Here is a 288358-nt window from a genome sequence, read left to right as displayed (position 1 = left end):
ATATTGGCATAGAGACAGGGATCAATGAAACAGAATACATTGTCCAGAAATAAAGCCACACATATATAGCCAATTAATTTATGAAAAAGGAACCAGGAATATGCAGTGGGGAAAAGGACAATCTCTTCAATAAATGGTGTTTGGGAAACTGGACAGCCACATGCAAAAGAATGAAACTGGACCACTATCTTATACCATATACAAAAATTAACTCGAAATTGATTAAAGAAGTGAGTGTAAGACCTGAAACCATAAAACTTCTAGGAGAAAACATAGGCAGTAAGCTTCTGGGCAAAGATTTTTTGGATTTGACACATAGAGCAAAGGCAGCAAAATTTAAAATACACAAGTGAGACTACATTAAACTAAAAAGCTTCTATTGCAGCAAAATAAGCCAACAAAATGAAAAGACAACCTATGGAATAGAAGAAAATATAAGCAAATCAAATATATGATTAGAGGTTAATACCAAAAATATATAAAGAACACATACAGCTCAATAGCAAAACCCCCCACAAATTATCCAACTTTAAAAAATGGGCAAAGGAACAGGATAGACAGTTTTGCATAGAATACATTGATATAGAAAAGGTGCTTAATATTGCTAATCAGAAATATGCAAATTAAAAAAAATGGTCAGAGGACCTAAATAGACATTTCTCCAAAGATGACAGAAAGATAGCCAATAGACATACAAAAAGATGCCCAATGTCACTAATCACTAGAGAAATGCAAATTAAAACCACATTGTGCTATCTCCTAACACCTGTCAGAATGGCCACCATTAATAAACAAGCAACAAGTATTGGCGAGGATGTGGAGAAAGAGGAGTCCTCCTGCCTTTTTGGTGGGAATACAGATTGGTACAGCCACTGTGGAAAACAGTATGGAGGTCCTTTTAAAAATTAAAAAATAAAATTCCTGTGACCCAGAAATTCAACTTCAGGGTATTTATTCCAAGAAATCAAAAATACTGAGAAGATACATGCATTCCTGTTCATTGCATATTATTTCCAATAGCCAAGATATGGAAACAACTTGTATTTGTCAACAGATGAATATATAAAGAAAATGTGATATATAGCCCTGGCTGGTGTGGCTCAGTGAACTGAGTGCTGCTCGCCTATGAACCAAAAGGTCGCTGGGTCGGTTCCCAGTCAGGGCACATGCCTGGGTTTTGGGCCAGGTCCCCCTGTTACACCATTGTTTCTCTCTCTTTCTCCTTCCCTTCCCCTCTCTCAAAAAATAAATAAATAAAATCTTTAAAAAAAGAAAATTTGATATATTTATCACATACACATATATATCACATAAAGACAGACAATAACAAGTTGGCAAGGATACAACAGACACATACATTGTCATGCTTTCATATCTTGTTGGTGAGAATGTGAAATGGAAAATCATGGCAATTTCTCAAAATGTTAAACTTAACTTTACCAAATGATCCAGCAGCTCTACTCCTTGGTATCTAACCCAAAGAAATGAAACCACTGATCACATGAAGACTTGTACTTGGAATGTTCTCAGCAACATTATTCATAGTAACCAAAAAATGGACACAGTCCAAATGTCCATCAGATGCTGATTAGGTGAACAGAGTATGGTATAGCTGTATAATAAAGTACTATTCAGCAGTAAAATGAATGAAATAGTGATATTTGCTACAACATGGATGAACTGCAAAAACATTGCACAGTGAAAAAAATCAGTCACAAGACCATATATTGTATAATTCCATTTATATGAAATATCCAGAATAGTCACATTTTTAGAAACAGGAAGTAGATAAATAGTTGCCTAGAGCTTGGGGTAGGAATGGAAACTAATGGCAGATGGCCAATGAGGTCTTACTGGAGTGACAGCAAAGTTCTAAAACCGGATTAAAGTGATGGTTGTACAAATTAATCAAAGATAAGTTGGTCTGAAGGTTGTGGGCTATTGTTAAGCTTATTAACAAATTAATCAAAGATAATTGAATTGTATATTTAAAACTGGTGAATGTTTTGGTATGTTACTGTACCTCAATGAAGTTATTAAGAAAAAAGATTTGGAGGCTTTGGGGGAAAATATCACAGTGAGTTCACTCTCTCAAAACCAATCCCATCACTCGAGAGCAAACTAAAACATTAAAAAATTTCAAAGTAAAAAGTTATTAAAAATATTTTTAAATTCATTATAGAAACCTGCCCTAGTTTTAAAGAGTTTACAAAGTAGACCTCAGTAAGAATTTCATGATTTATGTTTTAAGTTTCCATTCAGTCATCCACTAGCCAGTTAAATGAAGAAGTCTTCCATTGGATTTGCAACTATATTTTCTTGGTGGAGAGAAGAAGAAAAGGAGAGCCCTGGTGAATGAACAGTGTTTAGCTTCTGAAGTGTGTTCCTCTTCCTTCTACATGAGTCCCAGACCTTAGCCTTACTGATTGATGTCTTCTCTGCTTTTTGATCATCCTCCTTTATTGTAATCAATCTCACTCTGGTTTGATTTTCTCTGTTTTATTTGTCCTGTTTGCCCTTCATTTTCCTGCCCTATCTCCTTTTCTACTGTCCCTCTCACCTTCTTCTAGTCCTTTCTACAACAGAAAGATTCTCATCCATTCTCTCTGCAGTCCTGGCTGGTGGAAAGTGCTGGAATGTGACTTCAGCACATTCTAGTTCATCCTAACTGGGCTGGGGAAGCAGGAGCCATTGCACAACTAGGGAGAGTATTTTACAGCCTATAATTGTTACTCTCACATCATCAGACTTTTCAAAACAATAGAGGACTAATTATTGACAAAGTTGCCATGAAACTTTCACTCAAATACTTCCACACCTAGGGAGGAGAAAACCAAACATTTCAAGGAATTAAAAAAAAGTGCCTCCAATTTTAATTTTCACTTCCCTCAAACATTCTAAAATTGAAGGAAAAAAAGGCTCTTTTTGAGACAGGAAACTATTGGAATTTTTTAAAGGATTCTAAATTATTCTTATCTTTTTTTTTTTCTAGCTACAAATAGAGACATGAATGAATAATAAATTTCTTTTAAAATCTGATAATATTTTTTTACAGCTTATACAGGGACTTTCATGAATAACGATAAATCCCTTTACTTGGAGAGGGCCTGTGTGAAAAACAAAAAAATTCCATAAGAGAGGGATTCTAATCATGGGTGGTAATTACACAAAACCCAGATTCATTAGACACTATTAATTGTGTGAAATATAACCAGAAGAAAAATAAATGCCAGGAAGGAAATCTAGCATGACAACAATTGAGTTTAATCATGAATCCTCCAGTCTATAGAAAAAAAAACTCTCAAAGTTGGTATTTCAAAATTGACTTTGAAGTAGCTCTTTAGTAATGTGTAAGTCACTTTTTAGTTATTGAACCAGCTAGCAATCTTTGTTCTGTATTTAACCAGGTATAACTCCAAAACTCAATGTTACCCAATATTTATACCCAATTTTACCCAATGTTTTCTGATACCACTTTTTGGAAAAAAAAAAAAACAAAAAGCCAATGATGTTCATGCAATTAACATTTAATAAGGATTCACTCAAGTAGAACACTTCATGCTCCAACCCTCATGCCTAGGCAGATGGCTACTAAATTTGAGCTGCAGGCCAGGAGCTTGCTCAGATCCCCTCTGAGCTGACAGCTTCTGAGCTGTCATCAGCCTCATGAGGCTCTCCACCTCCTCCTGTCACCCTGAACTCTGCACACTCAAACCCCAGGTCCTCCGCTCTTCCTGCCCTAGGTAAATACAGCTGTCCCCTCTTTTGGGATCCTTCCCAAATTTGACAGTCTTCATGATGATTCCCCTCCTCTCCTCCGCGCCCCATCTTCACCTTCCCTAGTTGAGCACAGATGTCAGGCATCTCTGCTGGCTTTTGCCAGCTTTGGAAGCCCATCCTCAGGAAGCTTTCTGGAAGAGCCTGCCTTCAGCAGGAAATGATTTCCAACTTCCCCTTTTTTCTTTCAGCAACATGCTTGACCCCCTCTTAGACATTTGGCATGGTCCTTCATCTTTATGGCTACACTTTCCCTCCCTAAACAGACTAAAAACTCCCAAGGACTCAGGCAAATTTTTTTTTCTTCCTCTTTTGATACAATAGACAACAAAATATATTGGAAGAATATGGGTTTTAGAGCCAGCAGGTATGAGTCTGAATCTTGACTGTACTACTCACTTACTGGGTGAGTCACTTTGAGGAAGTTACTTAAATTGCTCTGAGATTATTTTCTCATCTGTAAAATACAGACACTAAGTAATACTAGTGTTAGCCCTTAGTGAGAATTAAATGACTAAATAGCATATATTCAAGACATATTCTTCAAAAAGCATGTCTGTTTTCCCACTTTTCTCCTCCTTATCCTTCAGTGTTGATATCACTATATCTGTCTGTGTAATGGTGAAATTAGTTAGTGCTCAGCTGTAATATAGAGACAGTAGGACTTTGCTATGTATCTGATATGGATCCGTAGCCTTGAGAGCTCCCTCCTGCTCAAGAGGCTGAGAGCTCACCATCTACATGGTGGCCTCTTTGTTCCTGTGGGTCCTCATTCCAGCCAACCTTAGTGGTTTTCAAACTCTCAGAGTTTCTTATTTATGTGGCCTGGGATGAGAGTGATGAAAAGCTGACCCGATAATTCTCCTGTGTAAGTGGGGCATTACTGGTCAATGCCTTAGCTCCACAACTGGAGAAAATCTGCCTGGATTTGCTTTTGATTTCATTTTGGTTCCTTTTTTCTATTGCCCTCACTACAGCCTAACCCTGTTCTAGGGACTACCCAGGCCCTCTCTGAGCCTGGGCTAAGATCTGTGCTCTGGGAGGTAAGATAATCAATGGGAAACATTTATCAAAAACAGATACCTATCATTGAATTGCAATGCATTTCATACTTATTAATGGTATTTTAATGAACAGACTTCATAGCCATTGTTTGCAGCCATTGAAGTAACACCTGCCACTAAATTGACTACAGTGGATGATATGTATGTCCTTTGCTCTATACTTTCTCAATTTTCCTTTTGAATCAGTCAAGATTTGGGTGGGGAAGAAAAAGGAGAAGGGGAACCCCAAAAAGTGTCCGTTAAGCTGTTCTTGAACTTCAGAGAACAGCAGAATCACCTGGGCCTTTGCTGACCATGCAAAGGACCCAATGGTGAACACTGAAATAATTGAGTTCAGAAGAGTAGTTAGAACAGCTATAAGTGATAGTTGAAATTATGAGGGGGAAGGGAGGGGAATCTCCAAAGAGATTAAGAAAAGCAGCCAATAAAAGAGAGAGAATAAAAATAAAAATAATTTAAAATAATGCTGAGAAAGAAAGAGAAAGAGAATAGAAAAGATGTAACACCCAAGTACTAGAAGGAATAAAATAATGCTGGCCTTTAGGACATGCAGAATATCCAGATAAGGGGTCGATCCTGCTGAAAATGCAGATCCACAGGTCCCACCCCCAGAAAATCAGATTCAGTTCATTTGACGTGGGGCCCGGAAATTCACAGCTGTCACGATGTGCCTGAATTTCATGCATATCCACTTGTAGAAGCACTTATTTATGAAACAAGAGGTCTTGCTTCATAAATAAGAAATCCCCCCAAAACAAAATGTTTAATATAAGTTCATTTGACATCCAATTTTTTCTATTTCTAATACTGACCTTATCACATGTGAGACAAGAAATTTTCTTTTACTGCCCAAAGACTGAGCTAGAAAAAACTAATTAAATTAATAAAATTCAATTCAAATTAAACCACATCAGTCCAAAATGAGTTCTGTTGCAGTGGAGTGGGGAAGAGTAATTTTTTGTATGTACCAGATTCAGACACTCAGCAAACAAGAGTACCAATGCAATATCTGTAGTACCAAGTATCTTCACACTACTAGAAATAAAGCCAAGATGGTAAATTCCATAGGAAAGGGGGATCAGAGTGATCGTTTCATTCATTTATCCATCCATTCATTAATTCACTCATGCCTTTATTCAATACCTATCATGTTAGATACTGTTAGGCAAGAGACACTAAAGTAAATGCAGTTCCTATTGCTAATTATTGCTACAATGGCAATCACATAACAACAAATACAAATACCAGATTAACACGACCACCTTAAATTTATACAATGTTTTATGTCAAATGTATTTCACTTCAAAAATAAAGTTCCTGTCCTCCTGGGGTTTACCTTCTATAATAAGTCAGCAATTCCTCCATTTTTATTGAATATATTCTGTGTGTTACGTATTCGACAGTGAGCTAGATGTCAGATTAGAAGGATTAGGTGAGATGCCCTCTCCAAAAGTGGTGATGCCGATTATTCAGAAAACACTCATTTCTCAGGCGCTTTGCTAGGTACTTCAAATACCGAGATTCATAAGGGCTGGTCCTGACACCTGGAGTTGAGACTACAGAGAGAAAGCTCAACAACTACTCCAATACAACGTAGAGATAGAGTTGGAGAGCTTTTGGAGCATGGGCTGGGAGAGATGAGGCTGGGAAAATGCTGGGGCCACATCGTGGAGACACTGAATGCCATGGTAAGGAGTGGGCTTCACTCCACAGGCTGTGAAGCCTTTGAAGGTCTTTTAGTGGGAAAGTGGCCTGATCAGAGTTGTGTTTTAGAAAGTTACCTGGAGACAGACAGGCCCATTAAGAAGCTATTATAACAGTGACAGTGAAAATGAAATGAGAAGTCAAATTCCAGAGTTCCAGAATCAGAAATGACAAGATACGTAAGAGGAAGGATGTGGGAGGAGAGAGGGAGGAGGAATTGAAAGTTGTAAGACTTATGGTAGTTTGGAGTCTGTGAGCATGGGGATCTTCTTAATGAAGCTTGGTTTGGTTGTGAGGAGGGGAGCTTGGTTCGAGGTGTGGGAAGGAGGGTGGAAATAATGGCCTGTTCCACTTGGCTCACTGTGAAAGGTACAGTTGGACTATTTATGAGCAACTGGAAATATAGGTCAGGAGTTCAGAAACAAAGTTGAAGTGGATGTGGAGATTAATTACAGGGAAAATACATGTCACGGGGTGGCTGGGGTGAAAGAAAGTGATGGAAGAGATCAGAGATGATCTATTGCCCAAGTAGCAGCACAGGTATAACAGAGTGATGTTCTTGGAGCCACAGCAAACCGTTTCCAGAAAAATGTAAGAGGTCAGAGATGAGAGATCAAGAATGAAGAAGGCTCACATTGATAATCTCATCTCATGATTTAAACGTCACCCATTATTGATGACCCTATTCTGTGTCTTCCATGCAGACCTCTCCTCCAGAGTCCATCCCATTCATTCATTCATCTAAACAAAATATATAGACTGAACCTCTATGGGCCAACACTGTGCTAGGAAGACCATGTTCCATGAGATAGCCATGGTCTTGCCCTCTAGGAGCTCCCAACACCCCGAGATTCACAGACATGGTGTCATAAAAGCTATGAAAATACATGGGAGGATCCCTTGCCCAAACCAGGCTTCAGGAGTTATGGAAAAGTTTCTAGAGGGAATGACATCTTAGCTGAGACATGAAGAAGGAATGCAGTTAAGTAGAAAAAAGGGAGGGTGGAGAGTTCTCAAGTCTGGAGGAGAGAAGGCTGGTGTCCTCAGTGAACTGAAGCAACTCTTACGTAAGCAAGAGTGGGGCTGGGTGAGTCTGGGCATGGACAGAGGGCAGACAGAGGGCTTTGAAAGTTATATTAGTTACTTATAGAATCATAATTAATTATGATAGTAAACATTCACATGGTACTTACTATGTACACTTACCAGGTCTTAAGTGTCTGATTTATATTAATTAGTCTTTACACTAATCCTAGGAGGTAAGCACTACTAGAATCCCATTTATCTAACAGCAAAGTGGCTCGTTGACAAGTTCTGAGCAGGAAATCTGTCTGAGTTGATATCCCCACGTGGAATACGAAAGTCATCATTATGGACCCCCACCCCAAGCCAGCCTCTCCTACATTCTCCGTCTCAGCTCTGGCACCACCACCCTCCCAGTCCCTAAGCTGGAAACTGGGACATCCACGTTTACTACCCACCTCTAACTACTCATAACCCTTGCCAACTGACCTCCAATTCTTGCTGCTCCTCACTCCGCTCTTGGTTTCAAGACCTCCTGTCAATCACATAGACTCTGCCACAACCTCCTCTTCCTTGGCTCCGGGCCTCCTCAAGACTTGTCCCCTCCTTTCAATCTGCCTCCCTCCAAAATACAGATATGACCACATAGGCCTCTACCTTACACACACGTAAGCTTCCTGTAGCCCATGAATGTGGTTGCAGCCCAGGTACCCTCAGAACCAGGACAAGGACTCATTGTCCAGGTGACAATTTAACAGCTAGAATGTAACCAGCACTTACTACATGCAGGCTCTGCTCTCAGCCCTTTACATGAATTAACTCAATTCTCACAGTAATCATCCGTGTCACAGTTGGGGAAACTGAGGCACGGGAAGGTTACGTAACTTGTCAAAGGACACAAGTTAATGCGACTGGGGTGGGCACCTTGCCTCTAGTGTGTGTGCCCCTAAGACAGGCAAACCCAATGAGGTTTGGGAGGAAACAAAATAAAACCCAATACATCTTGAGATGCTGCTGCTGTAACAGCTGTTCTCTCTCCCCACGCACTTGGACAATCACACATGTACCGCATCCAGATGCTCAGGGCCCTGGACTACCTTTTCCAGTGCTCTCTATCCTCAGCCCTCCATTTGGCCCTAAGTTTCCAGGTCCTGGCTCTGGCCCACAGTCCTCCCTCCCTTGCAGTGTAGCCATACCTGCCTCTATTTCTCCCCTAGGCTATGAGATTTCTTTCCCCTTCTTTCACCCACTGCCCCGTGTTGAGGACAGGATGGTGCCAGTGAGACGGTGTTGTGTATTGACCACCAGGTTAGGCCTGTTCTTCCTAACCTTCCTTGGCTGTCCCTGCCTCAGTTCTGCCTTAGTGTTATACTATATGTTGTAGCTTGTGAGATTTTCCTTGAAACTGACAGACAAGAAGTCTAAATTAGTTACATTCACTTAACAAGTGTTTTTTCAGCTCTTACATGGCAGGCACTGTGCTAGGTTCTGGAACAAACAGTCCAGATGTGGCCCCTTTCGTTGACCACAGTAAGAAGAGGCCACAGGGAAAGCTAGCTGCTGCTCCCTGTCAGGTCCCACAGAACACAAAACACAGGATTGTCATTATCTGTCCATAGGTCTGTCTTCACCTCAAGACTCAGTTCCTCCAGGCTGGGACGTCCTCTTCCTCCTTGTCTCCCAAAGCCTAATGCACTATCTAGAAATGGGAATGATTTTGAGCACTTTACAGTAATCCAGCCCTCATGGCACCCATGTTCTACTCTGAAGTCCCCCCACAGTATCTCATTTAATCCTCCCAAAGGAACAAATGAGGTAGGAACTAGGGCTCTTTCCATTTTCCAAATGAGGAAACTGGAGCAGAGAGGTTAAGTGACTTGTCCTAAGACACACCTCAGTGTGGAAAATATGTTCCTTTTTGTCTTACCTCAGCCAGATCCCAAAACTCCCTAATCCTATTAAACTGTCCATTCTGTGTGGAAAATTACTACTCCCAAGAAAGTCAGGAATGGAAGAGCATAATTCTCTTTTATGTTCATACACAGGGCTTTAAAGGAGTCCCATCAGAGACCTACCCTGTATGGGATAGGGGAACTGTTTTTCAAAGCAAAGTCAAACATCTCCTTTACTTCTGTAGGCAGTTTATTTTTGAAGCATTTAAATTCCACCCACAAAAAAACAAAAACTAACTTAAAAAAAAAACCTTTTGTTATGTGAGCTGTCTCTTTGTCTTCCCACTTCCCGACCCCCCACCCCCAAGACTGGATTTAGATAAGCCTAAAGCCAAAACCTTGTAGATTGCAGAACAATTGGCCTTCAGGTGGGGCTTTGAAAGGCTTGTCATCCTTGGAGGTCACCTGAGAGCTGGTTTCTTGCTAACCCTCCTCTGTTCTCCCTGGGGGTTTCTCTCTCTCCCCACCCTCAACAATCTGTGTAAAGGCACTTCAGAGACTACTTGCCAAGTCCCCAGAAGAAGGAATCCCAGGCCTCCTGCAATCCCCACCCTCCAGCCCCCACCCTCAGCACCCAGGACTAGTCCTAGCTGGGCTGGTTACCCAACACTCCAGGACCAAGGGGGACAGGGCAGATGTCCCTCGCAGCAGACCTGCCTCTTTCTCTCTAGTCTTCTCACAATAAGCAACAAGCATACCTTCTCCAGCCTTGGACTTTGCTCCTTGATGTCCCGCCCCCAGTTCCTACCTGCCCCCTAAATGTTTTCCACTCTAGGCCACCAGGTTCCAAAGTATACTTTACCTTCCATCTCCAGGCCCTGCTTTAAAAAGACTCCAAAACAAACTTTCCTTAACTAAAAATCTGGTATTTTCCAAAGACAAACCTTAATTACTTTACTATTATTAACTTGAAATGTGTCTGTGTGTGTATATACTTACATCTGTTCATTCACCTAATGTTTTTATCGAGCATCTATTGTATGCTTGTCTGGTGAGATATTAAGCACAGATAAAAGTCTCAAAAGAACTTTTTCCTTAAGGAGCAGGAAGGACCCTGGGGAACAAGTGTCCACGAGAAAACCCCCAGTGTGTGTTAAAGAGGCACCAGGAGGTGAAGGGAACCCAGGAAGGGGACTCTCCAGGTTCCTCTACTCCTCCCTCCTCCCCTCTGCCCTCACCTCAGACAAAGGCAAGAAACCCTCAATCCACCTGGGACATTTCTTATTCCAGTGATGTCCTCATTCATTCAACAAACATTCTTTGAGCACGGGCCTGTGTCAAGGGCCTACTGTAGGCACTGGGAAAGATGGCGGTGACAAGAATGAACCCTTCTGGAGCCAACACTTTCACAGTGGGGACTCAGAAAGTAAATGTGTAAATGAGCAAACCAATATGTTCAGGGAGTGGTAAGTACTGAGAAGAAACGTAAAAGGGTGGAAGCTCCAGAGTGCCGGAAGGAATGGTGGATTACTTCCTAGAAATGAGGACCTCTCTAAGGAGGGGTGTGGGGCTGAGACTTGAGTAACAAGAATGTCTCCTGTGCCAAGATCAGGTTAAAAAAGAGATTGGGGCAAGGCCTCAAGGTAGGCATGGATTTGTCACAATTGAGGGGCAGCAGGCAGGCTGGGGACAGTGTCCCAGCAAGGTCAGGGAGGAATGAGGTCCCAGATAGGGCGGGTCAGGTCACATTGGGCGTGGTGGGGACAAGAAGCATAGATTTGATTCTAAGGTGATAAGTTCACAGGCAATGGGCAAAATGGGACATTCAATACAGTGTTTTGTAAACAAAATATATACAAAGCTTTCTCTGTACCAGGCCCCTGTCTCACTACTTTGTACGTGTTCACACATGCGACCGGAACAACCCTGTGAGGCAGGGATTACTATTATTCATTTCGGGCAGGAGAGACAGGCCTGATTTGTGGTTTGTCCTTCGTGGCTGAGCTGCGTGTCCGGGTCCGAAATGCAGCGTTCCGAAAGCGGGTCCTCACGCTCACCCAGTGTTCCCCGCCCTGAGCCGGCTGAAGAACCCGACATTAAATGCTGTCTTTAAAAATAAGAGAAAAAAATGTCTTCCCCTTTGGTATCCAACAAGAGTTTTATCGGATTCTCAGAAAGCACCTTTTTGTCCTGAAGTCAGGGAACTTAAAAATCACTCCCACATTCTTTCAATAGGTTTCCCCCAGGGGCAGAGACCTTTGGAGACTCACTCACCCACGCCTGAGGCAGGGGCGCTGAGGTCCTTGCCGTCATGTTTTGTTTTGTTTTAAATACTGTCAATTAAATGCTCTTAAGACTATAAACCCTCCTTTGTCCAGCTTTGGCTTTTTTAGAAATGTAACTTTGTCTCCTTTGGGATTCTGATAGCTCTGCACCAGTCATCAGCTGTTCACCATTCTGGGTTCCTCCCCTGAAGTACACCCAGGGGACCCGCCTTAGCCTGAGCAGGAATTGCCTGGAGTCTTGTTGAAAATGCAGATTCTGAGTCCCAGGCTCAGGGGTGGAGCGCGGATGTTTCTCTTTCCCCCTGGCTCTGGAGAACAACCAGCACCCTGGCAGAAAGACGGCCTCTGACTACCCCTCCGCCACCGCAGACCCGCCAACCCAAACCTTATCATTGCTGGGCGGTTTTCCCTGGGCTGGGCACAAAGGGGAATGCGTGCTGAGGTCCAGAGAGCCTCACTTCTGGGCTTTTCGCTGGACCCTTGACAAAACACTAAACAATTTCACCATAAACTTTGCACCCACCGGGGGCCTGGATAAGATCACCATGTATGGGGCCGGCCGCAGTCCAAGCTGAAACGTGCCGGGAGGACCAGCTCAAAACCTGCAAACCCTCAGGCCAGGGGCAGGGCTGGGTCCACCTTCCCAGATTCCTTCCACTGCAGTCCAGCCTATGCAGTCCACACACTCTAAGGAGACCCCTTCACGGTAGAGATGCTGCTTGCCGCATCCTGAAGCACAGGGTGGGCGGGCGCTGGGGAACGTGGGGTGGCGTGTTTAAGGGGGTTAGGCCCACCCTCCCCGTGCTCCCTCAGGAGCATAGCTCTTTCCCTGGACTAGCTACTGGCTGGCAGGGCTCCAATCCAATAAACTCTCAAAATCATCCATGAGACTGGTGTAGGAAAGGCTCAGTTTGAGACATCGCCAAGTGAGCGAGCCCAGAGTTGAAGCTAAAGTAAAGACCAACTTGAAAACAATATGCCTTAAACAATCCACTGGAGTAACTATCTTGCAACAAGTAAAAAAAAAAAAAACCCAAAACCCAGCAATTATCGTGGCCTGTTTTATTACCAGTCCATGCTTTTTATTCATATTTGACTTGAATTGTCTTTGACAGTAGAATTTTAAACATTTTTATTTTATGTTATAAAATTTAGCAGCAAAATTAAGCTTCAGGATAGATATGTTACTATGTTACAGTATTTTGTGCACTGGGAATTTAAAAAATAAAATATGTGTTCTTGTGACCTCCTCACCACACCCTTCCCAGTGCCAAGCTGTCCCTCCCAGGCTGGTGCAGTGTTCCTCACCTTTGGTCTATACTAGCTTGGTAGGTAGCTTCCTAACTGATTTCACCAGGTCTTTCCTTTCCCATCTCAATCAACTTTCCTAAAGCATACTTTCCATCAAGTCCTGCGCCTGCTCAGAAGCCTTCACAACTCCTCCACTCTGGGTGAAATTCTGCAACCCAGCCCTGGGGGCTTTTTTGGCTCATCCTACCTTTCCACATTGATTCAAATCACTTAACGTCTCTGAGCCTCCATTATTCATTTAAAAACTATCTTCACCATGCCATCGTCTTTGATGTATTTGAAGGATTGCTTGTGATGTAAGTAAAGACCCTATCTCAGACAGCCCAGCACATGGTGAACTCTCAGAAGATGTGATTTCTGTTTCTGCCTAATGAACGTATATTGCAGATATATATAGAGAGAGACAGAGAGACAGACAGAGAGAGAGAGAGAGAGAGAGAGAGAGAGGGAGAGAGAGGATGACTTATTCTGAAATTTACTGAGCACTTTCCTGGCTTGTCCTATTTGTTGAAGTCTACACATACACTCATACCTTCTGTATTTCCTTCCTTTGCTTAGCATTTTACATTCATTTGTGTAATTGTGAGATGAATGCTGTCTCCCACACCGTCTTTCCCACTTCCACAGGGCAGCAGGCAGCATCCCTTGGGGCCATGTCATATCCCTGACCTCCAGCACAGAACCTTCCATGCACAATGGGCAATTAAAGTATACATTTCAGAACAAGTGCAGTTGACATTTTCCTAAACTTTTCCCCAGCCTACCCCAGCTGCTGATCTCTGTTAACACAACTCAATTGGTCTGGTTCAACGGTTATTTGAACATAAGTATTACCCTCTTAACTAGCACCAGGTATGCACAATGTGAATTTATGTGGATTATAAGAAGCAAATAAGGAGCGAGAGAAGAAAAAAATATATAACGAGGTGATGAGCAGTGATGCTCCTGAACAGTGAAGCAAGCAGGTCACAGCAAGGATGACCTGAATGGTGATGAGTGACTCCAAGGAGCAGAGAGCCAGGAGAGGGGTAGTGGTGGCATCTCCACTTAAACAAAAGTTCTCAATTAAATTGAAGAATTAATTGAGAACTTTAGAAAACCAACTCAGAGTTAGCAGAACCTCACTCTATTATAAATGCAATTGTACGGCATCTCTGTGTATACCATGTTTAGAAGGGGATTTTTAAGTATTGTTAGGGGTTATTGTGACTTGGTACCATTTTTACTTTCAAATCCTAACCACTACCACCCCCATAAAATTAAATTCCACTAAATAAGCACTTTGTGGCAAAATCTGAGTCTTTTACACTTATGTGTGGTCCTATGTAACAGATAAAGGAAAACTTAAAAACCAGCATATTGTCTGGTGATCACCAGCCAGCACTGTCTCTTAAGTAATTCTCTTTGGCTTTATATCAAAGCTTATTGAATTAACATGTATTTCTTAAAAATGATACTGTTTAGTCTCAGTAATGAGTGTGAAATCTCTAATGTGCACTTGTTGAAAAGATTCCATTGTTCTATAAGTCTGCTACATTTCACTAACCATTGACTATATTTTTGACTGTTTAGTACTAAGTGGAACTATATATTTATTATCTAAATTATATAAGCTCTCCATACTTACCGGGGGAAAAAGTACATACTTAAGTAAAAAGAAGGAAAAAATCAAATGTGATCCAACTACCCAAAGATAGAGATTATTAACAGTTTAGTTTGTAATTGTCCATACAGTGGGTGTGTGTCTGTCCCCTCTCAATGAATACAGGTTTCCCCTGCTATTTGAAAGTTCCTGAGAAACCTTTCATGAGCCAAAGTGGCATAAAGCGGAGAAGGGATTACCTTAGATACCTATAGGATACTGTACTTTAAAATCTTATTAATTTTACATAAAAACGAATCATAGGACATCAGCATCAAGTGACTGTGGCCTAAGCCCTTCATTCGACAGTTATAGGATCTGCAAGATTCTTTCCTAAGGGTAAAATGTGGCTAGACTATAATTACAGACACAGAAACCATGAGGCCTTTGGGTCCCAGAATATAATTCATGTTCTTGCTTGTTCAAATCACAGTGGCACAGGACTCCAAACGCATACTATGTTCTAGAACAACAACAAAAAATACACCACAGGAAAGAGTAAAATTAAGTAGAAGCAGGTTCAAAACAGTCAGATAATGTTCTTATCAGATTGCTAACAAAGTTATTTATTCTACTGGAAAAAAACCTTTAACTAAGAGTCAGAAAACTGCATTCTAATTCCCACTGTTATTTACAAGACATGTGACTTTGGGAACCTCTCACTATTTCCTCATTTGTAAAATGGGAATTATTTTTATTTTCCATTCCTATTTTCATTAAATTAAATGAAACACAGAATTGGAAAGTCCTTTTAAAAAAAATATCTAAGAACAGCAATATATCATTGAGCATCTCTTCATTTTTCCCCATCTTCCTACCCCCACCCCCTTGGCAAACATCAGCTTATTCTCTGTATCCATGGGTCTGTTTCTCTTTTGGTTGTTCATTTATTTTGTTTTTTAGATTCCAAATATAAATAAGATCATATGGCATTTGTCTTTTTTCAACATGTTTCACTCAGCATAATACTCTACAGATCCACCCATGTTCTTGCAGATGATTAGGTTTCATTCCTTTTTCATGGCTGAGTAATATTCCATTGCAGGTATATACCACAACCTCTTTTTTTCTTTTACATTCTTTTTTTTTGATATATTCATTGATTATGCTATTACAGTTGTCCCATTTCCGCCCCTTCACTCAACTCCATCCTGCCCACACCCTCCCTCCCACATTCCCCCCCTAGAGTTCATGTCCATGGGTCATACTTATAAGTTCTTTGGCTTCTACATTTCCTACACTATCCTTACCCTCCCCCTGTCTATTTTCCACCTATCATTTATGCTATTTATTCTCTGTATCTTTCCCCCCCTCTCCCCCTCCCACTCCCCTATTGACAACCCTCCATGTGATCTCCATTTCTGTGGTTCTGTTTCTGTTCTAGTTGTTTGCTTAATTTTCTTTTGTTTTGTTTTGGTTTTAGGTGTGGTTGTTAATAACTGTGAGTTTGCTGTCATTTTTACTGTTCATATTTATTATCTTCTTTTTCTTACATAAGTACCTTTAACATTCCATATAAAAAGGGCTTAGTGATGATGAACTCCTTTAACTTGACCTTATCTGAGAAGCACTTTATCTGCCCTTTCATTCTAAATGATAGCTTTGCTGGTTACAGTAATCTTGGATGTAGGTCCTTGCCTTTCATGACTTGGAATACTTCTTGCCAGCCCCTTCTTGGCCTGTAAGGTCTCTTTTGAGAAATCAGCTGACAGTCTTATGGGAACACCTTTGTAGGTAACTGTGCCCTTTTCTCTTGCTGCTTCTAAGATTCTCTCCTTCTGTTTCATCTTAGGTAGTGTAATTATGATGTGCCTTGGTGTATTCCTCCTTGGCTCCAGCTTCTTTGGGACTCCCTGAGCTCCCTGGACTTCCTGGAAGTCTATTTTCTTTGCCGGACTGGGGAAGTTCTCCTTCATTATTTGTTCAAATAAGTTTTCAGTTTTTTGTTCTTCCTCTTCTCCTTCTGGCACCCCTATAATTCAGATGTTGGAACATTTCAAGATGTCCTGGAGGTTCCTAAGCCTCTCCTCATTTTTCCGAATTCTTGTTTCTTCATTCTTTTCTGGTTGGATGTTTCTTTCTTCCTTCTGGTCCACACCGTTGATTTGAGTCCCAGTTTCCTTCGTATCACTATTGGTTCCCTGTACATTTTCCTTTGTTTCTCTTAGCATAGCCTTCATTTTTTCATCTAGTTTTCGAACAAATTCAACCAATTCTGTGAGCGTCTTAATAACCAGTGTTTTGAACTGTGCATCCGATAGGTTGGCTATCTCTTCCTCGCTTAGTTGTATTTTTTCTGGAGCTTTGATCTGTTCTTTCATTTGGGCCTTTTTTTTTTTTTTTGTATTGGCACTTCTGTTACTTAAAGGGGTGGAGCTTTAGGTGTTCCCCAGGTCAGGGTAATGCTCGTTGCTGCCCTGTGACGCTGTACGTGGGGGAGGGGCCGAGAGAGAGTAATGGCACCCGCTCCCATCTCCACTGGATTTCAGTCACTCCCTCCACTATCCACAATCAAATTGGGCCCCTCTGGTGCTGGTTCCCAAGTGGGTGGGCTTGTGCACACTCCAGGCCCCTGTGGGTCTCTCCAACGACCTCTCCCGTGAGGCTGGGAGTCTCTCCTGCTGCTGCCCCAACCCCCACAGGTGTTTTCAGTCAGAGGTTTGAGGCTTTATTTCCCCGAGCTGGAGCCCTGGGTTGTGAGGTCTGCTTCGCTCCCTGCCCTTCCTCCCGGTTTATCTATGTGCGAATGTGGGGCCGAGGGGTGCTATCCACCGCTCTGCCTGCCCCGTTATCTGCCACTCTGAGTCTGGCCCTCTCGGTTTATCTGTACGCGAATGTAGGGCCTCAGGGCCTGCTAGTGGTCAGACTGCCTGCCCTGTTCGTCCCACACTCCGCCATTCTCGGTCCCGGCACGGCCACGCGAGTCCTCTCCACCCCGTTGACCATCTCCGCTCCTCCTACCGGTCTGGATATATGTTTCTTTTTTATCTACTTGGTGTCGGACTTCCTTGCCGTTCGATTTTCTGTCAGTTCTGGTTGTGCGAGGAGGCACAGTGTGTCTACCTATGCCACCATCTTGCTTCTCCCCATTCTTTATTTTTTAATTATATTTTATTGATTATGCTATTACAGCTATCCCATTTTTTCTCCTCTTTATCCGTCTCCTCCCTGCACCCCACCAACCTCCAACATTCTCCCCGCCGCCCTTAGTTCATGTCAATGGGTTATACATGTAACTTCTTTGGCTTCTCCATTTCCTATACTATTCTTAACGTCCCTCTGTTTATTTTGTACCTACCATTTATGTTTCTTATTCCTTGCACGTTTTTCCCCATTCTCCCCCCTCCTCCTCCCCACTGATAACCCTCCATGTGATCTCCATTTCTGTGGTTCTGTTCCTGTTGCAGTTATTTGCTTAGTTTGTTTTTGTTAGGTTCAGTTGCTGATACTTGTAAATTTGTTGTCCTTTTACTTTCATAGTTTTTGATCTTCTTTTTCTTAGATAAGTCCCTTTAACATTTCATACAATAAGGACTTGGTGATGATGAACTTCTTTAACTTGACCTTATTTGGAAGCACTTTATCTGCCCTCCCATTCTAAGTGATAGCTTTGCTGGATAGAGTAATCTTTGATGTAGGACTTTGATTTCCATGACTTGGAATACTTCTTTTTAGCCTCTTCTTGCCTGTAAGCTTTCTTTTGAGAAATCAGCTGAGAGTCTTATAGGAACCCCTTTGTAGGTAACTGTCTCCTTTTTTCTTGCTGCTTTTAAGATTCTCTCCTTATCTTTTATCTTAGGTAATTTAACTATGATGTGTCTTGGTGTGTTTCTTCTTGGACCCAACTTGTTTGGGACTCTCTGAGATTCCTGAACTTACATGTCTAGTTCCATCACCAGATTGGGGAAGTTTCCTTCATTATTTTTTCAAATAAGTTTTCAATTTCTTGTTCTTCCTCTTCTCCTTTTGGCAGCCCTATGATTCGGATGTTAGGATGTTTAAAGTTGTCCCAGAGGTTCCTAAGCCTCTCCTCATTTTTTTTGAATTCTTTTTTCTTCATTTTGTTCTGGTTGAATGTTTATTTCTTCCTTTTGTTCCAAATCGTTGCTTTAAGTCCCAGTTTCCTTCCTTCATTGTTGGTTCCCTGTATATTTTCCTTTATTTCACTGAGTGTAGGCTTCATTTCCTCCTTCATTTTGTGACCATACTCAACCATTTCTGTGAGCATCCTGATTACCAGTGTTTTGAACTCTGCATCTAACAGGTTGTCTGTCTCCTCATCGCTAAGTTCTTTTCCTCGAGTTTTGATCTGTTCTTTCATTTGGGCCATATTTCTTTGTCTTGGCGCACCTGTTACTTACTAAGGGGTGGAGCCTTAGGTATTGATCAAGGTGGGGCAACGTCCCTGCATTTTGGCACTGTATGTGGGGGAGGAGTCTGAGAGGGAACAATGCTGCATGCTTGCTTGCTCCACTCTCCCCCCACTTTCTGTCAGTTCCCTCACTTCCCACACTTCCCAGAAGTGGATTTTGACCTTTCAGGTGCTGATTCCCAGGTGGGTGGGCTTGTGTATGTTCTAGGATCCTGTGGGCATCTCCAATGGACTCTCCTGTGAGATTGGGAATTCCTCCTGCTGCCGCAAACCCCACAGGTTTTTACAGCCAGAGATTCTGAGGCCTTAGTTTCCCTCGCTGGAACTCTGGGTTGTGTGGCCTGTCTCACTCCCTAGTTGTTCTTCCCTGCTTATCTGCTTATGAATGTGGGAAATCCCATCTGCCAGCCACTGCCTCACCTGTCAGTCCGCCACCTTGTCACATATCCTCTCCACCCTGGTTACCCATCTCCACCCCTCCTACCAGTCTGGATGAATGTTTCTTCTTTAACTCCTTAGTTGTTGGACTTCCTTAGTTGTTGTTAGTTGTTTGGATTTTCTGGCAGTTCTGGTTGTTTTTTGTTTTTAAGTTGGCTGTTATCCTTCTTTTGGTTGTGTGAGGAAGTGAAGTGTCTCTACCTATGCCTCTATCTTGGCCAGAACCCTATACCACAACCTCTTTATCCTAAAATATGAAAGTACCTTTTAACTGTAAAGTGTCATGCAAAGTGAGATGTTGATGAGAAAGGGAGGGAGGGAGAGAGAGATTCAGAGAAGCACTAAAGCATAGACTAATAGTCTAACAAATTGTACAGGCTCTTGTGTCTCCCCTCAGGCTGCAGTGCTCTTCCCTGCATGGCACCTCTCTCAGTTAGAATCAGTGTTTTGTGATTGTGTGAGTTCATAGCACTCTGTGCTTATCTCCTTCATACAACTATCACACATTCTTGTCATCCTTGGTTTCTATTTCTGTCTCCCCCACTAGACAGTAAACTCTTTAATGATTAGAACTGAGTCTTGCAGCAAGGGGCTGGGTCGGGGGCATTTTGTCCCTTCTCTCCCTCAGCCCTCTGTGAAACAGATTTCCTCCACTCCCTCACTCAGGCTTTGCCAACCAGATTCTCTAGCCCTACTCCAATTCCTCCCAGAGTTTTAGAAGCACCATTAACCCTCTTCATTTTTACATCTCCAACCTCTAAAATACCGTCTATCAGAGCACTCTGTAGATTGTCAGTGAAAGTTGTTTGAGGGATGAATGAATGAGATAGGTGATTTATTATACCAGTCTTTAAGAATTCTCTTTCCCTGTCACCCAAAACCTCCTCTACTTAAATCTCTGAAATCTGATCATGGATGATTTTGAGTTTGATTATTCAAAAAGGGTCATGATTTGTAATAACTGGTGATTTTGCTGAAAAAAGAATGTGAATGAATGAGGTAAAAGCCAGGCTGGTATCAGCAGCCATCCTTTTAGCTCCTGGGTTGCCCTTCCCAACCACCCAGCTCCTCAATGAAGCTTCGTTATCACACACTCTTTAATGTATTGGGTAAAGCTGGAAATATACCTGTTTTGAGTCTGAAACTCAAGTTCTCTTCTATAGCTCTCAAAAAGATTAGAATTTTCAGAACATTTTGTTATCTCTGTTAACTCCAACAGCAACACAATGAGAGTGGGTTATTTTATCATCCCCTTCTACAGATTAGGAAAAAGGCTCAGAGAAGTGATTTCTGAAGGTCATCCAGCTGATATATGACAAAGAGGACCCTAGAAGTCAAGATCTCTGACTCCAAAATAAATGCCCTTGTCTCTAAACCATAATACAATGGTGTTGGACAAATAAACCTACAATACATTTATTAATTACATGAAGGAAAAAAGAAAGTTAGAAGGAGGGGCAAAGTGAACATTAGGATCAGTTATATGTGTAATATTTGTTCTATACAAAACTTTTCAGAGATTTAATAAATATTAGTTGATAATAGTATTTATAAACCCATAGAGGAGATACTATTATATCTTATATGTATGTTCTCATATTTTAACACAATGCTTTCTATGTGGGGCTCAGTAAATGTCTATTGGAATATGCTGGAGGGGATCATTGGCAGACTTTATCAGGTGACTTTCCTGCCATGACAGGTAGTAGAGAATAGATCTTATTAGAAGAGGTATGATCTGGTGAATTGTGCAGAGGCTTAGAATGGGTTGCAATTCCCTGGAGGCACAGAGTGTTACAGCCTGGGCCCGTGCAATCTGGAGATTCCCAAGGGTGGTGGAGACCAAAACAAGGAAGTACCCAAGTCCAGGAAAGCACAATTTTGCCTCAGTTCTACTTCCAGCTTAACCCTGAATTTCAGCCTTCTTGGCTGAAAAATGCTTTCTAAGAGTCATTTGATGACTGGGCAGCCCAGCATTTTGGTCAAGTATAAAGCTCTGGAGACAGACTTGGTGTGTGTCCCAGTTCAGCTTCTCACTGTGTGTATGATCTTGGACAACCCACATAGTCCTCCTGGGTCTCAGATTCCTCTTATGTAAATTAGTATAATAATTTGTATTTCATAAGTTTGTTGAGGCAGTGGAATAACTTTTATTAAGGTATATTTCATTGATTATGCTATTACAGTTGTCTCATTTTTTTTCTTTTAAAGTGCTTAGATCAGTGACAACACATGCTACACGTTAGCTATTGTTATAGTGTCAGTGGCTGTGATTATCTATTCATTTTTCATTATTCATTAGAGATGAGAACCTCAGGTCAGTCCATTTTTAATTAGTTTAAAGGCAGGGAGCCGATGTCAGTGTCCAAAGTGTTGGTGGAGGGGAGAAGAAAGGCAGGAAGCCTAGCAGAGGAGACCAATGCCCTTCCTATCCTTCCCAGAATCATAGATGGTGACCAGGGTAAGGAAATGTTTATCAGAGGTGCCAGAATAAATATGAACTAAAAGCCCTTTAAATAGTGTAATTTCACAATGCTGGCAAGAATAGGGAAAAAGAAAATGACTTTTATTTGGGACAAAATACAGTTTCAAAAAATAGACCTACGCTTATATGGTCAATTAATTTTTAGCAAAGGTGCCAAGTTAGATAATTAATAGAGAAGAGATGGTCTTTTCAACAATAGGTACTAGAACCACTGGATATTCTATATGGAAAAAAATTAATCTTGACTCTCACTTCACACCATTCAAAGATTAACTCAGGATGGTTTCATAGACCTAAATGTAAAAGCTAAAAATGAAACTAAGCCACCTTTTTATATCACACACAAGAATAAATTCAAATGGATTAAAGACTTAAATGTTAGACTGAAAACCATAAAAATCCTAGAAGAAAACATAGGCAGTAAAATCTTGGACATTGCTCATAGCAATATTTTTTTCTGACATATCTCCTCAGGCAAGGGAAACAAAACAAAACAAAACAAAAATACACAAATGGGACTACAGCAAACTAAAAATTTTTGCACAGCAATGGAAACCATCAACAAAATGAAAAGACAACCCACTGAATGGGAGAACTTATTCACCAACACATCTAATAAGGGCTTAATATTCAAAATGTATAAATAACTTATAAAACTCAACACCAATAAACAATCCAGTTGAAAAATAGGCAAAGGACTTGAGTGGATATTTCTTCAAACAGGACATACAGGTGGCTGAGAGGTACATGAAAACATAGTCAACATCACTAGCCATCAGAGAGATGCAAATTAAAACCACAATGAGATGTCACCTCACACCTGTCAGAATGGCTATCATCCATAAATGAACAAACAATTGCTGGTGAGGATGTGGAGAAAGGGGAATCCTTCTGCACTGTTGGTGGAAAGCAGTATGGAGTACCTCAAAACATTAAAAATGGAACTGCTTTATGACCCTGTAATTCTACTTCTTGGAATTCAGCCAAACAAACCTGAAACACTAATTGGAAAGAATATACAGACCCCTATGTTCATTTCAGTGTTATTTACAATAGCCAATATTTGAAAGCAGCCCAAGTGTCCATTAGAAGATGAGTGGATAAAACAGCTATGGTACATTTACATAATGGAATACTATGCAGTCATAAAAAAGAAGGATCTTTTATTCATTGTGACAGCATGGATGGACCTGGAGAACATTATGCTAAATGAAATAATACAGTCAGAAAAAGACAAATACCTTATGATTTCACTCATATGTGGAATTGTGGAATTTATTGAAGAAACTAAACTAACAAGCAAAATAGAGACAGATTCATAGAGAGCAGGCTGACAGCTCTGAAGTAGGGGTTTGGGGGGTAGATGGATCAAGCAAAAAAGAAAAAAGACTCATGACTCATGGAAATGGACAACAGTGTGGGGATTGCAGGAGGTAGGGGGATGGGCGGAGGTGAATGAGGGGATAAATGGTAATGGGAAAATACAATAAAAAATAAACTATTAAAAAACTTTTAGATGAAAAGTGTTGTGATATTAGATTGGGTAAAGACAATGTAGCAGAACACAAAAGCACGAACTGTAAAAGGAAAAAAATGATAAATTGACTTCATCAGGATTAAAAATTATTGCTCTTAAAAGTAAGCCACAAAACTAAACCTATTTTTGCTAAACTTATATCTGACTCAATTTGTAAAGAATACTTACAAGTCAGTGATAATATGAACAATCCAATAAAAGAAAAGGGAAAAGACTAAAAAAGGGGGGGGCAAAAGATTGGAACAAATTCTTCATAAAAGAAGATATGTGAATAACAAAAACAAAAAAAATTTTCATTATGTCTAGTCATCAGACAAAAGCAAATTAAAACCACAATGAGATATTTTGAAGCTATGCTATGTATACAAAAGTTTAGAATTGTTATATATAATGGCATCACTCTTTAAATTTGAATTATTGTATACAATGTTATGAATACATTCTCAGAATAATATTTATTAGATTTTAAACATCTTTAAATATATGTCAATATATTTAGAATATATATGCTATGTAATCTTGTTTATGTTTTTAAAATTCATTTTAAATAATAAAAATTTTAATAAAAAATCAATAAAACATAAATGTTCACAAGAATGGCTAAAAATTAAAGAGAATGACAGTAGCGAGTTTTGGCGAGGATGTGGAGCCCTTAGAACTCATACATTGCTGGTGGAAATGCAAAGAGGGTAGAGCCAGTTTGGGAAATAGCATATCAGTGCCCTATAAAGTTAAACAGACATTCAGCTTATGACCCAGCAGCCCTATTCCTATGTAACTTCCCAAGTGAAATGAAAATGAAGAGGACCAAAGTTTTGCCATCCCAAAATGTGTCCTTTGGGATATTGATTATAACCTGGTTATTAAAAAACAAAAAAATTCAGAAAACTTTTGACTCTTCCCTTTTCCTGCCTAAGGTAGTTAGGAAGGAAAGGCCTGCTTCCAGAAGGAAATCTCAGCCTATGTGAATTGAGTATGGTAAATGGGAAAGATCCAAGCAGGGGCCTGTTACCTGGATTCTCTACTGCTTGCCGTTGTTCTGGGATTGTCCAGGAGGAATCTGTTTGCCAGATGTGTTCTGCTGTTTCTCAGCTACCTGTGAATTGCCTATTTCCACTTTGAAATCCCAGACCACCTTCTTTGTCCACAATGGCATATAAGTCTCAACTGCCTGATGCTTTTTGGGTCTCATTATTACAAAACCTCCCCTCCTGTGTACTGATAATAATTAGTCTTGGGCTTTTCTCCTATTAATCTGTCTTTGTTAATTTGATTAGTAGCCCAGCTAGAAGAAATTAGAAGGTGGGAGGAAAATTATTTTTTATGCCCCACAAAAACATATTTCCACATAAAAACATGGAGATGAATGTTCATATAGCATTATTCATACTAGCCCAAAATTAGAAACTACCAGTATCCATAAATAGGACAATGGAGAAAAAAAACTGTGGTACATTCACAAAACAAAACATTATGCAAACGTAAAACAGGAATGAACTATGACCATGCCACAACATTGGGTATCTCTCAGGAACATGATGCTTAAGCAGAACACGAAACACGGCTTGGTTTATTGGTCAGCTAGTTTCTTCAAGCAGCTCTTGTGCCTTGTCTCAGCAAATTGTATTTCCTGGCCTTTTTGTCTCAGGAAGTTGATAGTTTGTTGAATGAGCTGAAGAATCAATCAGAGGGCCCTGGTTGCTGTGGTTCAGTGTTTCTCTCACACATTGATGTTTCTCTCCCTGTCTTTCTCTTTTCTTTTCCCTTTCAAAAAAATCAATCAGAGGAAGACATTCTGGAATAATATATGTTGCTACCCTTCCAAATGTGTCCCAGGGGTCAGAAATCCCACTGGTCGCTCTTTTAGAGAGAGTCCTACATGTATGACTAATAACATCAATGGATCTCAAAGAGATCTTGAAAGATAGGATAGAACACATGCCACATAATACCATTTATGCAAAATTTAAAAGCTTACATACAATACTGTATTTTGATGGCAGAACCATATATATTAATAAATGTGTAGACACCTAGACAGTTATATGCACTAACTTTAGGATGGTGGTCACTTCTGGGAAAAGAGAGGAATAGGGATGAGGTACACTTCAATCTTTTTACTATCTATCCGTATTAAATAGAGATCTAAAATAAGTAAGAAAAATTGTTGAAACTCATTAAATTTGTGTTGGGGTGGATTCTTTGTAACAGTAGTCTCTGTACTTCTCTGTGTGTTTGAAAGTTTCATAGTCAACCATGATCTGATTATTGAGACTGAGGTCTGCCCTTCAGGGCTGGCCAGTCCTGGTCCTTGTAGCATCTCTCCCAGCTCTGCTGGCCTTTAGGTATTTAACAGAAGAAAATAAAAAACACGTCTCATCAAGAGTCTTCTTAGTAGCATCCTGAGGAAGGAACATCTCCTCTCCCACTTAGAGATTGTTTTCAAGAAAATCTATTGATAACCACATCTTCCCTTTTCTGAATATCAGCATCAATCAACCTATAATTGCCAGGAAATGGCACCCCAGTCCACCATGGTTCACGTCAAACTAGTCACATTTGTACCAAGGCCCCTTCCAACCTGGAGTTCATGTGGTTGATTCTTTTTTCAAGTTATAAGGTATTTTTCTCCTCAAGTTATGAGATGTTTTTCTCCTAACCATCAATAGAACCAATACCTATAGCTTTGGATTTTTGTTTTTTAATAATGCAGTCAGCAATTTAGCTAGTGGATGCTACTCTTGTTGCAAACAAACAACAATTTAAAATAAGCCACTTATCTGCAAGCAGCATATAAAATTTTCAAGGGAGCTCTTAACTGTCGGAGGGTGAGGAGGTTGCTTTGTCTGGGACACTGAGATGATTAGAGAGAACACAATGTACTGTAACAAAAGAAGCAAACAACAACAAAAAAAAGGTCAGGCTCTAATACCAGCATTAGTGTCCAGGCACATCCATGACCAATGTCAGCATTCATTGACGATGGTCAGATTCTATGAGTGTCCGCACTGAATTCGTAACTTGGATAGTCATCTAAACCTCTACTTATATTTTTCCCAGGACATGAACCACATTTCAGTAGAATGTAATTCACTCATTGATTTAGTATGTTGTCCATGTCTCCACTCTGGCCTACAGCTCTGGGAGTGCAGGATCTCAATCTGTGCTATTCATTGCTATTCACCAAAGGGCGCCTGTGATGCAGCTGGTTATAGAATAAATGAATGAGTTTCTGCCTCTCGTAATTCCTGTTGCCCAAATGATGATTCTGATGATAAAACAGACGTAGCAGCTCTTTATTGAGGGCTTCCAACATGCCGGTCCTGGGATCAGCACATGACCTACATCTCATTTAATGTTTTAACAGCCCCCATGACTGAGCTATTAGTCCCACTTTGCCAATAAAAGGAGTGTCAGACTTAGAGCAAAGTGCATGATCTAAGATCACTTAGCTGCCAAGAAGCAGAGCAGGGATTGAATCCCTCTCTGCAACCCACCACATTGGTGCTCACCACTGTCTCACATGCCACTCCATGGGATGGTGATGTATACGGGACCAGAAGAAAGCAGACTCCTCTGCACCCCAGTTAGAACTGGTAACTTCTAGCACCCATTACTCACAGCTGATTCATGGGAGGAACCTCTGGGCTGCCCCTCCTGAGTCCACCCTTGTCTACCCTCCTACCACCTGCCACAGGACCTTGTCACAGTGTCATACTAGTTAATAGTGATGTAGATTTGCCAGACACACTCACTTCTTGAAGTCAAGATACAATCATGGTGTTCTGAGAAGTGTCCTTGTTTAGGGGGAAGAGTCTGAGCTTTGGATTCCTACCATACAGGGATCTGATACTATTTGCTCCCTGTGTAACATTTGGAAGGGAACCCCATCCTCCTGGTACAATGGAAATATGGATGACTACCTTGCAAAGTTGTTGAGAAGTTGAAAAAGATTCTTATAATAAATATCTCTTATGGTCATATAAGGGACAAACCAACATTTAAAAATTTTAAAAATTTATTTTTAAAAATAATTCTTACTTTTTAATGACAGTTGACATTAAGCCAGATTCTTTTTCCCTGTGAGAAAAGAGGTAGAAGAAGAATAAAGAGAAAAGGCATTAAAGATCTTCATAGCAACTTGTCTCATCTTGTTTGGGTGCTGCTACCAGGAGGTAGTGCAGGACAAGAAGAAAGGAATTGGGTAGTTTCTCATCAAAACCCCTGCCCTGAACAGGGGAGAGAGAGAGGGATAGGAAACCAGGGGAAGGAGATTTGCAGTTGCCACAGAACAAACAGAATGGGTCCTCTTTTTCTTATTGTTTTGTAGGGCTATTTACATGTTCTGGGTAGATACAAGCATGCAAATACTCCTTTACAGTTTGTGAACTGTATTCTGATTTTCTTTCTTGGTGTTATTTGTTGTTCGGTTATATATTTATGGCTTTAAAAGTTTTAAAAAGGCAAATGAATCCCAATGTTAGCTTTAAGGAAAAAAATGAGGTAAATAGGCATTTGACTGATAAATAGAGTTTTTATTAGGCTTTTGGTTATAGTCATTCTTTTCTGTATTTTGTGATGTTTCATAAAACAAAAATAAAATATAGCAAAGAAAGGTTTGAGCCTCACTGCCCTCCCCTCAACCCCTGAAAGAGCTAACTCCAAAGACCCCTTTCCCTTCCAGATTTTAAACTGACGTTACTGAGGGCTGTTGAACACAGGATAAGAAAAACACATCTTGAAATGACTTGGAATTCTGGGGACATTCTTGGCTGAGACACCCAATCCCAGGGACAGCCCCAGGCCAGATTGTGAAAGAGGCTACGTGTCTCTGGGCGCCACCATTCCTGAACCCCCACCCTGGCCTTTCAACATTTCTTCCTCCCCCAGGCACCTGGCATTCTCCTTGGATTCTCAAAGTCACCTCTCCCAGCACCAGACACACACCTGGTCACGCAAATGTTACTGAGAGTGGACGCAACCCCAGAGGTATTTGCATTTGGAAAGCCTGTAGGGAGTGGCTGAGGAAGGGCAAAGGGAACCAGGTTCCTCAGGGGGTCTCTCACAAACCAGCAGAGTGGCCCCAGCACATCCACAGTGACACTGCTCCTGGAGCAGACAGATCCCTCTTGTCAACAAGCCCACACACCATACTTTGTACATAGTTGACAGATATGTGTGGAGTGGATGAAACAGCTTCCAGTCCATTTTCCGTGTCAGGCATAAAGGCTCTGTCTATGAAGAAAATGCCAAAATTCCCCATTCCATGTAGGTGGTGGGGAGGGAGGGGATGAGGGTGCCGAGGACTATAGGTACAAAAGTACAGTTATATTGTCTTTGATAATAAATACTGAGAGTAGCAAAGGTGACCAGCAGTGCAGGGGGAGGGGCCTTGCACTTTAACACAGGAGTGTCAGGGTGTCATTTGAGCAAAGACTTTAAGAAGGTGAAGGGTGAGCCATGAGGGAATGTAGGGAAAAAAGAATAGCAGTGGGTGCCCCTCCCCTCTCCACTCCCCACCCCAACACTCTCTGTCATTCAAGACCGAACCTCTCAAGTTCTGAGACATTATACAAGGTCTTTCTTCAGTGTTCACAGATATTGTTCCCTGTCTGAGTATCAGCCTGCCCATCATTTCTACCTGGCCAATTCCTCCTTGTCCTTCAAGACCTGTATCAGATACTACCTTCCTTATGAAAACCTTCCTCAAGGCCTCTGGGCAGAGTAATGTTACTGCCTTTGCACGTGCACGACACCATGTCCGCATCGTGCTAGAAGCTCTGGGTCCTTCTCCTGAGGCATCCCACATGTCCTGCAGAGCTGCCACCATAGGGGATGAGCTGTTACTGCCATCATCACGGTCACAGGAGAAAACAGGTTCCAACAGGTTGAGGAACTGGTGCCAGCCACCACCAGATTCGGAAGACAGGACAGTAACGTCCACATCTAGGCTCTTCCTGCCATTCTAGAGACCTCGCTTTGTGTTGGGGTGAATTGGATTTGTGTCAGAATGCTCAGCTACTTCTTGATTAGCTTGAGGACAGACACCATTTCTGTGTGAAGGAGGAGGGCTTGTCTGGGGAATACTACATACATATTTGTTCAGTGAATTAAGGGCTGAGTTAGTTATCAACAGTATAGGCATTCATGCAGAATTTATTTTTGAGCAGGGACCTTTGCACACTATCTGAGTCCTATTCTACCTGAGCTCATCAGTACCAAGGCATGCTAGGGAAGGGCCTCTTGGCATTTGGCTAATCTTTCCACATTGGCCACTTTTAACTAAGTTGGTTTGCAACAGCTATGGAGGGAGGGGTCAGCAAAGGCCCAACAGGGAGTAGGGGAGGCAGAGGCAGTAGCCCAGAGCCCGGTACTTAGCCATTCTCTCCTCTGCATCTTCCTTGTCTGTGTTTCCCTTTCAGACACACAGACACAGCTGGCACAGCAGATCTCTAGGCAGGAGTGGAAGGGACTGTAGTTCCTCCAGACCTTCTAAGAAGCCAGAGTGTATAGCTTTTCATTGGCTGGTCCCTGAGATAATAAATGAGATGCTGAGATGCTGGGGAAAAGAGGAAGGGAAGGAGGTTGAAGAGGGGCTCAAATTGGGGAAGGATGGTCTTGAATAAGGAAACTTTCTCAAGGAGTACTTACCCCTGAACCTGAAATATTAACTGAGTGAATCAGCTCGATGCATGGGAGGGAAACACTTTTGCTCCTCATAGTTAGAGATGGTGTTTTTTCTTCTTCCAAATAAGCATGAGGACTTATTCATGTAGTATATTTTAATTTCTAAAGGGCTTTCTGCGTAGACCATCTCAGTATTAAACTCAGTTTGCTAACCATTGCTACCTCACCTTCTCACTCACACACTCCCTCAACATTAAGCATCTGGGATGTGCCAGGTATGTACAATGAGACTGGGATACCCACGAGCCTGACCTATCTTCACAGAGTCTTTAGTTCAGAAGGAGAGACCGTCAGGTAGGCGTGGAACAGGTTCAGGAGCCATGATAGGCATCAGCCAGGCCACCATGGTGGCTCAAAGGGGGAAGGTGCCAAAGATGAATCACAGTGAGCAAAGTCTTAGAAATTTGTTTAGTTGTTTTTCTTTGGGGGTGGTTGGGTGTGAGGAGGAGAAGAAAAATAGTTCTTTCAGTTGAATTATTTTATTGTTCAAACTTGAAAGCAATTCCTTTTGTTTTTAAGGGAGATGTAAGGACTGAAGCAAAGCCTATGAGTCTGTCTTCTTCCACAGAGTTCCGGATTGGATGTGCTCTCAGCTCCGAGGGGAGGAGTGAGGACACCCTATGTCACCCCACCCACTCTCTCCATCTCAGAACACCAAGTTCCACAGTCCCAGCTCCGGTCTAAAACACTGACAGGAGGAAGCATAGCCCCTGGGGGCCTCTCTGTGCAACAGACGTCACACTAGGTGATCTCTCCAAGAATGAATCTGTGTTCCCTTTTACAACCTGGGCATATCAGCCATTTTCATCTCAGCATGCTTCAAGGTTTGTTATCTTGAGAGTTGAAGGTTTGTGATCAGGGAGCCACGGCAGGGAGGGGATGGCTCTGACGGAGGTTAAGAATGAGGGAGCACCATGGGATGAGGTGGGTGCGGCAGGAAAAAGTCCTTATTCTTCTCTTGGTGGAGGGTGTTTTCTTTTCTCCCTGATGTCCAGCATTCCTTTACTGCAGAGAATGATAAATGACCAGCGTCACAGAGGTATCGGTGTAAGCTTTGTCCCCCTTTGTCACGTCTTACTATGGGTCAGGTGCTGTGCCCTTTTACACACAATGCTGGGACAGAGATTTGAAGCAGATGCCTTCGAACTATACCATAAAATAATAAATAAGTAGAATTAAAACAATCAACTTTTGTTTGGAATCTTGTGATTTACAAAGAGGTAAGTTACTTCATTCCACCCTGGGCACAGCCCTTTGAGTTGGGTGGTGGTCGTCTCTACACCTTATGAAGAAAGCTGGGCCAGGTGGAGTTCAACCACTTACCCTAGAGGACTCCTGTGGTTATTACCGGATGTGAGCAGCAGGACACCAACATTATGAAGACACAGTGCAGCCAGCAGGCCAGCAAGGTAAATGGCACCCACTCACTTCCACCTGAAAAAATAAAAAAGCCCCCCCCCACCCCGCCCCAACTATACAATGGAGTGAGTCCATGTTGTCTTCTGCTGAAGATTCAAAACTTCATAAGGATAATAGATTTTCAGATCATAACCTGCCCCCAGGTCCCCTTTTCTGCCAGAATCAACTCCATAAGGGACACCTGTACTCTGGGGCATTGAGGACTGGCAAATCTGTAAGTGCAACAATCAGTTACTTTAAAGAGCAGCCTTCCTCACCCATCCCCATGGCGGGTTGGCCATGACTCAGCAGACACCTGGGGGTGTGGAGTGCGCCACAGTGTGGTCAGGCTTTATTTGAAGTCCCAAGTCCCCTCCACCCCAGCAGTGGACAGAGGCCTCAGCTAAGTGGCCTTGTGCCTTTCCCTAGCTCTGAAGGGGCTTCCACCCAGACCTCAGGCTTGGACAGAATCCTCACTATAAAAATATAATAATTAAAAATAGAAAAATAAATAGACACACTATTGCCTGTCTTTTAAAAACATGAGCACATAATACAGTGTCTCTATTATAATTTCTTGCTCAAGGAATACTCAGTATTAACATCCACCCTAATTTACCTCAAGGTGAGGTTAAGGTGAACTCCCAGACCCTAGCACCGTGTTTGCTGCTCATCAAGTATTTGTTGACTATGGACTGACCCTTTCAACCCCCAACATCACATATCTGAAGCAAAAAAAGGAGAGTTAGAAGATGAGGCAAACTCTGAGTCTGCTATAGGGGGCTAGGGTCTTGGCTGGTGTGTGCTCACAAAGATTTTAACTTTAGCCAAGGCTTCTACAGTTTGGGGTGGGGTCAATGAGGACAGGGTCCCTGAGAGCAGGCATCGTGGTTAGTTTACTTCTCCATCAATCACTATCCTGGCTTTGCCCTTGACCTTGAGGATGTAATTTAATCCCTCCTCCCCTCAGTTTCTTGTCTGAAAAATATGAACAGTAGATGCCCATCTCAGTAGCTGGTTAGTGGCTTAAATCAGGCAACATGTGTGAAGTGAGTTGTGAACAGGAGACCATAACTGAATATTCCCCAGGTAGAGACGGTCGTGTTCATGCATATGCCACATTGTACAGAGGGCATAATGAGCATTCAGTGAAGGAATAACCCAAGGAGGGTGAAGAGTGATTAGCAGATATTGGGGGGGCAGGAAGTTGGGAGAGTATTTAGGGATAAATAGAGGAGACAGCAGGAGCTGCTTAAATGAATGGGTGTCCTTGGAGGACTGGGAGGCAGAGAGGGGTCATCAGGGCATCTTGACATGTCCCTTGAGCATCTATCTCCATGTAGTCACCAAGCAAAGGGTCCTATCTCCTTAATCCATTGCAGGCTGTGCTCTGCAGATGAAAACAATGCCTTGAGAACAGAGGCAAGTTAGAAGCTCTTCTCTCTCTCTTTCTTTTTTTTTTTTTAAAGATTTTATTTATTTATTTCTAGAGAGAGGAAGAGAAACATCAATGTGCAGTCGCCTCTTGTGCGCCCCCTACCGGAGACCTGGCCCACAACCCAGGCATGTTCCTTGACTGGTAATCGAACTGGTGACTCTGAGGTTCACAGGCCAGCACTCAGTCCACTGAGCCACACCAGCCAAGGTTCTCTTTCTTTTTTTAATTGGAAAAAATTAGTACACATGCAAACTGAGAAGAAAAGTCCAGCAAAAAGGGAGAGATGTTATTTATTATTGTCATATTTTACCAAACACAATATGCCATCAATTTATGGGCCCAGCATGCTTCCACTGCATGACTCTGCTGGCCCAATATGCCATCAATTTAAAGATCAATAATTATTTTTGTATATTACTCCAAAGGAAAACATTTGCCAAATTATGACATTTCATCTTGATTTCAGAGATGTTAAAATGGGAGGAAATATGCAACATAGTCGATATAAACAGGCACTACCATGTCCATTTGAAAGTTCAGCAAGTCATCAGCAAAATATTAGATAGTTAGTATTTATTTAACAAGCTCTTATTTAGTGTTACTGTGGGGCAGGCACTTTTCGTAGGACTTTATAAATAATAATTTATTTAGTCCTTGAAACAACCCTGTGAGATCAGTACCATTGTCATCCCATTTTACAGACCAGGACACTGAGGCACTGAGAGGCTAAGAAATTTTCACAAAATTAATAAGTGACAGAGGCAAGCTTCCAACCCAGGTCATCACCCCAGAGCCTGCTCTTCTCAGCACCAGGGTACGTGTTGGCCTACAGTCAACATTTGATGAATGAACAAATGAATGAGTGAATGAATGGAAAAAGTAATTGAAGCTGGGCTTCCAGCATAGAACTTAGCCTGAATGTCTCCTGTCCATCCCTGTTCCTCTTAGGAAAAGGGTCAGCAGATCTTCCATAAGTTCAAGGTTGTAGGGCACTGGTTAAACTCTCAAGAAACAGAAAGTAAGAGCAAGGAGTAGGGTGTGACATATGGGAGGGAAGAAAAGTTGCAAAATAATCAGCATGACTATCTTGTATTGCTATTCTGTTGTTCATCTAAGTGTAGTCTAATGGCTAATCAAAAAATCTTCTGGGCTGAGGAAGGATGGTGTTGTGGGAGAGAGTGCCATCTATTGAGTGACCATTACAACAACTGGAAAGTTTCATCCAGGTCGTGCAACACCACAGCAGAGAGGACAAAGCTTCAGAAATGAACTTAAGGAAGGGTAAGAAGGCCAACCTACCAAAAAATGGTCTTGAACTTAAAGCTAAATTCTTATCCAGACTGCAAGAAGGGAGTAGCTCAGGAAGCCTTCTTTGTAAGAGGTCAAAGGACCTAAAAAAGACCTGCTTGTCCCTAACAATGAGGACTCTGCTGACTTCCAAGGCCTGATTTGGGCAGGGCTTCAGTACAGGTCATTTTCACGCCACACACTGCAGAGGGAAAGCTAAGCTCTTAAGGAAGAAGAAAACCCACAGTTACAGAGTCTCTACTATGTGCTTTACAGATGCACTCATCTCACCTTCACTGATTCAGTGGATCTTTCCTGAGCAGTTACTACGTGCCAAGCATTCCCCGACCATGAGAAAACAGCACGATGGAAGAGCAGCCCTCCAGGTGCCTGCCTTCAGGAGCTTATGTGGAGGAGGAGTCCTGGATGGAAAATAAACAAGTACTCCAGTAATTTCAGACCTGGACAAGAAAATAAAACCAGAAAATGGGGTAAGAGTGGTCATATCATTTGAAACTACCAATAATCTCTCCTCTCACCAAGGGGGCTTGGTTGGTTGGGCATCATCCCTCAAAGCAAAAGGTTGCAGGTTCCTTTCCCAGTCAGGCACGTGGGGGGGGGGGGGTGAGACAGAACTGGTCAATGTTTCTCTCTCTTTCTTCTTCCCTTCACCTCTCTCTAAATATAAATCAGATTTTTTAAAAATTACAACTACCAATGATCTTGTGAGATAATATTGTTCACATCCTTCAGGCTCCAGAGTTGAATGCCATTATGAGCAAGTGAGTGAGCCCTCCAGCTAGCTGAGCTTTCATTCTCTGCCTCTTTGGATCCACAGCCAGGCTCTCACCTGGCATCGAGGCTGCCCAGGAAAAGAGGAAAGGTGCACTCAGTGCAGGAGGTCCCAGTGGCCCCTGGCCTCAATTATCATCTCTAGTTCAACGTCAAGGTTGTTTCCACTACCTATATGACTCTAGCAGGGCACATAGGTAAAAATTTAATTCTCTGTGTGTATTTACATGGATTCTCAGCATCTGATGTCCCTTGGTCTTAAAGTGTACAGCCCTCAGAGGGAAAAACGAGCCAAGACACCAAGTCGCCAAGTTCTCATATCGGTGGTGTATTTGCCAAGGAGGTTTCTACTGATCTTGTACATTCAAGAAATTTGTATAAATTTTTTTGTTGGATGAATCTCATCATAGTAGAGGATATGTGGACTTCCTTGTGCTTCACAGTAAAGCGTCATTTCCAAGAAGATGGGAAGAGAAGCTCTGGAGAGTTCAGTCATGTGGTTCCTGCCCAGCAACCTGCGGGACAGGAATATTGGGTGAGATCCCTGGAGGAAGGGCTCCTTTTGTGTTTGAGCTGGGAAGGATGTTACCACCTCCTCTGGGTGTCCAAGGCAGGGTTGCCACATTGTCCCAGCCCCTCTTAGGCAGCTCGCTGCTGTCACTCCCCTCGGAAGCCGGAAAGGACATGTGTTTCCTCCCCTCTGCTGCTCTCCTCCAAGGGGGCCCAGGGTCACAGATGCCAGTGAGCTGTGTGGCTAAAACTACTTCAGTTCAAATAAAGTCTTGGAGAATTTATGGTAGTTTCTAAGCACCAGGGATGACTGTGTATCCTACTACCTGGCTTAGAATTGCTGTGTTTGGTTGAGTACCGCGGACAGCTGACTTACAAAGCTGAGTCTCCTCAGACTCACAGGTGACATGTGGGCAATGCATTGTTAACACATAGGCCTTGAATACGCCATTGTCACTGTGGACAACAGAGTGACTCTTGAGGACCCAGGCGCTCCCTCTTCCTCCCGCTCTCCCATGTTACTCCTGGGGCTGCATTCCTTCCAAAAAGCAAGCTGCCATATAATGTACTCTCATTGAATTTGAGAATGGTTGTGAATATTTGAGCAACTAACCCACCAGGAAACATAAAATAGCTAGAGGAGACACTAAGTGCTTTTAAAAATTTGTGAAGACTGAGAACACCAACAAGTCATTCTGTCAGCCCTCCCTGCATGATTCAAGGCGATCTGCATCCTGCTCTTAGCCTTGATAGAACACCCATAAAATGTTCCTGAACACGGAAGGGGCTCCCCTGAGAAGATCCTTCCTGGGCAGAGTATGGTGGGCTGTGCTTTTCAAAATTTTCCCCTCTGTCAATGTATGGATTCTGAAACCCAGGACAGAGCTCCCTCCTGTATTTAAGTCACTTCTTTCTCTCTGGGTTTTGCATTATGTGCGGTAATCAGGCCAGAATGCCCTGGAACGAACCTATATGAAGCGGCATGTCTCCCTTCCTGTAAGGTCCCCCAACTGTCCTAACACTGAGGATGTTTTCACATGATTCTAGCTTCTATTTTCTTCTGTCGTTTTATTATCATGGGTATTTTAATGTGGATCTCTTAATAATTTGGCCTATTATCTCAATGTCTTGGGCTATAGAAATGTGTTGATCCGGACAAATGACAGCATGTTTCCTCTGAGACATGTCATTGATTCCATCAGCGTTTTGTGAAGAGTTGGCTGTTTTGAGCCAGCAGTGGTTAAAAAACCTGTGCTAAGTAGGCCAGGGGAGCAAGAGTGGGAGAGAACAATTGAGGCAGCCTTGGAGGCACGCCAGGTTTGGAGAAACTCAAGCTGTGACTCAGTGAGGCGGGAGAGGGAGGAACACCTGAGGGATGCAGGGAAGCATGCAGGGAACTGGGACACAGGTTCACTTGCTTTAGTACATCAAGGATGCCTGTTCTTTTGACTACCAACCAAAAGTCCTCTTAGACTGCTTTATTTACCTTGAAAGTTTAGAGATACACAGACATTCACGTACACATCTCTACTTTTTTGGGAGGGATGAAAAATAGCTTTTTAAAAATTTTAATAATTTTTACTTCAAATATTTTGACATATGAAAAGTTGTATATAATTAATGTACACAATTTGATGGACTGAGAGACAAGTATGCACCTGTGAAGCCATCACCACAATCCATACCATACATTTTTCATCAGCTCCCAAAGTTTCTTCCTGCCCTCTTATTAGCAGTAGTTTTACTTTTTACCCTTCACTTTTTATTAAAAAAATAATATGTCTGTCATCACTGGGAATGTGGTTATGGCATATGGGAAAATTTACATTATACTTGGTGCCTCTTCGACAGCCTCCGTATATCCATGCATTCATACACAATGTACATTTTGCTTATATTCTTTGGCTTACAAGCTACTTTTCAAAATCATCTTTCCATCCTAAGTAGCAGAATATTTAAAGCATAGGAATATTATATGAATATAGATATAATATATCTTTGTTGATGTTTAGGTTTGTTTGCTATAAGCAGCTATATGGATTTTGGGAAATTCTGAGAAATTTGAAGAATCAGATGTGCAATGAATTACGCATTGAGTTACTTGTGAATTAGAGAACCCAGACTACGATGGTCTGTAGGAACTATTCCTTGTTCGAGTGCCCGCATAAACAGCTGCAGTCCTGTGCCCATCCGGCCCAGCAGTTGTGAAGAGTTCTCCTCTGACTGATGCCTGCATCTCTCCACCTGCCACTACCTGACTGTCCGAATTTCTACAGAGTTGGCATATATTTTAAAATCCTGTCTTCCCTCTTGCATTTCACTGTGGCTTTCTATTGAAGTGATGTTAATTTCAGTTCAGACAAGTAGTTGTTTCCAAATAGTTAGGAATGGAGACACTTCTGCAGGTCTTTTTAAATTTATGTATTTAGTCCTCCTCATCAGAGGACTTTTTTTCCATTGTTTTTACAGAAAGAATAGAAGGGTGAGAGGAGAGCAGAGAGTGAAACATCAGTGCGAGAGAGAAGTATCAGTTGGTTGCCTCCCTTATGCATCTGGCCAGGGGTCACGTGCATGAGTGCCCTGACCAGGAATCAAACCTGCAACCTTTTGGTTACGGGATGACACTCCAACCAACTGAGCCACACCGGCCAGGGTTGGGTCACTTTTTTGTTATTATCATAAATTATGAGGGACATGGACGGACGTGAAATCACATGAGCATGACTCAAGACATCCAGGGAGAGAATCAAATGGCTTTTAAATGGAATCAAAAGTAAGTTATACCCAGGTTGCGTTTTCAATCCCTGGCCGGGGCCCATAGAAGGCAACCAATTGATGTTTCTCTCTCTCTCTTTCTAAAAGCAATGAAAAATGTCCTCAGGTGAGGATTAAAACAATTTAAATTTGGCATCTTAGTTTCCAGTTGTAAAAGTAAGGAACTCAGAAAAAATCAGTAAAAATAATTTATATCACACACATTATTTTTATTCTGTGAGAGTATCTCATAATAACAAACATCTTGTTGGAAATTCAGACATGAGTGAAGCTGGCAAAGTAGTGGGTCAGAAAACTATGCTTCAAAAAAATGGGAAAACATTTATGCTGTGGTCATGTATGGAACTGTCAAGAAAGAAAAGCTCAGAGATTCTGAAGAGGTGAATAATATACAGGAACAATTCTCTGGGTCAAGACCTGCACTTTTACTCTTGAGGAATCAAGGCTGACTCATTTATATGTTAGAAATCTCCCAGTCATCACCCTAGAAGCATTCTAGTTAGTCATCAGGATAACAGTATTTGCCTTTTACTGCTCTTTTTTTATTCTTAGGTGGGGATGGGTTACGAAGTTCCATTTAAAGGAAAAGGAACATTAATAGTCCGGCAAACCCTCAAAATGTTAAGACCCTCAAAATGTTAAATAACTTTATGAGGGCAGACCTTCATAAAGTTACTGTATGGTCAGTAAATTTATGATCCATTCCTAGGTATCTACCCAAGTGAACTCAAACCATAGAACCACACAAAACTGGTCAATGAATATTTATAAATAAATATTTGTATTTATCATGATAGCCAAAAAGTGGAAACAACCCCAATGTCCATAAACTGGCAAATTGATAAGTAAATGTGGTATATCCGTACAATGGAATATTATTCAGCAATAAAAAAGAAACGAAGTGTTATATATGTTGCAAATTGAAAGCATGTTAGCGAAACACATCATTCATAAGAGGCCACATACTGTATGATCTGATTTCTATGAAATGTCTAGAATAGTCAGATTTATGGGCAGTGGATTAATGGTTGCCTGGGGCTGAGGGGGTGGGGAAATTGGGGAATGAATGGTGATGGGTAAGGAATTTCTTTTTGAAATGATAAAAATGTTCTAAAATTAGATTGTGGTGCTGGTTGCACAACTCTGTGAATATACTGAAAAGCACTAAAAATATTAAGGGGATGCACAAACAGGGCCTAATCACAGTAAGCCTAAGTGCTTTTGCTTAGTGGGAAGGGGCTTGTAATCTGAGGGCTGCCTTGTTTCCCCAGGTTTGCCCAAAGCTGGAATAAGGGGCAGGTGACTTAACTAACCTTGAGGAGTAGGTGAATGAAAGATGAAGATAGGTTAACGTGGAAAGAAGGAGGTTAGTAGAGTAAGTCAGTACTTGTGAGGGACAGAAAACTGCCACCAGCTTTTGTTTCCTCTCCAAAATCCTGAAGACCAGCCCTTCCCGGCGTGGACAGGCACTGGACTGCCATCCTCCCTCCCATAAAAGGCGGATGCCACTTTCCTTCATGGGGTCAGTGATCCAGTGTGAATTCTGCTTCGCAGTTCTCCGGATGGGATTTGGGAGCACAGTCTTGACTGAGAACAGCAGAGGGCGCTGTTAGCATGTGAGTTCGGAGCTGAGGAGCCCAGTAGGAAGTGGTTGGGTTTGTGGGCTTTGGCACAGGAATCCAACGCAATCAGACCAGAATAACATACTTTGGATTTGAAGCACAATTGTCACATTTAGAAATAATGCCTTGACTCACTGGCGACTGTATTCAAATAAAACCAGCCCTGGCTGTGTGGCTCCGTTGGTTAGAGCGTGGTCCTGCACACCAATAGGTTGTGCATTCAATTCCTGGTTAGGGCACACGCCTGGGATGCAGGTTTGATGGCCTGTCGGGACACCTACGGAAGGCGGCGGCAAAACGACATTTCCCTCTCACATCTCTCACATCTCTTTCTCCCTCTCTCCCTGTCTCCCTCTCTCCCTCTCCCTCTCACCCTCTCTCCCTCTCCCTCCCTCTCTTCCTGTCTCCCTGTCTCCATCTCCCTCTCTCTCTCTCTCCCCGCCCCCTCCTCTCTCCAAAAGCAATGAAGAAATGGCCCCAGGTGAGGATAAGAAAAATAGAAAAAAAGAAAACCAAACTCCAACAGAACTGTTCATTCCTAGAGGGAGGATATTTATAGGCAAGTCTGGACATTTCTTACATCCAATGTATTTATTGACTATCTGCTTTACACAGATATTGAGTACTCTGATACAGCTTAAAACCATAAATGCAAACTGCATGCTGCTATTGATGGATCTTAAAGATGAAAAACGTCTTATCTGCATCCATCACTTGAACTCAGAATGCAGGAGAATGCTATTCCAGGATGTGGAATTGTCAGGAAATATCCAAGAGAAGGGGGAGAATTGTTGGCTTTTTAGTCTAGTTTTCCTGCCAACTCAACTGTGTGAAAGCATAATAAGAGCTGAATTTATTTATTGCATACCATGTGCCAGGCACTGTTCCAAATGCTTTCCATCCTTCACGTAACAGCAGAAACTCAGGGGCACCCCAGACCCGCTGACTCAGAATCTGCATTTTAGAGAGATTTGGATGCACACTAAAGTTTCAGAGGTACTTTCATCCCATGATGATCTTATTAAATCCCTACTATATATGATCTTATTAAATATTAAATAAATATTAAATTCCCATAATCATCCTGCAACAGAGGTCCTATTGTAATCTCCATTCTAAAGTGGTACTGCTGGAAAACCAAGATGGAGGCGTAGGTAGACACACTGCGCCTCCTCTCACAACCAAAAGAAGGTCAACAACAATTTAAAAACAAAAAAACAACCAGAACTGACAGAAAATTCGAACCCCAAGGAAGTCCGACGACCAAGGAGATAATGAAGAAACGTTCATCCAGACAGGTAGGAGGGGTGGAGACGGGCAGCTGGGGCACACAGGACTTGGGGCAACGCGGCCGGATCCAGAGACGTGGCGGATTGTGGGACGAATAGAGCAGGCAGTGTGACAGCTAGCAGACTCCATGGCCCCACATTCACACATAGATAAACCCGGAGGAACGGTGGGGGAGCTAAACAGACCGAGCAACCCAGGGCTCCAGCACGGGGAAATAAAGCCTCAAAGCTCTGATTGAAAACACCCGTGGGGGTTGAGGCGGCAGCAGGAGAAACTCCCAACCTCACGGGAGAGGTCATTGGAGAGACCCACAGGGGCCTAGAGCATGCACAAGCCCACCCACTTGGGAACCAGCACCAGAGGGGCCCAATTTGATTGTTGATAGCAGAGTGAAAGACTGAAATCCAGTGGAGAGTGGAGCGGGCGCCATTGCTCCCTCTTGGCCCTTCCTCCACATGCAGCATCACAGCTCAGCGACTAGTGTTACCCTGCCTCGGTGAACACCTAAGGCTCTGCCCCTTTATATAACAGGTGCACCAAGAAAAAAAAAATGGCCCAAATGAAAGAATAGATCAAATTTCCAGAAATAATACAACTAAGCAACGAAGAGATAGCCAACCTATCAGATGCACAGTTAAAATGCTGGTAATAAGGACGCTCACAGAATTGGTTGAATTTGGTCACAAATTAGATGGAAAAATGAAGGCTATGCTAAGAGAAACAAAGGAAAACGTACAGGGAACCAATAGTGATGGAAAGGAAACCGGGACTCAAATCAACAGTGTGGACCAGAAGGAAGAAAGAAACATCCAACCAGAAAAGAATGAAGAAACAAGAATGCAGAAAAATGAGGAGAGGCTTAGGAACCTCCAGGACATCTTTAAACATTCCAACATCTGAATTGTAGGGGTACCAGAAGCAGAAGAGGAAGACCAAGAAATTGAAAACTTATTTGAAAACATAATGAAGGAGAAATTCCCCAATCTGGCAAAGGAAATAGACTTCCAGGAAGTCCAGGAAGCTCAGAGAGTCCCAAAGAAGCTGGACCCAAGGAGGAACACACCAAGGCACATCATAATTACATTACCTAAGATTAAGCAGAAGGTGAGAATCTTAGAAGCATCAAGAAATAAGGACACAGTTACCTACAAAGAAGTTCCCATAAGACTGTCAGCTGATTTCTCCAAAGAGACCTTACAGGCAAGAAGGGGCTGGCAAGAAGTATTCCAAGTCATGAAAGGCAAGGACCTACATCCAAGATTACTCTATCCAGCAAAGCTATCATTTAGAATGGAAGGGCAGATAAAGTGCTTCTCAGATAAGGTCAAGTTCAAGGAGTTCATCACCACCAAGACCTTATTATATGAAATGTTAAAGGGATTTATCTAAGAAAAAGAAGATGAAAAATAGGAGCAGTAAAAATGACAGCAAACTCACAGTTATTAACAACCACACCTAAAACAAAAACAAAAGCAAACTAAGCAAACAACTAGAACAGGAACAGAACCACAGAAATGGAGATCACATGGAAGGTTATCACAGGGGAGTGGGAGGGGGAGAGAGGGGGGAAAGGTACAGAGAATAAGTAGCATAAATGGTAGGTAGAAAATAGACAGGGGGAGGGTAAGAATAGTATAGGAAATGTAGAAGCCGAAGAAATTACACGTATGACCCATGGACATGAGCTCTAGCGGGGGAATTTGGGAGGGTGGGGGTGGGCAGGATGGAGTGGAGTGAAGGGGGGGAAAATGGGACAACTGTAATAGCATAATCAATAAATATATTTTTAAAAAAAAGACGGAGAGAATCTGATCACTGAGGTTGAGGTAAGTAGAGTGGTGATCTGGAATTAAGTTAAATAGGAAGGGGGGTGAAGCAGGAAAGGAGGAAGAATGGTAGAAAAAGAGGCCCATATAGGCTTTTAAAAATCATACCAGTAAACTTTTAAAAATCAGATAATCATTTATTCAAAAATATTTATTCATTTAAGTCAACAATAAAGGTATGATTAAGTGAAAAAAAAATAAAGTGGTAAACTGAGGCAAAGAGAAGTTAAGTAAGTTGCCCAGTACAATATAGGGATTTTTAACTCGGGCAAAATACTTTCCATGCTCACAGTCTTGTTCACATTGCCTAGCTTTTCCTCTTCTTTATCTTCATAATAAACACATCTACCTTACTATTATATTGGTTAAGTAGTCACTGTTTGTAAATGTGGCTGAGATCCTTAAAGTAAAAGTTAATGGATTACTTATACAAAGTAAAGTCTAAGTCACAGGCGGCAAACACAAGGCCTGTGGGCCAAATCGGCCCTCCACCTTGATTTATCCCGCCTATCACCGTGTTTCTACCCAGCGGCAGTGCCAAGCTCTCACTTAACTGTTAAGCAGTAGTTCATTTATACCGCCCTAAAATTACATTTGGCCCTTTGAAGGCAACTGTGAGGCTGATGTGGTCCCCGCCCCACTCTGGTGAAAATCAGTTTGACACCTGTGGTGTAAGTGTTCCTTTCTTGGGAGTATTTTCTTTAGTACAAGTACTGTTTACTACAAGTGTGTTTTTATGTTTGCCTCACCTACCTTTAGCACGCCAGGCAGACTCTTACCTCAGGGCCTTTGCACTTGCCCCACAGATCTTCATCCCTTGCTCTCTCACTTCCTTTGAGTGTTTGTTTAATATATGTAATTAAACAAAGTACATTCTGTGGAAGTCTGTCTTGACTACATTATTTGAAATTATACTTTCTTCTCTAAGAAAATAATTCAGAAAATTAATAGAAATAATGAGATAAAATAAAAATGAAATAATAAATAAATAATAAAATGAAAAGGGAAAAAAATCCTTTCCCAAGACTGAAGCAAAAGAAAAGGCTTAAAAAACTGATAAGGTAGCCCTGGCTGGTCTGGCTCAATGGATTGAGTGCCGGACTGCAAACCAAAGGGTCACTGGTTCAATTCCCAGTCAAGACACATGCCTGGGTTGTGGGCCAGGTCCCCAGTAGGCAACTTGAGAGGCAACCACACTTGATGTTTCTCTCCCTCTCTTGCTCCCTCCCTTCCCCTCTCTAAAAATAAATAAATAAAATCTAAAAAACAAAAACAAAATGGAAGGCCATGCAGAAAGAAGTTGGCAGCTACAAGGAGAAAATGATCTATCCATCTCTCACCTTCTGGTGGCCCAGGAGACTGCAACTCTGAAGGTAGACCATATACCTTCAGAAGAGCGGTCTCAGGAAGACTAAGCTTGACCACTGTGCTTCCCTCAGGTTGCCCCCAATTTCCAGATGGATGATGAACAAATGGAGAACAGCAACACATGTGCTCTGTATGGTTGTCAAGGGCAGAGCTACCAAACCGTGAAGAAGCTCTGTGAACCCTGAAGTGGACAAGGTCAACACCCTGAGGACAGCAGCCCTACCATGATGCTTTAAATTCTGCTGACAAAGCTGTGATTGTTTAAAACGAGTCTAGCTCATTAGTTTTAACATATTAAGGTTTCTCTGTGATTGAAGAAAAGGAATTACAACTGTGCACTCAATACACACACACACACCTACTTTAATCCTCTTCTCTGCTTTATTTTTCTCAGCAGCACTTTTTACAACCTGATAAATGTATTTTATTTCTTTACTTCCTTATTGATTTTTTCATTAGAATGTAAATCCCCATTAAGGAAAAAGAGTTTTGTTTGTTCTTTTTTTCACTGTGCACCACTCCCTAACCCTAACTCTTAGAAAATCACCTGGCACAATACAAGTGCTTTATAATATTTATTGAATGAATGCGTGAACAAGTGAATGGTTCCCGCCTGATTGCAAACTTCTCAAGATGTTGGACCAAAATTTACTCAGTATTATAGCTCAAAATTCTAGCAGTGCTGTTGATAAAATGAATGCTTATTGAAATGGAGCCATTGTCTGGACAGTATACTTATAGAAGTTTGTGTCACCACTGTCCTTTTCTCTGTTGTTCACAAAAGACCAGGACACAAATCTTGACACTGTACCACAATGCATATGACAAGCCCACTCATCTTTATATTTAGAGGAAAAAAATCTGTGCTTGGTGATGTCTCAAGTTGGAGGAGAAGAGGCCAAGATCCTAGCTGAGGTGTTGCCAACTAAATGAGGGTTTCTTAGTAAGCAAATCTTGGAAGGGTGTCAGGACAGAGCCGGTGAAGGCACCACCAGCCCTTTGCAAAAGACTCTATGAGGAGATAGTGCTGTGGTTATAGAAGCTGAAGCCCAGAAAAATTGTCCACCGAAGGGTGCTACTCTTGATTCCAAGTAAGGCAGCCAGCCAGTGAAGAGTGGTTAGTAATAGCTAATAGGTTTAACAGGACAGTGGCAATAAGTGGTCATGGGATTTGGTCACTTTAACTCCATACAGGCCTTTAAAAGCTAAATTAGTTTCTCTGCCTTTTGTTCAAACAGCTTCTTCCTACTATTCTCCTGTTGTCTCTTTTCAGGCATGCCTCTTGTGTTTTTTTTCTCTTCCACTTCTGAATTTTCATTCCTTGCATTTTTCTTCTACTTATTTTTTCTCTCTCTTTTCCCTTCCCCCTCTAGCCCCTTTCTACCTCCTTTCTATATGTTATATTCATTTCCCCACATACAATTCACTTTTTGTACCAACTTTATTGAAATGTCATTTACATACAATGACATTTCTTCAACTACATACAATGTCAGTTCTCCCATTTAAAGTAAAAAGTTCAATGGTTTTTACTATATTCCTAAAGTTGTGCAACCGGCACCACAGTCATTTCAAAAATATTCGCCATCCCTAAAAGATGCCCTTTGCCCTTTATCACTCATCCTCCCATTCCTCCAGCCCTAGGCAAGCACTAACCTACTGTCTTTCTCTACAGATTTGCTTATTCTGGACATTTCTTATAAATGGAATTATAAAATATGTGGTCTTTTGTGATTGGCTGCTTTTACTTATCTCTTAGCATAATGTTCTGAAGGCTCATTCCAATTGTATGTATCAGGGCTTTATTTCTTTTATGCCAAGTAATATTCCATTATATGGATATACCACATTTTGTTTATCCACTTATCAGTTGATGGATATTTGGGTTGTTTCACTTTTTGTGCCTGTTATGAATAATGCTGCTGTGAACATTAATGTGAAAGTTTTTGTGTGGGCACATGTTTTCATTTCTCTAGGAGTTAAATTGTGGGTTCGTATGATAACTCTACATTAAACATTTTGAGGAATTGCCAGATCATTTTCCAAAGTGTCTCCATCACTTGGCATTCCCACCAGCAGTGTGTAAGAGTTTTGTTTTCTCCACATCCTCACCCATACTCCTTATTATCTGTTTTTTTTTTTTTATTCTAGTCATCCTAGTGGTTATGAAGTGGTATTTCACTGTGGTTTTGATTTACATTTCCCTGATGACTAATGACATTGAGCATCTTTTCATGTACTTATTAGTCATATTCATATTGTTTTTGGAGAAATGTCTACTCATATACTTTGCCCATTTTTCAATTGGGCTGTCTCTTTATTACTGAGTTATAAGAAATTTAAGAAATTCTAGTCTGGTGGGTACTTGAAATATTGAGGACACCACTCTGTAAAGTACGTGAGTTTCTAGCCACTATGCTGTATACCTGAAACTAATACAAAGTAACATTGAATGTAAACTGTAATTTAAAAAATAAAAAATTTATATTCTAGATACAAGTCCCTTAACAGATATATAATTTGCAAAAATCTCATCCTATTCTGTGAGTTGTCTTCTCATTTTTCTTGATAGTGTCCTTTGAAGCACAAAGATTTTTAATTTTGAAGTTCTATTTATTTATTTTTTCTTTTGTTGCAGGTCCTTTTGGTGAAATATCTGAGAAACTATTGTCAAGTTCAAGGTCATAAATATTTACTGTCATGTTTTCTTCTAAGGGTGTTATAGTTTTAGCTCTTATAATTAGATCTTTGATCCATGATCCATTTTTAGTTAATTTTTATATACATTGTGAAGTAGAGTTTATTCTTCTGCATGTGGCCATCTTCTTGTCTTAACTACATTTGTTGAAAAGACTATCTTTGCACATTGAATAGTCTTAGCACCCTTGTCAAAAAATCAGTTAATAAGCCACAGAATTCTGGGCTTATTTCTGGACTCTCAATTGTACTCCTTTGAAATATATATCTGTCTCTTTCTAGGACCACACTATCTTACCTTTACTTTGCAGTAAGTTTTGAAATTGGGAAGTGTAGGACCTCCAACTTTGTTCTTCTTTTTCAAGATTATTTCTTAATTCATTTTTTTGAAGTGTGTGTGTGTGTGTGTGTGTGTGTGTGTGTGTGTGTTAATCTTCTGTATACCAGTGAAGGGAAAAAAAACAGGATTAGTCAGCCAGGAGAGAGATGCACTTAAGGAAATGAACAATGTGTACTGGATATTAAGAGAGAACTATAGATACTTATAGAAGGAGGAGACTTAGCCAGATCTTGGACTTGTGAAAGACTGACTGAGGAGCCAAGTTCCAGACTGACAGTTGGGGAAGGCATAGGACATAAGCAGAAGAGAAAGGAACATACTGCATTCTAAGCTATTCCAAGGGATAGCTTCTGTACATTCTGGGGACCAGGGATGGCTCTAAAAAAGCAAAGTTCAGAAAAGCTTTAGTGGAGAGTGGTAGAGCTGAGTTTAGAGAAGAGGATGGGGGAGCTGCTTTCTGTCTCAGTGTGGAGGAAGAGCCATTGTGGGTATTGAAAGAATGATGGGAGCCTTGGGGTGTCATCATTATACATGGAGAAGGATTGCCCTGGCTCTAGAGTGGAAAATGGAGAGCAGGGGGCAACAAGAGAGGAAAACCAGTTAGAGGGCTTTTGGAGTGAAAGGTGCAATGACCCAGACTACGATGGGGCCAGGATGAAAACAGAAGTGGAGGGATTTTGAAGTTCTTCCTAGGCAGAGTCCACAGGACTTGGCGATTCCTGAGAAGGAAGGGGTAAGGGAAAGACAGGATCAAGGATGGCTCCTAGTTTGTCACTATGTGGAATTCATGTATATTTTGAGTATGTTGTAGATATTGAATAAAGGTGAGTTCTGATTAAAAACATAAAATAAAATGGGAAAGTGGAATGTTATATATTTCAAAAATCTCCCAAAAAACAAAATTAAGTTTCTTGTAACTTGTGTGGTCTCTTAGTATTGTTTTTTTTTTTTAGGACCACTCTGAGTGATCCTCAATTTTTCTTTTTAAAGCAGGTACAACCAGGAAATACAAAAACGAAGTGAGAGGTTGTAACTGCAGGAGTTTCTCAGGCAGCTCAGGCAGATAGGCCTGACAATAGTTGACTTCCCTTTATTGGCTATCGTCTCCTACCTGGACTGCCAGGACAGCTTCCCAAGTGGTCTTCTAGCTTCCAGTCCTGTCCTTTCCGATTGTCCCCTCTATCATCACAGTGCAACAGCAATGATTTTTTAAAAAGGTACATCTCAGCTTGTCACCTCCTCTGAATAAAACTTTTCAGTGGCCATTATGACAAAGTTCAGACCTTTCACCCAGTTTTCAAGTTCCTGCATAATTTGACTCCTGCCTGCCTCATTGACCTTTTGCCACTTCTTCCCTTGTACACTGAGGTCCAGCCAAACTGAACTTTCTGCAGTTCCTTCAACATTCTCTCTCCCACCATTCTCTCCCCCTCCCCACCCTTTGCTCTTTTCCCATCATCTTCTTTGCCTCTTATTATGTCTATTTATCTTCCAAGCCCTGCCTTAGACATCACTTCTCTGGAAAGCCTTCCTGACATTTCACATTGGGTGAGGGATACCCTTCTGCATAAGCAGCCTTATAAGCCCCATGCCAATTGACCCATTGGGGCTCAGTCCTCTTTTGCTCCCGCTTGGGCCAGGGATGTATAATAGACATTCATAAGAGTGAATGGATTATGTTTCTTACAAGTGGCTCTACAAGAACATTGATGCTCTCAACTGCTGGGTTAATGAGCTGCCGCCACCTGCTGCTTCTGGCTCTACAGGGACTCCATTTTTTGCCAAGAGACAATGGCCTGCCACTGTGAAGGCCAAGGAGATGGATGGGGAATTGGGTCCTATTGGAAGACCAGCTTACCTCCCTGCACAGAAGAAGAGCGGCCAGTGTCCAACGCTCCTCTCCATCTTTTTAGCTGGAGTAGTTTCTAAAGCAGCTGTATCCAAACTTTCTTGTCAACAGGAATAACAAATTTTCATCAGTAAATCATGCATTCAATACCCAGCATCGAGGAATGCCACTTTCTGACATTTCTTTTATCATAAACTCCCTGCAAAATGGACCGCAAGACAGATAAATGAGGAGACGTGTTTTATCAAATTGTTATTTACAAACCAGTTAAAAGTAAATCAACTGCTAATCAAAAGCAATAAAAATTGAGAAAGCTGGAAACAAGAACACTTGGACTCTAATGCTCCTTTCTGGTAACAGGTACCCAGCAGCTCACATATCAGCTCACATTCAGGTGACTCTGACTACAGCACGGGGTTTGTGATAAAAGCCTGCCCGTCTTTCTAGTCTCTCTAGAGGACAGGCATGCATCCAGCTTGTCCCAGACTCATTAGTCAAAACACAACTAGCTTTAAAAATAAGGAAGTAGGAGAAAGGGAAGGAGGGAGACTTCCCTCTTTCCATATTTTCACAAGTCTTCCATAATCCACTGGAAAGTCTTCAGCCCTTTTCAAAAATCTCTCCTCTTTGACCCCAAATCTCACTGTAGTTCCAGGGCTGTGTATGCATCAGCTAATGGCTCTCTGACTGGAGTACTTGCCACTTAGCCTAAACATGTTCCCAAACCCAAAGTCAAATCTCAGGCTCAGAAAATTCTAACCTTAAATAATCCAATCGTATCTATTCTCCACATGACAGTAAATGCATCACAATGTCCAGGATAGACAGTCCACCTCTGAGAAAGTCCTCTCTTCCTCTCTCACTTTCTCTGTCTCTCTCTGAGGGTAAAAGGGTTGAAAACAAGTCTAGTAGACTGAGCCAGGCAGAGAGCTGGAAAGGATGAGAGGTAAGATCCTGGAGAGATAATTCACCCTAAAGATGGCAGGACACAGGACAGGTGGGCTGGCCTCAGTGGTCTAGAGGGAATAAAGGATTATTATTGGTTCTGGGTCTTAGAGGGGCCATGCTTGGAACAAACTTGGTTTGGAACAAACTGGTGGCAAGCTTGGGCCCTAAAGGTTATTTGAATGCACCTGAAAGCTGATTTCAGTGTGGATAACTTTTAACAGAGGTTGGTGTAAAGGGGAGGGGCCACTCTGATCTACAAAGGAATTATCTTAAGTAGCATCAGCAGCAACCAGAACATCCTTGAGGATGTCTGGGATCAGTCAGGCAACTATAGCAAGCCTCTGGCTTACATAGTAGCAACAATAGCACAGTGGTTCAAAAGCAATTGCCACCAGGAAGGGGATTTGGCCATGAGTGGGTCTGCCTCAGGCTGGCCTGTATTGTGGTGGTTCTTGACTGCATGCAGGAAAGATTTCACAATACAAGTCCAGGTGTCTTTGAGAGTAGTTTCATTTAAGCTGGGGACAGTGAAACAAGGGAGGGCCTAGGCTAGAAGAAGCAAAAGGAGAGAGCCTAGATGGGACTGCTTTGGCTTGCCGGAAAGTCAGAGAAAAGGGGGCCTTGGGAACAGGTTCAGGGTATTATCTTGGGTCCAGCTGCTGCCGCCCATTGCTCCCCTCTTTGCAAGCCTTGTGGGGTCCCTTAGAGTTTAGGAGACTCATGCCTGTGGGGCAGAAAAGCGGGGAGAGAAAGGTATGAGCATACTCCCAGGAAGGAGAGTGTTCACTGGGACCTTCATTTTGAAGATTTTTAAATGGTGGGAATTTAGGGAAGGTCTTAGGAAAGATATCAATCCAATAGTTGTCAATTTTCCAGTGTGCCCTTTCAGGGTCATGGTCTCCAATGATTGGCCAGTGCCAGAGCAGGGAGTCAGTTGTCATTGTAGCTGGTCTTGGCGTCACCAGCCTGGTTTTGCTGCTTTTCTGGGCCTGGAGCTGAAATACAACTGAGGGCTAGATGTTATCTATGGGGAGGTGGCCTTCTGCATCTGGCTGTAAATTGCTCAGCCAGTTTGTTCAGCTCTCTGTCTTAGTTTCCCTCTTCTACTTGCTACTTCCTAGCTTCTTACTATCCTGCATCGCAATGAGTTTTTCCGGGGAGCATTGTGATGGGTCCCAGTTCAAGGGCACTTGCCTAAGTTCCAGCTCCACTGAGAAGGGAAGCTGCTTCCAGGACACTTGTGGAACAAGTTAGAATGAATTTGCTGGGTGTTTTCACATGCACCATGGAGCAACAACCTGGTGAAAGCTGAAGTCACAAAGGCAGGATGTCCTAAACTTTTTCACATGTTGACACACATTAAATAACACATTTAGATAAACCGAAGATGCCACTCATTGCCAGAGACAGCTGTCTTGGATCTCAGACTGAACCAAATTCTGCTCCATTACTCTAAGGGCTAAGGAAGTCCATACTGAGGTAAACCCATTTGAGGCTTAATGAGCCTAGTGAAATTATCTGTGGGGAGAAAACTATAAAAAATCAGGGCCATTCACTGAGGACTAGATTTCAAATCTAATTTGTTTAAACCTGTTTTCAGAAATTTTATTTACACTGGAGATCATCACATGTCTTTCAAGGGTGGCCAAGAAATTTCACAGCCCAACCTCAGCCATGTCCCTATATCGTAAGAACTTTCTAGAGTGCAAGCATAGCTAATGATTAAAAAGTGAGGGTGGTTCTCTCCTCAACACTTGCCTCTAGACCACTTTTAATAGCCAGATACAGACTATATCAGATGGAAAGAACCACCCACCATAAAAACAATGGATCCATTAAACATCTTTGAGAGATAACCCTCACTCTAGCCAGCTTCTTCTCTTGCATCCCCAAGGTAAGAAAAGAAAGCTGGAAACACCTGTCACTTAAGACTCCTCCTGTGATCCTGAAAGGAGGGGAATCATTACGGTAATAAGAGGGTAGAAACAGTGGGTTCAGAAGTGGTGCCAGTACCTCAGCTGCTGAACTTCTTCTGCGACACCTACTTCCAGAGTCAAATTCCAAGCCATCACCTGGGCAGTTCCTCCCCCACACCATCAGACCGTGGGTTTTAGGACAAGCCATTTTTTATAAATGCCCAATAGTGGAACATGTCTATAAGTAACACTTTTTAAGCAAATCAAATATGCTGTCTTCACTGTGGAACTTATGGCTGTGGAGAGACTTAACCTCTGAGTTTGCAAAGTTTCCTTGGAGGAAGTTCCTCTGAGAGACTGGTTAAGTGCACCGGGAAATTTGTTTTTACAGGAGGCCAAGCGGACAGGTGCCTAAGCAAGTGGAAGACGGTTTCTTGTTTACAATGTAAACCCTCCATGTTCGCACTCCTCCAAGCCCAGATTCTGAACAAATAGTATAAAGATGAGTCATCATAAAGGGGGGAAAAAGAAAAGGAAGTGAAGGAATATAAAGGAGGGAAAAGTAATTAAATAGATAAAACCAATAACAAAAACCAATAAAGCGGGCTCTGTAGAGCCGTCGCTCTGTAACACCAGTGCTGTCTCTGGCTCACTGACAAAGGAGAAGGGGGTAAGTAAAGAGGTGTCTGTACCATGGCTCGACAGAGCTGACTGGCAGACTGCCCGCAGATCATTGGGTGGTAAAGCACTGAGGAAGCGAGTGGCTACCAAAGTCATTCACAAGAGTTCGCCTTCTGCTGGAGGGGTGAGGAAACCTCATCATTACAGGCCTAGTACCATGGCACTCTGTGAAATTAGACGTTATCAGAAGTCCACTGAATTTCTGATTCACAAACTTCCCTTCCATGGTCTGGTGCAAAGAATTGCTCAGGACCTCAAAACAGATCTGTGCTTCCGAAATGCTGTTATTGGTGCTTTGCAGGAGGCGAGTGAGGCTTATCTGGTTCACCTTTTTGAAGACACCAACAACCTGTGTGCTATCCATGCCAACATATAACAATTATGCCAAAAGACGTCCAGCTAGTACACCACATATGTGGAGAACATACTTAAGAATCCACTATGATGGGAAACATTTCACTCTTTATATTTTTATTTTTATTTATTTTTTAAATTATATTTTATTGTTTATGCCATTACAGTTGTCCCAATTTTTCCACTTTTTGCCCCCTCCATCCAGCCCCCACTACCCCCCTCCCTCAGGTAATCCTCACACTGTTGTCCATGTCCACAGGTCACCCATATACGTTCTTTGGCTAATCCCTTCACCTTCTTTCAACCAGTTCCTACCTACCCCCTCCGCCCTTACAGCTGTCAGTCTGTTCCATGTTTCTGTGCCTCTGTTTCTAGTTTGCTTGTTAGTTTATTTTGTTCATTCGATTTCACACATAGGTGAGATTGTATGGTATTTGTCTTTCACTGACTGTCTTATTTCACTTAGCATAATACTCTCCAGGTCCATCCATGCTGTTGCAAAAGATAAGAGTTTCTTCTTTTTTACCGCTGTATCGCACTCCATTGTGTAAATGTACCGCTGCTTTTTAATCCACTCATCTACTGATGGGCACTTAGGCTGTTTCCAAATCTTGGCTAATGTGAGCAATGCTGCTATGAACGTAGGGGTTCATATATTCTTTTGGATTGGTGTTTGGGGATTCTTAGGATATATTCCCAGAAGTGGAATTACTGGCTTAAAAGACAGTTCCATTCTTAATTTTTTTGAGGAAACTTCATACTGCTTTTCACAGTAGCTGCCCCAGTTTCTCTTCTTCCTGTTATGGTTCTGAACATTAGATATTTTTTTCCCTATGGTATCAAAAGTACCTAAGTATATGGTTGCAAGGGGAAAATAAGGGACAGAAATCAGGTATTGGCAGTTTTTCCATTTTCATATGTGTGTGAATTTTTAAAATATAAATGTGGGGACATAAAGCACTAATGTTAGTCAAAATGTTTCAGTGAACAAGTTTCAGCAATTCAACTTTATAACAACATAAATAAACCTATCAAGTTTTTCTAAAAAATAAGTAATATGTGACATATAAGAGACTAAAAAAGATAAAAGATATTTAGAGCTATATTTACAACTTCAAATTTAAGAATAAAAAATGAAATATTTTAGAAGGTGATTTTCCATTTTCTTAGTCATATTTAAACTATTTCTATCTTTTGACTTATCCTCCAGGGAGAATTTATCCTTCAGTGAGAGTCATATACATGTACAAACATAAATATACAAGGATATCCAAATCAGAATTATACTAAAAAATTGAAAACCAGACACAACCTAAACTTTTTCAACAAAGATTTAGCAAGCCACACATAAGTCCCCTGGACCAGCCTCATGGCTTCACCTCTGCCCCAGAGCTCGTCCCTTGTCACATTTTCAAGGACTTTGCTCCTGTAGTCATCTCTTCATAAATCACCATTTTTCTTTCTCAACTTGACTGTCTGGATTAGTATAAAACATGATGTTCTTATTGTCATTTAAAAAACAAACAAAAAGCAAGCAATACTCTTTCTTGACTTGGTACATTTCCAATTGCTCCAGCCTCTACTTAGTTTTGAGAAAACTCCTTCATCAGTGTTTTCTCTTCCAGATGTTTCAATTTCCACACCTTCCATTTCCTCTTTAATAGCCAACTCAAATTGCTGTCCCCACCACTCTCTGGGACAACCTTGTCAAGGTCCTTATTGACCCTCATCTTGCCAACTCCTCTAGCAATTCTTAGTCTTCATCTCACTTTTTCTGTAAAAGTGTTGGACTGAGTAGACCTTAATGAGACACAATCCTGTTATTTCTGCTGATGGCTCCTTCTTCACACTTTCCTGCCCTTTCCCACTACTAAGTGTTCAAAACCCTGCCAATGGAGGCCTCTCCCCCTTGGTACCTGTATTCTCTTCCAAAATGACCTTATCCCATCCTGTGGCTTTAAATGACATCCAGATATTGAAGACTTCTAAAGCTACATTGCTAGCCCTCTCATTGCCCCTGGGAGAACTCCACCACCTCCATAACATGCTACTTTGATGTCTAATAGGTCATTCAGTTTTAACATATCTAAATCAGAACTCTTTCTTTCTCCACATCTCCTCTCAAAACCTAGTTTTCCTGGGCTCTTCCATCTCTACTTAAAATCTTTCGGGACTCTCACTGCCCCTAGAATAAATTGCAACCCTGTTACCATGATGCCTAGAGACTTTTCACACCAACCACCACTCTCCATTCCTGCCAGCTCCAATCCAAACCCATGGGTCTCCTCTGGGTTCCTTAACAGGCCAAGTTCACTCCCAACCCTGGCACTCAGCACTAGCAACCAACAAAGAATAAAACTTCTATCTCTGCACCCTTACTAAGTTTATTTTCTTTGTAGCTCTTACCACTTACTTATTTGTTGACTTTATTTATCTCCTTTCTGCTCATGAACATTGATATTGGGGACATCACACTTTTCACTGCTGCATCTCTAGTACCCAGAACAAAGCCTGCTACGTAACAGGTATTAGTATTTTTTGAATGAATGAGTGAATGCTGGAAAAGTTTTCATGATACAAATATATATTTAACTGAAGAAAAAGGCAAACTTTGAAATGATATATACAGTCAAGTCCCATTAATATTCATACTAATAAATACTTTAGTATATATTTATATTTGTATTTTATGTAGTATGCAAATGAATGCATGGGGAAATCTTCAAGATATAGTTTTTCAATTGAGATATAATTGACATATAATCTTGTATAATTTTGTTGCTTTGATACAATTTCATATTGCAATATGATTAACAACATATTGTTAGCCAATGCCTCGATCACATCACATAATTATTTTTATTATTATTTTTTTAATCCTCACCTGAGGATATGTTTATTGATTTTAGAGAAAGAGAAAGGGAGCTGCTTGTGTGCATGTGTGAAAGAGAGAGAGAAAAACATCAATGTGAGAAAGAAAGATGGTTCAGTTGCCTCCCATACTCCGCTCAAGTGGGTACCAAACCCATAACCTAGGTATATGCCCTGACTGGGGATTGAACCTGCAGCCTTTTGGTGTATGGGAAGACACTCCAACCAACAAAGCCACCAGCCAATGGCTCTTTCTCTTCTTTTCTTTTCTTTCCTTTCCTTCCCTTTTCTTTTCTTTTCTTTTTACAGTTCCTCTGGGATGACAGCTCTGACCCCCCTTTAAAGTGACTCTTTACTTGTTTTTTACAGTGTGTGGAGTCACACTGGATCACTGTGCTGTTGTCTGAGGTCTTTGTGGGCTTGTTGTGGAGTCATGTGGGGCTGATGGGGCCTTGTGTGGTTGTGTGGCCAAGGGTGGTTGTGGGGTTGTATGGGGTCACATGAGGTTGCATGGGATCATTGTGGGGTGGTATAGTGTCATATAGGGTGGTGTGGGGTTTCATGTGGTCATTGTAGAGTGGTTGTGGGGCTCTGCCAGGCCTTGTGGGGTCACAGTAGTGTTAAAAAGAAACCACAGCCCTGGCCAGGTAGCTCAGTTGTTTAGAGCATTGTCCGGAAATGCCCAGATTGCAGGTTTGATCCCTGGTCAGGGCACATATGGGAATCAACTAATGGACGTATAAATCGATGGAACAACAAATTGATGTCTCCCCCCCTACCCCACCTTCCACTCTCTCTCCTTCTCTCAAATCAACAAATAAATATTAAGAAAAAAGAAATAACAGACCCAAGATGGGATACACATAATTATTTCATTTTTCTGGTGAGAACATTTAAAGTCTAGTCTCAGCAACTTTGAGGTGTATAATACAGTCTTGTTGACTGCAGTCTCTATGTTGTGCATTAGATCTCTGGAACTAACTCATGTTTTCATTGCAAATTTGTGCCCCTTGACCAATATCTCCCCAATTCTTCTACCCTGAGCCCCTGATAAACACCATTCTACTGTGTCTATTTCTATGAATTCAGCTTTTAAAAGTTCCACATAAAAGTGATATCATACAGTATTTGTCTCTCTCTCTTTGAGTTATCTCACTTAGCATAATGCCCTCAAGTTTCATTCATGTCTTCAAATGACAGGATCTCCTTCTTGCTCATGGCTAATAGTCGTGTGTGTATATATATATATATATATATATATATATATATATATATATATATATGTCACAACTTCTTTATTCATTCACCCATTGACAGACATTTAGGTTTTTCCAAAAGTCCCAAAACTGTGTAGTCAGGCAGTAGTGGTAATCCTTTGATACCATGTTCTTTGCTTCTGTTACCATGCAGAATTTCATCGAACAAAGTATTGTGAAGGCAATGTTGTTCTAAAGAATGCTAGGATAGTGAGATTTTTCAGGCTAACAGGGTTTGCGTGTTTGTTGAACATCATACCATCGATTGGCAGGCCCAATCTAGACAGGAAACATCACTATGAGATTGCATATATGATGACAGTAAGATTCTCGGAGAGAAAAGAAGAAAAGTGTGACATTTGTTTGTCACCCTAACTGGGTTCTTTTGATATCACAGAGCTGCTAAATCAAACCATGGTGGAGGCTGCCCTACCTTGAAACCAGTTCTAGTTATTGTTGACCAGTTTGATTGGGCTTTCTGTCTTGTAACTGAAAAACACTATTCCTGCTATTTATTGATCAAAAAGCCAGTGAGAATTTTTAGCAACCTGAAGCTATGAAATGCATAATACCACAGGTCTATGCTTATTTTCTCCTGATTTTGCTTTCTGAAATGCTATATGCTTTTCACAAATAAGTGAAAGTGTTTGTTTTGCATAGTCAGGAAAACTTATTAAATATTATTAATTATCCAGATATTATTTAAATTGTAATATACTTGAGTATATATGTTTTTTTGAAAACTACTCATAATGTAGGATGAAAGCAGGTTATAAAATTATGCATTTTATTACTATGTTTATTTTTTAACTAGTGGCTGTTGTTTAAATTATGAAATGCTAACTTACATATTTATAAAATTAATTTGGGAAGGGGATGATCAACAAAACTATTAGTTTGTTTGCAAACAAAGCAATGGCAGTTCTACTACAAGAATACCATTAACTATTGCTTTCCAATAAGAAAACCTGGACACTCTGGCGGGAAAAAGTACTCCCAACATTTTTAATGCTTTGTCCAGTCTCTGACATTCCCTCTGTTCTGTTGGAATGCCTACATCGATGAATTCAGTACAGATTTATTTCAAAGGCCTACAGCTTGAAGGGCTGACAGAGCATGAAAAGAAGGAAAGAAATGTTTTCCATGGGCTGCATCAGCCTTTAGGCACAGAATTCAAACACAGAAGAGCACATCAGACTCATCATTGTCCCTTGCTCAAACATGTGGAAAGAAGTCTATGGCCAGGGTGGGAAGAAATATTGCTAATTAATGGATAAATTTATATTTTAACCGGGATCTCTGCATTCCACCGAAGTAAACCTAGACTATAATATTGTGACCATTTTGGCTTTCCATATTGGTCCCTTACATTCAGGTTGCACACTTTGCCAGGCCTAGTTGCACAGGTACGAGGCTGCATGCAGTGGGTGTTCAGTAAATAGTTCATGACTGACTGACTGGCTGGCTGAGTTAAGGGGAGACTTTAAAATTAGTTTGTCTTTATGATGTAATTTTTACTTCAACACTGCTCACTCAGGCAGTTAAATATTTTGATTCTCTGCTTTCAATGTCAAAACAATATAGGGTAGTAAAAAGATGAGTTCCAAGAAGGTCTTGTAACTGCAGTCATTTAACACTTCCCATTTAAGTTCAAGCAGTTATGTCTCTTTCAAATTTAATACATCAACTCACCATAATAACAAATTTTGGCAGTAGCTCATGTAAGTAGTAACATTTATTGAATTCTTACTGTATGCCAGGAAATAAGCTATATTCTTTACATAAAATTTAAAATTTCTTCCTCACAATGACTTTCTAGGTAGGTAGTATTATTTCTTGTTTTACAGATGAGAAAAATGTGTGAATTGTGTTGTTTCTTGTGATATATAAAATATATATATGATTGCACAGAAGGAAAATAAGGACATTAATGATCTTTTTACAAAGAGATTCTTCACTGAGTGACAGGATTCACTGTGGTCTTTTAATACAACAAATGTTCCTAATTCATTCAAAAACCTTTCAATTATAATAGTTAAATTGTATGCTTTTCAGTTACAACAACTCTTCAAGAATACAATTTTGTACATGACAAAAGATCATAGGTTATTGCCTTGTTAACGTTATTTTTATATTTGAAAGAGATATAATTGCTTGAACTTAAACATAAATGAATAGTCCATATTTATTTAAACCAAATTATAAAAACTCAACTATAATATAAATATATTTAAGATTTTTATTATGTAAATTAAATAAATCTCCATATATCAGCCACCCAGCTTCAAAATTATCGAAAGTTTCGAATCTACAAATATATTCTGGAAATGTAATTAACAAGAAAGATACCCACATAATTTATTATCCAAACCAGGACACTTTTGAGAGTGAATGGGGCTGTTATATTAATTCCCAAGGATAACAGGCATAGTTCAAGATAGTGGGGGGAAACCAGGGCATGTGATCCCCTTAGGAAAAATTCACTTTTGTAATATTTAATATATTTAAAAACATACCTATCTAAACAAAATAGTTCTGATGTAAAAAAAGAGATATATACATCTCTTGTTAAATAGTTTTGTATATTCATCATTATTATGGGTTTTCTCAAAATTTGTATGTTGAAACCCAAACTCCCAATGTGATGATATTTGGAAGTGGGGCCTTTGGGAAGTGATTAGGTCATGGAGTGAAACCCTCATGATGGGGACTGGTATCCTTGCAAGGAGAGACACAGATCTCTCTCTCTCTCTCTCTCTCCCCACCGCCCCACCCCCCGCCCTGAGGTTGCAGTGAAAAGCCGGCCATCTATGAACCAGGAAGCAGGCTCTCATAAGGAACCAGGTGAGCCAGCGCCTCGATCCTAGACTTCCTGCCTCTGTAACTGTGAGAAATAGATGTCTGTCATTTAAGCCACTCAATCTCTGATACTCCATTACGACAGCTTGAGCAGACTAAGGCAATCATGTTGAATAGGATTTGTACAGGCTTTTACTATTCTGTGGCAGAATTAAATAAAACACACATTTTTAAGAGTGTGTATTTGGCAATAAATCCGTGCCTATAATCTAGCAGCCATGTAGTCATACTAACTCTAGCACAGCAGCTGCCATCATTGGAGGAGACACCCCTGAATGTGTGACTTAGCCTGCCAGTTGTGAGGACAAACGGGTGATGCAGGGAAGCACAGAGTATGTCACCTTTCCCTCTCTTCTCCTCCTCCCTTTCTCTTCCCTACTCCAGGGGCTAAGTTGGAACTTCCCAGGGGTGCTGGGGTAGAAGAGCAGGGGCTGCTCCAGGGCCCAGATGCTCACCAGATACTGGGGACAACATGATGACAAGTCATTTCCTGTCCCGAGTCAGCGGGAGTTCAAAGTGTTATAGCTTGAGTACTTAAAGTTATGAACTTCTTTATAATCAAAGACTGGTGAGACCTGAGTGTATCAATTAAAAGTAAAATTGAGATATATTCACCTTAGGGGATTGTTATGAGGTGTCAGTCAAATAACATTTGGACAATTTGGTCAGATTCAGTGAAGGCCTCAAAATGGTGGGTACCATAAAGCTTGTTTCTCCTACAAAACCTTCTGAGGAGACACGACGAATGGAGAAGAGTCACCCAAAAGTACTTTCTCTGTCACAGAGGAGGCAAATCCCCTAAGCCTCCTATCAGCCCAGGGAGGATTCCTCCTGACTGGTCAACATGGTCTTTTACCAGCTCAGAGCACCAGGACGACATTTAGACTCAAAAGATGTCAGTCCTGACCAGATGTCAACAGAAGAGCAAAAAAGTTTACAAAAAAACTTCCAGGATAGGATTTGTATTGGTTATTAAATTCCATACCTTACGACTTTTGTCAAGCAAAAAATCTTCATGAAATACCCAACAAATATTTCATTTTGGGCAGTGATGCATGTATGAAAAATAACACATTGTTCTCTCATTGTGTTTGTGGTACGTAGGAAAAGAGAGCTTCACAAACTAGTACGCATGTGCTACAGACAAAGAAAGATGAATCTCCTCCAGAGAAATGAAGTGAAGCCAGTGGCTGTCAGTTAAGAAAGCTGGAGCAGTTTATCTTAGTCACACAGAGGAGGGATGTTTAAGATCTGGCACAATACCTGAGGTAAACACGCAAAGGAAACCTGTTCATTATATCACATCTCTATTTTTTAGCAGATAATATATTACTATTGAATCATGTGAAGAGAGTGAGGCAAAAATGTTACCAGACATTGATACCTTGACTGACATATGAACATAGAATTGCAGGGTGGGATATATAGAAACAGGAGCATATTGTTGGCATTGAAATTGGGCATTGGTTATTTTCAAAGTCATAAACAGGGACTCTGGAGAAGGGAAACCACAGAGAGAGAGAGAGAGTGAAGTTTCAAATGCAACCAGATAAGCAAATAATGGCCTTATTATGGGTGCTGCACTCAGGAGGGGCCCTTTCCCCTTTTCACATGGCCTTTCCCAGCCCCTCTCACCTTTGAGATATGATAGCTTTCCAAATCTCCCAGCAAAAACCGGGCAGCCCACTGACAGTGACAGGAGCCACGGGCTTCTGGGAGCTCAGTTTCTCTCCCCAGTCTGAGGTTCACGTTCTTGTTTCCTTGAGTGACACATGGTTTTAGATCTCCAGGTCAAAGGCACATTTTCATCCACATCTACCTACATTCCATGCATTTTAGAATCTGTATGTGCAATCTGAACATTCCAGGAATGGCCATGGCAGCACTGACTAAGGTTGTTCTCCAAAGCTAAAGGTCAAAGGTCATTCAGCCAGCTCAGCACCTGACCAGCAGCCCCGGCAAGACAGTCCTTTCTTCCTTCTCTCCCTTCTCTTCTCTCTCCCTCCCTTCTTCCCTTCCCTCCCTCCTTCCAAAAATATTCTCATCCTAACTTTCGAAGCTGAAGCCCAGCCTGAAAGAAGTCAGTCACCTTGGCTTCGCAGTAATGTAAGGTGTCTAGCATCTAGGACCTAATAACCTAAGTGGCTCATTCTAGCTCCTTTTAAATTGAAAAACAAAAAAATCAAAAGTTCTCAAAAAATGATGGAAAGTGTGATCCCTTTGTTCTCACTAATAGAAACGGGAGGTTTTACTATCTCCTACTCCCCTCTAAATGTAGGTCCCTCCTTCCCACTGCCCTCTCCCTTTTCTGTCCCTTTCTTTCTCTGATCTTCCTTTTCCTGAGGTCCATAGCTGCTGCAACCTCAAATCCCTGTGCTTCCTCCAGGTTTCCTCCTCCTCATAAATAAATAGCACCAACATTTTTTTTTTTTTTACAATAAGAAAGCTGCTTTAAGATCTGGCAAAAGCAGGCAATAAAAAGAGGAATGTTTAAAGGATGTAACAAACTCATTATTGGGAGGCTTGCTTCTATTTCCCTCTCAACTCCAAGCCTAGTGAAATGTTCTCACCAATTTCTATGAGGAAACAGCAGAAGTCAACAACCAAGTAGTTATTTCTGCTTGAATTCCTACAAGAAGTTTTAACCTCTAAACTATACAAATCTAACACAAGGCTTGAGCACCAATCAGTACTTTCAAGAAGTAGTAGTAAATAAGATTAAGTAAATTTACTCTAATAGTAAATGATAGAGTAAATCAACTCTATTACAAAAGTTCCACAAAGCAATTCCAAATCAGTGAAGGTGCTAATTGTCCTTCTCCATGGGCATAGTAGCCCTCACTGGTCCTCAGTCTGCCGCATATACTTTTGTACTTTTATACTGTTTGTCTCAGAAATTCCCTCAGGGACAGTGAATTGGGTCTTTGTTTAATTCTCTGTGATGACTGTAAGCTCCTAATTTTTCTTGAAGGTGACAGATGGTAGAATAAACACGGCTGCTGGGTTCACGACGGTGCAGGAAAAACATTCATGCCTGCTCCTTGCTTATCAAATGTTGCCGCCGCAATCAGTGGTAGCCACGCCCCAAATAAAACACCCCAGTTCCTCTCGGTGGCAGCGTTGCTCCTGGGCACACAGCGAAGGGAGAAGGTTGCCGTCCAGACTGAGAACGGGGTTCTGATTCACGAAGTTCCAGAGCCCAGAAGCCTCAACCCCTTCGTTTGTTAAATCGGCGCATGTGGTGGACAGAATGATGACTGCTCACAGATATCCACGTCCTAACCCCAAACCTGCGGCTTTGTAAGGAAAAGGAGAAGGAGAAAGACAAAATTCGTCGAGCCGGGCGATGCATCTACGGGAATGCCCACAACGAGACGGGGCGGTGGCCCCCTGAACTCAGAAAGGCTAAGGAAGCGGCCGCCGCCACACAGCTGGGTAGATCGTCTCAATCCCTGTCTGTCTGAACTAAAAGCTCGTGATTTTTCTAACATCTCTTTAGAACTTAAAATAAAAAATAAAGCAGAATTTCTATCTTGAAACACTTGTTTGGTTTAAGAAGACATAGATCTTCACTATCAAATAATCATCCTGTGTGAAATCCTGTCCCCAGTTCACAGTACAGTGATGGGGCGACCGCCACTTTGCCGGCTGTGCGGGCAAGTAACAGAGGTAGTGCTAATAGTAACAACAGTTCATCTATTCTATTTGTGGAGCACTTTCACAACGTACCAAGCACTTTAAAAATATGTATCTTAATCCTTTCAGGAGCGCCCTGGAAGGCGAGGTTTACTCTTCCCTTCTGCTGATGAGAACTCGGAGGAGCACAGCCATGCTGCCCAGGGCGCACATCTAAATGACGGAGCAGAAAGCTGTCTCCTGGTCCAGAATTTCATTCCACGTTCATCACGTGGGTCTCTGAGAGTGTCCTTCCTCTGTGGCCTGAAAGTGATTTGCAAACTCCGGTGCAGGAACTTGGCTGTGGTCAGCCAGAAAGTATGCATTTAGGCAAATGAGTCCGGAAACTGTGTGCTGAGCTCCGGAGTTATTTTGAGGTCAAAAGCCATGTCTTCTTAAACTACACAGGAGGCTCCACAGAAGGCTTAGAGATTGCTTCCACGGGGTTTGGAGCACAGTTTTGCTGAAGGTCATTGTGTTCTATAGCCCGCTTAAAACTCTGTATTTTGCGTTAGCAAATACACACTTGTGGTAGGCTCTTATGTTTTATTTTTAGTTGCAGTAGTGTAACAAATAAAATAAACCACATTTCTCTTTGAAGTTCTTTTGTACAAACACAATAGTTTCTCTTCTCTCTCCAAGTTTCGTAGCCTGTGTTCATTTATTTCCAGGAATTTTTCTTTATACAATATAAATTCATTCCCACAACCTGGAGATAATTTCACAGTAGCAAGTTCCCTTCCTTTGGAATTATTTACCATACTCTGTCCTCCCTGAGGACATGCATAATTAGTCAAATAAATGCACTTATTACCCTTTTACTTTTCATGTAAGTTTACATGCTTTTCTAAAATGTACAGATTATTTAGAGAACCCCTAATTTTGCATTTACTTGTTTATGATTTTAAGTCTTATTTTGTTGTCCCACCAATGTGTCTTGTACATTTAAATCTTCAGTTTTTAAAACCACTGTTTTGATATTCAGCCCTGGCTAGTGTGGCTCAGTGGATTGAGTGCCAGTCTGTGAACCAAATGATTGCCAGTTTGATTCCCAGTCAGGGCACATGCCTGGGTTGCCAGCCAGGTCCTTAGGATGGGGCATGTGAGAAGCAAACACACATTGATGTTTCTCTCCCTCTTTTTCCCCCTCCCTCCCCTTCTCTCAAAAAATAAATTAAAACCTTTAAAAAAAATAAACCACTATTTTGACATTCAAAACTCATTGAATTTTGTGCTTCGTTTTATTTTGAAAAAAATGCTGACATTTCTAGTTTCCCCCTCCCCTTCTACTTACATGCTATTCATTCATAAATATAAACAATCTGATTTTTGAGCATATTTATTGCTAGAAATTTTGAATGAATTGATGCTTAAAATGTCAGAATGGAACGAATGATTTTCTACTACACATACATACACATCTTAGCCAGTCACAGTGATGATGTACTATTAGTGGAGTATTTTATAAGCAAGCCACTGTACTTCATTCATTCTAACACAGACACTTTTTCACACTTTATCATTTCTGAAATTGAGATATGTCTTACAATCAGTGTGGCCAGAAAGCATTCATTAACAGTGTTTTTCTTTCTTGGCAGTATGATATATATAAAATAATGCTGCATTATCAATGTAAAATCTTAGAGTTGAGTAAATACAGTAAGTACTAAGACTGCTCTACATGTCGGACAGGTTATCTCATGCAATCCTCTAAGCAATCCCATGACATAGGCATAATTCTCCACATTTCATAGAAGAAGGAAATAGATGAAGGAACCTGCCCCACTGCCTATCAGCTACACCATGGTCTGTGGCATCCTGATAACCAACTAGCTGGGGGGGGGGGGCTTCAGTTTGTACCATTTGCTAATTTGCAATGTGTAAATACTCTCAGTGAAGGTACCACACTGAAGTCACATAGAATCTGGACAATATGCACCATCACGTGAAACATCAATACCAGTTAGACATCATCTGTGGAAAACGCAGCACACCATAGGGCCCCACTTAGATGACCCCCTTAGCCTCTTCTTCCTGCCTTGAACCATGCCCATATCCCACGAGCTTCATCTAGACCTGGTTATGCCTGACTCCTACTTGACACTTGTTATTTCCAGTTATGTGAACCAGTCTGTATATCCCTGTTTTTTCTTAAATTAGCTCAAATTTGCTTTCTATCACTTGCAATCAAGAGTACTGATGGATGCAACAGAAATTTACAAGATGTGCTAAGAAGTATTGTTTAAACTTTGAAGGCTACATGTAGTCACAAGTGAAGGGTTTTAATCTCATGAGTGATATGGTCAGTGTATTTCACTCTCTCTGATTGGTCCTGAGTTGGAAGTGGGATGAAAAATAGGGAATGTGGCAATCATTGACTAAATCCTGACTATTCTGGGCTGTTTGCCACAGAGGTTGTGGTTTGGCCTCTTGAACTGGTTGTGGTTCAGGGTGTATTGTCATACGTGGTCACTGGCCTTTATTTATTTCTCTCCCATCTCTCAGGCTCTCTTTTGCTCATTCTCTCATTTTTGAGAAGTTAACTGTCTCAGGGAATGCTTGAGATCTAGGTCTTTACCTCCTGGGGACAGTCCAGCTGTCTCCATAGCCAAGTATATAGAGAGATTGTCTTGCTGTTTTGTTGGGCCATCGTGATGATCATCCATCGTGACTGAGAAGATGCATTTAAAACCCTGGAGAGAATACAGTGCACCAACATCGTGACCACTGTGATATTACCTGTAAAGGGCCTCAAAACCAGGAACCCCAATTACCCAGCCCAGGACAAGAAAACAAATCTCATTAATCATCAGAGAGATTCAAATTAAAACCACAGTGAGATATCACCTCACACCTGTCAGAATGACCATCATTAATAAACCACCAAACAACAAGTGCTGGCGAGGATGTGGAGAAAAGGGAACCGTAGTGCACTGTTGGTGGGATTGTAGACTGGTGCAGCCACTGTGGAAAATAGTATGGAATTTCCTCAAAAAATTAAAAATGGAACTTCTGTCTTACCCAATAATCCCACTTCTGGTAATATATACTAAGAATCTCAAAACACCAATATGAAAGAATATATGCACCCTTATGTTCATAGCAGCATTATTTACAACAGCCAGGAACTGAAAGCAACACGGGTGCCCAGTAGTAGATGAGTGGATTAAAAAGCTGTGGTATATCTACACAATGGAATACTACATGGCTATAAAAAAGAAAGAAATCTTACCTTTTGCTACAGTGTGGATGTACCTGGAGACTATTATGCTAAATGAAATAAGCCAATCACTGAAAGACAAATATCATATAACCTCACTTATATGTGGAATCTAAAGAACAAAATAAACTCAGAAACAAAATAGAAACAGAGGCATGGATACATGGAACAGACTGACAGCTGTCAGACAGAGGGGGTGGGAGGGATTGGATAAAAGAAGGTGAAGAGATTAGCTAAAGAACGCACAGGTATGACCCACGGACGTGGACAAAAGTGTGGCGATGGCCTGAGGGAGGGGGGTAGTGGGGACTGGGTGGAGGGCAGCAAAAGGGATAAAATTGGGGACAACTACAACAACATAATCAACAAAAAATAAATAAAGAAAAGAAATCCCATAGGCCTTAAGGATCAATCTTAGAAAGCCAAGTAACTCTATTCCTTCAGATGTGGCATAGTGTGTTCATCTAGTCTGTTTCTTGATCCAAGTACAGCAAGAAGTATTAGCAACGATACAAATGACCCCATGACGAGACAATCCTGCTATTGTTTGTTTCCATTCATGCCAAATAGCTGTGACTGCTCTGCATTCCATCGTGGGCAGAGTGGTTTCGTTAATAACTTCTACCAGAGTTAGTGAAATTTTTCTCACAGTCTTTTTTATTTGTACAATTTTCACCCTTGGAAATACTGCTCTGGTTGGTCCCCTAAGCAGTGAGCTGGTAATTCCTCGAGGGAGAGTGCCTGAATAGCCAAGCGTGACCATGTTTCAGAGCTTGAGTCTGAGTTAGAATTTCCAGCCTTGGAGATTTACCGAATTGGGAGGGTCTTTGATCCAGACAAGTCTTGGAACACTAGTCCTAAAGGGGGTGGCGTGCTGCTGAGCTACCTACCATGAGGCACATAGGATCAGGCATCCTTCCCACAGTATTTTACCCTAAGTCTGGCCATTGGGAGAGCACCGGGGTGGTGGGTTAGGTAGGAAATGTTTAGTTATGAGGTTTTTTCCTGGGTGAAGCTGGGTCAGTGCATTGATTTATCCTGGGAGCTGCTCCACCGTCATGGTGTGGGGGGAAGACCTCTAAACTGAGAGGGAGCTCTTCGGTGGGTTATAGGTCTGACATTTAAGGGGTATGTGATTTTGACTAAGTTTCTTAATATCTTTATGTCTCATATCCTCATTTTCAAGATGCTATTCTATTGCTCCAAGGTTATGGGAAAAGTCCAAGTAGTATTAATGTATTCTCACATTGATTTTATCTTCAATAAAATACCAGTATTGACTAAAATGAAGTGTGAATTGGAGAAAACAGCTTGATTTCTTTTTCAATGCAGAATTTAAAACTTAAAAGAAAATGTTGAGAACCATAGGAAGTATTTTCCAGACAATTCACCCACAGGCCAGCAAGTGGGATTCATGAGTCTCTTGACTAATGGGGAACCTTCAGACAGTTTATTAGTGGAGACTGAAGAGAGAATATTTTTCTCTCCAGTGTCAGAAGTACCAGCTCTCTGGTAGGTGATTTCACATCTGCATCTAATGATTTACTTCAGAAGTGTCTGCTTCTTGAATTTTCCCTGGGGAGGAAGCCAGAGAAAAGATAAGTGAGGGAGAGAAAGAGTCTCTTCAACTTGTGGAGGAAGGGCACTTACCCTATTGTGTATCTTGGGCTTTAGGACAGATCCATGACATGGCGTCTGTCCTTCCTTCCTCCCTCCCTCCCTCCCTTCCCTCCTTCCCTCTGTCCCTCCCTCCACCTCCTCCTCCTTCCTCTTCTTCCCCCACCCTCTCTCTTTCCCCTTCCCCCTTCTCTCCCTCTCACAGACCTAGGCTTAAAACATACCATGGATGAAGTTTTCTTTGGAGCTTCTTTGGAAATATTTTAATAACAACATTATAGAATATCACTACAATGTCATTAGGAGTACATTTTTGGCCTTCTGAGGAAGGTTCCAGGCCAAAGGCCTATCATATGGGTAGTGAAACACTTTTCTTAAACTCTAAGTTCATTGAAGGGTAGGTTTAGTTTTCATTTCCATGCTTGACACTTGTTAGTGCTACTCTGATTCATAGTCATAATTTATAATATAGTTAGAAAAGCTCAAGAAGTTTATAGAACATGAATGAGAGGATGCTAAGTGGTACCACACACTCAGTCCTAAAGGTCTGGGAGTGTTAGCAGCTGATGGCTGTCTGCTGTGTCCCTCATGAAGAATTACCCTTAATGGGAGAAAGTCACTTTGCCCAAGATTATTATCTGAGGGCAGCTCCTTCTTAGGGTGGGTCAGCACAGGACATGAAAAGCAGGGCCTCTTGCTTCAGTTGAGGACAACTCTGAAGGAACATCCCAGCTCCAGAGTTCCAGGAGGGATGAGATGAGCCCTTTGTTGTGAGTGCCCCAAAGGTCACTCTTCCCAGTTTGATTTGCTTGCTTCCCTCCCCACAGTTTTGATCCCCAATAGGCTTGCTGCACACAGTCTCCAGTTCACACTTCATTTTCCAGGGAATCTGACTGTAATAATGACCAAAATATTTTGCATGGGGGAACTGCGTTATTCTAGTTTTCTCATTCCCTTCTTCAGAATGAAATATTTCTTAAACTCATGTCCTCAATGGAATAAAAAAAGCACTTATTTCATTAAAGAAACTTTGCAGTTATCTCCCATAAGGGCTGCCTTCAGAAAACATGGCTTGCTAAGACATTTAGCATCTTCCTCAAACTTGTTCAACTCCCATGATTAAATCTGAGAAACACAGAATTCAAAGTGGCTTAGAAAAATACAAAGAAGATTAAGTGGTCTATGGCTTTCTTAACAAAATCAGTAATCGCTTCCTGTGACTGTTTAGGGATCCACACGCATAACTTCCATTAGTATGGAGTGCTCTTTCCTGCCAATACCCATTTTTACACATTTTACAAGTTGTTTATTTCACATTCACATTCTTTTCCATAGCTGAGAGAACGAACGTCTGTCATATTTTCTTTAGCAATGAAATGTTAGTTACCTGCCATTAAAGCAGTAATTCTCCAAAACTGGCTTTTGATATTTTCGGCCTCCTAACTCTGGATTATGATAACTTTTTCAAAATCGTGGTATCTATCCTCTGCTTTCAGTTGTTTGACTACTCAGAGAGCCAGAACTGCCTGTGGAAACAGATAGGGCTGGCGATTAGCAAATAAAAATACAGGAACACATTAAGAATTTCAGAGAAACAATAGATACTTTTTTTAGTATAAGTGTGTGCAAATATTACAGGGCTATACCTACACTGAAAAGTTATTTGTTATTCATCTAAAATTCAAATTGACCTGGGCGTCCTGTATCTTATCTGGCAATCCCAGCCCCAGGCTCCTGGGTGCTCCTGGATGGGGCCCCGGGCTTTAGAGACTGCCCACCAGCACCTGGCCTTTGGAAGAGCAGTGCTTGGTGCCAAATGGACACCCCCACCCATTCCTATGACCTCTTTATAGACCATGCACTGAGTGCCTGCAGCTCACTCCCAAATCTCCCTCCTAAACTGCCCTGGACGTGTTTTTTGGACCTTTGTTTAGACCTTTTCCCCAGGACAGCATTTTTGAGTGCAACCTTGGGCTGGGATCTGGCCGAGGGGTAGCTGATAGAAAAAGGTGGCAGGAGATGGGGTACGTGGCTAAGGTTCCCCTACACAGAAGCATGCCAGGCCTTTCGGATGTAGGACAGAGCCTAAGGTGAAAGGACAGAGTTGGACAGGAGAGGAAGGGCCTGAGTTTGAACCCTTGCCTCGGACCCCACAATGTGAGGGGCAAGCCTGCTGAGAATACCACCCTCTACACATTCCGTGTGCTTTCTGTTGGCTCTCAGGGGCTCGATTCATTGAGGGCGGACTGCAGAGGTTTCCACTTACAATGTACAGCTTCCATGCCTATCTAGCCCCTTGAATATTTTCACGTTTCAGTTCACCTGCTTTGGGGGGAATTTCCTCGGAGACATTTCACCAATGAATGGGCCTTTGAAAAAAGAAACTTAAAAAAGGATCTACATCACCAAAGTAAATTTAGTTCTTGCTTGTGTGCTGAGCCTTGAAGGGATGGTTAGGCTAAGTGTACCCGGGTGCTCTGTGTAAGGGCTGGCTGTTCTCCAGAGATTCCCGAGTGCAAAAACACCAGCTCTATTCATTTCAGAAGGAACACATTCTGAGTTGCTTGTGTGGTTTCTATTTGCCAGGAAAAAAAATTAAGTACAGGGAAGACACTAGAGAAAAACAGGCTTTTTTTGAAATATGATGTATGGGCTGCTGTGGACAGTGCTTATTTAACCCTATAGAGAAAATAAGTTAATATTTACTTAAGGTTCAGGACTGCAGGAACACATCTGTGTTGGTACATGACAAGAAGGGATTTTTAAAAAATGGCACGATAGGATTGCATTTGGTTCCATGCAGCAGGAAGCCAACCACAGCAACTTCAAAATGTCAGGTGTCTACTTCCTCCTGGTGCCCTCCAGGACCCAGCTTCTTTCTGCCTGTCTCCTCTGGCATCCTTGGCTTGGCTTTCTCTCTCTGCTAGTGAGGTGGCTGCTGTCCTTCTAGGCGGGAAGGGATGGGAGAAGGGCAAAATAATGTTGCCAAGTTTGTCTTCTTAATTTCTTGGCGGTTCCAACCAGCAAACTTTGCTCATATCACCCTGGCCATTAATGTGTCAGAGAGCCAGTAGCAGCTGCAAGGGGAGCTGAAACACTGGCCGCTTTGCTTTCCCAAACAACATCTGGGCTGTCTTAGAAAGGGCAATGGGAACGCAAGATATTGGGTAGGCCATTGGCCTTTGCTGCCACAGGTATGAACAAGCATATACATTCTTCAAAAAACCACAAGGCATTTTCCCTTCCAACATACATAATAGTCAAATCCATCACTGCACAGCAAGTTCAATAGATATGAATAGAATAAATAATATTTTCCAACCAATAGTTAATGCTATTTATTTGTCCACAAGTTAGTCCACAGGTAATTCCATTATGTAAATTCTTTACATAATGGGATTTCCTGCCAACGCCAAAATTTACCTTATCGTTACACTTAACAAATAAGTTTTAAAAGGTATATTATTGCACGTCTTTGTTACAAACACTGGCTCATTAGCAGATACAACATATCTTGTTTTAAAATGCAAACCCGAAAGCTAAACGTACAATATTTTTCAATGGTAGAATAAAAGGGATGAAACATGATCAAAATGATCCTTGACCTGGTGGATCTAATAAACTACTAAGCTATAACCTAGTAGGATGTGGAGCTGGCCTGAGGGATCAGTGCCAGGCATGAGTGGAAGCAGACAGGGTGCAGGTGCAGTGGGAGCAGCAGCAATCCAGAGGGGAGGTCTCCGTGTTTGCATAGAGGGCACCAGCATGGAGCCTTCAGCTGATTATGAAACAAACAAAAAAACACATTAGTAAGAGCCTAGTGTGCCTGGTACTCTGCGATGCTACCAGCACAGGGCCAAGGCCAAACTCAAGGTGGAGTCTCCAGGTAACACTGTAGAAAGAAAGCGCATCACTTGCAGACTCAGCTGGTTTATGAAATCAAGGTGCCACTTTAGAGTGACAAAGTGACTTCATGGAAGATGAGTAACTGCAAAACACACTTTGAAAGCAGTGCTAATGCTAATAATTACAAGTCCTGTGCCAGGCACTTCAAACTGTCCGTTGGTCAGTGGACATGAAGCCTCAAAGTACATTTTCAATAGATCTCCATTGATAATGCGGCCCTTTGGTTAATTTAATTCACTTCAAATATTTCATTTAACTCATTTCAGAAAGTTGTTCTTTATCCTGCACTCAAAACATTTCTTATTACATGAAAATCTTCCTAATTTGTCACTGAAAACTGTGAGCTTCCTGTGAAAAGACAGGAGTATGTAAAATTTAGAGATTCTGTGTCATTTTCCCCTGTTGCGACCTAGCTGGTGATTTCCTAGCTGGAAATCATAGCATCGGATATGATTTCGGTCAGAGGGATGAAGGTAAGAGGGAGAATGCATCTCTAAATATCTGCACTGTGCACCCTACTCAGCGCAGGAGGGCAGGTGTTCAGGAGGCAGAGAAAGGACAACGCCGAGGCCTCAGAGGAAACTTAATGTAGAAATAACTTGAAGGTGGGACACAAACGCCACCCAGGTCCTCAAGCAGCCTCCAGGCTTGTCCCAAGTCCCCGCCACCCTCCTACCACCTGCCCCGCCCCCCTCCGCTGGGCGACGTGGCGGGCGCACCGGTCCGGTAGGCGGTCAGGTGGTTGGGTGGCGTCCGACGCCTCCGGAGGCGGGGACTAGGCGGGAGTGGCAGCGGAGGCAAGGAGGAGCTGGCGGCGCTAGCCGAGAGGGGACGCGCGGCGGGCGGCGCTGGGGACGCGAGGAAAAGGTGGCTGGCCGGCGGGCGGACATGGAGCGTGGCGAGCCAGGTGAGGGCCAGGGTCGTCTGGCCTGCACGCGGGGCGGGCGGGTGCGCGGCCCACCCGCCTGCCCCAAGGGGGTGCACAGCGTGGCCTTCAGAGCCGCACCGGCAGTAGCAGCTCCGAGGTCCGTTCGAGCTTCCTGGTGTGGCGGGACCGGAGGGAGGGCGAGGACACCCGGACCGACAACCGAGATGGTTCTGGGAGGCAGCGACCAGCCGGGCTGCGTAGTTGATGCGCTTTCGGTGGAAGGCGGCGCGGATCCAGTGCCGCCCATCTAGCTTTTTATCACTGATGGAAACTGAGGCACTGGGACCAGGTCCTTTCGCCCCTCAAGATGGGAACATGAATCCACTTCTCCATGTTAAGACTCTGCTCTCTCCTAGTTAACAGGATTTTGGTGGCCTATGGTTCGGATGCAGATATTTAACACACCAGGTGTCCCCAACTGTGGAGTGGTGTCTATGGATTTATTTGAGGGGTGGGGGTGGAGGTGGGGAGGAAGGCAGCTTTTCATAGTAAGGGTCTTCTTTAACCCATCAAGGTGAAACCCCACCACAGAAAACCCTTAGTCTAATTACTACAGCTTTGGACGCACACAGTTCTGAAAACAATGTGTCAACTTCAAGTGCCTCCAATGGAATCACTGTTCAAGAGATGTGGGATTGTAGGGTAGGGATTTCAGATTTCAATATTGCTATATCCTGGAGATCTTTGCCCATGATAACCCAGTAACTGTAACAGATGCGCAGCACGCTTTTAAAAAGATACATAAATGCTAAAAAATACAAAAGGGAACGATAAGGTCAATTTTTGAAACGGGGGTAGGAATGACTGCTGTTTTGAGTCCCAACAGAATAGTTTTCATTTTCTGCTTATTACCTTCCAGTATTTACCTTCATGCATATATGTTTTTATGTAAATAAAACCATATTCCTTATATACAATTTTGTATTTTACTCTTGAGCAGATGAAAGCTAGAGTTTTTGGAACCTTCCACCCCTTACTTTCTCCCTGCCCCTCAAATTAACCTCACACTTATCATCTGAGTGCTTAAAGTATGTAATATGCATGATATATATGCACATGTAATACATTATATGTATGTGTACATGCATACATATATGCACATGGTTGTGTATATATGCATATATACATGCCCACATACTATGTACATTTTAAACTTTTTGAGGTGAGAAGCATGTAGTTCGTCTTTGTCCACAGCTGGGTAACATGGTGATTCGCACATAGTAGACATTCAAATGTTAAAGCCAGAAAGCTTGCCACGGGTCTTCTATGTATTATCAGGAGGAGGCCAGGGCCGCCGTGTAAGCCAGCACTGTTCTGGTTTTGCATGAGGAAAGTGGGGGTGTCAGACACGTGTAGGTGTGCATTTGTGTATGTCTTCCATTGTCGTACGTAATGCAGTGATGTTTTTAGAATGACTGTGTTTGGTACTTGTCAGTAGCTGACTTAGGTGAGTAGAGTGACTAATTTTATTAGATTTTGTATTCTAGAGTGGCTGGTCAGAAACAGCCTCTGCCATATTCCAGCTGGCTATTGCACTTAGTGTGGTTTTTGTAGGACTAGTTTGTGTATATGTGTCTAAGACATATTTTATAAATTCTTTGGCTTATAAAAGGATTCTTTTTCTGTCTCTAATTTTCAAATGTTTTCTCTGGTCAAGATATTAGTCAGTCATGTTAGTCCTTGTTTTTAATTGTTATTTTTCAAGGGCAAGGGATCCATCCTCTTAAGTGGAGAGTCTGGAGACTGGTGTCAGAATGACAGATGAGTCACCTGCCTTGGGAAGGTCAGCAGGCTCCCCGAGCAGCTGTGCTGGGTGACAACCCCGTGGCCTGGCCTTATACTTCTGGTTCCACCTGTCTGTCTCTTTTGTCTTTTCAACTTTATGTTCCCATGGCATACAGTAGGTGCTCAGAAATGTCTGTGGACTGCCTGCAATGGAAAGGAAAATACCCAGGACCACCTTTCAGCTGTTGGAACCCTTGTTGACTCTACAAGTTGGACTCTTGCTTCCTACTTCCTCCTGCTCTTTTTTCCTCTGTAATTTAAAGGAGCAGAACTCTGTGGTTAGGTGGAGAAAGTTGCTGATGAGGCTGTGCTGGGCTTGGAGGGTAAGTTACATGTGAGGTTTTTGAGCTAGTGGGTGAATTGCTCAGTCTTCAGCGACTATGAGATGCCTGAAAGAACCTGGGATTGTAAACCTGCATGTTCTCTAGCAAATAATGTTGGTTGAAATAAGGCTTATAAAACTCTGCTTATCTTTTGAATTGTGATTTTTTTTTTGCAGGGTACTTAAAACTAATCAGAAAGTTTGAAGATTTGTTTAACTTACTTTTTTTGTTTTAAATCCTCACTTGAGGATATGCTTATTGATTTTAGAGAGGAAGTTGGGGGGAGGGCGGGGGAGAGAGAGAAGAAGGGAGGAAGGGAGGAAAGAAGGAAGGAAGGTGTGTAGGTAGGTAGGTAGGAAGGTCAATGTGAAAGACCGTCATCTATTGATTGACCCCTACTGGGGATCAAAACCACAACCTAGGTATGTGCTCTCACTGGGGATCGAACCCAAAACCTTTTGGTGTATGGGACAACTAAGCCAGCTGGCTGGGGCTGTTTAACTTACTTTTTATTTAAATATATGGGCTTTCTTGGATTTGCCTCTCCCTTAAAAAAAACAAAAAACCTCTAGATGCAAAATTAAATATCCTACCTCTTGTTCCAAATGCATTTCTCTATTGAAAATGACTCTTTATACCTTCCTTATATGAAGCTGTCAGAATGTATCCTTTGCTACCAGTTTTATTTAACAGAGCTATAGAGTTTGGAAATGAACAGTTTTCTTTGTGTTTTTAATGAACACATTCTAATACTTTTCAGTATCAGGCTGATTTTACTAGTTTCTCACCATCTTCTGTTCCAAGACTTTATATAAAATACTCTGCTTGTATTGAGAGCTCCATCAGCATCAGTTGATGTAAAATATACCTTAACCTGCTGATGCCTGTTAAGAATTTCAACGTGTTAAGCCCCACGCGGCACGTCTAATGTGTGTGGTATTTCCTGCTCCGCGCTGACTAGAGCACACATTGTATAAAAAACTTCCCGACTACCTTTTATGGGGCTGAATAAATATTTATACTCAGTACTCTCTTATGTTAGTAATAATCTGTAGTTTAGCACCATTATATGGAAGTGATAATCAACTAGCCACTAAGCATTTTATGTGTTTCAATTAAAACACATACATACACACACACACAAACTTTATTTTAAGGGGGAGAAGGAAGGCCCCCCCAAAAAATAGGAAGAGGGAAAGGCTGCAAGAAAGCAGTGAGACAATAAAACATAATAAAACAACTGCGATTTCAACATTGTAATTATGCCTTACAGATAACAAAAATGCGAGATGTTACTTATTTAAAAGTAAAAGAAATGTGGAGGTGGCTGGTTAACAATTTTGAAGGTCTGCTCACAAATCTTCGCATGTGACCCTCCCAGGTTCTTGGTTTCTTTGGTCAAGTCTTGCCTTCCATACGGTGCTGGTGTCTTTGTTAGCTCACATTCACTTCCTGCATTTATTTTTATGCCTAAGCCTCCCTTGTCCCAAGGGGAAAGCTGAGTGGTAGGAGGGGTTGTGTGAGTGGTTAGCAGGGTCTCTAAGCAGAATGATCCACTCACTCAATCTAAACAAATGCCCTCACACTGCAGAGTAAGAAAGAACACCCAGTCCCCTGAACCTCTTGCTACCAGTCCTTTTGTTATAGGTGGAGATTGTTTTATTTTCCTTTTAGGGTTCATTATATATGCTTTAATTGTCGACTGTTGTAAATCTTCCTCCTGAGACTCTGCTTAGTTTTAGTTAAGCTGGGCGGGCACCATAATCTTAGCAATGTATTTTTCTTAGAAAATGTCTGAGGGATCAAGGGATTTTGTGTGTAGAGGTAGTTAAAAAATGTTTGAGTTAAAAATACTTTTTTGGTAGATGAGAATAGTTGTTCATTTTAGAAAAATCAGAAAATGTAGATGGAGAAAAAGAAAATAAAATCACCTATAACCCTACAGTGAGAAGTCACTCTTACTATATTGGTTTATAGCCATTCATATGTCTAAACTTTTCAACAAATCACAAAATAATCTCTTTTGAATATTTCATTGTATTGCTTGTCCTACAAAAAACAGTGCATTTTTAAAACACTTCTCCAATGTCATTTCGCCTAGTGTGACCAGGTTGTTAGTGCACATGACGCAAAATTTACGGTGACTGAAAGGTTGTAAAGTAGAAATCTCCCTGCCATTCCTGTCTCTCTCTCGGCCTGTTCCCTTGGGGGGCAGTGCCGCCAGCTGCTTCTCTCTCTGTCCAGAGGAGTCTATGAATGTAGCTATACATACACTTACATGTAAATACACATTTCCATACGTGTATTTGTGTGCATACATAAGCTGACACAACTCGTTTAGCGTGAACTTCCTTCACTGAAACAGTGTATGTTTTATGTTGTGTAGAGTGGCTTCATTTTTAATGGCTGTTTTTAGATGTGTATTTGTAGGTGTACCATGTTATTGAGGGGAACCAAAGTTTTGCCACCCCCAAATATACCTTTTGGTAGATTGCTTTTAAGCTGGCTATTAAGAAAAGACTCAGAAAAAACCCTTTGACCCTCCTCCCTTTACCTGCCTAGAGGAATTCAAGTAGAAAAACCTGCTTAAAGGAAGGGACTATCACCTTAGCGCCATAATATGAGCTAGATGTGGCAGATGGGGAAAAATTTAGCAGAGCTAAATTTGCGTCCCATTGTTTCTGTGTGGCCCAGCAAGAATTCATTTACCACATGTTTGCCCTTTCTTATCTACCTGTAAATTACCTCTTTCCCTTTTGAACTCCCAGGCTCCCCGCCCCCTTCTCCTTTGTCCGAGGTGGCATGTAAGCCTCAACTGCCCAATGCGGTGCTTCGGGTGCCCTGTTCTCGCGGCGGGCGCACGTGGACATTCGTCATAGACTTTGGACTTCTTCTCCTGTCAGTCTGTCTCATGAGCACTTGGTTATCAGCCCAGCTAGAAGAATTTAAATGGTGGGAAGAAAGTTATTTTTGTGCCCCCACATTATATAACATAATGGATGATATTTAACTTGTTCCTGTTGATGGACACTTAGGTTTCCCCTAATGATTTGGCTCTTAAGACAAAGCTACAGCAAATGCATTTTTATCCAGACCATTCCATAAATGTGCCAGTTTGTGTGTGGGAAGAATTCTTGGAAGAATGTGAGCATTCAGTCTGACGGTGTTAAGCCCTGCTCTGCGGAAGTGGTGCCGGTCATATACCACCGGCACTGTGCGAGCAGTTCTCCGTCATCCAGCCAGGGTCTTCCCACTTCATCACCTTTGCTTGTCTCCTACGGGAACAGGGGCTTCTCAGTAGTCGTTTCATTATGTATTTTTCCTTAATATGAAGGTGGTTGTACTTCTTCGAAAAGCCTAAAATCTGTATTTCATTTTCTGTGAAATACCTGCCCATAAACTTTGCCAATTTTAGTATTGTGTTATTAATCTTTTTCTTGATTTGTAGATGTGGCCCTCTGTCCATGATATGAATTGCTAATATACCGTATTTTTTGGACTATAAGATGCACTTTCCCCCCCAAATTTGGGAGGAAAATGGGGGTGTGTCTTATATGTAGCTTACCTAACTCTGTGGGGTGGGGGGAGCGGCAGTGGAGCGGGGTTTTTTTTTCCTATTTTCCTCCTCTAAAACTTAGGTGCATCTTATGATTCGGTGCACTTATAGTCCGAAAAATATAGTATTTTTTTCCCCTAATTTGTTGTTCCTTTTTTGACTTTATAGTATTTTTTTCCAAGCAGAAAGAAATACTAAGTTAATGGGTTTTTATTTTTAGCTTCTAGCTTTTGACTCATTCCTAGAAATGTCATTCTCACTTTGTGTGTATGTTTTTATGGTTTTATTTTTTACATTTAAATCTTTCATCCATCTAGAGTTTATTTTGATAAAAAGTATGAGGTATCTGGAAGCATAATAGGCAATCTCCTTTTTCCTTCAAAAGTATTTGTCAGAAGAGCAGCAGGCTATGGCCGCAGCTATGGGAAGGGGGCTGTGGGAAGTGTGTCTGTACCAGAATGTGGCTGTGTGTCTGCCTTGTGTCTCAGGACTAGTTACAAATGTTTAGGGCAAAGAATGCTGGACTTGAAGTTATGTCTGGGTTGAAAATTCAGTTTTCTCATTTTCTGGTTACGAGATACTGAATAAGTCACTAAATCTCTTTGAGGCTGAAGATACCTCACATATTTGTAGAAATTAAGTGAAAATCTGTGACTAGCACTGGCACTCAATACACACTGATTGTGAAACTGAATATCACCTATGTCTGTAAAATGCTAATTCCCAATTCAAATTAAACATTTCATTTCTTTAGAGACAAATACAAGCACACAGCAAGGCCACTACAGTGGAGTGGGCATTGTAAGGCTGTATGACCATGACCGAGAAGGAAGTGAGCAGCTCAGGCTGGGTCCTCAGAAAAGGATTCTGAAAGTGGATGACCTTTGAACTTGGACTTGAAGGCTAAGCAGGGAATCTTTGTAAGAGAAGAAAGGGTTAGAAAGGGAATTGAGGGTTAGATCTGGGGTAGGAGGGGGTCTGAGGACAAAGGCTAGTAGAGAAGGTCTTTCAGGTTGGAACTGGGATAGAATCTAGGAAAAGAAGAGCAGATGTGGGGAGGGAGGTGCTAAACTTAGTTTGGGGGATGTCACATTTGAGCCCTGTTCTGGTTACCCAGAGCTGCAAAACCGAGCGGTTTAAAACAGCAGCATGAATTATGATCACAGACCTGCAGTGTGGCAGCACTTGGTGGGGACAGCTTGTCTCTGCTGACCTCAGCCTTAGCTGGGACCACTTGGAGCCTGAGGCTGGGATCATCCAAAGAACCACCTGAGGACCAGCTGTACTGGGAAGATGTGGACAGCTGGAGCTCAGGCACCTGTCTCTCCCACTTGGTCTCCAGCCCAAACAGCCAGCTCTGTTTGCTGATGACTGCTTGTCTGTGTTGAGTGTTGTTTTTTGCTGGTGACCATGCTGTTGATATAGCAGTATGCCCCTCAGGATGTTAGCTCAGGGCTCCCACGGTGTGAGTCCTAAGAGAGAGTCAGTGACAATCTGTGTGGCTTTATATGACCTAGTCTGAAAGTCATGTGGCATTATAGGGCCAGCCCATGTTCAAGGAGAAAAGACTTAGACTCCATTTTTGGTGGGAAGAGTGTCAATGAGTGTGTGCACATGTTTTAAAGCCACCACCAGATCCTTGTGGGACGTCCATGTGCATAGGAGTAAACCTTGGGTCTCAAGTGGACCTGGGCAGGATGTCACAGTTTGGGAGACCTTAGTACACCTGATATGTGAAGCTGTTAAGTTGCTGGGTGGCCCAGGAAAAAAGGTGGAGCAATAGAGGACATAACATGGAGTGTGAACATTTCAGGGTGGGGTGGATAGGAAGGTATGAGCCCAGAAATAGGGAGTTTGACTCTCAAAGGCTGGGAGAGGCCAAGCAAATTGAGGAGGAATATCACTACTGGCCTTAGCGGTGAGGACAGTCATGGATAATGCTGACAGAGTCAAGCCCCATGGATTAGGGTGGGGGTGCAGCAAAGGGGTAGGCAGGTCTTGGGGACTAGGGACCTGTGGGAATGGTAAAGGGAGGCAACACAAAAGGCCAGTCTGCTCTTTCCAGAAGCCAAGTGCTGTTTGGAATGGACTTTTGGGTTAAGTGATGGTGGTTTGCTTGCCTGAATTTCACATTTCTGTTTGTTTCTAAAATAAGCAGAGAAAGTAGAGGCAAGAGGGAGTAACAGGGTTTGCTATTCCTATAGTATATGTCACTGATTTTAGTGAAGGTGCTTTTAATGCAAAATGTATTTGAATAGTCATATCTAGAGACTGACCTTCAGGAGCTCAAGTCTCTAAGCAAATTCCCTTTAATGTGTAAGAGCCTTGCATACAATAAGTGCTTATTAAATATTAGTGGAATGAAAGCATTATACTTTCCCTGGGTGATACGAGAAGTAATTTAGCTGAGAGGTGACATTTGAGACAACTCCTAGGAACGCTGTGATTTTGTTCCCATGCTGGGGATTTCTCAGGGCAGATGTGGGGTTGTGAGGGATCACTTTGGTTGCTGGGCATCTTGGCTGTGAGATTGACTTGTGCAGTGTCTGCATTTGCCTCAGGTTCTCTTGGGAAGTAATTCCTTTCTGAAGCAGCAGTCCCCCAACTGGGGAGTCAGTCAGCTATTTCCTCAGGTCATCGTTGAAAGAGAAACCAACCTCCCCTGGCCTGTTCTGCTGATTTTGAAATAGTTGCTCATGCTCCTTGCTTCTGGAGTAAAGGAGGATAGCATGGCGGAGTCCTCCTGTTGAGGGGCCTTATTTTTCCCAGCGTTACAGTCCCTCCCCAAGCTTGCTGCCTCTTTTCATCCTCTGCAAAGGACTCCAGGCCTAGGGGTCCTGCTGCCCTGCGGTTGGCCTCTACCTGGGATGCAGTCACTGCACATAAGGGTTTGATGGCATCTCATAGCCTGGTTATCCTGTTTGTCATCGTGACTGTGGATGTTACAAGTGAACAGCAGTGAATGCTGATAAAACAACCAACTTTTCCGAGTGCACTAGACAACTTTGATAATTCCCTAAAATCCAGTGATGCGTAAACCTCCTATCACACATCTCTGTGCGTTGCTGTGTTTCTGTCGCTGGTCCTCTCTTTTCCTTTCTCCTGCCCATAGCTTCTCTCTCCATGTCTTTTTTCCTCCACCTAATTCCATTTTCCTCTTTTTATCTTTCCCCACTTGAGCCATAAAGTGGAATGCAAAAGGTTTGTTGTTTCTGTTCTTTTTGCTTTGCTTTTACTTAAGGAATTTCATGGACTTATTCAATATAGTTTATGTTTCTTATTAGTATTAATTTTTTTTCCAGTAAAAAATTTAAAAACCCTGAAAATGGATTTTCTACTTTCTTCATTTATTATTAATTGCGTTGCTATTGCAAAGCTAATTTAGGCATCTCTCTCTCTCTCTCTCTAGTGTGTGTGTAATGATTCAGATCTTAGAAAAATACTTCAAATTATTAATTGGAATTTAAAAAAACATATTTTATTAGTTTAACTCTTTGGGTCTCTATTAATTCTGGGCAAAGTAGAAACATTTGGAGGCCACGTAATTTTTTTTAGTATATTTTATCGATTATGCTATTACAGTTGTCCCATCCCCCCCCCCCCAATTTATTCCCCTCTGCCCAGTAGCCTCCCTTCCCTCCAGCAATCCCCCTCAGTTTTTGTCCATGGGTTGTACCTATAAGTTCTGAGGTTTCTCCATTTCCTATACTTAATTCTTAACATCCCCTTATCTATTTGTTCCTACCAATTATGCTTCTTAATCCCTGTACCTTTTTTCCCACTCTCCCCCTTCCCCCTCCCCACTGATAACCCTTCCTGTGATCTCCATATCTATGATCCTGTTCCTGTTCTAGTTGATAGCTTAGTTTGTTTTTGTTTTTTAGATTTAGTTGTTGATAGGTGTGAGTTTGTTGTCATTTTAATGTTCATAGTTTTGATTTTCTTCTTTTTCTTAAATTAGTCCCTTTAACATTTCATATAATAAGGGTTTCATGATGATGAACTCCTTTAGCTTTACCTTATCTGGGAAGCACTTTATCTGCCCTTCCATTCTAAATGACAGCTTTGCTGCAGAGCCAGTAATCTTTCTTGCCATTCCCTTCTTGCCTGCAAAGTTTCTTTTGAGAAATCAGTTGATAGTCTTATGGGAACTCCTTTGTAGGTAACTCTCTTATTTTCTCTTGCTGCTTTTAAGATTCTCTCTTATTTTTAACCTTTGGTGTTTTAATTATGATGTGTCTTGGTGTGGTTCTCTTTCATTCCAACTTGTTTGAGACTCTCTGTGCTTCCTGGACTTGTATGTCTATTTCCTTTGTCAAATGAGGGAAGCTTTCATTATTTTTTCAAATAAGTTTTCAATTTCTTCCTCTTCCTTTTCTCCTTCTGGCATCCCTGTGATTTGGATGTTGACACTTTTGGAGATGTCCCAGAGTCTTCTTATTCTCTCTTCGTTTGTTTGAATTCTTGTTTCTTCATTTTGTTCTGGTTGATTATTTATTTCTTCCTTATGTTCCCAATCATTAATTTGAACACTGGCTTCCTTCCCTTCACTGTTCCCTGTGGGTTTTTCTTTATTTCACTTAGTGAAATAAAGTGAAATTCATTTCTTTCATTATGCTTTTGCCATACTTGAGTTCTCTGAGCATGATTATTACCACTGTTTTGAACTCTATATATGATTGGTTGGCTATCTCTTTTTGGCTTAGTTCTTTTTCTGGGGTTTTATTCTGTTCTTTCATTTGAGCCATATTTCTTTGTCTCCTCAATTTGACAGTCCCTGGTGTTTGTTTCTGTGTACTAGGTAGAGCTGTTTTGACTCTCTCTCTTGTTGCCCCTGTTAAGTTGTATGGGGCTGAGCCTTAGGTAGGGGGTGGGGCAACCTACTTCATTGCTTTGTGGCCCTGTATGTGGGGGCGAGGGCGGTGCTGGAGAGGGGACAAGGCTACTATCTGGCTACTGGAGGCTTGCTTGGCACTCACCCCATTTCCAGTCACTTCACCCCCTTCCCATATGTGACTAGTGCCCCTCTATCTGCTGCCCTGGTGGTAATTCCCAGAGTGGGTGGGTTTGCATATGTTCTAGGACTGTGCGGACCTTTTAAACAGAATCTCCTGAGAGACCGGCAGTTTCTTCTGCAGCCCCAACCCCCCACTGGTTTTGAGGTTATGAGGCTTTATTTCCTGGTGCTGGAACTCTGGGCTGCGTAGTCTGGCCTGAGGCTAGGATCTCTTGTTCCCAAGGTGTCCCTCACAATTTTTATCCACCACACATGAATGTGGGACTGCCTGTTCCACTGGCCACTGCCACCGCTGCCTTTCCCCTGTCACACCATGTCCTCTCTACTCTGGCTCCGTGTTTCCACCCCTCCTACCTGTTTGGATAAATATGGCTTCTTTAACTCCTTGGTTGTCAAACTTCAATACAGTTCAATTTTCTGGCAGTGCTGGATGTTTTTTTGTTTTGAGGTTAGTTGTGATGCTTCTTATGGTTGTGCAAGGAGGCGAAGCGTGTCTATCTGTCTATGGCTCCAACTTGACCGGAAGTCGGAGGCCATATAATTTTTTTAAAACTTGTTAGAAGATGAGGAGAAAACTTGATTTTTCTATCTAATCTGGTGCCATGCCAGGACGTAAACCTCTGTCATATTGTTGCTTGGTCTTTTACCACTGGCCCCAGCAAGTGCTGGAGCTCCCTGAGCTAAGGGTGAGGCTGCTGGCTGGGCCCACATTCCCTTGGGCCCCTGGGGACTTTCAGGACACTGGCCCACAGGTAAGGTCAGGGACCCCAGGACTACCCAGCTTCTCATGACCACGGTGTCCGTCCGCCACTCCCTCTTGTGCTTTTGGGGGAATTTTTCACATGTGCTCATTTTCCCATTAATAGCATCACCTCACATTCATATTTTCTGTGCCAAACAAAAGAAAAATGTCATTGTGTCCTTCACAATGTGATAGTTCTGTTCACCTTTCTTTAGAGATTGGAGAAAGGGAAGGGAGGGAAGCAGAGAGTGAGATGGGGGCTGGTTTGGACCTTTCAGCTTTGTAAGTTCTTAGTTCTCTTCTACTAGCACTGTGTGGAAAAGAAGGAATTTGTCGATGATGCCGCACTTACTGTGTGGCTGTCATTGAGTTCGTCTAGGTACCGGGCCTGGTGTAAAGCAGCTGTGCTTACTCTACTTAGTATTTTTCTGCGGTTTTCAGTAATTCTTTATCATTTTTTTTTCACATAAGTTCAACATAATCTTAGTGGATAAACATGTATAAACACTTCTTTCTAATAAAAAACCTGGTGACCTCAGTAATTTTAAGCACTCTTCTCCCACATTTACTCATCGGTGTCTAAGCATCAATCTTTCTTTGAATATACATGTTAATTAAGGGACCAACACACTAATGGAAACATAACCTCATTCTAAAGAAAGCGAAAACCAGTAGGTAGACACACTGTGCCTCCTCGCACAACCAAAAGAAGGACAACAAAAAACAAAAAACAACCAGAACTGACAGAAAATCGAACTGTATGGAAGTCCAACAACCAAGGAGATAAAGAAGAAACATGCACCCAGACCAGTAGGAGGAGCGGAGACAGGCAACCAGGCAGACAGGACTTGCAGCAAGGTGGCGGCTGGCAGACCCAGTGAGGTGGCAGATTGTGGAGAGGGGTGGGCGAAGCTGCAGCTGGCTGGCGAGGCAACAGCTGGTGGACCAGGTGACAGACGGCGAAACCCAGAGTTCCAGCGTGCGGAAATAAAGTCTCAAACCTCTGACTGAAAACACCTGTGGGGGTTGAGGCGTCAGCTGGAGAAACTGCCAGCCTCACAGGAGAGCTCGTTGGAGAGAACCACAAGGGCCTAGAATGTACACAAACCCACCCACCCGGGAAGCAGCACCAGAAGGGCCCACTTTGCTTGTGGGTAGCGGAGGGAGTGACTGAAAACTGGCAGAGAGTGGAGCAAGCGCCATTGCTCCCTCTCAGACCCCTCCCCCACGTACAGTGTCACACCACAGCAACTAGTGTTACCCCGCCCTGGTGAACACCTAAGGCTCCACCCCTTTATGTAACAGGTGCTCCAAGACAAAAAAAAAAAATGGCCCAAATGAAAGAACAGATCAAAGCTCCAGAAAAAATACAACTAAGTGAGGAAGAGATAGTCAACCTATCAGATGCACAGTTCAAAGCACTGGTAATCAGGAAGCTCACAGAATTGGTTGAATTTGATCGCAAATTAGATGAAAAATGAAGCCTATGCCAAGAGAAACAAAGGAAAATGTACAGGGAACCAATAGTGATGGGAAGGAAACTGGAACTCAAATCAACACTGTGGACCAGAAAGAAGAAAGAAATATCCAACCAGAAAAGAACAAAGAAACAAGAATTCAAAAAAATGAGGAGAGGCTTAGGAACCTCCAGGACATCTTTCAACGTTCCAACATCCGAATTATAGGGGTGCCAGAAGGAGAAGAGGAAGAGCAAGAAATTGAAAACCTCTTTGAACAAATAATGAAGGAGAACTTCCCCAATCTGGCAAAGGAAATAGACTTCCAGGAAGTCCAGGAAGCTCAGAGAGTCCCAAAGAAGCTGGACCCAAGGAGGAACACACCAAGGCACATCATAATTACATTACCCAAGATTAAACAGAAGGAGAGAATCTTAGAAGCTGCAAGAAATAAGGACACGGTTACCTACAAAGGAGTTCCCATAAGACTGTCAGCTGATTTCTCAAAGGAGACCTTACAGGCAAGAAGGGACTGGCAGGAAGTATTCCAAGTCATGAAAGGCAAGGACCTACATCCAAGATTGCTCTATCCAGCAAAGCTTTCATTTAGAATGGAAGGGCAGATAAAGTGCTTCTCAGATAAAGTCAAGTTCAAGGAGTTCATCACTACCAAGCCCTTACTATATGAAATGTTAAAGGGATTTATCTAAGAAAAAGAAAATGAAAAATAGGAACAGTAAAAATGATAGCAAACTCAAAGTTATTAACAACCACACCTAAAACAAAAACAAAAGCAAACTAAGCAAACAACTAGAACAGGAACATAACCACAGAAATGGAGCTCACATGGAGGGTTATCAATAGGGGAGTGGGAGGGGGAGAGAGGGGGGAAAAGTACAGAGAATAAGTAGCATAAATGGTAGGTAGAAAACAGACAGGGGGAGGGTAAGAATAGTATAGGAAATGTAGAAGCCAAAGAACTTATATGTATGACCCATGGACATGAACTATAGAGGGGGGAATGTGGGAGGGAGGGAGGGGGTGTGCAGGATGGAATGGGGTGAAGGGGGGGAAATGGGACAACTGTAATAGCATAATCAATAAAATATATTTATAAAAAAAGTGAAAACTAAGGCAAAGACTCAGACTCATTTTCTTCATTCAGTAATATTTGTCTTCCACCCTTCCCTTCTTTCTGCATATACCACGTCAATATTCAGGTTCTTAGTCACAGTGTTTTGAAACACAGGCCGCTGGCCTTGACAGGCCTTCAGGAGGTCAGGTTTCCTCTGTTCAAAAGGAACCCAAGAGCCTTGTGCCTGACTCCTGATGCAGAACAGGTCTTCTGAAAGCTGGGTGCCAGGTGCAGCTCTGGTTAGTAGTGCAGTGGGTGTTTGGGTGGGGTTGTCGGGGAGCAAGGGTATTGGCCCAGTGGCGTCTCAGATCTAGTCTTGGTGCAGAGCTGCCTTAGGTTGCCCTGCCCCAGCCCACGTGAGTGTCAATGACTGAGGGAGGCTGGCCTTATTCCTGCAGCTTCCCAGAGGACATGGTGGCCCGTCCTCTCCAGATCAGCCCTCTACTTCTGGGAAGGGGGAATCAGTGAGGGGAAGGAACAGGAGGTTGAGGATTGATCTGTTCCTGAGATGGGAGGCAGTGGGGGAGGTATAACCAGTTTCAGTCTGCTTCCTTTCTTGGGTAGTCACAAATGTCAACTCCAGTGTCTACAAGGCCCATCACCCAGGAAGTTGGCTTCCCAGAGTTGCCCGCTCCCATAACAGACAGGTGTGGGCTCTTGTTTATATTGAAAGCAGCTTATCAGTAAATGCTCAGACCTTCTCTAACAAATATTCACATAAAGGCAGTTCTGTCCAGTGTCTTGATTTAACTTAACTTGCTTTCTAACTCACTCAGGAGTAGATGCAGAACAATAAATACAGTGTAGAATGACTCTGTAATGTATCTTACACTGTACAGCCATGCTCTTCTGCTCACATTTTATGTCTGTTCTCCTTAGAGGTAAAGGATATATATATATATTGACCATTTTATGTTGTGGCAAGTGTTTTTTTTTTTTTTTTAATTGGATATTTCTGTTCTATGAGGCTATAATAATATTTTTTGCTTCATTTTCTCTGGGTGCAAACCCAAGCTTCTTAATGGATATAGCTAAAAATTTGGTCTTGTTAAAGGAAGAAAAAAATTGGCTGAATGGTAGGAGATGAGAAGAACTGAGTGGCTTTCAGATTTAAAAATATTTCTCTGCACCACAGAGAAGTGTGGCCCAGAAAACTGGATGGTGCACAGATGCTTCTTTGAAATTGTACGGTCACTTCCAGCATGGGGTTTCGCTCATATCAGAGACCAAGCGGGCTGTGATGGCCTCGAAATATCCAGGGCGGTGAAGCCTGAAACTGAAGTAGCTGATGTCCCTACACCCAGGCCTGAGAGTGTCCTTTTATGTAGCCTTTTCTCCTCAGTGAAATTTGAAGAGTTCTTTTTATAGAGAGTGAAACTTTGACTTGATTGTTAATCACAGAGTTGAGGTGAGAATATCTTAGGTGTCTTAGGCTGTCTTTTACATTTGTTGTATTGTATGAGTTCAGGGTGATACCATGGACGTTTGACACCAAATCAGCTAAACTCACTTTAAAAATTATTTACAAGCAAAAAAAACTCTTAATTCTTTAAAAAAAATTTTATTTTAAAAAAATTTTATTTATTATGCTATTACAGTTGTCCCATTCCCCCCCTTTACTCCCCTCTGCCCTGCACCCCACCTCCCCCCCCACCCTTTCTTCATGTCTGTGGGTCGTACATATAAGTTCTTTGGCTTCTCCATTTCCTGTACTATTCGTAACCTCCCCCTGTCTATTTTGTACCTATCATTTATGCTTCTTATTCCCTGTACCTTTTCCCCCATCCTCTGCCCTCTCCCTCCCTCCTGATAACCCTCTATGTGATATATATTTCTGTGATTCTGTGCCTGTTCAAGTTGTTTGCTTAGTTTGTTTTTGTTGTTTGTTTATGTTCGGTTGTTCATAGTTGTGAGTTTGTTGTCATTTTACTGTTCATAGTTTTTGATCTTCTTCAATTTCTTAGATAAGTCCCTTTAACATTTCATATAATAAGGGCTTGGTGATGGTGAACTCCTTTAACTTGACCTTATCTGGGAAGCACTTTATCTGCCCTTCCATTTAAATGATAGCTTTGCAGGATAGAGTAATCCTGCATATAGTTCCTTGCCTTTCATGACTTTCAGTACTTCTTTCTAGCCCCTTGTTGCCTGTAAGGTTTCTTTTGAGAAATCAGCTGATAGTCTTATGGGAACTCCTTTGTAGGTAACTGTCTTCTTTTCTCTTGCTGCCTTGAAGATTCTCTTCTTATCTTTCACCTTGGGTAATGTAATTATGATGTGCCTTGCTGTGTGCTTCCTTGGGTCCAACTTGTTTGGGACTCTCTGAGCTTCCTGGACTTCCTGGAAGTCTATTTCCTTTGCCAGATTGGGGAAGTTCTCCTTCATTATTTGTTGAAATAAGTTTTCAATTTCTTGCTCTTCCTCTTCTTCTTCTGGCACCCCTATGATCTGGATGTTGGAACATTGAAAGATGTCCTGGAGGTTCCTAAGCCTTTCCTCATTTTTTTGAATTCTTGTTTCTTCATTCTGTTCTGGTTCAATGTTTATTTCTTCCTTGTACTCCAAATCATTGATGTGAGTCCTTGTTTCCTTCCCATCACTGTTGGTTCCCTGTGCATTTTCCTTTATTTCACTTTGCATAGCCTTCACTTTTTCCTCTATTTTGTGACCATATTCAACCATTTCTGTGAGCACCCTGATTACCAGTGTTTTGAACTCTGCATCTGATAGGTTGGCTATCTCTTCATTGCTTAGTTCTGTTTTTGGAGCTTTGATCTGTTCTTCCATTTGGGCCATAGTTTTTTGTCTGGGCTTGCCTGTTACGTAGTAAGGGGTGGAGCCGTAGGTATTCACCAGGGTGGAATACCTCATGAGGTATTGGAATACCTCATGTGGGTTGTGTGTGCAACCCACATCACTGCATTTTGGTGCTGTATGTGGGGGAGGGGTCCAAGAGGGAACAGTGCTGCTTGCTGAGTTGTCTTCTGGCTTCCAGTCACTTCCTCTGCTACTCACAAGCAAAGTGGGTGCTTTTGGTGCTGATTTCCGGGTGAGTGGGTTTGTATACCTTGTAGGCCCCTGTGGGTCTGTCCAATGAGCTCTCCTGTGAGGCTGGGAGTTTGTTCCACTGCCACAATGCCCACAGGTGTTTTTAGTCAGAGGTTTCGAGGCTTTATTTTACCATGCCGGAACCCTGGGTTAGGCAGTCTATCTCACTCCCCAGTTGTTCTTCCTGGTTTATCCGCACAAAAATGTGGGACTGCCTGCTCCACCAGCCACTGCCTCGCCTGCTCTGGTCCTCCAGCCACCACCATGCCGTGCCGCAAGTCCTTTCTGCCCCAGCTGCCCATCTCCACCCCTCCTACTGGTCTAGATGAATGTTTCTTCTTTAACTCCTTGGTGGTTGGAGTTCCATACGGTTCGATTTTCTGGCAGTCTGGTTGTTTTTGTTTTTAAATTTGTTGTTTTCCTTCTTTTGGTTGTGTGATAAATCTAGCTACACTTCCACCTTGGCCAGAAGTCCAAAAAACCTCATAATTCTTTTTAAATCCCACTTATTTTTATCCCTTATTTGGAACAGGACTTATAACAATAGTATGGAGACAAATAGGCTACTTCTTATTGCCAGGTCTCAACAGAAAATTAAGTCTAGCTAATCCTATTATTAGATATGTAGGTTTTTATAAACATTTTAAAGTGGACTCCTGATTACAATTGTGCATCAGTTTTATCTTCATAAACATTGGCAGTAGTGGTTGATTTTGCTCGGACTGTGAAGTTGCTGGGAAGTAAAGCAGTGTGTGCACGTGTGCACGCATGTGTGTGTCCCCAGGCCCCTCTGTCAGGAAGGGAAGACCATCAGGCTTTCGAAGGGTGGTGACAAGATGTACTCGCTAAGATTTGTGACTTAGATTTCAAAGCTTCCTTTCTTGTCACCTGTGAAACTGTCCCAGCAAATGTAAGGATGACAGTGCGGGCTGGGAGCAGTGTTGGCTGCTGCTGTGTGTAGTGGCACAGAAGCCACAAAACAGGACAACAAGAGACTTTATAAAGGTTTAGCTTTTCCAGAACAATGTCTGCATTGTCCTGTCATTGTGATCCTTTGGTAGTGAGCTGTTCTTCCTCTGAGCTGACTACCATGTAGTCTGTCCGTGGGAGACACCAGTAAGGCCAGCTGAACTCTGTTGAGAATTCTTTTATTTTATTCAACTACAGTTTACATTTAACATTATTCTGTATTAGTTTGAGATGTACAGCCTAGTGATTAGATGATCATGTACTTTACAAAGTGTTCCCCCTGATATTTAAAGTACCCACCGGGCACCATACATAGTACTACAGTATTATTGACTATATCCCCTATGCTGTGCTTTACATCCCTGTAACTATTCTGTAACTACCAATCTGTACTTTTTAACCCCTTCATCTTTTTCACCCAGTTCACCAACCTTCTTCCCCTCTGACAACTATCAGTCTGTTCTCTGTGTATCTGAGTCTGTTTCCATTTTTGTTTATTTATTTTATGTTATTTAGATTCTACATATAAGTAAAATCACATGGTATTTGTCTTCTCTGATGACATTTCATTAAGCATAATACCATCTGGGTCTATCCATGCTATCGCAAATGGTAAGATTTCATTCTTTTAGTCTGTTGACGGGCACTTGGATTACTTCCAAAACTTGGCTATTGTAAATAATGCTGCAGTGAACAGAAGATTGCATATATTCTTTCAGATTAGTGTTTTGAGTTTCTTAGGATATATACCCAGAAGTGGCTTCACTGGGTCATAAGGCAGTTCTGTTTTTAATTTTTTGAGGAACCTCCAGACTGTCTTCTGTAGTGACCACACCACTCTGCATTCCCAACAACAGTGCAGAAGGGTTCCCTTTTCTCCACATCCTCACCAGCACTTGCTATTTGTCGATTTATTGATGGCAGCCATTCTCAGGGTGAGGTGATACCTTATTAAGGTTTTGATTTTTATTTCTCTGATAATTAGTGACATTGAGCATCTTTACGTATGTCTACTGGCCATCTTTATGTCTTCCTTGGAGAAGTGTCTATTCAGGTCCTCTGCCCACTTTTTAATTGGATTGTTTTTTTGGTGTTGAGTAGTATGAGTTCTTTATATACTTTAGATACTAACTCTTTATTAGATGTATCATTGGCAAATATCAGTTCTCCCATTCAGTGGGTTATCTTTTCATTTTGTTGATGGTTTCCTTTGCTGTGCAGAACTTTTCAGTTTGATGTAGTCCTATTTGTCTTTTGTTTTTCCTTTTGTTTCCCTTTCCTGAGGAGATATACAGTGGACCTTTGTATTGTCATTAATTTGTTCCGGAACTTGTTCCGAGTGCAGAAACCGATGAGTACCAAACAAGCGACGAGTGATGAAGCATTTTCTCTTGCAGGGTGGTGGTGTGACTCATACAAGTTCTAGCAAGTGTGGTGTGGTGAGTCCCAAGCAAGCGCCAAGTGCTGAAACATTTTTTTCCTCATTAAAATGTGATGGGTACGGGGTTTGATGTGTTCTGAAGCCAACGCGTACTGAGGTATGACTGTATTAGAAAAAATGTTGCTAAGAGAAATGTTAGAGATTTTACTGCCTATGTTTTATTCTAAGATTTTTATGGTTTCAGGTCTTACATTTAAATCTTTAATCCATTTTAAATTTATTCTTGTGTATAGTGTAAGAAGGCAGTCTAGTTTCATTTTTTTTCATGTATCTGTTCTGTTTTCCCAACACCATTTATTGAATAGACTGTATTCATTCCATTGTATGTTCTTCTCTCCTTTGTCAAATATTAATTGACTGTGAAGGTGTGGGTTTATTTTTGGGCTTTCTATTCTGTTCCATTGATCTATATGTCTGTTTTTTTATGCCAGTACTAAGCTGTTTTGATTACTATAGCTTTGTAGTATCGTTTGATATCAGGTACTGTGATTCCTCCAACTTTGTTCTTCTTTCTCAAGATTGCTAAGACTACTTGGGGTTTTTTGTGGTTCCATATAAATTTTTGGATTTTTATTGAAAATTTTGGATTAAAAAACTTTCTGGGGTTGTTTGTCATAATTTTTGTGACCTCCAACATTTGAACAGCTCTTGGGGAGCCTCCTTTCCCCATTCCATCAGTTTTTCCTCCACCACGGTGGCAGAGTCAATCATTGCTCTCCTGGCACTTGTAGTACCTTAAAAAAAAAGTTATTTTTGTCATGGCTGGTGTGGCTCAGTGGATTGGGTGCTGGCCTGCAACCCAAAGGGTCACTGGTTGGATTCCCAGTCAAGGCACATGCCTGTGTTGCAGGCCAGGTCCCCAATAGGAGGCGTACGAGAGGCAACCACATATTGATGTTTCTCTCCCTCTCTTTCTCCCTTCCTTCCCCTCTCTCAAAAAGTAAATAAATAAAATCTTTAAAAAAGAGTTACTCCTAACTTACAGGAGCAACGCATGAATATACTCTTCCTGTTAAAAAGTGCAGTGTAGGGAGGCGAAGTCAGGAGAGGGGCAAAAGATGGCAGATAAAGATGGTTGCTCAGGACCTCGGTAGGTATGAGTCCTGTCAGATTTCTTCTTAGGCATCTGTGTACAGACCTGTGTGGAGTTCCGAGGCATGTTCAGACACCTACGGTTAGACCTATGCTGCTGATTCAGTAGGTCTGGGGGAGACCTGAGAAGTTGCATTTTTAGCAAGTTCCCAGGTGATGCTGATGCTGCTGGTTAAGGACCACACTTGGGGAACACTCATAGAATTGATTGTGTGTGTGTATGTCTTTAAAGAAAAGCACATGCTGTAGTACAATATGTGCTTCTGCATTTTCATCCCCTGTGGAGAGTTATGTGTGCTAGTACATAGTGACCATTTCATTCTGTTTAAAGGCTGCACAGAGTTCCAGAGTATAATTGTGCTTTCATTTAACTTCTATTAATGGACACTTTGATACTTACCAGTATTTTTTTATCGATTATACACAAATACTTCCCTGAACATCTTTGTGTCTTCCTCCTTTGTGCAAACACGTGTTTCTAGAGAGATACGGAAATGTGAAATTGCTGAATATGTGTTTTTACTGTCTTGGGGGGGGGGCTCTGCCCGCAGGGCTCCCCCCACCAACCCGGCCGCCATGGATGAGAATAAGTCGGGGAGGAAAGGTGGCCAATCCCTCAAAGAAGGGACAAGAGCCTTTTCCTCAATGGGCTTTTATTGGGTTCATTTTGCACAGGAATACAGGTAAAGCTCATCAATCATTGTCAGACAGTAAGGATCAAACAATAGATAACAGACAAAGAACTCTGAGGGCTTATTCTGAGTTAAGGTCAGTTAGCTAAAGGGCTATAAGATTTTGGGAAACAAACTCATTTCATGCTTGAACCCTTATCATTTAAATTGAGGGTATAAACAAAGCAGGTTTCACAGGGTTTTATGCATTCTTTCTTAGGCCTGATCGCCTGGGGGGGAATCCGCCCTTTCCAGCACAGGACTGCACTGCCCTCTGTCATTGTTTCAGGCTTAAGTCAGGCAGGGGAAGTAAGGTAGCCAAGAGATTAGGAGACTTCTTGCAGACAGAATGAGGACTCAGGCTGTGTCAAAGCCGAGGGGTGAGGGTCCATCACCCCCTTTTTCTACAGCCCCCACTTGTCCTTCCCTGTGGGCCTTTTTTGTGACCATGCCTGTCTTAGGGCATCCCTCCCTTGAGGAATCTTACCTGTCATTGGCTAACTGGTCAGGCTTGGGGCCAAGCAGGGTGAAGTAAGAGGGGCAGAGGCAGCATCCCTGCCAGGGAGATAAGCTTTGTCTCCTTAGTGGCTTATGGTACCAAGGTCTCTGACTCAGCCTTAGCCATGGGGGTTTACAGCTTCTGAAACGAGGTAGGGCTGTTCACAACACTGTCTCATTTTTGTTCTAATGGATAATGTCACCCGACACCTTATGATATTTACTGCCTTAGTGTTCAACCTGGATCCCTTGTTTTATTCTTCGAGTCTGGGCTAAACCAGAGTTGCTAGGGAAATTGTAAACGTGCTTACTGGGCTCCTAACAAATTCCACCCAAAATGGGCTTTGGGCTGCTGGCCAATCTTTTTCATTTTTTATAGACTTCTGAGACAGTAGTATTCAACTGTTTTTACCCCCAACTTGGGACACTTGGTTAATAAGAATTGCCCTCAGTGATAATGGCTCACTCACTAAAGTTTCCAGTGGATATGGGTCCAAAGGTATCTTTTTATGTAAAGTCATTATTAGAGTTCTCCAGTCTGCACATTCTTCTTCATGTCAGACTCTGTAACCAAATGCAGCCTTCCTTGTGCCCTCCCCCCACTTCTAAACCAGTTATTCCTCTTTTTCCGTTCTGTCCTGGAAGTGATTCATGTTAAGTGAGTCCAGCAAGTCTTAGATAGGTCTGCAGTCACCGGTGAGTTGTACCCACTTGTAAGACGGTATGACATCTTAGCATAACCATTCCTAATATTCTGGATCTAAAAGATTAAAATTAAAATTACAGGGTTGTCATTTTTTTGTGTGCTAAATCATTTAAAACAACTAACAAAAAGCCAATATTTTAAAATACGAGATTTTTAACACCTTTCCCCCCTCCAAAATCAGGAAAAATATTATTTTATAATAACGGACATTGCATATAAGTTCAGTTTTAGAAAAAAAAATTTTTTTTTCTCCTTTTGCCTCAGACATGTGCGGATGTCGGTTTAGTTTGGAGTTGTCGTAGTGTGTAGAGGACCCTGTCATTTCTTGAACACAAGTCTTGATGACTGGATTTGTCTCTCCTAGTTTGCCATGCTCTTCACTGTGCTCCTGTCTGTGAGTGGCGGCTGGGGGTGGGGGGACTTCCTGCGCCCCTCTCCTGACGGAGGGAGAGTCTTAGGACTCCTGTGGTCACTCATTCCCACCCTTTGAGCGCCTGCTGTCTGCCAGGTGCTACACCAGGTCTGGAAGAAATAAGCAGAATGGGGTTCTTGTATTTCAGCTCTCCCTGACAGTCTGAAGAGTATGTCCAGACTTCTGTGGTGACACTGCTCAAAGGTCACTCAAAATCTTTACACATGTTCATCACTCCTGGCTGCAGGCCCTGCTTAAACAAGCTCCCTGTTGTGTCTGAGCTTCTTGGAAGCATCTGCTTTTAAAGCAAAGAAATCCTTTCCGTTGTCAGAAAATCTGAATACCTGTTACCTACTTTGGTTCTTCTGCTTTGGGATGTAAAAATACTCTAATAAATAATGATTTGTACTAGTTTTAACACCAAGACTTTCCAGATTTAGAGCAAACACCCTCTAGGAGTACTTCAGCCTGAGATAGTAATACATTTTGAACCTCATGTAGTGTGTGGAAACAAATTAAAAAATAACCCACAGAGTAACTCATTATAATGTGAATTCTTTTCACACAACGAAGATATAAGGGGCTTATTGGGTTTTAAATAGATACAGTGCTTTATTAGATTTTTGTTTTTCTGTTACAATTTCTTGGATATGGTGCTAAGGGGATTGAGATGACCTAAAAAATTTGAAAAGCCATGGGTTTGGTTAAAACAGGCTCTGGATGTCATGTAAAGAAATGGACACTGAATGCCATGTGAAGAGGGACAGTCCATCCCCTGCCTCCCTTTCCCAGGGGACCAGTTGGGGGCACTCCCTTTCTGGGTTAATTCAGTGACTCTGATTGAGAGGATGTTTTTGCAGGAAAAACAGTGGGCTCTGAGTTGTGTGTGCATCTAATGAACTCCCCCGGAGAGGACCACTGTTCTGAGATCTAATAAATATTTAATGTAAGGGGCGGTATCTGATGCCTTCCTGGCTCTGAAGGGCTTGCTGCAGTTGCTATGGAGAGATAGGGGCTGGTCTCAGCTGTGTGACAAGACGTTGAAGGAGCCTTCGGGAAGGGGAAAGGTCATTTGACTTCAGTCAGCTTGCAGAGCCCTGCTGGTTCTGCCGAGTACTGATCCTACCTGATGATCTCCATGCTTTAATATGTCCAGCATTCAGTGTGCAGATCCCAAAATAACTTAATTATTTTTAAAGTACTGTACTTGTTTAGTCAGAAATAGCTTCCTGTGGCAAAATCCTAGCCTTAAATGTTGGTAAAATTAAGATATAGTTTATTTACTAATTTCTCATAATATTATCGTGGCATTCTTCATGGTATCGGAAAGAACAAAATGCTACGGTGCCCGTTCTCTGGACAAGGGTTACTTTCTGTTGAAGAGGTAGGAATATCCTGGTTGTTTCTGACTAAACCTTGGACTTTCTTACAAAGCTGATTACAGAATTTGTTATATATTATTTAAGTTTTGGAATCTCTTAACATGGATTTCATCTTCTAGATTATCCAAACTATGAACTAATATGGTGTTTGTGATTGTTTAAAAATTTAGTCTCTGTATTTCATTAACATTTTGAGAGCACAGATAACAGTTTTTGAGAAGTGTTTTGCTTCTTTTTGTCTGCTTTGGTGCCTAAATGTACTGGAATCTTGAACAGTTAGCAACTGTGCTTCATGTTGAAAATGAATCTATCCAATCCTACTAGGCTTTTAAAAATGTTTATTAAAAGGCTTATTAAAATGTTTGTACATTTTTAGTCCCCAGAGTAGAGTTATTGTGATACCTGGAAGTTCTAGAAATAGTGATTTTTAGTTATTTGATCACTTGGTGGACATTGTGCTAACTACAAAGCTCGAGAAAACAAAACAAGAAACGAACCCATGGCTCTGGCACCTGAGGAGTGTGTGGCCAGGTGGGGAGTGCTGGCACACAAGTTAGCTCCAGGAAGTTATATGGGGTGATACTACATGTAATTAGCCTAGAACATGCTTATGGGTGGCCTTTGCTGAGTTGTAATGAGTTTTGCTCAGAGAAAAAATGTACATTCCAAAAGAACCAAGCTCTTAAACTGGGGCTAATGCAATTCTAGAAGTGAATTTGGGGGTTTTCTTCCCAACCCTGGAGCTTCTGTAGGGATTTTCAGCAAAAAAGACAAATAAAGATAACTTCATTGAGTCCTCCTGTTAGGGCTCAGACCTTCCTGTTTGGGGCACAACTTCTCCAGAAGGCCCGGCTCTGGTGAGAGGAAGGAAGTAGATGAGATGACAAGCCCTTTCCATGTGTTTTGCAGAAACTTGTAGTTTGGACTCATTTAGTCTATTTAACTGCCATCTTAGTAATTTATAGGAATTGACAGGTGGGAGATCCGAAGGTCCAGGAAGTGGAAGCTTTCTTCCTGGGTCACGTGGTTCCTAGATGTGGGATCAAGATGCAAGCCCAGACCAGCCTGATTCCCAAGTTCACACTCCATGACCACTGCCATCAGCTGCTGGAAGCCATCGCAGCTGCCTTGTGGGTGCTGTTCTGTCGACTCCTGAACTGCCTGCTTTACCTCACTTCCCCACTCTCTTCTGATCGGGTCACCAGGGGAAGTGTAGGGGAGGGAAGGGTCAGGTTCTGCCCATGACCGATCTGATTTGTGCTTTCTCTGAGTGTCCCCATTTTCCGAAAGTGGACCTAAAAGAGAGCAGCCTCTTTACAGTTAGCCAAGTCTTTATTACGGGGACCAGCCCCACCCTAGTGTCCAGTGGTTTCACTTCCTAGTTTTTCTGTGCACAGGTGTGGGGTGGCTGAGACTCCCCGATTTGACTAGGCCCGACTGCTGTCTGTGAGAAGATAGAGACCTCTTATCTAGTGTGGGGGAAGTAGGTCAGGTCTCTATCAAAAGGCAGGTCTGGGAGCTTTCACAGCACAAGACAGAATTACCTCTGTTAGAGAGAGTGACCCATACAACTGGACCTCAGAGAAGGGAGTAAGTAATACTGGTAAGGGAGTGTCCAAAGCATTTTCCTAAAAGATAAGCTGTATGTAACCAATTCATATGAGAATAGAGTCCATGCTGGATTGTGTGTGTTTGTGTTTGTGGGTGTATGTATGTGTATCTGGGTATGTGTTTATGTGTTTTGTGTGTGGTGTGTGGATTCAGTGGACATCAGCACTTAGGTGCCCTGCACAGTTGGTGTTTTCCCCCCAGGGAAGCCCTAACCATTATTGTTACTCACAGTGGATTACTTTTCAGAAATTTGTTAATCTCTTTCCGTCTATTAAAGGCTTAGCGACTAATGAGCACACCCACCCAGTACTATGTATGTCTGAAAAAGAGTTAATGTTCCTGGAAAAAGCGAGCTGTTTTCTCTAGTTAACAAGGTGGAGCCGGTGTTCCCAGGGGATCAGATTATATCAAGCACTTGATGAGTAAGAAATGATGTTATTCTGGAGACAATTGGAAAGTAATTAGAATTTGACCTCGTTTTAATTAAGTTTCTAAGTCTCACCTGTCTTCCTAGCTGTGTGGGCAAGGCACAGGTCCTAACACTGGTCATTCGGGTCCCTCTGCCCTTTCAAGGTGACCTCAGGAGAACCCGGGATGGGCTATAGAGAGCGCTTACTTTCTCTCTGCGAAACAAAGAAAAAGCGTTTACATCAGCCAAGGGACCAGTGTCTGTGTGTCACAGTGGGACCAGTGCTGAAAGTCTCCAGGGCCTTAGCATAAAACAAAGGCACACTTTGTTGTGCTAAGGGCGTAAATAGGCTTCTTTTCTTTTTTCCAGTTAGATATGAAATTGGAGTTAATAGTATACAGAATCCGCTCATGGAGCTGGACAGATGTGTGCGTTCAGGAAAAGACCAGGAGGCAGGAGAACTGGGCTGGGGGACTGCCTGAGTGACTGTGGGTCAGGTGTGTGCCCCTGGACATCAGGTTTCCCACTTGTAAATGCTGGTCTATTAGGTCTACTACCTATCCAGCGCTTAGGAGGATAGGAGAAGCCATTGTGTGTGAGCATATTTTGTCAGCGCCAAGGCCCTGTCCAAATCCACTCTGCTCTTTACTGTTGTTTCGACAGCTGTAGTGCCACCTGTATTGCATCTTCCCCAAGGCAAAGCTTTAGCTTTCAGTTCTAGATCACAGGCCTTATGAGTGTTTTATAATTTTAAATGTCCTAAAAGTTTGCAAGATTGAAACTCTGAAAAATTTTTTCATGAAAGCACTATCCTAGCTGCTGATGGGTATAGGATTTCTTTGGGGGATGATGAAATGTTCTAAAAGTAGATCATGGTGATGGTTTCCCAACTCTGTGAATGTACTGATTGCTACTAAATTGTATCCTTTAAATAGGTGCATTTTATGGTATGTGAAATATGGCTCAGTAAAGCTGCTACTGTATTAAAAAAACAAAACACTGTCCTTCACGTTATCAAGAAAAATCCCTTCATATTCTCCTCCCCACCAGTGTCTTGGGCATGAAAGGTGTTCAGTACATATAGGTGACTAAATGTTGATTAACGGAGTTGAAATAATCTAAGTAGCAAGGTAGGTTGGGGGACGGTAGGGGCACAGTGGTTCGGTGGCAACCACCAGGAGGCAATACGGCAGCAGGGTGGGCTGGTGTGCTGAGGGCAGGCTTGGTTGGGAGGGGGTTTTGTGGCAAGAGGTGACAGTGATGGTGGATGTTGTCAGGGTGGCTCAGGAGGAAGAAGACATGTCACAGGTAAAGATCTGGGTAGGAGGGGCTGCAAATAATCCTGGATGCCGGTCAGATATGAGTCCCACATTTCAAAGTTGAGAACACTAGTATTTTGTGGTCCAAATTCTGGTACCTTGACTTTCTGAATCAGGAAGCCATGTGTTGATAGAGTAGGCTGGAGGGCTGACGATGGCTGCATTTGGGGGAATTCCTGGAGAGGGTGATGTGGTGAGTCACAGATCCTCATTTTCAAAGTGTCCGTGTGCTTGAGTAGGCAGGTGAAGAGCCGATCAGGTACCGAGGCTGACAAAGGCCAAGAAGTATGGTGCGGCAGGAAGGCAGAGCCTGGGCCCAGATCTGAGCAGCTACCGAAGATCTGCTTACAAGCTTTGGAGTGTGGCGTTGAGTGGTTTTTTGGGTTCATTTTTAGTTTTTTCATTGGTGTATTCCTTTTATTTATTTTTTGCATTTTAATTTTAATTTTTCAATTACAGTTTACTTATATTCTAGTATAAGTAGAATATAAGTAACAATGCAGTAGAAATATACAGTAGAAAACTATTTTTCAATTACAGTTTACTTATATTCTAATAATATTATTTTCTATTGGTGTACAGCATTGTGGTTTGATATTTTTTTCGTTTTTGATAAATGTTGATGAGGAGTATATTTTCAATTCTTTAGATGCATACCATCCTTTATTGAATGCCTTTCCAGACCTAAGGTTGCAAACATAAATGACTGAGTTTTGTTCCTGCACCAGCAGAAGCAGAAGATGAAATCTGATGAAACCACATTTTCCTCCTCGAAGGGCACACAAATTCTCCGCCTTGTGGGTTTTTATGCAATGAGGTTTCAGACTGAGGATTCCATCACTTTTGGCATCTTACTGCCAAAGATAGTCAGTCACCTTTTTAACATAGTCTTACTGAAAACTCTTTTAGTTCTGAAGGTTCAAACTAGCCCCTCTCTCAAAGGACAGTGTTAACTAGCACTGTATTTAATGAACATGGGAATCCTGTGAGGGGCCTGCCGCTGAGGCCTTCTACCAACTTATTTTTGTACTTTTGAAAAATAATACACATCAAGCCCAAAAAGTTCAAGCAGTACAAAAGAGTATACAGTTGAAATCCAACTGTCGCTCTGGCTGGTGTGGTTCAGTTGGTTGGAGTGTTGTCCGGTGAACTAAAAGGTCACAGGATCGATTCCCAGTGGGAGCATGGACCTTGGCTTTGGGTTTGGTCCCAGTTGGGTGCATACAACAGGGAACCAACCAATCAGTGTTTCTCTCCTTCTCTCTCCCCCTTCCTTCTCCTCTCTCTATAATTAATAATCATGTCCTCGGGTGAGGATAAAAAAAATCAAACTCTCACCCTCCACCCATTTCCCAGACACCGCTGCCCTGACCTAGTGCCTGGGTGTCCTAGAGACATCCACACAGGTAATATGTGTAGCTATTTAAAAATATCCAAATGGCAACACAGCATACACACTATTCTGCACTTTGATTATTTTGACTAACATGTATCTTCTTGGATATTTTTCCTTCTCTAACACGTATGGATAAATCTTTTTAGAAGAACAGCTTTATTGAGGTATAATTTGCATAAATAATTACCATACGATTTGCCTCAAAATTCACTTGTTTTAAGTGTACGAGTCAGTGAGTGACTTTCAGTAAACCTAGACTCCTGCAACTGTCCCCACAGCCCTATTTTAGCACGTTTCCATTAGCACTTTGCCTGTTTTCAGTCACACCACGTTAACCTCCCCCCTCCCCCCCCCCCGCCCCCCGCACACAACCACTAATCTAATTTCTGTCTCTATGGATTGATTTTACTCTTTTGAACTGCAACCAGTGGTTCATTTTGTGGAAGTACAAAAATGTGTTTAACAGGTCTCTATTCAAGCACATTTAGCGTTTTGCTGATGTTTTATTTTGCTGCATTCCTACTTCCTTTTTAAAAATTTGACAAGGTTGAAAATTTGCCTTTGAGCCAGACTTGGTAAGAGTGATAAGGGATTTTAGTGTAGGCTGTTGTGAATTTTCCAGTCACCAGCTGTAGGACTAGAGGAACTGTGGGGCCTGGGCGATTACCTACATTTGAATAGAAACTGACTGAGATTCTCCATGATTAGGTGGAACCAGGAGCATTAATACCTATTTTATGGCTGTGGCAAAGTGGAACTAAGTATTTACACATGACTGATATGGAGGGGAATTTATTATGCTGGCTTTTCCTTTTCCACTTTTGTCTTTAACTAGGAGGACTTAAGGAGTTGCTAACTATTTAGGGAGTATGTCTTAGGATTTATTTTTCAAATTGCATATTGGGACCCATTATTGGGTTGTAGGTTCTGACCAGCTGTTTTCTAAAAAAAATGAAATAGAACAGAATGATAGTAAACATCTTACATGTTGTCATTAACCTAAAATTAAAAAGGCAAAAATGAGAGGCAGTAAGTGTTTATTTAGGATCAAAGAATTGCAGTTTGGAAAGCACAGATTCAAAGACAAACCAAAATAGTGTCCTGGCTACAGGGTGAGGACAAGGAGTATTTATGAAAAAAGGTAAGGAATTAATTACATGAATAGATTTCTATTGGTGCGCTAATGAGCTGAGTTGCTCTTTAGCTGCGCAGGGCTGGTTACTCACTCTGTCTTCAGATAAAGAGTCCATCATCCTCAGTCCTTGTGGACAGAATGTCTGCTTCCCTGCTGACTTTACTAACAGTTGTTCGGCAGACACTCTGGGCTTGGCTCAGTGCAAAGGTTCAAGGAGCCAGGTGGACGAGGCAGCTTCTCTGGAATGGCTGCTTCACTGAGATCAACTGTCACGGCCCAATGCTGAAAATTCAGTGTCAGTTGTAAATTGTGTGTACATGTGTTTGTGATGTAAACATTAGAAATATTGAAAAGTCAATGCCTCAGGAGTTAGAATTTCAAATTTCAGCCAAGGGAACAAACAGATTACATTCATGCTTCCTCTTCGTCTGAGCTGTGCTGGAACTCTTCTCGGGTCAGGTAGGTGAGAAAGTGAGGACAGGGTCCTTCACTGAGATAAAAATGAGTTGGATATTAGCTGGGAAAGTGGGCCAAATTATCTGGAAAAGTGGGAGCTGGAAAAGAAAATGTTCAGGCAAAATTCCTGTATGACTACATTTCTCTATCAAAATAGTGAGTTATTTCCAAAGTTCCAAAGAGGAAGCTTTGGATGGATGTTAGTCAGTATATCATCTATTCAATTTTGGCTTTTTAAAAAAAGATTTTATTTATTTTTAGAGAAAGGGTAAAGGAGGGAGAAAGAGGAAAAGAAACATCAATGTGTGGTTGCCTCTTGAGCGCCCCCTGCTGGGGGCTTGGCATGCAACCAGGCATGTGCCCTGACTGGGAATCCAACCAGTGACCCTTTGGTTCACAGGCTGGTGCCTAATCCACTGAGCCACACCAAGCAAGGCTCCTTTTGTTTTTATCAGCACTCAGGGCATCATGAAGTTCCTGGATTCCAGGTTGGAAAACTGAGGCAGTTTCTACAGGTAATTCATGGAGAATTGAAGACATGATGTGAACTAAGGCTAAGAGGTGGTAGTAGGTATGCAAAATAGAAATGGAGCTTAAAGGGACTGGAGGAAGAATTGTTAGTACTCTGGCCAAATCACTGGATAGTCCAAAAAGTAATAGGTGTGGAGGATTTCAGCTTGGGTGACTTGAGGAAGTGGGGGGTGCAGTTCATAAGAAATCAGGAGGAAATTCATCAGGAAATGAATAGAGGACAGAATATATGGCTTTGGAAGGCAGAAGTAGAATTCAGTTTCAGTCTTGAATTTGAGGAGTTGGCATCCACCAGGCAGCAGATGTCCCATGATCAGCCACAGCCCTCCGTGCTGCCATCCTTGAAGCCTCTCATGGTCAGACAGGGCGTGCCACGCCCCTATCTGCCTGAGTGTCTTCTGCCCTATGATAATATTTGGGGTGGTTCAGGAAGAGGGACCTGTCATTTACAGCAGAAAAGTAAAGGGAACAAACACGTCAGACACTGTGCTTTTTGTATGTCATCTTGATTTCTAGTAGCAGCTATACAAGGTTTATGTGGTTGGTTACTCCAGTTTTACAAGTACAGAAAAAAAAGGACCAAAGAGATAGGTGAGAAGCTGGAGCTGATTCGAACTTTATGAATGAATGAATCTTCCTTTTTCATCAGCATCAGAGGGCATGATGGCTGGTTGAATTGTTGGAATCTGAAAACTATAAACTAAGAACTCAGAAAGGGAAGGGACCCCTGGTAATGAATTAATTACTAAGGGTAAGTAATTGCCCTTCCAGCTCATTATTTGTTCTGTTGCTAGAGGGGTTTCTTATGTAGTACTGCATCTTCTTAAGGACACTGTTCCCTGAAGTTAGTTAAGCAGGAACCTGTGTTTGTTTTTCTGAATCAATAAGGGTGGAGAAGATTAGCGAAAGGAGGTTTACTTTCGCATACCCTGTTCTTAACAAACTTCATGCTGCGTGGAGAACTCTCCTGTCCTAACCATGGTCATTGTCAGTGTAAGAGGCACTAGTCTCCGTGGCCACTGGCCATTGCATTGTGTCACATGGAGGACAGAGGGTTGGTTTACAGGTAAATTTGCACATTGGATCCTGATCTCCTCTCATAAACAATAGTCATCGTAATTCCAATGATCAGGTATGGAACATGTACCATGTACTAAATGATTTGCAAACACAGATTTAATTCTCACAGCAACCAAAGGAGATAGATTGTTTTTCCTTTTTTTTAATTGAATTTATTGGGGTGACATTGGTTAATAAAATTATACAGGTTTCAGGCATACAATTCTGTGACACATCATCTGTGTATTATATTGTGTGTTCACCACCCCAAGGACAGATACTGATTAATCCAGTTTTGTTGATAAGGAACTTTAGGTTCAAAGAGTTTCGGCTTCAAAATTTCAGTGGTAGAGCTGGATTTATATTCCTGGATTTTCTGCCTCTACAGCTGTGTTCTTAAGTAGGATGCTGACTTGCCTTTCCTTACAAAATCTGTCTCCAAACAAAAGCCTTTCCCATCCACATCTAGTTTTATACCATTTGGTATATAGATGGTTGCCACCTGGGGGAGCTGTAGCGGATGTGTGGTTGTGAATGGCCACTGGTACCTTGTGTTTCAGAGTGAAGTCTTCTCGTAGGTGTCACTGCAGGGTACCTGGTCCCGAAGAGGACTGGATGTGGCCAAACTGCAGCACTGCTGAGTCGGGGTGTGGGGATTGAACTGTTGGCGTTGACCCAGCAAGTCTGGCCACAGCAGCCACCAGGTAATGGCAGTGGCTAGAACTCTAGGAAATCAGCTGGGGTCTGGCCCAGAAGGATTTGGACTGGAGGCATTGGGAGACATACTGATTTTTTGAAGACACAGGAAGAGAAATTCCACCTGGATGTTAGGTAATATCAGAGTAGTGCTTAAAGGGAATCTGTAATGCTTAGTGTGCCAGTTAGTATTTAGGGCATGTGTTGTGCGAGGTGTTTCACTGTGAAATATGTGTACTATATCCATAAAGAAGATTGACCAGAATAAGAGCTTAGTGATAGCAAAGAGAAACGTGACAGTCACTCATATAACGGACAGATATGGGGCGCTGTTCATTGGGTGGCTACCTTGGCAGCTTTGTATTAACAAGAAACTGGGTGACTCAGGCTCCTCTACCTGAAAGCTTTATTCCCACCTGCGGAGATGTAAAGAAGAGAACACTAGAAGTCACAAGAGAGGTGTTCGTGGGCCAGGCCAGATAGTGGTGGGACCACGTTTGCATGAGGTGGGCTGCAGTAGAGGAAGCCCTAGTCACACTGTTAAGACCTGATGTCTCATTCTCACGAGAGAACACTCATGAGATTTTAGCCTAATTAAACAATTTAACTGATTTTCAGTTTTTTCATGTGTAAAATGGTGATGATGATAAAACATTACTGCCCAGTGATTTTTTTCTGAAGACTTAAATGAGATAGCATATTCAAAGTACAGGGGAATATGTAAAGTAGAAATAATAATGATAAACATAATTCCTGTAGTTTTAATTATATAATTGCTAATGATTGAAAAAAGAAATCTATTGCTGTGTCTTATTACCCATAGCTTTAGGAACTCAGCTGAAACTCAGTGGAAATATTCCAAAAGAATAAAGAAAAGGATACAGTCACCTGGAGCCCTGTCTGTAAACCAGGGTGGCTGTGTGAAAGGCAAGTAAGGTGGTTAACCAACAGAGGTTTGGTGTCTTATAGGCAACCTGGCCAGGTTGGGGCTTGGTTTGTTTTGCAATTGATTTCAGGCATTTGTGCTGCGAATGTCCTCCCAGTAGGAAGTCCCTGTAGAGATGTAGAGTTCAGGGGGATACAATAATATCACATGTTCCTAGTGGCCCCTGAGGCTTCAGAGGCTGAATCTGCCTGGTCTGTCTGGGGTTGTCTACGTTTATATAACGTTTTGTTAGTTTTGCAACATGGTGTTCATGCAGATTAATGAATGGTTACATTAAGAACCTAAGACTTTGAGAGCTTCTCATAAAAGCATTCAGTCAAAATGCCCAGTCTGTGTGACTGTAATCTCTTAATTGAGCTGAGTGATGTGGCCTGTTATTCTGCACAGAGAGAGGAGGGTCCTGTCACATCGTGTGCGTTTAGGATTCCTGTCACGTCGTGCCTTTTCTAGGGCCATGAAAGATTGGCAATTTTGCTATCTTCACCTTAAATAACCCCTGGTCTTAAATTGATTATTTGTTCTTAGTGGGAAATGGTAGTGTTGATTTTTAGTCATCTTGGTAATGATCTTGTACCTAGCTGGATATATTCACAAATTTGCAAATAGGGGAAGAGAGAGCAACATAAATAAATTTGAATGTTTTCTTTAGTGCAGATTTTGTTGTATTAAACACCACATGAATACTATCTCTGTAATATAAGACATATGGTCAGTAAAAAACTCTGTTTACTGAGAAATAGTTATCTTTTTTTGTAGCTGAAATAATTATAAGAAATATTGTTTTATACTGCTCACTAAAGAGAGTCAAATGACAGTTGATAAAAATACAAACCATTCTTGCCCTGGCTGGTGTGGCTTAGTGGATTGAGTGCCGGCCTGTGAACCGAAAGTCGTGGGTTTAATTCCCAGTCAGGACACATGCCTGGGTTGTGGGCCAGGTTCTCAGTTGGGGACACGTGAGAGGCAACCAACTGATGTTTCTCTCAAACATTGATGTTTCTCTTCCTCTCTTCCTCCCTCCCCTCCCACCTCTCTGAAAGTAAGTTAAAAAAAAAATACAAACCATTCTTAAGATTAAAGCTGGAGTTTACTTCAGTACATACATTGTGTTGAAGTTCCTTCATTAACTTCTACAGAATCAACCAGTAATTTAATCCATCATTATTTTAATTAATAATTTAATATCAGTGTCATTAAGATACCATCTTTTGAATTCTTATTATATGTATGGTGTAAAGTATGTTACCTCCCATCTGTTGAAAATATTGTCTTGCCAGCTACTGTTTGACTTTTCACTGAATTTATGCTATCTTTCATCATAATAAAGTTTAAATGTATATGTAACCAAATTTGTCAGTCTTTTAGTAACTTTTGGGTTTTTTGTGTTAGAAAAGTCACACTTAAATTATGAGAATAATTCTCTACAGTTTTTCTAACATTTTTACTGGGTACATTAACTAATGTTGTCTATAGCTTTTTATTCCATCTGGAATTTCTGGTCTGAGTTAAGGAAGTGTGGTCTTTTCTCTGCTGATACTAATTCTTATTATATACAAACTCCGTTGTGAACAGGGATCTGTTTCTGGACCTCAGCTGGTTTTGTAGATCTGTGAATCCCTTCTTCTACCAGTCCGTGTGGTTTTAATTACTGTACAAAGTTCTTATTCTTTTAACTTTTAAAAAAGTTTACATTTTATTTTATATGGTGTAAAACAAACTTTAAGTGAGCAGCAAGGGATAAAATTAAAATAGAAATTTCTCTTTCTTTAACCCATTCTCCTAGTCTCTCCCTTCCCAGTTTTAATTACTGTTAAATTTCTTGACTTTTTTTTCCAGAAAAATTTCATCTGTGTTCCAGCACACACTCACTTACCCATGGGCAAAAATGTATTCAAATGTATGATATGCTCTACATATCATACACACTATTCTTCTTGACCTTGCTTTAAAAAAAATAACAGTTTTTATTGATAAAATTCTCATACCATGCAACTCACCCATTTAGTATACAGTGCAGTGGTTTTTAGTATAGTCATATACTTTCAGAAGCTTTACCACAGTCAGTTTTAGAACATCAACCCGAAAGGTACCCCGTACATAGTAGCGGTCATTCTCTTCTCCCTCACCCCACATCCCCCAAGCCCCTGGAAAACACTAATCCACTACTTTCTGTCTCTAGATTTGCCTCTTTGGGACATGTCATATAAATAGACTCATAGGAGTGGTCTTTTGTGACAGGTTTCTTTCACTTAGCATGATATTTTCAAGATCCATCCATGGAATAGCATGTATCAATCAGTACTTAATTTCTTTATTGTTGAATAATATCCTATTGCATGGATATACCATAATCTTATTTATCCATTCATTAGTGAATAAGCTTTGATCTATTTCTACTCTTGGGTGGTTTTGAATACTCGTGTACATTTGTGTTCAGTTTTTTGTGTGAAGGTATGTTTTCATTTTTGGGGGGTGTATGCCTAGGAGTGCAATTGCTGAGTCATTGAGGAACTGCTGGACTTCCAAAGTGAATGAGCTATTTGACATTTCTACCAGCAGTGTGTGAAGACTCTGGTTTCTCTATATCCTCACCAGCGCTTGTTATTATGTCTTTTTTTTTCATTTTTTAAAAATACATTTATTGATTATGCTATTACAGTTGTCCCATTCCCCCCCCACTCCACTCCATCCTGCCCACCCCCTCCCTCCCACATTCCCCCCCTATAGTTCATGTCCATGGGTCATACTTAGAAGTTCTTTGGCTTCTACATTTCCTACACTATTTTTACCCTCCCCCAGTCTATTTTCCACCTATCATCTATGCTACTTATTCTCTGTACCTTTCCCCCCCTCTCCCCCTCCCACTCCCCTATTGACAACCCTCCATGTGATCTCCATCTCTATGGTTCTGTTCCTGTTCTAGTTGTTTGCCTAGTTTGCTCTTGTTTTTGTTTTAGGTGTGGTCATTAATAACTGTGAGTTTGCTGTCATTTTTACTGTTCCTATTTTTGATCTTCTTTTTCTTAGGTAACTCCCTTTAACATTTCATATAATAAGGGCTTGGTGATGATGAACTTCTTTAACTTGACCTTATCTGAGAAGCACTTTATCTTCCCTTCCATTCTAAATGATAGCTTTGCTGGATACAGTAATCTTGGATGTAGATCCTTGCGTTTAATCTTGGGTAATGTAATTATGATGTGCCTTGGTGTGTTCCTCCTTGGGTCCAGCTTCTTTGGGACTCTCTGAGCTTCCTGGACTTCCCAGAAGTCTATTTCCTTTGCCAGATTAGGGAAGTTCTCCTTCATTATTTGTTCAAATAAGTTTTCAAGTTTTTGTTCTTCCTCTTCTCCTTCTGGCACCCCTATAATTTGGGTGTTGGAATGTTTCAAGATGTCCTGGAGGTTCCTAAGCCTCTCCTCATTTTCCCGAGTTCTTGTTTCTTCCTTCTTTTCTGGTTGGACGTTTCTTTCTTCCTTCTGGTCCACACCGTTGATTTGAGTCCCAGTTTCTTTCACATCACTATTGGTTCCCTGTACATTTTCCTTTGTTTCTCTTAGCATAGCCTTCATTTTTTCATCTGGTTTTTGAACAGATTCAACCAATTCTGTGAACATCTTGATAACCAGTGTTTTGAACTGTGCATCTGATAGGTTGGCTCTCTCTTCCTCGCTTAGTTGTATTTTTTCTGGAGCTTTGAAGTGTTCTGTCATTTGGGCCATTTTTTTTTCTTTTTGTCTTGGTGCGTCTATTACTTTAAGGGGCGGAGCCTTAGGTGTTCACCAGGGTGGGGTAACGCTGGTCACTGCGCTGTGACGCTGTACGTGGGGGAGGGGCTGAGAGGGAGCAATGGCACCCACTTCACTCTCCGGATCTCAATCTTTCGCTCCGCTACCCACAATCAAACTGGGCCCCTCTGGTGCTGGTTCCCGAGTGGGTGGGTCTGCGCACACTCTAGGCCCCTGTGGGTCTCTCCAACGACCTCTCCTGTGAGGCTGGGAGTCTCTCCTGCTGCCGCCCCAACCCCCACAGGCATTTTCAGTCAGAGGTTTGAGGCTTTATTTCCCCGAGCTGGAGCCCTGGGTTACGCGATGTGCTTCCGCCGTTTGTCCGGTTTATCTGTGTGCGAGTGTGGGGCCACGGAGTGCTACCCACTGCTCTGCCTGCCCCGCTCTCCGCCACTCTGAGTCCGGCCCTCTCGGTTTATCTGTGAGCGAATGTGGGGCCACCGGGTCTGCTAGTGCTCAGACTGCCTGCGCCATTTGTCCCACACTCCGCCAGTCTTGGTCCCACCACAGCCATGTGAGTCCTCTCCACCCCGGTGCCCGTCTCCGCCCCTCCTACCAGTCTGGATGGATGTTTATTTTTTATTTCCTTGGTGTCGGACCCCCTTGCCATTCCATTCTCTGTCAGTTCTGGTTGTGCGAGGAGGCGCAGTGTGTCTACCTACGCCACCATCTTGGTTCTCTATTAACGTCTTTTTTACGGTAGCCATTCTAATAGGTGTGAGGTGGTATCTCATTATAGTTTTGATTTGCATTTTGCTGATGGCTAATGATGTGACCATCCTTTAATGTACTTATTGGCAATTTGCATATCTTTGGAGAATTTTTTATTCAGATCATTTGTTCATTTTTAAATTGGGTTATTTGTCTTCTCATTATTAAATTGTAAGAGTTCTTTATATATTATAGATACAAATCCTTTATCAATCAGAAATATTGTTACGGAAAAATGACTCAGACGAAGTTGTAGGGTAGCAAAGTGGAGTTTATTTACCCATGCGGACCCAGAGGAGGCAGTCTCCAAATTCTGGGCCCCGAGCTCTGACCTTCTGGGGTTTAAATAGTCCCCTGCTCCCTGCCTACGTGGCAAAGCAAGGTTACAGAAGCCCAAAGCGGAAGTTTGGTCTAGCTACCTTATCTGGTAAAAACAAGGACAAAGCACAGAAGCTTAACCCGAAAACACAGGAGTTTAACACAGAGGTTGCCTGTCACAATATGATTTTAAAATATTTCTTCCCACTCTGTGAGTTGTCTTTTCACCTTCTTGCTGGTGTTCTTGAAGCCTAAGTGTTTTGAATTTTCATAATATTCAATTTACTTATTTCTTTTGCTCCTTGTACTTATGGTGTTAGGTCTAAGAAACCATTGCCTACTCCAAGGCCAAATAGATTTAGGTCCATGTTTTCTTGTAAGAGTTAGTAAGTTTTAAGCCCTTACACTTAGGTCTTTAAATCTAAGTGTGTGATTTGAGGTAAGGGCTATCTTCATTTTTTTGCGTGTGGATATCTGATTAGATTAAAAGACTATCCCTTGTCCCCCAAATTGTCTTGGCAGTTTGTCAAAAATCAGTTGACCTTAAATTGGGAGTATTCATTTGGGCTTTCAATTATATTCCATTGATCTGTATGTCTAAATACTATGGACTGACTGTATCTCCTCAAAATTTTTACGTTGAAGCCCTAGCCCTCAATGTGACTGTATTTAGATATAGGGCCTTAAAAGAGAAAATAAAGGTTAAATGAGGTCATAGGTGTGGGGTCCTGCTCTGACAGGACTGGTGTCCTTATAAGCAGAGACACCAGAGATGTCTCCTTCTCTCTCTCTATGCACAGAAGAAAGGCCATGTGAAGACAGAGCAAGAAGTTAGCTATCTACAAGGCAGGAAGGGTAACTTCATCAGAAACCAACCCTGACGGCACCTTAATTTTGGACTTCTATCCTCCAGAACTGCGAGAAAATAAAATTTCTGTTGTTTAAGCCATATAGCCTGTGGTATTTTGTTGTGGCAGCCTTTATCATGTCTCCTAAGTATTTTTTTCTTATTTGTAGTGTTTATGACCTTGTTGGGCATTTTTGCTCTATGTAAGTGTTTACATGTTTACATGGTTGGATTTATTCACCTCTTCCTTTCTAGGTTCTATCTTGGTACCAAGTTCATGTTCTTAATCACTGCTGATTGCTGCCTCTCTTGTAATTAGGCTCTTTAGGCTTGAATAGACAGATATGATTGGTTTACCTAAGTCAGTAGGTTTTAATTATAAGAATTCATAGAGAATAAGAATAAGAAAAATAGGATTAACCACCTAATTAGTGTGTGTTGTGTTGTTGGGACATAGCAGAAGTCCAGGAGTTAGTCTGTCTGTAGGTCTGTTGTCCCCTTAGAGATAGTATTCCTCCCTTGGTCTCTGCTGTGACATTCTCCCCTGAGACTCCCCCCACCTTTTCTGCTGCTGAATGACTTGAACCTCGTGGCTTTTGCTCAGTCATTGCTCTGCTTATGGCCGGTCCTCTCTCTCTATGTCATTGTGACTTCTGTTCCCATTACTAAGTACTGACTCCCTCAAAGTCTCCAATTTAGTCTCCTGTCAGAGAAGATGACATTAATTGACAATCGGTGGTCCGGTCACAGTTCATTGGAGACCACCCCAGAGATTTTCTGTCAAGACTCTAAGTCTATGAATTGGCTGCTCTTTGAACTTGGGGTGGGCCTCCTAACCAGTTGGATGTGGCTTCTAATGTGGGGTCAAGTGGTAAAAACTAGGACAGCTTCTGTGTTTAAAAAGGTTAAAAAGCTTAAAAAATGCAAGGGACAGGAATTTTCAAAATCCAAAGAGAACATAAACGACAAGAACCTCACTTGGCCTGACTAGCAAAATGTACAGCTCTTCTGTAGGAAACTTGGCTCACCCAGTGCCATGCATAAGCTCCCATCAGTAGAGAAGAGGTGACTCAGACATGACTAACCACAGCACAGGGAAGGTGGGGAGCCGGGCACTTGGCAGAAGATAAGCCTTTGGAGTGAAGCCCACTGTGCCTGTGGATTCGAGGAAGCAGTTGAAACAGAACACCATTGCAGAGGCCCTGGAGGGTGGCATCTCTGTGACAGTGGGCTGATACTGTTAGATATCGGGCAGGGCATTCCGAGAAGAGGGGATACACGAGCAAAGGCAGCAGGAAGCAGAGGAAATAGTGACTCCCTGGATTTCTGAGTCTGATTTAGGGAAGTTAAGGACGGGAACGGTCAGTTAGTGTCCAGAACCCCTAGAGAGTGCTTGGACTTGATTTGATATACAGGAGGGAGTTGTTGAAAGGTTTGGAGCTGGGTGGTGACTTTGATTCAACAAATATTTATTAATGTTAGACACTGTTCTGGGAACTTTGGGATAGATCAGTATATAAAATAAACTAAAAAGAAAGAAAGAAAGAAATTCGTACCCCTATATAACTTATGTTCTATTAGGAGGAGACAGTCGCTGATCAAAATGTCCAATTAATATATTACATAGTATGTTAGGTAATATGTGTTGTTACAAATTAAATAGAGCAAGGTAATGGGAACTGGTTACATGGGGGTGGGTAGGAGAGAGCACAGTTGGGATTTTAAGTAGGTAGGCAAGGTAGAGTCAGCGAGCAGGTGGTAGATGACAGGTAGTTCAGTGGGGAGAACAGTCTGGGAAGCCAGGTTCTATGGCATTGAATGTGGAGTGGGGGGGTGGAGAATGTGGAGACAAGCAGATCACTCGTGTGAATTGATTTGATGCTTCCCTTTGGAAGTGGAATTTCTTTTCCACTTGGATGTGTTCTTTTGTACCTTAGCAAAGTCCAGCAGTTAACTAGCCTGATAAGTTCTGCTTTGGTTTTTTTTAGATACGGACAGGTACGACTCTACTATTATTCTTTACCACCAGGAGCCCATTGTTTCTTGCAGTGTAATCATGTCCACCCAGATGAGAATCACTTGGGATGTGAGTTAAAAATATGGCTGCCTGGGCCCTGCCCTAGACCTTCGTGGAGGTGGAGAGGGATGCTGGGTAGGAACACAGGTTTGAGACAGTCTGTTACTGTAATAGCACAGCACTCAATAAGCCTTAGCTTGTCAGGTGACTGAAAAGAGCTGACTCCTACTCATTTTGGAGACACCACGTGGTGAACTGGCCTTTACTCGTAGCCAGAATGAGCCTTGATTCAGGTGGAGTTTCTCAGGGAGGCAGATTCTGGCTTCTGTGGTTAAAACATCTTGGTTTTAGATGGAAGTTTTGAAGGCATCCACCATCTTCCTGCTTCTCTCCCTCTGCTTGATCTTAAGCCTCAGAGCAAATGCTGTAAGAAGTGAGTTTGAATAGTGTTTTTGGTTTTGCTTTGAAAGTTAAAAAAATGTGGCAGAGAAAAGTTGTTAGGGCCTGGATCAGTTTGTTGAAAGCAATTGTCATCTTACTAAGGCTGTCACGTTCAGCACAGCTCCTGGCCCCCAGAGCTGGTTTCTGTGCCACTCCGCCCTCTACAGTTCTTTTCTTTGAATTTCCAGATTCCAAAATTGGGAGGCCAGATTTGCTGAGCGGATTATCTTTCTAAATCAAATCCTCTAATGGAGAATCTGAATTTGGGATTGCTCTCTGTTTTGATCAACACACCGGTTAAATGTTTAGAATGCTGCTTCATGGAGATGCTGGGGCTGTATCTGCCTTCTAAGAAATCCATGCAAAGAATGCGGCCGCCAGTAGTGATTTTATCTTTGGGCAGGGCTGGGTTGCCATCTTGCTCAGCTCTTTTTACTGTATTTTTCCAAGAAAAAAAGTAAAAGATACTTGAAGGATCAAGTGTAGGCTTTGAATGTGGTGTCCTACTTCTGTATTGAATTAGAAGCCTGCTTCTGTTTAGTTTTAGAAAGATGTAGACCCCTCGCTGGTATTATGAGCCACCTTTGCCTGCGGGGAAACATTCTTTGAAGATGATAATACTCTCCCATTAGTTTAGTTATACTCTTCCTTTAGCTAGGAAGTAGGCATTCAAACCACCATGATATTTAGAAAATGCACTGGAGGAATTTAACCAGATCTGCCCAGGTGATTGTCTGCTTTGCGCTTGATCATTAAGTCATCCTTTATTTTATCAGGAGCTCAGGCCTGACCTGGAAACAACACATGAAGGTGCTTTCTGTGGTCCTTCAGGAGCCCCAGCAGATGAGTTTCACTGCCCTGGGTGTTTTCCCCCAGGTAGAGTGGCCAAGCAAGTGAAACATTTTTTTAAATTAATAGATTATTTTTAGAGCAGTTGTAGGTTTACAGAAATTCAATAGATAGTATTGAGAATTCCCATATCGCCCCCCCCCCCCCCAGTTTCCCCTATTACTGTGGTACATGTTATAATTGATTAACCAATATTGATACATTATTATTAAAGTCCATAGTTTACATATAAATGTCTAAATACTCTGCTGTACACCTAAAACTAATTAATAGTAAATGTCAACTGTAATTGAAAAAATGTAAAAACAGTAAATCAGTTTGGTGATCAGTTAGTAGTCTTAGCCATATGAAATAAAATTATTAAAGCACGCACCTGGCTCTTTATTTGGAACTTTCAGGGACAACGTGACAGTGACCGCGCGTTCCAGAGTTCTGGCTGCTGCCCAGGAGAGCATGCGCCACTCGTGCTCCCTTCCCGCCTGCATCTTGAATTATCCTGCCCTTTACCCCTGAGAGGGCTTACTGAAATAAAGAACATCTCGTGCTGTTTTGATAGATATCTTTTTGGTAATTGTGTGATAAAACTGAGAAAAGTCAGTAAGGAGCCTTCACAACAGTAAATACAGGTGTAAAAGTCAGATGTTTCTAAGTGTCAAGTTTGCAGCCTGTGCGAGGAGTCAGAGAGGCTGTGTGCAGCCTCCTAGTGATTCGTTCGGTTCAGAGGTGATGCGTAGCATTGGTGTTCTACCTTAAAAAGGAAATACGGGAGATCTGTCTTTGAAAGGGAAAATGTGTGAATTGTGTCATTGGAAATGGCATTTCTTAACCAGAGTTGTAGGTTCAGATAGAAATGCCATACATCTTGGCATGAGACTATTTCTTAATAAAATTTAGGGTAAAATGGGCAACATTCATGTTGTGTATTTTTTGAATGGTTGCCCATTGGGGAGGCCTAATTAAGTTATTAGGGTTTGAAAGCAGCTCAGCTGCCTAAACGCCTGACTTGGTGGTGGAGTGTTTGGAGTATGTTTGTTATGCCTCAGCTTGCTGACAGTGGAAGTTCATGGCCAAATATTAATTTTAAATAAAGTGCCTGCTGATCTGGAGCAACTCCCCCATTCCCTGAAGGAAAAATGTTGCATATGAGCCTATTGTTGCTGGGAATAGCTGGGTAAAATCTGGTCTGCCAGCTCATTTACCCCCTTAAAGTTCTGATGGTCGGGTGTGTTTATGCCCCTCCCAAGCTCTCCTTACACCCAGTCAGCAAATTAGAAGCATGTAGCTTGGAAGAAACCTCTTTATCTTCCAGTAATCTCACTGTGGAGACCATTGTGCTCTTAAGTACATTGTTAATACTGGTAGGTGGAGTAGCTTGTTTTCATTTCCTTATTCCGCAGCCTAGTTCCAGACGGTTTAAGTGGCTGTAAGTCCAGTCTCTAAGTAATTCCCCTATTGAAAAGACCAGACAGGTGTGCGCCTTGTCGTGGCGTAGCCAGTTCTGTCTCCTTTCTAAACGTGCACACTTTGTGACCTATTAGGGTAGCAGGAAAACAGAAACACACACCGCCAAAGCAAAACCTCTTTGGCTACAAAATCTGTCTTATTTGCAAAAAGCGATACCTGCTTAGAAAGTGCCAAGACCACGTGGAATGACAAGTATTGAGAATTTGCTCAAGCTTTTATCCTAGGCAGATCCAGCTGCTGCTGCCTAAAGGAAGCATTACCAATCACCTGAGCTTGTCCAAAGGCAGAATTTCGGTCCCACGCCAAACCTGTTCATTCAGAAGGAATCTGTCCTTGAACACAGTGCCCTGGTGGTGTGTGAACATACGAGTTTGAGAACTTTTCCCTTGAGCCTGTCATCATGGAAATCACCAGGGCAAGGAGGGACCAGCAAACTGAAACTCAGACTCTCTTTATAAAATGAAAACTTTGGATATTGCAGTTAATGATCTGGGTACCTAAGGAATATTGAACCATCTTTCTATTATTTTCTGATTTGCTAATGAAACTTCCTCAGTCTGAGAACAGAAACATGACCCGAATGGATAAAAGGTGGTTTCGTGGAAACAGTGAAACCTTTTTGTACATTTTGGAATCTAGTCAAGATGGAGAATTTGGGAATTTTTGAGATTTCTCAACATGTCCTGGTTTTCCCAGTTAAAGGCTCAACTGGAAAATATGTTTGAAGATAGGTTGAGGGGTGAATGAAGTCTTGTTATCATTGTAAGTCTTGCTTTTTAATATTTTTCTAAGTTTCCTAGCATATCCATTGGACATGAATTCAATTTCAGTTATTTTGGGAAGGCAGAAAAACACTCCAGCTAGAATGTTGGGATTACCTGCCAAGTGAGAATTTCCTTGCAAGTTAATTGGTCAAGTAAATGGGTTCATACTTTGTAGGAACTGCTTTATCACTTAAAGCAGGGGTGTCAAACTCATTTTCACTGGGGGCCACATCAACCTCGAGGTTGCCTTCAAAGGGCTGAATGTAATTTTAGGACTGTATAAATGTAACTACTCCTTAACTAGGGGCAAGGAGCTTGGCGCTGCCGCCAGGTAGAAACAAGGTGCCAGGCTGGATAAAACAAGTTGGGGGGCCGGATATGGCCCACGGGCCTTGTGTTTGCCACCTATGACTTAAAGAATGTTTGAACCCAGGCTGCTGTGGCTCAGTTGGTTGGAACGTCTTCTTATAACTGAGGGGTTGCAGGTTTGATTCCTGGTCAGGGCACATGCCTGGGTTGTGGTTCAATCCCTGGTCCAGGCCGGAGCATCTATGTAATTCTAGGTTGAGGCATGTGCAGGAGGCAACTGATCCCAATTGATGCTTCTTTCTCACATTGATGTTTCTCTCTTTCCCTTCTTCTCTCTCTAAAAGCAATAAAAAAATATTTGTACATTAGTCTAAATAAGTCATCTCTGTTTGCTAGTTTGTGCATTTTTTTCTAGAGACGGGCTCCAAAGAGGGTAGTTTTTTCTTATTTTATTCCAAGCCACAATAGGCTTTCCCCTTGGGATGGACAACACAGGGAAAAGGTGCTGGAATTCCCACAGAGGATTTCCTACAATGAATGTAAAGTTTCTAATCTGAGCGCTCACATATTTTTAAAAGAAAGCCAAGATGTTCCAGTCTCATCAGAGACTCCTGCTGGTGAGCGGGACCAAGGTCCCTGAACTGTCTCCGTCATCTCCTGCATGACACACCCTACAAACAGACCCTGCAAGACGTTGACTGGTCCACCACCTCTTCCCTGCAGTGGCCTCTGTTTGCCGTCTGTGTCCCGTCATCATTCTGATTACAACTTTTTCGCAATATCATCAGGGCACCATGTCCCACAGCAGTTTTTAAGTCTCTGTAGCTGTTTTGAAGTCTCTGCTCCCATTTTTCCTGTGATATTGGTCACTCAGGGTTTTCTTCCATGTTTCTTTTTTTTTTTTTGCTTTTTAAGACCACTTGAACCAAACTGCCGGAGTTTGAAACCAGGCTTCACCACTTGTTACCTGTGTCTCTAGGGCAAGTGTCTTAACTTCTGTATACCTTAGTTTTCCCATCTGTAAAAGGGGGTGGAACTAAAGCCTATCCTAGAGGTTTGGTGTGAAGTGCACAGAAGGAACATCCGGCACGTAGCGAGGGTTCCTTAGGGATGAGTCATGCTGCAGTCACGTCATCATCGCCAAAGGGTGTTCCTGCCCCTGTGCAGGCTTTGCAACCTGCCTCCCCCTTGCAGTCATTTATTCCTGTTTTCTTTCTTTCATAAGGTCTCTCTTCTCTTTGGGATTTTCCTTGACATTTGCAGGTTTCACATGTTGATATCTTTGTCCTTAACCTTTTTCAGAGCCCTAGAATTCAGTTTCTAACAGCTGGCTGACTGTTGACCTTCAGAAGTCTTCTGAGTATTATAAACCAAACCTGCCTGAACGGGATCCATTCTTGGGTCACCTGAAGGCTCCTTTCTCCCTCCTACCATGGATCTCTTTGCCGCCATTGTAATTAATGCTGCCACTGGCTTACACAACTCCCACTGGGAAGCCAGTTACAGTTGGGCTCCAGAATCTTGGTGATCCCTCCGTGTGTCTCATGGTATGTCTTTGCTTTTCTGTTCCCACTGTGTTCCTGGAGCACACTCTTGGCATTAGTCCACTCAGGCTGCCATATCCGAATGCCACAGATTAGGGGCTTAAATAACAGAAGTTTATTCTGTCACAGTTGTGGAGGCTGGAAGTCCAAGATCAAGGTGCCAGCCGGATTGGTTTCTGGTGGGGATTCTCTCACAGGCTTGCAGGTGGCCTTTCCTTGTATGTGTGTGTCTCTAGTTTCTCATCCTCTCCTTACAAGCATATCATTCCTATTGGGTTAGGGCTCCACCCATGATCTCATTTCACCTCAGTTGTCTCCTTAAAGGCCCTATCTGCAAAATACATTGTGGATTCAGATGTAAACATATAAATTTTGGGGAAGGACACTATTCAGTCCTTAGAAATAGTTTCACTGATTTCCCATGTCCCCTCTGTAATCTGTCTTCGGGTGGTGACAGCAACTATCTTTCTTAAGTACAGCTCTGAGCATCTCCCGCCTGTTACTAATAAGATGACTTAGATGCAGGGTGAGGGAGATTATTGTGAGGTGTTGGACATTTCTTATTCAGTTCCTGACATTTACTCATCTGGAAATTGGAGAGGACATCACTAACTCCGTGTTGCTGTAACAATGAACTAAATGCTAACAAATATTCTCCCTAAAATTGTGGTCACACTCCTCAGCAGGGCCTCCATCACCAGGTCTCTCCAAATGTGGTCCCCACTGGCAGCCTCCCATCACCTGGAGCTTGTCAGCAACGCAAGTTCTGCATTGTAAGGAGACTTTCAGGTGATTTGTATGTGAGGTCCTGGCTCCTCACTTGGTTCTTAACCACAGTCCACTTTTCTCTTGCTCCAGAAAGGACACAAGCCTTGAGGCAGACCACCTGGTTTCACATCCTAGCTCTTCATCTACTCAGGGGTATCCAACCTTTTGGTGTCTCTGAGCCACACTGGAAGAAGAAGAATTGTCTTGGGCTACACATTAAACACACTGTGACATGTAATCACAAAAAAAATCTCATAGCATTTTATGTAAATTTACGATTTTGTGTTGGGCCGAATTCATAGCCATCCTGAGCCGCATGCAGCTTGCAGGCCGCAGGTTGGACACCCCTGACTGCAGCTTTGGTGGGTATGGATGTTTGCAGAAACTGGATTTGCTTTGTTCCCATCTGAAAAATGGGGACAGTCCCAGCACTTGCACAGCATTTTGGAGGCTTACTAGAGAAGGTGTGTGAGGGAGCATCTACTCTTGTGATTTTCAGTTGAATTTTATATTTAAAGCTAAGTTCTCTTGTGTGTATGTGATTATTTTACTCCTTTTTGTGTGTTTTTTTAAATCAAAGTTTGCTTATTGTGGCACTGGTGGCGGGGGGGTGGGGGGGTGAGCTGTGAAGGAGGTGTTCACTAACTCCCAGCCTCTGTGCCTCCCGGACAGTCTAATCCTGACTGTCTTGCAGCGCTCGAGGCCGGGCAGGTTCACACGGGATTCGGGCAGATGGAAGAAAATCCGCAGAGCCGTGGGAATGCCTGGCATGCCTTTATTCTCGGGTGGGGAGCCTGCTCATGGGAGCCCACTCTTGAGGTTATATGAATACTGCTCAGTCATAGTTGCCTGGACATCCCGGGGAGGGAGCCTGACTGACTCCATTTCCCTACACTGACGGTGGAACGTCCTCCTAGCCGTCTTCCAGAAAGTTGTGACCAGTGAAGGACTCGGTGGTGAGACTTCTTTATCACAGAGGGCCAATCAACTGCTGCTTCAGTGGAAGGTGGAGCAAATCCTTTTAGCTCTCAGAAGTGGCTGGGAACCAAGATGGATACCTGTATATCTGTCTCTGTAGAGAGTTATTATAGGGAATTGGGTTACATGATTATGGAGTCAGAGAAGTCCTGATCTGCAGTAGGCTTCAGTGTAAAAATTCTAGGCCAAGGCCAAGTCCAAAGGCAGAAGACTGATGTCCCAGCTCAAAGACAGACAGGCGGAGAGAGTGAACTTTCTCAGCGTTTTTGTTCAGTGCATGTCTTGAACAAATTTGAGGAGGCCCACTCACATTGGGGAGAGCAATCTGCTTTGCTCTGCTTTGCTTAACAATTCAAATGTTAATTCTGTCACAAATCACCTCACAGACACATCCACAATAACGTTTAATCTAATATCTGGGCATTTCATGGCCCAGCCAAATGGACATGAAAATTAATCTTTACATATGGACTCTTGGACTCCTGTTTTCACCAATTTATAATTTTGCTGTTATTGATTAGGTTGGTGGTTAAGTTGTCCTGTATTTGGCCAGCTGGAGCACCTTCCAGCTGGCTGCTGTGGTGACACATCCACTGATTCTGATGCCACTGGCCTGCCTCTCCTATTGGGCAATGACATCGTCTGTCTGTGTGCCCTGTAGGCCCCCTGCTGGATTTTTGTATGTGCCTTACAGCTTTTACATCGGGCCATCCCTTAAGAATCTTTCAAAATTAGGGACAACCTACTGAGAACTATTTAAGTGATGTGTTAATGGACAGGTGGAAACTTAATATTCTTTATAGCCATTTATGCTTTCTCCATTTCCATTTGCAAATGCATGAGTCACCTAATGGGTTGTTGCTCTGTAGTGTGCCCTTTGCTGGCTAGACTGTTAATGGTTGCGCTGTCCAGGGGCGCCCCCTGCTGACACTGCTGTACATAAACACTTTTCTGGGGTTGGGCCACATGGATTTCTCCTGTTTTCTTTCTTTTGGTATCTGTCTGTCTCTTTCTCTCTCTCTCTCTCCAAACATTACACATTTATGGGTCATATAATACAAAGAGTTTTGGAGTCTTCTTTGTTTACTAAATGTTTCAAGAATATCTTTCCCTGTAAAATACACACATGTTCACATCATCATGTTAATGTTTGTGTAATTTTATATTATATGGGTATTCTGTTTAGCATTTAAATAATTTTCTTTTTGTAGGCATGGGTGCTTGTTCTTTTTCCATTATAGGTAGCACTAGAATGAACATCCCTTGTACTCATACCATTCATATGTGACTTATTAAGTTGAGCTTGATGATAAGGTAGGAATTTGACAGGAAGAAATATAGGGAAAAAAGCTCTAGTTTGGCCAAGTTCAAAAATGTATTCAAGAAATAGGAATACCAAGTCTGAAACATGGTGGGGGTAATAGCGGGAAAGGGTTCGGAAGTAGGACTTTTTCTACTGAAATGATAGAATTCAACCTGAACCATAAGTGAAGTAGCACAGAAATTTGTTTATAACTGGGAAGCCAGGGTAGGTGGATCGAAGGGCTCAGATGCAGCTGCTCCATCCCTTACCTGTCTCTTTTCTTCTTCTGTCCCTTCCCAGTCTCAGCACTGGGTCTGTTGCCTGTTTACCTGGGCAGAGAAGGCACTGCCTGGCCCCTCCAAACTGGCATCCAACAGCTCAGGTTCCAGAGGCACTTTCTCTCATTACACGTCCTGTGAACATCAGGGAAGGTCTGTAGGTGGCACTGTTTGGGTCAGATATCCCTTAGGCCCGTCCCTGTGAGCTGGGGGATGGGAAGCCTGCATGGGCCTGATCTGAAGCACAGTAGTGGCTAGAGCCAGCACATAGGTAGGAACTGTGGTGGACTCTGCACTGTGGAGCGGATGAGGTGGCATTGCTCAAGGAAAGGAGGGTGCCGGATAGACACCAGCAGGCATCTACCAGGTCAAAGATGTGGGCGTGTCTCTATCAAAACAGTCCAGTTAGGTCTGAACAAGGGTGTTGTCAGTGACAAACAGAAGGAGGAGAGGACACAAAAGGAATAGAGTGCAGGTTGGATGTGCAGCTCTGGTGGGTGCCACCGTAGAGAGCAAGAAGACTTGGGAATTATTCCTCTGAGGCGAGGCCTCTGTGACTCAGGATGGCAAACCTGGACATAGGAACGTCATGAGCAAAATTGGTGAATTCAGTCTTGTGCATGTTGATTTTGAAGTACTTTTGGAACACCCATGTGGCAATGTCCAGCAGGACAGGACCAAATCTTACTTGTTTTTTCCTCCTTTGGGTCTATAGAAAGAAATAGAAAGAGCTGCCACTAAATCCAAGGTTTCCTCTCTCTTTCCTGGACTGTAGCAGTATACTGCCTCTGAGTCCTCTCTATTTTAGCTCTTTCTATATACAGTACCTCCTACATCCCATTTCCAGACTGATCTTCATAAAACTTTATCCTGTCTCTACATGGCTCAAACACCTTAAGTGGCTTTTTTTGCATACTGTATTGAGTATAAAAGTTGGTCTCTCAAGGTCTTTAATGGTCTGTCCCTAAGCTACATTTTCATTTTTTTTTTCCTTACCACTCTGTTCTCCTTGGTACCTGAATCTTGAGTCAACTGAATTTCTGCCATGCCATTGACATACACCATGCTTTTCTCACCTTTGGCCATCTAGAAAGTGTTGCTAGACATTCTAGAATATCTTGACAAGGATCTGACCAGAGAACTGTAGCAAAGAGACAGGATGTTATATATCAGTCCTGGGATTGTACCCAAGAAGGTAGGGCAGTAATATCAGACATCACTTAAATTCCAAATCTGCATATTCCACATTGGTCAGATCTAAAACTTAGGGTAGGTACCATAACGGACACTTGGTGCCTACCTGCCAGGGAGGATGTAGGCACAGAGGGGCTGGTGCACGACCCATTCATTCTGTATGCTGCTGCTATGAACCTGAGAGCTAGCGGGGAGAGGGCTTCCAGGATGAGGTGGCATTTCTGCCTGGTCTTGAGAGATGAATGACACTTGCAAGCAGATCCAAGGTGGCATTTCGGGCAGAAGGTGCAGCGTGGCCATCAACATTGCAGGTCAAGGGCATGGATTTTTGAGGGGTAGTGAGAACTGTGGAATAGGTGTGTGTGTGTGTGTGTGTGAGTGTTGATGTCTCTGTCTTAGTTTGGGCTGCTTTAATAAATTTCCATAGACTGAATGGCTTATAAAGACAGACATTTATTTATCACAGTGCTGGAGGCTGGGAAGTCCAGTTAATTTGATTTCTGGTGAGAGCCTTTCTAATACTTGTGTCTCTAGGAGGAAGAGTGGGTATGGAAAACCGCTTTTTCTACCAGTTAGTTAGCGACCAGCACAGAGAGTATTGAAAGGACAGGGACTCTGGTCCAGGGACACAACTGTGGTGCCTGACCTATTGCAGTAAGAGAGACTGTGGATCTCAAGAAATCAGACAGTTCATTCTTTCAGATAATAATAAAAATTAATCTATTTCTAAATATGGAATGAACAGCCTTTATAGTTGGCCAAATTTGGGTGCCTTTTAGGAGAAATATACAGATGGATTTTTTTGTTGTTAAAAATAAACTTTTAAAAATCTTAAGATATAAGACTTGCCAAAAATAGAGTACAACGTGATAGTAACACATAAATAGAATATGAATCACAAGTTGAAATGAATATAGACTTTCTCGGTGCATATGTAGTTTATACTCTAGACACACAGATTGTTTTTTTAATGCTTAACATATTTTAGGTTTCCTCTTTGCTTCCAATCCAGGGAGAGTATATTGAGTTCCTCTTTATCAGGTAAATTTGAGAGGGTAGAAGAGCTTTTTTGTTGTCCTGCAGTGACAGGCCATGTCCCCTAAGGCATGGTCCCCTTTATTTTTACCTGCTTAATAGTAGGCGAACTGTGTAGGCAGAAGCACGCGGCCAGAATTCTTGAGCAAAGACCCGAGTTCCTGTGGAAAAGGCCTGCTAAGGAACTGGTGTAAAGGAAATGGATCTGGTGACTTAGACATTTGATGGGCAGACTGGGGCCCAGTCCTCCGCAGGGCATGCTGAGCAAAGGGAAATGCGCTTTTCCTGCATGTTTGCACACAGGTTTCTTGCACCTGCATGGGCCTGGCCCGAGTTCAACAGAGAAGGTACAGGAAACTGGGCGCTGTGCCTTGAGAGTTGACTCTTCTCTTTGCAGTATGTATAACCAAAACATGGTTTTCCAGAAAAGGACGAGAGGGGAAGGGAGGGAAGGAAGATCAGACTGAAATTTTGTTACACAAGGTCAGACATTACTTTAGAAGAAATGATAGTGGAAATAATTTTATACCAAGTTGTACTTAGAAAGCCAGTGGAAAATGTAGGAAGCTTGGCTTTAGAACTGTGCTGTAATCCAGGTGGAAAAACGCATTTTCCAGATGCCCAGATGGCATTTGTGGGAGATTACTGTCTGGTAATCCTTCCTTGGCCCAGAGGATTAAGTCTTCCCTGGTGTCGCTTTGGTCAGCTGACTTGTTTTAAAAAAAAAAAAAAATCCCTGGTAGTTTCTGTGACTGTGCTAGTGTGTGGCGTTTCTGGAACAGTTGGTACCCATAAGTGGCATTGCAGGACATGGCCCTCCTTTGTTGACCCAGGAAGGTGCTGCTCCCACGGGCTTGTTCCTTGTTGGCCCCAGTGAACAGCAGGGAGCAGAGCCCTTCTGAGGTCATTTATTAAACAAGCCTGCGTTATCTGTGCGTGTGACACTCTGGGAACGAAGCACGAAGGCTAGGAGGCCAGTCACCAAACCCTGCCTGGGTGGACCCTTCGGCCAGTGGAGGGTGCAGCCATGGAAAGCAGTGTGGCCAGAGTGGCCCACAGCTGAAAGACACCTGGTGGTGACCAAACCATGTACCTCACATTCTGCAATGAACTTCAGGGACATGGAGCTGGACGAAGACTACCAGTCCCCATTTGATTTTGCTGCTGGAGTGAACAAAAACTACCTCTACTTGTCTCCCAGTGGAAATCCATCTCCACCTGGATCTCCTGTTCTTCAGAAATTTGGTAACTGAATTTTCTCAAGTTCACTTTGCTAATAAAACCTGGATCCCACTTGGGGTTTGCCTGACTTTGAAATTATTAGTGTAAAGATGGACAAGGGTGTTTCTGTGTTGAAACTGGTGAAGAAAGCTGTTACAGATTTTAAGGAGACAGATGGTTCATTAAATGTGTGCTGTGTGTATATATGTATACACATAATATGTGCATGGATTTTAGATTTTGAAGGTAGTACTGTTTGTATGAGCATGAGTGTTCTTCTGATCACTGAATTCATTGCGCTGATACATAATTGGAAAGGGGGTGTCTGAAGGCCTTTCCAGTCACCTGTATAATTTATGAAGACTCCTCCACCCTAGATTTTGTCTTTGTTAAGATGACAACATTCCAGGTCCTTCTTATGGAGGTTGTTGCGAATCTTGTTCTGCAATACTAGGCGTAACATTTGGAAATACCAGACAAGAGATTTCTTTAGATTGAAAAAATCAAAGCGGCTATTCCTTTGGTCATTCCTGCATCCACGAGCACGAGAGTGTTCTGAGAGCCAGGGCTACTGTGAGGAGTGTCTGGATTCATGAGCACCAGGCAGCACCGAGCTGGGTGCAGCCCAAGCCACTGTCGGGCCAGTTCCCTGTTTTACAGCCGATGCTTGGTGACGGGGAATTGATCTCCTCTGTAACGTGCCAGAGAAGTAGCAGATTTTCTGTGAAGTTCATTTTTTTCTTATAATATTTTGCTTTTTGTAAGTTTAAAAAGTAGGTGATTTAGAAAAAAAAAAGGTAAAGGAGCCAACAAGAAACCTCATTATCAGTGTTTAGGTTGCAGGTTTGCAGCCTTCCCTGAGGGGTTGGTTGCAACCCATAACCACCCTTGGGAGGTAGTTCGGATTTCCAGGCAGGGAAAATGTGGAAAATACCAGTTTAGAGCTGTTCTCTGGAAGTTGGGAGCTGGTAGGCAGTGGCTAGTTGTCTGCTGGGGCCACCTGGGACCTCTGTCATAAAGGGGGTCCTCCCCTATGCCTGGCCTCTAAAAAAATGAGGCCATCCATCCTGACTTCTAAATCCTGTGTGTAGGAAACGCTTTAAGAGCGTTAAGAGCAACACACAGTGGGAGTGGGTGAGTTCAACTCAGTGACAAAGGGAAGCTCAAGTGGCCAGGGTCATGGAAGCTGGGGTCCCAGTGACCTGACTTCAAGTTGACCTCAGGATCGGTGTGCATAGGGTGCAAAATTCTAGGAGGATTCATGCTGCTGGTCTTACTTCTCATCCATTTTCACTGTATCTGTCTCAGGTCCTTTCACTTTCCCAGTTGCCATAGTGGCTACCTTTGGATGTTTTCTGTTAAAACAGAAGTAGTTGGTAGGGTTGGGTATGTAGGGTTTCCAGGCACATTTCCAGCAATTAGTATTTCAGTCCCTAGGAGCAACCTGTAGGAGTCTGGGCTCATGGGATTAAAACCAAAATTATGAAATACCAAGCAACCAACAGAAACCAAATTCAGGTACTCACTAGTGTTTAGATTTAGTGGTTTGCTTCAGTTGGAAAAAAAGGAGGGGGAGAGAGCATTAAAACAAACAGAGACCGCCATAAGGAGTCGTCTAGGAAGAACATGGTGATTTTCAAATACTCAGATGGAGTGGGACCTGGATTAGTCATCCCCAGTCTCCGTTCCTGGGGCCCTGCAGGACACAGGTAGCCTGCCATCTGTTTGAACATCATTTAATGCGTGGGGCCTAGATGGAATGAATTCTTTGTGGTGATTCTCTTCATTTATATGCAGGAGCTCTCAGGACGGATACAACATCAATCTGTTTAAAAGCTCCTGTGGTTTTTGGCCACTATGGATCCCTCCTTCCTTCCTTCCTTCCTTCCTTCCTTCTTTCCTTCCTTCCTTCCCTCCTTCCTTCCTTTCTTCCTTCCTCCCTTCCTTCCTTCCTTTTCTTCTCCTCACCCAAGGATATGTTTATTGACTTTAGAGGGAGAGGAGGGGGGAGGGGGGAGAGAGACAGAGAAACATCAGTGTAAGAAAAAAATATCAATCAGTTGCTTCCTGTATGTACCCCAACTGGGAATTGAACCCGCAACTTTTTGGTATATAGGATGACATGCCAAACAGCTGAGCCATCCAGCCAGAGCACTGTGTATTTCCTTAATCAGCAGACAAGCAGTGCTCAAGGAAGGACTGACGTTCAAAGAACTCCTACTCAGAAAGGCTGGGAACACTGATCTGAAACACAGATTTTTTGATATTTATCCAAAATGCCATCGCGGGGCCATTGAGAAAATAATCAGATTTAATCTATGTACAGAGTGTTCCTAAGAAGCAATCTGCATGCAGGACAGGATGAGGGCCAGTGGCTGGAACAGAAGGAGGTCTTTATCAGGTCGATGTAGCCAGCCCACATTCAGAAATGACTTAGACTTCTTGACCCCCAGCCCTCATCAGTGCAAATGTCAGTGGCTGAAACAGAACTTGTTCTCTCTATGTGTGATGTACTCTTGAGATTTCAAACTGTTCCAGTGATTCTTTTGAAAATACTCATTTGGTCCTGCTAACTGAGTTTTACAACCTATAGTCTGAAAAACACTGATTTCTAGTAAGTTTCAGAACCTGGAATATAAATCCATTAGGGATGTTTACTGATTTTCCCTAGCACCTGGAATTAGTGCTGGTCATCTGTGGCTCAGCAAATATTTGTTGGATGGATGGATGGATGGATGGATGTCACAAAACTGGCAAGGACTGGTTCACACTCCAGTCTGTTTTACAGGTATGAACACTGAGGCCAAGAAAAGTGTTGTGAAGTCCCCACATCACAAAGCCCAATTTTCAGGCCAGTCAGTGGTTGGGTTGTTGTTTTTCTTTAGTTCCCATTATTTTGGCCTCTCTGGTAAATGGATATTATGGACCAGGTTACTCATTCAGGGCATAACCTTTCGTTTGGTCAAGGGTTTTACTAGGGGAGACGGGGGGCTTGTTGATTCTTTATGTGCTGTGTGGACCTGATCATTCCGTCAAGTCTGCAGTAGCCAGTCTGCACAGGTGGGCCCAAGGATGGTAGCCCGGGTCCTTTGTGCCATTTTCTCTTGTGTTTTGTGATCGCCCGCAAGGATAATTTCCCAAGTGATATTTATGTAGGAGCCTTCTTCCTCAAAAAATTTTTCTTGTGTACAGAAGGATGCAGCCCTGGTTTATGAAAAACAAAAGAAACAGAAAAACTTGGGTTATTTCTAGTGGCTTCAGGAAATAGGAGCCATTTAAAAATCTGATATTTTAGTTTTATGCAGTTATATTAAAGTCTAAAAGCAATGAAAAAAAAATGAAAGGGAAACCCCTTAGCCCAGAGCTCTCCTTGTCGTTCTGTTTTATTACCCTTAGTCATTTCTGCTCTGTGTCATCCTCACTTCCTTTTAGGGAAGTGCTGATCACTTCTGGAAAGTTTGTCATGATTATAAATCAGAGCAGAATTCAAGAAATGTAGTCCCCCCACCCCTTGTACCTAGATAGGAAATTTAAGGATGGAAGTGACTTCCTCTCTGGGGACCCCCCAGTCTCTCCATGCCTCAGCTTTCACTTCTCTTGTGGGGTGCCCCATTATGGGTTTTACAGTTGGTTAGGGTTGTAGGGAATGATGGCTCTGACATCATTGACTGAAGATTTCTCCCCCTTTTTATTTTTATTTTTAACATGAAGGAGGTCCATTCTGGAATATCTGGAGGAGGCGATTAAAACATTGAAAATACTACCTTTGCGATTTTTCCTTTCTTCCCCATTCTTTCTGTGAGGTGGTTTTCTGAGGTAAATTTTGGGGAGGGTGGCCTTTTTTGGGGTGAGAAGTTGACTGCCGTTCAGGGCCCTGCTGTCTGAGCTGAGTCTGGGGTGGATCTGGGTCTGTAGCCTGCTTTGCCTTTATGCCTTAGTGCTGTGTGCATCCCCTCCTCAGCCCCGGCACCGCCCAGCTAGTCCCCTGGGTTCTTGGGTCTTTCTCAAACGGATTGCATCAGGGTTCCTTGGCTTTCCTGTTCCTTGTTGCCTCTGCACTACAATGAGTTATTTTTCTCTCCTATTTTACTGATCTCACCATGGGCAAACCTGTGAAAATTACAGCTGCAAGAAATGAAAAGTTTTCATGGCTTGTGCTACTGAATCTCTTTCTTCTGAAGAGAATCAGTGTCAAATAGGAAGTATCAGATGCTCCCTCGCCTTAAGTCCATGAGTTTCAACCTGGGGTGGTTTTGTCACCCTCCCCCCCACCCCCAACTATGGACATTTGCCCACTACAGGAGCTGATGTTGAGGTGACTTTGGTTGTCAGAGCTGGATGTTGGGAGGAACAGCTACAGACATCGAGTGGGTAGATGACACTTGGGACGATGTACAGAAAAACCCCCACTACAAAGAATTACCTGGCTCAAAATGTCCCTCATGCTGTGGTTGAGAAACACTGTCTTAAGTGGGTCCTCTGTAGTTTGGGCCTCTTAAGAGGAACCACTTTGGTGTGGGGCCCTTCAAACATCCCCTTGCCTCTCCTGGGATTCTGTTACATCCGGAAACAAAGACCAAGCACAGACTTATAAGAGGAAACATATCTTTACCTTGCGATCTTTTTTGGGTATTACCACTAATGATATTTTGAACTATAATTTTACCTTTTTCTATGTCTCTAGGTTTTAAAAAAGGGGGGTACATATTCTCTCTTGTTTGTGCTAAAATAAAATAATCCCTAGAAACTGGTTTCTTGTTCCTACTCCAGTTTTACAACCATTTTAGCCTCTTTGAAGATTAGGAGAGGTGGAGCCAATTTTGTTGCCAGAGTAGCTTCTGGGGCTTGATTAAATCTCTGACCAATCAGAGCCTTCCCTGTTCGGGCGCTGACTACCTCTCTTCTACAGTGTTGCGAATGCCCCACCCAGACCACGTGCACGTGGCTTTCTACACACTTTCTCTGTAACGTGAAGGTGGGTGGCCTACTCCAAATATAACAACGACCTTTGGATAGGTTATGGGACACAAGTTGTATTTTTTTTTAGAAAAGTGACATTTCATTTATTTTAAATAGAAAAGCCTCAGGTGAAAGCAGTGAGGTGAAAATGAAATATAAAAAATAATAAGCTCAAGATGTAAGGCAGATAATGAGAAAATTGAGTCCTTACCTTTGCCCCTAACCCGCTTGTGGACCTTCCTGTAATTCACGTTTGGGGTGTGTCATTGAGTGTCTGTGTGCCGGACCCTGGGCAGAAGGCACCACAGCGAAAGATGCAGGATTGGAACTCGGCTGGGGTCCTGGGTTGCCAGCCTCGTGGTCTGTGTCTCAAGTGAAGTATATGTTACACGTAGTGTGTTATACCCAGAATGGGGACTGGGTCATGTGGTCCAGGTAATCCTCCAAGGGCAGGAGACACTTAAAACTGATTTGTTGAAATGAATGGGACCTGGAGACAAGGAGGGGGGTTTCAGGAAGAGAAAACATGGGCAAAGACAAAAAAAGGGAAAGTGCTTTGGAAAGAGATGGTGGAAGTGATTGTACAACACTGTGAGGGTAACTAAATGCCACTGAATTGTACATTTAAAAATAGTGAATATGGCCAGTGCTGTGCTAGATATTTACCACAATAAAAAAATTAAGTGGGCAACAGAGTATGGGAGGTAGTTTATGTTATTTTACTTTTTGAGTTAATACATTCTGTTGGTGGGTGGGGGCGGTAGCATGAAGTGGAGTGGGTGGGCCTCAGATGTCAGGAGCAATGAGCTTTACGAGGAGGCGGGTGTCATGGAGGAATTAAGGCAAAGGAGTGCTGAAGTCAGGGTCATACACAGGAGCTCACTGTGGTAGCAAAGTGGTCAATGATTGGAGTGGACAGAGACCATCAGGGAACTTTGGGGGCAAGAGTCTAAGCAAGAACCAGTGGGACCTTGAGCTGAGGCAGGATGGTGGGACTGGAGACGAGCCATATCCCAGAGAGGCCAGGAAAATCCAGGGAGGTGGGTGGGAGGTACTAGAGGAGCAGAGGTGTCAGGCCAAGGTTCACAGCTGGATGCCTCAATGTCACATGTGACCATGACCAAGAACTGCTCTTAGCTAAAGGGGTGGAAGAAGGACAGAGGCCAGGTTGCAGGGGATTGAGGAGAGATGGGAAGTAAGGAAGTAAGCCTGTGAGCCAAGCTTCATAGAGGGAAGAGGAAGTAACTGGGGTGACTTGCAAACATGGGAGAGGTGGGAATGACAAATCCTTACAAAACATTAACATGTGTCCACTCTTCTACATGAGTATTCTTATAAAAACCCAGAGGGCTATCTGGTATTACCTTTTTGTTTTTCTTTAACAGGGAATGGTTTGGGGGCTCAGTTTCTTAGGGCTATTGCGACAAAGTGCCATAAACTCTTGTTTAAAGAGTTTATGAGTGGCTTAAACAACAGACATTTCTTTTATTTTATTTTATTTTTTAAAGTAATTTTTAAATTTTTAGTTACAGTTGATATACAACATTATATTAGTTTCAGGTGTACAATCCAGTGATTAGATATTTATATAACTTACATAGTGATCAACCCCATCAGTCTAGTACCCGTCTGGCACCACACATAGTTATTACAATATTATTGGCCATGTTCCCTGTGCTGTACTTTACCTCCCGTCACTGTTTTGTAATGACCAGTTTGTACTTCTTAATCCCCTCACCTTTTTCACCCAGCCTCCCAACCCCCTCCCATCTGGCAACCATCAATTTATTCTCGGTATCTATGAGTGTATTTCTGTTCTGCTTGTTTGTTTTTATTTTTTTTAATTCTACATATAAGTGAAATCATATGGCATTTGTCTTCCTCTGTGTGACTTATTTCACTCAGCATAACACCCTCTAGGTCCTTCCATGTTATTGCAGATAGCAAGATTTCATTCTTTTTTATGGCTGAGCCATTCCATTGTATATAAGCACCGCTTCCTTATCCATTCATCTATTGATGGGCATTTGGGTTGCTTCCATATTTTGGATATTATAAATAATGCTGCCATGAACATATGGGTGCATGTGTCTTTTAAGTTTAGTGTGAAACAACAGAAATTTCTTATATCTCAATTCTGGAGGCTGCACATCCAAAATCAAGCATTTGGCAGGGCCACTTTCCTCTGGCACTGACGGAAAGCCTCCCCCGACTCATTCTAGCTCCTGGTGGTGGCCAGCAGTCCTGGGCTTGTGGCTTCATCACTTACACTCTGTCTCCATCATTACACAGTGTTCTCCGTGTTTCTCTCTGTCTCTGTAACTTTAGGAGATGTTCTCTCTGGGTCTGTATCCAAATGGCCTTCTTCTTAAAAGGATGCCAGTTTTGGAAGAGGGCCCACCCTAATCTAATAGATCTCATCTTAACCTGACTATACCTGCAAAGACTCTGTTTGCAGGTACTAGGGGTTAGGAAGTCAAATGTATCCTCTCATGGGACGCAATTCAACCCACAATATCATCAAATTTTAAAGTTCATGCTTCTCTCTTTTTATTCTTTAACAAAATCTGTCTCCAGTTTCTTTTTCTTTTATACAATGAAATGTTCGAACTAAATGATGCAAAATTCTTTTCATATCTAAAATTGTATGACAATGGCCACAAATATTTTACTTGATCACAGAATGTCTTGAAGGAAGTGGTTGGTCTTAATTGGATGAAAGGTCAAGGACTGTTGGGGTGGGTGCTCCAACATGGGAGGGTGTGGGCTGCGCCGTAGCAACTGAGCTGGGAGGTTCTCACCAGACTCTCCATCGTGACTTTATTGTAATTGTAGGTTCAAAAGTTGTATAAAAAAGGCTTTGCTTCCTTCCCTGGTTGATGTTTTGGGGAGTATGTGATGAGTAGGTGGTTGTCTATGGGCATGTAAAGAGAAACTTTGAATAAATCCATTACCAATAAATCAGTTCACATGAAACATTTGTTAACACTTGCTCTGTTCCAGGCACTGTCCTCAGATGAAAAGATAAGGGTGTGACATCAGGACTTTATATTCTAGAAGTAGAGATGTGTTCACAACTCAAACCTTTCCCCTTTCTTCCTCATTCTTCCTAAACATTCCTTGCTTTATGCACGTTCCCGCGGAAGCTAGAAATCCCAGAACTTCATTTTCCTCATATTACTCACAAGTTCCTCAAAGTCTGAAGGATCATATTCCAGCACATCTAAGACTACAGAATTTTTTAACCCTTTTTTAAATCTTAAAAAACAAATTTATTATCTCACAGTTCCCATGAGTTGGTAGTCTGGAAGACACCACAGATTTCAAGATTTTAAGATTTAATGTTAAGATTTTAATATTACTTTATGTTTCATTAAGGGGGAAATTTTGCTTCAAGTTAAACTAAAAAATGCTTTATTTTCACTTCAAATTTTAATTTCATCATGCTCATGAACATTCTTTTACATTTATTGAGATACATACATTGACCATAACACTCCTGTGCACGCTTTTTAAAGAAAAGTAAATGAAAGTTTCCCAAAACATCTTTACATGCCCTAATGTGCCTGAATTGCTTGTCAACTAGGAATAACCCATGTCATTTTGTTTATTGAATAAATCACAATAAGCCTGTGATGTGGCCTTTCTGAAAAGAGAGGAGTGTGATTGTTCAAGCCACTCATACCCGTTTTGGAAAGTTTGAGGCACGGTTACAGGTGGTAAAACAACTCCGCCCCAAGGACTGCTTACCTGGCTGGTTGTACATTGCATCTCAATTCAAAGATGTACAAGGAAAACCTTTGTCTTAGGTTTGATAGGGACGAACCTTCTGGTCTCTGTCTTCTCCATTGCTCCCTGGGCAATGGACTCCCACCTGGCCACCCATCCCAGCTGCCTGTCTGTGGGTTCCAGCTTCCCTTTGGACTCACCCTTCGACCTCCCTGCTCACTGGAATTTCTCTAAGAATAAAGGTGTGTGAAGAAGGGAGAGTTCAGAGTCAGAAAGACCTGCCTTTGAATCTAATTTCTGTGACTGCACAAATTACTTACCTCAGAGGGCCTCAGTTTCCTAATGGAAATAAATACTACTCCAGTGCTTTTGGTAAGATTCTTTGTATTTATTTTTTTTTCTTTAAAAAAAATTGTTCAATTACAGTTGTCCCAATTTTTCCCCTTGCTCTATCCAGCCCCCATTCCCTCGGTCAATCCCTAACCTGTTGTCCATTACCATGGGTCCTTTGTACATGTTCCTCGGCTAGACTCTTCCCCTTCCTTCCCCAATTTTCCCTCTCCCCCCTCCCCTTTGGTCACTGTCAGTTGGTTCCTTATTTCCACGTCTTTGGTTCTATTTTGCATATTTGTTTTGTTGATTAGATTCCGCCTATAGGTGAGATCATATGGTGTTTGTCTTTCACTGCCTGGCTTATTTTACTTAGCATGATACTCTCCAGTTCCATCCATGTTGTCCTGAAGGTTAGGAGCTCCTTCTTTCTTTCTGCTGTGTGGAATTCCATTGTGTAAATGTACCACAGTGTTTTGATCCACTCATTTACTGATGGGCATTTAGCCTGTTTCCAGCACTTGGCTATTATAAATAATGCTGCTATGAATATTGGGGTGCATAGATTCTTTGGAATTGGTGATTCAGGATTCTTAGGGTATAATCCCAGCACTAAAATCACTGGATCAAAAGGCAATTCCAGCTTTAGTTTTCTGAGGAAATTCCATACTATTTTCTACAGTGGCTGCACCAGTCTGCATTCCCACCAACAGTGTGCTAGGGTTCCCTTTTCTCCAGAACCTCTCCAGCACTTGTTTATTGATTTGTTTGATGGCCATTCTGACCAGAGTGAAGTGGTATCTCATTGTGGTTTTAATTTGCATCTCTCTGATGGCTAGTGATGCTGAGCATCTTTTCATATGTCTCTGGGCCCTCTGTATGTCCTTCTTGGAGAAGTGTCTGTTCAGGCCCTTTGCCCATTTTGTAATTGGGTTGTTTGTCTTCCTAGTGTTGAGCCATATGAGTTCTTTATGTATCTTTGAGATCAAACCCTTGTCCAAGGAAAATATGTTCTCCCATATGATTGGTCCCCTTTTCATTTTGCTGATGTTTTCTTTAGCCATGCAGAAGGTTTTTAATTTGATGTGTCAGTCCCATTTGTTTATTCCTTTATATCCCTTGCCCTAGGAGACATACCGGTGAAGATGTTGATGTGTGGGATATCTGACATATTACTGCCTATGTTTTCCTCTAGGACTTGTATGGTGTCATGACTTATATTTAAGTCTTTTGCCCATCTTGAATATATTTTGGTGTATGGTGTAAGCTGGTGGTCTAGTTTCATTTTTTTGCACATAATCTGTCCAGTTTTCCTATTTTTTATGACATAACAGAAATCTCCTTGGCTGGCTGGTGTAGTAGGCCTCAATAAATATTCATCCTCCTCTACATTTTAAAAATGGCTTTCTATCAGATTCTGAGGAAGAATATTCAAATTAATAATCAAATAAGAATTTTTGGATTACTTACAGTTGTATGTATACAAGGTCTATCTGGAAAAAGCCAGCTATTGCTAATATAATGAGAACAATTTGCTTGGCATTGATGTAACCTGGCAGCTAAGGAGAGTGGACTGGACTGCACATGCATGAACATTAGTGACTTCATTGTACTAGTCGGGGGGGGGGGCAGTAAATGCCATTGGGTGAGCATGTGTACTGTGTGGCCATCACATTCAAAATGACTGAGTGAGTAAAGCAACGAATCTACATCAAATTTTGTGTTAAGCTTCAACATTCCTCCATTGAAACAATTTGGATGATTCAAAAGGCCGCAGCTGTGGGCAACTTGGTATTGGTAGCTTCATCACAACAATGCACCCACTCATGATTCATATCTTTTGCAGAGATTTTTGGTGAAACATCAAATCACCCAGGTGACTCGACCTCCACTCTAGCCCAGATTTCGCGTCCTGTGATTCCTGGCTTCTCCCAAAACTAAAATCACCTCTGAAAGGGAAGAGATTTCAGATGGCCCATGAGATTCAGGAAAATATATGATGGACAGCTGATGGTGACTGGGAGAACTATGTGAGGCCCCAAGGTGCCTACTTTGAAGGGGACTGAGACATCATTGTCCTATGTGCAATGTTTCTTGTATCTTCTTCAATAAATATCTCCATTTTTCATACTCCATGGCTGGATACCTTCTGGACAAACCTTGTACATTAACATGCTCCCATTTCCCAACTTTCATGTGAGTGAGAAATTAAGATATTTTCTCCCAAAAGCCAGACTTCATCTCCACAGTAAATACTGCACTCTTACTGAACATAGAGGAAATGGAGTAATATCTAGAAAAACCTCCAAGGCACAATTTGGATTCACAGGTTTGAGAAACTGTCTATTTGGACATGATGAAGTGATTGCTTTTGATCTAATGTACCAGGTTCTTTTATTGGTACAGGGTCTTATTTATTGTTGCTTCTAAATAGCATCCCAAGTATATGACCTGTTAGCCCCAACTCTTGTCTTTATTTGTATTTTGGAAATCAGTGATTTGAACCATGTGCCATAAAATCAAACCGTCTAGGTTCAGAATGGTAACTGCACCATGTTTTCAGATGTCACCATGGGCAAGTCACTTAACTTCTGTAAGCTTCAGATTCCTGACCTGCAACTGGTAAGAGTGATCCCGCATCATGGATGTGTTGCACGAGCATGACGTAATGCACTCAGAGCACTTAGTTTAGACGTGGGTATAAATAGCGTGCACTCTGTGGTGGCTGTGGTTATTAATAATTTTCCTAATTCGTGGCTGTCATGCTGTGCTGCTGATCTCAGTAGCTACCATCCTGTTCTCCTTCATGTCCTTTATTTTTCATGCTCCCCCCACCCCGTCCTCACCTTGAAACCTCACCTTTAAATTATAATATTGATAATTTGCTGCCACCTGCAGGCTAATGTGGAAAAAGCAGATCATGTAATTATGTGCTAACTTTTCTTAGATTCTGAATATAAAATCTCAAGGTCATTTTGGAGATCCTGAAGCCAACTGTGGTCACCCCACAACCCCATTTTCTAGAACATTGTTTTCCCCTGGTACTCTAACTAAATACTTGAATAGTATTAGAACCCCCTCGATTCTTTTTGGAATTGGGCAGCTATGCATAAAGCATTTTTAGTAGTCAGATACTGCATTTTCCTTAAGTAGATTTGCAAAGTGCTGTTTATTAAAACGTATGAAAGAGTCTTTGCTGTTTACAGCATGGTTTAACATCTGAATTTTGGGTTTTTGAGGGGTGTCTAGCTCTAGTTGGAGAATTTGAAAGGTCTGAACAAAACATTGAAAATACTGTTTAAAGGAACCGTATTGTGGTTCTCCCCATCTGGCCTGTAAGATTGCTACCTATATGCTTGTCTCCCATTTTCAATCTCTTACTCCTTTGTAACAGCACCTGGTGTCAGGATGAATTTGCAAACACACGTGGACCCCCCTTAATGATTTCTAGCAGTACATCTTATGGCACCTTGCCCACAGTTTGAATTGTCTGGAGTTGGAGTCCAAGGTGCCACTGCCAAATAGCAGGGCATGAGCCCAGTAAGGCCTCTGTGCTAAACCACAGGGTTGAATTTTTGTCCTGAAGACCGTAGGGGGCAACTAAAGGATTTTAAGCTGGGGAATGGCGTGATGGAATCTCTATCACAGAAATACTCATATTACTCAGGCAGCCTGTTCGCTGCTGTTTCAGAGGAAACCTATAGGAGCAATTATTGTTTGAGCCTTTACCACCACTGATTGTGCCTGTCCCGTGTTGTCTCTGCAGGAGAGGGCTTAGTCCTGGTCCGTTTGCCACTCCAGTTTGTGGTTTCAAATTGTTTTATTTGTATTACTTTGATGCCTTTAACAATTCTGTTACTACTGTTCAGGCACACACTATTTTGACTCTGTTATGCTAGTGATTAATGTTACTATAATTACTACCATCATACAGTTAATATACAATAGACTGTGTAGCAAATGTCTTTGTACTTTTTACAAGATGTTTTGCCATCGATTTGGCCACTCCTCTTCGGTTGGTCACGGTGCTGGCTTGTTGTTGAATAGTGTGGTGTTCCTTCTTCCTCTCTGCCTGGCTGCTAAGTCTGTCATGCACTGCTGGCATCTTGCTTTGGGCGGGTGCCACATAGCTGCTGTGGCTGAACTAGCATTTCTCAGAAATGGATGTGGAGGTGGGGTGGGGAACAACCATGGTGGCATGAAGATAAGGAGACCTTCTCCTGGTCCCCTCCATGAAAAAATATGCTGCTGTGGGAGACTATGAGAACACAAACCTGCGACATGGAAATGGACGGACTGAACGGCTGACGAGGGTGTAGAATTGAAGGGGCATCCAGAAGCTCAGTCATCAAGATAAATAATATGTTAATGTGGTATTGTAAAAAGTTAAAAGTAATGTAAAGAAACTCATGATGAATGATACACTAAAATTTTAAATTAATATCAGAAACAATTACAAAACTATTTTTGAGCCTGTGGCAAAAGAAAAAATCAGCACTAATAAGCCTGTCATTTTAGATTTGGGTGTTTTGTTTGTCTTGGATTCTTCAAATTAACTTTGAGTTTTACAAATGATTGCATTAAAATATTTAAATTATTCCTACTGAATTTTTGGTGCCCTCTTAAATTTTGCACCCTGGGTGTAGGTGCCTCACTGGCTTCACCCTCACCCTGTGTGTGGCTGGATGGGTAAGAGGAAAGGACAAAGATGCTGAGAGGCAGTGTCTCCCTGGTGTTCTCTAGAAATACTGGACATACTGAGTTCTTCCTGATGGACGGACAGACGCTGGCTCTGTTCCAGGGGGATGGGCACCATCGTGATTGGTCTTAAATAATGTGAAAAGCCTTTACATGGGTGTTGGTCTTTTCTCTGAATATACACATTAGGAATTTTTAAGGGGTGTATTTGGATAATATATATATGTAAGTTTGTATGTATAGGATGGGGCAAAACTAGGTTTACAGTAGTTTGTATGGAAAATAATACAATAATAAATAATAATACAAGAATAAACTATGTTTTATGTACTCACACCGTAAACCTCCTTTTGCCCCACCGTGTGTGTGTGTGTGTGTGTACACATATTTAAAAAGCTATATGAAGGTATTTCTTATATCCACTAACTAGTGGAAAGAAATAGAATAAAACTTCTTTAGGCACTGAGTCTGCCCAGCATTTCTTCTTCAAGATTGTTCACTGTTGGATCTCAGAACCAGAGGAAGCTAAAGCTGCTTAGAGCCCCCTCTCCCCGCCTTGCTTCCTGTGAATTACTAGTCTTGTTGATTCGCTGGTTCAGCATTCCAAGCCTTGCCAAGATCTCATTCTTGGCCTCTTCACTCTTCTGCTTTGCAGTATGTGTATCGTTACTGTGGACATAAATGGAAGCTGAGCAAATGCTGTATTTTCTAAATTTGTATTTTGGCAAAGTCTAAGCTGGTGAGTTTTAGTGGTTAGTGCCAACTTTTCTGTGGTCTTTTGTGGGGGAGCTAGGTCATTCGAAAGTGCAGCATATGATGTGTAGATCTAACTTCATTGGCTTGATTCTGGCTGGGGCAGTGGAGGAGCGTAAAGGAAAATTGTACTTAGCTTTCATATCTTACACTTTTTTTTTTTTTTGGAACCCTCATCAAGGTCTGCTGAGAACAGACCCAGTACCCGAGGCTGGAGAAGATGCTGCTGCTACAATCAATGCCACAGAGACCCTGTCAGAGGAGGAACAAGAGGAGCTAAGGAGAGAGCTTGCAAAGGTAGGGGAGCATTCCTTCTACAGTCTTAAGTGTTTTGCACTTAAGATATATTGTTGTTTGTTTTTCTTAAGCACATGGTAATATCTTATAGTCAATTCCAGGGGAGAGAAAGCAATGCTTGTTCATTCACTTGTCATAGATCAGGGGAGAGGAAGTAGAAGAGATGCTACTTTGTTTTTACCTGAGAAAAGGTATATATGGGTAAAGTGGGTCTGGGAAGTAGAGTGAACCATCCTAGTAAGTATTAACTGATATCTCATTGTGGTTTTGATTGGTATTGTAGTTCCCTAGTGACCCCAAAAGTGGAATTACCTTCTGGAGGGCAGGCCCCTTGTAGTACAGGCTTCCCCTGCTATGTGAGTGTTCGAGGAACCTATCTGTATCAGTGTACCAGCTGGCATTGTTGTAAGAGGCTGCATTCGGCCTCAGTGAATTCTTTTTGAAGATTCTTTCAACACATTTGCCCATTTCATGACCGGTGATTTACGAGTGCACCTGCCCGCACTGCACTGAGTGTTCAGCAGTTTCTGACCAAAAGCAACATGACCCCCGTGCCCCACCCTCCTTATTCACCGATCTCTTCTTTAGTTGTTATTTTCCTGAATGAAGAAGTCCTCCAAGGGAAGGGTTTTGCTGATGTGGAGGAGGTGAAACAAAAAGCAGAAGCACTATAAGGCATTAAAATTGATGAGTTCAAAAACTGTTTTGAACACTGGAAAAAATTTCAATAGGCATATTGCATCAAATGGAGAGTACTTTGGAGGTGACTGAAGTTTAAACATGTAAGAATAAACACACAAGTTTTTAACAAATAAATTCCATTTTTTTGTTCCCTCCCTTGTATTGAGCATCTTTTCATGTTCTTATTAGCCATTTGTGTACCTTTTATAGAAAAGTCTATTCAAATCCTTTGCCCAGTTTTTCAAAAATTTGGGTTTTTTTTTGTTAAGATAAGAGCTCCTTATGTGATTTGCAAGTGTAATGCACAAAAGTTTTACATTTTGATGAAATCCAAGTTATTTTTTCTTAACTTGCTTGTGCTTTTGGTGTTAGAGCTAAGAACCCATTTCCAAAACTTAGATCATGAAGATTTATCCCTGTGTTTTCTTCTAAGACTTTTAGCTCTTCCATTTAAGCCTTTGATCCATTTTGAGTTAATCTTTGTATGTGGTTTGTGGTAGAGGTTCAGCTTCATTCTTTTGCATGTGAATATTTCGTTTCCCCTGAACAGGGCAAGTGCTGAGCAAACCTTCAGAGGCCAGGCAACCTGCTTCACCACTTTGTGGCTCTGTCTCAGGGGAGGTTTTGGAGAGGGGACGGTGCTGCTTGCCTGGCCCCTGGAGGTTTGCTCAGCACTCGCTCTGTTTCTAGCCACTTCATTTTCTACCTGTATGCAACCGGTGCCCTTCCAGTTGTTGCCCTCATGCTGAATCCCCAAGGAGGTGGCTCTGCATAAGTTCTAAGTCTGTGCCAGCCTTTTAAGAGGAGTTTCCTGAAAATCCAGCAGTTTCTTCCACCGCCTCAACACACACTGATTTTTAAAGCCAGAAGTTACGGGGATTTATCTTGCTGGCGCTGGAACCCTGGGCTGTGTGGTCTGGCCTGGGGCTGGGATCCCTCACTCCGGTGGTATCCCTCCCAATTTTTATCCACCACACGTGAATGTGCGACTGGCCATTCAGCCCCCTTTCTGCAGCACACAGCGTCTCAGCGCCTCTCTGCCTGTCTCTGTGTCTCTGCCCTTCCTGCCCATCTGGATGAATGTGGCTTCTTTAAATCCTTGGTTGTTGGACTTCCGTACAGCTCAGTTTCTGATGTTTCTGGGTGATAGTTGTTTTGAATGTGTTTGAAGCATGTTTATCTATACCTCCATGTTGACTGGAAGTTCCTGATTGATTTTCATATGTTTAATCACCCTTGCATTCTTGAGATAAATCCTACTTGCTCATGGCAAACAGACATACCTTGTTTCATGGCGCCTCGCTTTACTGCTCATCACAGTTGTTGCTGTTGAGGGCAAGACCCTCCATCAGCTAAAAAAAAAGAATTAGATCTCACTTTATATGAAGACTCACTTTATATGAAGACTCACTATATTGTGGTGGTCTGGAAATGAACCCGCAGTATCTCTGAAATACACCCGTATAAATTTTTTATTATCTGTTCGATTTGATTTGTATTATGTTGAGTATTTTTGCATCTATTCATCAGAGAAATTGGCCTACAGTATTCTGTTCTTATGATATCTTTGTCTAATTTTTGTATCAGGCTAATACTGGCCTTTCAGAATGAGTTAGGGAGTATTTTATGTCCTTCTATTATGTGGAAGAATTAATTGCCATTAATTCTTTAAATACTTGGTAGAATTTACAAGTAAAGACATCTGGTTTTGGACTTTTCTTTGGAGGCTTTTGATTACTGATATAATCTCTTTACATGTTGTAGGTCTGTTTAGATTTTCTATTTTTTGGAGGATCCGTTTTTTTAAATTGAATTTATTGGGGTAACATTGGTTAAGAAAATTATATAGGTTTCAGGTGTACAATTCTATAATACATCATCTATAAATTGTATTGTGTGTTCACCACCCCAAGTTAAGTCTCCTTCCATCACCATTTAACCCCCCCTTTATTTACCCTCTTCTGCTTCCCCCCACTCCCTAATGGAGGGTCAGTTTTGATCACTTATGTGTTTTTTGGAAATTGTCTACTTTATCTAGGTTATCTAGATTGTTGGGATACAGTTGTTCATAGTATTCTCATATAAACCTTTTTATTTTTGTAAGATCAGTAGTAATGTTGCTACTTCATTTCTGTTTTCACTTATTTGTGTCTTTGCTTTTATTTTTTTTCCATGAGTCTTGCTCAGTGATAATCAACATTTTTCATCTCATGGCACACATAAACTAATTACTAAAATTCTGTGGCACACCAAAAAATTGGGGTTTTTTTGCCAATCTGACAAAAGTAGATATAATTTTCATTTATTCACCCTGGACATCTAATTTGTAATTGGCTATAGTCATTGTCTTATTTGACAATCTAAAGGAAAAAGAAGTCAGTTCTCCTGACCAAATAATCAGGTATTGCATGTTTTAAAAATTCTTGCGGCACACTGGTTGAAGATTGCAGGGCTATCTAAAGGTTTGGCGGTTTTGTTGATCTTTTTAAAGAAGCAGTTTTTGGTTTCCTTGATTTTTTTCTCTTGTTTTTATTTTCTCCATTTTGTTTATCTTCACTCTAATGTTTATTATTTCCTTCCTTGTGTTACCTTTGGGTTCAGTGTACTTTTCTTTTCCTGGTTTCTTAAGGTGTAATATTAGGTATTGATTGGAGGCCTGTGAATTTCCCTCTGAGCACCACTTTCACTGTGTCCCGGAAATCTCAACGTGTTACGGTTTTGTCCTCATTTATCTCAAAGGATTTTCTAATTTCCTTTGTGATTTCTTCTTTAACTCATTGATGGCTTAAGACTGTGTTGTTCAACTTTCATACATTTTGAATTTTCTATTTTTCCTTTTTTTTGATTTCTTGTTTCATTCTATAGTGGTTGGAGAAGATACTTTATATGATTTTAGACCTATTGAGACTGACGTTTTTGCCTGATGTGCTCTGTCCTGGAGAATAGAAGTGTCCACTTACAACCACCTAGCTAAGGCTGGTCAGTCAGCATGAGGGGGTCCACAAGGGACTTCTGCAGGAATCTCTGGGGGAGGCAGTTTGATTTATTTATGGCTGTGGCTTTGGCACATGCTGGGACTGACATTTCCCATATAAACTCATATGAAATATGCAAAGAGGTTAGATTTGTGCATGTTTGGTAGGAGATGGAGATTAGTTTGATTTAGTATGCAAATATGAGTTTTAGGGCATTCAAGTGGAAATGTCCAGCAAGAAATGTGGACCAGGTGTCAGGAGAGGGGGTGCTAGAATAATTTGAAGCGGTTCTAGTCCTAATCCTATGTGGATAGCTGAGTAAGGAAGTATGGGGACAGGGGAGAGGGTTAAGGACAACTGAGGACATCTCAACATAGGAATATGTAGAAGAGAAAAGAGAAGCCCTACAGGAGAGATAAACACATAACCAGTTTACTTAACAACGTATTCTATTTTATTTTTAAAGAGACAGATAAATGAATCAAAAAATGTTTCAAAGTGACTTGAGAATTTTGAGTACAGTTTTACACTAATAGTATTAACCTATCGAATGACATTGCTGTATTCTTACCCTAACCTCTTCCTCACAGGTGGAAGAAGAAATCCAGACTCTGTCTCAGGTGTTGGCAGCAAAAGAGAAGCATCTAGCAGAGATCAAGCGGAAACTTGGAATCAATTCACTGCAGGAGTTAAAACAGAACATTGCCAAAGGGTGGCAAGATGTGACTGCAACACCAGTGTATGTCCCCTTGATCACACACTTTTGTAGAGAATGTAAAGGATATTTTTGCTCCTTTTGTCTGGGGAGGGGAATAGAAAGGCAAGGCAGAGAATTCTGCAACTTTTGATATGATATCATCTTGATGCATTTTGTTCCCCAGTGCAGGGAGGAGCACACATCTAGTAACTTTCTATCCATACACGGAGTCAGTGGAAAAACACACAGGAAACTGTCCTGTGACTGTGTCACCATAAACTGCTGTTTGTTTTTAATATTGACCTTTAAAGGGTAATTCTTTTTTATGATATGGGTTCTTGACCCTTTTGCTATAGATATCATATCCTCTCATTTTGTTTTTGTTTCCCCTTTGCTAATCACTGGGGAGCTGAGAAGAGGGAGGTGGTAAATCATACCTTTGTGTCTCAGCAAATATCACAAGTCTCAAGTGTCTCAAGTGTCACAGCTCTTCTAGATATTGTATCTTTACATCCTCTGTTGGGAGTCCACAAGCCCTTACTTGTTAGCTCCATAGACATAAAGCATTAAAAAAATGCTTTGTGCCCATTCAATTCATTTAGATAATTTTCTAGCCCCTTTTTAGGAAATAAACTTGTAAAAAGCATGTGAGGAATTTGATTCCATTTTGTCTTGTTTGGCTTAACTGGCAAAGGCAAGGATAAGAGGTGTCATTTTTTTCAGCCTCTGGCTCATTTTTATTGTTGTTTCAGGACTATTTTTAGTCCTAACCCTAACTGACTTTGCCCTGCATCTAAGATAGATAAAGCCTCTATCTGTAGGCCTCTATCTTTCTGGCTGTCCTGGGGCAATGCAGAAGGTTGTCCCCAAAGTGATGGTTAAGGATTTAGAAGCTGTGATGATGCTGACCTGGTGGTTGTGAAGGATTTTAGATGTTCTAGAAAAAAAGGGTTTAGTTTCCTTTGCTTTTTTTTTATAATTTGATATAGATACAAGAGGACATCTGAAACTTTGTCTCAAGCTGGACAGAAGGCTTCTGCTGCTTTCGCATCTGTGGGGTCTGTCATCACCAAAAAGCTGGAAGATGTAAAGTATGTCCTATTTTTTCTTGCTTGTTAAGTGTCTGAGGCAAATGACAATAGGTTATGGTAGCCTTAGTGTCCTGATTCTGGTTCTGGGTGACACTGGATTCCATTCCAGGGGAGGCGGGCATGACATCAAACCAAGGCCTGAAAGATTGTCTCAGTTCCTTTAGGCATAGTGTTCAAAATGATCACCCTATGAATTCACTTAAGGTTCTTGAACATTTCTGGTTGTAAACTTTTGTCCTTTGAGTTCTTCCTGATCATATAGGGGAGGGGTGTCAAACTCATTTTCACTGAGGGCCACATCAGCCTCTTGGTTGCCTTCAAAGGGCTGAAATAATTTTAGGACTGTATAAATGTAACTACTCCTTAACTGTTAAGGCGTTGAAATTACATTTGCCCCTTTGAAGGCAACTGCTAGGGTTGCCTTTCACCATGAGGCTGATGTGGACCCCGGTGAAAATGAGTTTGACACCCCTGATATTGGGTATGTCCCTCGTGGTTGCAAGTTGTGGCCATGGGCTGAGCCTGGTGCCTCACTGGTGGTGAGTCCAGGAGCACCGAAGTGCAAGCATGGCCTGAGACCAGCCTTCCTTCTCTGTGGTTTGTTTTACACCATGCTGTCCCTGTACCAGGCTCACTTGTGCACTGATTTTGCAATCATTTGTAAGCCATGTCTGCTCCTGCTTATGCCCAAATCTTGATTTTGTGCTGTTGCTTTTTAGTTTGGATTTCTATATATTTTAGATGAATCTGCAGAATTTTCCTGGCTACCGTGATAAACCCACTTCCCGGTTCTTTTGTGCACCCCCTACCACGTGGATTAGAATAGTGCCGGGAAGGACAGATGAGGTTTCAATTGGCTGTGCTTTTGTTGGCATGAAAGATTTGTGTTTTAAAAACAAAACCCTTAGATTGCATGACTTTGTGTTTTTCATTTATGGGGACAATAAATTTTACAACCAGAATTTTGTTGGCTGAAAAAGTTTGGCACTGTGTGTTAGACTTTGTACTCAAAACACCAAACACCTTACTCTTTATGTTTGTTCTATGGTCATTCTAAGTATAATGTGAGGAACGCGGTGTTCTTGAACCCTGTTGGTGGAGACATACACACCCATCAGGTGCTCTCATTTCCTTTTGTGCGGACTCAATGTTACAGCATTTCAGAATCCAGTTAAAAACTTGTGTAACTTTCAAAAAGTAGGTGATTTAATTGGTTTAGGTTTACCCAAACTTCCTTTTTTTTAATGCTTACTCTGGCTTCTTGCAGATTGCAAGTCTTTTCACACTCCTTTAGGTAAGGAGAGTCTGAGCTCTGCAGCTCAGCGGTCGTCTGACGCAAGTGTGCTGCTTTAGGTTGTGATGCCACACTGGATGGTCGTGTTCGTCCACTCCATAATTTTCTTGCATTTGGAATACTATTCTCTCTAGTGCTATTCCTGTTTTTTTAAGGGAGGGTTTCTTGTATACCATGGATATTGGATAAGTTAAAAAAAGAATTTGACACTGTGGTATAAGGACTGTGAAAACAATTTTAATTTTTACTTTTTTTCTTTTAAAGAAGCATCTCGACCATGGCATGCAGAATTCCTCCCTTTTAATGTCTGACTTTGTTTGTTTTTGATGCTGTCATTTCTTTGGTGCCCTTGGAAGGATGGGTCCTTCACCAGGGTCCCATTTTACATTCATAATAGACTGGCTCACACTGGTATTCGTCTGTCTTATACAGCTTACTCAAAATATTTTTCTGTATATGGTAAAATATATGTGAGAAAATATACTATTATAAGTATACTATAAACTATATTATTACTTTTTGGTACCTGTCTTATTAGCTTATAGATTTTACTATTTCTTTTTTACCATAATTATATTCCTTAACTGTGCACACAAGAAAGTTCCATGGTTGTAAAAGGGAAAATAAAGTCTATCAGGCCCAAAGAGAAGGTCGATCAAAAAGACATCAGCCCAAATCATGGCTTGTAGGAGGAATCTTTGTGATGCAGCCTTCTGCTCTCCCTCCCACACAGACCATGTAGCTAGTCAGTGGAACTGAGGTGGGGGAAGGTCTTCAGAATGCAGCCAGAGAATGATGGGTAGTCACCATCTCTGTTCTGTTCATGCGAATTGTCTTCTCAGGCACTCCCTATCTAGCTATTTGTCTTAAGCAAATGGGAACTTTTGGCCAAGACCCTTCTGTCCTAGGGACACTTAGCCCTGGAGATCAGAGTAAATCATATGGAGAGATCAACTCTAAATATTGAACCACTTAAAGCTAAAATTGTGCTTTTTAAAAAAATAAGAAATCAGTGATTGGAGGTAATTCTGTATCTTTGGTCTTCAATTAAAAATGGTCAAAGTGTTCCAGGCAACTGTTCAAGATATTTATCTAAAGTTATGTGAGTTATGTGTGAATCCGGGCTCAGTCCCATCATCCATCCCGCTGACATTGAGTGGCTACTGCGGGCAGGTCCAAAGGATAACCAGAGGTGGTTCCTGTTTGGAAAGACCTTAAAATCTTAGAGTGGATGGAGTTGGGGGAAGGCAGTGGGGACTGGCAAGGAGTTGGGAATGGGAGAGTCCTGTTAATACCTGGTTACAAAGCAATGTTCGATGTGATATGAACACAAGTATGAAGATGTGTAAGTGCTGTTGAGAAGTGATGTTTCATCAGTGTGATCACTTTTGCTCTGCCTTTGAAAAGACTGAGCAACTGCACACAAGATGGAGCCCCATGTGCTGTCTTACTGATTCATCAGAAGTTTTCAGTGTTGTTGTTCTTCTCCAGCTCCTCATTGCAGTCACTTCTTTCATTTTTTAAAAAATGGTAGAGATTTTACTCTCTACCATTTTCAGTCCTGTTTTTAATGAAACAGGACTTCCATGCATATGAATACATGGAAGTTAAAGTAACGCTTTTGATTCACACTTGGAAACGAGAAAGAAGATTATCTTTTGAAAGCTAAATTTTATAATTCTTACAGATTAAAAGTTGGGTAAATTAATTTAAAAAATAATTTCTAGGTCAAGAAGTCCTGATTGTAATCTGACTTAATGTGTTCATATATAATTTAAAAATACATGAAAACATATATAAGGGGGAACATATATTAAGAAAAACCTATTTGTTAAATCAGTGAGTCACAGAGACAATTACCGGTCATGAGACCCCTGAGAACCAGCCAAGGAGAGGGAGCTAAGGTAGATTTTTAGTGTTTCACTCCCAGCAGCATGGCCTTTTGAGGATGCAGGAGGCCCTTGAAATAACTTGGTTAATCCTGTTAACCCCCCTTTGTTCAGGGGCTGTGCTTAACCAGCAGGTGCATGGCAGTGATTTTACTCTCTGGAGGAATTGTGGGTATTTTGCTGAATTTTAGACTCAGCAAGTTTGTATTTTATGTTGTCAATCATTAAATGACACTTGGGATTTAGATATCTGTCTTAAGCCTTGGGTGGGGGTGTGAGGAGAAGAAAGAGGAGGAGGAGGAGGGAGCTGTTTTTGATGCCATGAGAATTAGGTAGTGAGGTCTGGGGTCACGCTTGGGATGTGGTAGTGAGCATTATCCTGAGAGGCCCTCTGGGGACAGCCAGCTTTTCCCTCAGGTGGTGTGTTCGTATCCACCCCTATCCTGTATGCTTAGTTTCTACACATATATGGTAAGCACTGACTCATGCTTTAATATTTTGAGAGAAACTTTAAAAGTCGTCATTCCATTTGGTTCTTGTGTTAAACATTGATTTTGGTGTTATTAATAGCATACTATTATAATTTCAGTAGCCTTATTAGTCAAGTAGTTTGATATATTTAAGAGGAAATGCTAATTAACTTTGTGTTTCCAAAGGAAATTTCTTTTATGTGTGTTTCTTCATATAAATCTCTAGACATTTTTTACTTGTTTGGGGCTCCTCTGCATTCTTGTAGCTGGCACAGGGTCCCAAAAAATGTTTTCCTCCACATGTAAGCTCAGGTATCTCCCACTGACTGACAGAGGCTGAGTGCCCTAATCCCTCCATCTCTGGACAAGAATCTCAATTGTCTGAACTCTTTTTTTTTTTCACTTAGTCCCCAGAGTTGGTAGATCACCAGGAGGTTAGCTGTGTTTCAGGTGTCATATGATGATGGCAGAAATGCCTGTGGTAACGTGGCTGTAGGCAGCTTTTTTGTGGTCCAAGGAAAGGCCAGTAACATCTGGAATTCTTGTATTGTAAACTAAAAAGGATGATTTTTATTAATTTCCACCCTTCAAATATGGATCCAGCACCAAGCAGGAAAAGAATTAGCAAATTCCTCCCAGAATAGGTCCCCACTGTTCTACGATAGAAAATGCTGAGCTGTGTGGATCTTTCCTGTGTTATGAAGACATTAAGTACGAAGATGTCCAAGTGGTTCGTTTACTGGTTACCTTGACTACACCAACTGCTGCATGTCTTGACTTGTATCAAGCTCCTAATCCAGATTATTACATGTTAATGGAAAACTAGATTTGGGGAGCTACACTTGAAACACATTGTCACTTATAACTGAGTCTTTGAGAAAATTAAGTCCTAAACACACAGTATTTAAAAAGAATAGAGAATACCTTAGACTGTCCAACTTACCCAAAATAAATTGTTTACCAAAAATGCTGTGTCAGTGATCAAAGTATTCTAAGCATAGTAACAGTACCTGCAGGACTTTGTGAGCCCAGGAATGAACTCTCATCTTGTGAGGTGACCTCTATGGGAGATAGCTGAGAGTAGGTAACCTTGAACCTGACCAGTTGGTCTTAGTAAAACAGGGGCCAAATGTTATTTGAATGACCACTGAGAACAGTTAGTTTACCCCCTGGCTGGTGTGGCTCAGTGAATAGAGTGCCGGCCTGCAAACCAAAGGATCACTGGTTCAATTCCCAGTCTGGGCACAGTCTGGGTTGTGGGCCAGGTCCTCAGTTGTGGGCGCACAAGATACAACCACACATTGATGTTTCTCTCCCTCTCTTTCTCCTTCCCTTACTCTCTCTAAAAATAAACAGTATCTTTAAAAAAAAATAAGTTTAATTGGCATGAAGTACAAGTGTCTCTTATTAGAAAATCGATACTCGTACCACTAAGGAGGGATAGGCAAATCATTTAACATCACCAACTAAATGATTTATTTTGAACTTTCCTGTTCTGGTAACAGATATGTGGGAGAAAGATGGCTGAGGAGCCCTTTCCTGGCCTGGCTTGTGTGTGTGTACCTGTGTGTGTGCATTGGCTTTTGAGGGGAGGCGGTGAACACTAAATTAGAAGTCCCAAAGACCCAAGTTCCATTCTTGATTCTGCTGTGATCTTCAGTAAGTCATTTAACTTCTAAGCCTTGGTGCTCAATGACCAACAGATACAGGTGAAAGCACTTTACAGTTTCCAACGTGCTGCAAAAACATGCAAACTGAATCATTAGCTCTGTTTAACTACCTAGGTCAAATTGCCTGAGGAATAAAAGTAAATTATGTTGGAATAACTTTGATCCCCTCCACCTCAAAAAGTAGACAATTCTTCATGGTGCCAAAGGAACAGGCTTCTAGGAAGTTAAGTTTTATTTTATAATGCCTAATCACCACTGTGCTAACTTCATTCCTGTCTCTTTTTAATGCTGCCTTAGTATACGCTCCATTCAACATTCAATTAGCATGCCTGCTATGAGGTAAAGTATATTTTTACAAAATGTAGTTGGTTTTCTGCTTTCTTATTCTTTATTGAGATGATTACCTTGAACTGTTCTGAAGTAGGGATCTAGAGTTCTAAACAAGCTGCATGTTTAACACTGGACCATTTTTCATCTGCTTTTCCCATGTTAGGATGGGTGCAAGAGCTCCATTAAATGTTTTGATTTTAAAAAAATATTATTTTGTAAACCTATTGTTTTGTATCTGAAATCTGTTCCATTGAAAATGTGACCATGACTCAATAAACCCCCTTTTCACGGAGAGAGGTGCCCTGACCTCTGTCCACAGTAGCTTATTACAATCCCCTTTCTCCACCCTTCTATTTCCAAGGCCCTTCTCCCATTGTGATGTTTGGAGCCACCTGTGATTTAATTCTTCCATCCTCTTTCATAAAGAAACACTTGCAAATGGCTCATGTTATAACTTCATCTACCTGTCTAGAGAGGCAGGCAGAGGGTCCCTAACAGTGTATTTGGCTTAAATGTCAATGTGCAACAGAACCACCTGGAGGGCTTGTTAAAAGCCCCATGCTTGCCACCTTCCCACCTAGGTTCTGATGTTCTCGGCCTAGGGTGTGGGACCTGAGAATCAGCATTGTGAACAGCTTCCTGAGAGTTGCTGATGCAGCTGGTCTGGGGGCCACATTTTGGGAATGGCTGCCTATCACTACTGTGGGAAGGAGGAAGCCCCTGTTCCCATTCTTACCTTTTTCATCTTGGTAGCAGGAAGGATATTTGAGGTTGGGTGGATGGTATAAGAACTTCAGACACCCCAACAGGAGCAACATAGGCACTGTGAACCTCCTTGATGAATGTGAGTTAACATGAAGGTATGGGAGAGGCTTTCCATGGGCTCAGAGAGCTTGTATCAGTGGGGCAGCTTTGTGAAGAGGCCAAGCCACGTTTCTGTGCTCCTCCCTTTGTCTCTTCTTCACTATTATGAAGCCCCCTGGGACCCTGATCCCTGTTATGGGGCCTCCTCTGTTCTACTTGTCCTGCTTGGTGACGTGGGTTCACGTAGGAATTACACCAGGCAACAAGTGAACTTCAACACGAGTTCTAGAGCATGGTACCTTAACCAAAATTAAAGTGACCTAATAGTGGCATTTTCTGGTACTGTGACAAGTTGGTTGGGAAAGTGACAGCATTGATGTGTTATCTGACTTGTTTTCTTGTCACACAGGTACTTATCTATACTTATCTATATTTATGTCTAAGACTGGCTTAATGGGATCAAAAGCATCATTGTAAAAATCTTAGAAGTGGATAATCTTACATAACACATATTTGTGTGTATGCCCGCACACCTGTGGTATAGATAAATACAACTGTTCTTTTGCTGATAGTAATGGTTATGAGGATTATAATCAACTAATGATGTTTTCAAAATTGGTAGGGTTATCTTTCAGTGCTCATGATTTTACTATTTGTTTCTTTTTCTCTCTCCACAGAAACTCTCCAACTTTCAAATCATTTGAAGAAAAGGTTGAAAACTTAAAGGCAAGTAGAGAGGTGAACAGGGTCTTTGTGTTATCTTCTTTGGTGTGGGTAAATTACTCAAATCACTATCTGTTTCTAAAATAACAACTTTAATAACTTTAAATTATAAATGGGTATTTAAGGTGATCAACTTTTAATCAAATTTTTGACTATGTTGTAGCATGGTAGCATTCTAAGTGCTGAAAAGAAATGCATGATTTAAAAAACAATAGTACTTTAGAAGTTGTGATGCTCTTAGCATTATGCACTTCAAATACTTTTATAATTGGAGAACATTTAATATAAATTTTATTGTAGAAAATCAAAAGCAATATAGAAAGCACAAAAGTAAAAAAAAAAATTGGTCCTACCACCCAGAGACAGTGCTATATGTATATGATTCCTAATAGTTTTTAAAAAAGGATTAACTATACATCATAAACATTTTTTATGTCATTTAGTATTCTTTCTCAATATTATGTGTAATGGTTGCTTACATATGCCTTATAATGGATATTGTTTGTTCAATAATCGATTATTGGACATTCTTATTATGATGATGATCCTATGGTGATAATCATTGCTGATTCACTGTTTTTTGATTGCTTTGATTGCTTCACTGAATAATTGCTTCAGTGAAGTTGGAGGTTTTCCAATAATGATTAGCTTTATTAACTTGTAAATTATATTATCTTCAAGATTATATTCAAAATTATAAAAGCATCCACTCTTAGGATCACAAGTCACTGGAAAGGTCATTTAGTTCCCATCTACTGTGCAGTCTTCTCTACAGAGTTTGGGCAAAGCCCGTATGTTCATTTCTTCCTAAACTAATTCTGATAATTATGGTGGATATTTTTTAAGGATTAAAATGAGTATCTTAAATGTTTTATATAAATCAACTTAAAATCAAATATTCAGATTTAGTTTTTTAGAATTGTGATGTAGTCCCTTATTTTTATTTATTTTTTGAAGGTTTTTTTTTAGATTTTATTCATTTTTTAGAGAGAAGGGAAGGAGAGAGGGAGAGATATACATCAGTGTGTGGTTGCCTCTCGAGTGCCCCCTACTGGGGACCTGACCCACAAACCAGGCATGTGCCCTGACTGGGAATAGAACCAGAGACCCTCTAGTTTGCAGGTCAGCACTTAACCCACGGAGCCACACCAGCCAGGGCTGTAGCCCCTTATTTTTAAATTATAGAAGCCGGGTCTGCTTATGGAGAGAAAACCAAACCCTGTTAGGTTGTAATCAAGGCCATAGGTGATGGCAAATTAAGTTAGTGCCAATGGGACAAAGTCAAGAGATGTTTAGTATTTAGAAACAACAGACAAAAAGGTAGTGATTGATCAGATGTGGAGTAAGAAGGGGACATATCACCAGATCACAATTACTCCCACGTGCGTGAGTTGTTTTAGACACGCTGAATTGTAAGGAGTCTTTAACATTTTCTTATGATCAAGGAATGTGTCTTAATAGATTAATATACAGTGGATACAAGCTATTCACATTTTCCAAAGATTTTGGATGGACGACCAAAAAGGAATGAGAAAGAAAATTTCAGGTAGATTCCAGTTGTTAATGAGTCTCTGGCCAGTCAGGTAAGACTGAGCTAAGAACAAGGTCAAGTTAAACCCACTGTGAGTTGTATCCTTGGTCACTGACTGGTTTCTCAATGTAGTCACTTCCTTGTTGTTCAGTAATGAGATGTAACATAGATATATCAGTGTTGTTGAGGATGAAGTGACATATATAAGGGCTTTGAACGTATAGAATATTGTACAAATGTAAAGTAAAGCAGGTATCTTCATTGAGACACATTTATTGACCCAGTTTCTGGCCAGATAAGTTGTAGTAGTACTTCACACTATACAGGCTGTAGGGGGCACCTGGAGATCGTGTTAAAGTGCAGATTTCAGTTTAGTAGACGGATGGAGGTGGGGAGGTGGAGCTGAGATTCTGTATTTCTAACAAGCTCCCAGGTGATGTCTGCATCCTTGGGCCACACTCTAACTAGCAATGGGTGAAAAAGTAGGGAAGATACATATAACTTTCCTTTGTTGTAGTCAATCATGTATGTGAATGAGTGTTGCTGAATGCACAATTTGATGGACAACAAAGTGTCATCCAAATATAAAGAGAATTCAATTCACATTTTAGAATAATAGGCCTTTCAGAGTTCTCCAGACAGATTTCCCTGTAAAGAACAAACAGCAGATAGGGAAAAACAGGAGAGGCAGAATTTACGAACCTGAATATTTCAGCAGGGAAGACTACATGTTTTTCTACTGAACTGCACCAAACACTACAACAGTACTAAACTCCCTATGTGTAAAATAATTAACCACTGAGCTATTGGTCCCTGATTTGTTCTCCAAAGCAAAATATGAGTTAACTTTATGCAGACCCACGTAAGTGTTTTTCACAATGTCTTTTTCCTTTCTGAACTTTCTAAAAGTCGAAAGTAGGGGGGACCAAGCCTGCCGGTGGTGATTTTGGAGAAGTCTTGAATTCAACTGCAAATGCTAGCGCCACATCCGCGGAACCTCTTCCAGAACAGACTCGGGAGGGTCCGTAAGGTCCTGCCTTTGTTCTGCTACCCACTGCCAGATGCTGCCAGCAAGACCCAAGCACATCTTGTCAATGTTCATTGCCGTGAATTCCCACCCCATGCACTTTTATTTAGCCTTACATATTTCTTTGACCAAATAGTCTGTGGATTGAACAAAATAAAAGTATCTTCACCTCTGTACTTGGGAAACACCCTTCAATGGGCATTTCAGGCCCTTTATTTAGGAAGCACCATTACAAAAATGTGTGTAGTATACCTGGGGGCCCTCACTAGAATGAAGTGAGTAAGCAGGTTATCATAACGGTGTTCCTACTTTACAAAATTGCTCTGGATTGGGGATGCTGGTTTGATCTTTGTTTTCTATGATTTTCTATTTTTCCTTTATGTACCTCTATGTATTTGATTTCTAACTAAAATTGTTCCTTTAAATTTTCTGAATCCTGGTTATTAAAAGTCTTGGCATAATTTTCTTTACCTCCAAAGAACTACCAGCTACAAAAATTATTTTTGAGTAGACACTGTTTTGGTGTAAGGTCATTTTATATCTTGCGTGTCTGAAGACACCAGACTAAGTAATCATTCTACATCCAACTTCTTAAGAGTTTTATAAGTGACGATATGTACAATAATCCAAACTCCTTAGTGACTGGAGAGTGGACCCCTCACATCCTTGGCACCATGTGACAATAATCATTTCAGTGTACTAGTACTTATGCCTCTTACATCAACCTATTTTTCACCAGATTAAATTTGAGTTTCAGAGTAAACTGTGTATTTACTTTGAGTCCAGCATATTGTATTATCAGTAGGCTGAAATAGGAACACTCATCAAATATTCAAAAGTCAGAAAGGTTTTAGATCTAGTTATACTTAAAAATGCTAAAATCAATCACATTAGGGGAAACATCCCTGTCTTCATTTAATTTAGCACCATTTAAAAAATAAGAAGCACACAGACTAGTGTTAAGTTGAAAAAAATTTACATGAAGAGGTTGGTGATAACTCCAGAGAATTTAATGCATTAATAAAAATCAACTCATTTCCTACCTATATGTTTTCAGTGTGTTAAAAATTATTAAATGATTCTATAGACATTGACCCCTACTTCAAAAACTGGGTGTCAGGGCCGAATGCACCAGAGCCTTTGGAAATATCTGCATTGAGGCAATGGTGCTCTGTTAATTCTAATAGTTACTTATTCATACCACTACCTTTTCCTTATACTGTATATGGATATGCCTACAATGCTGTATTTGTTATTTATCAAGTTGTGATTGTTTTATTATTGTTTATGCCAAATGTTAATTGCCAAGCTTGGAGTGACCTAAAGCATTTTTATAAAGCATGACTAGATTTACTTCAACATAAATTATCTTAGGAAATCGACATTTGAAAATGCCGTGTTGACTGTTATAATAAAAAAACATGATGCCTGTCTTACTAGAGCTTTTGTTAGCACTTTAGATACAACTGAAACTCTGCTCTATTACATGTGAAAAGCTTAATAAATTACATACACCAATAGTATAGGTCTCTATATTATTATGAGACCCATTGGTTGGTCTGGAAACAGCTTGTTGTATTAAATAGTCGATGGGTGTCTATGCTTTTTTTTTTTTTTTACCATCTGCTTTAAATCATTATACATATTATAAATTACTTCCTTATAGAGGATTTTAAGGCAAGGGTCATTGAAGCATTGTCCCAGAGGAGTGATCTGTTTTTTTAAAAAATAGAAATATTGTGGCTACTCAGCATAACCATTAAGTTATATTTTTCTGTCAACTATGTCATCTTTCAACTTTATCAAAATAACTTTTCATCATATTGTTTCTTAAGCATCCTGCCATTACTATCTTGTCAACAAGGCAAAATGGAGTAAGATGGCAGTATTTTTAGTTAAGTGAAATATCTTCAAGTCTCTTTAGCTTATGGGGAGAAGTGATGGAAATAGGTGTGGGAAGTAGGATGGGTGTATGTGGGTAATGACAATGGCTGTGAAAGAAGAAATCAGAATCACTACACTTAATCTATAAACGACTTAATCTACTATACAGTAAGTTGCCTCTTAAAAGTAGTCAAATGTAGAGGGAGGATGAATTTAGAAAAACAGACATGGTTTTAGAAAAATTATTCATAATGATCTTTGTGGAAGACTCAATGTCATGAGCTCACAGTTGCACTCTATTGTGTTTTGTTTGACACTTTAAGAAAACAGCAAATTGAGAGCAAATCTCAGATATTCAAGGATTCCAGAAGCATCTGAGAAAATAACCCCTGAAACTGTCATCTCCTAACAAAGGAATGTCTTTGGTTTATAGAGTTTGTGGGAAATAAAGCAAGAATTCTAATGCTATGAGACCAAAGTAATCAATGGAAGAGAGTAGAACACACTGGATTATCATCTTACTAACTCAAAGAAACAATTGAAATAGAGAAAAAGCGTGTTTAATTTGGAATCACTATTTCTGGATCTGTTCATCAAGAAGTGTACACTGTCTATTTCTCTTTTGTATAGTATTTGTAAACAATAAATATTCTATAATTTGGGTATGGGTCTTTATGTATTACCTGTCTATTGAGGAAAAATGTAACAACTTCTCTCCAGACCCTCCATGTCCTGGACATGGAAAAAACCATAGGCAGCTATCAAACAAAACAGAATCAGTGTATCAAACAAAACAGCCCTGACTGGTGTGGCTCAGTTGATCGTGCCATGTTCCACTAAGTGAAAGGTCTCTGGTTTGGTCCCTGGTCCGGGCATATGCCTGGGTGCAGGTTTGTCCCTGGTCAGGGTGTGTTCAAGAGGCAACCCATCAATGTTTCTCTCCCTCTCTTTCTCCTTCCCTTCCCCTGTAAAAATAGTCTTTTAAAAAAATAAACAAAAAAACCCTTAAAAGGTTATATGCTGACCACTGAGAGGCATTTGTCAGTGAGTACGTGCTGTGTGGGTCAGAGGTAATGCTGCATGAAGTCCTGTGTCACGATCACATACATTTATTCATTTATTTTTAAAAACAATTTTATTGAGGTATAATTGAAATACAAAAGGCTCAAATTTAAAGTGTACAGTTTGATGTTTCAACATATTTATATACTCATGAAACCATCACCAGTCAAGATAATGAACATATCTACTGTCCCCTTTACCAGTTTCCTTATGCCCTTTTGTAATCACTCCCTCCTGCTCTCTTCTACTTACCCCATCTGCTTTGTCTCTATAGATTAGTTTACATTTTCTAGAATTCCATATAAATTGAATCATATTGTAGACATTTCTTCATAACTCTTAAAACCCACATGACAAATCAGATTTTGCCCTTAGTGAGAAGACCATTAATTAGTGACTATCCCATTGTAGTTAGATTATAGGGACCATGGTGGGTGACAGTAAACATAAAAGCATTATCACTTTTAAGTAAACTTACAAACCTTAGACTTCACAATTTTCATGTTCTTCTGAAATCAAAATAATCCAAAATAACTCAATTTGGAAGCCACGAGAGGGCAGGGCCTGCATGTGCCTGTCACCTGCCAGGATTTCATATTTAAATAAATGCTATAGGTCAACTAAAATTCTTGCCAACTCTCGTATGTAACTTTGATGTTACTTAGGTTGGCTGGCAGTAATTATTTTAATGTGGTGGTTTTCCTAGAACACAGAATAAAACAAACAAGTTTGTTACTTGAATACTTTAGGTGGGTAGTATCTTTCACTTTAACACTCTCCATTTCAATGTGCTTTAAAGCCTCCCCCTTGGATTCTAGGCTTGAGTGTCTGTTATTTTCCAGTTTGACTATTTTCAGGAATTCCCTTCTTTCAAGTTCTTAAATGTTATTGCCTATCCTCACTCATCTTCTATTGGGTTGGCCAAAAAGCTCATTTGGTTTTTTTCCATAAGATGGCTCTAGTAGTGCTGAGTTGTCCTGAACTTCATTCAAAACAATTTTGTTAGATTGTATTGAGACAGCTGTCATATCAACGTGCACTTTGAAAAAAACATCAAAATTGGTGAATGTTTTTGTAGCCATTTTTAATATTGAAGATGGAAGAAAATACCCAACATTTTCAACAAATTATGCTTTATTATTTTAAGAAAGGTAAAAACGCAAATGAAATGCAAAAAAAAAATTTGTGCAGTGTATGGAGGTGGTGCTGTGGCTGACTGAACATGTCAAAAGTGGCTTGCAAAGTTCAGTGCTGAGATTTTTCACTGGATGATGCTGCACAGTGGGGTAGACCAGTTGAAGTCGATAGCGACCAAAGTGAGACACTGAGAACAATCAACTTTCTACCACACAGGATGTAGCCAACATACAGAAAATATCCAAATCAATAAAGTTATTGGTGAAAATGAAAAACGTGTTTTACTTTCTGGAAAAAATTAAACGATTTTTTGGCCAACCCAATATATATTATCTCCTTAATGGTCTTATTCATCTCTGTGGCTGAAAAGACAATCTAGAGTGACATTAATATCTCCCCAATGTATGGTTAGCTCTATCCTTTCTTCCAGGTTTTCATGCATGCTTCAGAAGCATGAATTTCTAATCACCTCCTGGTCATCTCCATTTAAGCCACTAGTAGCCACTATTTATTGAGTTTTCAGGAGGTGTTGGGCATTGTACAATACACTCATTTCCTTTGGTATTTTACTCAAGGGTGTGGCAGTGTCACCTTTTTAATATTTTTATTTATTTTTAGAGAGAGGAGAAGGGAGAGAGAGAGAGAGAGAAACATTATCAGTTGCCTCTTGTATACCCCCAGCCAGGAACCAAACCCACCACCTATGCATGTGCCCTGACCCAGAATGGAACCAGCGACCTTTCATTTTGTGGGATGAGGCCCAACTGACTCAGCCACACCAGTAGTGAAAGTGTTACGTTTTTATAGATGAGATCACAGCCAGGCCATGAACTATTTCCTATTCACTTTCCTTGCCATCAGCCATTACTAATATTTTTACAAAGCACAGTAACAATTTGCAAGCTATAGGGGAGGGTGTCAAACTCATTTTCACTGGGGGCCACATAAGCCTCATGGTTGCCTTCAAAGGGCTGAATGTAATTTCAACTCCTTAATAGTTAAGGAGTAGCTATATTTATACAGTCCTAAAATTATTTCAGCCCTTTGAAGGCAACTGCAAAGCTGACTGGGCCCCGGTGAAAATGAGTATGAAACCCCTGCTATAGGGGAAGAAAGAGGCCTGTTGTTAAAGAAGGTGTGGTTCAAGGGGTAGTGCAAGGTCAAAATCCCTAAGATGTCCTGAAGATGTTAAAGTGCTGCATCAGAGCTGATGTTACAGTTGGTGACTGACCAGGCACGGACAGTGTGTGGATATTACAGTTCCTCTTATTGACGCTTCTGACGCACTACCAAAGGCAGAGAACTTAGCATAACTTGAAATCAGTTGATATGAACTCACTCGCCACGTTAAAAACTTGAGGATTTGTCCCAAAATGCCTGTTGTCACAATCATCTGGCTGAGGTAGGAAAAGAACATAATAAATCTACTGAATTTAAGAGCGGGGGTATTACTAATCCCACTTATCCTGTAGACAGTGATGTAGTTAAGTTTACACACACTTCCTTAAATTTAACACAGGGTCTAATAACTTGGTTTTACAAGTGAGGAAACAAATTCACATTAAATTGGCTTGCCTGGGGTCAGGATTAGAGTCAGGACTAGAATTAAGCATTCTTAAGGTCACAGGCCAATGCTTGTTATAATTTACCACACTTTTCCCTGAAGGGAAGAAGGAAGTAGCAACAGAATAATGCAAAAATATCTTACCCAAGACTTCAGTAAAGGCCAAGGAAAATAAATGGTTTAAGTGCCAGGAAAATGGAACACACCTGGAATAAAATTTATCTTAAGCCCCTTACTGAATTTGTAAGGACTACCCTACAGTTGGCTAAGTCTGTAAGCACGTGATTCATACAGTTATGCACCATTCCAAGGTTAGTGTAGTTCTAGTGCTCTATATATTATCTGATTATACAATGGACAAGAACAAGATTACAGCAGGGATTATGGTCATACATAAAAATCCCTTCTGTCAAAGTACTTACTTGTAAGTGAATCGGAAAGGGTACTTGCCACCTTCCTCCAAAGTAACTAATTACATATAAATAATTGCATAACTAATATAAAATTGTTGGGTGGAAGATGGGGTGGATAGCTTGATTTGCAAAACTTTATGAAAGGTGTTTGGCTCAGTTTTGAAGAGTGTGGACTAATTCTGGGAATTAACATTGGCAAGAAAAGGGAGGAAAAATCACCAGTGAAGTGGGCTGGGAGGGGCTCTGGTAGTGCCTATTTAGGCACATTCTGAAATTTCTCAATTGCCTAAAAGATTATAGATTTGTATAGGTGACAAACAGGTCTCAGAAATATTAGTATTTTTTTAAGATTTTATTTATTTTTAGAGTAGAAGGGAAGGAGAAAGAGAGGGAAAGAAACATTAATGTGTGGTTGACTCTCGCTGGCCCCCAACTGGGAACCTAGCCAGCAACCCAGCATGTGCCCTGACTGAGAACCCCTCCGCAACCCTTTAGTTCACAGGCCCGCACTCAATCCACTGAGCCACACCAGCCAGGGCACACATATTAGTATTTTTGTGAGGTGGGTGGACTAAAGGCAGACAAGGCAAAGACAGATAAATTGAATCCAGGATTTCACAAATGTATGAAAAGGGATCAACCATCCAATAGCAAAATTCCTGCCCTCAGAGAATTTACAAAGGGGGTACAGAAGCTGAACAAAGCTTAATATGTCAACTATATGACATATTAAGAAGTGCAAAATGGAATAGAGAAAACCGGGGGAGCACCATAGTATGTATTTTTGGTTCCAATTAAGACCTGAAGAGCGGTGGGGGATGAGTCTAGCGCCTACCTGGGGCGCACGCGAAGGCGGAGGGACCAGCGAGCGTAGTAGCATTACAGAACTTACAGCAGGACAAGGCCCATGGGATGCCTGGGAGGGCGAAATTCCTGGGGCGAAAAACGCTTTCCCCCTAAACTAAGCGGATGTCTGCCAGAAGTGGACCGTTAGTTAATGACTTAAGTCTTCCCATGTTACCGTACCTCGCCTCCAGCTCCGAATACGCGCTGACTGCGCCTCGCCGACTGCACCTTGCCGGCCGCTCGTTAGTGCTTTGCGGCAGGTGGGCGGAGCTTCCGTTACTCCACCCGTGACCTGACGGAGAGTTTAAAGGTCAAAGGTTGTAGCTGGAGCTGTCATGGCGGCGCTGTGTCGGACCCGTGCCTGCACTTCCGAGAGTCATTTCCTGCGCTTGTTCTTCTTCTCTCGGCAATGTCGAGGCGCAGGTACTGAGAATGGCTCCGGAAGCGAGAGTTCTGAATTCACGGAGTGTAGAACGCACGCAGGCGGCTTCGCGAGCGCTCTGGAGCGGCAATCGGAGCTGCAGCACCAGCAGGAGCTTGGGCGGAAGAGGGTAAGACGCAGGTGCTGTGCCAGAGACGCGGCAGGCGGGAAGGGAGTAGGGCGGAACCCGGCGTGGGTAGGTGCGGCCCTGAGTCGGGCGGGCCCTGACTTAAGCGGCGGAGCCGGGAGTCTGGAAGGAGCGGGGCTTTGGGGGGGTGGGGCTGAGATACTGGGCGGGGCCTGGCGTAGGGATTGGAACGCGGATCGGGGGTGCTTTTTGGCCCACTGGCCGCTTGGAACTGGGGACGTGGTTGCTGTTTTTCCTCCTCTTGTTCTTTTGTGCGGTATTTACATATGAACCTGCCTCGTCCACACTCTTTTGCTCGTGTCTTCCTTGAGGCAATATGGGGCGAATGTGACTCACACCGAAGAGGCTGCTGAGCTCTCTGCTTGTCTTGTTTTGGACTGTAGCTCCAGTGTGGTGCCTAGTGCAATTCAGTGGATAGGTAAATGAGAGAACTACTGTCTTTATGAACTTGAGCAAAACAGTTTAACCTGTCATTGTGCCTCACTTCTCTGTAAATGACTTTTAAAAATTCCCATCCGATTCAGACAATACTTTTATAAAGTACAATAGAATTGGTAGATAAAAGAAATGGAAGAAATAGATATAAATGCAAGCCAGATTTTTAAAAATTATTAGATTCAGCGTACGTAAAATTAGATGTCTGGCACTATTAAGTTACATGAAAACAGTATCTCTACGTACCTCCTTGGGGACCAGTACCAAACAGTTCACAGACTGGTAGTGTCCTGGATTATAGGGAAAAAAAATACCTGGCATCTAGCACAGTGCTTGACCCTTAGTGGGCTCTCAGTAAGTGTTTGACAAATGAGTGAATGAATAAATTGTACACATAGTGCATGTTTGAACTTCAAAAACAGTTTTATAAATGGAAATAGTACAGGTTTGAACATATCAGTTGTGAGCTCATCCAGAATAATAATTGATCAAAACAATTAGAGTAATAGGATAAATGTAAATACTTTTGATTTTAATGTTAATTGGAAATGTTCAGTGCTTTTTTGACTTTGTGTATTTGTGATGAGAAATATGAACAGTTATTAGGTGTAGAGAGATTCAACTTTATGAAAAAAACTTTCACTTTATTTTTTTTTAAATCCTCACCTGAGGATATATTTATTGATTTTAGAGAGAGAGGAAGGGGGAGAGAGAAACATCGATGTGAGGGAGAAATATCGAAATATCGATAGGTTGCCTCCCATGCATGGCCAACCTGGGATGGATCTTGCAACCTAGGTATGGGCCATGACCAGGGATCAAAACTGAAACCTTTTGATGTATGGGACAATGCTCCAGCTAACTAAGCCACCTAGCCAGGTATTCACTTTACTTTTTGAAGTTTCTTGTGCTGTTTAATTGACAAGTATTCTTGGGATGAATAAAGTTCATCTCTATTGTGTGCTCAGGATTTTTGAAAAATTAATTTTACAAAGCAATATTTGCTTACTTTAAAAAATTTAAATAGCATTGATGGTTATTATGGGAAGTGTTAAAGTCCCCTTTTCTCTTTTCCTCATTTTCTCAAGACTGGAGGGTATATTTTATAAAGTGCAACTTTTAGAGATTTTATATATGCACATATAAATATAAGCTAATTAAATACAAGTAGTCGTACTTAAAAATGCACAAATTGGTTGGTACAGTTTTGAACTATATTATTATTGTTTCAGAGTGTAAGCTCTGGATTCGGACAGTGCTGGTTTCAATTATGGTCTGTCAGTGGATGTGTGTACCCATTGATTTAATTCTTATCCTTAAAGTACAGACTTATGTGTCTATATGTATGCCTCAGAAATAAGTGATATTCAGTAAGAGCCAAGCAAATTATCCTTTAAAGGAACTTTTTTCTGCAGGTAGGAATTTAATCAAGGACAGTTCATGAATTCCTTATCTCAAATTTCTGTGATGTTACTACTTAAAAGGATATCAAATTTATTTATTTTTTTAGCTGTGAATGACATATTTTTTTATTGTTGTTCAAGTACAGTTGTATCCATTTTTACCCCTTCCCCCAAATCCCCCAGTCCCTGCCTCCCACCCTCGAACATAACCCCTTTGACTTTTTCCATGTGTCCTTTATACATGCTCCTTGATGGCCCTTCCCCTATAAACCCTCTCTCACCTCCTGTCTGGTCACTGTCAGTTTGTTCCTTATTTCCATGTCTCTGGTTCTAGTTTGCTCATTTGTTTGTTTTGTTGATTAGCTTCCACTTGTACATCACATCGTATGGTATCTGTCTTTCACCACCTGGCTGATTTCACTTGAATTGCCACCGAAAACTAAAAATGGAACTGCCTTTTGACCTGGCAATTCCACTGCTGGGATTATACCCTAAGAATCCTGAAACACCAATTCAAAAGAACCTATGCACCCCAATGTTCATAGCAACACAATTTACAATAGCCAAGTGCTGGAAGCAACCTAGGTGCCTATGAATAAATGAGTGGATCCAAAAACTGTGGTACATTTACACGATGGAATAGTGTGCAGCAGAAAGAAGGAGCTCCTACCCTTTGTGACAGCATGGATGGAACTGAAGAGCATTATGCTAAGTGAAAAGGATGTCAAATTTAAATGACATGACGTATTCCATTGTTTTGTGCAGAGGGATGCCCTCTTTCCATGCTCACTTACCCACTTTTCTTTTCCTTTGCTTCATTACCTTTAATATTGGTTTATGCATCTGTCTTCAACTAGTTCCCCACACACCCCCCTACCCCCAGGGTAAGGGCCAAGTTCTTTTCATTTCTGTAACCAACAAAACATGTATAGAGGACTAGTAAAAGATATGTATTTTAAGTCTGTTAGCTTTCTGTCTTTTTTTTAATTTAATTTATTTTTTTAAAGTGTTTTAGAACCGTTAACCCTCTTAGGTCTGTGGAGATTTGTAGAACCTGTTAAACTGAGAGCTGTGCTGTAGCTGATCACCCATCCATCGTACAGCCACAAGGTGGCAATAATTGAGCAAAGAATTGGTTTTCTACTATATGAGTATTACTGTTTCTTAAGGGTAGAGGATGGCATATTACTCTTCAGCACAGTGAAAAAATGATTTGCAAGAGTGTTTAAGGCCACACAATAGAACATTTTATTGTTTTAAGATGGAGGATAACATTTTACTATTTTAGCTTATCTATGTAGAATATTGATGTTACAAGACAGTTTATAGTTTCATTTTAGTGATATATTAAATAGACTTTATGCAAATATTTTTAAAATGTTACTTTTAATTTTATCATGAATATTTTTATTGGCATTTTTTACTTCAAAATGCTGGAATATTCCAGACCAGAGAATTTTTAACAGGTATTTTATATTTTCAGAATACTGGGAAAACCCAAAACTACAGTTTATTTACTGGATTTGTTTCACTATAAGGTGGAAAAGTCTCATATTTTTAGTGTAAGTTTTAAGTGTGCTAAGTTAATATAGTGGTAATATCATATAGTTTTATTTAACACTGTTTTCATACTAGTATTATATTGGCAACTTTAAAAATTATACCCATATTTGAAAAACTTACATGTAAAGGAATGTTGAAAACTTTTCTGGTTTTAACCATGGTGCCTCTGGTTTTACATTAGGGGATTCTAGGAGCCTTATTTCTGAGTTAGTAATAAAAATCTTCTGAAATCTTCAGTATCATAGTGCAATCTAACATTTCAAAGCATGTTTAAAGGAAATGACCAGTTAATATAAAGACAGTGAAAGAGTGTGTTGAAGTAGATATAAATCTCTAGGGAAAGTAAGTTTTTACCAATACCAATAAAATGCTTATAAATAATACTATACCTTTCTAAAGGAGAAGAATGAAAATATTCTGCATGTATTTGTTTCATGTGTAGTCATATGATTTGATTATAAACAATCAGACTCTTATGACTTCTCAGATCAGCATTAGGTTTTAGTATTTATATATCTTTCTTAAGTCTCGCTTTTGCTCAGTAATCTCACTCCCTCCTTTTAATGTGTTTGGATTTTGTTTTACTTTGTTTTTTTCTAAAGCCACATTAAATTTTTCTTGTAATTATATTAAATTTTGTAACACGATTATAACTCTTAGGTTTATTTTGACTGGCATTAAATAACAGGAAATAAAGGAAATCCACATTTGAGTGGAGCCTGGTTTGTAGGGATTTGGGAATAAAATTCAACAGGGTTGATTCAGTTTAAACCTTTGGAAACTCTGGTGTTTGCAATGGACAGAGGATGAATGGTAGACACTCTGCCCAGGAGTAGGTGACTCAACAAGTCCCCTGACCTAGTTGAGATGTTGTGTTCTCCCAAGGGAAATAAGTGCACACTGAGGCAGAGAGTATTGATCCCAGAGAAATTAAAACCTACAGTGCTTTCGTATAAAGAGCTATTCACAAATGTTCTTAACGGTTTTACTTGTAATAGCCCAAACTGGAAACAGCCCGGATGTCCTTCAGCTGAGCAATGGTTAGACAAACTTTGGTCCATCTGTACCATGGAATACTACTTGGCAATAAAAAGGAACAAGCAATTGATACACATCAGCTTGAATGACTCTCAAGGGAATCACGTTGGGTGGAAAAGGCAGTAAACAAAGGGTTATGTTTTATATCATGTGATTCCATTTGAGTAACATTCTTGAAATGACAGAATCATAGAGATGGAGAACAGATCAGTAGATGTTAGGGAAGAGGAGATAGCAGAAGGGAGATAGAGAGCTTAAAAGGACATCGCAAGGTGTCCTTATGGTGCTGGAACTATCCTGCAACAGGGTGGTGGTGGTGAATGCAGGAACCTCCACATGTGATGAAATTGTATAAAAACTGGTGAAATCAGTTTCCTGTGTCTTACAAGATGTTACCATTGGAAGAACTGGGTAAACGGTGTAGGGGTTTTCCATGTATTATTTCTTAAAATTGAGTATGTATTTACAATGGTCTCAAAATAGAAAGTTTAATTTTTAAAAAATCATTTCATTAGTCTGTCAGGTCCAGCATTGAAATGACCAGTGAATTCTGTAAGCCTAAGCCCATTTTCCCACATCATTTCCTGTAAAATGATTTCTTTGGTTAGAGGCAATGCTGTGCGGAGTACTATAACAACGAATACAAAATTCTCTGTTTATGAATAGTGCTTTTGATAGAAGCTTTGTGGGCAGGGAAGGCAAATCCATGTTCAGAGTATCTATTCCAGTGATAATACATTCATTTAGAATGGTCCTATGTAAATCAACCTGCCACCTGGTGGCTGGCTGATTGTTCCAGAGAGTGATGTTATATTGGAAGCTTAGTACTGGTCTGTGTTCTTGGCACTTGGTCATTTAGCAGTGTTGGTAGCCAGATCAACCTGGGCAAGTAGAAGTCATTGTTTCTAAATCCACACAAGCTCCATCCCACAAAAATTCAGGGTCCTACCACCATGGTGATATTTCTAGTTGGACAATGGTCTGGGACATGTTGAGGTACCCTCTGACTTCTAAAACAGAAGCACATCCCCGCTGCCATGACCACTTTGTTCTTGAACCCATGTGTGAGGGACAGGAATAGCTAAGGAAAGAGGTTGACTGACATCTACAGGACTGGTTACCATGTCCCCCAATTATTAAAATTCCTCTCTGCTGAAAAAATCATTCACATATGACTCATTTATTTTCTCACTTTGTGTCGATTCATAGAGGTCTGTTTATATGTCTTTCCCAGACAGTCTTGTCATCCGTTTTCTAATCATGTTCCTCATAAATCCCTGACCATCCAGCAAAATCATTAGTCACTTCACACAAATCAGCATAAATCTATACTTTAGCCATGTATTTGTCCAGGCAAAAGGATCACTTGGGTGCACTGCTCAACATTCTGCCCACTGGGAAGCTATTCCTTCACCACTGTCCTACCGGGCTGTCGCAGCTCTGCCCTGTGAGTCTCCTGGAGAGGTCTGTTAGAGTCTCCATTCTGCGTTTGTATGGGGCACACGCTTCCAAGCACCACCACATGTGCCAGGTTGTAAATGCCAAGCAGTAGAATAGCTTGTCGGGTGGCCTGGACCTGTTGCAGAGCCATGTCTTGTTCTGGGCCCCACTCAGAATTGGCAGCTTTTTGAGTTGGTAAAGTTGGAGAAGCATGTTCAAATAAGGTATTTGTCGCCTCCAGAATTCAAAGAGACCCACTAGAGCCCTGGCTGAGTGGCTCAGTTAGTTAGAGCATTGTCCTGTACACAAAAAGGCTGCAGGTTTGATCTCTGGTCAGGGCACATGCCTAGGTTGCAGGTTCAATCCCTGGTTGGGGTGTGGAGAGGAAGCAACTGATCCACGTTTCTTTCTCACATCAGTGTCTGTCTGTCTGTCTCTCTCTCTCTCTCTCACATTCTCTCTCCCTCACTTTCTAAAATCAGTAAACATATCCTTGGGTAAGGATTTAAAAAAAAGAGAGAGACCCACTAGGCATTGAGCTTTTTTCTAGTGGTAAGAAAGGGTATCCCAACATAACCCAGACCACTGGCCCCAGGAATGTCATCAAGGCCTGGCATTTTTGTGGGGTTTATTTCTCATCCTCTGGCATACTTGACTTACCATGTGTCTAGAATAGTTGCAGTTTTCTTATTCCAGGCTCAATCAGCATGTGTAGTGGACCAGCATGATGTCCCGTGGAATGGAGTAGCCATCAAAGTCCTTGTAGACGATGTTGTGACATAGAGCTGGAGAATTTGTATAACCATGAGGTATATAGTTATTACTTGCAGGTCTAGGAAAAGAAAGCATTTGTTAGATCAGTTATTGCCTATCAGGTGCTGGGGGGGATATTCGATTTGCTCTAGCTATGAAATCACATCTGGAATAATAGCTGCAACTGCAATTGTCACTTGATTAAGTTTATGATAGTAAATTGTCCTTCTCTAAGAACATCTTTTCTGCAGGGCCACATAAGCAAGTGAATGGGCATGTGGTGGGAATCCCCCCACACGGCACCTTCACGTCCTTGTGGCACTAATTGCTGCAGTGCCTCCAGGAATGCAGTGTAGCCTTCAATGTAGTTATTCGGTAGGCGGGGAATTCTAGGGTCTTCCACTTGGCCTTTGCTACCTTAATAGCCCTCCCTCCATAGATAAGGGCACAGCTTTTCTCTTTTCCTCTTCATACTTGCTCCTTCTTTGACTTCACATGACAATGATGACTTTTCCAGCACTTTGGCAGCACAGTTTTGCCATATCATATTCTAACCCCTTCATTTCCAGTTTCTTTCACTTGCAGGTATAGTGGGTTGGCCAAAAACTTGTTTGGTTTTTCCATAAAATGCCTCTAGTAGTGCTTAGTTATCTTTAACTTCATAGGGAACAATTTTATTAGATTGTATAGTGACAGCTGTCATATTGGCATGCATTTAAAAATATATTAAAATCAGTGAATTTTTGTAGCCATTTTAATATTGAAGATGGAAGAAAATACCTAACATTTTCAGCATGTTATGCTTTATTATTTCAAGAAAGCTAAAAGTGTAATTGAAGCACTAAAAAATAGATTTGTGCAGTGTATGGAGAAGGTGCTGTGAGTGATTGAACATGTCAAAAGTGGTGTGCAAAGTTTCATGCTAGAGATTTCTTATTGGATGATGCTCCACAGTCAGGTAGAGCAGTTGAAGTTGATAGTGATCAAATTGAGACATTCATTGAGAACAGTCAACATTATACCACACGGGAGATAGCCCCCCCCCACGGGAGATAGCTGACACACTCAAAATATCCAAATAAATCAAGTTATTAGTGAAAATGAAAAATGTGTCTTTTATTATGGAAAAAACCATACAGACCTTTTGGCCAACCCGATACCATAATTTCTATATCATTATCACCTGGAATGATCTTATCTTCAAGTTCTCAAACTCCTGAGCCCTTTCTTGGACCACAGTTTACCCTCATCATGGTCTCCAGATCCGTGATTACACCTTTATCTACCAGTCTGTCAACCTTTTTTCTGGATCTCCATCTCTTCATACTGAGTCTGGACCACCTGATAGACATTCTGACATCCTGGAATCACTACTCTTCCGTAGACCCTCCTGGGGAGGGGGGGCTCCACCTGCAGAGCCCCGCCCCCCGCCATCTGCCATGGATGAGAATAAGTCTACCAAGACATGATCTGCTTGGGGAGGAAAGGTGGCCGATCTCTCAAAGGAGAAGGGCCAAGAGCCTTTTCCTCAATGGGCTTTTATTGGGTTCAGTTTGCACAGGAATACAGGTAAAGCTCATCAATCATTGTCAGGCAATAAGGATCAAACAATAGATGACAGACAAAGAACTCTGAGGGCTTATTCTGAGTTAAGGTCAGTTAGCTAAAGGGCTATAAGATTTTGGGAAACAAACTCATTTCATGCTTGGACCCTTATCATTTAAATTGAGGGTATAAACAAAGCAGGTTTCACAGGGTTTTATGCATTCTTTCTTAGGCCTGATCGCCTGGGGGGGAATCCGCCCTTTCCAGCACAGGACTGCACTGCCCTCTGTCATTGTTTCAGGCTTAAGTCAGGCAGGGGAAGTAAGGTAGCCAAGAGATTAGGAGACTTCTTGCAGACAGAATGAGGACTCAGGCTGTGTCAAAGCCGAGGGGTGAGGGTCCATCACCCCCTTTTTCTACAGCCCCCCCTTGTCCTTCCCTGTGGGCCTTTTTTGTGACCATGCCTGTCTTAGGGCATCCCTCCCTTGAGGAATCTTACCTGTCATTGACTAACTGGTCAGGCTTGGGGCCAAGCAGGGTGAAGTAAGAGGGGCAGAGGCAGCATCCCTGCCAGGGAGATAAGCTTTGTCTCCTTAGTGGCTTATGGTCCCAAGGTCTCTGACTCAGCCTTAGCCGTGGGGGTTTACAGCTTCTGAAACCAGGCAGGGCGGTTCCCAACACCTCCTTAATGCACTCACATTGCTCTGACACCTGGTCTGCTGGGTTCTATGGGGTCCAGTTAGTCCAGAGCTTTTCAGCCTTGCCACAAGTGACATTTCTGGTTAGATAATTCTCTGTTGTGGGGGTTGTTCTATGCCTTGTAGGATGTTTAACAGCATCCCTGGTAGCTATATAGTAGGTTCCAGTAGCAGCCACAGTCGTTACAATTAAATGTGTCTCTAGACATTGTCATTTTCAGCTACCAAGTTTGTCAGTAAAACTTCGTGGTTACTCAGTCTGTAAGAAATTGATTAATTTTTTAAACCTACATTTTTTAGGTACTGTTCAAGAGCTATGTACTTATTTACTCCTCATGGCAATCCTATAAATATGTATAATTATTCACCCATTTTATAGTCAAGTTAACAGTAGCACAGAGTCAGAAGGCACTGCCCAAGCCTCCGAGCCAGGATTGGATCCCTGTGGTCACCCTGCAGAGAGCCCTCCAGTGGAAGCTCTCCTGCTTTAGTCTGTACTAACTGTTCAGACTTAGTCGAACAGCTGTCATTTTGATTCTTTTCTTTACTGCTTGGGTAAGTGGTCTATTGCTCCATAACTAGCCCTCCCAAACTTAATTCTTCTCTAGACAATTTATTCAATTATCTTGTAGAGAAGAGGGAAAAAAACATTGAATGTTATTAATTTGCCAGGGTACTAAGTGCCCTACTGCCAGGTATTTTGTACTTGACAGAAAATTGACTGTGCTGCGTATATTCTATTCATTATTCCCCTTGTTTTCAGCCTCTCTTCTCAGTCTCTTCTGTAATTCCCACAGGACTGAGTCCCCCACCTTTCTTCAAAATAGACTGACTTCTTTTCACAGCTTCATCCTTCCACATGTATTTTAGCTGCAGCTTCCCTCCTTCTGCTTTATTAATTGCCACTCTTCCACATACTCTGTCCACTAGAACATTGTGAAGTGCCTTGTGTGCTTTTTGTCTCCATTCTGTTCTCTTCAATATTGAGGGCTTCTGATTTTTTTCATTCATTCTTTGCCATCATTTAATAGGACTTAAGGAGAAAGAGGTAAATATAAGTACTCATTCTGCCATCTTCAGTGACTAATTCATTTATTTTAATAAAAGAACCTTGTTATGAGCATCACATTTATGGGTTAGGGTTGAGGAAACAAAAGGTGTTGCTGCACAGTTAATAGAAGAGAGTCATTTTAAAAGTAGTACCTATTGGAGAAGACACACATAGAAATTTTTTCTAGCTAACTAGCATAAAGTAAAATATACACACCATTTCATTATTTTTGTTGTTAATGTTTGTGAGTGCAAATTGGGTAGGATTTGTCTTCCACTTTTAATGTTTATTACTTTATAAAATCCTTTTTATATTTTAGAATATTTAAGAATTAATACTAAAATTATACTAAAATTTTGGATACTAAATTTTGGATGCTAAAATTATAAGTATCCAATTCTTTTATTTACAGATGGGAAGACAAAGCCCAACAGAGGTTAAATGACTTATTCAAGATTTTTTTAGCTATTTAATGGCTGAATTGGACACAGAACTTAGGTTTCCTAAGTATTTGTTTTTCTGCTGTACTGTTTTCTTCTTTTTAAGTTTTTTTTATAATGTTTCTATTTTCAGTTTTCTGAGGTAACTTGTATTTAAGAGTCATTGTTGAGTATATCATGTAACTTTGAATATTAGGTATGGTACCCATGTGTAAAATAGGATAGTTGGGCTAGTTGATATCTCATTTCCTTTAGAATGAATAGTCACTGATCCCAAGCTATATATTACATGCCCTCATATGCGTGATAGTGACAATATATATATGCTAAGTATATATGAAAATTTTAAATGATAGTTTTTGTGTTCTAGATTTCTATAATAAGTAATATAAAGAAAATATAGCTCTATACAGAAATTATCACAGTTAGCATTTGATACTTTTCTTTTAAGGGGTTATATCTCTATATGATATCACTATAAACCTATGTGTAAATTTATAAAAGAATGTGTATGAATATACACACTGTTATTTTTAACTGCCTTCCAGAGAGCGATTGTTCCATGAAATTTATGGGTTGCACAACCCAAAGTGTGCAAAACTAACTTGCCCTTTTACTTCTTCAGCACGGCTTTTGTGCCTTGTCCACGGCTCCCTGTCTCCCTTATTTTCTACAGCCAGTTGGAGATCAAGACCTTGCTGCGCTGTGTGGTAAATAGATCTGTGTCCTTTCTGTATTCCTATGGCTACAACTGCAGCGTCCGCCCTTTATCATTTCCTACCTACTTAATTGGAGGAGCTTCTCAACAATTTACATTCTTTTTATCTTTTCCCTCTTTGGTCCGTCTTGCACACTGTTTCTAAAGTCTTCTTTTTAAAACAAGCAACAAATAGTCGCCCCATTAAAGCAAAACCTCTTTTGAGCAAAACCTAAAGCAAAACCTGCTTGTAGGATAATGTCTAATCCGCTTAGCCTGCAGTGTTAACACTGTTTACAACCTAAGTGAGCATAGCAATTGTTTTCAACAACTTTTTTTTTTAGACCTTAATCTCATGTTGATTTAACTCTGTATTCCTATACCATTTCACAGATATTTATATCAAGGCTAGACCAGAGCTTGTGCGTGACAGGCACCCAGTATTCAACACATATTTGATGAATGAATGAATCAAAGTGGTACTATTCCCTATACCTGTTATCCCTTTACCTTTCCCCATTCAGCCTGGAGGGTCCTGTTTCACTTTCAGTCTTCAAAGGGAGAAAATAGTGTAGCAGGATCTGGCCGGGTGGTTCAGTTGGTTGAAGCGTTGTCCCATGCACCAAAAGGTTATGGGTTCGATCCCCAGTCAGGGCACATGCCTAGGTTTTAGGTTCTATCCCTGGTTGGGGCGTGTAAGGGAGGCACCGATCGATGATTCTATCTCACATCAGTGTTTTTTTCTCTCTTTCTCTCCCTGTCTCCCTCTCTTCCTCTCTCCCTCTCTCCCTCCCTCCCCCTCTCTCTCCTTCCTCTATCTGTATATCAATAAACATATCCTTGGGTGAAGATTTAAAAAAAAAACAAAACAGTGCAGCAGAATAACAGGAATACTTAGAAAATCTGAGTTCTATGATCAGTTCTTTTTTTTTCTGTGATTTATTCAAATCTCTCTTCAATTGACACTATCTCTTGATCTTTAGTAACACTGAAATAGACTCAATAGAAATTAGTTTGGGAATTATTTGGTATAAATATTCTCCTATAAAGTGACACAAATATTTCTGTTTACTTGTTCTGGGTTTTCTTATATTTTGTAGTAATGTCACATTTATCACATATTTCACTTACTTCAGTTTAGAGAAGAAGATGGAATAGCCAAACTCATATCAGCTCTAGTTTTTGGAGTTCCTGCCAACTTTCGCTAACATTATTAACACCAAGTAACAGTTCATACCAGATAACTAGGGAGAGAACAAATTTAAAAATAATTTTCTGTCAAGATGACAATACTCTTTATTTAAGGATTATGTTATTTCTTGTATAATTCTAGTGCATCTTGTTATCTTATGTCAATTAACTTTTACTGCTTTAATAGCATTTACTCAGCATTTCCTGTGAGTGTCCAAAAGTAGTTATAGTGGCAAATACGATGTTTTTTTTTTTTCACTATATAAGAAGTTAGATTTTGTAGGAACAGAAAATGAACTTAGGAAACTAGACTGTTTTTATTATTTTTTTAAAATATATTTTATTGATTATGCTATTACAGTTGTCCCCCCTTCACTCCCCTCTGTCCTGCACAACCCCTTCTTCCCACATCCCCCCCCCTCCATAGTTCATGTCCATGGATCATACATATAAGTTCTTCGGCTTCTACATTTCCTATACCATTCTTACCCTCCCCCTGTCTATTTTCTACCTACCATTTATGCTACCTATTCTCTGTACCTTCCCCCCTCTCTCCCCCTCCCACTCCCTTGTTGATAACCCTCCATGTGAGCTCCATTTCTGTGGTTATGTTTCTGTTCTAGTTGTTTGCTTAGTTTGCTTTTGTTTTTGTTTTAGGTGTGGTTGTTAATAACTGTGAGTTTGCTGTCATTTTTACTGTTCATGTTTTTTATCTTCTTTTTCTTAGATAAGTCCCTTTAACATTTCATATAATAAGGGCTTGGTGGTGATGAACTCCTTGAACTTGACCTTGTCTGAGAAGCACTTTATCTGCCCTTCCATTCTAAATGAAAGCTTTGCTGGATAGAGCAATCTTGGATGTAGGTCCTTGCCTTTCATGACTTGGAATACTTCTTGCCAGCCCTTTCTTGCCTGTAAGGTCTCTTTGGAGAAGTCAGCTGACAGTCTTATGGGAACTCTTTTGTAGGTAACTGTGTCCTTTTCTCTTGCTGCTTCTAGGATTCTCTCCTTCTGTGTAATCTTGGGTAATGTAACTATGATGTGCCTTGGTGTTTTCCTCCTTGGGTCCAGCTTCTTTGGGACTCTCTGAGCTTCCTGGGCTTCCTGGAAGTCTATTTCCTTTGCCAGAGTAGGGAAGTTCTCCTTCATTATTTGTTCAAATAAGTTTTCAATTTCTTGCTCTTCCTCTTCTCCTTCTGGCACCCCTATAATTCGGATGTTGGACTGTTGAAAGATGTCCTGGAGGTTCCTAAGCCTCTCCTCTTTTTTTTTGAATTCTTGTTTCTTCGTTCTTTTCTGGTTAGATGTTTCTTTCTTCCTTCTGGTCCACAGTGTTGATTTGAGTTCCAGTTTCCTTCCCATCACTATTGGTTCCCTGTACATTTTCCTTTGTTTCTCTTAGCATGGCCTTCATTTTTTCATCTAACTTGTGACCAAATTCAACCAATTCTGTGAGCATCCTGATTACCAGTGTTTTGAACTGTGCATCTGATAGGTTGGCTGTCTCTTCGTGGCTTAGTTGTATTTTTTCTGGAGCTTTGATCTGTTCTTTCATTTGGGCCTTTTTTTTTTGTCTTGGCACGCCTGTTACGTATGGGGGCGGAGCCTTAGGTGTTCACTAGGGCAGAGTAACGCTGGTTGCTGTGGTGTGATGCTGTATGTGGGGGAGGGGTCTGAGAGGGAGCAATGGCGCTTGCTCTGCTCTCCCCTGGTTTGCAGTCACTCCCTCTGCTACCCACAATCAAATTGGGCCTTTCTGGTGCTGCTTCCTGAGTGGGTGGGTTTGTGCTCGCTCTAGACCCCTGTGGGTTTGTCCAATGACCTCCCCTGTGAGGCTGGGAGTTTCTCCAGCTGACGCCTCAACCCCTACAGGTGTTCTCAGTCAATGGTTTGAAGCTTTATTTCCCCAAGCTGGAACCCTGGGTTGCGCAGTCTGTAGCCAGGTCTACCAGCTGCTGCCTTGCCAGCCAGCTGCAGCTTTGCCCACCCCGCTCCCCGCTCCACAATCTGCCACCTCGCTGGTTCTGCCAGCCGCCGCCTTGCCGTGTGTCCTCTCCGCCCCAGCTGCCCATCTCTGCTCCTCCTGCTGGTCTGGATGAATGTTTCTTCTTTATCTCCTTGGTTGTTGGACTTCCATACAGTTCGATTTTCTGTCAGTTTTGGCTGTTCTTTGTTTTTAAATTGTTGTTGTCCTTTTGGTTGTACGAGGAGGCACAGTGTGTCTACCTAAGCTTCCATCTTAGCTGGAAGTCCCCTAGACTGTTTTCAATGTACATTGTTTTTTTATTCTAATTGAAAACTGTAAAGAGGGTTAGAAGTACATGCTGAGAAACATGCCATCAAATGTTCTTTACAGAGGGCGAGACCACAGTGTGACATAATGTTTCCTTTCTAAAGGCTTCCCCATAGAGGGAATTCTCTGCTGATGAGGCCACATGAGACTGGGGGTGGCCCAGGACACAAGGACTCTCTCCTCATCTCCCCTGGAGGTCACTTTCTTTTCTTTTTTAAATTATATTTTATTGATTATACTGTTACAGTTGTCTTAATTTTTCTCCCTTTGCCCCGCCCCAGCACCCCATCTCCCTCAGGCAATCCCCACACCTTTATGCATGTCCATGGGTCATATGTATAAGTTATTTGGTATTCCATTTCCTATACTCTACATCCTCATGGCTCGTTTGTGACTACCAATTTGTACTCTTTTTTTAAAAAAAAGGTTTTATTTATTTATTTATAGAGAGAGGAAGGGAAGGAGAAAGAGGGAGAGGAACATCAATGTGTGGTTGCCTCTCATGCGCCCCCCCCCCCCCCCCCACCAGGGACCTGGCCCACCACCCAGGCATGTGCCCTAGACTGAGAATCTTAACAGGGACCCTTTGGTTTGCAGGATGGCTCTCAATCCACTGAGCCACACCAGCCGGGGCCAGTTTGCACTTCTTAATCCCCTCACCTCTTCACCCATTCTTCCCAACCCCTACCCCATCTGACAACCATCGAAACGCTGTCCATATCCATGATTCTTTCTCTTCTTTTTGTTTGCCTAGTTTGTTTTTTTGATTCCATTGTTAATAGGCATGTGGTTAGTGCCATTTTATTGTTCATAGTTTTGACCGTTTTCTTAAATAAGTCCCTTTAACATTTCATATAATAGTGGTTTGGTGATGATGAACTCCTTTAGTTTTTTTTCTTGTCAGGGAAGCTCTTTATCAGCCCTTCAATTCTAAATGATAGGTTTGCTGGGTAGAGCAATCTTGGCTGTAGGTCTCTGCTTTTCATCACTTTGAATATTTCTTGGCAGTCCCTTCTTGCCTGCAAAATTTCTTTTGAGAAATCAGCTGACAGTCATATGGGAGCTCCCTTGTAGGTAAATAACTGCTTTTCTCTTGCTGCTTTTAAGATTCTCTCTTTGTCTTTATCCTTTGACATTTTAATTATGATGTGTTGTGGTGTGGACCTATTTGCATCCATCTTGTATGGGACTCTGTGCTTCTTGGACCTGCATGTCTATTTCCTTCATCAAATTAGAAAAGTTTTCTTTCGTTATTTTTTCAAATAGATGTCCAATTTCTTGCTCTTTCTCTTCTCCTTCTCGTACCCCTATGATTCAAATATTGGTATGCTTGAAGTTGTCCCAGAGTCTCCTTTAACTGTCCTGAGTTTTTTGGATTCTTTTTTCTTCTTCTTGTTCTGATTGGTTGCTTTTTGTTCCAAATCATTGATTTGATCCTTGATTTCATTCACTTTACTGTTGATTCCCTGTAAATTGTTCTTTATTTCCATTAGTATATCCTTCATTTCTGTCTGGATCTTTTTTATGCTGTTGAGGTCCTTACTACATTCCTTGAGCACCCTTATCACCAGTGTTTTGAATTCTTCAGTAGATAGATTACTCAATTCCATTTCGTTTAGTTCTTTTTCTGGAGTTTTGATGTGTTGTTTCATTTGGGCCATGTTTCTTTGTCTCCTCATTTTGGCAGTCTCCCTGTGTTTGTTTCTATGTATTAGGTAGAGCTGCTATGACTCCCTGTCTTAGTAGGATGGTCTAATGTAGTAGGTGTCCTGTAGGGTCCTATGGCACACCCTCTACTTTCATACGAGCAGGGTTCTCAGGGTGCACCCTCTGTGTGGCCTGCATACACCTTCCTCTTGTAGTTGAGCCTTGATTGCTGTTGACAGGTCAATGGGAGGGATTTACCCAGGCCTGTCAGCTCCAAGGATAGGCCGTGACCACTGACCACCAACCTCTGCCCTCCATGGAGGATCAGTTGTGTAGGGGCAGGGTGGTGGTCCTCCAGTGTGGTCTGCAGCTGTCCACTAGGTCCACGAGCTCTTGGATATCCTGGCTGGTATAGGCCAGGGTCAGCCACTACCTGTGTTCTGCCCGGGCCCACCCAACATGAGCTACCTAACAATCTGGAGATGGCTACTACTTGTATGGGGCTTGGAGGCTCCCAGGCAAAGCCAAACTGATCCAGCCTGGCTGCTACTAGTGCTGGCCCTAGGGTGGCAACTAGTCAGAGGTGTAGGAGCTGGGGGCTCACTGAGGCTGGCTGTTGCTTGTTTGAGAGGGTTAGCAAGATATGAAGCCTGAGCTGAGACCAGCCATTCATATGGAAAAGCCACGGTTGACAGGTTGGGTAGCCCATAAGCTGGGTTGGGTAGAGCCTCAGGGATTCCTACTATGGAGCCAACAGTGTTAGCCAGGTAATGGAGTCTCAGATATGGCACCAGCCTGCTATCTTTGTGGCTCTGTGGCTCTGTGGGGGGAAGGCTCAGAAATGGAACAATGGACTCTGCCAGCCTTTCTGTCTGGGAGAAAACTGTCTCCCAGCTCTTGCTCTGATGCCAGACGATTCACTTCCTCCCCATATGCCACTGGTGCCTCTCAAGCAGCCACCCTGATGCTGGAGCCCAGAGGGAGTCTGAGTTAGTTTGTAGCCCCTTTAAGAGGAGCTGCTTGGGATTCCAGTAGTTACTTTCATTGACTCCAACCCTGCTGATTTTTATAGCCAGAAGTTATGGGGGTTTATCTTCCAGGCACTGGAGCCCTGGGCCAGGGGGGCTGGTATGGGGCTGGGGCTCTGTGCTCCTCAGATATTCCTCCCGAATTTTAATCCACCACACGTGGGTGTGGGACCAGCCCATTCCGCGTCTCTGCATCTCCTACCTGGACAGATACTGTTACTTTAGTTCTGTAGTTGTCAGACTTCTATTCAACTCGGTTTCTGACAGTTCTGAGTGATGGTTGTTCTATAGTTTAGTTGTAATTTTGTTGTGGTTGTGTGAGGAGGTGAGCTGTGTTTGCCTATACCTCTGTCTTGGCTGGAAGTCCTATGATCAGTTCTTAAAGAAAGCAGTCAACTCCAAGGCACCTGCTTTAACTATGACAGCTCTACAAATGAATTCTATAGCACCATTTTTCATAACCAGTGTTAGACATTAGCTCCATAATACACCCTACAGGTGACAGTGTGCCTGTAGTCTCTGTGTCCACATCACGAGGAGAAGAGCTCACTTGTTGGTTGTTAGCATGGATTGAAGGCATTGCTATGCTACATTTATTATTTTTAGGAGCCATTTGACAAGTGAATGAGGAATTCAGATATGTTTCTACACTGCAACTTTTCAAAGGAGGGCTTTGTCTAAGTATTTGTTATAGTTTCCTAAAGGTACAGTGAGTCTACAATTGAAAAGCAAATTTAGGTGTTAATCCAAGGGGTCACCAGAATAGAGAGCTCAGCAATAAACCCACAATACAATGTAAATTAATTTATGACAAAGGAGCCAAGAATATATAATGGGGAAAGGATAGTCTCTTTAATAAATGATGTTTGGAAAACTGGACAGCCACATCAAAAGAATGTAACTGGACCACTATCTTTCACCATAAACAAAAATTACCTCAAAATGGATTAGACTTGAGCGTAAGACCTAACACCATAAAACTCCTACAAGAAAATAGGTGGTAAGTTCCTTGGCATCAGTCTTAGTGATGATTTTTTTAAGTCTCATACCAAAAGCTAAAGCAACAGAAGCAAAAATACGCAAGTGGGACTACATCAAATTTGAAAGCTTCTTGTGGCAAAGGAAACCATCAACATAATAAAAAGGCAATTTATTATGTTGCCAATTGAATGGCAGAAAATATTTGCAATCATATACCTGATAAGGGGTCAATGTCTAAAATATACAAAGAACTCATACAACTCCACAGCAAAAACAAAACAGAACAAAACAAACACAACCTGATTTAAAAATGGACAGAAAAGTCTGGATATTTTCCCAAAGAAGACATGTGGATGGCCAACAAGTACATACAAAGATGCTCAACATAACTAATCATCAGGAAAATGTATATCAAAGTTACAATAAGATAACGCCTCACACCTGTTAAATGGCCATTATCAAAAATACTAGAAATAACAAGTGTTGGTGAGGCTGTGGAGAAGAGGGAACCTTTGTGCACTATTGGTGGGATTGCAAATGGTTACCGCCACTATGGAAAACAGTATGGAGGTTCCTCAAAAAATTTACAATAGATCTATCTGACCCAGCAATTTCACTTGTGTGTATTTGTCCAAAGAAAATGGAAACATAACTTGTAATGGTATATGCACCCGCATGTTCATCACAGCAGCTAAGTATCCATCAGTTAGTTGACCATTAAAAAGAAGGAAATCTTATAGTTTGTGATAACATGGATGGACCTAGAGGGCATTGTGCTGAGTGAAGTAAGTCAGAGAAAAACAAATTAACATATTATCTCACTTGTGTGTGAAATCTAAACAAACAAACTAAACCCCCAAATTAAACAACAAAAAAACCCTCCAAGCTCATCGATGACAGAGAACAGATTGGTGTTTGCCATAGGTTGAGGATGAGGGAGGGTGGGCAAATGAGTGAAGGGGTCAAAAGGTATAAACTGTCAGTTAAGTAAATCATGGGATATAATTTATAGCATGTTGACTTATAGTTAAAACTGTATTGCATATTTGAAAATCACTAAGAGAACAGATCCTAAAAATTCTCATCACAAGAAAAAAATTAGTAACTGTGAATGGTGATGAATGTTAACTAGACTTACTATGGTAATCATTTCTCTGTGTGTACAATCGAATCATGTTGTACACCTGAAACTAATATAATATATGTCATTATACCTCAATAAAAATAATTATTCATAATTTTATAAAGTTTATAATATATAAATTCACAACAGATTTACTAAAAATCTCAAGATATCTTTGAAAATATTATTTGAGAACACTCAATTATTTTCTGAAACTCAAGGGGAAATACCATGTACTGTCATACTAAGCCCAAATATCTCTTCAGAGTTATAAAGGAGATTATGTTATTTTAGGAACAGGCCCTAGTGATGACTGAGTTATTTTCAATAAATGCTTAACTATTGGATTTAGTGCTGGATCTTCCTGTTATATAAAGCTGTTTTATTTAGACCATGGCAGCTTCAATTGAAAGTCTTGCAAAGAAAGACCATGGAGGAAGAGAAGGGAAGGTAAGAGAAAGGAGGAGGAGCAGAGGGATGAGCTATCAGCCACAGGGAGGGGTAAGGTCATAGGGCAAAGTGGGAAGAACCCTGTCTGATTGTGAAGAGGGTGAGACCTTCAAGCTGATAATCTCTTTGCTCTTCCCAAGAGCAGTACTCTTCTCTGCTACTCTGGTGGCAGCTGTTGTGGATGACTTAGGGATCCCAGCAGAGGATCATAGTAGCTGCTCTTGTCACTGGTGACTTCCTTTGCATTACCTGTAGAGAACAATTCATAGCTATGTCTGTGTAGAGCCTGCAGAATGTGTTTCTCCTTGGTTCTCTTCAATAAAGAATATTTTTTCAAGATGCTTAAGGACAGTTAATATTACACTGTGTGGAGTTATAAAATTAGTTATCAGTGGCTCAAAGTATAATATTCCTGGCTACCCTTTGCTCTACTTGGCATCTAGATCTACTGATTTATCTTTGGTTTGGATTGACCCTTATGTACTGAATATTCCTTCCCTGTGTGTTTCAACCCACTGAAATAAATCCATCACCGCATTCCCTCCAGCATCTAAGAGATTTGGCATCAGCCAAACACATTTTGACTTTCTTTCTTTTTTTTTTTTTTTGAGGCAAAAGTCATAAACTTTTTGGTACATGGACTGCAATATGTTTTGCCACATTTATAAAATGAAAACCTTTTCAATATGTAAATATTTAAAAATTAGAAATTTTACATTACTACATGGGTTTCCAGCTTTTCTTGGAAAAATCAAAAGATGTGGCAACATTGGACTACTTGCAGCTGGAGATGAGTAGTGGCTGTATCTTAGACTGGCATGTGCTCTTCTGCTTACCAAGCCCCACCTGGCCTGTATTCAAGTTTGTCATTGTGGAAGTACTGCATGTGTTAACATTTAGCCAGAAATACGGTTTTGAGTTTTAAAGTAAGTATACTATCAAACTCTTAACAATTCTCTCTTGAAAAACAAATGTAAAAGTTATCCCAAATACAGGATGTATGTACTCAGATTAAATAGTTAACATTCTGTAATTAGACTTCCGGACAAGATGGAGGCATAGGTAGACACGCTGTGCCTCCTCACACAACCAAAAGAAGGACAACACAATTTAAAAACAAAGAACAGCCAGAACTGACAGAAAATCGAACTGTATGGAAGTCCAACAACCAAGGAGATAAAGAAGAAACATTCATCCAGACCAGCAGGAGGGGCAGAGATGGGCAGCTGGGGCGGAGAGGACACACGGCAAGGCGGCGGCTGGCAGAACCAGCGAGGTGGCAGATTGTGGAGCGGGGAGCGGGGTGGGCAAAGCTGCAGCTGGCTGGCAAGGCAGCAGCTGGTAGACCTGGCTACAGACTGCGCAACCCAGGGTTCCAGCTTGGGGAAATAAAGCTTCAAACCATTGACTGAGAACACCTGTAGGGGTTGAGGCGTCAGCTGGAGAAACTCCCAGCCTCACAGGGGAGGTCATTGGACAAACCCACAGGGGTCTAGAGCGAGCACAAACCCACCCACTCAGGAAGCAGCACCAGAAAGGCCCAATTTGATTGTGGGTAGCAGAGGGAGTGACTGCAAACCAGGGGAGAGCAGAGCAAGCGCCATTGCTCCCTCTCAGACCCCTCCCCCACATACAGCATCACACCACAGCAACCAGCGTTACTCTGCCCTAGTGAACACCTAAGGCTCCGCCCCCATACGTAACAGGCGTGCCAAGACAAAAAAAAAAAGGCCCAAATGAAAGAACAGATCAAAGCTCCAGAAAAAATACAACTAAGCCACGAAGAGACAGCCAACCTATCAGATGCACAGTTCAAAACACTGGTAATCAGGATGCTCACAGAATTGGTTGAATTTGGTCACAAGTTAGATGAAAAAATGAAGGCCATGCTAAGAGAAACAAAGGAAAATGTACAGGGAACCAATAGTGATGGGAAGGAAACTGGAACTCAAATCAACACTGTGGACCAGAAGGAAGAAAGAAACATCTAACCAGAAAACGAAGAAACAAGAATTCAAAAAAAAAAGAGGAGAGGCTTAGGAACCTCCAGGACATCTTTCAACAGTCCAACATCCGAATTATAGGGGTGCCAGAAGGAGAAGAGGAAGAGCAAGAAATTGAAAACTTATTTGAACAAATAATGAAGGAGAACTTCCCTACTCTGGCAAAGGAAATAGACTTCCAGGAAGCCCAGGAAGCTCAGAGAGTCCCAAAGAAGCTGGACCCAAGGAGGAACACACCAAGGCACATCATAGTTACATTACCCAAGATTACACAGAAGGAGAGAATCCTAGAAGCAGCAAGAGAAAAGGACACAGTTACCTACAAAGGAGTTCCCATAAGACTGTCAGCTGACTTCTCAAAAGAGACCTTACAGGCAAGAAGGGGCTGGAAAGAAGTATTCCAAGTAATGAAAGGAAAGGACCTACATCCAAGATTGCTCTATCCAGCAAAGCTTTCATTTAGAATGGAAGGGCAGATGAAGTGCTTCTCAGACAAGGTCAAGTTCAAGGAGTTCATCACCACCAAGCCCTTATTATATGAAATGTTAAAGGGATTTATCTAAGAAAAAGAAGATGAAAAATAGGAACAGTAAAAATGACAGCAAACTCAGTTATTAACAACCACACCTAAAACAAAAACAAAAGCAAACTAAGCAAAAAACTAGAACAGGAACATAACCACAGAAATGGAGCTCACATGGAGGGTTATCAACAGGGGAGTGGGAGGGGGGGAAAGGGGGGAAAGGTACAGATAATAGGTAGCATAAATGGTAGGTAGAAAATAGACAGGGGGAGGGTAAGAATGGTATAGGAAATGTAGAAGCCAAAGAACTTTTATGTATGACCCATGGACATGAACTATAGGGAGGGAATATGGGAGGGAGGGGGTGTGCAGGATGGAGTGGAGTGAAGGGGGGGGGGAATGGGACAACTGTAATAGCATAATCAATAAAATATTTGAAAACAAAAAAAAAACATTCTGTAATTAACTCTCTCAAAGAAAACTCGGGACTTTTCCTTAGTTTGAGCCACGGTACACACATATCACACCCTACATGGATTAATCAAAGGCACAAATCTGTTTTCATGGAAAAAATGTTAGAAGTTTTTTAAAAAGTAATGAGCCTGCATTACTCTTTCAGTCATATCTCAAGTAAATTCAATACGTAAAACGACTGGCAGAAATAAGCAGCACAAAGTAATTAAACAAGCTATTTTTCCTTTGAAGAAAATGATAACAAAGGTAAAGCCATTTAAAATACTGCATAACAAACTCATGTTCAGCCTATTCATTAAATGACATTTTTATCTTAATGTGTTAATGTTGTATTAAAAGAATAGTTACTCTCACTAAACCTGAATTCAGGGGCATCTTTTTTGCAGATGGTCAGTACTAGGAATAAAATCTATTGCCTTCTTGGGTGGCTTCCAGACTTCCCCTCAGACTTCCCCTCCTTCCCTACCTGGGGAGGGTTTGTCGAAACCCAGTCTTAATCCTGCTCACACTCCAGATTGCATTCTGGGCCACCCTGTTCATGCTGTCCCGTACCATGTGCAAATGCCTGCTTTTCTCTGGCTCCTCTTCTTAAAAGAAAGGGAGAAAAAAGAAGTTGAAGAACATACCTGGCTTTTTAAAAGCAAAATTCTATGTAATTATTTTTTATTATTGCTACAAAATGTAAATATACAGCAAATTGACTTTCCAAAATTTTTCCTGTAAGACTTTATTATACCCACCGTATTATACCTTTATATTGAATTATATGCATATAAATGTCTCTTTTCACATTTAGGGCTCTCTGAAAAATGTGGAATCCTTCGCATCTATGCTGAGACATTCTCCTCTCACTCAGATGGGACCTGCCAAGGATAAAATAGTCATTGGACGAATCATTCATATTGTGGAGAAGGATCTTTATATAGATTTTGGCGGCAAGTTTCATTGTGTGTGTAAAAGACCAGAAGTGGATGGAGAGTAAGTAGAATCATTTCCAAGTGCTTTAAGAGTGTTCACAGAAGTTGACATACCTCAAAGGTATTATTGGACTTTAATTGGTGGTTTTTGAAAACACAGAAAATAAGCTTATATCTCTTTATAATGGTAGTTAGTCAAGATAGGCCTGATTTATGTTTTCTCAAAGCAGTAAGAAGAGTTTTGGGGAAGATTTGAATGTTCATCGTTTTTTCCCCAAATGATAAACAACAAACAGTTAAGGCTTATGCCCTATTGCTCTCTGGTTCTGTAGTCTCGTAGTTTTTACTACAGTGTGCTGAAGGGAGTAGTTCACTTCAGCCAGGATTGAACCTGAAAGGTCGGTCAGTTACTTCTTTCCCTCCTACCTGTATGTACACCTACACTGATGGCTATGTCCACAGATTTTTACTGAGAAAACATTTTCCAACTTAGCAAATTCCTTGTCCAGTTTTCAATTTGTCATAGAAAGCAGGGTAATGGTCTTCACAGTATTTGTTAAATCTCTTGATTGCTACGTGTAGAAATGCTTAGGTTCTTTTCAAAACCCTTCTGGATCTCTTATAGCTTCCTGTCACTTAGCTTTGGAATTACGCTGATTTGATACTTTCTGCAATACTCTTAATTTCTCTTTCAGTTACTTAGCCTTTCTACCTGTATCCAAAACAAAATTTGTAGGTGGGAAATATTTTATACAAACCTTACCTGTTGTCTTTATCACTGGTGGAGGGATGATAACACCAAATGGGAAGGTCATGAGATCCAGTTGGATCTCTGGTTTTCCCCTTTTCATACCTAGAGAATATGACTCACCAGATAGAGCAGCTTATTGGGCTGGATCCATGTTAGCTCTCTACCTTCATGATGTCACACCTCTAACAGAGCAGATTCTGGGAGTCTAAGTCTCAGTAATGACAGATTCCTACTTCGAGACACTTATTTAAGTGACTCTAAATAAGATGTAGGTATTTACATACTTTGTTTATTATTCATCAGCCTAATCTCCTTTTAATCCCTTTTGGGAACTATTTTTCTCTTTAGTTAGACTTGTGCATACTTGAATTTATTCTGCTTTAGGACGACTTATAGACCAATTAAATGCAATGAAAAATAGCTCAAATTTAGTAAAATAACCAGCTTAGCAAATGTTTTAATTGTTTCATTATTGCTTTCAATAAATTCAATGTCATTTCAAACTCAGAGTAACTGATTTTTTGTTAACTGAATATCCTAATTAGTAAAGTAAGACCCTGTTTATAAGTTCTGTAACTTTTTTGCTTGATATTAGTTTCTGAATGTAGTTTAAAGAAACAGTTTTCAACCTTTGTCCCAAGAAGCTCTAGAGCTGTGCATACAAGCTTCTGAGATTGCTGTGAGGGTCGAGGGGAAGTTAGGCTCCAATTTCAGAGCAACTCTAGTGTTCCTTGTTTAAAGTGTATGGGGGGAAATTTTTACTACAAAAAAGTGAAAATGTTTGAAAAACATTTTTAAAAGAAAAATTAGTTCTAAAAATACACTACATTGATAGTAACATTTAGAATGTAGTACTTAAGCATGGTCAGTGGTATTGTGATGTAGTTAGAGTGAATTGCAAAATAGAAATATTACAAGTAAATTTAGAGATTTTAGAGGTGTGAATGGGGCCTACCTAATTCTTACAGCACCAACCTCAAAAGTCGTAACCATTACATTGTTTTTCTTTCATATCACCTTATGACTTGAAATCAGAAATAAGATTGTAACAGATCAGAAGGAGTCTTGAACTAACTTCTGGTAATTATCATTGAATCAATTGACTTACTAAATTAATTGGCATTCTGTTCTCTTCTGTAAAACCCACTGACTGATACCAGCACTATAGGGACAATTAGAAAGTAGTTGTCCTCTACTAGACCCGGACACTTTTGCTTCTTCCAGTTGAGGTATATGTTTAGCAAAAGCTAGTTGTGTTTGTTCCAAGAACTGGTTATATTTTTGTTAAATAATTATTTGATTATTGCATAAACTAATAAAATATGAGTACAGAAAGGGTTTTTGTTCTTAAAAAAATAATTAGACTGCATAAAGGAGAGATTTTGTTCTTAAACTAATTTTGAGCAAGTAAACCACAAAGACTGGGCTGCGATGGATCAGAAAAATCTGGAAGAAATTGCTTTCCGAATGTCCTTTTGTTCCTGTTTTACTTTAAAGTGACTGACCCTGGCCATCGCAGATATTACAACGAGGTACTGTTTGTGTAAGGAGACCAGTGCCAAGCTCCAGAGTGTGAACACTCAGCAGGAAGGACAGGCCCTGTATCAGAACATTTATATTAATAACTAAGTTAATGTATTTACAATATATGTGTATACTTTTTAACCTACTTTTCCATGAACTGACCTGAGTCAGAGAGCTTCTACTATGACTTAAAAATGTAAAGCACCTTGCTCATCATGTGCAGCTGTCTGCCCGTTTCTTTAGTCATGTTTTTCTTGTCATTAATATAGCACACAATTTCCCCAAATTTGTCCTAGTGTGCATTAACATCTCTTTCCATATCCCATCTGATAATCTTAATAGCTAGGTTTTTAAAAACCTACATTGTACTTTATGTATATTGTCTGCTTTATTTCTCATAAGAAGCATAGAAAGTAAATCCTATTATCCCCATTTACCAAATGAAGAAAATGAATCTCCCAGCATGAATAAAGTGTTCCAGTCACAAAACTGGACATTACCAAAGCAGGGACGCAGACCCAGAGCTGTGTGTAGTAAGTGCCCATGAATGTTCGTTTCACTCTGAAATGCTGTTCTCTACATCCTAGAATATAGAGTTATTAAATGTGTCATAAAAACCTCCTAAAATAGCCTCACATATGAATCAGTTTTACAGCAGGGACCCTGAAGGAGTGTGGTAGTGAAGCTCTATGGAGGTCTGTTAAAGAATGGTAGTTCGCCTATTGTAATGTTCTTAGTTTGTTGTCCATGGTTGTGGTACACCATGGCCCTTCGTATGGTGTTCATAGTGTGTTTGGAGAGCATTATCACCCATAAGCAAATGATCAGCAGTTCCAGGTTTTGTTTCAGAATGGGTGTTATAATTATAGTGATACCAGTGGTTACTAGGACTGGTTAATGTCTGCCAATGATTAGTAGCTTAGAGTCAACATCCCTGCTGTCATTTGGGAATGCTATATTTCAGAACAGTTTATTCTACAATAGAAAGTTGACTCTTTATAGATGTAATATTTAACTTTTAATTCTTCAATTGATTCTTTTAAAAAAATATGTTATCTACTTCTTTGAACCTTGTTAGGCCTAAAGTATATGGGGTTTTTTTGTCTTCATTTTTGATGACCAAGGTCATAATTATAAACATTAATTTCTGCATTGTATCATAGTTCAAATATATAGAATTATTGCTCCTGAACCACATAACCCCCTAGTTATGTAGTTTTTGTGTTTTACCTTTGGGTATCATCTTTTTCTACTGTTGATCCTGTATTTGCATTTTTAGCTTACACCTCTTAATTTCTTCTTTTAATTTTCTGATGCCTGGAAATTGGTTTCCAAATTTATTGTGCTTAAAGTAAGAACAACTAGTGTTTGAATAAAAACCTTGCAGCCCTGGCTGGTGTGGCTCAGTGGATTGAGTACCAGGCTGTGAATCAAAGGGTTGTGGGTTTGATTCCCAGTCAGGGCACATGCCTGGGTTGCAGGTCAAGTACCCAGTAGGGGGTGGGCAAGAGGCAACCACACATTGATGTTTCTCTCCCTCTCTTCCCCTTTCTATAAAATAAATAAATAAAAATTTTAATAAAACATTAAAAAAAAAAAACCTTGCAGCCTCTTCTCTAGTAAGTGTATGTACTTTAGTACATGGACTGCAGCATGTATTTTGACAGCTCCAACAGTCCTCTGCTTAATTCTCACTGGGTTCTGTGGAGACTTGATGTCAGCAGATAACTGACTTCCTGATAAGTGAAGTGTAACCATGTTGGAGTTTTGCCAGTGTTGACTGCCTCTTCACTGATGCCCTTGATAGGATTTGTCACATATCAAAACACTGGTTGTTGAGTCAGTCAGGTGCTGAGTGTCTTGGACATGAGCAGTTACTATAGTTGAGACCTTAACACCTCCAGAAGGAACAGTAGTGAAAATAAGATGGGGTTACTGGATCACAAGTATTAATTGAGGTGGTACCAATTATTACAATGAATTTGTAAGTAAATCAGTAAATTTCTTAAGAACATCATAGCCTAAAATACTGCTTTATGGCATTGATTTGGTTTGGTAGACTTAGAATATATCTGTGATACATTTTTTGAGTCTCAAGAATTAAGCTGCTGATTTGATTTTTATTTTAAAATAAACTGGGTCATGGTACATTTTTTCATGGAGCCAGCAAATATTTAATGAGCTGTTATAAGCCACCTCTGTGTTTAATGCTAGCCGTGTACAGATTAAAGACAATCTCCGCTCTCGCGGAGGTGATGTGATGATTTGGTCATGGGGATAGAGAAGTGAACACATATAATACTGTATAGGTTCTATTTCCTGGATTCTCTAGGAATTTGGATGAGAGGGGATCAGGGAATCTGTCAGTTTGTGCCAGAGGTTTCCCAGAGGAACTACCTGGAATTAAGTTGTAAAGGATGGGGGTGATGGGTAAAAGATACAAAGTTGCGGAAAATGGGAGGGAGTAACACTTGCAGAATATGTAAGTGAGAGAGAGCCTGGCTCTGCTGGTAACTCAAGTGACTTCGTTGGCTTAAGTTTAGGAGGAGCAATGGGAGAATGTGGAGATGTGCAGGAGCCAGGTTTCAGGGGATTTATATGCCATTCTAAAAAAATAGGGCTTTATTTTGGAAGTAGGAAAGAGCCATTAAAAATTTGTAACAGGTAACATGGACCAGATTTGTGTTTCAGTGAGCACATTCTGGCAGTAGAGCATTTATTAAAGAATGAAACTGGAGTTAGGGAGACCAGTAAGGAATCTTCTGGAAAGAAATGATGAGAACATGAAGTATACCTGAGGGTCAGGAAAGGAGACTTTCATTAGCAATTTAGGAGATGGAAGGAATAGGTCTTGGTGACTGAGGTTGTGAGGTAGAAGGAATGACGTTTCATTTTAGGCATGAATGACTAAGGGGAATAGTAAGTTGTGGTGTACTGGACATCGTCCTGTACACCAAAAAGTTGTGGTTTGATATTTGATCAGGGCACATACCTAGGTTGTGGGTTCGATCCCTAGTCTGGCAGATACAGGAGGCAACAGATCCATATCTCTCTCTCACATTATGTTTCTCTCTCTCTGTCTCTCTCTCACATCAATAAACATATCCTCGGATGAGGATTAAAAAAAGTTAAAATGCCCAGAATTAGATCAGTTTGATTCTCTCATTCCCACTCGTGGTCATATTTCTGATTACTATCAGTTAGGAACATTCCTCTTTTTACTGAAATTTAAATCCTTGTGATTAAACCATGCTTATCTTTTTGGCTTAAAAACCAAATTCTCTAAATCTTTTCATTTAGTTGGTTTTTTTTTGAATTTTCATGAATAGTATACATTTTTGTAAAATCTTGAAGTCCAGTTTTATAAGTAAAGTCCATTTATTAATGTGTTCTGAAGATTACATCTCTTAAAGCATTTCTACACTGGCATCTCTATCACAACACACGGGATTGACAGCTCTGAAAATCGAAGCATTTCAAAACAAGTGTGATTGGCAGTTCTAAGGTAACTAGCACATGCACTGAATATTATTTGTACTTTTGTTTGACACTAAGGTGAAATAAACAAGTTAATTTCCCAGTCTTTGTTTCTATTTCAGGTTGTGTGATATATAGGGTCAAATGAAGAGAGGATGGATACTGAATGTTTCAAAAACTAAAGTTTTCAAAGTATATTGGTGGGGCAAAAGAGAAATGAAGAATTTGAATGAAGTGGTTCTTTTTATTCCAGCAGGTGTGGTACACAATTGAAAAATGTACTTGTTTTTCAATAGATTGGTGATTGAAAATCACTCTATTAGATTTTTCTTAACAGATATCTGATTATAGTTTTAAAGATTTTAATATTTATTTTTCAGAGAGAGGGGCACGGAGGGAGAAAGAGAGTGAGAGACACCTCGATGTGCAAGAGAAACATTGATTGGTTGTGTCTCACACACCCCCAAATGGGGACCTGGCTGGCAACCCAGACATGAGCCCGGACTGGGACTCGAACCATCGACTTGTAGGTTAGCAGGGCAATGCCCAATCCACTGAGCCACATGAGTCAGGGCAGATCTCTGATTATTTTTTAGGGTGAAAAAGCATCTGTTATATTTAACCTTTTAGTAAGAAACCTTAGGAATATATATGAATTATAAATTATGATCTCAGAAATGTTCTGACTTCATGAAACATGTAATTTAGTCTTTGAATAGCATTAGACTAAATAGACAAACAAATAAACAAACAACAACAACAAAACCCCAAGCTCAATAGATACAGGGAACAGATCAGTGGTTGCCAGAGGCAAATCAGTGAAAAGCATTGAAAGATACAAATTTCCAGCTATAAAATAAGTCATGGTGACTATAGTTAACAGTACTATATTGCATATTTGAAAGTTACTAAGAGAGTATATCTGAAAAGTTCTCATCACAAGAGAAAATTTCTTTTGTAACTATGTATGGTGACAGATGATAATTAGACATATCGTGGTTATCATTTTGCAACATGTACAAATATCAAATCATTACATTGTACACCTGAAACTAATATAATGCGTTGATTATACCTCTCTATATAAGTTCTTTAAAAAAAATTAATAGCATCAGAGAGTCCCCCCCCCAGCATATGTAGCATAACAGTATTTTATTGGATTGATTAATTCCATTGGATTTTGTTTGATTGACGTGCAAAGTTGAATCAGCCTTCTGTAGCATGTTCACATACGAACAGCTATATTATCCCAGAGATTGTATAAATTTATATGTCCAGTAAATTTTCCTTATATGCCTTACCAGGATTGTAAAGGATAAAAGTGAATCTGGAAACTACTGTGGTGGCTGTTTTGTTGGGGAATGTAAGCAACTAAGTGTTCCCACAAAAGCTTTGAAGTTAATATCTTAATAGGACAAAGAGGAGAAAATGTCAAGGCTGCACTCCTACAATTGGTTCAGGCTGTAGTTCTATTGCCTTAAGAGTAGATTTTAAAAAACAAAAAGTTAATGAAACATGTGAGTTCTATTTTAGTTTGTAGGATTTTATATTAATTTGATTTGCCACTTGATAACATCTAGAGACTTTCACGGATCCAGAATATCAGCAAGTATTTTGTAGTTTGTGATTAATAAGAAGAACAATAATAGTTAACATTTGTTGAACACTCTATGCTAGGTACTTTGCTAAAAGATTTGCAAGTATTATTTTTTAAAATCTTTATTACTCTAAGGTACGTACTGTTAGACACCTTATTTAAAAACACCAAAGAAAGAATGGCTTACAGAGATGTTGATGAACTTGCCTGAGGACAGCAGCTAGTAAGTTAGCAGCCCTGAGACAGTGTAACTCTAAGTCCATTGTAAACCACAACTTTATGCAAATCACATACACTTTCAGGGTGTGTGTCTGTTATTGTTAATTTTCTCAGCAGATATTTATTATCTTAATTACAGTGTGCTGAATGCAGTCTGGAAAGAACTGTATGCCTTCTTTAGGAGGAAAGGTACATGGAGCTTGTTGACACAGGAATACATGAACAAATGCCTAAATGAATGATATGGTTAGGCATAGAAGTTTTCAAAGAAGAAGCTAGAGAAATGAAAGTTGAAGTGGTTTTATAAACCAATGTAAAAAGGGCCTCCTCAGAGAGGTGGGACTTTAGCTATATTCTGAAGGCCAGGGAAGGGGTGTTGTGAGATGGAGAATAACAGGATAGCATGAGCAGTGGCAACGATTTGAGAGAGAGCTCAGCAGGATTGCATTAGTTATCTACATCTGTGTAACATATTACTCCAAAACTTGGGGGCTTAAAACAATAAACATTATCTCACACAAATGCCATGGATCAGGAATCCAGGAGTGTCTTAGCCAGACATTCTGCCTCGGGGTTTCTTGTGAGCTTCAGTCAAGATATTAAGCAGGCCCTGGCAGGGTAGCTGAGCCGGTTGGAGCATCATCCCATACACCAAAATGTTGCGGGTTCGGTCTCCATCAGGGCACATACCTAGGTTGTAGGTTCCATCCCATGTCAGGTTGTGTACAAGAGGCAGCTGATCAATGTTTCTCTCTCACATCAATATTTCTCTCTTTCTCCCCCCCCCACCCCACCACCTCCCCCTCTGCCTTCTTCTCTTACTAAAATCAATAAACCTATCCTCAGGAGAGGATTAAAAAAAAAAAAATTAGCCAGGGCTGTAGTCATCTGAAGACTTGACCAGGTTGGAGGATATATTTCCAGTGTGACTCCCAACATGCTGGCCATGGTCAGGAGGCCTCAATTCCTCATCATGATGGGCCTCTCCATTGGGCTACTTGAGTCTCCACGACATAGCAGTTAGCTTCCCCCAGAATGAATGAATCATCTAAGAGAGACCTAGGGGCAGTTGTGATGTCTTTTATGACCTAGACAACATTGTCACTTCTACCATATTCTATTACTTAGGAGCAAGCCACTAAGCCCAGCCCACATCAAGGGAGGTGGGGGATTAGTCTGCACCTTTTAGAAGGAGGTATGTACAAAATGTGTGTACATATTTTAAAACCACAAGTGGTCAAGTGCCCATGGCTTGGCCAAGCTTCAGGGAGTAATGAAATATTTGCTTTGCTAGACTAGCAAGGATCCTTATGAAAAATTCTGAGTTTCAGATTAAAAAGTCATGACGGGAGAGACAGAGGAGTAGTACTGGGGATGGGTCTTTTTGGACAATGACCTAGCAGAGATGTGTGAGATGGCATGGGCACAGCAAGGCCAGTTCTGAGACTGCCATATAACCCAGGAGGGGCAAGTTAAGGGCTAGAACAAAGTGAGAAGAATGGGAAAGGAATCTAGGAGAGATTGTTCAGAGAAATGACTGAGGTTTCCAGCCCAGGTGACAAAAAAATAGAGGTGCCAGCAATCGGGAAGTTGGGTAGAATTGCTGTTTGTTGAGCTGTAGAATAACAGACCTGGAATTAGCTACTTCATGTTGGGCTCTAAGTTTCTGTATCTTTTGCTTTTATCAGCAACAAAACAAAAGAAAACCAAAGGTAACTGTATTAGTGCAGATTTGGATTTGGGCCACATTAAGCAAGAGTGACTGATTTGAACAAATTTTGCGATGTTCAGGTTCAGGCATCCTGTTAGAGCTGAGCAGCTTTATTTCACAAAGTGAAATGCAAGTGTAAAAATATTGAGTTGGCTAAAAAGTTCATTTTTTTCCATAAGATGGCGGCTCTAGTAGCACTTAGTAAACTAGCAGCTAGTAAACACTAGTTGTGTTTAACTTCATTCAAAACAATTTTGTTAGATTGTACTGTGACAGTTGTCATATAGTGTGCATTTAAAAAAACATCAAAATTGGTGAATTTTTGTGTAGCCATTTTAATATTGAAAATGGGAGAAAATACTCATTTTCTGCATATTATAATTTATTTCAAGAAGGGTAAAAATGCAATTGAAACACAAAAACAGATTTGTGCAGAATATGGAGAAGGTTCTGTGACTGATCAAATATGTCAAATATGGTTTTCAAGGACTGCTGGGCAAGATGGAGGCATAGGTAGACACACTGTGCCTCCTTGCACAACCAAAAGAAGGACAACAACAAATTTAGAAACAAAAAACAACCAGAACTGATACAAAGTCAAACTGTATGGAAGTCCGACAACCAAGGAGTTAAAGAAGAAACATTCATCCAGACTACTAGGAGGGGCAGAGACATGGGGATGGGCATCCAGGCAGAGAAGACTTGCCACAAGGCGGCCACTGGCGGAGTGGGCGGTCCCACATTTGCGTGCTGATAAACTGGAAAGAAAGATGGGGAGAGAGACAGACCACGTGACACAGGGTTGCAGCGTGGGGAAATAAAGCCTCAAAACCTGTGACTGAAAATATGTGTGAGGATTGAGATGGTGGGAAAAACTCCCAGCCTCACAGGAGAGTTCACTGGAGAGACCCACAGGATCCTAGAATCTACACAAACTCACTCACCTGGGAATCACCTGGGTAGCTGGGGAAGTGACTGAAAACCAGCGGAGAGCAGAGCAAGTGGCACTATTCTTTCTCGGACTTCTCCCCCACATACAGCATCACAATGCAGCAACATGGGTTGCCCTGCCCTCCTAAACACCTAAGGCTCTGCTCCTTACTATGTAACAGGCACGCCAGACAAAAAAAAAGAAAATGGCCCAAATGAAAGAACAGATCAGAGCTCCAGAAAAAATACAGTTAAGTGACGAAGAGATAGCCAACCTACCAGATGCACAGTTCAAAACACTGATAATCAGGATGCCCACAGAATTGGATGAATATGGTCACAAATTAGAAGAAAAAATGAAGGATATGAAAAGTGAAATAAAGGAAAATGTACAGGGAATCAACGGCGACGGGAAGGAAACTGGGACTCAAATCAACGGTGTGGACCAGAAGGAAGAAAGAAACATTCAATGAGAACAGAATGAAGAAATAAGAATTCAAATAAATGAGGAGAGGCTTAGGAACTTCCGTGACAACTTTAAATGTTCCAACATCTGAATCATAGCGGTGCCAGAAGGAGAAGAGGAAGAGCAAGAAATTGAAAACTTATTTGAACAAATAATGAAGGAGAACTTCCCTAATCTGGCAAAGGAAATGTACTTTCGGGAAGTCCAGGAAGCTCAGAGAGTCCCAAAGAAGTTGGACCCAAGGAAGCACACACCAAGGCACATCATAATTACATTACCCAACATGAAAGATAAGAGAATCCTAAAAGCAGCAAAATAAAAGGAGAGAGTTACCGTATTTTTCGGACCATAAAACGCACCTAGATTTTAGAGGAGGAAAATAGGGGAAAAAAACCCTCTCCACCACTACTCCCAGTGAGCCAGGTAAGCCACATTCGGACTATAAGACACACCCCCATTTTCCTCCCAGATTTGGGGGGTGCATCTTATAGTACGAAAAATACAGTACCTACAAAGGAGTTCCCATAAGACTAAGGAGTTCATCATCACCAAGCCCTTATTATATGAAATGTTAAAGGGACTTACCTAAGAAAAAGAAGATCAAAACTATGAACAGTAAAATGACAACAAACTCACAGCTATTAACAACCAAACCTAAAAACAAAAACAAAAAACTAAGCAAACAACTAGAACAGGAACAGAATCACAGAAATGGAGATCACATGGAGGATTATCACTGTGGGGAGTGGGAAGGGGAGAGAGGGGGAAAAGGTACAGAGAATAAGTAGCATAAATGATAGGTAGAAAATAGACAGGGGGAGGTTAAGAATAGTATAGGAAAAGTAGAAGCCAAAGAACTTATATGTATGACCCATGGACAAGAACTAAAGGGGGGAGTGGGATAGGAGGAGGTGTGCAAGGTGAAGGGGAATAAAGTGGGGGGAAATGGGACAACTGTAATAGCATAATCAATAAAATACATTTTTAAAAAAACAAGAAAAAAAGTGGTTTGTGAAGTTTGGTGCTGGAGATTTCTGCCCAGATGATGCTCCAAAATGGGGTAGACCCATTGAAGTTGATAGCGATTGAATTGAGACATTAATTGAGAACAATCAATGTTCTACCATGCGGGGTATAGCCAACATACGCACAATATCCAGATCACTAAAGTTGTTGCTGAAAATAAAAAATGTCTTGTTTTATGGAGAAAACCATATGGACTTTTTGGCACATCCAACATCAAATGGGATCCTTTACTAGTAGTATAATCTTGCCAGGTGTATTCAGTATATGTGGTTATTATCCAATTTCAACCTGAGTTCTCAAGATTCTTTCATTCATTTTTGGACTTCTTATTTATTTATTTTTTTACTCCTAGGCCTCTTGTTCCTCCCTTCCATCTCCTTTGCATGTAACTTTATCTCATTCTTTATTGAAATCAAGTTTATCCATTAATCCATATGAAATTGCTGTTTTTTTAAAATAAAGAATAGTTGAATATCTGAAATTTCACATTATTCAAACTAATACTCCCTGGATTTTGTATTCTCTACTTTAAATTTTCTCTCATCATCTTTTCTAGAGAATTTGATAAAATTTGAAATGTTTTACCTGTTTTTCCTCAAACTATTGTTCTATTCCTGTGTACCCCCAAATTGCCTTTGTTTCTAAATTTCCAATTGTTCCTCAGTTCAGCCCACCTAGTCATACTCTGCCGTTGTACTAATTGAAACCACCTCTTAAATTCATCAGTGACCTTCTGGTCACCTTCCCAGCAGTTTTGCTCAAGCTTTTTTTAGTAGGCAACACTCTTCCTTGGCTGTTCCCTTTGCCGAAATTGTTATATATGTTCATTTTCTTGGTTTTCCTACTTCCCTGTACTTTTTTACATTACCCTAAAAGTGCTTTACAAAATTTTAGAGGATAAAAATGGTAGGTAGGAGATACAGTAGTTTTTGGAGTATGGGGGGAAGTTGAGCATGGTAAGTCAGGAAGAACATGGGAGTGGAAGGCAAGGGCTTGGTTCTAATTGTACTTTAGTGTGAACAGGAAAATTTCGTTCACCCAAGAGTCTAAACCCTAAACTAATTGAACCAAGAGAATTGTTTAAGCAGCACTGTTTTTGAGTGCACTTACTTAAAATAACCACAGCATTTATTTGAAAAACACTTTGCCTGCCTATTAATGACACAAATATCTCCATTCATGTGTATCCCTATTGCTTTTATTTGGTAAATTAGGAATCATTCAGGCTCAATATAGTCCTATATTTGAAAATATGATACTTTGCTTTTAGCTTCTTTTAATTTTTAAGAAAAGAGTTTTCCATAAATATGGAAAGTTAGGTCTAAAAGAAACCTACAGTTAGGTTTCTTTTAAAGTGTGAATTTAGAACCTTAACTTCAAAATAAAATAGAATACCTTGTGTTCCTTTAGAAAATGCAAATTACTTATTAAGTAGGTTTCACTGGATCCTTAATTAATACTGATTGAGCATATTATAACTGTTAATGTGGAATTGATGCTGTTGCTTATGTCATTTTTTAATTTATTAAGCAAATCAGTTTTTTTCTTGATGTATTTTCCCTGAAAGCTTTTTCTTTTATATACAGTACTTTTTCAAAATGAGGTTATTAACTATTTGCTATGATATATAATGGAGAGAGCTGTACTTCTCTTGGTGTGGAATTTACTATTTGAAATTATTTGACTTCCAAAATATATTGGTATGAATGTACATATTTTGAGGCTCAGCATTTTTACCAGAGTTAACCTTACCTCAGAAATTCTATTTTACTCACCATTCATGGAGAGGTGGGTATATTGCATTCATTTTTGTATTTATTAGATACATGCCAAATTACTTTTTAAAGTTAACAACTAAACTTTTCATTGACTTCAATATCAATTTTATTTTTCTTCTTACAATTAAGATGGCTCTCAGTTATCTACTAGAACAGGAATACTCAGTCCTCTTCAACGAAGATAATTTTATTCCTTTATAACACCAAAGGACAACTAAGAATGGTAGTATATCTCAACCAATAATTTCAATACCCTCCTGTTATGAGTTAAATACTTTTTAAATAAACTCTTTAATCTCAAAATCTATTCCAGAAATAAAATATCTTTTTCTAATTGTAGTTGCAAATATTTTAGCCTTCCTGTTTCCTGCATGTACTTTATTTAGAAACTTTAATAGTAAATTCAGCTTTTTTAAAAAATATATTTATTGATTATGCTATTACAATTGACCCATTTACCCCCTTCACTCCACTCCATCCTGCCTACCCCCTCCCTCCCACACTTCCCCCCACAATAGTTCATGTCCATGGGTCATACATATAAGTTCTTTGGCTTCTACATTTCCTATACCATTCTTACCCTCCCCCTGTCTATTTTCCACCTACCATTTATGCTACTTATTCTCTGAACCTTTCCCCCTCTATCCCCCTCCCACTCACCTGTTGATAACCCTCAATTGTGATCTCCATTTCTGTGATTCTGTTCCTGTTCTAGTTGTTTGCTTAGTTTGCTTTTGTTTTTGTTTTAGGCATGGGTGTAAATAACTGTGAGTTTGCTGTCATTTTTACCGTTCCTATTTTTCATCTTCTTTTTCTTAGATAAATCCCTTTAACATTTCATATAATAAGGGCTTGGTGATGATGACTCCTTTAACTTGACCTTATCTGAGAAGCACTTTATCTGCCCTTCCATTCTAAATGATAGCTTTGCTGGATAGAGCAATCTTGGATGTAGGTCCTTTCCTTTCATTACTTGGAATACTTCTTTCCAGCCCCTTCTTGCCTGTAAGGTCTCTTTTGAGAAGTCAGCTGACAGTCTTATGGGAACTCCTTTGTAGGTAACTGTGTCCTTTTCTCTTGCTGCTTCTAGGATTCTCTCCTTCTGTGTAATCTTGGGTAATGTAACTATGATGTGCCTTGGTGTGTTCCTCCTTGGGTCCAGCTTCTTTGGGACTCTCTGAGCTTCCTGGGCTTCCTGGAAGTCTATTTCCTTTGCCAGAGTAGGGAAGTTCTCCTTCATTATTTGTTCAAATAAGTTTTCAATTTCTTGTTCTTCCTCTTTTCCTTCTGACACCCCTATAATTCGGATGTTGGAACGTTTCAAGATGTCCTGGAGGTTCCTAAGCCTCTCCTCATTTTTCGAATTCTTGTTTCTTCATTCTTTTCTGGTTGGATGTTTCTTCCTTCTGGTCCACAGTGTTGATTTGAGTCCCAGTTTCCTTCCCATCACTATTGGTTCCCTGTACATTTTCCTTTGTTTCTCTTAGCATAGCCTTCATTTTTTCATCTAATTTGCAACCAAATTCAACCAATTCTGTGAGCATCCTGATTACCAGTGTTTTGAACTGTGCATCTGATAGGTTGGCTGTCTCTTCGTGGCTTAGTTGTATTTTTTTCTGGAGCTTTGATCTGTTCTTTCATTTGGGCCTTTTTTTTTTTTGTCTTGGCACGCCTGTTACGTATGGGGGCGGAGCCTTAGGTGTTCACTAGGGCAGAGTAATGCTGGTTGCTGTGGTGTGATGCTGTATGTGGGGGAGGGGTCTGAGAGGGAGCAATGGCACTTGCTCTGCTCTCCCCTGGTTTGCAATCACTCCCTCTGCTACCCACAATCAAATTGGGCCTTTCTGGTGCTGCTTCCTGAGTGGGTGGGCTTGTGCTCGCTCTAGACCCCTATGGGTTTGTCCAATGACCTCTCCTGTGAGGCTGGGAGTTTCTCCCACTGCTGCCTCAACCCCCACGGGTGTTTTCAATCAGAGGTTTGAGGCTTTCTTTCCCTGATCTAGAGCCCTGGGTAGTGTGGTCTGCTTTGCTCCCCCACCGTTCCTCCCAGCTTATCTATGCGCGAATGTGGGGCCACAGGGTCTGCTAGCTGCAGCCTGGCCTGCCCTGTTCCACAGTCCGCCAACTCACTGGGTCCACCAGCTGCCACCTCGCCGGGAGTCTTCTCTGCCCTGGCTGCCCGTCTCTGCCGCTTCTCTGCCCCTATGTTTCTTCTTTATCTCCTTGGTTGTTGGACTTCCATGCAGTTCAATTTTCTGTCAGTTCTGGTTGTTTTTTGTTTTTAAATTGTTGTTGTCCTTCTTTTGGTTGTGCGAGGAGGCACAGTGTGTCTACCTACGCCTCCATCTTGGCTGGATATCAGCTTTCTTTTTTTAATCAGATACCTTCAGCATGAATTTTTTAAAAAAGATTTTATTTACTTTTTGGCAGAGGGGAAGGGAGGGAGAAAGAGAAGGAGTGAAACATCAGTGTGTGGTTGCCTCTCACTTGCCCCTTACTGGGGACCTGGCCCAAAACCCTGACATGTGCCCTTATTGGGAATCATACCTGTGACCCTTTGGTTCTCAGGCTGACACTCAGTCCACTAAGCTGCACTAGCCAGGGCAGTATGAATTTCCTAAGTTCTTTATTACACTTATTTCACTGATGGAAACATCTAAAGTTTGAAGGAACACGTGCAAGAAGTAAAGCTCAGCATATATGCTAGTTTGTAATCCAAGTTCTCTATATTAGTAATGGTGTCGATGGTCATGATGTTCATGACTGATAATAGCAGCAACCACTTCCTAAACTTTAGGACTGTTATGAAATTCTCCTCCCAAAGGAATCTTAAGTCACTTTAAGAAAATTAAAATATGCTATATCTTTTAGCCAAAAATAATTTTAAGTGTATGGCATAGTGCCTTGCAGATTCTAAGTTCACCATAAATATTCATTGCTTACTTTTTTGATAGACAGGAGTCACAAAAGTATTTAGCTCACAACAGTAGGGTATTGCAATTATTGTTTGAGATACACTGTTCTTAGTTTTCCATTGGTGTTGTAAAGGAGTAAAATTACCTTCATTGAAGAGGATTGAATATTCCTGTTCTAGTAAATAATTGAGAGCCATCTCAAGAAGAAAAATAAAATTAATGTTGAATCGAAGTCAATGAAAACTTTTTTTTCCCCCATATTGAAAATTAGTAGATATGTGTTATCTTCAAAACTGTCTAATTATCATAATCATTATGTATGTTACATGTTGTTGAGTTGGCTCAGTCTCCTGGTGACCTTATGCATGGGTGATGTCTACAATGTCCTTTCCTCAGTAGTCCCGCTCAGCTGCCACAGACTCATGTCTATGGCTTCTTGTATGGAATCAGTGTGTCTCATACTTGGTCATCTTTTCCTGCTGCCTTCTATTTTTTCCTAGCATTATAGACGTTTCCAAAGAACCTTATCTTCTCATTATGTGCCCAAAGTGGGACAGCTTCAGTTTTGTCATTTTTGCCTCTTGCCATGTTTTGGGCCTAACTTGCTGTAGGACCCACTCGTTCTTTCTGACAGCCCTATGTATTTGTAGAGCCCTCATCCAATGACATATTTCAGATGAGTGTATTTTTTTCTTATTAGCCGCCTTCACTGTCCAGCTTTCACATCCATACATAGTTTTTGGAAATATGATGGTGTGGATGATATTAGCTTGATTTATAATGACACATTGTTGCTCTTGGTGACCTTTCCTACTTCTTCCCTTGCTGCCCTTCCACATCTCAGCCTTTTCATGATTTCTTGGCTGCATTATCCATATGAATTGACAGATGAACCAAGGTCAGCAATCTTTAACACTTTCAATGTCTTCATTGTATGCTACAGTTGTGTGTTTCTTCTGTAGTCATGACTTTTGTCTCGATATTCAAATACAGTCCTGCTTTGGTGCTTTCTTCTTTCATTTTCATTTCAACTCATTGCTACTTTCTTCCAGTAAGGTGGTATGATCTTCATTTCTTAAGTTATTGATATTTCTTCCACCAATTTCTACTCCTTCTTCCTCTGAGTTTAGCCCAGGTTTTTGTTTATGTTCGACCTACAGATTGAACAAACTGGAAAACAAACATCCTTGTTTGACACCTTTGCCTCCAAGGAAACCATTCTGTCTCCATATTCTCTTCCTACAGTGGCTTCCTGTCCACAATACAAGCTATACAGCAGAACAGTCGAGTCCTGAGGCATGTCCAGTTCTTTCAGAGCAGCCCATAGCTTTTCCTGATGGACACGGTCGAAGGCTTTACTGGACACTATAAAACAGACTAACCTGAAATTGTCTGGAGCACTCCAGTGTTTAATTGATGTTTGCAATTTTATCTGAATGCCTCTTGTCTGAATCCAGCTTGAACATCCAGCATTTTTGTTAACTTTTACTAATGTTGAGTCACTTTTCTAAGCATCATTGACCCTGAAATAAGAATTTCTGAATTTGAATCCTGGTTCTGCCACATACTAATTGTGTGATCTTGGACAAGTTGCTTCACTTCATGGCAGCCTCAATTATCTTGTCTTTAAAGTGGCTGAATGAAATAATAGTAGTACTTACTCCAAATGATTGGTGTGAGAATTAAGTGAGGTCATCACTTTCATCATCATCATCATGAACAGCTGACATTATTGACCCTTTTTTACACATCAAACAGATACCATACATCCATACCTTACTAACATTATACCTACTTTACCGATGAGGAAAGTGAGCCTCAGAGAGTTTGTGACTTTCCAAATCATTTAGACTTGTTTCAGTTGCACACAGAAGAAACCTTGATGACTTGTGGCTTAAACATAGAGACTCATTTTTCTTGCATAAGAATTTTTCTGGACGTTGGTGGCTTTTGGGGTCGCTTTAGCAACTTGACAACATCAGCTCTGGCTTCCTGCCTCTTGGGTTCTGGGAGCAGTAAGGTTATTGATTCTCTGGGGGGACGGGGAGGGACAGTGAGCCTCTCTGTGCTTTTGTCTGGAAAATGACTTTTTTAGACGTCTCATCCAGACTGTAGCTTACCTTTCCTTGATTATCCCTGTATAAGATGCTGCTCCCAGGCTGTATGGAAGGCACTGCTAACTTTAGGAATAAATATTACCCAGCAGCTACACAGCACACTTTTCCTTTTTGAAATTTTGTATTTTTCAGAATAAAAATTATTCCTTTTTAGGGTGGCTGAATTTTGAAAGTTATGTGCCCCTCCCTACTTTCAAATAAAAATACAAAACAAAACAAAAATTAGTAACTGAATGCTTTTTGTATTAGAAATGACTTCTAAGATATGTTTGTTTCAGATAATTTCTGATAACATTTTTCAACTTTCTATAGCAAAGAAAACATAATACATAATCAAAGTAATGAGTTTTGCCTCTTTCCGTTGTAATTATTATGTTTTAACTCATGGGTAAATGAGTTTGTTCTTTGCTCACTTCCTAAGGGTGGCTATCCACTGATTTCATTTTCTGGAAAATAAAATTATGTCACAATTCTTGGAAACTGCTTATTTATTTATTTATTGTTTTATTTTTTTCAGAGATGGGGGTGGGGTGAAGAATGGGTGAAATTAGGTCATAATCCAGATTCCCTATTCAGTTCTCAAATATATAGCAATAGCTTACTCTTTTATTCTGTCTTTTCTATATTTGATGTAAATTACATTGAATTTTGTAGAGGAAGGATAAGATCCGGTAAGATTTTGAGCCGGGCAACATTATTTGCTCTTGTAGGCAAGGAGATTGAGGCTTGGAGAAGTTATGAAAGTTATGCAGAGTCAGTAACCTAGAGCACCATGGAGCTTGGATTGGAGCCAGCCTGTTCCACAGTGCATTGTGAGGATGAAATCCCAAACAGTATGTTCACTGAGGACAGAGCTTTCTCTTTCTTTTAAAATATTAAATGACATGTTATCAAATAAAACATGCCTCTGGTATTGCTTTTTATATTTCAACAACTTTTTGTTGCAATAATCTTTTGTAAAATAATGAAGAAATACTATGTATCAACCGTAGTTTATCTTAGGACATGCTCTGATTTCTGTTTTATCAAATCACTTTATCAAGTGATCAAGTTACCAAGTAATTTTATTTAAGCTAAATTCAGCCACCCCGTTGGCTAGTCGACTAGTTTAGGGTTGATTAGTCATTGACTGATAAAGGGATGGACTCTTCCCTGTTGACCTTTCTAGTCTGAATTTTAAACTATGTCTTTTTAATTAATGACACTGCAGTGTGGTCTTTCAACATTTCTGTGTGTATAGCTGTATTTTCAGGTTCATTTTTTTGAATTGGGTAATTAACCAAGCAAAATATTTTAAAGTATATTTCAAATATTTCAGTGTTTATGTATCTGTTATTGTAAATATCATCAGATACTGTGCCCTTTTATGTTAAAAATGTATGGCTTAAAGTGCATAAATTTGAATTTATGCAGGTTCTTTCACATTTTTATATATTCTTTTGCTTACTATAAAAATACACTGTTGCCCTTGTTGGTGTGGCTCAGGGATCGATTGCAGACCAGGTCCCCAGTGGGGGCCATGTGGGAGGCAACCACGCATTGATGTTTCTCTCCCTCTCCTTCTCCCTCCCTTCCCATCTCTCTAAAAATAAATAAATAAAATATGTAAAAAAAAAAAAAAACTATTTTAAAAAAATACACTGCTGACTAAACCAAACCCAGTTCTCTTGGTTTCTTCATTTTAGACTGAAACTTTAATTCATTTATCCTATGTATTAATCACTGCAGAGTGAAAGCTAATATTCTTCAGTGATCAAGCCAAATTACTAATATTATATTGGTATTTGTTATTAATTTGTTTCTTTTGAATTGTGAAAATAATTCATTCCCATAAAAATAGTTATGGGAAATTCCCTAAGTAGGAAAACTCCCAAACTTCATAGTTTCTGTTTGGTAACCGTGTGTGGTGATGGATGTGAAGTAGACTTAACTGTGGTGGTCATTTTACAACATGTACGTCTCTCAAGTCATTATGTTGTACACCTGGAATTAATGTGCTTTGTCAGTTATATCTCAGTTTAAACATATACTGCTAAAAAAAAGAAAAGAAAAGAAGAAAAAAAAAGACCTTTAAATATCCACCATTTTTGGTGAGTTTCCTTCCAGTTTTTTCATCTAAACTCAGATTTTTATTTTGTTTGTATATGGTTTTAGTCATTCTCTCTCCTACATAGGAAGCATACCCGATAAATAGAAGTGAAGCCTCTTGCTGTCCAGAATATGTAGTTTTCTGTATAGTTGATAAAGTCATTCCCAAATTGCTTACCAAAACATTGGAAAATACCTCTGTAATATTTTTATATGGTTGTAGATGCTAGATTTTCCTTTCCAGATGAGCATACTGCATTTACCTTGTCTGTAGAATACCCTACCCATCAGTTTTCTACCTTAAAGCTACTTTTTTTTTCTAATGACGGAAAGTATGTAGATATCACCTGAGTAGATAAATTCTAGTTTGGGAGAAAATTTAATTTGTTCTTTTTTATTTGTGTTTAAGATTTTTCAGTATTTTAGAAATGTTTGACATGTATCTATAGCTCATGTGTAATATTTTCATATGGTTTAAGTAATAAAGGGAATATTTACTACATGGCAATAACCCTTTTTAAAATAGCAATTTAAAGCTATTTTTCTGTGTTCTGACTTTGCATCTGAATTTCACGTACTAATAGTGTGTGGCTTTTAAAAATGTATTTATCAATACTTGAGTTTTTTTCTTGTTACCTATTACAGAAAATAAGGAGTTTGTATTCATGATCTAATTAGTTGTTATGATTTTAAAAACAAGAACTTTCTGATGAATGGGAATGTAAAATGGTGCAGCCACTTTGGAAAATACTTTGGCAGTTCCTTAAATACTTAAACAGAGTAACCATATGACCCAGCAACTCCACTCCTAGGTACCAGTACCAGTACATAATACCTAAAAGAAATCAAAACATATCCAGTCAAAAAGTTGTACACAAATGCCTGTAGCTGTATTATTCATAATACACAAAAAGGGGAAACAACTCAAATGTCTACTGATGAATTGCTGAACAAAACATGTATTTGTGTAAGTATCCATACAGTGTAATACTATTTGTCCATAAAAAGAAATGAAGTACTGATACATGATATAGCATAACTGAACCTTGAGAACATTATGCCAAGTGAAGGAAACGAGTCACAAGGAGCCACATATTGTATGACTTCATGTATACGAACTGTCCAAAATAGGCAAATACTTACAATACAAGTAGAAAGAACATTAGTGATTGCCTAGGGATGGGAGGATGAGGGGTAGGTGTTTGAAGAGTGATGGCTAATGGGTACAGAGTTTCTTTTTTGGAGTGGTAAAGTGTTTTAAAAAACTGATGATAGATGAATCTTTAGATGGGTGAATTGTATGTTTCATGAGTTATATATTAATTTTTTTTTTAAAGAACTTCTCAGTGTAAAAATGGCAATATAACAGAGTCAGGAAACTCAATTTCTTCCTGTTCTGTTTTGTCAGCTTCAGCAAATCACCCATCCTCTTTTGTCCTCAGTCTCATTGTCTTGCTGATTTTTTTTAGAGCCTTCCCAGTCCTAAAATCTATTATTTTAATTCGGGGGTGGGGCCTGGGGGGGAGGGTGGCAATCATCTGATTACAGCTGTCAACAAATATGGGTTTAGACACACTGATTGCTCTTATTCAATGTTTTCCCAAATTGCAGGCATGCTGATTTAGTGGGACTAAGTCTGCTGCCCTCTTCTTCCTTATCATGGCTTCTAAAGGAAAATGCATTGTTTGTTTATATTAAAGAGAGCATTTTCCCAAAGTTACTATACAGTGCAGTTCACCTCATTTCTTAGCCCAAACAATGCATGTGGTGCCACAGAGTCTACTGTCACATAGCTTCAGTGACTCCATTATAGAACATGCTAAGAGCAGCCCTTGTCACTGCAATGTTAGTCAGAGGACCTCAGCAAATAACCACAGACTTTATTTATAGCAATGTATGTTTTGGATTTATAACATTTTATCTGTTATAAACATAGTGTGTTATTTACTTGGTTACTTTATAATTGTGATAGTTCATACCACCCACTGTAGGTTGTTGTGCAGTGCTTATTCTGACCACAAATTAAGGAGTTATTTTTTCTGTGGTTCAGTCATGCACAAGGATTATATTGCAAGAGTTGCCGGAGTCCAGGTTCTGTAAACAATTTTTTTGGAAGACGTCTTTGTATAACAGACCAACTAGATTTTTGGTACTGAAAACATTAGAGGGCAGAATTTAGATGAGCAAAACATATCTTGTTGGTCATAAAATTGTTGAACATTGTGCTATAAAATGTCAGATGAGGAATTTGCCGAGTGTTCTCATGTTGGAATATGGCAGCAGTCTTTTTCAATAGGACAGAGTTACAGGAATTTTCCTACCCCTAGAGCAGTGAATGGTTACTTTTGAGGGTATTAGGCCCACGTGAAAATACAGTGAAAGCACCTTGTCTTTCTAGGCAGATTTATACAGGTCTGTTCATGCATACATTTGCATGTAATATTAGGGGTTCACAGGCTCCCCTAACACACCAATTAACCCTTAGGGACCCTTGAACCTAGTTAAAGACCCGTGATCTGAAGGTGTGGGAGCAAGATTGGTTTTATCTTCTGGCATTTTCTGATGACATTTTGAAGGTAGAGCCATGTGGTCTCGTCCCTATGGCAGTGTATAAGATGTGCTGAACTTGGTGGAAAGTAGAGGTTGTGCCCAGGATAAGCACCATAGGAATGCATCACATGTGCCTGGCTCTTTTGTTTACTGCTGTATCCAAGCATGTGCAATAATAGGTGCTCTTAAATATTTACTGAATAAATGAAGAGATCCAAGGAGAACTGTGTTCTGCGAAGAGCTGACTCGTTTCCAGTAATAGCTGATATTTGAGAAGCAAAATAAGAAAAATTAAGAGTGTATCTAGTAATATCACAAATGTTCTCTTTACATCTGAATACAGATCTAGTATTCCCATTTACTTCTCCCCTTGTATAATCGTAATTGGTTTTCCTTTTGTTGCAAATGGCCAAGTTTTTCTATCACTCTGACTTTTCCATTTCAGATACTACTTCAGTAATTAGAGAAAGAGCACAGTTCATAAAAAGTTTTTGTGCTATTTCTAGTTATTTTGAAAACCTATAGGATTTTTTGAAATATATTTTTGGCTAAAATTTTGATTTTATAAGTAATGGAAATTTTGCTCTGAGATTTTGCTCCAGATTTTTCACTTCTTTCTCTATACATTTATAAAATAATGATCTAAAGCTAGGCCCCATATTTTCTTATTTCTTTAAAAGTCAAATAGATAGCTAAGATTTCCAAATTGTTTCTGCCTGTCTAGTGAATGACTTCAAAAGACAATCTAAGTCTTTTCCATCCAAATTACTTAAAAAAAAAAATAGATTTGGTACATGATCTTCCATCACCTTTTGAGAAGTAATGAAAAGAAGTTACATTGTTAAGTTACTTTTTTTTAGTTTTGTACCACAACTAAGAATGGAAATTCTTAAATTGACCAGAAGTAAATATTTAATGACTAATTCCTATAATCCAGGCAAATACTTTACATGCATTAAGCTCACTAACCCTCACAACAGTGGTATTGGGCACATACTATTGTTATTCCTATTTTGTAATGAAGGAAACTAAGGGCACAGAGAGGTTAAATAACTTGTTCAAGGCCACATGTTCCTCACTCAGTAATTTGCAGAGCCTGGATTCTGCCATTAACAGTCTGGTTGTAGAGCCAGTACTGTTAACCAACACACAAGACTGCCTCTTAAACTCTAAATTGTGAATAAATGCTAGAAGCAGTCAAGGAAGGCTTCCCAGAGGAAGTAACACTTGAGCCAATTCGTAAAGAATGAGTAGAAGTTCTCTAAGTAGAGAAGAGGAGCAGAAGGCAGGTGCATAGATACCCAGCCGTATAGAAGGAAAGGCTGGTCAGGGAAATAGGGGATGAGACTAGGAGGTAGGCTGGAATCAGATTGTGAATTGATTTGCACTTTGTTCAGGAAGTCTGGACTTAACTTTTTATTATAGGGCAGTCCCATGACACAAATCCAAAGACTGATGCTGGACTGGTTACCTCAGAATCAGGCAGGGAGTTTATTAAAAAGGCAAATTTCTAAGCCCCACTCTAGGCGATTCTGATTCAGGAAGTCAAGAGTGAGGGCCAGAAATTCAGCTGGTTCTGGTGGATTTAAAGGCATACTTGGGACCTCTGCTAGTAGAGATTTATTAAGTATGGGGTGTGACAAGGGCAGTATTTTTCTATAAAATAGAAATTGTTGAAGCTAATACAAAATATATTGGAGATTTGGAGGCAGGAGATCAGTTGGGAAGCTATTCCAAAAATTCAAAAGGAGGGGACAGATTAGAAAGATATTTTAGTATAAGAGCAACAGGTAAATAAGCAGGAAGAAGATAGATAGAAATGATTGTGTTAGGATTATTGACTGAATAGGTGGGTAGTCATGATTAACCTGATTGATGAGCAAAATCATTTTGCCATACTAACATACTTAGTTAAATCTGTGCGGTCAGGATACTCTCAATAGTATGTATCAGATTATATGACTTGAGGCCAGGCAAAATGTTTACTATAGAAAACAAAAACTCAAGATTTTCAGTACAGGCTCCAGGGGAAGGGCTGAGCAGTTCTGTCAGAGGAGACTTTCTGTGGTAGCCAAGTGTAGAGAAAGTGGAGACCTGTCTACTGTGACCTGTCAGCTTCTAGGGACAGTGCTGGCTTGCAGCTCAGAGCTGCGCATTCTGTTGAACTCCATGTCTTTGCCTGAGGCCAAAATGGAACTCCATCTCCTACCCAAGGCCTCAGGCAATGCCTTCAACCTAGATTATCCAATTTGGCACCTGCTACACTGCACAGGCTGGTGAGAAGATTCCATCAGAAAGCAGTCACTCAAGCATAGCACTTATTTCCTGTTTATGCTGAGTGCCTTTCCAGCACACAGCAGCACCTTCAGCTACCCCTGACCACTCAAGCAGTGGTCTGTGCACAGCTGTGTCAAAACCATGTCGCCTTTTCTACCTGATTAGACTGGAGCAGGTACCTGAACTGAGCTGGAACCAATCCGAGTTCCATCCCTTGGATTTGGAATTAGGAACAAGAGAAGGTGAATTATTAGTCTCTTCACATGTCTGGAGGCTTTGACTTGTAAATTCAAGGGTCTTGAGCAGCCATATATGCCATGGAGACTGGAGAACAGAGAAAGCTGATTTAAAGGAAGAAGGAAAGATTGTGCAGACATGTGAGGTGAAGAGAGGTAAACGAGGGGAAGGGCGAGGGGAGTGGGGGAGGAAGATATATATCACTACCCGAGTCTCATGGCTCTCAGTGTCTCAACCCAGCCCTTGAATATGCTCTGGGGTTTCTTAAGGCACCCATGTATCCTTATAGTAAATTCGTCTTTTCTGTCTTCTTAAGCTAGTTTAAGTTAATTTCTATTTCTGGGAGCCAACAGCCAGTTTCTGCACACCAATGCTTCCTGCTCCCATTCTCTTTCTTGGCTGTGGTCAAAAGATATGTTACCAGGAATGTGCTATCAGGTGCACCAGGCCTACCAGTTTTGAAAAGTATTTGGCCCTCAGACGACATAGTAGGATTCAGTGATTCAAAATATAGCTCGGGCCTTTGTATTTTCCTCCCAGTTAGGCATTTGGACTGAGAAGCACTTTACGGTGGGAAACACAGTGGTATGTGTTTCAACATAAATTTTTTAATCCAAGTAGGTATCCAGTATATCTCTAAACACTTAATTCAGGATTCTGGTTTTTATGTTAATTTCCTTCCTTTTTTCAAAAGCTTCTTTGATTCTTGCCAAATTTTGTAGCTAATTTATGAGTGTAGAGAAAATGGAACTTTATTCAGTGTCTTGTCTTAAACAACAAACATTTTTCACAGTTCTGGAAGCTGGGAAATCCCATGACCTAGGCACTAGCAGCTTCCATGTCTGGTGAGGATCCACCTCCTGGTTCATGGACAGCCGTCTGCACATTATGTTCTCACATGGTAGGAGGGAGCTCTCTGGGTCCTCTTTTATTAGGTCACTAATCTCATTCATGAGGACTCCACCTTTGTGATCCCGTCACCTCCCAAAGGCCCACCTCCTACTACCATCACCTTGGGTATTAGGAATTAAGATATGAATTTTTTTGGAGGGGAAGGACACAAAACCTTCAGTCCATATATAGCATTAAGGAATCAAGATTGCTTTTTAATGCATATATGCAGTTGCTCAGCAATTTTTAGAAGAGGATGTATACATTGGAGTCAAAGAATCAAAATGTATATCTTCCAAGATGAAAAATTTTAAGACATCAGACTAATTCAAGCAAATTATACCTTGGCATAGCCTAGTCAAAGAAGAGTCCTGATAAATACAAAGTAAGATAGAACAGTTTATTACAATGAAAAAAAATTAGTTACAGTTGTATACTTAATATACATGATTATACTGTGCTAATCAAGTATTCTTTTTATGAATGATAAAAGAACTAAAGCCAGAAAAACTGCAGGCTATTAAATATATTAATTTACAAAAAGTAAAGTGCTTTACTAGTATATATTGTGTTATGTAGTACACTTGAACAACTTTGCTAATTTATATATTTTCATGTACTTTTTATGCTATCTCTAAACTCCATTATTTCTTCTTTGACTCATGAATTAATAAAAGTATATTTTAACTTTCCAAACAAGTAAGAATTTTCATTATTAATTCCTAGCATAACTGTATTGTGATTAGGGGAAGTGACACCAATTTTTAAAATTTCTTAACCTTTCTCTTTAGACTAAGATTTGGTCAATTTTTATAAATGTTCTATTTGTGAAACAGTTTTGATGGTGAATTTCTTTTCTGGCAGTAATTCTTTTAATTCTTACTATATGTAACTTGAGGCTGCTTTACCACTTTCATACAAGTTTAGAATCTTCCTACCAGTAATTTTCTCATTTTCCTATCATATGATGACCTTTTGTGCCTGTAGAAATGTTAAAAGAAGCTCAAGTTTTTGAAAAACCCAGCTTCATTATTGTTTATTCTTGAGTTCCAGCTCTTTTTGTTTTGTGCCTTTCTATAATCAGTTCTAAATTGTGGAGTCTATGATACCGTTTAAGAACATGTTTTCTGTGTTTTAGCCACTGTGTTTATTTCTGTGTAGCAGCTTTGGTAATTTACTCATTCTAACATACTGCTAGATATGGAAGTCTGTTACCTTTATTTTTAATTTAATTACCAAGATCATTCATGAATATTTGTATATGTTTACAAGTTGAGGTATTGAAGAACAAATTAAAACAGAGCCATATGGAATGAACTTTTAAATAAGTACAAATTTTTACTTAAACTTTTGACATGATTTTGCTTGGTATTGATATTCTGTTGACCAACAAATGCCATGAGATATTTAAACATGGGGAGGCATTCTCACAGTTATTTAAATGGGAGGTTATTTTCCTTGTAAGTAATCACTTACATGGTTAAAACATCTATTCTCAAACTAGTTATTTTTCATTAATTCTTTGCATTCTCAGAATTATTGAAGATATAATTTACATATAAGAATGATTAAATTCATAAGCATGAAACTAAGGTTATAAAAATGATAATTTATGGGAGCAATTTTAAAAAAATTTTACTAGATTAGATGTGGTTAGCAACTGCCTCTTCAAAAGGGATACTTTATGCATATTTAATTTCATAATATATCATCATTTCTGAGGCTACTGTGGGTATACATATGGTTTTATTCTATGTTAGAACCTTCTAAGAAAGTGACTTCTGAGCTTCCGGCCAAGACGGAGGCATAGATAGACACACTGCGCCTCCTTGCACAACCAAAAGTCGGATAACAACAATTTAAAAACAAAAAACAACCAAAACTGACAGAAAATCGAACTGTACAGAAGTCTGACAACCAAGGAGATAAAGAAGAAACATTCATCCAGACCAGTAGGAGGGGCAGAGATGGGCAGCTGGGGTGGAGAGGACTTACGGAGAGGACTCGTGGCAAAGCAGCAGATGGTGGACCCAGCGAGGTGGTGGATTGTGGAACAAACAGGGCAGGCAGTGCGGCAGCTAGCAGACCCTGCGACCCCACATTCATGCATAGATAAACCGGGATGAATGGCGGGGAGCAAAGCAGACCAGCCAACACAGGGCTCCAGCTCAGGGAAATAAAGCCTCAAACCTCAGATTGAAAACACCCGTGGGAGTTGAGGGTGTTTAACTCAACACGGCAGTGGGAAAAACTCCCAGCCCCACAGGAGAGGTCATTGGAGAGACCCACAGGGGTCTAGAGCGTTCACAAGCCCACCCACTTGGGAATCAGCACCAGAGGGGCCCGGTTTGATTGTGGGTAGTGGAGGGAGTGACTGAAAACTGGCAGAGAGTGGAGCAAGCGCCACTGCTCCCTAATGTCCCCTCCCCCATATACAGCGTCACACCACAGCAACCAGCGTTACCCCGCCCTGGTGAACACCTAAGGCTCCGCCCCTTTACATAACAGGGGCACCAAGTCAAAAAAAAAAGGCCCCCCAAAAAGACCAGATCAAAGCTCCAGAAAAAATATAACTAAGCCACGAAGAGACAGCCAACCTATCAGATGCACAGTTCAAAACACTGGTAATCAGGAAGCTCACAGAACTGATTGAATTTGGTCGCAAATTAGATGAAAAAATGAAGGCTGTGCTAAGAGAGACAAAGGAAAATGTACAGGGAACCAATAGTGATGGGAAGGAAACTGGAACTCAAATCAACACTGTGGACCAGAAGGAAGAAAGAAACATCCAACCAGGAAAGAATAAAGAAACAAGAATTTGAAAAATGAGGAGAGGCTTAGGAACCTCCAGGACATCTTGAAACGTTCCAACATCCGAATTATAGGGGTGCTAGAAGGAGAAGAGGAAGAACAAGAAATTGAAAACTTATTTGAACAAATAATGAAGGAGAACTTCCCTAATCTGGCAAAGGAAATAGACTTCCAGGAAGTCCAGGAGAGTCCCAAAGAAGCTGGACCCAAGGAGGAACACACCAAGGCACATCATAACTACATTAGCCAAGATGAAACAGAAGGAGAGAATCTTAGAAGCAGTAAAAAATAAGGACATAGTTACCTACAAAGGAGTTCCCATAAGACTGTCAGCTGACTTCTCAAAAGAGACCTTACAGGCAAGAAGGGGCTGGAAAGAAGTATTTCAAGTCATGAAAGGCAAAGGACCTACATCCAAGATTGCTCTATCCAGCAAAGCTTTCATTTAGAATGCAAGGGCAGATAAAGTCAAGTTAGAGGAGTTCATCACCACCAAGCCCTTATTATATGAAATGTTAAAGGGATTTATCTAAGAAAAAGAAGATGAAAAATAGGAACAGTAAAAATGACAGCAAACTCACAGTTATTAACACCCACACCTAAAACAAAAACGAAAGCAAACAACTAGAACAGGAACAGAATCACAGAAATGGAGATCACATGGATGGTTATCAACAGGGGAGTGGGAGGGGGAGAGAGGGGGGGAAGGTACAGAGAATAAGTAGTATAAATGGTAGGTAGAAAATAGACAGGGGGAGGGTAAGAATAGTGTAGGAAATGTAGAAGCCAAAGAACTTGTAGGTATGACCCATGGACATGAAGTATAGTGGGGGGAATGTGGGAGGGAGGGTGTGGGCAGGATGGAGTGGAGTGAAGGGGGGGAATTGGGACCACTGTAATAGCATAATCAATAAATATATATATTTTTAAAAGTGACTTATTTCCTTTGGTACGCATAAGAATAAGGATAGTATTCCTCAGCTAGCTGTTATAGATGCTTTCATGGGAGTACTAATGAGACAGTGTAGTGTAGTGCTCCTGAGCACAAGATCGATCGGAAGCCAAATTGTCTGGGTTTGCTTATTTAACAGTGTAATCTTAAGCAAGTTAGGTAATGTTCTGTTTTTCAGTTTCTTCACTGTAAAAGTGATAGTACCTTGATAAAGCACTTAGAATATCTGGCCCCTAGAATAGCAAGCACTTAATTAATATTTGCTATTGTTTTATTCCCTAAGAATAATTATTAGGTGTGCATTGATGTAGATTTAGGGGGAAATTCAAATCATTTACATTTTTTAAAGTTTTAAGATTAATAGATTTGTGTGTCCTGTATGTAGCTGTGTAACATACAAGACATCCATAAAGCTTGACTTCATCTATTCACTAAGAACAGCCTCAGGGTAAATGACGTATCCAAATGGATTCAAGGATCCGTGATCTCTAACCTGGTAGGAATTTCCTGTAGAGTCATGCATATAACAGTCCCCTCACTGTAGGACAGGTGATGTTAGTAGTAGTTGTAGAATTATAGTAGTGGCCCTAACAGCAGTAGGGGCTGGCATTCATTATAGGCAATATTTATGGAATACTTACATGATACCAGGTCCTCTTCTAGGTACCTTACATGTATTGATTTATTTTATCTTCATGTTTTCTTACAGTTAAGTAGGTTAGGTACTAGTATTGTCTCACTAGTTACTTTTTTAATAAAGAAATGGATGGACGTCCCATTTTACAGATGCAGAAACTAGATATGGAGGGCTTATACACAGCTACTAGCTGACAGAACCAGAATTTGAACGCAGTCCAGTTCCAAAACATACAAACACTTAAATACAAATGCAATTCAGCCAGGATGGTTTTGGCATAGGGCAGTGACATTTCACTGGTGCTTGTCCCTTGCTTTAGCTCAGTTGCCTTGGCCGGTATGAAGCGAACCAGTCCTCAGCTTATTGAAGCTGTCTGTTCATAGTTTACACCAAATTGTCTTAGGATTCTCTTTTATCCCTGGGTTGGATTCTTTATTGTTATACCCCCATTACCTTGGGAAGTAGGCATTAAGAGAGGGATGTATATACCTGGGAACATACAGTGTTAATATACATTGAATGAAATGTTACTCTCAGCCTTGCTAATGCCTCAGCCCCCTGCCTAGATCTTGCCTCTTCACCTGCTTCCTGGCCCTCTCCCAATGATCTCTGTTAAGTCCTGACCTGCATTACTTTGGTTCCTACTTTGAATCAGTCCTGATTTCTCTTTGCACATAAACAAGCTTTTGAAAAAGAAATAGGAGATATATGACAAAAAAGAAAAAGGCAAATGAATAACAATTCAATCAGTAACTATATTAATATCAAACTAATGGGACTTTTCTGAGCACTCTAAGTAACGCATTCTTTGTGTTCTAATATAAAAAATCACTTCATTTGTGTGAGCTGGTTTAGGAGAAATTTTATCTAGTGACTTTCCAGTCAGTTTTCACTTGACCTGTCTTGAGCATATGGACCCAACTGCTGGCCACAGGGAAGAGGTGGAGCATTCTTCCGCCTTCACTTCCTTGGTTGTTTCACCCCATTGAGCTGTGAACAGTGGCTGAGGACAAAAGCTGTATACACTGTGCAAACAGAGCACCAAAGCAGCAGTACACTGACTCATTCTTCGCTCTGTGTGAGAACTGAGGGGGACTCGATTCATTTCCTTTGTGCTGGTGTCTGTCAACAGCGCTGTTTGAGGCAAGGCCTATTGTGTTGGCCAGTGTTTCTTATTGACCTAAGTCTGTGCCTGCTATGTTCCCAGGGTTGAAGTTGCGAGTGAGAGAATGTTTGAAAAGGGGTAATCATAGGCTAAGTGCATTTGGCTGCATTGTCATCTGACCTATTAAATCTAAACTGTGGTCCACGTTAATGCAAACAGGTAATTATATAGCCACAGCTGCAACTATTGACATCTGATCACTGCCCCCTGAGGAAAAAAATGTGTTTTTTGTTCTGTGTCTAGGGTCTTACATGCTGCACATGAATGATTTTTAGCTGAAAATGATAATAGGTTAGGAAGACTAAAAGATCAACAAGGTGGGTACTTTAAAACAGCCTCTGCCACAGCTGTTGGCATGTCTTTCCTTTGATGACTCAGTGCTTTCCGAGGATTCAAATTGAATAATCTTTCAGTTTTCATTTTTAAGGAGTGTAAGGTAAAAACAATTTTTCTTGTTTCTGTTCTGTATGATGCCATTGTCACTTTGAAAGGTCTGCCTCTCATAGCTTCGTTTTGCTTGTTGACTTTGGTTTTATCCATCCCTTCATGGCCTGTTCCTCTGGAAGGATGCATTTGCAAGAGGTCCACCTCCCCACCATGACAGTACACTGGAGTGAGTCAAGGCTAATGGCTCTTCATTATGTTAGTGAAGTCTATCCTTTCTAGTTTCTTTCAGTTTTCTTAAGAGCGAAAGTTACAAATAAATCATATAGTCCTGGAGAAGAGCCACTCTTTTGTTTTTAGAAGAAAAGATATTTAGAAATGTGTTCCCCCCAACCATGAAAATCCAGTTAGTACTGGAGCATTGTACATGTGTTTGCGTTCACTTCCACAATTCATTCTTTGTTGTCTAAAAGCCTAGCATTGGTTTAAAAAGCCTAATAGGTGATGGACTCTGTGTTAGGCATTGGGGTGGAACTTAAAAGTAAACATCTGTTAGTTTCTAATTCACACTGTCACAGGTAGTGTTGTGAAGCATGTCAGGAGTGGAATGACGCAGAAAATAAAGGAGCCCTTTAAGGCTCTTAACTTAAAGGTTCTTCTTAAGTTTTTTTTCCTAAGGTTTTGGCACTTTGTCTCCTGAATGTTATCATGCAGTATTTCTCTTAAGTGGGCAGGTACAGATCCCATTGGGACCACCATGAGAAAGCACTTGGGATACCTGAGTACCTCCAGTATGCTATCTTTTGAGCCAGAGTCCTGTACACCCAACTCAACTCATGCCTTCCTGCCACGTACACCTCAAAGTGCTGGCTGGCTCTACTGGGCCCTTTGAGCGCATGGTAGTTTGTCAGAGGATGGCAATGCATCGTTACATGTGCACCCCAGGTACTAGAGATGCAATGATGAATAATATATTACTCTTACCCTCAGGGAACACAGAGTAATGCCTTCTTTTTTTTTTTTATAACCATCCTCACCACAAGCACAGTTTTGAAAAACTGACATAGTGATTAAATATAAGTAGTAGAATGTACAAAAAAAAAAATCTTTCCTGTTACTGTTCCTCAATAAAGTTGGCCTCTTGTACCTGGAATACTATGTGGAATTAAAGTATTTACTAAAATGCATGTTGTGCACTGTCTTAACCCTCATAAATGAAAACTATTTTCAAATTCTTATAGTGAAATCTTTTTTACAAATCGTTTTTCATTTTTTTAATGCTGCTGTTTTACATACAGAATTATCTTGACAGATACAAGTAGAATCATTTCAAAAGGCTTTTTATATTTGTAAGAAACAACAAACCATATGCCGACTTGTGGAAGCCTTGATCTGGAGGAACGTGGCTGTTGGCCAGCAATTAATTCAGCCACTCTCGTGTTGGCCATATTATGGAATTGTATAGGTGTTAAATGTTCTGTCTTCTCCAGACAGGACTACTCCTCTGTATCCTATTTTCCTCCAAAGTAATAGGAGTTGTAAGTATGCGTAATCAAAGTGCAAGAAGAATGGGGAAGTAGGATGAAATGGGAATTTGATTTGGCACTGGATGGCCAGAGTGACTCCTGTCACTTTGTTCCATTTAAAATTGCTTCATTGTTCACAAGAACATCTGTAGCAGATGTGTATTGCTAGAGAATATGGAATGAGAAAAGACTAGTTAATTCCATGGTGTATAAAGTGGGGTTACTCTGTTGTCAAAAAGAGAAATAGTTAGACTGATTATTGTTTCCTGTATTTCTCCTGAATCCAATTTAGATATTCTTAAATTATCTTCAAATATGCATCTCTGATATCAGATTGTGTGGGTTGAGTTAGGCCACTCAGTGTTCCTCTCATCATGCAACTTCACTTCTCCTTAGAGCAGAATTAACTTTTTATTCAGGATCTGGTAGTTAAAGAGTTATGGGCCTTGGGTCTGAAGATTGCCATCAGGGAAGGCTGGCCTCAACAGAGAGCTTCCTTTCACCCACTTTGACCATTGTCACTGCTTCCCCTCATTCATCTTCATTGCTGTTGATCTTAGGGATATCCAGAGACACTATTGCTTTGCTTACAAATAGGTTCCATGTTTGATCTTTTCAGTTTGTAAAAGATAAAGCACCTATGTCTTAAAAGGGTGCTTTCTCTTTTTAATGAACAGCAATGGCTTTGGGAATTTCAAAAGCTCTATAATGTTTTGTTCATATGGTAAAAAGTATTCACAACAGACATTGTGATCCAAATACTTGCTTTCCCCCCCTAAATTAAACATGATTAAAATACAGAATTATCTCCTCCTTTTTTCCAAACCCTAACAAATAAAACCAAACCCCACATATATTTGGGAGTGGTTTCCTGAACCCCAGCCTTAGCTACTGAGCCCCTCCTTCCTTCCATTAAGTACCGATAGCTAGTGCTGAGCCGTGGATCCCTGTGTACACCCACCCACACTCACCCTGCAGTGCACTGGCACAGTCTGCTCATAATCTTTATCTTTGGGGAAAGTGAAAGCATATCCAAACGCTTTGCGAATAATTGTGGGTGGGTGCAGTGCTGAGGAGGTTAACCATTGGCATTTTCAGTGGCTTAATTGGGCTCTGGCAAAGAGCCAGGATCAGTAGAAAATGGAACAACCGTAGAAACCAGTGGGTTTCAGCATCTTGGCATGGTCTGGAGCATTGAGCAGCAGCCTGTGCTCGTGTCTACCTGTTGTGGGAAAGTGAGAGGCTGTCCAGACAAGGGACAAAGCAGTCAGGATTTTCCCATCCAGCTTTCCTATTGTATTTGGCTCTTTAAAAGCAGGTCAGAGTACCTGTCATCAAGCACGACTTCTGTAGAGACTCATTGTGAGGTGCTTTGCTCCATTCAAGGAAGGGCTTAAGGCCACTGAAGAAAGCCTGTACCATGTGGAAAGTGGTGTCCCTGTAACACAGGATGTTGTCAGGATTTGAGGTTTGGGAAGCATCTGTGGGGAGATTTGACAGTGCTGAGAAGTTTCACTCAGTGAATATTTAGCTTCACTGCTTTTTCAAGAAAGGAAAGTACTATAGTTTTATTGTTGTTATTGATAAAATTAGCATTGATCATAAGACTATAAGCCTTTGAAGTTAAATATAAATGTATTGTTTTATAAAACATACACTAGTTTTGTAATGTGTACAAATCTAAAAGATCAAGGATTATAATTCAATATTTTCTGCTTGTCTTATTAGCTAAAATGAATTGGTTTGCTATTTGGATGGTTCGTAACTCAAGGTTTTAGGACTAAAGCATCTGTAGTAATCTTTCTTTTATACCAAGAACTTGTGTTATGAATGTGCTTGAAAATGTATCTGCTGAAAAACTTTTCTGGGTAAAATTATTTCATAAAGTGGGAACCATTTCCGTTTTGGATGGAAGGAAACCTCCTCTTGTCCTATTTATTTGGAGTTGTACTGTTTAATCTTTCAGCATGAGATCCCACTTTTTAAAAAATTATGTATAGACAATAAAAATATAACTTAAAATCTTGTAGTTCTCAGAAAAAGCTTGTGTCTTTTTATTTAGAAAAGCCCTTTTTTCCTGTAACTCTTAAAAATAGGTAGAATACCTATTTTTAAAATACCAGAATACAATTCTGGTTTTTTTCATGTTTTATAATCTTTGTGTAACAGAGATCGGCAGCTCTCAGCCTGGGACCTCTTCTTTGAAGCATTACTTAATACATGCTGTTCACTACCATCAGAAAATTATTAGCAGTACTTTGGAGCTGATTAATGTCAGATTAACAGTATGTCATTAGTTCAGTAATCTTTGTTGCAGTTAAAATAATATATTTCTATACACTCTAATGTTTTATATGCTCACATATGAAAACAGGAAAGAATTTCATTTTAAAATCTGTTGTGGCTTCCAACTGAGAAAGGCCACATGCTTGTGTCTGTACCACACACATTTATTCCGGTGCTCATCCATAGCATGCTTGTGTTACCCTTTAACTCTCCAAAACTAGCTTGTGACTCCATATCTTTGCTTAAGGCAGTGTTGTGCATATTTTAAGGCTATATTATTAGATTCCTAAAAATTTAGAATGATTTTTATCTTCTTGGTGGAATTCCATTTGTCATTATGAAATGTTTCTTATCTCTGCTAATGCTTTATGCCTTGACATCTGCTTTGTTTCTTATAAAATGACTATACTGGCTTTCTTTTAGTGTTTATATGGTGTATCTTTCTCTGTTCTTTTATTTTCAGCCTTTCTGTGTCTTACATTTATTACAAGTATGACTCTTGTAAGGAGCATTTAGTTGGACTTTTTTATCTATCCAGTCAGTCAGTCCTTGACTTTAATTGGAATATTTACATGTTTTACATTTTGTGTAATTACTGATATTTTTCTTTTTAAATTAACACCTTAGTTTTTGCTTCCCCTAACCTTTTCTATTTTCAAATGTGCTCAACAAAGAAAGGAGACAAATTTCCAGTAACCCAAGAAATTCAGTTAACTAGAGGGCCTTATGTATAAGGTTTTGATATAATCAAGTTTTTCTATATGTATTTTCCTACTGTATTTTCAAGAAAGAAAAGTACACACACGTACAAAGTATAGATATATATTTATATATAACTATATGTAATTAATATATTACATTAAAATTATAATTATGATATAAATTATACTTATAAACTTATTTATTTGTAACTTGTGTATTTATAACTTATTTATATTATACATTTATAACTTATAAAATTATATTTTAATATGAATTATAGAGTAATATAAAGTATATAATTATAAATTGTATATTTATATATAAGTATATACAGGATGGGGTAAAAATAGGTTTACAGTTGTAATACAAATAAATAATACAATAATTAATAAATAATAATACAAGAATAGACTTTGGCATACAAGTGTAAGCCTTCTTTTGCCTCACTCTACATTTATATATAATTACATTTTGTATATAACTACATAGATATATTTTTTAAAGATTTTATTTATTTATTTTTAGAGAGAGGGGAAGGGAAGGAGAAAGAGAAGGAGAAAAAGATCAGTGTGTGGTTGCCTCTCAAGCACCCCCCATGGAGGACCCAGCCCACAACCCAGTCATGTGCCCTGACTGGGAATCGAACTGGCATCCCTTTGTTTCGCAGGCGCTCTATCCACTGAGCTACACCAGCCAGGGCATAAAACTACATTTATAATTTTTTATGCATTGTATATTAGAATCAAATGTAGCAAAGGAGATGGAACAGATCTTAAGCCAGGGGAAATCCAGCTGTCAGTTAGTCTCAAAAGACTGAAACCTTGATCAAAGTTTAAGGTAGTGAACTTAGTCCTCATAAGATCAGGGAGCCTCTGTGTTCCTGAGACCATTGCAGTACCTGGAATCAATATCCCAGCCCTGACAGGGTACCCAGTGTAGATTGAATGATTTAGGGTTTTCACTCATAAAATACAAAAGTTGATGTTACCATCTGTATCAGTCAGGGTTTCCCAGAGAATTGGAACCATAGGAATACAGATATAGTGGATACAGATGACTTATTTTAAGGAATTGGGGCACACGAATGTGGGACGGCCAAATCTGAAATACGCAGAGCGGTCGGGCAGGGGTTGATTCTTCGTTCTTGAGGCAGAATTTCTTCTTCATGAAATCTCAGTTACTGCTCGTAAGATCTTCAACTGATTATTATTTTTTTAGTATTTTAATATTTATTTTTAATTACTAGGTAATGCACGCATTTATTTTCTTTGTAAAATGTTACAGTATTTCTGACCATCGCCCAGTATCCATTCCTTCTTTTGTAAAAAAAATTCATAGAGGAACTGTGCAATTTATAAATCATAAATGTACAGCTGGTAAAATTTCACAATGAGCACAGAATCATGTAACCATCATTTGGACCAAGAACAGACCAGTATTACTACCTGAAAGCCTTCCACTGCCCCATCCCTGTTACTGGCACTGTCCTATTTACAACAGCCTAGACCAGCAATTTTCAACCGGTATGCCTACAGCAATTTTTTTTTTCAAGTACAGTTATCTCCATTTTCCCCCCACCACTCAGTCATCCCCACTCCCCACCCTTGATCCTAGCCCCCTTTGGTTTTGTCCATGTAGGTCTTCAACTGATTAGGTGAGCCCACCCATACTGAGGGTAACTATGGATTGTAGGTGTTAACCCAGTCTACAAAATGCTTTCACAGCAAGACCTAGATTAGTGTTTGATTAAATAACTGGGTCCTGCAGTCTGGTCAAGTTGACACATAAAACTAACCATCACAGCCTATATAACATCCATCAGTGTAGAAGAAGCAAAGCAACAGAGAGATGTTTATATTGGCAGTGCTGCCTATGAGATAAGAGAAATGACCACTTGTGGGAGATAGCAGCCAAACCCAGGCAAGAGGCCCATGGAGCAGCCACTGCAGGTCAAGCATTATTGGGGGGTTGTATGGTATATCAGGAAGAAATCACAAGAACACTAATTCCATTGTTCTTCACCCTGACTTTCCCATCTCTCTCCCCTAACTACAAATGTGAAGAAGCAGAGAGAAACCATTAGAAATGTTGCCTCCTGGGGAAATTCCCACCCAGGATAGTACTGTCACACAGATGACCATTAAGAGGGAGTGTTAACATGTCTTTATGTGCTTCTGTAAGTTGATGACCTACATTTCTATCTCTTTAGTAGTCCATCTAGCTTTCTCTATATATGATTTGCCTCCTCTCCCTCAACCTTCTTTTATACTTCATTTATTTCTTTTCTCAATTCTAAAAGAAATTTTAAAAGTCATTTTTGTTTCATAAATGAGATCAATAACTACTAATTTTTAACTTCCTAGAAAAAGGTTCTAGAACTATGACTGTTACTAACGCAGCCAATGGATTACACGCAGGTGCAGCTGCTAATGGAGAAGAGATTCTGGTAGACCCCTGCCCTTGACAGCAGTGTACTGATGGAACTGGAAACCCTCTGTCCTGTGCAGCAGTGAGGAGACTCTGTACGCTCTTCTCCCACCTCCCAGACACCGTGAAACATGCAGCCAGAGTGGCACTGTAGTTTTTAAAAAGCCGAAATAACGGCTGCAGCCCGCTGAGCACAGCAGCTGCTGCTTGATGTCTCCCACTGTGAGAGCACCTTTCTGACAGGTTCTCAGGCTCAAGTCTGAGGTCAGAGCAGGATTAGGACAGGAACCCGCTCCACACTGACAGCTGCTGTTACTGCACTGACTTCAGCCCCATGGCTTTTGGAGAATGTTTAATTAGTTTTCTTACTACCAATAGTTATCTCTAAGAAAGCTTAATCATGTATTTCAATTGGTTTTTTGGAAGAGATTATGATTTTTCTCCAAATCAGATGAAATTTTTGTCCCTGGACTGGTTTTAGATGCTTTACCTAATACAAATTTGTCTGATTGTAAATGTTACAACCCAGTCTTCTCTTTGTAATTATCCCAGAGTTGATTTATTTGCTTTGCAAAACTAGGCAGCTCTCAGAGAGGCCCAGAGAAAGCACCTACGGGAAGTAAGGAACTCTGTTGAGAGTGTAGGAACCTTCCCTGTGCCCCAGATCCTGCCACAGGGAGGTAGAGAGCTTGACTGGGGAGACCAGGGACACAGCTGCCGGTGGCACTTTCTCTGGTGGGTATTTTACCAGGTAGAGATGAGGTTCCAGCCCATTTGGAACAGAATGTTCCATAGGAAGTGCACATCTGCTGGTACATGAAAACTACTTCATGTCACTGTCTTGCCAAGTAGAGTGTGCTGAAGTTTCCATTCCCAGTGGAAATGCTTGTTCCTATTCCATTCATATGGTATGCAGCTCATTGATGATGAGCTTGATTTTGGAAGGCAGGGGGTTGAGTAAAATTGTTTGTATCCGTTTGTGATCATAGAAACCACTGATGATATTTTAACAAGTTTTGAAAGAGGGTATTTTTGACTGGTTTAAAATATGGTCTTGGTAGTATGTAAAATTTACTTGGGGAAGGAGGGTTGGCAGCATCTCAGAGAAATGGGAGGTTAATTTGCAAAGATGATAAAATAGGTTCCATGAGATCTGTATTATTATCAAAGGTGTGACATGTGTGTCAAGGTCCTGTCAGCTTTCAGCTGCAAGTAACAGAAAACCCACCCTTAAGGTCTTAAACAATAAGGAATTTTTGTTTAAGTAACGAACATAACAAGGCCTCTAGAGATAGACGGTCGTCATTCATTTGTGGTAAGAGCCATACATCGTCCTCTTTGTGAGTCTCTCCTCCAGACTGTCCCTCCTCTCATCTAGATTTGTGCTTGGGTCTGATCCCTTCATGGTAACTGCGTCGTGTGTCACATGCAGAATCGACCATTTACAGATGCAGAAAAGGGCATTGCTTTCTCGTGTCTCTCTTAAAAGTCAGAAGACTTTTCCTAGAGTTTCCCTGCAGATATTCCTCCATGTGCCATTGGCCCGAATGTCATCACATGCTGAACTATAAAGCAGCATTGCCAGGGAGAACCTACCGTGACAGATTCAGTCTTTTTAGGATCTGCTAGGGCTGGAGCCAGACAAATCTGGGTCCCAACCTGGCTCAGCTATTTAGTAAGGTATTTCAGTTAAATGACTACACTTCTCTGAGACTGCTGAGCTCCTCTGTAAAATAGGGTTGATGAATCTTGCTTTTCAAAGGTATTACTAATATTTCTTAAGTTTCTACCATGTGACAAGCACTGTGCTCTATTATGTAAATAGATTTAATCCTCAAACTAAGTCTGGGAAGTAAGGAGAGATGATATGGTTAGATCCCATGGGGGTTCGTTTTCTACAGACTATTCAAGCAGCACATAAAGCTGATAGTCTTCAGGTGGAGGGAAGTTAAGATGGCCCAGAGGAGAGGTCACAAATTACTGCCATTGTCAAGATGTGACATTTTGATGATTTAATTTTACGTAGTGGCATTGGAATGTAGAGCAAAGAATGGCTTCATGAAATATTTAAAATATTGTAAGCAATGAAATTGGTGTTTAAAATGGAGCATTGGAATCAGAACGGTTTTTAGATTTCCATCGTAAGAACCTTGAATAAGCAAAATTTGGTTTTGAAATTGTGTTAGACCTTATTTGATTGGTCCCTAACACAAATAAGCTTTTAGTTTTTAGGAATATTTCTCAACACTTTCTTTCACTCTCAGTGTAAGATGGGGCTACAGTGTATACCTTATAGGGTTGTTTTAAGGACTTAATGAGTTAACATTAAGAACACCGTCTCATGATAGTAGTACTGGGCACATAAGTGCTCAGCAAGTGTGAGCTATTTTTCTTTTAATTTGCACAGAATTACTTGCTTTTTTTCTTTATTCTCTCACACCTTTTTAGAACCATATAGATAATCTCTCCCTCTATAGTCTTGGGAATTTTGAAGTCACTTATTTTAACACTTAATGAGGTTTTACATTTACTCAGGTACACATGCAGGTGAGGGAGGAAAGTCTGGAGCTGCGCTTGCACCTGAGCCAAATCTTTGACGGGGAAGCAGTTATTACACTCTGGAGAAAACAGGAGTGGCCACAGTGGAGGAGAACATAAATTTTAGAAGGATGACACAATGGAAATGTAAGCTGTGGTAAAAATGTAGCATTCCTGTCAAATATTAGAGGAATGGCCCACTTTGTTAAATCTTTTGAAGTAAAACCTCTTTTTAACTGTAAAGACTATAGGATATAGTCTAACAGCTACCTGAATATCCATCACCTACAATTAACAAATGCTGACATTACTGAGGGGTGGTGGTGATTTTACTAAAGACTTCTTTTTATCAAAGAAACATATCAATAGGTTAAAAAATTGAAGCCCCCTTTTGTGTAGTTGGCTGAAGACAGCTGAAAAAAACCCCCCACAGAATTCTAACGCTGACCTATTTCTTATTTCTGTAACGCTGCCATGTGACTGTTTTTCTAGTTGGTGGCTGGCATTCCATGTGGCAATACAGAGACCCAAACTTAATGGCTAATAGACTTATTGTGGTGAACACATCGTAAGGTACATCAATGTGGAATCACTGTGTTGCACACCTGAAACTAGACTCCCTTCATTTTATGGTTCCACCATCTTCAGCGCTGCACATGGTTTCCAAGGTCACATGCTCCTGTGTATGAAGCTGATGGGAAAGGAGAGAGATAGTGGAAGGCATTCCCACTGCTTAAGTTTCTTGGTCTTCTTCATGTGACTGGCATCATTTCTGCTCATATTCCATTGGTGAGAAAAGTTACATGGCCCCCCACCTTGATCAGGATATAAGGTTGCTGGGAAGGACAATCCTGGGACCCCCAGCAACAGCTGTGAAGAGGGTATGCAAAGCTGTGGTGAAGAGCCAGTTTTCTCTGGTATAGTTACTTCATTAAACTCACCTGCACCATTCGCCATGCTCTCCACAGGCAGCTACTATCTTGAACATGTAGCATATACTTCAACTTTTTATATTTTTATGATATGTGTACATAGCCATAAAAATATATATTGTGTGTATTTAAAATTTAAAACATAATGTAAAATGTTATTTTTAAATGTTTTACTTTGTATCATTTTATAACATTTTGACTCAACATTGTGTTTTTACATCTGTCCCAGAATCTACATTGAGGTCTAGCCCATTCACTTTAACTGGTATATATAGATTTCACTCTATAAATACAGCTCAATTATTATTTTTACTTTTCCCTCTTCATGAAAGTTTAGGTGGTTTCTGGTTTTTGACTATTTATGAACATTATACATGTTCTTATACATGTCTCTAGGGACAAATGCATTTGTTGCCCTATGTTAACTGGAAGCTTAATTTGGGGGTTGAGACTACATACACATTTTCTATTTTATTTGATACTGCCAAATTGCTCTCTACCATTGTGTAATTTTACACTCAAAGTTATGGCGCTCCCATTTTCTCACATATTCACCAAACATTAGGGATTTTTTTAGACTTATTTTGACAGTCTAATAGATGAGATATTTTGATTTGCGTTTTCCTAGTTACTATAAAGTGATGTTAAACATCTTTTTCATATGTCTACTGGCTGGTTGGTTTTCATTTCCCATGAATTGACTGTTCATATTTTTCATCCATTTTTCTATTTAATTGTTTATGTTTTTCTTACTGATTTATAATTCTGTATTCTGGATATTAATTTTTTCTTACATCTGTTACGAATTAACTCTTTTCAAACTATGTCATGCTTCACCTTTTCATGGTGATTTTTTTTCTTTTGTTTGTGTATTTTATTTACCTGGTTAATGCCTTAAGAAATATATACAATAAGTTGTATTTACAGAGTATATTTGTTTCTACAGCCAGCATAACAAAGTGCAAGAAACTGGATGGTTTCATTTTTTTTAATTGATTTATTTTTATTCAGTTACAATTGTCTGCATGGTGATTTTTGTCATGCAAAGATTTAAAATTTTGATATAGTCAACTGTGCCTATCTTTTCCTTTATCAGTTGTTCCTGTATTTTTAAATCACAGCCCTCAGATCCTTTGACCTTCCTCTCATCAAGGGGGTCTGTGTCCCCCCTCTGAACCTGGGCTGTATGATCCCTTGAACAATAGACTATAGCAGAGGTGACATTGTACCATGTTGAGGGTCCAGGCTTTAAGAAACTGGCAGTTTCCACTTCCTGTCTCTTGGGATGTTTTTGTAATGCAGCCGCCATCCTGTGAGGAAGGAAGCACAAGCCTGCAGAAGGGACGTGGATCACGGTCGTCAGCCAGTGCTGACTTGCCGTCTTTGTGAGTGAGCCATTTCAGAAGTGGATCCTCCAGTCCTCAGTCCAGCGTCCTGGACAGTGGGAACAGTGATGGGTTGTCCCTGCTGGGCACTGTCCGAATTGCAGATACTTGAGCAAAATCAATGGTTTTTGTTGTTTGAAGCCACCACTGAGATTTAGGATACTTTTGTTACACAGCTGGAATAGTGGTACTGTGTGTGTCTTATGTGGAAAAGCCTTTCCTACCCTGAGGTCAAAAGGTACTTCCCCCCCTTTTGTATAATACATTCAAAGCTTGATTTGCACACTTAGTTTCTGTGATATATCTGCAAATTATTTTTTTAATTGTGATAGAATACATATAAAGTTGACCATTTTAACCATCTTAAGGTGTAAAATGTAGTGGCATTTAGTACATTCTCACTGTTATGCAACCTCACTACTGTCTAGTCCCAGAACATTGTCGTGAGCCCAGAAGGAAACCCTGCGCCCATTATACAGCTTAATGGCTTGATACGGAGATCTTATTTTTTTCCCAAGTGTAAAGCCAGTTTTCCCAATGCAATTTATTGAAGAGCCCTTCTTTTTTCCCCCCCACAAATTAAATTTAACATGCTTTCTCCATCACCTTCCAAGTTCCCTGTGTATACTTAGGTTTATCTCAGGGCTGTATATCTTCTGTCCTCTCACCCAGGGATATTAGAAAAGTAAATTTATATTTATAAATATATTGCCTTTCAACATTCTTGTAGTTCTCTATGTGGGTATATTTTTCTCTATGAAACCTTAACAGATTTTTGAAAGGCCACCCCTGTGACCAGGGTGCTAGGACTTTCCAAAATTACATACTGGCCTCATTAAAACTTACGATGTTTTACATGTTTTCTTGTAAAGTTATATGTTCCTATGTAGATCAATCTAACTATATTTGTAAATGCCCGTTGATAGTAATAGTCATATTGACTTGAAATTTTGCATTTGGAAAGATTGTGGCTTTAAGTGGGATTATTCTTAAGTGTACATATCTCACTGCCGTGCCACACTGAGCGGAGCCGGTGTTTTCAGGCACTGTCCTAGGCTCCTTCTGGTAGATAATGTAGCCTCCAAAGAAATTTGAAGTTAAGTAAGGACTAGCTAGTTTTTTACAACCTCATTATCAACTTGTAATAGTACATCTCAGACCCAATTCTGCTGCACATGAAGGCACACACGTGCAGAGACTTAACTAAATATTCACACGCAGGCACAAGGCAGTTCTTGGAACTTCAAGAACCCCCATCTCTCAGTCCTCAGAGAGGCTCTGACCAACACCTTGCAGAAAACGGGCCCTTAAATGAGAATTGTGCCTCCTTAATAGCCAGCAACAGGCAAACAGACTCCTCCCCCTTTCAGGCTGGCTAGAGGAGTGTTTAATTGAAAATAGGGAGTCATCCATAAGGCAAAAGTGTTCGTGCCTGCTGAGTTCCTCCTCGGCTCTGCTCATGAAAGCATGGGCCAGGTCGTTAACATACTGTTTAGTCAGTTAGCCCATATTTCTTGATGCTTTTTGTTTCACAAATGGGACCCCACTAATATTCATCATGCTAGTTATAGCTCAATAAAACTTTATGACATTTAGTATGGTGATTAGCAAAAAGGTCATTTGTCCACTGAAATACAGATAATAGAGGCCTTTTTAGTAGTCACCTCTAAAATATGGGTTTTTATTATGACTACAGTTGACCACCCCCAAATTTATATATTGGAAATACTTCAAAGTAAATTTCAGACATCATGATCAAGAATAGTCAATATTGCCCTGACTAGGTGGCTCAGTTAGTAGGAGTGTTGTCCTGTGCACCAAAAGGTTGCGGGTTTGATCCCTGGTTAGGGCACACGATCCCTGATTGGGGCGTGTACAGGAAGCATCAGTGGATCGTTCTCCTCCTTTCTCTCTCACTCTCTCCCCCTTCTTCCCTCCTTCCTTCCCTCTCTCTCTAAAATTAATTTAAAAACAAAAAATTATATATCTTCCAGTGAAGATTAAAACCAAAAAGACTAATGAGTATTTTTTTAAAAAGCAAAAATGTTTCCTAAAAGAAATATAAATATCAGTTCTGCTACCTAGACTTTTTAAAAAAAATCCTCGCCCAAAGATATGTTTATTGGTTTTAGAGAGTGGAAGAGAAGAGGGCAGGGAAGAAGGTGAGGGGGGAGAGATAGAGAGACTCATCAATTGGCCACCTCCTCTCTGTGCCCTGACCTGGGATCGGACCCGAAACTTTTCGGTGTGACTATGCTCCAACCAACTGAGCCACTGGGGTCAGGGCAAAACAGACTCTGTCTTGTAGATGTTACCGTATTTTGCTGTGTATAATGCATACTTTTTTGCCCAGATTTTTTAGGGAAAATTAAGGATGTATATTATACATGGGCATAATGATTACTGTGGGTATAATCCCTGTGTGTGATGCGCACCAAAAGATGGGTGTGCATTATACGTGGCAAAATACGGTAGTTCCTACCAAATTGTCACCTCAAATTCGGTTGTGTCAAGTATGATTCTCAGATTATTTTGAAGCTTTATAACAATGCTAGTGTTACAAAATCAGTTGTTTGTAACCTTTAAAGTTTTGGACACAAATATTTAGAACTCTTTATTGCTTAGTTTATTAAAATTAAAGTAGAAATCAGGAATGTTTTTATAATTGTAAGGTTTTGCTTCTGTGTATAGAACGATGAGGAATCTAAAATTAAAATGATCAAACAATATAAAATCTCATGAAGAAAACATTTGGAAGTGGAATGTGTTACAGTAGAGATTAGTTGTGTTTGTTTTTCCTTCATCTCTTGTCGCTGTTGTCACCTAGCACACTCAACAGCAGTGTGAAAGGCAAGCAGCTGCCTTCACCAGCGCTGCCAACACCAGAGATTTTTCTAGGCCTGTCGCACACTCCTTTTATCTGTCAGGACAGGCAAGGCAGCTGTCTTTCTGTCCCGGTAGTGTTGGCATGGTTTGCTGAGGCAGCTGCTAGCCTGACTTCACAGCTGGGGAAATAGCACTTGATATTAACAACAAAATTTAAAACAAGTATGAACAAGATAATTGTGGGGGAAGGATCTTTTCATCTAAGATCTTGCCTAGACTTAATGAAACAGGGCTATTGATTGCTCCTAAAAATTACCTTAATACAGGTAATTAGTAGAAGGATATTGAAGTTTTAGTCAAGTTTCCTTCTAAGCTCTCCCTCCCTCATTTCCAGAATTTCCCCTTCCTAAATGATTTAGGGCAGGAACATACTACGGTGAGTTTTTTGTTTTGTTCAGACACGGGCCACATACTGAAAATTCCTTTCATCTGTAGAAAGCACATGAGGTATTTTTCTTATATTAGCCATAGTTATAATAGCTTGTTAGAAAATTTTTTAAATATTTACTATTTTTTTTAGTATTTTAAAAGGAATCTCAGCAACAGTTTAATTAACTTTAAATGATAAAAGTGCACAGATACTGGTCCAGAGATTGGTTCTGGTAAGTCATCGTAAATGTTGGCATTCTTGAGAACTGACCCTGCAACAACTCTGACTCCAAGCTTCTACTACCATTCCTCTCGGCTTTGTTTACAGAAATCCCATGAAAGAAACCAGTGTTGAGAAACCAGAGAATGCAAACATTGCCTGGAATTGGTCATTTAGCCAGAAATTTGGGGATAATTCTGGGATTTTGAGATTCATCTTCAAAATCCCAGAGATCACATGCCTTCACTGTGAGCAGAGTCACTTCCCAAAATTGAGCCATCCTGGGGCAGTTATAAAGCACTGTTCATGCCAGTGACAATTTGTCATTTTTTTTTTAATTGTGACTTTATTTCCTCTCTTCTTCCAAATGCGGTTACTTCTTGAGTGCAGCCAGGATCGGCCAGGGACTCGGTACAGGCTCTGTTGCCGTCAGTTTACCCACTTTCCTGTGGGGTTCAATACAGTCCCTGAACCTCTCGAAGCAAATCAGAAAGTTTCCCCGCAATTTTAAGTTTATTGTACTCTGGTATCTTGTCACCTCAGTAGGAAACTGTGTACATTAGGGGTTCTAAGTTGATTCTCAGGTGTATCTGACTTAGCTTATTTATTATTTAATACCTTCCACACAAAAGTAGGTTTATACTTGTTTGTGTGGAAAATAATACAATAACTAACAAATAATAATATAAAAATGAACTATTTTGCATACTCACAACTGTAAACCCACTTTTACCCCCCCCCCCCGTATTTCTCCAAATGATTCACTTTACAAAGTAACTACCAGAGATTGTGCGTCTCACGTTTTCTTTTTTTGTCTCATTTTTTTTTCTTAGAGACTCATCTTTTCTAGGATGGGGCTAGCATTCCACTAATCTGATTTTATTTAAAATTTTAATTTTATTTTTAAGCATAGGTTTATATCACTGATTTGTCCATCAGTGGGAAAGGGGGATTATGCATATTTACAAATGATGGTTTCTCTTCAGGTTTTCCAATACCTAGGCCCCCAAAATAATGAAATATAATCAGTGTTGTGCTCTTCATTGCTTTTTCATGTGTGAGAAAACTCTTCCAACAATTCTTCCTATCCCAGGGGTGCTATAGATTGCTTGCTCTGTCAATACTTTCCTCCATCTCTTTTTGTCCAGCACTGTATGCCTCCTTGTCCCTTTTTTTTTTTTTCTTTTTTTGGAGTGGTGGTAGAATTTCACCTAGCATTTCAAATGTAGATGATGCATTGTCTGGAAAAGTTGGCTTTAAAAAAAGTAGTTTGAATCTAAGTGAATTATCACCTAGGCTATGTGTGTACCTAGACCAGCAACCCGATACTGTGGGAAAACTTACATGCCACCTTTGGAGATGGTGGAAGAAGAAAAATTCTGCTATGTAGTTTCTTTTGCTGTGAAATAAAGACAGGGCTTCTTAATCATTTGTCTAATGTTCTTCCCAAATTTGTAGTGTATACCTCATCTTGCAAGAGTGATGTCAAAGCAAAATTTATAAGAGAAACTTTACTCATTTGTCTAGGATAAGATTCCTGTGACAGCTATCCAGAGCAGAGCAGAAAACCTGCAGGTAATGTGTAGTTCTAAAAACAGTGGCCACAAAACCTTTGTGTGAAACCTGGTGTCTTCTTACCAGACATTTGTGCTCAATTTGTGTAATCCATTAATCTCACCTGAATGGAAAGAATCATACTATCTGGGGATGAAGCCCAGAAATCAGCCTTCAGCACATCCCCCAACAACCTCAGGTGCTTATTAAAACTTAAAACCAGTGCTTCCAGCCCCACAGTGCTTTTTCAGCCCTCTTTAACATGTATTTCTGAATAAGATGATTTGGTTTCCCAGCTAAAATGAGATTAGATGGAGTTTACTTTTGAAAACCCTCTAGGAAATTGAGGAAAAGCCAGGGGATGGCAGGATGGATAATAATAACATTGTGGAAAGAGACTTTGTAGCCAAAAGGTACTCCTTCAAAGGAATGTCTATAGTGTAATATTTACTCACAGATTGTCTTAATGATGACTGAGGCCTGGCTGATTTTTTTTGTTTTATTTTTATTACAAAAATGATAGTTTATTGTTTATGCAATAAATTTTTAAATGCAGTTATGTTCACAATGGCCAAAAAAAGGCAAGGAAGTATGTGTATTACAGGCACTCTGCCTAGGAATACTTTCTGCTTGAAACCTAGCATGCAAGCAAAAGCATTAAAAAAGTAGTAATGCATTCATTGATGACATAGAAAATGTTTGATTGCATGACTGCATCAGGATGAGACTTAAGGAATGCCTATGTCCCTGAGCAAGCAACTTTGTCCGAGAGTGATGTCCTGTTCTCAAATGTGTGAGAAGGTGGTCCAGCACAGAAGGTGTCGATTTTCAGGGTGAGTAAAATCATTTTGAAGGGAGGGATGAAAATCCTAAGTGAAAGCTGGGTGAGGTTACTGAATCCTGTCTTAAGAAATCTATAGAGAAACTCTGCCCTAGTTTTTGAGTAAGTGTCTCTGAAACTTTGATCGCTGGTGCCTGTTGATAGCAACTGGCAGTGGACGTCACCACAGCCACCTTCCCTTCCCTCCTCCCCTCCCAGAGCCAGCTCAGCATGCCAAGGACTCCTCCACTCAGAGAAAGTTTCATGTTAAATGTTTGGTTTCACTTACTTCATAGATAACTTATAAATGCATATAAAGATATTTTTTACTTATTTATGGGATTGAATCAGAGTTCCCTGAACAGAAAACCCACTTACATCACTGAACTTATAGTCCTGCTTCTCTAGAAATCCGTGGGGTCCTCAGTTGACAGTCAGTGTACCTTTTTGACAGATTTTCAAAAAACTGTCCAGTTATCTATGAATTCTCATATGTCACACACTTAGTTTGGATCTAACTCAGTTAAACAAAAGGACTCTGTCAGTGTCTCTGAGGACAAGAAAACTGGTAAACAAGCAAGGTGATTTTGATCTGGTAACATTCAGTGCCAAAATTCAAGCAAGAGTTGTCCTGTGATTTCAGCATTCAGTTTACTTCTCTTGACACAGTAACACCATGAAATGAGCACAGACTGGAGTCAAAGAATCCCGGCCCTACTATTTACCAGCTGTGTGACTCTAGGAAAGTTTTTCACTTGGCAAATGGTGCTAGGAACATCTACTTGTAAAGTTGAAATAACATATTGAGTACAAAGCACCATGCGTGGCAAATACTAAGAGTGAAATAAACTCCATTAAAAACAAGTGCTCGGTGAAGGCGTGTGTGTTTCTGTGGCATTCCCCACCAACGTTTGGTAACAAGGCATTCACCTTTCCCTGGGTGGACAGACGTTCCCCTGCAGGATGCTTATTCAGTCATTAAATCAGAAGGAACGTGTACATTCTTTGAAAGTTGTATTATTTGTTGATAGGTCTTCACATACCTAGTTTACTATTTGCCCTTTAATTTTATTTATGAAGATGATTTAGTGAATACAAGAGTTGAAATCATTAGCATCTAGAATTAAAAATACTTTAAAAATATAACATGAACTCTGCTGTGTACAGAGAAATCCAGATCACAAACCAGAAGACTTTATTGCTTTTCCAGTGATGGATTTTAAATACTGTGTAATAAACTGGTGTCACTTAATAGAGTACAGCTCTGTCTGATTTATTCAACAGCTGCTTTGTAAGCACCTTTTTTTTTTTGCCACTTTAAGCAAATGATTTTTTTTTCAAAAGAAATACAGTGGACAGGTTATTGTATCAGAATCACAAACAAGCTATGTGATTTAAAACTAGTTTACAAAATGTGTCATGGAAACAGAATGATGTAACTCAAGGGCTCAAGCTCACGCTTCAAATGCTTTCAGAACTCATAGATTTTCTGCTTGTAGCTTCCTGACTCCCGTGCAGCATTTCAGAGGGGAGTAAACATATCAAAAGTAAAATGTTAGATAATACCTTTATGCTTTTAAAATAAAATCAGAAAGTAATGTCTTTAGTAATCCAGTTGTAGTGTAAGGTATTATCAAATTATGAAAGGTAAAACCACTTCATTTTGTCTTTGATTTAAAGAATAAAAAAACTTCACTATTTTCCATTTATTCCATTTCTACCAATAATTACACACACTCACACACAAACTTTAGTTACTTGTTGGTTATGTTGTTTCGGTCTACTAAAAGTTAGAGATAGTGTCACATTCAGGTCTTTCAGGAATGGAAGGCAGTGTCAGTCCGTTCTATTTCCATTCAACTTTTTGAGTTATGATTTTGTGTTTGCCTGCTACTGCTTAAAATAATAAATGTAAGAGATTCTGTTCCCATTCCCTTAAATTATTGTACTGACTCCCTTTTCTTGTATATACGTTGCTGCAGCTTTCATGTAAAATTGTACATGATTTCAATGGAACAGTTTTTGAAAACCCAGGAAAATATTAATGTGTGTTTGAGAAGGAATGAGTTACCCTTTATTTTTTTAATGATAATAAATTAAAATTTGCCATCAATTCTAAGAGGCAATAATTCAGGGACTTTTTTCTGGTTCTAAAAGTAATGGTATGTTTATTATAGATTAATTTATTACCACCATGAGATAATACTAACATTTTTACTTTTTCTAAGGAAGCTTACATTTCTTGAAAGGTAGGTTGCCATCATGTATCATATTTTATAACCTATTTTTATTTATTAACTTTATATACAGTGAACATTTTTTTACTACACAGTCTCTTAAACCTCATTTTTCTTGATTGTATAGTACTCGTACAGATGTATCTCAATTTATTTAAGAAATCCTCTGTAGTTGAATATTTGGCTATTTGTAAATTGTTTCTATTTTAAATAAAACTACAGTAAACATCTTTATGCTCATCTCCCCTCACTTGTATGGGATAAAATCCTAAAAGTAAAATTGCTGGGCCAGTTGGCATAAACACTCATTGCCAAATTGGTCTCTGGAAAGGTAGTACTAGTTTACAATCCCAACTAATCTATTCCTTTGCAAATGTGGGCACTCTATTTTTTAAATATTAATCATATTGATAACTAGTTTCTAGATTTATCTATTTCATCGTTTTGCAAATTGAGCATTGTTTTTCTTTTATTTGGGGAGCAGATGACAGTTGTAGGCCTGTAAATTTTCTCTGGTGAATTCTTAGTCATAGTCTTTGTCCATCTATCTCTTGATGTACCTTAATTTCTTTCACTTCTTTAAACCCAAATATTAATTTGAGGTGAGAGTAGGCATAAGAGAAGTCTTTCTTGGTATTAAATGCCAAAATGTAATATTCTTATGGAAACAGTAGCTTATATTGTAAATTTTCTACAGTGAATGTGTAGTTTAGAAGATTTTTTTATTTTTAAGGATGTGTTACAATTTTTAATGTTTTATGTGGCTTTATCACTCTATAAACATAAATGAAGTTTTAGAATATGCTCAGAATTGGATAGCTTCTTTTTATTAATATACTATTAGGGATCTTTATCTTTCAAGTCAGCGTTCTTCCGAGGATCACAAGTTATGAAATCAGAAGACAAACTTTACTGTATTTTCAGGATTTGAACTTAATAATAGATGGCAAATGTAGTTGTTTGACGGTCATGTGAAACAAACAAACAAACAAACAAGTAAAAGGGAAGAGGAAAGGAATGAAAGACCATTTCCTTACCAAACAGTCATCCAGTTTATTGTTTAGCAAGTAAAAAAGATGAAAACAGAAAGGACAAGAAAGAAAGGAACGAGAAGAGAGCCAGTTTTGTGTCCTGTTGATCACACAGATGTTCCCGTTGGCAGCCCTACAGTCTTAGGCAGGACTGGGGTTTCTGCAGACGTAGAATGTGAGGCTTCTTTGTCGGGGACAAAGTGTTGCCAGTAGTGGGAATTGCAGCAGTAATGCATTGTTGAATTACTGTGATTTTCAGTGGAGACAGTACATTCGAGTAGCTTTGTGGGCAGTGGATTGTTTCAGCCAGGCCTGGCTAATAACGCGCTCATCTTGGCAAACTCCGTTTAAAAGGTGGAGCTGGCAGAGTTTTGTGCTCATGGAGCCTGTCCCATACTTGGACATAAGAGTGACTTTGCAAGCACTAGTTTTTACAACCAATTCGTTTAATGTCATCCAACAAAAGGGTTAGTGGCTGTAAAGTTAGAACTATAACCACTTTTCAAATGGAACTGTTTCTTTTTTTGGTAAACACTAAACTAGTCTAATTCAGAACTGTTAAAGAAAATATCTTTTTTAATTGAGCTGTTATTTTTAACTCACTTGTTCATTTAGGATAAGGTTTTGTTGCAAAATAGAAGGTACAAAATATATGGTTTTACATTTGTATGCTTGGACTGTTTTTTGTTTAAATACAAATACTGTATTGTTCAATGTTTGAGCCATCACTGGAGAGCAGAAGCGAGGATTCTGTAATTTGCTTGTCAGCGTTGTCTGTCCTGGTCTCCCACGTGGCTCACTTAAAGTAGAACAATTAACTGCTGTACTAGATGTTAACAAAAATGTTAACTCTATTTTAAGGTTAAAATTTATACTTTCAGAATTGATCATTAAATTTTTTAGTTGTCTCTCCCTTCCCCTCTTTTATGTTGAATATAATATAGAGGGAATTTTTTTCACATCCATCACCTCACTTTTTTGTGTGTGAGAACATATAAGTTGTACTCTTAGCAAATTTTGGTTATACAATATAGTGTTATCAACTATAGTCACCATGTTATACATATAGATCCTTAGGTCTTATTCTTCTTGTAGCTGAAAGTATGTACCCTTTTACGAGTCTCTATTTCCCCCACCCCTGTGCCCCTAGCAACCACTTTTCTACTCTGTTTCTGTGAGTTTGAATTTTTTGTTTGTTTAGATTTCACATGTAATTGATATCATTCAATATTTGTCTTTCTGTGTCTGACTTGTTTCATCGGGCATAATGCCCGAAAAGTCATCCATGTTATCTGAAATGGCAGGATTTTCTTCATTTTTGATTTTCTTCTTTTTTGTGGTGGAATAACATTTCATTATATGTATACACCAACCACATCTCCTTTAGCCACTCATCTGTTGATGGTTACTTAGGTCATCTCCATATCTTGGCTGCTGTGAGTAACGCTGCAGTGAACATGGGAGTGTAGATATCTCTTCAATATCTTGTGTTGGTTATTTTTTTTTATATGTACCCAGAAGTGACAGTTTCATTTTTAATTTTTTGAGGAACGTCCATACTGTTTTCCTTAGTGGCTGTACTAGTGAACGTAGGCACTAGTAAACGTAGGCACATCAACAGTGCACAAGGGTTCCTTTTTCTCCATGTTCTAGTCAGTGTTCTAGTGTCTCCGAAACCTCTCTGATTGATTGTCCAGGCCACCCTTTTTTGTTCTTAATGTCTCCTAGTGGTTAAGGGGTTAGAATGAATTTTAATGGCCTTTTAATTACTTGCATAAAAATATGAACAAGAAGTGAAAGGAGACTATAAAAAGTAGTAGAGCCGGGAACCTGTGAGATCACCCCTAATTAGATGGGTTGTTGAATAAGACATTGAAACTAGTATGTTCATGGAGGTTTAGAGCTTATAAGAACCATTGATATCTAGTCAATGCTGTCTTTTGATAGAAAAAAGTGAGACCCAGAGAAATTAACCAGTATATTCTCTTTTAGTGACAAGTCAGAAACTGATTCTTGAAGCTCCTAATTCTTATATCTAAGTTCTCTTTTCTATATTTTTTGGTCTCAATATCAAGTCAAAGCAACGTTTATTTCCTGAGCTGCAACTGTGTTGAAGGAATCATAGTATCTGATTTTTACCTTGAAGGATTTTTACCTACATTCCAGTTAGAAAACAAGGCAGGGTCTCATTAAAAGCGGTTGGTAACAAGAGACTTAAATAGTAGTTCAAGACGGTAGTAGAAGCCAGATCTCAGAGCACTACTTTGTTAATTGCCAAGTGAACTGTGCAAACCAATTATTCTTGAAACTCAGTAAAAGGATATATACCTTCAGAGTAGGGTAGTCAGCAAGATGTTTTTCTTCAAGGTTGAGTTGTGAGGTAGGATTGGACTTTCTTGTCTGCCTCACTGCTGAATTCTCACTCCTATAAAAATACTATGAATGTCAGGTTTTCTCCCACGGGTTCCCTGACCTGTCTTTCCTCGTAGAATTCTTTGCATTTACCTATGCCTCTAGTATTGGGATTTCACATTTTATCATAGTTGTTTATCTCCCCCACCAGACTCTGAACTCTTTAAGATCCAGACTTACTGTCATATACTGAGTGTCTACTTGGTACATAATGGTAAGAAATATATTTCAAAGAAATTGAACATCTGTATGTACTCACACAAAAAGGACTTTATATGACAATAACATTGTTATGGACAGAATCCTGTACTGCCGAAGTTGGTGCTTGAATGAAGTACAAACCCCCAATATGACTGTATTGGAGATAAGGCCTTTATGATGCTAATAAAGGTTACCTGAGGTCATAAGGGTGAGGCCCTAATCCCATGGGGTTGATGTCCTAATAAAAGGAGGAGACGGAAGAGCACTCTCTGGAGGTGTGCATACTGAGGGAAGGGCACTGTGAGGACACGGTGAGAGGACCCGCCAGAAGCTGAATCAAGCAGAACTTTGATCAGGGACCTCTAGCCTACAGAACTGTGAGAAAATAAGTTTTTGATATTTTAGACACCCAGTGTGTGGTATTTTGCTATAGCAGCCTGAGCAGACTAATACTCACGTATGTAAATAAGCAAATGTAGGAGTAGTCATTGCTTTAGAAAATTAGAAAGTCTTGCCTTCCTAAATCCCACCACATGTCTTTGAAAACTTTGTCAATTGTGCTCTACATTCATAAGGACCCAACTTTATTGCCAAGTTACCCTGCCCGCCCCAGAAAACCTCACAGCCAGGCCTGCACTGGTTATGACAGGAACTGGTGGTTTGTATACCTGCATAAATTGTTTCTTAAACCAAGAAGGGTGCAAGCAGTGTGTTAAAGGAATTACCTCACCTGTTCCTCCCTTCACCACTTATCTAATGTTTCCCCTCTCTATCCTTTCACCTTATTTTAATTTTCTGAACAGCACCTACTCCTCTCAGACTTGTTGATTCATTTGTTGTCTTCTTCTCCCTACCACAGTGTAAGCACCCAATCCGGGAACCCTGTCTTTCTTGTACACTGGTGACTCCTGCACCTAGAAGAGTGCCTGCTGCAGGTGGGCCTTTAATATTTGCTGAACAAATGAAAGAACTAATGAACACGTGGATAGGTTGGAGTCCTGGCCCAGGGCAAGCACTCAGGCCCAGCCCTTCTCCCTCAGGGTTCATATTCTGTTCCAATATCCATAGTCAGAGGGTTCTGCCCTCAACAAAGAGGCCCTCTGGGGCCTGGAAACACCCCTCTTTAGAAGTCCAGCTGCTATTGCTTATCCAGCAGATCAGCTAATTGACATCCATCAGAAGTTAGACCCAATTTCTTTGAACAGGACATCTTTGAAAACTGTTGTCAGCTGTTGTCCATCCCCAGTAGGAGTTAACCCTCCTGCCATGTCAGTTTGCCAGCCCCAGTAAGCCCGACAGACCTATATTAGTTGTAACAGAAAGTAGCTAGTTATTTGCCTGAACTGTTCTGTGTTCATTCAAGGCCTGTTCTGACTAGACTTCAGTTGAGCATTTACTAACTCCTCTGTATGAGTTCTCTAGTACAGTGTTTCCAGCAATCTTAGCAGGTAGATGCTGTGGTGATTTCATTTCACACAAAAACGGTAACCTTCCCCAAGATGACATAATGCTCATAGAGTTGTTCACATAAAATAAGTGAATTAGGGAACAGAATTGTTCTTAAACAGTCGGTTGGTTTGTTATCCAAGGTTTTCGTTCTCTCTGACCAGTAAACCAATCAACTGTGGCTCTCATGATGTATGTTCTCTGAACAGAATTCTGTTCTTCATTCATCTTTTTTTGGCAAGTCAAAAAGCTCTAGGATCTTGAGATTCTCTCCTGCATTTTTGTAGACACTGATTCAGGGAATCCATTTTCTGGGGCAAGGAAAACTAGATACGGATAACCTTGTACAGTATTTGGGAGGAGAAATGAATGTTCACCAAAGTTAAGTTTCTTATTAGGGACTACTAATCCCTTTTCATTAGTGAAGGAAAAAATTTTAGTTCGCTATTCTACCCTGCTTTGTCTTACTTTAAAAGCATAGAATTTATTCAGAGATACTTATGTTAGTCATATGCTAACCTAACACTGTTCTTTTGGAATTTTAATATTTTTGAATATGTGTTCTGGTTAGTAAAAGCTTTAAGTTAACATCATTATTTTATCCCAGGAAGTAGCAAGAACCACCTACTAAATAAAAAAAAAAAAAGCAAACAAAAACATTTTTATTTATTATTTTAAATCATAAATACAGGTTGGGGCAAATAATAGTTATTTGTTCAGAAAATAATACAATAAATAATACCACAAGAACAAACTGTGTTTTCTGTACTTAAAACCGTAAACCTATTTTTGCCCACCCTTATAGATGCTTTGATGTGGATTCAGAGACTGGTGTGTGTAATAATTCCTTTTTTTTCTTTTTTTTATGGAATTTTATTCCAAAGATACTTGATTCTTGGCAGTATTTTACTCTACTAGCTTTTAGAACAAAGTCACCCTCAGAATACTAATTTGCTCAGAAACAATTTTGTTTCTCAGATGGGAAGCAAAAAAGTCATTAACCTGTTGGACGTAACCCCATGGTCACTGTGTAGTCACAGTCCTATTTTGATAGGAATGACCCAGAGAATAGAGAATACTCCCAGCCTTCTGAGCCACACGTTGTCAATGCCTCGGCTGCTGCTCAGGATTCAAAGTTGTATGAATGCAGCTTTGAGATGGGAAGCCAAGTCAGTATGACTACTGATGGTGGGGTGGTGAGCTGTCATTGCAGACCCAAGTTTATAGAACCAGTTGCAGAAGTTTGGGTAGCATTTGATAATATATATTTACTCTAATTTTCTCAATCTGTCAAATGCCTACTGTGGATAGTGTAGTGAAGCATTACAAAGTGGAAGTTCAAACGTCCACATGAACACAGATTTATTGTAACATAGGTAATAGAAAAAGGTAGCAGTATTTGGCCTTTTTTAAAAGGGACTTTATCTCTTTTGCATGCTGAAGAAGATTTAAAAATTGCATATCTAGGGAGGGGTCAAATAGAAGGTGTCAAATAACTTTTTTTCCCGGTCATTTTAAGTGTGCATTCTATCTGGAACAAAATTGAGCTGGTCATCTAGCCAGCAGTCATGTCAAGAGTCATCTTTATCTTCAGGTTTGAGCCAGACGGATAAGCTAGTCGTGTATAACAGATGTTGCTCTCTGGAAGTAGGGCAGGGTGCCTGTGGGTGTGTAGGTCATTAATGAGTACCATGCTTCATGGTTTGCAAGAGTTAAGTGATGAAAGGTGCCCTGATTTAAAATTTTTATTGCACACCTGACCTTCTAACTGTTCAGCTGCTCATTTTTAATTTGCTTTCCATGCTCTCTGCTGTTGGAAGACCTAATCAGCACTCGGAGTCAGAGAATCATAAAAGTTTACTAATGGAAGGAGTTGGATGTCATCTAATTCAGCCCTTACTAAATTGAAACTCCATCATTGCCACAGTGGTCATCCATCTAAAGAATTCCCCGTGATTTCCTCCATTAATGCACAAACAGCCAATTCCCTCTTCAGCCAGCCTTTCTGACGTCCTTCCTCAGATTAAACTGAAATCTGCTAAATCAGCTGTCCTAGAACTTCTACCCATTTTCTTATTTCTGCTTTTTTTGAGGCATACGAAACAAACACACAATAAATATTGAAGCCTTTTTAATATTAAAGCCTTTCACATTCTCTGCACAATTGTGTGGTCCTCTTTTTCCTTTTTTATTTATTTTTTCTGCTGAATGCCGTTCGTCCTTTAAGTTCTTCACTCAACATAAAACAACATTCTTTCACCATCTTCTTCAGGAAAAGACCCAGTTATCAGGGTCCCTCCAATTGTATTGTCCAGAATGGGTCACAATACTTTAGATATGGTCAGAAATTGGAGGGAGATTGGAGGGATATTTTGTGGAGCATTACGTAGCATATACTCGTAAACTTGTACTAATTCAGGCTAAATCTGAATTAACTTTTTGGGGGGCGAAACCACATTGTCAACTGTTACTGACCTTGCAGATTATCTAAAACCACTTTATCACATGAAGTGCCTTTAAATTACTTGCTTTCTATACTTACGTAGTCAGTTGTCTTTTTTCTTTTTAATCATAAGAGCTTCTTATGGCTAAGAAGGCTAAGAGCTTCTTAGGCTTTGGTGCCCTCAGATTTTATTAAAGGGCATGAACTGGAGTGTTTAATAAAGGTATCTAGTTTGAGGGTACAAAGAACAAATATTAACCAGGGCCTATAAGTGTGTGAAGTCACAAGCTCTATTTAGAAAGCCCTAGGGTCTTTCTAAAACCCAGTATAGCTATCATTTAGAATGGGCAGGGCAGATAAAGTACCTCCCAGATAAGGTCAAGTTAAAGGAGTTCATCATCACTGAGCCCTTATTATATGAAATGTTAAAGGGAGTTATCTGAGAAATAGAAGATGATCAAAAATACAAACAGTAAAATGACAACAAACTCATACCTGTCAGCAACTGAACCTAGAAACAAAAACAAAGCAAACAACTAGAACAGGAACAGAATCACAGAAATGGAGATCACATGGAGGGTTATCAGCAGGGAGGGGGAGGGGAGAGAATGGGGGAAAAGTACAGGGAATAAGTATAAATAGTAGGTACAAAATAGACAGAGGGAGGTTAAGGATAGTATGGGAAATGGAGAAGCCAAAGAAATTATATGTATGACCCATGGACATGAAGTTGGAGGGAAGGGAGGAATGCTGGTGGGAGGGGCAGTGCAGGGTGGAGGGGACTAAAGGGTAGAAAACATGGGACAACTGTAATAGCATAATCAATAAAATATACTTTAAATAAATAAATAAATAACACCTGACTTCAGCCTTGTCAGCATGTGATAGGTGTCTGCACTCTCCTCCTTTGCCTTCCCCTTCCCTCAGTGACTCTGAGTGTTGTCCTGCAGAGGGCCTTTCAAACCCTCTGGATGGCAGCCTGGATCTGATTCTTTCATTAAAGGGTTTTTTTGTCTGACCCTTGCCAGACCGTACAGGCTATTGCAAGAACAGTTTTTAAAGCATTTGGCTTTCCAGACGGCACCTGAGGAAGTCTCATCTCTTGTTGAAAGGGCACAGAAATCAGCACTGACCTACTGACTACTACTTCTGCCTCCCACCAAGGAAATTGCTAGAAGTTGGCTTCTCCATGTTGCCTCCTTGGGTTGGGGGGATGAGAGAGTTTCTCTGTTTCTCATTGGTATCTGCTTATCTCATATACAAATTAAGTAGGTGTTTGTTGAAAATTTCACAGTACTTATATGGTAAGTAATTCAAAGAGACAGAAACAAGATTAAAAGAAAAACAGTAACAATCAAACCTAGACCTTTCTTTTCTTCTGATTTATGCTGACAAAATAGTCTCTGACAATAAATGTATGTATTTTCTTCTATCATAAAGTAAAAATGATAAACCACAAAATATAAGCCTTTTTTTTAGATGCCATAACACTAGCTCCAGCTTTGATCCCAGTTTTAGTCATCAGGATATTTTAGGTACCCGAAAGTATTTACTCCTTGTTTCCTTTGGACTTCTTGGGATTGTTTTGGTACATATCTTTAATTTCCCTAACAAGTGTGCAGAACAGTCATTGTATAGAAGGGCAAAGTTAGAATTGCATTTTTTAAAATATCCAATATGAAACAAGCAAAGTTGTTTTCCAGTATGAATATATAAATTCATATTCTGGTCAGCAATAAATATTTTTATAAAAACAGACTTAATATGGTTGTTAGCTGATAGGATTGCCCTTTCCCAAATTACTTAACACATCTTATTTTGTAATTCTAAGAAAAGGTTATAACTGTTATTATTGATGTCATATATAAATATTACATTATATGCATATTCCACATTATTAAAAAGTGAACTTATTTATTGGACATTTAAAAATGTTTTCACATTTGAAATTTCACATATGAAATTTTCATATTTCATAAAATAAATCAATGCTTAAACAAGACAAAACTTCTGTTTGTTGTGGCACAAAATACCAATTAGCAGGATGAGGTTAAAAGGAACTTGGTTTAAAAGAAAATCATACATTTATATTAGAATTGTAGAAAAAGATTAATATTCTCATCTAGGATGATTGCAATTAAGGAAGTAGAGTTTGGTGTTATGAACAATATCTTTTGCTTGTTATACCTAAGGGCATGTAGGTTTCCAGTCAGTTGATACACATTGTTTATTTTCACCTAGTTGACAGTCACACCCTATATAGTGTTTTACAGGGATAAGCATTAGGTTTTTTTGAAGGGCTTTTCATTATAATTCAAGTAGCAGAAGTTAAGATTATAGCAAGTTTGGTTTTTCATTTACAGCTTCTAGTGACTGGGATGATAAATTAGGATTAAAGATTTGTGCATATTTTAAATTTTAATGAGTGGAAATATAGAAGAGCTGTAGAACTTCATGAACACTCTGCCTTTATTTTATTAACCATAGCTGCTGTGCTTGATGGTTCAGCACAGAGTGTGGTGGTCAGAGGATCTTGTAGGCGTCTTACAGATTGCACAGAAGAAAGCAATAGGCTGGACAGTCAAAAAAACACGGCAGATGGTCTTCTGAGAAAGTGAGACAAATCCAAACTAATACCCAGTAGTCTGCATATAAAGGTTAATTTGTGAACCTACTATTTAAGTCTATAATAATATTTGATGGAGCCAATTAAAAAGTTTTAAATGTTTGTATTTTGTATGTATATTTAATCAATTTTGACATAATATCACTCTATACTGTATTAGTTTTCAAACACTTAAAGTTGTATAAAAGTAGAATAAGTTCATAGAACCACAAAAGACCTTAGGTTTATCCTAACACCGCTTTTAATGATGGGGAATACCTAGACAGTTTGTTCTCTCTCTCTCTTTCTCTTTCTCTCTCTCTCCCTCCCTCTCTCTCTTTCTCACTCCCTCTCTCTCTCTCTCTCTCTCTCTCTGTCTCTCCTCCCCTTTCTCTCTCACTCTGTTTCTCTCTCTGTCTCTCCCTCAGTCTCCCCTCCTGTCTCACACACCTATACATAAACACATACATGGTCAAGTTGCGGCTTCACATGTAGATCAACATTACAGTGAAACATTTGCACAAATTAGAAAAACCAAATTGGTGTTAATTAAACCATTAAAAGTATTTTAATTTTTTCCTTTCAAAAAACAAAAGAATTTATTTCTTAAGTCATAAAACTTTAAATAGAAATTATAAGAAAATCAGAAAAAGTTCTAAACTATTTGAACTTATTCAGATGAAAACACATAGATGGTTAATGATTGCAGAAGAACTATTCTTAAAACCTCTGAGAATTATGATTACAACAAGACAGTTAACATGACTAGTAAAATCAGAATTCTTTGCCCTGGCTGGTGTAGCTCAGTGGATTGAGCACAAGCTGCAAACCCAAGGGTCGCTGGTTCAATTCCCACTCAGGGCACATGCCTGGGTTGCGGGCCAGGTGCCCCATAGGGGACATGCGAGAGGCAGTCACACACTGATATTTCTCTTCCTTTCTCCTTCCCTTCCCCTCTCTCTAAAAATAAATAAATAAAATATTTTTTAAAAAAACTAAAAAAAAAGAATTCTTCACAATATTTTCTTTGGATACTGAGGTTCAATCCAAGCCTTGTAATTGTCAGCTTTGTATTATTTAATATATTTGTATCAAAGAACTACCCAGAGAGGGTCTCTCTATTTTCACTCTAGGAGAACCATCACCAGCATGCACTGACAGATGTTAAAGAATATCTATGAAAAGAATGTCAAAGACCTCTCCAAAGGAAAGTCTTTTTTTTTTAGATATATTTATTGATTATGCTATTACAGTTGTCCCATTTCCGCCCCTTCACTCAACTCCATCCTGCCCACCCCCTCCCTCCCACATTCCCCCCCTATAATTCATGTCCATGGGTCATACTTATAAGTTCTTTGGCTTCTACATTTCCTATACCATTCTTACCCTCCCCCTGTTTATTTTCCACCTATCATTTATGCTATTTATTCTCTGTACCTTTCCCCCCCTCTCCCCCTCCCTCTCCCCTGTTGATAACCCTCCATGTGAGCTCCATTTCTGTGGTTTTGTTCCTGTTCTAGTTGTTGGCTTAGTTTGCTTTTGTTTTTGTTTTAGGTGTGGTTGTTAATAACTGTGAGTTTGCTGTCATTTTTACTGTTCCTATTTTTCATCTTCTTTTTCTTAGATAAGTCCCTTTAACATTTCATATAATAAGGCCTCGCGATGATGAACTCCTTGAACTTGACCTTATCTGAGAAGCACTTTATCTTCCCTTCCATTCTAAATGACAGCTTTGCTGGATACAGTAATCTTGGATGTAGGCCCTTGCCTTTCATGACTTGGAATACTTCTTGCCAGTCCCTTCTTGCCTGTAAGGTCTCTTTGGAGAAATCAGCTGACAGTCTTATGGGAACCCCTTTGTAGGTAACTGTGTCCTTTTTTCTTGCTGCTTCTAAGATTCTCTCCTATTTCATCTTAGGGAATGTAATTATGATGTGCCTTGGTGTGTTCCTCCTTGGGTCCAGCTTCTTTGGGACTCTGAGCTTCCTGGACTTCCTGGAAGTCTATTTCCTTTGCCAGACTGGGGAAGTTCTCCTTCATTATTTGTTCAAATAAGTTTTCAATTTCTTGCTCTTCCTCTTCTCCTTCTGGCACCCCTATAATTCGGATGTTGGAACGTTTCAAGATGTCCTGGAGGTTCCTAAGCCTCTGCTCATTTTTCTGAATTCTTGTTTCTTCACTCTTTTCTGGTTGGATGTTTCTTTCTTCCTTCTGGTCCACAGTGTTGATTTGAGTTCCAGTTTCCTTCCCATCACTATTAGTTCCCTGTACATTTTACTTTGTTTCTCTTGGCATGCCTTCATTTTCTCATCTAGTTTTCGACCAAACTCAACCAATTCTGTGAGCTTCTTGATTACCAGTGTTTTGAACTGTGCATCTGATAGATTGGCTATCTCTTCCTCGCTTAGTTGTATTTTTCCTGGAGCTTTGAAGTGTTCTTTCATTTGGGTCATTTTTTTTTTGTCTGGGCGAGTCTGTTACTTAAAGGGGCGGAGCCTTAGGTGTTCACTGAGGGCGGGGTAACGCTGGTCACTGTGCTGTGATTGCTGTACGTGGGGGAGGGGCCGAGAGGGAACAATGGCACCCGCTCCACTCTCTGCTGGATTTCAGCCACTCCCTTGGCTACCCACAATCAAATTAGGATCCTCTGGTGCTGATTCCCTAGTGGGTGGGCTTGTGCACGCCCTAGGCCCCTGTGGGTCTCTCCAACGACCTCTCCTGTGAGGCTGGGAGTCTCCTGCTGCTGCCGCCCCAACCCCCATGGGTGTTTTCAATCAGAGGTTTGATGCTTTATTTCCCCATGCTGGAGCCCTGGGTTACGTGGTCTGCTTCGCCCCCCGCCGTTCTTCCCGGTTTATCTGTGCGCATATGTGGGGCCGCAGGGTGCTACCCTCCGTTCTGCCTGCCCCGTTCTCCGCCACTCTGAGTCCGGCCCTCTCGGTTTATCTGTGCGGGAATGTGGGCTACAGGGTCTGCTAATGGTCAGACTGCCTGCCCCATTCGTCCCACACTCCGCCAGTCTCTGTCCCGCCACGGCCATGCGAGTCCTCTCCACCCCGGTGCCCGTCTCCGCCCCTCCTACGGGTCTGGACGTATGTTTCTTTTTTATCTACTTGGTGTCGGACTTCCTTGCTGTTCGATTTTCTGTCAGTTCTGCTTGTGCGAGGAGGCTCAGTGTGTCTACCTACGCCGCCATCTTGGTTCTCCTCTCCAAAGGAAAGTCTTTAAACCATGTTCTTAATACAGAAGTGTAAAACCAGATTTAATTGCTCTTTTCTTAGAAAACAGCTCAGACATGCAAACTCCTCATTTACTGAAGCATATGTTCTGAAAAGTGCACAGTGGAAGAGAGCAGTCAAAGTGGAGGCTGGGCTTGAATCCATTTAGGCAGGAGTTGACAAAGACCAGTCAAAGGCAAATCCTTCAAGTTAAAAACAAGGCTGCCTTCATTCTGAATATGCTCATTGGAGATATCCTATTTGCCTTTCAACACAGCAGTGTTCAATGGTTTTAATACGAAATATAAGATTTCTGAAAAAAATCTGTTTTTTCCAATTAAAAGATGTAAAAAAATAGATAACATTGCATAAAGCCATGGAGATTTTTTCCAGTAATTTTTAATTTTTTGTTACCACTGAAAGTAATCATTTTTCTAATGGGGAACAATTGAAAGAAGTTGGATAGCGGCACCATGGTCTACATTTTATTTCAAAGGGAAAACTTTGAAATAAATATAAGACTACATGAAGTGGTAAATTCTCACCATCCCTCAAAGGATTAAGTTTACAGTTCTTGCAAGAAGTGACAGGTAATTGAGACCTGAAGAAAAGGAAGAGGAAAAAGTCTATGAATCCTCTTATACCACTTTGTGGTATTAAGCAGTGACTTGACCTCCGTGTATGTTAACTTCAGGTCTGTAACATGGGGGGAGCTGTCTTTATGGAGAATTTAATTTAACCTCGAAATGTCTAATAAGACAGTTCTGTTGCTGTGTGTCTAGTACAATGTCACAGATTTGAGGAAGAATACAAAAAGTAACAAAAAGGTTAGAAGTGTTTTAGGGGTTAGTAGTGGCAAACAGAGATCTGATTATTTATTATATTGCTGTTCTAATAATTATTTATTGTAACAAATTATTTCAAAGAGCTATTTTTCTTGTAAAACTAGGCTTTCTGCCACAATGCTTCTTGATATGTTATACTATTTTTATTGTCAGTTTGAAATTGTCTACAGCCACACTGTCACATGGTATTTAAATCAAGATCAATTAAAATTAAATATAATTTAAAATTTTCTCAGTCACACTAACCTTATTTCAACTGCTCTATAATCATATGATACAGAATATTTCCATCATCACAGCAAGTTGTGTTGTATAGCATTTCATTAATAGGTAAGAACATCAGTCATATACTTTTAGATGGCAGGTATAGAGAAAACTGATCTCCTGCCAATGCAAAGATTAAGCCAAAGGTTAAACTGTAAAGCAGGTACATTTAACACATAGCAAAACACAGAATTCAATGGTGCTGTTGCTTGTGGTGATGTGGTTTTCTAAAATAGCAAACAACACTTGCTAAGATTCTGAACAAAGTCAGTCTTCCATCAATTTACACTGTAATCTCATTCTTGGAAATTTAGTGTATACTTAAACTTTTATTAAAAACAAACAGCTTTTATCTTTGACAGACATAGTTTCAAGCTTGGATGTCTAGTTTAGAAGCAACTTTGTTGTACAAAAGAGTACTGTGCGTTACAGGATGTCTTCATCCCACCCACCTCCTCTAAATGTTAACCTGATACTGTGACAACCAAAAGTACCTCTAAACATTTCCATCTCATTCTGGTGTAAATACTCAAGACAGAGGACCTGTGTAGGCTCTTCAAGTAATGAATACTGGTTCCTTTGTTGGATATGTTTTTTTTTTTCTCTTCTTTAACTTTATTTTTATTGTTGACCCTATTATAGATATCCCCTTTCCCCCCCTTGCATATGTTTTTTTTTTATTTATCTTCTTGTTTCATATTTTTAAATTGAAAATATAATGCTGCTATGTACCTAATTCTTTTTAACACCTGTCCTCATTCATTCCTATTAAGATTAAACTTAATTAATTGACTGGGAGTAATGGAAGAAAAATTTCTTCTTTATGTACGTATGGGCTGTGTCTTACATTAATTAGCAGATAAAGCTGAGGAGAATTTGAGATTTTTGCTCCCTGGCATGTGTCATCAGTTTGGCTTAAATAAACTCATAAAAAATAAATATTTAAAAAAAAAGAAAGAAAAGAAGGCTGTGGTCAAGGGTGGCCCTGCCACTTACTAGCTGTGTGGCTTTGAGCGTTGGCCCAGTGAGTTTGTTTGGTGAAGTCCTGGGGTTAAGAGGCACATTGGAAATAAAACAATAGAAATAATGGTCACAAGGCCATGATGCTATGCAGCTAAAATAAGGACCCTTTTACCTCAAGAAGCTAAACAGACTTAAAATCTAGAGTGGGACTTTCTAATCTTAGAATTCATAGATGACCTTCAGGTAGTCCTTTGAAATTGTAGCAAAATTATGTTTATGGGTATTTGTTCATTTTCTTTGGAAGAGTCCATTGATATAATCAAAGGAATGAGGAGAAAATAGTTAAGTAGCAGAGTGACAAAACCCCATTAAGAAAGAAGATGTAGAGGAGATAAATTCAGGACTATAAAATCAAGAAGGTTGGGGGTGGTTGATTAGGTTAGAAGTTAACTACTGAAGTGGTCAATTGAAAAAGAAGCTATAAAAATGCTTCTTGGAAGAACAAATAATAAACTATAGAAATTATCTTCCCCTTTCAAGAAATGGTATGTGTTGAAAATAGATTCATAAAAGGCTTAACTATCAAGAATTAAAGAAGTGAGAGTGATAGAAGATAGGTAAGGTTCGACAGCTCTGCCTGCAGTCTTTCTTGAGCCACTGTGGAAAGAATAGCCGTAAATCACTGGGACCCTCATGTAACTGACAGTTTGTGCTACTTTCTTTCATTTAATGCTGGGAAATGTGGGCCATTAAATGTGCAGTTCTCTGAATTTTACTTGCTTTTGTTCAGTGCTATTTTGCTTCACATCCTCAAAGGAAATACAACATTCATTTCAAAAGAAATGTTTTCTGTTTTGTGGAACATTTAAGTTATATTTTAACAGAGGAATGCTTATACTATTAAAATTAGTACGATTTCAATCAAAGCAAATATTGGAAGAAAACCCACCTCTAAATTTCTGTCCTACAGGAATTCTTTATTGATTTAATTATAACTTCAGATTATAGCTGGGAGTCCTCTGGTGCTCTCCATCACTCCAACACTAGCATGTCAGCTGTCACTGGTTTATTTTAATAATGGTGACGGTGGTGGTGGTGGTGGTGATGATTGATGATGATAGCTAACATTTATTGAGCATTTATGTGGTTTTGGCATATATTAACTCATTTCATGCTCGCTGAACCTGGGAGATAGGCATAATTAGTATCCCCATGTTACAAATGAGGAAACAGAAACATAAAGTAACTAGCTCAGAGTTGCATGCTGGTAAGTGATAGAGTTGGAACATACCTAGTTCCTTGGCTCCAGAGGCCTTGCTTTTTAATCACTACATTGGGCTCTTCTGGCTTTTTATACTTAAGCCAAAATCTTTGAATAAAGTGACCATTTAAAGAGTGCACAAACAATCTGGGAAAAGAACTTACTGGCATATTCATTCTAAATCTTGTTATGTGGAACAGTGGAAGTCCAAATGGGAAGACTGAGTAGTGTAAGTGATTATCCAGGACTGCAATACTGAAGGTTCATCACAGATTACATGGGCAGAAATGGAGTTCTCAGAAATACATTTCTTCTTTCTTTCCCTTTAATAAAGTGTTTCAAAGTTAAAGCAAAGGTAACTCCACATTAGTTGTGTGGCTACTGTTCCTTTGGGGGAGAAGTATGCTGACCTTCCCATGTTCTGGGTTTCCCAGAATGGATTGTGTGTGGAGAGGCAGCCAAATCCAGGCTGTCAGTAGCCTTTGTGGAAACGACTCCTTTTAGGTGCATTTCTCCATTATACGTGGTCATTACTTGACTTTTTTTTTTTTTTTTTTTTTTGTCTGTCTAAATTCCTCATCCTGAATGACTCTGTTGTCGCTTAGGGAAAACATCTGTTACTCTGAAGGTGATTAATGGGCCACGAAGTTCTGTCAGAGGTCCTCATCTTGCTGGCCTTTTGTGTAAGCTGTCCTCACTTCCTGCACATGATATACACAAAAAAGATCATTCTAGGCAAGGTTTTCTCAAGTGGTGATCATAACAGACTGCATGAGAATCACTGCAGAGAGCTTGTTAAAAAGACAGATTCCCAAGTCCCACCCCCACTTGCCAGATCACTCTCTAGGGTTGCTTCCCTCCATTTGCATTTTAATCAAGCACCCAGGTGCTTCTGATGTAATGGAAAGGGTGGAACCACTAGTCAAAAGCCTACATGAAGTCAAATATATTCATCACCATTCTGTAATAAGAGACACAGATATGATTAAGTCCCTGCCCTTATAGAGAAGATAAGATAGAGAAGACAACAGTTAATAGAAATAGCTATAGTACAAAGTAAAAACTACCATAACTGTAGAAATGGCTACAGTAGCCCCCCCTCCCATTCACAGTTTTGCTTTTCACTGTTCCAGTTACCTGCACTCAATCTTGGTCCAAAAATATTAAGATGGAAAATTCCAGAAGCAAACGGTTCGTAAGTTTGAAGTCACAAACCATTCTGAATAGTGTGATGAAATCTCCTGCTGTCCTATTCCGTCCCACTGGCACCTCAGTCATCCTTTTGCCCAATGTGTCCACACTGTTCTGTCTGTGCTGCCTGCTAGCTGACAGACAGCGATCAGATCGATTGTCCCGGTATCACAGTCCTTGTGTCCAGGTAACCCTTACTTTACTTCATAATGTCCCCAAAGCTACTCACATAACCTTTATTAGAGTCTATTGTTATAATTGTTTTATTTTATAATATTACTAGTTATTAATCTCTTTGCCTTATTTATAAATTCATCCTTATCATAGGTACGTATGTGTAGGAAAAAACATAGTATGTATCAGGTTCAGGACTGTCCATGGTTTCAGACATCCACCGGAGGTCTTGGAATGTATCCCCCTGCAGATAAAGGGGGCCACTGTACTCCTATAGCAGAAGTCAAAGAGTCCTTTAGACTTTTTTTGTTTTGTTTTGTGTACATTTGGGTGATCCTTCATTCAGCACACAAACTTCTGCAGTTTGCTTTTCATCTTCTTTACCAGCTCACTGAGCAAGTTGCATAATTTCCATAAGTTTTAGAGATGAAGGCAAAGCTTTCGTATTATTAACGTCCACTGCATCTAAAAATGGGGACAGTTTTGCCTCTTGTAATTACCAAGCACACGGGCCTACAACTGGAGGTGGCTGGCATTTATATGACACAGAACCATCTACACTGAGGGCTTCCTCTTCAGTGTGACTATGCTCAGAACTTTTGTCCCAAGTGTTTGTGACATGTTCAACTTTTTTTTATAAAACATTAACTGTTCCCTTCATTGTGGTTATTTTACAGTCCACCTATAAATAATACTCCTAAAAATAAGTAAAGAGAAATAGACCAATAGTGAACAATAGAAAGAGAACTAACGTTTACTAAGCACTATGTGCCAGGCAGATTTCAGAGAGGTTAAGTAAATTCACCAGGCCACACAGCTACTAAAGCCAGGAAAATAGAGATTCTAGTTCATCAGCAATTGGTGGCTCTTATCAGCAAGCATCTTCTTAATTTATTGGCAGGTAACAGAGTACCTGCTGCTATTGCACTGGATGGACATCGATAAATACAGTGCCAGATCTTGGGGACTGTACAGTCCCATGAGAGACCAGAGGTTCACACAGGTCACCAGTACAAGGAAGTAAAGACGTTTGCACTGACTGTGCTGTGCATTTGCAGTCTGTTACCTCATTTGATCTTCACAGCAAGCCTGCCAGGTAGCTGAACTTCTATAATATAGATGAGGAAAACGTGGTTTAGAAAAAGCAAGTGACCAAGGTTCCCAGGCCGGAAGTAGCAGGGCCTGGGTTTGCATCCAAGTCTAAGACTGCAAAACTTCTATCCTCCTTGGGAATTCCAGGGCTGGACTCTTCATTCTGACAAGGAGAATGTTGTGGCTCTCAGGTGGTGAATTTGATGCATTCTACCTGTATATTTAAGAACTAACAGGATTTAGATAGATGGGAAGTTCAAGCAGTGCTGGCAACAGAAGCCGAAGGATAGAGGAAGGCAAGTATGTAGACTAGGTAATTCCCACATAAGCATTCCGGATGTGGACTCCATTGTGAGAGGTGACTAGAAAGGTGGTCCCCAGGAACATCTTGTCATACCTCACACTTTAGCCAAGAATGATAAAACCTGAAGGACTAGGTTGCAGAAATATCTGTGTCCAAAATTGAATGAATCTTGATAAATAATTGGACGTTGCAGGGGAGGAGGGGACAGAGGTCAACATGAATCAAAGCTGCTTAAATGAATCACTGGGTATCATGCTGTAGAGACAAATGAAAGACTCCACTAGAACACAGATAATGTGGGGAATAGTGATCACCTTTACCTTGCCTGTGAACTCATCATGTTTTCCCAGTTGTTAATTCATATGGAATGCTCTATAATTTCAGTTTTCTAGGAACATAAAACTATGCCTCAATATTCTAGGATATCTCTAATTTTTTTAGAACAAAGACAAAATGTGATTTCTGCTGTCAAATACACAAATATACACATATGTAAATGTAGGTATAGAAGGACTATAAAATGTGAACATATTATTTTCCAAATTTTACAAAAGGACATTTCCTTCTATAACCAGGAAAAAAACACCTTAAAAAGGTGTTTTTTTCCTGGTTATAGAAGTATTTATTTCATAGACCATTTATAAATTCCCTCACAATACCTAACCATTCGTTGTATGGAGATGGTTCATTGTATTGTCTACCAAAATCATTTTCCAGTGACCTTTTGGGAGAACTTTGTCTTTTCGTTTCTGCTTAAAATTAAAATAGAATAATTTTAAAATTAGCTTAGAGTATTTGAAGATACATATTTTGATTTTAAAAGATTTGTGGTTTTTTAATCAGCAGCAATATTTTCACTCTCCTGTATGATTTTATAATGTTAATGTTTAAACTCTTAAAATAATCAGTTAAGGGAGAAAAGTAAACAAGTATCAGTTGTTATCTGGTATTATAAAATACTTGAATATTTTATTGACCACATTGAGCCATCATGCATGTTATGGCTGGCGTTAGTCTTTAATTACAATGCAGTGAGTCCCCTTTACTAAGTACTTTGCATTTACATTTTTTTCTTTCTTGCTTTTACAAAATCTTCTTTAAAAGAAGGTTTTACTTTTAGAAGAAGAAAATGTATCTGAAAAGTTTTTTGTCCTTGATACTGTCCAACTTTAAAAATGAGTGATGACATTAAAATCAACAACCACCTTGTTTGAATTTCGGTTTGGAATACATTTTTATTTTGGTTATAAAAATCTTTAAAGGCAACTTAAAGATGAAAATTCTGATATAACTAAATTACTTTTAAGTCAAAAACTATTTCTCAGACACTATTGTTAATTTCTTTATCTTAAACCAACACAAATTAGAATTAGAATTTGGGTTGTATTTTAAACTGGTTGTTCATGTTATGATGTGCAGAATTAATGGATATTTATTTATTTTTTACTATTTAGGAAGTACCAGATAGGAACCAGAGTCCGGCTGCGGCTGTTAGATCTTGAACTGACATCTAGGTTCCTGGGAGCAACAACAGACACAACTATACTAGAGGCTGATGCAGTTCTCTTAGGGCTCCAGGAGAGTAAAGACTCCAAATCAAAAGAGGAACATCATGAGAAATGAATCAGCTTCTCTTAGTGCATTCACTCCTTTTTTATACAACTCGTATAATCATCGAATGCCATTAGAAAATTGTAAGTAAATGATTGAAAGAAGATATAATGAAAGTTACAACTATAGCTCTTATTTGTTAGAATTTTCTTTAGCTGTATCCCCCTTCCTCTTTTTTATACCTATTTTTCTGTTTGCAATAGTGTAAACTGTACTGAGAAATTCTATTATTGAATAAATATGTTTTGAGTACTCTGTGTGCACAGCACTGTTCTAAACACCAAAGAAACAACAGTAAGCAAATTAGACACAATTGCTTGCTTCATGGAGCTTACCTTCGACTAGGGGAAATAGACAATAAGTAAGTGAAAATATATAATATATCAGATAGTGACATGTGCTAAGGACAAAAATTAAAGGAGAGCTGAGACTCTAAATAGATATTTTTCAAAAGGGAATATACAGATGTCCAGGAGATCCATGGGAAGGTGCCAAAAATCCTGGAAATGCAGCTCAAAACCATAATATCATCTCACACCTGTTGGAGTGGCTAGTATCCAAAAGACAAGAAATAACAAGTGCTGGTAAGGATGTGAAGAAAAGGAAACCCGGTGCACTGTTGGTGGGAATGTCAACTGGTACAGCCACTATGGAAAACCGTATGGAGATTCCTCAAAAAATTAAAAAACAAAGCTATCAGCATTCTGCTTATGGGTACTTATCCGAAGAAAATGAGAACACTAACCCAAAAAGGTGTATGCTCCCCCATGTTCATTGTAGCTTTACAATTGCCAAGATAAGTAAACAACCTAAGTTGATAGATGAATAATAGATAAAGAAGATGTGCTAATTATACACATTAGAACATTACCCAGCCATAAAAAAGAAGAGAATCTTGGCCACTTTTGACAACATGGAGGAGCCTTGCAGGCATTATGCTAAGTGAAATAAGTCAAACACATAAAGATATGTACCATGTGATCTCACATATATGTGGAATCTAACCGCCCCCCCCAAAAGAAGTTCATATATAGAGAGAATAGATTGATGGGGGGGAGTAAGGAGGATGAAATGGTTGAAGGGGGTTAAAAAGTATAAATTTCCAGCTATAAAATAAATCATGGGATGTAATGTACAGCATGGCGACTAACTTAAAATACTGTATTGTATATTTGCAAGTTGCTAAGAGAGTAGATCTTAAAAGTTGTTATAAGAAAAATTTGTGTATGGTAACTGATACTAATTAGACTTACTGTGATCATTTTACAATATATAAAAGTATAGAATCATGTTGTATATCTGAAACTAATATAATGTTGTATGTCGATTGTATATAGAAAAGAAGGGACTGGGGTTATAAGGTATCAAACTGACAGATTGAAATTAGGTGTGGTGTCAATGGAAGGCCTCACAGAAGAATTCACTTTTTTATGTAAAGAATTTTGTTTATTTTTCCACTGCTATAGTATTTACAAAAAGCTCCACTGCTGTGGTATTTAGGAAAAGCTCTTCTGAGAGCTTTTTGTTGTTACTGAGTTATAACTGACATGTAACATAACTAATTTCAAGTCTACAACATAATGACTCAGTAATTGTACATATTGTAAATGATCACAGTAAGCCTAGTTAACATTCATCACCATGCATAGTTACCAGGAACTCACTTTTGAATAATATCTGAGAGAAGTGAGGGAGCTAGCCACATGAATCTCTGGGAAAGAGTGTTCTAACATAGGGAACAGCTAGTACAAAGGTCCTGAGACAGGACTGTGCCTCTCCAGTTTAGGGAACAAGGAGGAGGCCTGTGTAACTGAGCAGAAGAGAAATAAAACATAAACCTAGAGAAGCATGGAGGACTTGAGGTCCAAGTGTGGGCCTTGGCTTTGATTTACTTTGATTGATATGGGAGGGTGGGAGGTGGTCAGTGGCGGATTCTGAGCAGAGAAGGGATGAAATCTGACAGACAATTAGCAGGATCCTTTTGAGTAGACTAGCTGAGTAGACTGAACATGAACTATGGCAGCAGCCGTAAGACCTGCAGGAGACTGGCAGTGTTCCAGGGGAGTGATGGCAGCTTGGTGCAGTGTTATAGCCGTGGGGTGGTGGGAGGTGGTTGCTACCTGGGTATATTTTGAAGATACAAGCAAAGGTATTTCCTAACGCTGGATATGGAGTAAGTGATCAAGAGATGAGCGAGGGGTGACACCAAGGGCTTTGGCCCGTGCAGCTGAAGAATTGAATTGCTCTTAACTGGGATAGGGAGGGGCAGGATTGAGGCAGTTTTGGACATGTTAAATTTAAGATGCCTTTTAGTCATCTACGTGGAGATGTTCTGAAGGCAGTTGGATGCATGGGTCTGGAGTTCAGGAAAGACATCTGGACAAAAGATAGACCCTTCCAAATCATAAACATTTTATTATAGTCTACCAGGTATGCAGGTCAAGAGCCCCAGAGCAAAGATGGCTGAGTAGAAGAGTCCCCTGTTAGGCAGGAATGGCCCATTGCTGGTTGGCCCACCAAGCTCAGTCACTGGAGATGCCCAGGGAGTATTGCCTTAGCATGGACACAGCAGCTAGAGGCTGTCTACAAGCTACCTCACCGAATCAGACTCTTCATTTAAACCATGTTATTGAAGTATGATTGACGTGTAAAAGCTGTACATACTTCATGTATGCAATTCAAGGAGTTTGAAGATAAGTATGCAGCCATGAAACCATCACCACCATCAAGGTCATAGACAACCCATCCCCTCCTAAAGTTTCCTCCCACTCCTCCCCACTCACCTGTTTTTAAGGAGTTTCGTTTTGTTTTTTGTTTTTGTTTCTTTTGGAGATAGAAAAAGACTGCTAGCAAGACAGAAGTCACTATTGTATGTGACCTAATCACAAAAGTGACATTCCCTCAACATTGCTGTATTCTGTTGATTAGTAGCAAGTTAAGAAAAGAGGATAATACAGGGCCATGAATACCAACGGGTGGGGACCACTGGGTCATTTTTAAGGTGCCTACCATGTAAGTGCAGAAGGTAGATAATTTTTATTCAGTTCATAGGTCTCTGGATCAGGAGTAGCAGGATTTGGATCTGCTAGAAAGCATAAGATCTGGACTCTTGGTAGATACAATGATTGGAGGAGGCTTGGAGGTGAGGGGGATCACAGGATATGAGTCAGTTTTGCATTTGGGAGGGATGTGAATAGTTATAACAAGACGACAACTGTGGTAGATTGAATTACTCATCATAGACCTTCACTCCTCTGTAGTAGAATCCTTACCAGAGTCTCACTATGATGAATGGAGTATAGGTCCTCTGCCATTTAGGAACTCATTGTTTCTGTAATAGATATAAGTAAGTTCAGGAAAGATTTAGATGAATATATGAATGGTAAATCTAGATTTGGGTATTAACGGAAACTAGGGAGTTTGAAACAAATCTCAAAACTTCTGAGGCCAATATGAATGGAATACTATGAGACTCTGAAACCACAGGCTGGTTAGACCATGGGGCTGACCCAGTATTGCATTACTTATATTCATATCATTTGGTTTTTTAAAATAAATACACATTTTGGTATAAATTCCTAAGGGAAACATGTATTTTATTTGAAAAGACTGTAAACCCTTTCCCCATGTTTCTTTTAAACTAATTACAAAGACCTCAAATGTTCTAAGCCAAAGGATGTAGGAAACCCTGTGAGCAAATGTATCTTATTTTATATTCACACACCTACATTCTGTGTGTGGGAAATAGAACAGGATTTTGAATGTAGGATCTTAACCTTCAGATAAGAAACTCTATGGACCCTAAATCATCTTGGGAACAGATGAAATCTTTAGAAACCAAAAAAATGGTTCAAATTACTATCATTTGCTTCATAAAATTGCCTGCTTGAAAAAACAGTCCCAACTCTTTTGCCATACTCCATAAGTCTCAAATCATTATGGTTTGGGAAAAATGCACATGAGACTGTGATAGCAATAATTATTTCAAATGAATGAATAAAAGAAAGCAAGATACTGTGTTTTTTTTTTTTCCAGGCAACATTTAAATGCAGAATATTTCATTTTAGATGCAGTAAATACCACAGAAGCCAGTAGGTAAAGATGATTTCCCAACTCCCCAAACCATACTAAAATGACTTGCAATCCCCCTCAGACAGGCAGCCAAGACAGATTGCGGGTAAATGCTGTAAGCTTACTGGTCAGAAATAATGGTATGTCTCAGTTATGTTGCTTCATAGCTATGTTTTAGACATAGTTAGTGATGCCCAATATACTAGTAAATTTCCAAAATAGAACCACAAAATGGATGACAATTTAGGTAATTCCCATGCTTGTAATTTTGTTTCTAAGAAGTTTCTGGTGCATTAGTCATTTCTGTCTTTGATAACACCTTTCCTTTCTCACTCGTGCTCTGGTGCAGAAGTTAACAAAATTTGAAATGATTAATGGACCAGAAAAAGTCCTGGAGAGTCTACCAAGTGAATATTGTAGTCAGACTCTACAAAACCTAACTTAAATGTTATCTGATAGGTACAGAAGAACAACTGGAAAAACCAGAAAAGACATTATTCCACAAAGAACAAAGAAAGAGTGATTATGAAGTTGGTTCCTCTGATATACTAGAAATTAAAGTCTACTTTAATTTCACATGCTTACTCATGTGAGGTGAATTAACTTTACAATGGGGGAGAACCAAGATGGCGGCGTAGGTAGACACACTGCACCTCCTTGCACAACCAGAACTGACAGAAAATCGAACAGAAAGGAAGTCTGACACCAAGGAGATAAAAAATAAACATTCATCCAGACCGGTAGGAGGGGCAGAGACAGGCAGCCGGGGCGGAGAGGACTCACGTGGCCATGGCGGGACCAAGACTGGCGGAGTGTGGGATGAACGGGGCGGGCAGTCTGACCATTAGCAGACCCTGCGGCCCCACATTCGCACACAGATAAACCGAGAGAAGTGGCAGAGAGCAGGGCGGGCAGAGCAGCGGGTAGCACCCTGCGGCCCCACATTCGCACATACATAAACCTGGACGAATGGCGGGGAGTGAAGCAGACCACGTAACCCAGGGCTCCAGCATGGGGAAATAAAGCATCAAACCTCTGATTGAAAACACCCATGGGGGTTGGGGCGGCAGGAGGAGAAACTCCCAGCCTCACAGGAGAGGTCATTGGAGAGACCCAAAGAGGCCTAGGGCGTGCACAAGCCCACCCACTTGGGAACCAGCACCAGAGGATTCCAATTTGATTGTGGGTAGCAGAGGGAATGACTGAAATCTGGCAGAGAGTGGAGCAGGCGCCACTGTTCCCTTTCGGCCCCTCCCCCACAGACAGCATCACAGTGCAGCGACCAACATTACCCCACCCCGGGAAACACCTAAAGCTCCGCCCCTTTAAGTAACAGACACACCAAGACAAAAAAAAATGACCCAAATGACAGAACACTTCAAAGCTCCAGAAATAATTCAACTAAGCAGCAAACAGATAGCCAACCTATCAGATGCACAGTTCAAAACACTGGTAATCAAAAAGCTCACAGAATTGGTTGAATTTGGTTGAAAACTAGATGAAAAAATGAAGGCTAGGCTAAGAGAGACAAAGTAAAATGTACAGGGAACCAATAGTGATGGGAAGGAAACTGGAACTCAAATCAACACTGGACCAGAAGGAAGAAAGAAACATCCAACCAGAAAAGAACGAAGAAACAAGAATTCGGAAAAATGAGCAGAGGCTTAGGAACCTCCAGGACATCCTGAAATGTTCCAACATCTGAATTACAGGGGTGCCAGAAGGAGAAGAGGAAGAGCAAGAAATTGAAAACTTATTTGAACAAATAATGAAGGAGAACTTCCCCAGTCTGGCAAAGGAAATAGACTTCCAGGAAGCCCAGGAAGCTCAGAGAGTCCCAAAGAAGCTGGACCCAAGGAGGAAAACACCAAGGCACATCATAGTTACATTACCCAAGATGAAACAGAAGGAGAGAATCCTAGAAGCAGCAAGAGAAAAGGACACAGTTACCTACAAAGGAGTTCCCATAAGACTGTCAGCTGACTTCTCAAAAGAGACCTTACAGGCAAGAAGGGGCTGGAAAGAAGTATTCCAAGTCATGAAAGGCAAGGACCTACATCCAAGATTGCTCTATCCAGCAAAGCTTTCATTTAGAATGGAAGGGCAGATAAAGTGCTTCTCAGACAAGGTCAAGTTCAAGGAGTTCATCACCACCAAGCCCTTATTATATGAAATGTTAAAGGGATTTATCTAGGAAAAAGAAGATGAAAAATATGAACAGTAAAAATGACAGCAAACTCACAGTTATTAACAACCACACCTAAAACAAAAACAAAAGCAAACTAAGCAAACAACTAGAACAGGAACAGAACCACAGAAATGGAGCTCACATGGAGGGTTATCAACAGGGGAGAGGGAGGGGGAGAGGGGGGGAAAGGTACAGAGAATAAATAGCATAAATGATAGGTGGAAAATAAACAGGGGGAGGGTAAGAATGGTATAGGAAATGTAGAAGCCAAAGAACTTGTAAGTATGACCCATGGACATGAATTATAGGGGGGGAATGTGGGAGGGAGGGGGTGGGCAGGATGGAGTTGAGTGAAGGGGCGGAAATGGGACAACTGTAATAGCATAATCAATAAATATATTTTAAAAAAAACCTTTACAATGGTTATCTTCTTAATAATTCTCAGCCTGCCTGAGGTGAATAGGAAGTAATCTGTCGTGAATGTTTACAGTATGAACTGAGTGGATGATCACTTGAGAAAGGCTGTAATGTGCAAGGAAGACTCTGCAAAGCTTCCTTGGTTATTAAGGGAAACAGACACAGAACTCCCCTATAGCAAAGAACTTTAGCAAATTAGGTAGGGCTTATTCATCCTTAGAGGATCCTAGGGTGTGTTTTGGCTTTGTTCCTGCCCTCTTGCCCCAAGACAAAGACCACTTTCTGCTTTCTGCAGAGTGTTTCTTCAGATGCCCCCCTGAAGATACATAAGCAGCTCCAGGAAGTGAATCCCAGAGCATGTTAGGTATTTCCTCTCTCCTCTGTCAGGTTTATTTCCTATTCCAGTGCCTCCAGACAAAAGATAGGAGCTGTCCACAGAAGTGTGACCCTTCCCTGGGACAAGATTTGCATACTGGGACAGAGCTCTGTAATCTTTACATCTATTGCATAGAGACATACAGAGGTGTGGGTCTTCTTTTCCAACCCCCCTGGCCTCACGTTTGTTGTCACAAGGTCTCTGTGCAGTCAGTTCCTATAAGCATAAGCAGACGGGCCAGGTCACCACACATTCTTCACACTATTTCTCCTGCTCTCAACGTCTCCCCATCATCTCTCCATCTGGACAAAGTTTACACAGAATGCATTTTCCTCTAATAGGCCAGGTTTAGTATTTTCAAGTTATTTCAGGGATATATGGAAAACTTAATCTATTTTTCTAACTGTTTATAATGATATGAACATAACGATGTGATATTTAGTAGAGAAAGTTTGTTTAAATTTTATCGATCAAAAAAACATTGTAAACTCTTGATTAATCAGGTTTCAGTTGCTAGGGAATATGTAAATGTGTACACAACCAAATCTTTGCCTATAAAACTCTAAAGTGAATTACTCAGTTTCCTGGCCCCGAAACATTTCCTGCTTTTTAATATAGAGAATACTGGACAGGATTTAAAGTTTTCTTTGATGACTCAGGGTCACCATTACGGAAAGCTTCATAATGATGTGATTACCCATTAAGATGGATAGAGTTGCTCGCTCCTACTGATGGCCCAGGACCATGACACCCTTCAGAATTTTGGAACTTGTTTGTTACCTATCTCCACCCTCACTATCAGCTGGTACTTCTTATGTCAATGCAGCTGCTGCTTCTTGCAACCCACATGCTACTCTTTAACTGCAGGGACTTTTTGGTTACCATACTGACTCTCAGTAACTGTCCTTTAGTTCTTCTGTTTGTTTTCACCATTTTTGCCACCTCCTTTCTCTTCTGTCAGCTGCCACTTTTATTGGTGTCAGTGTCCTTTTCTAATTTGTAAGCTTGTTTTACAACAGTCTGGAAGAGGGTTGAAAGCAATTTTGCAGAGCTGTAGAAATGTGCATAAATTTTGATATCTTTTGTTCTGTTTCAAAGCTTTGTATCCATTCTTTCCAGAAGCACAGTTTTGCTGTAGATTTAAAAAATGGTGATTAGTCTATCGCTGAAATGAAAAGTTTTAGGACAAAAGAGAAAACAAATAAGAAAATGATTATTTTAAAAATCTATTTTAAGAGTGACCTGATATATTTTCCTAGTCCTGAAGTGTCTAAATATGTTGGTGGAAGAATGGTTGAATTAATAATTTCTGCTTTTTTTTTTAAGTTTGTTTAAAGATTTTATTTATTTTTAGACACAGGGGGAGGGAGGGAGAGAAACATCGATGTGAGAAAGAAACATCAATCAGCTACCTCTTGTATGTGCCCTGACTAGGGACTGAACCCACAACCCAGGTGTGCCCTGCCCAGGAATCAAACTGGTGACCTTTTGCTTTGCAGATCGATGCCCAACCAACTGAGCCACACTGGTCAGGGCAGTTATTTCTGCTTTGAAGCCAATTAGTACTTGGTACATGTATGTCTTAGAGAGGTATCGATACTTTCACAATAAATTGTAAATATCTCCAAGATAGAGATTGATTTTTACTAATTTTTGTTTCCTTCGTGCCTAGCACAGTGTGATGCACATAATAAATGTTTACCTCTGTTTGTTGACTGTAATTTAGTTAATTCAGTTGCCATCAGTGTAGAGGAGTCTCTACCAAATGGGTAAGATTAGATGTTCAGCAAATTCTGCTCTCCAATGTAGGAAGCAGACATTTGAGCAAGTAGACTGGTACAGATAATCTCCTGGATTACCTTCATTTCTCTCCTGTCTTCCACCCTTCTCCACCCCCACTCCACTGTCACTCATGCTTACTGAGTCAGTGGGGTTTCACCACTTGTTCTTAGAGGCTTTGGACAGAAATTAAAAGGTCATGCTACATGAACAGATTTCATGTACACAGATTTCAAGTCTCCCTCCAAGTCTGGTTCATATCTCCTGGTAATTTTATAGTAAGAAGCTGGTTGCTGGGCCATGTTTCCATGTTCAGCATTTTCCTAGCCTATAGGGCAGGGATGGAGGAGGTGACTGAGTAACCTGAAAAGATGTCTCATTATTTTCTGTTACCTCTGCTCTTTTACTTCTCTGTGGGCACAAACACTAGAGTTTTCACTGTAATCATTGCAGCCAGGGAAGATTTTCTTTCTTTTTTTTTTTTTTTAGGGAAGATTTTCTTGAGTCTAAATGTTATGGGATGTTTGAGGAGACTGAAGAGGGAAGGCACAGAATTGCGTTCTCTTTTTGAGCATTCTGATTCTTTTGTGAATTGCAAGCAGGTCTATGGGCTCTCAATGGCCTCTGAGTACTTTCCTTCCATCAGTCACAGATAATGTTTACCTGTGTAGACAGGAAGCTCTTTCCTCAAGATGCTGGCAAGATGGTTACGTAGAAGCTAAGCATTTGACAACTTGTTCAATACCAGAGTGTGGACCAGGGTACCTCTTAATCAAATTAGTCCTCACAAAGAGATAATCTCTGCTCTTTGGTTTGAGAACAATTCATATGTCCTCATTCTCATAGTAAACGATGGCTTATTCAACTTTTTACTCAGCCAGAGTGAATGATTACATTGTCCCCACAGTAAAACTCCCATTAGTTCCATCTGTGTTTCTTCGAGCCCAAACCCCACAGGGTAAACTGTGAAGTAACAGGCAAACCATTTTCACTCTTCACGAGAAGATGAAAACACCAGTAGTGGGAGCTGTGAAAGAAGCCCTGCTAGACTCAAATGTATAACACTGAGCCTTCTTATGAATATTTCCAGGGGTATGTTCTACTAGGTTTCACCTAGTAGGGCTTCACAACAGAGAAATAGAGTGCTCTTTGCTGTGTCCCTTCAAAGTTGAGGTGAAAACTAAGCAAAACAGCAATAATCAATAACTACTTTGCAGCAATCAAATACACTTTATTGGCACTCATACCAGCTGTATGCCAGGTGCCACTCGTTTTTGCTGACCTTGAGTTCACCTTTCCAAGTCTGATTCCTAGGGAGTAGAAGAGAGAGAACACCAGTACCCCTGTTTCTCTGGACTTGAAAGTGACCTTAAATATAAGCTCATAACTTCCTGATGGATATTCTGGCCCCATCAGCTTTTAAAATTTTTTTCCAGTGGAATAATATTCAAACACAATATTTCTGTCTCTGGCAAAAGCCACACCTCCTTTCTGGATTTAAACTCATTACTCTTGTCTTCCTGATACCAAAGTATAAAAATGTGCAGTTCTCTACCTTAGGTTCATTAATTCCATGATTCTGATACTTTCTGGTCAGTTGTTTATGACAGTTATATCTATGGTAAATAACTAACCAGTAACCTTTCAAAAATTCTTATCTAAATGCACTGAAAAGTATTGTCAAGAGAAACCCAAAGAGGCCCACTTCAAGACACATCATGATTAAAATGGCAAAATTCAAAGACAGAGAGAATCTTAAAGGCAGCAAGGGAGAAACAGGAAGTAACATACAAGGGAGCCCTGGTAAGGCTAGCAGATGACTTCTCAACAGAAACACTATAAGCCAGAAGGAATGGCAAGAAATATTCTGAGTAATGAACAGCAAAGGGCTGCAACCAAGACTACCCAGCAAGGCTCTCAATTAAAATGGAAGGTGAAATAAGGAGTTTCTCAGACAAAAGAAGGCTAAAAGAATACACCTCCACCAAACCAGCATTGCAAGATATGCCAAAGGGACTGCTATAAGAAGATGAAGAAAAAGTGAGAGGAACAGGGGTACAGAGGGGGTAAAATTGCAATGAGTAAGTACCTATCAATAACAACCTTAAATGTAGATGGATTAAATACTCCAATCGAAAGACATAGGGTAACTGAATGGATAAGAAAACATGACCCACACATATGCTGCCTACAAGAGACCCACCTCAGAACAAAAAACATACACAGACTGAAAGTGAAGGGTTCAAAAAAAATATCCCAAGCAAACGGACAGGAAAAAAAAGCCAGGATAGCAATACTTATATCAGACAAAATAGACTTCAAAACAAAGGCCATAAAAAGAGACAGAGAAGGACACGTCATAATACTCAAGGAACTAATCCACCAAGAAGACGTAAATATTGTGAACATACACACACAACATATATAAGAAAATCTTGCAGGACTTCAAGAAAGAGATAGACAGCAACACACTTATAGTACAGGGTATTAACATGCCACTGTCAACAAAAGATAGAGCCTCCAAACAAAATATCAACAAGGATATTGTGGAACTGAACAACACATAATATCAAATGGACTAAACTGATATATAGAATTTTTCATCCCAAAGAAGCAAAATACACATTCTTTTCAAATGCACATGGAAAATTTTCAAAGATAGACCACATGATAGGACACAAAACAAACCAACAAATTCAAGAAAATTGAAATTATATCAAGCATTTTCTCAGACCACAAGTGCTTGAAACTAGAAACCAACCTCAAGGAAAAAGCTCAAAAACATTCAAACTCATGGAGACTAAATAGCATGCTATTAGGGTTAATAATGAGATCAAGGAGGAAATCCAAAAATTTCTGGAAACAAATGAGTGTGAACCCACAACGGTCCAAAACCTATGGGACTCAGTGAAGGCAGTCCTGAGAGGGAATTTCATAGCAATACAGGCCTACCTAGAAAAGATAGAAACATTTCAAATAAACAGGCTAAACCTACATCTACAAGAACTGGAAGAACAACAACAAACAAAGGTTAGAGTGAGCAGAAGGAAGGAAATAATGAAGATCAAAGCAGAATTAAATGACATCGAGACTAAAAGAACAATTGAAAGGATCAATAAATCCATGAGCTGATTTGCTTTAAAAGATAAAATTAACAAGCCTTTAACCACACTCATCAAGAAAAAAAGGGAGAGGACCCAAATAAATAAAATCAGAAATGAAAGAGGAGAAATTATAACTGATACCACAGAAGTACAAAGGATTGTAAGAAATTAACTAAAAACAACTATATGCCAAGAAATTTGAAAACCTGGGTGAAATGGACAAATTTCTAAAAACATAAACTCTTCCAAAACTGAATCGAGAAGAAGCAGAGAGCCTGAACAGACAGGTAACAGCTTGTGAAATTGAAGCAGTAATCAAAAAACTGGCACACAAAAGCCCTGGAATGGATGGTTTCACAGGAGAATTTTACAAAACATTTAAGGAAGAGCTAAACCCTATCCTTCTCAGACTATTCCAAAAAATCCAAGAATAGGGAAGACTCCCAAGCTCTTTTCATGAGGCCAGCATCATCCTAACCCCAAAATGAGATAAAGACACAGCAAAGAAAGAAAACTACAGGGCAATATCACTGATGAATATAGACGGTAAAATCCTCAATAAAATATTGGCAAACCAGGTCCAACAATACATTGAAAAGATCATACACTATGGTCAAGTGGGATTCATCCCAGGGATGGAAGAATGGTTCAATATAAGCAAATCAGTAAAAGTAATACATCACATAAATGAGAGCAAAGACAAAAATCACATGATCATGATCATGTCAATAGATGCAGAAAAGCATTTGATAAGGTACAACACCTATTTATGATAAAAGCACTCAGCAAAGTGAGAGTAGAGGGAGCATACCTTAACATAATAAAGGCCATATATGACAGACTTACAGCCAACATCATACTCAATGAGCAAAAACTAAACACTCCCACTAAGATCAGGAACAAGACAAGGTTGTCCTCTTTCACCACTAATACTCAACATAGTATAGACAAGAAAAAAAATAAAAGGCATTCAAATTGGAAAGGAGGAAGTAAAACTCATTGTTTACCAATGATATGATAATTGAAGACCCTATACATAGGGTTGTACATAGAAGACCCTATAGACTCCACCAGAAAAACTACTCGAGCTAATAAGTGAATATGGAAAAGCAGCAGGATACAAAGTCAGTATTCAGAAGTCAAAGGCAGTTTTGCACACCAACAATGAAATATCAGAAACAGAAATCAGGAAAAATCCCATTTGCTATCTCAACTAGAAAAATAAAGTACCTAGGAATAAACCTAACCAAGGAGGTAGAAGACCTGTACTCAGAAAACTACATTTCACTGAAGAAGAAATTAAGACACAGATAAATGGAAGCATATACCATGTTCGTGGATTGGAAGAATTAACATCATCAGAATGTCCAAACTACCCAAAGCAATTTATAGATTCAACGAAATCCCTATTAAAATGCCAATGACATATTTCACTGATACAGACAAGCATTTCAAAAATTTATATGGAACCATAAATGACCCCGAATAGCCACAGCAATTTTGAGAAACAAGAACAAAATAGGAGGGATCACAGTACCTGATATCAACCTATATTTCAAGGCCACTGTAATCAAAACAGTCTGGTACCGGCATAAGAACAGACACATAGATCAATGGAACAGAACAGAGAGCCCAGAAATAAACTCATCTCTCTATGGTCCATTTATATTTGACAAAGGAGGCAGAAGTATAAAATGGAGTAAAAATAGCACTTTCAACAAATGGCGTTGGGAGATGTGAACAGCTACATGCAAAACAATGAAACTCGACCACCAACTTTCACCATACACAAAAATAAACTCAAGATGGATAAAATACTTAAGTCACTATACCATAAAAGTCCTAGAGGAAAACATACACAGGAAAATCTCAGATATGCCACACAGCAATATTTTAACCGATACGTGCCATCAAGCAAGGGACATAAAGGAAAGAATAAACAAATGGGACTGCATCAAAATAAAAAGCTGTTGCATGGCTAAAGAAAACATCAGCAAAATGAAAAGGGAACCAACCACATGGGAAAACATATTTCCCAATGATACCTCAGACAAGGGTCTGATCTCCAAAATATATAAAGAACTCCCGTGATTCCACTCCAGGAAGGCAAACAATCCAATTAAAAAATGGGCAAAGGAGCCAAACAGACACTTCTCCAAGGAGGACACACAGAGGGCCTGGAGACATATGAAAGGATGCTCAGCATCAGTAGTCATCAGAGAGATGCAAATTAAAACCACAATGACATACCACTTCACACCAGTCAGAATGGCCACCATAAATCAACAAACAATAAGTGATGACGAGTTTGTGGAGAAAAGGGAACACTAATACACTGCTGGTGGAATACAGACTGGTGCAGCCACTGTGGAGAACAGTATGGAATTTCCTCAGAAAACTAAAAATGGAAATGCCTTTTGACCCAGCAATCCACAGCTGGGATTATACCCTAAGAATCCTGAAGGACTAATTCAAAAGGACCTGTGCATCCCAATGTTTATAGCAGCACAATTTACAATAGCCAAGTGCTGGAACAGCCTAAGTGCCCATCAGTAAATGAGTGGATCAAAAAAATGTGGTATGTTTACACAGTGGAATACTACGCAGCAGAAAGAAAGAACTTGTACCTTTTGCAACAGTGTAGCTGGAACTGGAGAATATTATGCTAAGTGAAATAAGCCAGTCTGTGAAAGATCATATGATCTCACTTATATGAGGAATCTAATGAACAAAATAAACTAACAAACAAAATAGAACCACAAGCATGGAAACAAGGGGAAAGAGACTGAAATTGACCATTGTGGATGGGGGGGATGGATAATGGTGGAAAGAAGGTAAAGGAACTAGACAAAGAACATGTATGAATGACCCATGGACATGGACAACAGGGTGTGAATGGACTGTGGGAGATGGGGTAGGATGGGCAGAGGAGGGCAAAGAGGCAAAAATTGGGACAACTGCAATAGAATAACAATAAAAATGATTTAATAAGAGTAAATTACTTTTATCTAGTTATTTTTTTTAGAATTTATATTCTAATTCCAGTAGAAAATAAAGAAACTTATAAAATTACTACTGTGAATTAACTCACTGCTAAGTCATAGATTTGTTTGTTCAGTAGAAATCTTTTCACCTGGCCTCATTGGAACCTGGGTAATATGGATAAAAAAGTTCCCAATATTCCAGAAGCCTTTTCTCCAGCTGTTACTAAGACTGCTTGGCCTAAATGCAGCTTCAAGCCCACCTCTACCTCCCCATTATTCCCAGTTCTTGCCTCCATGTAATTCAAGCCAACTCTGGCTTACCCCAACCCTTTGGGGTAGGCAGGGATAACTTACGGTCATTTCCATTGTAGTGGCTGCTTAAAGGAAACAGAATAAGCAGCAAACAGTGATGTGTTTTGTAAGCAGATATTTTCAAATTTTCTTATGATTTGGATTCCTTTCCAGTTTTTCCTGGTCTTTTCATTTGGGTTTACACATGCTTTAATAGTCTCAAAATGGCTTATCTTGAAATCTTGCCTTCTATACTGAAACCAGAAGGAGAATGGCGCCTTTGTGAAAAGCCAAATAATTTTGTGTCACATTGAAGTAAACAGAACCTTTACTTGGGAGCAAGGTATCAACATACTTAAATGCTCTCCAGAGGCCTGCTCTGCTATCAGAGTATATACAGATATTTTCCAGTCCATAGTTACTTCTGTAAAATGCAGCCCTTAAAGACAAAAAGAAATATGAGAAAGCGTTCTAGGTTCTCACCTCTTGTACAATTAGTATTTTCCCTCTGTTCAGGGCATCTAACAGGGATTAGCACCTGGCCTGTCCTACTGTGGAAACTCCAGGGGTTGACAAGCAGAGAAGCCCCACTGGACTGCATAGAGGGGGAGGTTGCCAGTCCCCAGCACATTTTTGTTACCTAGAGGTTTTCAATGAAGTATAACCTAAAGCGAGAAAAACAGAAAAGCTTAAAACACTTCAATGAGCAGAATACAGTCTGGGGATCATGTCTATTAGTTTTTAAATTCTGTAAGTCCTTGGGACAAGAGGATTCCACCTGGACATGAAACATTCCACCTAGCACTCTTCTGGCAATTAGGAGCACAGGTGTGAACACAGTCAACACAACCCTGGCTTTGCTGAGCTTACGCTTCAGTGTGGAAATGATATTCCACACATATTCTCAAATACAAATATATAAGCATACATTTGGCAAGTTCCAGAATGAAAGAGTTCAGTCTGCATGGGAATGTAACTGGGTAACTTGATTAAGCCTGGAGTTAGGAAAAACCTCTGCAAAGAAATGTGGGGGAAATTGGGAGTGGGGTAGGGAGAGAGGCAGGCATGTAGATGGAAAGACTGGCATATGTGAAGACACAAATGTATGTGAGAGCTTAGCTAGTTGCTGGGACTGATAAAAAAGGGCCAACATGCAGAATTGTCAAGATCACCATGGAGCAAGTATTTTTTCAGGAAAAAAATCAATGATGGTGGTATCAAGTGGTGGTCATTGGCGCTAATTCAATACCTACAGTAATCGCTGTATGAGGTGGGATGAAGAAGGAAACTTCAGTCAGCGCAAACAGCTCAATTGTGTTACAGCTCAATTATGAAGCAGCAGCGCAGCTGTGAGGTGGACTGGGGATGAGGTGGCCCTGGAGTGAGGCCCCTCTGTGGCTAGACAGTGCTGCTGTGTTCCCCTCCTGTCTTCTCTGCCTGCTCTGCCTCCAGTCTGTTCCACTCTGTACACGTCCAGTTAGATGTCTTCATTGTTTCATCTCTAGCCAGGAAGATACACTCAATTCTTGGATGGAAAGAGAATGTATGCTCCCTGAGCCAGAGGAGAGCTGACTTGTAGAGGGAAATCCCAACCCCTGGTTCCTGATTGGTCTGTCCTTATGCAAATGAGGATTCCAAATCCTTGCAATTTAATTGTTCCAAAAAGTACTGTCCTGATGAGTCAAAAGGGAGTCATTCTGATTGGTCAGTGAAGATGCTAACAGAGATATAGCTGCACAGCTCCACTTGCACAGGGAAAGTCTCAGTCCTGTTTTTTGAAATGCAATCCCAAGAACTCCTGTGTAAGTGCTGGCTCAGATAGCAGGAACACAGTGCAGGCACGCAGTTCAGTGCAGGCTTCCCCAGAGTGTAACTGCATGAGAGGCCCCAATTGCTAGGCTCTGTTTGCTTTTTTTTTTTTTTTTTTAAATTTTTAAAGAATTGATTGATTTGAGAGAGACAAAAACAAAACATTGATTTGTTGTTCCACCATTTATGCATTCATTGGTTGATTCTTGTATGTGCTTTGACCTGGAATTTAACCCACAAACTTTACCTACTAGAATGGTTACCTACACTAACCAACTGAGCTACCTGGCCGGGGTTAGGCCCTGCTTTTTAATTCGAGCCCAATTATCCATGGGAGCCCTTCTTGGTAGATACCTTCTTTCTCTGGGTCAACAATGGTTTTATAAACCTGACAACTTTGAAACTGCTTCTTTAAAGATAATGAAAAATGTAAAAATTGAACAATCAATGGACTAAAATGATAACTTGGTTAGGGGTGATCTAAAAATATTTGTGTGAGCTGCATTCATTGGGGATTGAGTTCAACTGTATGTAAGAGAAATATGGATGACAGTGGCTAAAGACATAGAGAGGTGTCTTATTCTCACCAAGAGCTAACCAGTGGCTGGTTGTTCGGTGGCTTTAGGTCTCTGATTCTCCTGGCCTCTCTCTCATTACTACAAAGTGGCTACCTGGGCTCCAGCTCCAGTCACTATCTCGACTTTCCAGGCAGGGACAGGAGTAATGTGTCTATCAGGAGAGCAAAACTTTGGAACTCATCAGCAGGCTTCACATAAATTTTATTGGGCAGAACAATGTCATATGCTCATTCCAAGTTGGCAGACAAGATGAGAAGTATTTTTAAGCTGGGCATTAAAATCAGGTTCTGTTAAGGAAAAAGGGGAGGATGGATATTGAATGGGCAATTGGTCTTTGTAATCTGGAGTTTTTCAGCCTACTCTATGGGTGGAAATGCTTTTTTTTCTACACCTATCCAAGTGATTTTTATTACATGTTTTCAATAAATCATGACTTTGGGACATGTGTTCATCAACCTCTATGACCCCAAAAGTCCGAAGGAGTCTGTTGCAATATTAATTGGACTAAACCAAAAGGAATGTGCTTGTGAGGAGTCATTCAGTGGACATTTGTGTTTGACCCAGGTTTGTTTCCTTTGGGGTGTGTCTTGTCTGGTTCCATAAAACCAGGGCATCTGGTCTGTTCTGCTTCCCTGTAGCTTCTGGAGCTTGTCTGCTATAGATTGAGGGTGAATGAAAACCAACAAATAAACTTTATAAATTATTTAATCAATCTGAGATATATGCCATTCCAGAGCATCTGTTGTATTTTAGAAGTCGAGATTAGCTTTTCCCATCAGTATTTTCTTTTTTTTCTTTTTTAAATATATTTATTGATTATGCTATTACAGTTGTCCCATTTCCGCCCCTTCACTCCACTCCATCCTGCCCATCCCCTCCCTCCTGCATTCCCCCCCTATAGTTCATGTCCATGGGTCATACTTATAAGTTCTTTGGCTTCTACATTTCCTACACTATTCTTACCCTCCCCCTGTCTATTTTCCACCTATCATCTATGCTACTTATTCTCTGTACCTTTCCCCCCTCTCTCCCCTTCCCACTCCCCTATTGACAACCCTCCATGTGATCTCCATCTCTATGGTTCTGTTCCTGTTCTAGTTGTTTGCCTAGTTTGCTCTTGTTTTTGTTTTAGGTGTGGTCGTTAATAACTGTGAGTTTGCTGTCATTTTTACTGTTCCTATTTTTGATCTTCTTTTTCTTAGGTAACTCCCTTTAACATTTCATATAATAAGGGCTTGGTGATGATGACTCCTTTAACTTGACCTTATCTGAGAAGCACTTTATCTTCCCTTCCATTCTAAATGATAGCTTTGCTGGATACAGTAATCTTGGATGTAGGTCCTTGCGTTTAATCTTGGGTAATGTAATTATGATGTACCTTGGTGTGTTCCTCCTTGGGTCCAGCTTCTTTGGGACTCTCTGAGCTTCCTGGACTTCCTGGAAGTCTATTTCCTTTGCCAGATTAGGGATGTTCTCCTTCATTATTTGTTCAAATAAGTTTTCAATTTTTTGTTCTTCTTCTTCTCCTTCTGGCACCCCTATTCGGATGTTGAAACGTTTCAAGATGTCCTGGAGCTTCCTAAGCCTCTCCTCATTTTCCCGAATTCTTGTTTCTTCATTCTTTTCTGGTTGGATGTTTCTTTCTTCCTTCTGGTCCACAGTGTTGATTTGAGTTCCAGTTTCCTTCCCATCACTATTGGTTCCCTGTACATTTTCCTTTGTTTCTCTTAGCATAGGCTTCATTTTTTCATCTGGTTTTCGAACAGATTCAACCAATTCTGTGAACATCTTGATAACCAGTGTTTTGAACTGTGCATCCAATAGGTTGGCTATCTCTTCCTCGCTTAATTGTATTTTTTCTTGAGTTTTGAAGTGTTCTGTCATTTGGGCCATTTTTTTTTTTTTTTTTTGTCTTGGCGCGTCTGTTACTTTAAGTGGCGGAGCCTTAGGTGTTCCCCGGGGCAGGGTAACGCTGGTCGCTGCGCTGTGACGCTATACGAGGGGGAGGGGCCGAGTGGGAGCAATGGCACCTGCCTCACTCTCCTCCGGATTTCAATCCTTCACTCTGCTACCCACAATCAAATTAGGATCCTCTGGTGCTGATTCCCGAGTGGGTGGGCTTGTGCACACTCTAGGCCCCTGTGGGTCTTTCCAACGACCTCTCCTGTGAGGCTGGGAGTCTCTCCTGCTGCTGCCCCAACCCTCACGGGAGTTTTCAATCAGAGGTTTGAGCCTGTATTTCCCGCGCTGGAGCCCTGGGTAGTGCGGTCTGCTTCGCTCCCCGCCGTTTGTCCCGGTTTATCTGTGCGCGAATGTGGGTCCGCAGGGTCTGCTACTGGCCGGACTGCCTGCCCTGTTCATCCCACACTCCGCCAGTCTCGGTCCCACCTCGGCCACTCGAGTCCTCTCCTCCCCGGTGCCCATCTCCGCCCCTCCTACCGGTCTGGATGAATGTTTATTTTTTATTTCCTTGGTGTAGGACTTCCTTGCTGTTCGATTTTCTGTCAGTTCTGGTTGTGCGAGGAGGCGCAGTGTGTCTACCTACGCCGCCATCTTGGTTCTCCCCCATCAGTATTTTCTGAGATCTTTATTTAATTGAACACCCTCCTTTGAGGAGCTTTGCGTGGTGGAAGGCATGAAGGAGGCATAGTTCGAACAGCCATGTGGAATACCATGACTTAACATCCTCATGGCTTCAGGGGTTATTTCAGATATGTTTGGGGTAAACAGTTCTGTGTGGATTTTGGCACATTTTGTGCTGACAATGCCCCTTAAGCATATGCCCTGATGAAGTACGACATGAGATACCTAATTGGGGCTACATGGTGGCCCCAATTAGCTCTACCTTCTGGTATTCCCATTTTTGGATAGTGCCTTCCCTCACTGTATCAGGGTTGGTCTGTCTGACCAACAGCATAGATACTATTGGTTCAGTCATAAGAGACATCGTGGCTTCTGCCTTGCTCTCTCCTCGGATCACTCATTGTGGGAGAAGGTAGCTGCTATGCTGTAAGAACTCTTACGCAACCCTCTGTAGAGGCCTATGTGACAAGTACATAAAGCCTACTTGCCAACAGCCAGCAAGGAACTGAGATCTGTCATCAGCCGTGTGAGTGAGCCAACTTGGAAGCAGATCCTCCAGGCTCGGTTAAGCCTTCAGATTACAGGAGGCCAGTGGACATCTTGACTACAACCCCATAAGTGACCCTGAGCTAGAATTACCCAGCTGCTGCTATATTCCTGACTCACGGAAACTATGGAATAATAATTCCTTGTGATTTTAAGCCACTATTATGCAGCAATAGATGATATCACACATTTTTGCTTTCTACCCCAGGACGCCATGATACTGGTTAGTGTTGGCTTGGCCCAAGCATATGCATATATCAGGAAGTTAACACTCTCAGGATGACCTTTGACCAATGAGATGGGAGCTGATGCATGGATCAACCTGCTTCCTACCTTTTGTTTCCACGGACAATTCTAGAAGGCATTAAGTGAGCATCTTAGGTGGTCCCTGAGAAGAATGAAGCCTTGTCTGCCAAAGTAGTATGTTTCCCTCTGTTGCTGTCTTATTCTCCTTTATCTCTTTCTCTCCTTCTCCCTAAGATTAACCCTTAAGTGATCTGTCTTCACACAAGCCTGATGTCGGACTTGTCCTTCAGGGACACCCAGGCTATAACAAGCCCCCAGGATTGTTCCAAATGAGAATGTGCACATTTGACTTCATGGATGAGAGCAACAGGCTTAGACGGACTTTAATAGAATGTACAAAGAAGCTCATTTTATTGGAGGGCTTCTTTGGCATTGTAATGATGTCTTTTTTTTTTTTTTTCTTGTCCTTAGAAAAAAATGTGAGCATCTTTTAGGTGTCAGCTTTGAAACTTTCCTAATTGGACATTTACATATCAAGGACCCTTATAAACCTTTTCTCTTGGCATTAATGAGGACTAAATTAGCTCCTGAGGAAAAGAGGTAAATTGTGCATGTTACATTTCTTGGTCTTCAAAAAAGAAAGCTTCTTCTAAATAGGCGTGATTGCCAAGTTCAGGCACAGATAAGAAGCTCCTCGGGGATTTGGTGTCCTCTCCCTATCCCCCACTCCTACCTCCTCCCACCAGTCTGCAGAGTGGTCTGCTGGAAGACATTGGAAAAGTATTTTTCTAAGGATAAGGAGTTCAAACCTGTTTCATTGTGTGGGAGTATCTTTTTTGGTCTGACATAAAATTATTTGGGATATGGCATGTTTTAGGGTAGCAATGGATGAGTTCTTTCAATGTCACTCCAGACATGGAGCTCCAAGACAGTGGGAGACAAAGGTCAGTCTTTCAACACATGTTCTAGTCCATTGGTCTTTTTTGATGCAACAAATTGTCATCATGTACTAGGATTTCTTTTTCTTAACTAAAGGAGTTCTCTTGAATTAGCCTAATTGTACTAACCATCTGAAGCCTGGCACCTTAAAGCCTTTGACTTCAAAAATTAAGGCTGGCGTCCTTTGCCTCTGACACTGTCTTCACGTGCCTGAAAGATGGTCAGCAAGAGGAGAGTGGATCGTCGGTCCATGTCCAACTGACTCAGGCCCAGGCTAATATAGCATCCATTTACTGTTCATAACCCCCACTGACCTTCCAAGTTCAAACTCAGAGCTGCAATGAAGCTACAAGCTATTATGACCATGGGCAAAATTTTACTATATATTGGTTTAAATGTGAGGATTACAGAATAAGAGAAAATCAAGTGGAAATTAGAAAGAAATGGGGACCAGAACAAAGGATAGTGGACACTGGTATTACAGAAAGTGAAAACCTAGTGAAAGGTTATAGGTCATTCACTCAGCATTTATAGAAGGCCACCAGGTACCTGGCACGGTGCTGAATATGGGAAGATGATGAGGGCACAGATCCCATCTTCAAGGAGCTCAGCCCTACAAGAAATAGGACTTCATTTTTGAGAAAAATAATGAGATTCTTGGTGTTATTTTTGAAATTTTTCTAATGGGATATTTATAGAAAAGGATGATCAGTAAAGCCAGACATTGATGCAATAATGATGATTGATGTATGATTCCTATTCCAAACTCCCCTTTCCTGGTAATAACTTTACAAGACAATGTAATTGAAAGCTTTTTGGAAAGTGTCCAATAAATGTCTCCACCAAGCTAAGTGTGTATAATGGCTCAACAGTCCCTGATTCCAAATCAATTACTTCCTTTGAGACACAAAAGCCTAGTACCCTAGGACTTGCTTTCTTCTCCATCTCATTTAGTGTTTCCATCATGACCCCACCTTTATTTGTTCCTTCTGAGGGCACAGACACAAGGTGGCACTGGAGCTGCCCCTCAACTGAGCCCCATGGAAAGCTGATCCTTTTGACCAAAGCATCAAAGCAATCCAGCTGCAGATTAAGGCCATGGGAGGCTCAGAAGCTTTGGTTTAAAAGTCAGGTCATGGACCTCTTTGAAGAGCTGGAGTCATGAAAAACAAGTGTGAGGCAAGTCCCAAATGCACATACATTATATTTAGATAGAAAAAGCAGGAATACATAGTAGAGCGACAGATACTTTAGCAGATATAACAAAACACGTAATGAGTGTTCTATCCTCCAGTGCAAGTCACCATGGTGGACAAAGTACTCATTTCAGCTCCACTGCTATTGCTCAGTTTACTCTCAGAATTGCCTTCAGGGTTGGCAGAATATTCCTTTGACTGTCCTCAGTAGAAGGTATTTTATCCTTTAAGAAAGGATTTAATCTTTTGTTAAAGGGTCCAAAGTCTATAGTCAATAACATTGTAATAACTATGTATAGTGCCGATTGGGTACTGGATATGCCAGGGAATATACTTCATAAACTATGGGAAAGCTGAAACTAATACAAATAATATTGAATGTAAACTGTAATTGAAAAAAATTTTTAGTCAAAAGCCATTTAAAGACAAATATGTTGGAAAAAAGCTAGTGTTCAAGCTGAGTAATATCGTTTGTGACTAGAGAGTAGAGAGAGTAGAGAGTAGAGAGTCTGCTGATTTTGGTGCATGGACTCAAACCTTTTCTGAGGTGATGCCACAAAGGCACCCAGAATGGTTTTGTTCGTTTTTGTTTTTGTTTGTTTTTGTTTTTGTTTTGAGCAAGTTGTATTCTTCTGCTAGGGCTGCCATAACAAAACACAGAAGACTGGGTAGCTTAAACAACAAAAATGTATTTTTTCATGGTTCTGGAAGCTGGAAGTCCAAGATCAAGGTGCTGGCAGGGTAGCTTTCTCCCGAGGCCTCTCACCTTGGCTTGCTGACGGTTGTCTTTTTGCTGTGTCCTCACGTGGTCTTTTCTGTGCACCTGCACTCTGGAATCTCTTTGCGTGTCCACACTTCTTCTTCTTATGAGGACACCAGTCATATCAGATTAGAGCCCACCCTAAAAGCCACCTTTTCATTTAATCTTCAAATGCAGTCAAATTCTGAGGTACTCAGGGTTAAGGCCTCAGCGTATGAATGTGGGGAATCACAGTTCAGCCCATAGCATGTCATCACTGAGTAAGTGTATAAGTCTCCAAATGCTCTAATCTGAAAGACAACATCATTTTTGCATCTAAGTACTGGTGTGACGGTTAAAAGGTAATTACTTCCATCTATGGATGAATGGATAAACAAAATGTGGTATATACATGCAATGGGATATTATTAGCCTTAAAAAGGAATGAAATTCTGACACATGCTACAACATGGATAAAACTTGAAGTCATCATGCTAAGTGAAATAAGCCAAACCCAAAAGGACGAATATTGGTGATCCCACTTGTATGAGGTGAGCACAATAGTCAAACAGATACTGAGAGTAGGGCAGTGGTTGCCAGATGCTGGGAGGAGGTGAGAATGGGGAGCTGTTGTTTACTGGGTAGAATTGCAATTTGGGAGTTTCTCTGGAGAAGGATAGTGGTGATGGTTGCACAACAATGTGTGTTTACACTGAACTGTACACTTAAAAATGGTTAAAGTGCAAATTTTATGATGTTATATGTATTTCACCACAGTAAAAAAAATTTAAAGTAATTACTCTAGTTCTTGGTCAAGAAATAGAGCCTAAGTTTTCCAATAAGTTTGTCCTAATATAGCCTATCCATTGAGACAAAGATAAATGTATAACCTAAGGTATAGCCAGCCCAAGAACAAAGAAAAGTTGAATTGTTATAATTGAGGATGCAGTGTCCTAATTATTTCTGAGCTATAGTTGTCTCAGTCATATGCAATAATAGCAGTTCAGTAACCCCTATTTCTGACATGCTGGGATGGCCCATGAGAACCTTCCTTCCAAGATTGGACCATGTCCCAGGGTTGTGTGTGACATTGTTTCCCAGGACCTAATCTAGTTAAACTGTAAAGCAAATTAAGTCTGGCTCCCACCCTGACCAACATGGCTCATTTGGTTGGGCATCGTCCCACAGAATGAGGGGTCGCTGGTTTGATTCTCTGTAGATGCCCATGCCTGGCTTGCGGCCCTGGTCCCTGGTTGGAGCACGTGCAAGAGGTGGCTGATTGATGTTTCTCTCACACATCAATGTTTCTCTCCCTTCCTCCCTTCCCCCTCTCTCTAAAATAAATAAAACATTAAAAAAAGAGTCTGGTTCCCAGTTCTCTCTCTCTCCTTATCCATCTGCTGAAAGCTTTTCCCCCTCTCAATGGGCAATAAGTGCCTTCAGTACTGAAGTTTTGAAACCCTAAACCTCTTGCCATCAGTTACCCATCTCACCCCCAGGTTTGCCATCTGGGCACAATTGATCAGAATTATCCCTACTTTCACCTCTCTACCCCATCAAACCTTCCAGTGATCTAATAAAAAGAGAGGCTGTGGATCATGGAAAGAAATGCTGTTTACTATAAAACGTAATGGTCTATAAGAAGATTAAACTGGAAAAAGTAATGACTTGATTCCATCCATCACTTACGGGGAAAACAAATTCATAATATGTAAATGACTGAACAATTCCTGGCAGAGGGAGAAAATTCTTTCGGCCAGTACTATAGCTGTCATTTCTAGTGCTTTGCCACTCAGAGTTTGGTGCATTATTTTTCTTTTCTAGGCATTGAGGTAAGAGAGGAATTTTATTAGAACTTGGCAATCCTTAGTTCCTGAAAGGTTTTCTTAGGCTCCGCCAAGGAAGAAATGCCAATCAGCGACAAAATTAGGCAGTACAGAGCTTTATTGGGGTTTGCGCACCCGCTCGAGGTTCACCGGTCTGCAGAGCGGGGCAGGGGAAGTCGCACCCAAGCAAGGAATATGGCGAGGTTTTATGCACCAAATTCTGGTTGGCTCTCTATGTGGGGGCTAGGGATTGGTCTCCTTGAACAAAGCCGCAGTCCATCATTGGTCGTTCCCCTCGGGCTCAGGCTGCCACGCAGATATCCCCGCCCGTCCTGACATTCCAACCTCTTTCATAGGATAAGGGGCGGGCTTAGGTTACAACGCGGATATCCCCGCCCATCCTGACAGTTCCTAGCTCTTAACCACAATGAACCAAACCTACAGAAATGTACCTAGAGAGTGAACAGGAAGTCATTGCTTGTCATCCATATGCTTGACCATGATAAGGCTTCCCAGTAGGATTATTCTTTTTCACATGTGGAAAGACATAATCATGTTTTGGATCATTCTGGTCTTCTGGGCTTGGTTTTCAAATACAGTCATACCTTGGTACTTGGTGGCTTCAGAACTTGTCAAACCCTGTACTTGTCACATTTTGATGAGAAAAGGGTTCAGCATTCAGCGCTTGCTCAGGACTCGTCACACTTGCTAGAACTTGTATGAGTCACGATGCCGCCCTCCAAGAGAAGATGCTTCATCGCTCATCACTTGTTCAGTACTCATCAGTTTTAGCACTCGTCATGAGTTCTGGAACGAATTAATTGGAATGAGTACCAAGGTATCTCTATAAATGAAAGTTGTAC

At 40.5% G+C, this 288358-nt stretch overlaps 2 protein-coding genes and 1 long non-coding RNA gene across 10 annotated transcripts; 2 read left to right on the top strand and 1 right to left on the bottom strand.

Annotated features, from left to right (window-relative positions):
- Window positions 1-73483: 73483 nt before the first annotated feature.
- On the top strand, window positions 73484-159756 carry TPD52 (tumor protein D52). 8 transcript variants are annotated; one of them, XM_053930027.2, is made up of 9 exons: window positions 73491-73619; window positions 127158-127285; window positions 141912-142027; window positions 146274-146422; window positions 147370-147471; window positions 148739-148765; window positions 153092-153133; window positions 154606-154666; window positions 157092-159756. In XM_053930027.2, exons 2-9 carry the CDS (start codon window positions 127162-127164, stop codon window positions 157209-157211), a joined length of 741 nt encoding a protein of 246 aa, XP_053786002.1. In that variant the 5' UTR covers window positions 73491-73619; window positions 127158-127161; the 3' UTR covers window positions 157212-159756. The 8 variants fall into 8 exon arrangements, with proteins under 8 accessions (XP_053786003.1, XP_053786002.1, XP_045042077.1 ...); XM_053930028.2 differs by lacking the exon at window positions 127158-127285 and having other exon boundaries at window positions 73484-73619; XM_045186142.3 differs by lacking the exon at window positions 73491-73619 and having other exon boundaries at window positions 126956-127285.
- On the bottom strand, window positions 127281-164441 carry LOC128781522 (uncharacterized). The gene is made up of 3 exons (XR_008427516.2): window positions 164296-164441; window positions 143992-144060; window positions 127281-130465 (listed from the first exon to the last, which is right to left on the bottom strand). It is a non-coding gene; the product is annotated as an uncharacterized lncRNA (long non-coding RNA).
- MRPS28 (mitochondrial ribosomal protein S28) lies at window positions 164439-262073 on the top strand. Its single transcript, XM_024578342.4, has 3 exons — window positions 164439-164666; window positions 188257-188438; window positions 261667-262073. The coding sequence occupies exons 1-3, from the start codon at window positions 164451-164453 to the stop codon at window positions 261833-261835; spliced, it is 567 nt and encodes a 188-aa protein (XP_024434110.2). The 5' UTR covers window positions 164439-164450; the 3' UTR covers window positions 261836-262073.
- The last annotated feature ends 26285 nt before the right edge of the window (window positions 262074-288358 follow it).

The sequence above is a fragment of the Desmodus rotundus genome, chromosome 8 (genome assembly GCF_022682495.2).
Source record: "Desmodus rotundus isolate HL8 chromosome 8, HLdesRot8A.1, whole genome shotgun sequence".
In the NCBI taxonomy this organism is placed as follows: domain Eukaryota; kingdom Metazoa; phylum Chordata; class Mammalia; order Chiroptera; family Phyllostomidae; genus Desmodus; species Desmodus rotundus.
This window is presented reverse-complemented; position numbering and strand designations above follow the sequence as displayed.

Excerpts from the sequence above, each read along its gene's own strand:
- TPD52 (XM_045186142.3), top strand. The coding sequence starts at position 127,147 with ATGAACTTCAGGGACATGGAGCTGGACGAAGACTACCAGTCCCCATTT. Across the intron at positions 142,028-146,273 it reads TAAGGAGAGAGCTTGCAAAG|GTGGAAGAAGAAATCCAGAC; the intron begins GTAGGGGAGCAT and ends TCTTCCTCACAG. Across the intron at positions 146,423-147,369 it reads GATGTGACTGCAACACCAGT|ATACAAGAGGACATCTGAAA; the intron begins GTATGTCCCCTT and ends AATTTGATATAG.
- MRPS28 (XM_024578342.4), top strand. The coding sequence starts at position 164,451 with ATGGCGGCGCTGTGTCGGACCCGTGCCTGCACTTCCGAGAGTCATTTC. Across the intron at positions 164,667-188,256 it reads AGGAGCTTGGGCGGAAGAGG|GGCTCTCTGAAAAATGTGGA; the intron begins GTAAGACGCAGG and ends TTTCACATTTAG. Across the intron at positions 188,439-261,666 it reads AGACCAGAAGTGGATGGAGA|GAAGTACCAGATAGGAACCA; the intron begins GTAAGTAGAATC and ends TTTACTATTTAG.